The sequence below is a fragment of the Lynx canadensis genome, chromosome D1 (assembly GCF_007474595.2).
Source record: "Lynx canadensis isolate LIC74 chromosome D1, mLynCan4.pri.v2, whole genome shotgun sequence".
Taxonomy (NCBI): Eukaryota; Metazoa; Chordata; class Mammalia; order Carnivora; family Felidae; genus Lynx; species Lynx canadensis.
The window spans coordinates 18,010,336-18,261,750 of record NC_044312.2 but is presented as its reverse complement, the minus strand read 5'-3'; the positions used below and the strand labels follow the sequence as shown (position 1 = coordinate 18,261,750).

The 251,415-nt window shown below is 48.6% G+C and overlaps 1 protein-coding gene and 1 pseudogene across 1 annotated transcript; both read right to left on the bottom strand.

The window, feature by feature from the left end:
* Positions 1-23,794: 23,794 nt before the first annotated feature.
* LOC115525578 lies at positions 23,795-25,382 on the bottom strand (annotated as a pseudogene).
* A 30,796-nt stretch (positions 25,383-56,178) lies between these two features.
* GRIK4 (glutamate ionotropic receptor kainate type subunit 4) lies at positions 56,179-239,211 on the bottom strand. Its single transcript, XM_032595059.1, has 21 exons — positions 239,161-239,211; positions 238,436-238,513; positions 238,050-238,185; positions 233,284-233,448; positions 221,575-221,672; positions 216,793-216,958; positions 206,712-206,890; positions 202,120-202,173; positions 174,408-174,569; positions 163,928-164,080; positions 163,139-163,243; positions 139,656-139,763; positions 133,143-133,346; positions 101,158-101,271; positions 88,823-88,932; positions 84,463-84,636; positions 80,741-80,906; positions 78,993-79,218; positions 74,954-75,082; positions 60,512-60,630; positions 56,179-56,535 (listed from the first exon to the last, which is right to left on the bottom strand). Exons 1-21 carry the CDS (start codon positions 239,209-239,211, stop codon positions 56,179-56,181), a joined length of 3,054 nt encoding a protein of 1,017 aa, XP_032450950.1.
* Between the last annotated feature and the right edge of the window lie 12,204 nt (positions 239,212-251,415).

The window sequence follows — 251,415 nt, the reverse complement described above, 5'->3', positions numbered from 1 at the left end:
GCAATCCTACTTGTGGATACATAAAAAAAGGACTGGAAGCTTGGACTTGAAAAGATATTTGTATAGCAGCATTATTCACAATAGCCGAAAGATGGAAATGACCCCAATATCCGTGAATGGATGAATGGATAAGCAAGATGTGGTGTGTATACAGATAATGAAATATTACTCAGCTTTGAAAAGAAAGGAAATTCTGACACGTGCTACAACATGGGTGAACTCTGAAGACATAATGTTAAGTGAAAGAAACCAGATATAAAAGGACACATACCATATGATTACACTTATATGAGGGATCTATAGTAGCCAAATTCACAGAGAAAGAAAGTAGAAGATGTCGCCAGGGACTGGGGAGAGTGAAGCATGAGGATTCCTGATTCAAGGGGACAGAGTTTCAGTTTAGGAACATGAAAAAGTCCTGGAGATGGATGGTGTTGATAGTTGTAGAATAATGTGAATACTTAATGCCACTGAACCACATACTTTAAAATGGTTAACGGGGCGCCTGGGTGGCTCAGTGGGTTGAGCATCCGACTTTGCTCAGATCATGATCTCACGGTTCGTGGGTTCGAGCCCCGCATCAGGCTCTGTGCTGACAGATCAGAGCCTGGAGCCTGCTTTGGATTCTGTGTACCCACCTCCTCTGCCCCTCCCCCACACATGTCTGTCTTGTTCTGTCTCTCAAAAATAAATAAATGTTTAAAAAAATTTTTAAATGGTTTTAAACTGCATTTTATCTTATATTTTACCACGATATAAAATATTTCAAAAAAGTATGGACATATGCCATACACACACACAGTGTGTATATATATCTTTATATATATTTATATTGTATATATTTACATATTACATATATTAATATATGTATTAGATATTTATATGTATAAATATATATTTATATATTACAAATTTATATTTATATATTATAAATATATATTTATATATTATAAATTATATTTATATATATGTATATTTATATATATATAAATAAGATGAACATAGAGCAAGTCCCAAATTTCTGGTTATTACTCCTCCAGCACACTTACCAAATTAGTGCCAACAATTCATTAAGAATGTGAAACAGTGAGTAAAGGATAAACTAGCCAAGTCTCAATAAATCCATTTGCGAGAGGTTTGATTTATAAAGTATACAATCTTCATTAATCGCTTTCTTGGACTCCTTTACTAACAATGTTCATGTGGACAACAGCACTAACGGATAAGGGGCTAACAGGTCAGCATTTTTAAAACTTCCAGAAGAAAGGAAAAAGAAGAAAGAAAAGAAAAGAAAAAAAAATTTCCCAAGGGCACTTGACTTTACAAAACTCATGCCTTAAATTACTAATAGTACCTATGAGAAACTGTGTTCATCACACAAGAGTCACAAGAATAAGGATTTAATAATTTACATTTGTTTCAACATTTGAAGAGTTATAATTCTTTCCTAAAATTCTTTGCCCATTTAACTATGAACTAAATAACAATACTGTGATAATAAGTAAAACCTTCTCAAATAAGAAGTGTTTTTACTGAGATGATGGCATCTGACAATCAGAACTTAGCATCTGAGACATCCTTGGTATTAACTTATTCTCTTAAAATGTTATGAAGACATGTGCAAGCATGGGAGAAAAAGTACTGAAGACAAGGGTTTCCTGAAACACTGCGTCTCTCACCAGATTTCATAGCGTAGTCGTGTCATTATTATAGAATTCATTATTTGCAAATTCACCTATTCAATAAAGTTTGTGGCCCCCAAATCCATACTTGCAGCTCACAGGCATGTGCAGATATTAAGTTGAATCGCCCACCGTGCACGTATCCAGCTGAGATAGAACAAGGTAGCCCTCTGCCATCCTGCTTCAGCTCTCACACTGTAAACAAGCACCCTTTTTGCGATTTAGCGCCATGTTTTTCATATTCTTCTGTTTTCATTATTACGATGGCTCTGAAGTGTCCTGCAGAAGTGCTGTCTAGTGTTCTTACACACAAGAAGCCTGTGATGTGCCTTATGGAGAAAAGACTGTTAGATACAATTTACTCAAACATGAACTGTACTGCTATGCACTCTGAACTCAAAGTTAAGAGATCAACAATATATGTTGAATAAAATGTCTTTAAACAAACACACATATAAAACAAGGTTATGTATTGATCAGTTGGCAAAAATGTGACCAGAACTGGCAGGAACCTAACCTTGTATCTCCCACAGGAGCAATGGTTCCACATTCACTCATTCAGTGTTCACGGCAACTCTACGTAAGTACCATAAGTACAAAGTGTACTTTGTTAAAGAAAACAACTCAGGGGGTTGGGAGTGGCTGGGAAGAGGGGGGTGGAGATCAATGGAATAGAAAAGACGGTCCAGAAACAGGCCCATGTAAATATGGCAGGAAATGGCAAAGAGATCAGTAGGAAAACATGAAACTTGAGTAACTGATCCTGGGACGAGTATCAATATGAGAAAGGGAAAAGTGAATACTTCCCTCACAACATAGAAAAACTCAACTCAAGCCTTATCCTTATGAAAAGAAAACAGTTATTTTTTTTCTAATAGGAGAAGAACTTTAAAATCTTGATTTAGGGAAATATTTCATAAACATAAAGAACCATAAAGGAAAGGTTGGCCAGTAAAATAAAAAAAAAACTTTTGATCAAAAGACATTAAACATGAAAACACATAAGACAGAAACTGGAAAAAGATGCTTCCAACACATGTAACTAATACAGAGAATTCCTAAAAATAGTGAGAAAAAGAAAAACAATCCAATAGAAAATGACAAAAGATATGAACACATTATTTAACAGAAGATAAAATTCCAACGACTAATACATATATGTAAAAGATGTTCAAGCTTAATAATATTCAGAAACAAAAATTAAAATATCAATGGAATATTATTTTATATAAATTAGCAAAACTTAAAAACTCTGACACTACCAAAGTACTGGAGAAAATGTGGAAGAACACAAACTCTTCCATTGATACTGGGAGTACAAATACCTTAATAAAAACTGGTACAAATACCTTGGAAAACACTTTATCACTGTCTAGTTAAGTTGAAGATGCACATATCCTGTGATATGGCAATTCTACTTCTCAGTGTAAACTCTATAGGAACTTGCCCAAGTGTACAAGGAGACAAGCATAAGAATGTTCACAACAACAATACTGTGTTAAATTATGAAAATCCTGACCAAATAAAGGCCTTTACATCCAAGAACAGGCTTGAATAAATTATGCTATATTCATAAAATGCAATGTTACACAGCAATGGAAACTAACAATTGATAGTTCTCTGGTTTTCTCATCAACATAAATGACTTTTAAAATCAAGAAATCTAAGACACAAATAAATGGAAACATATTCCATGCTCATGGATTAAAAGAATTAATAGTTAAATGTTCATGCTACTCAAAGTAATACAGATTCAATGCACTACCTATCAAATTCCAAAGGCATGCTTTACAGAACTAGAACAAATAATTCTAAAATTTGTATAGAACTACAAAAGACCTGGAATAGCCAAAGCAGTCTTGAGAAAGAAGAAGAAAGCTGGAAATATCATGCTACCTGATTTCAAACTAGACTATAAAGCTACAACAATTAAAACAGTATGGTATAGACAAAGGGGATTAAGAGTACACGTATCCTAATGAGCATTGAGAAATGTACAGAATTGTAGAATCGTTATATCGTACATCTGAAACTATCATAACACTGTATGTTAATTATACTTCAATTTTTAAACAATTGATTTGAATTTGGTATAAAAACAGATACACAGATCAGTGGGACAGAACTGAGAGCCCAGAAATAAACTCACACAATATATGGATAATTCATCTCTGACAAAGAAGTATACGATGGAGGACAGTCTTCAATAAATAGTGCTGGGAAAACTGGACAGCTACATGCAAAAGCATGAAACTATATCACTATTTTACAACTCAAAATGGATTAAAGGCTTGAATGTAAGACCTGAAACCACAAAATTCCTGGAAGAAAACATAGATGGTAAGCTCCTTGACTCAGTCTTAGCAATGTCTTTGTGGATCTGACTCCAAAGGCAAGGGAAACAAAAGCAAAAATAAACAAATGGGACTATGTCAAACTAAGAAGCTTATGCACAGTCAAGGATATCATCATCAAAACGAAAAGGCAGCCTACTGAATGGGCGAAGAGATTTGCAAACATGTATGTGACGAGGGGTTAATACCCAAAATATACAAAGAACTCACACAATTCAACAACAAAAAAAAATCCAAACAACCCAATTAAAAAATGGGCAGAGGATCTAAATAAACATTTCTACAAAGAAGACACACCATATGGCCAATAGGCACATGAATGCTCATCATTACTATTAGACAAATGTAAACAAATCAAAACCACAATGAGATATCATTTAACACCTGTTACAATGACTATTATCAAAACGAAAAGAAACAGCAAGTGTTGGAGAGGATATGGAGAAGAGGGAACCCTCACAATGCTGTTGGTGGGATTGTAAATTAGGGCAGCCACATGGAAAACAATACGGAGATTCCTCAAAATATTAAGAAAAGAACCACCATATGATCCAGCGATCCTACTTTTGGATATTTATCCAAAGAATACAAATATACTAATTCAAAAATATATGCACCCTTATGTTCACTGCAGCATTATTTACAATAGCCAATATATGGGAACAACCTAAGTGTCCACTGATAGATAAATGGATAAATAAGATGTACTATATTTATACAATGGAATACTATTTAGCATAAAAAAGAATGAAATCTTGCCATTTGGGACAACACGGATAGACTTCAGGGTATTACACTAAGTGAAATAAATCAAACACTGTATGATGTCACTCAAATGTGGAATCTAAAAAACAAAACAAATGCACAAACAAAACAAAAACTCATAGATAGAGAGGATTGTGGTTACGGGGGTGGGAAATGGGTGAAGGGGGTCAACTGATTGGTGATGGATGGTAACTAGACCTGTGGTAGTAACCACTCTGTAGCGTATGCAGATGTGAATTACAAAGCTGTATACCGGAAATTTATATTAAAAAAAAAAAAAACCACTGTATTTCAAGCTGTATTACAAAGCTGTAATCATCAAGACAGTATGGTTCTGGCACAAAAACAGACACTCAGATCAATGGAACAGAATAGAGAACCCAGAAATGGACCCACAAACATATGGCCAGCTAATCTTTGACAAAGCAGGAAAGAACATCCAGTGGAATAAAGACAGTCTCTTCAGCAAATGGTGCTGGGAAAACTGGACAGCGACATGCAGAGAAATGAGCCTGGACCAGTTTCTTACACCATACACAAAAAGAAACTCAAAATGGATGAAAGACCTAAATGTAAGATAGGAAGCCATCAAAATCCTCAAAGAGAAAGCAGGCAAAAACCTCTTTGACCTTGGTCACAGCAACTTCTTACTCAACACACCTCCAGAGGCAAGGGAAACAAAAGCAAAAATGAACTATTGGGACCTCATCAAAATTGCACAGCAAAGGAAGCCATCAGCAAAACTAAAAGGCAACTGACAGAATGGGAGAAGATATTTACAAACCACACATCAGATACAGAATTAGTATCCAAAATCTATAAAGAACTATCAAACTCAACACCCAAAAAACAAATAATCCAATGAAGAGATGGGCAAAAGACACGAATAGACACTTCTCCAAGGAAGACATCCAGATGGCCAACCAACACATGGTAACAAGCTCAACATCATTCATCATCAGGGAAATACAAATCAAAACCACAATGAGATACCACCTTACGCCTGTCAGAATGGCTAATATTAACAACCCAGACAACAACAGAAACTGGCAAGGATGTGGAGAAAGAGGATCTCTTTTGTACTGCTGGTGGGAATGCAAACTGGTGCAGCCACTCTGGAAAACAGTATGGAGGTTCCTCAAAAAATTAAAAATAGAACTGCCCTACGACCCAGCAATTACACTACTAGGTATTTATCCAAGGGATACAGGTGTGCTATTTCGAAGGGACACATGCACCCCCATGTTTATAGCAATACTATCAACAATAGCCAAAGTATGGAAAGAGCCCAAATGTCCATCAACAGATGAATGGATAAAGAAGATGTGGTATATATACACAATGCAGTATTACTTGGCAATCAAAAAGAATGAAATCTTGCCATTTGCAACTACGTGGATGAAACTAGATGGTATTATGCTAAGCGAAATGTCAGAGAAAGATAAATATCATATGACTTCACTCATATGAGGACTTTAAGACACAGAACAGATGAACCTAAGGGAAGGGAAGCAAAAATAATATAAAAACAGGGAGGGGGACAAAACATATGAGAGTCTTAAATATGGAGAACAAACAGAGGGTTATGGGAGGGGTTGTAGGAGGGGAGATGGGCCAAATGGGTAAGTGGCATTAAGGAATCTACCCCTGAAATCACTGTTGCACTATATGCTAACTAACTTGGATGTAAATTAAAAAAAAAAAAATAAATTAAAAGATATTCAATTAAAAAAACACTGTTGAAAGGATAAAATAATTGTAAAAATATTTACAGTAAATTCCACTTCTACAAAATTCAAAACCAGAATTAATCATATTGTTTACGGTCACATATATATGTAATAAAAACTGTAAAGAAGTTAAAGAATAAACACAAAATCAGGGTTGTGGCATCCTTGGAGGGTGGGGATGTATCATCAGCGAGGGGCACAAAGGGGGCAAAAACAGAACTCTCTCAGATCTCTCTTTCAAACCTTCTCTTCTTCTACCAGTCCCCTATTTCTCTCTTCCTCTCACAGTCCCATGTAATTAATCAGCAAGGTCTATCAACAGTCCAAACACCCTGACTCCACTCAATTCTTTCTGTCCCCATTACTTTACTCTGGTTTAAGCCTTCATCAACCGCTCACTGGGACTGCTCCAATAGCTTCCTTCCTGATCTCTCATGACTATACAATCCCTTCTCCACAACAGAAGCCAAGTGATCTTTTCAAAATTTAAGTCAAATCATGTCCCTTAAATTCACCAAAGGCTTCCCTTCACACTTAGAATGAAATCCAATCTCTTTATCATGGTCTTCAGGGCTTCCTTGAATCTGTTCTCTGCTCACCTTGCTCACCGAACCTCCTCCCACCCACTAGATTTCAGCCAGCCTGGCTTTCTACTTCTCAGAACTGCCAAGCTGATTCCCTCTTAAGGCATTCCCAGGAATGCCTTTTACCTGGCTCTTGGTTTTGCTGGCTTCATCTCAGCATCCAAGCCTCAAACAAATTCAAACACAGATGTTACCTTCTCGATGAGCTGCCTCTGGCCAACCCATCAAAAAGAGCCCCATTACTACCATTAATCACCATTACTTCAGCCACTTTCGTTCTTTACACCACTTACTACTACATGTTTAGTGCTTGAGTCCCTCTCCTAAGTCCCACAAAAGCTGAGATTTGTCAGTCCGGCTCAGTGTTATGGAGAGGAGTAGCTGGCAAAGGGCAACAAATATTTGTTGAATGAATAAAAAAGTGAATTTTACTTTGATTAAACATGATGTAATATCTTCTAGCAATGAGATGAAAATCAAGTATACCAGTGATGAGCATGACAGAATCAAAAGAGAAATTTTGAAAATCACTAGAAAAGCATTAACCTCAGATGACCTTTACTTTAAATAATCTTTTCTTAACAGTGCTAGTAATAGATCACATTCCTAAGGACCATGAATGAGTTATTAGTAAAAATTTCACATAGCCAGTTTTGGAAATGTGTCATCTTGTTTACCTCTGTTTCTAGAAGAGCCCTGTGATTAAGAGCTCGGGGCTTCAGTTCAGCCTGAGTTCAATTACGAATCTGCACTGGAATTCGAGCAAGTTACTTACCTCTTTACGCCTGCTTTCTCCTTTGTAAAATGGAACTATTAATAGCTATTTCGTAGTCATTAGAGTCACCGTGAAGATTAAATGGAAGTTTTTAAAGCATTTGGTTGTGTCTGGCATGTCGTAAGTGGTCAACAGATCATGCTGAGGAAAGTCCAGACAAATGGGACAGCTTAGAAGAGTCAACCACCAGACACCCTCTGCCTCTAGCAGAGGTGGACTAACTACCTACCATGTACCTAGAACACATGCCAGGACTAAATCCGTTCCCTGCCAAAAAGAAGTCCAATGTACACACAGGTAGTATGTAAGGATGGGAAAAGCACTCTGAGAACACCAAAGGAGTGACTCCCTTCACCGAGCTTGGCCACACATGAAACTGAGTCTTAAAAGAGTCACAGGAATCCCCTAGATGAAAAAGGGGGAAAGCACGTGCAAAGGCCCAAGTAAGTCAAATTGTGTGGTGTGGTGTGTGTAAGCAGGGCTAGAAGTTGATGTTGGGCGGGCAGGACCAGATGGAATGAGGCGAAGGCCCTCCGTTTAAAAGTTTGCAGTTTTCTTTAGGCAAAGGGGAGGTTAAAGGGGGAAAATTTAACATGCTAATTGAATTTAAGCACCATACAGGTCCATTGTTAGTCTAAAATGGAAAATAAACGTTAAGCCTGAATCCTTGAAACCCTGAGCAATTTGCTTATTAACAATGACTGACGTGAAACCTATTCTCACCACTTTTCATCACTTCCATAACCACTGCTATCATGCTGATCATTATGACCACAGCAGATAAAATTTATTGAGCTTACTACGTGCTTTGCACTCCGTTGTTTTACACATATTACCTCATTCAACTGTCACTTTCCCTTATGAATGATACTATTATTACTGCCACTTTATATATCAGAAAAGCAAAGTTAATGTCAGATGGCTAATGAGTAAAGGTAACAGAATTCAAATCTAGGCTGCCTGACTGCTAAGCCCTAAAATTAAACCAATCTGCTGAACTGGTATTACTCAGTTCATTTACATCATTTGCACCAAAATTACGTGTGTACCTACTGTAATTTAAAGCATCATGCTAGGTAAGTGATTCTCAAATTTTACCGTACAGAAGACTCACCTAGGCAAATTCTAAGATTCTGATTCAGTAAGTCTAAGGTGGAATTTTTGGAGACCTGCAATTTTAACCATAAATTCAGTCAATTCTGATTCACTTGGTCCATGAACTCTGATAAACCCTGTGCTAGGTGTCCTAGAGATTCGAGGACATTTGGGCCTCCTGTCCTCTATGAATTTATAATCCAAAAGGGCGGGCTCTGGGCTGATGGCTCAGAGCCTGGAGCCTGTTTCCTATTCTGTGTCTCCTCTCTCTCTGCCCCTCCCCCGTTCATGCTCTGTCTCTCTCTGTCCCAAAAATAAATAAAAAACGTTGAAAAAAAAAAATTTAAAAAAAAAGGGGCGCCTGGGTGGCACAGTCGGTTAAGCGTCCGACTTCAGCCAGGTCACGATCTCGCGGTCCGGGAGTTCGAGCCCCGCGTCGGGCTCTGGGCTGATGGCTCAGAGCCTGGAGCCTGTTTCCGATTCTGTGTCTCCCTCTCTCTCTGCCCCTCCCCCGTTCATGCTCTGTCTCTCTCTGTCCCAAAAATAAATAAAAAACGTTGAAAAAAAAATTATAATCCAAAAGGGGTAAAAAAAAAAAAAAAAAAGGAAAGAAAGAAAGAAAAAAACACACACAAATATCATAAAGCAATGTAGGAAAAGTAGCATTGACAATACAGGCAAGAAAGACTTCAAGGAAGAAGATGATAAAATGATGTAATAAAATGATGAGTAGGAATTCATGAAGAACACATTTCCCAGATTTTTAGGAATCAAGTTAAAAAAGAAAGTACAATGAGTAGACAGCTTGGCGGGAACAGAGGATCTGCATTTAGGAATGGAAAAACAGGGTCAGGATAAAAGTAGATGCTCCAGAATACCGTCAATGTCAACTTAAACAGTGTAGACTTTATTCAGTGCTGGCACTAGGAAGTTAATGGTTTTGGAGAAGAGAAAGGATAAATTAGGGCATTGTTCTTTGGAAGAGTACTCTGATGAAGCTGTGTGAGATCAAGTAGAATGAGAGTAACAGACAATGGGAACAGTGAGACCGTTAGCATTCTAATTGCAAAGAAATCCAAGTCAAGAGAGGGTAACGAAAAAGATTAAAAAGGGAGGAATAGCAACTCTTAATGACTCATTGCATGTAGGGCAAAGGCAACAATCACGGCTGATCGCTTCACTCCTTAGGTCCTTTATCACTGTCAGTTTCCGGTTTCTTTTTAGAAATTCTTCTTATATGCCTAACTAGACTAAATATATAAGGAGTTCACTTACTTTAAAGATAGCCCACAATTAAGAGGTCAATAAATAGGCCTCTGACTAGCCAAAATACATGTCACATAGTTCATATGTTAAAAAAAAGTATTAGTATACATATAATATATATACATATATAATTGAAAGAACATTATTCAGAGCTGCACAATCTTATTTTACACAAAGTTCTAACAAATATAAGCATCTAATTTCCAAACCCAGAGAAGTCTGGAAGCAAAAAAGGGAAGGGGAAAAGAGCCTACTATAGGTAGACAGACCTAAGAGTCTGAGGTTCAAGAGAAAAAAACGAAAACTATAAAAAAAGCACACACAATCACTCAGGGTAAATTCTCCACAACTGTTTATTGACAGGTACACATGATTCCCAGGAAAACGAAATTAATGAGACTCTTCCTTCATGTTCTAAGCAACTACCACAAAAAGAAAGCTTTTAAACATTCTTTAAAGCCAAGGATTTCAAAAACAAGTATTTACCTGATTAAAAAAAAGATCATTTTTAAAGGATGACTGATACATGCCAACACAGACCCTCTCACCAGTACCCAGGATATAATCAATCAATCAATCAAGATATAATTTACAACACACGAAGTTTGAAGATGATTAAGAATGCTTTCATAAGGCTTCTCATCAAGAATATGGCCCCAGTGATGAAGTTTAATTTGGGCAATTCTTTTCTGATAGCTATGGCTTGGAATTCCAAGTTCCAAATAATATGAAGGCATCCTCACCAAAAATTAACACCAATAAACTGGTCTTAAATACAAACCCTATACATTTACCTCCCGAAATCAGACAACATTATTTGACACTCAACATCATGTAACAACAGGCTGGGTGACAACCTTTAAAAAGACTTAAACATAGCAACACATGAAGGTCTCCCTGTTCACCAATACTCACCAATATTCATTATAATACTGTTCATATGAAGACCTCATCTATTTTACAAACAGATAAAAACATTTTCGTGGGGGGAATTAAGACGTTAACTCATTCAAAGTTATACTCAGACTTACGATTTAAGTTTAAAGTATATACTAAAACCATGTACCTGTATCTTTAATTATGTATAACTCTTTTACCATGTATTATTGGAGTAAGAAGAGTTTACGTTTCAGCTTGAGATTTTTTTCTAAATATGGCAGAAAAGCAAACCAAAGTATATTTACAACACTATAACATTAGCATTACCTTAAGTATGTTGTAGGGATAAATCAACTCAACGGGATTAGGCCTCTCATTTTCTTTGACACAGCAAAGGATGGAGAAAATTGAAGCATACACGTACTTCAGAAATTTTATAAAATGATCAGGCCACATTTAGATACCAAAGGTTAAGATTATGGTCCAAAACACCAAATATGTTACATGTTATAAATATGTAAACAAATGAAGCGGTCAGTTGCACCTGGCTGGCTTGACCCCCCCCCCCCAACTACTTATAATCTCGTCTCCTTATAATCATCCTAGCTCTGTAGAACCATACAACATGAGGACCCTAACTGAAGCCAAAGAACTGTGCTTTGGGACAGTGTTTTTCAAGCAGCAGCTTGTGACCCACAAATCAATTTGGTGGATTTCAGTCAGCATTTTTTAATAAAAGTGAATGGAACGGAATAGAACTTATCAGAATGTAACACACGTCCTAAGGGTAAACAGTGCTCTGCGAAACTTTTCACTCATTATATAGGTATGTACTAGATCATAATGTAAGAAGTGCTTCTTCATATGGGGCATGATGTGTAAAAAAAAAAAAAAAAAAAAGTTTGCAAGCTCTTACCCTAGAGATCTAGCTCTAATGCCTCAGGACCCAAAGGCTGAGCGTTTTCATTAGTCCTCAGCACCTACATATAATCTCTTCGCTCCAAAGGGACTCTTGGAAACCAATTTCAGAGCTCCAGGGAAGCATACATAGAACGGGGACAGCCCCAGCTAAGCCAGTATCTGGACCTGAAAGGACTGCTAACTTGCCCGAACAACAACCCTAGGCGGTTGCCTACAAACTCCCAGTAACTTAGCAACCTTCAGACGACAGCTCCTCCTTCTTCCACTAGCTGTCAACCGTTCAACTCTTCCAACCAACTTTCCTCAACTGCAACTTCTAGGATCACTGTGCCAAGAGAAGACGGGATGAAATCTTCTCGTTTCACCAATTCCCAGAATGTCCTCCTAGGCGAGGATTTAGAACTCAATGCTCCCCATCCCCAACAAAGAATGAAGCTCCACGGAGATCCTTACATTGGCCCCCTCCCAGATCCCAGGGCCGGGTACCCTCCTCTCAGGCCCCATCTTACTCCAATTCCCTCCTTCTCAAAGTCTCCCAATGTGAAGGCAAAACGATTCTCCCCAGAGCCCTTGTTAAACTACCGCGTCCTTTCATCAGCCCCTGGAAGGAGCAGGCCTAGTGTCCCAGCGGCCTGGAAATGCCCGCCCGCCCCGTTCCCCGCCGAACCTCCCAGGGGACACGTCCTCTACTCCCCCCCACCCCCCACCCCATACACTGGTTCGAAGACAAAGTTTCCTATTTCCCCAGCAGCCCCAGACCCGTCTCCATCTCCTACCAGCCAGAGGGCATCTTTCCAACCCCCACGCCCCTAGGGCACGGCAAGAAGCCCGGAGCCTCCCAGGAACTCAGGCTCCCCCCCAACCCAGCCCTCCGCCTCCTCCCAGCCCAGGGCCCTCCCCGCGCCTCCCCAGCCAGGCCTGGCCCCGTCCTCCCTCCAGCCGCGGGCAGGTGGCCCAGCCCTCCCCTCCTCCCAGGCAGGCCTCGTCCCGCTCCGAGTTCTTCCCCGCGTTCCCCCCCCCCCATACTGCGCCCCAGCAGGAACGGCCCTCCGCGCCTCGGCTCCGGAGGGGAGCTCCCGGGGCCTCGAGAAGCCGGCACTGCCGGCGGGCCCGGGCTCCACTCACCCCTCAGCCCGGGAGGCGGGGGAGCTGCTGCGGCGGCTCCTCGGGCTGCGCCTCTCCTCCCCCCTCCCGGCCACCGCCGTCGCCGCCGCCGCCGCTCGGCCTCCGGCCTGGTCCCGGCCGGCCCCGGCCCGGCTCCGCTTCACCTCGTCCCCCACTCTGGCCGCCGGAGCCCAGTGTCCTGCATTGACCCGGAAGCAGCTTTCGCGGCCCAACAACAACACGTGACCCCGCCGCACGTGTCACGTCCGCTGCGTGAAGGGGAGGGGGCGCCGGCGGAGCGGGTCCTCGGCAACCGAGCTCGGGTTGCCATGGCGACGGGGAGGTCTTTAAGGGCCTGGTAGTCTCTACAAACACACTGCACCTGCTCTTTCTCTTGGCCCTCGTGAGGAGACACCTCAGGTGCCAAGGAAGAGTGAATTGTCACATCAGAGTGAGGTAGGGGCGGGTCAGAGCAGAACCTGGGCAGCTGGGAGGCCGCTGCCTTGCAGAAAGGAGCCTTGGGCCGAACCTTTCTGGACTGACCTGGAATTTTGTCCCGGCTTTGGCACCGGTTTGCTACGTGACCCTGATTAACTCACTTCCTGCCTCTGGCTTCAGTTTCCTCACTAGGCGAGTTCAAGGCTGTAATCTAATAAAGTCCCAGGATGCTTTTGCATAAGGATGTGGCCGCACTCACTCTGGCCTTGATTCTGGGTCCCCTTTGCAAGGGCCTCTGGCATCCTGAGTTTTCCAACGCTCCCAGCACCGATGGAGAGACCCCCGCTTTCCATTCATTGGGCACCTTCTAGGCACTGTACATGGGCTGTTTCTAATGTTCACAACTCGCAAACGTAGGCATTTTGTAGAACCGAGAACTGAAGTTCACAGAGGTTAAGCGATCTGCCCAAGACCACCCAGTTAGGAAAAGTGATCTGGCTGAGATTTGAATCCAGGTCAGTCTGGTGCCAGAGTAAAAGTCCATGCACTTCACATTATGACATGCTATTGCTTCAGCCCCTTACACCTTATCTGTGGCTGTTGGGCTGTGATTGCTTATGTACTTTTTTGTCCCTTTCTTTTGCAAGGGCGTATATGGAATAGGGATGGTGTTGGCTGATCTTGAAGAGAATTCAGCCTTGTATGGATATGTCAGCTGACGACGTGCTAGGAGTTGCAAAGTTCTATGTGCTACACACATAAGATGTGTGTGCTTTTATGTGGCGTGTGTCAGGGAGCTGGGGAGGAGTTGTGATATGTCTATATGTATGTATGTGTATATATATGTATATCGGTTCCTAGAGTGGAGGGTAAGGACCCAATGGCGGCTTATTACCATCAGCAATTAGGTACTTCTCTCGTTTTGTTTTGTTTTGTCTTACCCCATATGTAGAGCTTAGAGAAGTTGGGGGAGGGAGCCCAAAAGAGCTGGTTAAAGAAAATGCTTTGAGGATCAAGGGGAGGGTGAGCCAAGCAGTGTGGCTTAGGTTGCTGAGATGGGGACATTCCTCCTCCTTCTGCAGAGAACAGAGCAGTGCCCTCAGGGTACCTCAAAGTACCGTCAGTGGCAAGGACCAGAGAAGAACAAAGTGATAAATGCACAGAGGAGGAAGAACAAGGTGAATGCTGCGTGGATATTTTGTTAATAGACTTCCTTGTGAGCTCAGGTACCACTGGGGACACACAGAAATACTTGGGAGGGTAGATGTCCTGTGAGCAACTAGAAAAAGGCAAGAAAGGTGGATCATGAGTGCACAATGTATGTAAACATATACATGAGTGATGCCTTTGGGTGTGATTCGTTATATATGTCTTTGCCTCTTTGAGATATCTTTGAGTCATTTTGCCTTTGTTCCCATCTCTCCCCTTATAGAGCCAACTCCTAAAGACAAGATCCATTTCTTTACCCTTCTCCTGTCTATCTCCATAAGGCAGCCAATACTATGTTTCTAAAACTCCTATCTCATCATGTTATACCCTGGAATGTAAAATCCTTCTGAGGTTAAAATCATAGTTATTAACATGCTCCTCAAGGCTTTTCATGGTCTGGAACCCTGCTGACTTCTCCAGTCTCATCTTTTTGTCCTTTTATCCTCTTCCTTTATACTCTCTGTTCAGCCTGGTAGCCGCTAGCCACATATGGCTATTTAAATTTAAATTAATTAAAATTAAGTTAAATTAAAATTGCATTTCCTGAGTGACATGACACTAGCCACATTTCAAGTGCTCAGTAGCCCTAGGTGACTGGTGGCTATCATAAGGGACTGTGCCGATACAGAGTATTTTATCATCACAGAAAAGTCTTCCGGCAGTGCTGCTCTATACTCTCAATTCCTCATGTGGGATACATTCCGTGGGAATTCGCTCAGTTAAGCCCTTTGCTTGCAACGTTATTCTTCCAGCTCCTTGAATCTGAAAATGATACACAATTGCTTATTTTGTTGTCTCCTTAATAAGCATGTAAACCTCAGTGAAGGCAGGAGCTAGGTCTGTCTTGTTCCCCATTGACTCTCCATTGTCTGTAAAGGATTGTCCTGTAGAAGGAGAGAGAAGATGTCAAAGCAAGAGGCAAGGATAGAAAGACACATTTCTGGTCTTTTTAAATACATTGTTGATAATTTAATTGTTTTGACCCAGAAATAGCAATTTCATATGACTCAACCTAATAGTAAGGAAGAACTTTGGAAGAATTGGAGCTGCTTCAGTTGGTTCTAATGAGTTCCCTGCCGCTGGAATGTATTAAGCAAAAGCAGAATCTGTTAGAACCATCTGTGAATAATTCCAGGATTGGGTAGACTGGTTGACCAGTATAACTCTAAGAATCTAAATCTGTTTTGCTCCAACTGAGTCTTTAATTCAAGGGTTGAGTATGTCATAACAACAATCACAGCTAACTAAAATCTATGTACCAGATACTGCTCAACAGATTTCACGTAGATTATCTCCTTAATCCTCACAATGATTGTATAAATTCAGTTTGGTACCATCGGATTTACCAAGTGAGACCCAAGTTAAGTAATACACCCAAAACATAGAGCTAGTAAATAGCAGAGGCTGAATTCATATTTAGGTCAGTCTGACAGCAGAATCTAAGCTCCTAATAACACTGTAATTACAGGATATCATTCTATCATGAAGTTTCGGTCATATATTTGCATGTCCTTTTAATGCAACACACGTTGGTTTTATAATGGATATATTTCTTGCACTTAGCTAGGTGGTTTGGGGAAAACAAAGACAGATAAGGCATGGTTCCTGTAGTGTGGTCGGGAAGACAATGCATAGCCTCAAATACAGTGATAGAGAACAATTTATAGGATATTATTTTAAAAAGGGGAGTCATCTTTTTTTTTTAATTTTTTTTAACCTTTATTTATTTTTGAGACAGAGAGAGACAGAGCATGAATGGGGGAGGGGCAGAGAGAGAGGGAGACACAGAATAGGAAGCAGGCTCCAAGCTCTGAGCCATCAGCCCAGAGCCCGACGCGGGGCTCGAACTCCCGGACCGCGAGATCGTGACCTGGCTGAAGTCGGACGCTTAACCGACTGAGCCACCCAGGCTCCCCAAAGGGAGTCATCTTCTTAGGTGAAAGCATCTCTCAAGTAAGCAAAAGGATAAGGACAGAATTACACGAGAATTCAATCATATATGAGAATCATATGAGAACAACATATATATATGTTATATATATATTACATATAATACATATATATCTATTATATGCAACATTATATACAACATATATATATTACATACATATATATTACATATAATACATATATGGGTACACAGGAGAAGGAAACTGCTTTACTTGAAAGAATAATGACTGGTTTGGAAATTAAGAGTCTGCAATATTCGTACTGGTTTTTCCACTAACCAGCCATGTCACTTGATCTCTTTCTGCTTTAGAGCTTTATCTACCAAATAACCTGGACTGGACAAACTACCATGGTGAGCCAACTGAAATTATGTGTAAAATATTATATATATACCTGTATTGTACACATATGCATTTTCAAGAGGAAGTGCCCTCGATTCCATCGATTTCACAAAGAAATCACAACTCAGAAAAAAAGGCTAGGCTTCAATGTCCCCTTAAATTCTGCAATTCTGAGATTCTTTATTTTATTTTTGTCAACACTATTGACATATCTGTCAGGAAATGGACTGTCATGCCAAGCTTCCTGACCAAGCAAAGGGCAGAGATATTTTTATTTTAAACTAGAGAGTCATACCTAGAACGATTTATTTAGAAAGTATCCAGATTTCCTTACTGGGCAAAATATGGTCTTCAAAAAACAACTCTTAATTTGCTTTTCTGAAATTTACATAAATGGATCAGTCATGAAGACCTTTATTTTCAAAGAGGCCTTGCATTTGTTAAAAATATTTGCAACAAATTGATATAAGCCTCACTAACCCCTCTTAGTTTTTTTTTTATTATGAAGGGATAACAACATACAGATTACTGCACATACGAATGTACATAAATGTACAGCCCAATGAATTATCACAAAGCAAAAACCCACATAACACCACCCTACCAAGTCACAGAACTTTGCCGGTTTCCCAAAGCCTCCTCCCAGTCACTACAGCTGGTATTCTCCCCAAACTAGTATCCCGACTTCTAATACGGTAGCTTAATTTCCCATTAAAACTTTATATATGGAATCAAATGAGATGATTTCATATTTAACACTGTGAGAGTCATCCAGGTGGTTGAATACAGTTATAGTTTACTGATTTTTGTTGCTAAATAGTATTTCATTATTGTAATTACCCCTTATTTATTTATCCATTCCACTGTTGAAGGGCATTTGGGTTATTTCCGGTTTTTAGTTATTGCGCATAATGCTGCTATAAACATTCTTGTGCTTCACTTTCACTGCGTGTATATATACATCTCTGTTGGGAATATACCCAGAGATAAAAAATGAATGAGGGGCGCCTGGGTGGCGCAGTCGGTTAAGCGTCCGACTTCAGCCAGGTCACGATCTCGCGGTCCGTGAGTTCGAGCCCCGCGTCGGGCTCTGGGCTGATGGCTCAGAGCCTGGAGCCTGCTTCCGATTCTGTGTCTCCCTCTCTCTCTGCCCCTCCCCCGTTCATGCTCTGTCTCTCTCTGCCCCAAAAAATAAATAAATGTTGAAAAAAAAAAAATTAAAAAAAAAAAATTAATGAATCTTAGCTGTAGATCAGCACCATCCTAGAAATATAGTACAAGTCAAGTCATATATGTAATTTAGAATTTTCTAGTAGCCACATTAAAAAGGTTTTTTAAAAGTTAAATTAATATTAAGCGTGCATTTTATTAATCCAGCACATCCAAAATATTATCATTTCAGCATGTCCTCAGTATGAAAATTATTAATCAGATATTTTACATTGTTTTTTACATGTTAAATCTTCAAAGTTCAATGTGTGTTTTACATTTAAAGCAATTGGACCAGCCACATTTCAAGTGTCCAATAACTAATGTGGTTATGAACTGCTACACTGGCCAGTGCAGCTCTAGGTAATACTAACAAACAGTATTCCAAAGTGGTTGTGCCAGGTTACTTTCCTGACAAACAGTGTTATGAAAGTTAGACAATTGTTGGGGTGCCTGGGTGGCTCAGTCAGTTGGGCGTCTGACTTTGGCTCAGCTCATGATCTCACAGCTCCCAGGTTCTAGCCCCACATCAGGCTCTGTGCTGACAGCTCAGAGCCTGGAGCTTGCATGGGATTCTGTGTCTCCCTCTCTCTCTGCTCCTGCCCTGCTCTCTCTCTCTCTCTCTCTCTCTCTTTCAAAAATAAATAAATGTTAAAAAAAAATAAAAAAGAAAAGAAAGTTACAATTGTTCCACATCTTCATCAAAGTTGGTACTGGAAGCCTCTTTAATTTTAGCCATTCTGATGATTCTCTAATGGTATCTTATTTTGGATTAATTTGTGGTTCCTTAATGACAAAGAGGTTGAGTCTCTTTTTCTCTGTTTATTGGCAAATTGATATTCTCTTTCATGAAGAGTCTGGGTCCTTTTTTCTGTTGAATTGGTCTTTTTCTTATTGGTCTCATAAGATTAATTGAAAGTTATTCTCTTTTTTTTTCATTCTATGGAAAATCTTGTGTAATATTAGCATTATTAACTCCTTAGCTGATTGTCAAAGTTCTCCAACAAAGCTGTTTGACCTAGATGTTTTCTATATGGAACATGTTAAATTATAGATTCAATTTCTTTCTCTTTTTTTGTCAATTTATTTTTTAATTATAGCACTATTCAAGTTTTCCTATTTCTTCTTGTATCAGTTTCAGTAAGTTGTATTTTTCTAGGAATTTGTCCACTCCATATAAATTTTCAAATGTATTAGTATAGAGATGTTTATAATATATCCTATTATATTTATCAGAGCTGCAGTGTCTGCAGAGATAACTCATTTTTATTTATTTTTTTTACTTACATAGAAGTTAGCATATAGTGCAACAATGATTTTGGGAGTAGATTTCCTAATGCCCCCTACCGATTTAACTCATCCCCGCTCCCACAACCCCTCCAGTAACCCTCTGTTTGTTCTCCATATTTAAAGAGTCTCTTGTGTTTTGTCCCCTCCCTGTTTTTATATTATTTTTGCTTCCCTGCCCTTATGTTCATCTGCTTTGTCTCTTAAAGTCCTCATATGAGTGAAGTCATATGATATTTGTCTTTCTCTGACTAATTTCACTTAGCATAATACCTTCAGTTCCATCCACGTAGTTGCAAATGGCAGGATTTCATTCTTTTTGATTGCCGAGTAATACTCTGTTGTGTGTGTGTACACACACACACACACACACACATGTATATATATATATATATATATACACATACATACATACCACATCTTCTTTCTCCATTCATCCATCAATGGACATTTGGGCTCTTTCCATACTCTGGCTATTGTTGATAGCGCTGCTATAAACATTGGGGTGCATGTGTCCCTTTGATGGATGCTGTATCCCTTGGATAAATACCTAGTAGTGCAATTACTGGGTCGTAGGGTAGTTCTATTTTTAATTTTTTGAGGAACCTCCATACTGTTTTCCAGAGTGGCTGCACCAGTTTGCATTCCCACCAGGAGTACAAAAGAGATCCTCTTTCTCCACATCCTTGCCAACTTCTCTTGTTTCCTGAGTTCTTAATTTTGCTCATTCTGACAGGTGTGAGGTGGTATCTCATTGTGGTTTTGATTTCTATTTCCCTGATGCTGAGTGATTTTGAGCATTTTTTCATGTGTCGTTTGGCCATCTGGATGTCTTCTTTGGAGAAGTGTCTATTCATGTCTTTTGCCCATTTCTTCACTGGATTATTTGTTTTTTGGGTGTTGAGTTTGACAAGTACTTTATAGATTTTGCATACTAACCCTTTATCTGATATGTCATTTGCAAATATCTTCTCCCATTCTGTCAGTTGCCTTTTAGTTTTGCTGATTATTTCCTTCGCTGTGCAGAAGATTTTTATGTTGATGAGGTCCCAATAGTTCATTTTTCATTTTTATTTTAGATACTGGTTAATTACTCCATGTTTTTTTCCTTTATTAGTCTCCAAATTTTTTTGGTCTTCTGAAAGAATCAATGATCAGTTCTGTGAAATCTATTTTATTTTTTCTTGTTTCATTATTTTCTACTTATTGCTTCCTTCCTTCTGCTCTTTCTTATTAAATAAATATAATTTACAATACTTTTCTAACTTTCTTTTCTTTTTTTTTAATTTTTTTTAATGTTTATTCATTCTTGAGAGAGTGAGAGAGAGAGAGAGAGACAGCATGAGTGAGGGAGGGGCAGAGCAAGAGAGGGACACAGAATCCGAAGCAGGCTCCAGGCTCTGAGTTGTCAGCATAGAGCCCAATGTGGGGCTCGAACCCACAAGCTGTGAGATCATGACCTGAGCTGAAGTCAGATGCTTAACCGATTGAGCCACCCAGGCACCCCAAACTTTCTTCTTTTCTAAAATATACATTTAGAACTACATTTCTGCCTCTAAGTAGAGCTTTAGTTGTGTCTCCTAGTTCTGATATATAGCATTTTTGTTATCATTCAGTTTTAAATATTTCCTCATTTCTTTGGTCTATTGGTAGAGTGCATTACCTTAATTGATTTTTGAATAGTGAGCCAGCCCTGCCTACTTGGAATAAACCCCTAGTGGTCGTGGTGTAGAATTATTTTTATACATTGTTGGATTCAATTTATTGTGATTTTTTTTTGAAGATTTTTGCATCTATGTTCATGAAAGATATTGGTCTTTAGTTTGCTTGTTTTGTAATCTCATTGTTCAGTTTTGGTATTAGGGTAATCCTGGCCTCATTGACTAGGAAGTACTCTTGCTTCTATCTCTGGAAAAGATTATAGAGAATTTATATAATTTCTTCCTTAAATGTTTGGTAGAATTAACTAGTGAATTCTGGGCCTGGTGTTTTATGTTTTGAAAGTTTATTAATTCTTTTTTTTTAATGTTTATTTATTTTTTGAAGGAGAGAGAGAGTGTGAGCAGGGGAGGAGCAGAGAGAAAGGGAGGCACAGAATCCAAAGCGGGCTCCAGGCTCTGAGCTGTCAACACAGAGCCACGTGGGGCCCGAACTCTCAAACCGGGAGATCATGACCTCAGCCAAAGTCGGACACTCATCCAACTGAGCCACACAGGTGCCCTGAAAGTTTATGAATTCTTGAATCAGTCTCTTTTTTAGACATAGGGCTATTCAGACTCTTTCTTCCTATAAGAGTTTTGACAAATTGTGTCTCACTGAATCGATCCATTTCATCTGGGTCATCACATTTCTGGGTGTAGGGTTGTTCATTGCATTCTCTTATTATCCTTTTCATGCCATGGGGTCCATAGTGATGCCCTCTCTTTCATTTTTGATCATTGTAATTTGTTTTGCCTTTCTTTTCTATTTAGATAGACTGGCTAAGGGCTTATCAGTTATATTGATCTTTTAAAAGAAACATCTTTTGATTTTATTGATTTTCTCTATTAATTCCCTGTTTTCAATCGCATTGATTTCTGTTTTAATTTGTTTTTTTCTTTTGCTTAGTTTGGATTTGATCTGTACTTCTTTTTTCTAGTTTCCTATGGTGGAAGCTTGGATGACTTCTTTGTCTAATACAGGCGTTTAGTGCTATGAATTTCCCACTAAGCACTATTTTACTGCATCCCATAAAATTTGATACGTTGTATTTTTTTTTCCCACCTAGTTCACATTTCACTTGTGGTCTCAGTCACTTCAAGCTGCTGTAACAAAAATACCATGGACTGAGTGGCCTAAACAACAAACATTGATCTCTCGCAGCTCTGGAGGCTAAGAAGTCAAGAGATCAAGGCACTAGTAGATTGGTGTTTGGTAAGGACTCACATCCTGGCTTATAGATATCTTCCTTCCCTGTATCCTCATGACAGAGAGCAAACTATAGTCTCTTTATCTTTTGTTAATTTACACTCTTTTGCAATTTTTTACTCTTTTGTACACTCACACTCTTTTGTTAATTTAAATCAGTTTTATATAAGAATTTCCAACGTTGACAACTCTTATAAAAAGCATCCAAGCACAGGACACAGAACTGCATCAAACAGCATTCTTATGGGTAGCTGACAGACATTAGAACTTCCACCCTTCTTGGCGACACCCCGAGCTCACTGGTGAACTCTGCTTCCCAGTACTCCTGCAAAGCACACCACAAGCTCAGTCCATCTTCTCAACCCACCAGCTTCAGTTCACAGGACCACACTTACAGATCAGGAACAGAAGAGAACACACACCATACAGCATTCACAGCAGTTGACAAAAGGGGAGGGGAAATACAAGTATCGTTTCACTTAACACATCCAACTAACGGGGTTATCTAAGAACAAAACTCACTTAAAGTCTGTCTTCCAACAGATGTGGATGTCCTTTGAATGCGAAACACATTCATACGTTATCTGCTATTACTGCTCTCTGCACACTCTCACACCAAAGCCACAGGGTTGAGAGTCACATCTCGCCAAGTTAAAAAATACCCATTATGCACCACCAAGTCTCTGCACGCGCTCTCTCCTTTTCTCGCTCACGCTAGCCTTTCATGCCTCGGCACCACCATCAATCCCACACAAAGTTTCAAAAGTTCAAACAGCCTTCTGGTTCCATATCACAGCCTTGCGTTCATAGCGTTGATACGACTCCATGAAATAAAGCGTAGTGGATAAAAATGGGACACCCACCATCAAAGACGCAGCCTGTGCAGCGTGATGACGAAGTCTTGAACGAGAGAGCCTGTAGACGGAAGTATTCGTATGGCAGAATATTTACAGCACTACTTTCAATGAAGTTGCTTCTTCCATAAACATTTGAAATGAGCTGAACTACAGAGATTAAATGAAGCCTTCGTATTGTACTTTTGCACATGAAGGGAGACAAATGTTAACAAAAAACAAAAATGAAAACGAAAGAACCAAACACTGTGACACCATGATCTCCAAAAGAGGAGATTTTCCTACGGAAAAAATTCATATGGTGGGGTTCAAATTAAAACAAGGAGAAAACAGTGTAGTTCTAATCAATGGTTTCTATTTTGAGCGTGCAAAGAATTCACTTGACAAGTCCAGGGATAAAATATTCCAGGAGAAACCTTTTGATATCAATTGTAGTGTGTTGGGTTTTTTACCAATCAGGCAAACAGCAGTTCTCTTTCAAAGACTCAACATTTCAACCCTTTATGTAACAAAACTTACAAAATTCCTTTAGCTTGTCCTCTTTTTCTAAAGAAAAATGTCAAAAATACTGCTGAATATACTCCACACTGAACAGACCAATTCTGAAAATTCTCGGTACGTATGTATTTTACAACATACTTACCAGTGTTTAGAAAAATCTGAATTCCCACCAGTCTATACCAACCCCACCGTCTACATTCCCCAGCCAGAAGATTTAGAATCCGTGCTGGAGCCAAAGCCTCCATTAAAACTGCTGCCTGACCCTGCATCTGACGCGGATCCCCAACCAGTCGCCGCACCTGAATCAGAACCCCTATAGGAGTTATTTCCAGAACCAAAGGCCCAATTTGGCTCCCTCTGCATGTTGCCTTGGCTTTGGTTATTACCGGATGGGCCTGACTGGTTCTGCTGACTGGCTAACATGCCCACCATGCCCCAGCTGCTGTGCGGTGCCCCCTGGGCAGCTGCCATCATTGCCTATTAATGCTAAAAGCGCCAAAGTTCATCCCCCCACCCGTATTACCGCCTTGATTGTTTCCCACACCAGCCCCACCCCCTCTGCTGTCACCAAATCCACCCCATTCCCAAAGACACCTGGATTACCACCAATTCTTCCACTTCTTTCTGTCTATTGCTATTGTGCTTAGGTTCAGCATTGGCTATATGGACGCTGATTCCTTTAATGATCAAGTCCTCTCCACAAAGAGACTGGGCCACCTGATCATCTGCAAATGTAACAAAGGCAAATGCCCTGAACGTTTGGAAATGAAGACGTCTGCCACTTCTCCGTACTGGCAAAAAAAACCTGCCGCCGCTCATCGGCGGTCATGTCCTCCGTACAGCGCCCAACAAACACCTCCCTGCTTCTCAAAGGCTCATCTGGGCTTTGCTTAGAATTAGGAAGTTTACGGTCACACCGTGGTGCGTCTATCATCTGTCGCCGCGACATTACCTTCACCTGGGTTTCGTATTCCGTGAAACGAACAAAACCAAACCCCTCTGAATGACCAGTTTTAAGATCTTTCTTGACCTGAACCATAAGAACCTCTCCAAAGGTACTAAAATATTCTCTTAGATCCTGTTCAGTCATTTTCCACGGGAGACCCAACACTATTAAATCCGATGTTTTCTGGACAGCTCTTTTCACTTTCACTGGTGAAGAAGCATCCGTCTCATCCATTTTTCTTTTGTTGACAAAAAGATAGTTTGTGATCGTTGACAACGTATACCAGATTTCCCCAGCCAGCTTCGGGGGCATGCAGAATTCCTTCTACCAGCCACACACCTCTCATACACTGAGACACTGGACTCCTGTAGCTCAATCCACAGGCCCCCAGAAACTGGGCTGTAATTGTGGACAGCAGCACTGTCCCATCGTCTTCTGATGGTGTTTCAATGGGCTTGTCATTCTCATCTTTGGTTCCCCGAATACATTCAGACATCTTTTCTTAGTTTTCCGTTAGGCCACTGCTAGGAAGCCTGACAGAGAACCCGAAGCAACGACAGTTCCAGGAGCAGCCCAGCTACCACTTCGCTCCCACAAAAGGTAGTCTCTTTATCTTCTTGTTAGTAAATTAATCCTATCATGTGGTCTCCAGCCTCAAGACCTCATTTAAACTTTACCTCCCAAACCTCCCAAAGGTGCACCTAATACCATTCTTTTGGCGGTTAGGATTTCAACATATGAATTTTGGTGGGACACAGATAGGCAGTCCGTTACCCTTGTGATTTCTTCTTTTGACCTCTGTGTTATTTAGAAGTATATTTCTTAACTTCTAAACGTATGGAGATTTTTAAGGGATATTTAAATCAATTTCTAGTCCAATGAAACTGTGGTCAGAGAACATATGCCATAGGATTTCAATCTTTTGGAAATTATCAAGCTTTGCTTTGTGGCTAAGCGTGTGATAAACTTGAGAGAAATTTTTTTGAGGGCCTGAAAATATGCTATACAACAGTTGTGGAGTTCGGTGTTCTACATAAGCAATTAGATCAAGCTTGTTAATTGTGTTATTCAAACTTCTTGTATTCTTACTGACTTTTTGTTAGAAATTGATTTTGTAACAATTGTTAAAGCAGATTCATTGCTTGTCTCATTAGTTGCCACAGAGGTATGTTAAATTTCCGACTATGACTATGGATGAATTTGTTTTTCCTTGTAGTTCTGAACATTTTTGATCTGGGTCTTTTGACAACATGTTGTAGGATAAATAACCAGTTTAAAATGGATTCTCTTGCTGGTAAGTTAAACTTCCTCACTGTGAAATATCCCACTTATTTCTAGTAATGCTTATTACCTTAAAGACTATTTTGTCTGGACTTTTCTTTGCTGTCAGGTTTTTGATTGCTGATTCCATCCCTTGCTAGTTAGAAGCCTATACAGATTTTCTATTTCTTTAATGAAGGTTTAGTCTTTGTAGGCTGTTGTTTCTATGAGTTTGTTCATTCTACCCAGGCTATCCACTGTTGCCATACCATAGTTTCTCATACTCTTATAATCCTTCTTAGTTCTGTAAAATCAGTATAAATACCCCCACTTTCATTTCTGAATTTAGTTTTTTGAGCCTTCACTCATTTTTTTCTTCACCAAACTAGCTAAAGGTTTGTCAAAGTTGTCAATCTTTTCCAAGAAACAACTCTTGCTTTCACTTGATTTTCTCTATTATTTTTTGATACTCTCTTTTATTTATCTTTGCTCTAATCTTTATCATTTCCTTCCATCTAATAGATTTAGGTATAGTTTATTCTTCTTTCTCTAGTTCTCTAAGGTATAAAGTTAGGTTGGTGATTTGGAATCTTTTTAATGGAAGCATCTACAGCTATATGTTTCCTTCTTGGCACTACTTTGACTACACTTCAATTTTTTGTCTGTTGTATTTTCATTTTAATTTATCTCAACATATTTTCTGATTTACCTTGTCACTTCTTCCTTGACCCATTTGATTGTGTCAGTGTGTTGTTTAATTTCTACATATTTGTAAATTTTCCTTCTGTCATTGGTTTCATTTCATTCCATTATGATAAGGAAAGATTACTTTGTACAATTTCAGTCTTTTAAAATTTATTAAAAATTGTTTTATGGCCTAACAATTGATCTAACCTGGAGAATGTTCCATGTGTGCTTGAGAAAATTGTGTATTCTGATATTGTTGGGTGGAATATTCTTTATATGTCTATTAGGTCCACAGTGTTAAGTCCTCTGTTTCTGCAATAGAATATTTATGACCCCCTCAAATTCATATATTGAAGTCCTAATCCCAATGTGATGGTATTAGGAGGTGGGGCCTTAGGGCTGTGATTAGGTCATGAGGTTGGAGTCCTCAAAAATGGGATTAGTATCCTTATAAAAGAAACCCCAGAGAGCTCCCTTTCTCTTTCTACCTTGGATGTTGTGAGAAGATGGCCATCTATCAATCAAGAAGCATGCTCCCCAGACACTAAATCTGTCAGTACCTTGATCTTGAACTTTCAGCCTTTAGAACTGTGAGAAATAAATTTCTATTGTTTATAAGCCATCCAGTCTATGGTACTCTGTTATACCAGCCCAAATGGATGGAGACAGTTTCCTTACTGCTTTTCTGTTTGTTCAGTCTTGACACTAGGGTATTAAGGTCTCCTAGTATTCTTGTAGAGCTGTTTCTCCCTTCAATGCTGTCAATATTTGATTCATGTGTTTTGGAACTCTGTTGTCTTGTGCTTATTTATAATTGTTATATCTTCTTGGTGAATTGACCCTTTTCTCAATATATAATGCCCTTGTCCCTTATAACAGTTTTTGACTTAAAGTCTACTTTGTCTGATATTAGTCTAGCCACCCCTGCTCTCTTTTTGACTATTTGCTCAGAATACCTTTTTCCATCATTTCACTTTCAACCTAAGTGTGTCTTTAGATATAAAGAGAGTCTCTTTAGAGACTGTCCTTGAATTCTGCTTTGTTTTTTTTTTATCCATTCTTCCAAACTATGTCCTTTTCTTGGGGAGTTTAGTCCACTTATATTTAAAGTACTTACTGACAAGAAAGGACTTAAGTTAGCCATGATATTATTTGTTTTCTATATGCCTTTTGAATTTTTGTCCGTCATTTCCTCCATTACTGCTTTCTTTTGTGTTTAGTTGATTTTTTTTTTTTTTTGTAGCAACATGTTTTGATTCCCTTATCATGTCCTTTTGTGTATATTCTATAGATATTTGCTTTGTGGTTACTGTGGGCTTACATATAACATCTTAAAGTTATAATGATCTACTTTAAACTGATACTCAACTTTAACTGCATACAAAGGCTGTATTCTTTTATAGCTCTTCCTCCCCATTTGATGTTATCAGTGTCACAAATGACATCTCTATATACTGTGTATTAATTAACATAGAATTATAATTATTTTATGCATTTGTCTTTCAAATCTTGCACAAAATGAAAATTGAAGTTACAAACTAAGATAACAATAATACTAACTTTTATATCTGCCCATGAATTTATATATTCATACAGCTTCAAGTTACAGTATTTCATTTCATACTGAAGAACTCCCCTTAGCATTTCTTTTAGGCCAGATCTGGTAGTAATGAACTCTCTCAGCTTTTGTTTATCTGGGAATGTGTTACTTCCTCCCTCATTTTCTTAAATTGTTTATTTATTTTAGAGAGAGTGAGCACAAGTGGGGGCGGGGGGAAGAGAGAGAGGGAGACAGAGGATCCGAAGCAGGCTTTGTGCTGACAGCAGCTAGCCTGACATGGGGCTTGAACTCTTGAACCATGAGCTGGATCATGACCTGAGCCTAAGTCAGACACTCAACCACCCTACTTCCTCCCTCATTTTTGAAGGACGGTTTTGCAGATATAGAATTCTTGGCTGACATGTTTTTTTTTTCCTTTTTTTTCCTCAGCACATACCCTTAATATATTCCTACCACCTTCTGGCCTTCAAGGTTTCTGAAGAAAAATTGGTTGATAATCTTACTGAGGATTCCTTATATGTGATGTGTTGCTTCTCTCTGCTTTCAAGATTCTCTCTTTGTCTTTGACCTCAAAAGTTTGATTATAATGTGTTTCAGGGTGGCATATTTGTGTTTCTCTTACTTGGAGTTTGTTGAGATTGTTGGATTTGTAAGTTCATATCTTTTATCATATTAGGGGAGTTTTGTCCCAAGGTTTGTCTTCAAAAAATCTTTTTTCTCCTTCCTTTCTTCTTTTTCTGGGACTCTCATCATGCATACGTTGGTACACTGATGTTGCCTCACAAGTCCCTTAAGCCCTGTTCATTTTTCTTCATTCTTTTTTTCTTTCTGCTCATCATAAGAATCTCAGTTGTCCTAAATTCAAGTTTTCTGTTTTCTTCTATTGATTCATATCCACTGTTGAACCCCTGTAGTGAATTTTTTTTAATATCAGTTATTGTACTATTCAGCTCTAGAATTTCTGTTTGGTTCCTTTTTATATTTTCTATCTCTTTGTTGATATTCTCATTTTGTTCATATATTGTTTTCCTGATTTCCTTTAGTTCTTTGTCCATTTTTTCCCCTGGGCCTTTGAGCATATTTAAAACAGATGTTTTAAAGTCTTTGTTTGGGAAGCCTGATGTCTGGGCTTCCATGGGGATGGTTTCTGTCAATTTTTTTTATTCCTTTGAATGAGTCATATTTCTCTGTTTCTTTGTGTGTCTCGTGAATTTTTGTTGTTGAAAATTGGATATTTGATTATTATAATCTGGTAACTCTGGAAATGGTGTTTCAGATTCCCTTTCCCAGGATTCACTGTTTACTTCCCCAGGATTCACATTCTATTTTGTTGTTTTGTAATTGTTGAAAGCTATAATAGCTTATTTGTTTTGAGACTTTTACAGACTATTTTTGGAAGGATGAGCTCATTTAAGTCTCTGTTTTTAAAATTCGTGTTCGGCTAATGTTTTGATGGAGGTTCCCTTGAAAGCCAGGAACAAACAAATAAACAACACACACATATACACACACAAATACACACACACTCAGAGAGAGAAAGAAGAGAAGAGACAGAGACGGAGATAGAGAGATCGACAGGGAGACAACAGCCATGTTTCCCAGTCTTTGAAGACTGGATCTGTACTGAGGCAGTTTTTACAGATTAGCTATACTTGCTCTGAGCCTAGGGATCAGCCTATGGTGAAAATTTAAAGTCTTGTCAAGACTTTTCTGAGAACGGGTTTTTCTGGGCATGCAGGTGACTTCTAAATTCCTCTGTATATATGGCTGCTTTTGAATGTCCTCATTTTCCAGGGTCTCACCTCAGTTTGTTCTCAGGGCTTTTGATGCTGTATTGTATGTCTCCACCTAGAATCTCTTGCCCAGGCTGGGGGTGAGGGGGGTAGGGTGGGGAGGGGTGTCTGTGGGCTTAAAGTCCCTTTATAACCTTTACTAGCAGGGCTCACCGGTTTCTCCAACCACAGTCCAAAGTATATAAGACAGAAAGGAGTGTGTCAGTCATATCAGAACTGAATATATAATAATTTTCAGGTAAGGTTTGTTCTGCTCCCTTTGGTTCAAGATGGTGAACTAGGTTTCTGAGTGCTGAAAACCCAGACTGTCATCACTGCATCAGGGAGGTGGTGGGACAAGGATACCACAAAAGTACCACAGTGCTTTCCTATAGTTTTGAAGATTTTTTTCTTGATTAGGCATGCTTGGTTTAATTGTTTTCAAAGCTCCTACAAAGTTTATTCAAATAGCTTTTTTTTTTTTTTTTTTATGGTTTGTGGAGAAACAAAATCACGGAGCTTCCAAGTCTTCTGTTTTTCTGACATAACTCCAATTTTATTGGTTTTTATTCCTCCTGTGATCTACAGCCTTCTTTCTGGAATCATTGTGTGTGTGTGTGTGTGTGTGTGTGTGTGACAAATGCCTTTTAGTATTTCTTACTGCAATGGACCAGAGGTTATTAATTCTCTCACCTTCGTCTTTTTTTTTACATGTTTTATTTTTATTTTTGAGAGAGAGACAGAGACTGAGACAGAGTGTGAGTGGGGGAGGAGCAGAGAGAGAGGGAGACCCAGAATCCAAAGCAGGCTCCAGGCTCTGGGCTGTCAGCACAGAGCCCGACGCGAGGCTTGAACTCACACACTGCGAGATCATGACCTGAACCGAAGTCAGATGCTTAACCAACTGATCCACTCAGGTGCCCCTCTCACTTTTGTCTTAAGTCAAGGTCTTTATTTAACATTTGTATTCCAAAAAGATATTTTGTTAGTTTCGACTTGAGGATTGGCAGATATTTTCAACCAGCATTGGAAAATATCATTCCATTTTCTTCTAGCTTCCATTGTTTCTTTTGAAAGGTCGTCTATTTTGGAAAAACTTTACCAACTGTTTTTTCAGATATTCCATCTGACACATTTGTTCTTTCCATCTGAGACTCTGGTTACATGTATGTTGTACTTTCTTGATCTATCTTCTATGTCTTTTATGCTCACTTAGGAATTTTCTGTTTATTTATCTCTCTACACTCTAATACGGATATTTTCTTCTAACCTATCTTCTAGTTCATTAACTCTCTCTTCAGTTTTCTGCAATCAGATATATAATCTGTCTATTGAGTTCTTAATTTTTTAGTTTTATAGTTGATAAGTTCTCTGCACAAATTCTCAATCTTTTATCTATTTTGAATATATCATAGCTATTTTAAAGTCTGTGTCTCACAGCTTATTATTTGAAGCCCTTGTGGGTGTGATTCAACTGCACATTGGTTTTCTTTCATGTTTTTTTTGTCTCCTCATATGCCTGATTAATTTGAATTACAGGATATATATGTAGGTTAAACATTGTAGCAATAATTTAGGGCCTCAGAAAATGACCGTATTTCTCCAGAAAGAATTTAGACTAGCTTTGGGCAGGAAACCAGGGTCCCAGTAATCTCTGAACACTCTAATCGAATTTCAGACATTACTTGAATTTAAGCTTCAAAATATCTGTAAGTCAGTCTACTTCCAGTTCATAAGAAGTAGTCCTTTGGAGACCTAATCAAAACATGGTGGATTATCAAGACCTTCCTTATCAGGTCTTGGAAGAATTGTTGTCTTCGGTTTTGTATTCCTGGTCTTGTGAGGCTGTCAAAAACACTGCTCAGCTTAGAAGCCTCTCAGTTGTCTCTTCCTGAATCAGCAGACACTACCAGGAGAAAACAGCCTCTGTGCCTCTCTGGTTTTTGTCTTCCCTTGAATCTTGACCTCTTTCCTTGCCTCTTTCCTAGCTATCTGATGCCTCCAAACAAAAATTTGTGTCCAGTTTTTCTAGTTGTCTTCAAAAGGAGACTTACTTTCAAAGGGAGACTAGTTTCTAGTTCATGCTAGAAATGGAAGTTGCCAATTCATTTCTACCACAACATTTTTTTTTTTTTTTTGCAATTGTTGCTAATCTCTGACCTTATTCAAGAAGTATAGTGAGAATGGATATGGGAACTGGAGAGAACTTTAGTGCGCATTTAAGGCTTAATAATAAAGGCAGTTAAACATGCATTGAGCTCTTGCTAGAACCAGATATTATTCTTAGTTTTTCATGCACTTATGCCTTTAGCTTCTAGAGAGAAATTTTATGCAAAGCCAAGGTATTTTCTCCAGTAAAGAGTAATCATTGAAGTGGGAATCTCTCTAAAAATGGCACAGTTCTTGATCTGTAGTTTGTTGATCGCATTCAGTGACTAGCTCAAGACTTGGTCATGGTAGTTAGGCCACAAAATTTGTGGAATAAATGAATTAATAAAGAACGTTGGAATGTAATTGAACTATTGAACTATTATTGAGTTACACTTTAAAGAAGCATTTGTAGGCACAATTGAAGATGCATAGAAGCATCTAATCAGGGGTGTTCTTAGGCATGATTTAAATGCTGGCTCACAATAATGCAGCTGTTTATTCTCTATTCTCTGTAACCATTTAGCTCAGCAAAGTTGTGTCACAGTAAGCATTGCTTCTAAGCCAGGAACTTGTCACACATAAACCTGGCTTGCAATTAAGATTAAATATTGCTCATAAGTATCCATCTGTCTTGGAAGGGTTAGCTGTTCACCTACCTCAGGAGGTTCCAGGGAGCAATGTGAATATGTCATTTTAAAAACTGTCCCAATTTTGAAATAACACTGTGTGCAATTAAAAATATTATACATAATTTTAGTCCAAAAGATTCAGCCAACTGCTGAGGTATTGGGGAGATAATCCTCTCCAACATAAAATTCTCCTGTTATATGTTATTTCATTATTTTTTGGTTAGAATTTTATAGCTATTTTTCTCTAAAAATCTTCAAGGTACTCCCATAGGACTCTTTTAAATGTGTCTCTTCTCATGTAAAGTTGTAAATGAGGAAGTATGGCAGACTACAGAAAGGGGAAAGGAGAAAAAAAGAAAATGAGAAAAAGAAAGGTTCAGGAGGGACTTTGGAAGAACAGTGTGCACTCTTCCATACATTATACACAAAAAAAGTTATATAGCAATAGACATCACCTTGGTGGGAGCAGACTAGCTTTTCATAAAATTAAAGATCTCTATTTAATGACCTCATTTACTGACTCTGTGGTAATTTTAAAGCATGTCACAAGTTCTTGGACACTCCTTCCACTGAGTGGTGCAGTCTGTGTGTTCTCTCCTTGAACCTGGGTGGGCCTTTGGACCGCCTCCATCAGTGGAGCAAAATGCCATGTACTACTGCTCTCGTTCTCTTGGGGCAATTGTGCTTAGAACTCAGCCACCATGTTGTGAGGAAGCCAATGTAGCCACATGGAGAGGTCATGGAAGGTGTTGCAACAACCCCAGCCAACAACCTTGGTTAAGCTCTCAGCCGACAGCTAACATCAACAACCAGACATGTGAGTAAGTGAGCCTTCATGAATTTCCAGCCCTCAGCATTGAGTACTCCTAGCAGAGGACCCAGACGTTATGGAGCAGACACAAGCCATCCCACTGTGTTCTCTCTGGATTCCGGACCTGCCAAATCTGTGACTATAATAAAATGATTGTTTTATGCCACTAAGTTTGGGGAAGTAGGCTGTACAGCAATAGATAAGTAGAAGTCACTCTTAGTTGAGGACTAGAAACCGGGCACCGCCTACTTTTCCTGGCTCATCTTCCGTCGTTCTTCCTATCCTCACCTGTACCATAGTCCTTTATTCTCTCCTCACTCTGCCCCTGCCCAGTCTGCTCTTCTTTACAAGGCCATCTCATACACTTTCACCTTCCCCAGGGTTTTGCTAATGCTGTTTCCCCTTCCTGGGCTTCAGCACTGCTAAGACCTGGGTTCAAGTCCCATTTGGGCTCCTCAATAGCAGAGTAATCAATCCCTCTAACCTTTATCAGAAAAATAGGAATCAAAATAGAACCTATTTATAGATTAAATGGCTAAAGTATATAAAGTGCTTAGTTCCTGGTACATAATAAACACTCAGTAAGTGTTAGCTCTTATTATACATTCTTCCTATTCTTGTTAAGTGAGTTTTCTATTGAACAGTTAAGGCTTAAATGAAACTTTTGTCTTTTAAGTCTGAGCTCGTATGTCAATTCCTCTGTAAAGACATCCCCATTTACCAGAAGAAAGCTAAATTGCTCCTTCCATTATGCTTCCCAGTACTCTTCACATTCTTCTATTTTGACTTTGACAAGTAACTTATTGTATATGTGACCCCCCACCTTAGACTCCACATTCCTCAAGGCAAATGTTTAAGGCAAAGACCTCACAAAAATAAAGAATATCCTTGTGTCTTGTGTAAGTATATGTGTGTATGTGTGTGTGTATTTGATATATATGTACATCAAATACCATAATGAGGAAAGGAAAAGTGAAGAATAAATACATGACTATAGGACAAGACTCAAGAATTTCTAGAATTTGGGTCCCTGCCAGGGAACTCTCTCCACTCACAAGACTTAAATTTTCCCACTTTGTTGAGGATATATAAATGAATTGTGAAAGCCATGTAAGGGGAAATGTACATTCTTCATTAGTTCATAATTGTCCACTGTGTACCAGCCACGGTAGCGGGTGCTATACTGCTTAGACTCCATGGTCCATCAAAATATGTACCCCCTTGCAAATACCCACAACTGCAGTGCCCAAGGATGAACCTGTGCCAGGACTAGTGGAGTTGAGTGCTGCTAGAGAATATCACGCAACTGAGCTGACCGGATGCACTTTAATGTCATCTCTGACTGCAAGTGGGCATTCACTACCGCTCACCTATCTTACTTTTTCTAGCTTCCCACTCCTTAAAATGACTTTCTCTTTCCTCAGACCTCCTATATCCCTGGCCTTCCTTCCTGCTAAGCAGATGACCTCACCTCAGATTTCATTAGTAAATATAAATAACAGCAGTGGGGATTTACTTGTCTTTCTACACCTCTCCCCAAAGACCAGCACTTGCGCCTGTTGCCTCCTCTGTTAACATGCAAGGTGTATCCTTCCACCTATCAAAGGCCAGTTCTTCCCACTGTGTTCTGGATCCACCTAGAGTCTTCTACCTTCTGGTTTCCCCTTTCTTTTCATGCTTCCCCAATCTCTTTGTCCATTGGCTCATTCCCATGACAACATAACCATGCTCCAGTATTTCCCATCTTCCTGACTTCACATTCTATACCCTTTCATCTACTGCCTTATTTTTTGGCTCCCTTCTCAGGAGAGTGTCTTCAAATTAGTTGCTATATTTGTTGTCTCTGCTGCTTCTCTCACCACTCCCTCCTGGGTTGACTCCAATCCGGATTCTCTTTGCATGCCCTTCACTGACCGTTCTTGTGAGGTTGACCAATGGATGCTTCTGTTTTCATTTAAAATTCACAATAGCATTTGGTTCCCTCAAGATCTTCCTTCTTTTTGGCTTCTGGGACATTACTTGTTCCTGGTTTTCCTCTGTCACGCTGACTGTTCCTCTTCAGTGTCCGTGGCTAACCTAACTTCCCTGCCCTACCTCCAAGTATTAGAGTTTCCTAAGGTTCCATAGACCTCTTCTTTACTTGTCCTTTCTCATTGCTCCCTAGGTCATGTCATCTATTGTCCTGGGTTTAAAGAACATCTTTTTACTAATGAATTCTAAATCACCAGCCCAGACATCTCTGAGTCCCCAGACTTGCATCTCCCAACTGCCTTTCTAATATTTCCATGTAGATAGTCCTTAGACATCTCAAGTTTAACATGCGCCAAAGGAATCTCAACCCCCTCCCTGCTTCCCCTCCCAATCTCATCTTCCCCATCTTAGTAAACAGCACCACTTTCCACACCAGCTGCCAAAGCCAATAACATGAAATTCATTCTTGACTCTACCAAATGCCGTCTCCTTCCAAAATATACTTATGTCTATCTCCACAGATGCCTGACTCAGATAGGCACTCTATAAATATTTGTTTAATGAACAAGTGAAGAGGAAAGAGGTTTATGTTTGCCCACCAGAGAAACATGGAACAGGTTCCTGGGAGTCTTATGGGATGAGAAGTCAGTGTTCCTGTTGTCAACAGGATAAGAACACACTGGAGTTAAAGCACACTGGAAAGAAGTGGGAAAAATATCTCTCCAGCTTCTGGGAGAGAAAGGAAACTTGCCTGGGTTGGACCATTTTGAGTCCCTATGCTGTGGTGTGCAGGAAGGAACACTCACACAGAATAGGCAAGAAACTCTTGGAGGGCACTCCTTGAGAACTTTTCCCAACTTTCCTCATGGAAGACTTTGTAAACTCAGAGAGCAAAGCAACCCTTTGGGGGTACTACTGAAAGGGCTATAGCATCTTAAGAAGGGCTATAGCATCAGAGGTGCTCTGAAGTAGGTAGCATGGAAGTCAACAGCAGAGTCAGTGGCAGTAACAAAGCAGCAGGGGAGATTTAGAAGCTACTGAGCATTCCTGCCAGGGAAAGGAGGTGAAGGTGACCATGTTCTCAAGTTGTAATAGGCGCTCTTACACACACACACACACACACACACACACACACACACAGCTTTTGTCAAAAATGGGAAAAGCAGCATCTTCTATCACCCTTTTGGGGAGTCATTACACGTATTTGTATTATAAATACTCCAAGATGTCCTGCAGTAGAGAAAATGGTGAAACTTTATTTCATGCAGCATGTTCCAAACATGTTTGGTCTCAGAGCCCTTTGTCATGGAATACCTAATGTCACTGCCCCCTACTGTTCCACGAACAGAGGATTGATGGCAGGGAGGACGTTTCCTTAGCTGTGGACTTAGACTCAGGGAGTCCCAGAGAGTTATCTACGAGGGGTCTGCAAATCCCTGTGTGCACCAAACCCTGAATCAATAACAGTACCTAAACACACATGGCTACTTAAAAAAAATTAAGTCAATATCTGTAATTTTATTTTTTTAAATTTTTTTTTAACATTTATTTATTTTTGAGACAGAGAGAGACAGAGCATGAACGGGGGAGGGGCAGAGAGAGAGGGAGACACAGAATTGGAAGCAGGCTCCAGGCTCCGAGCCATCAGCCCAGAGCCTGACGCGGGGCTCGAACTCACGGACCGTGAGATCGTGACCTGAGCCGAAGTCGGACGCTCAACCGACTGAGCCACCCAGGCGCCCCAATATCTGTAATTTTAAAAATACTAATTCCTGGGGCGCCTGGGTGGCTCGGTCGGTTAAGCGTCCGACTTCGGCTCAGGTCACGATCTCACGGTCTGCGAGTTCGAGCCCCGCGTCGGGCTCTGTGCTGACCGCTCAGAGCCTGGAGCCTGTTTCAGATTCTGTGTCTCCCTCTCTCTCTGCCCCTCCCCCGTTCACGCTCTGTCTCTCTCTGTCTCAAAAATAAATAAACGTTAAAAAAAAAATACTAATTCCTAATCACTCAATGCTAAACCTATAACTGTGATCCTATATGTGGGAGTATGAAGAATAATTTCTCATTAAAAAGGGATCTTTAGGGGTACCTGGGTGGCTCAGTCAGTTAAGCGTCCGACTTTGGCTCAGGTCACGATCTCACGGCTCGTGAGTTTGAGCCCTGTGCCAGGCTCTGTGCTGATGGCTCAGAGCCTGGAGCCTGCTTCAGATTCTGTGTCTCCCTTTCTCTCTGCCCCTCCCCAGCTTGCACTCTGTCTCTCTCTCTCTCTCTCTCTCAAAAATAAACATTAAAAAAATTTTTTTAAGGGATCTTTATAAGTAAAAATTTGTGGGTCAACCATCCTTAAAATGACTTTGATCCTATAAATAATAATGGCTAACATATTTTGGTGCTTAATATGCTCAGGGACTATACTAAGTACTTTCTCAAGATCATCTCATTTAATCCTTACCGCAATCCTATGAAGCAGGTACTATTATTACCATCCTCATGGAGAAAAGTGAGGTTTAGTGACATTAAGTGCCACAATCTGTTGAAGGCCACACAATATAAAGTGGTGGAGTTGGGATTTGATCCCAGGAGCCTGACTCCAGACCCTATAGCTTAACTGTTAGGCTACGTGGCCCTCATCAGGGCAACCTGTCCTGAAGGGAATGGAGCACAAGCCATGTGTCTGAGCTTTTTTTTCAGGTAAGAATGGAGGCTTTTGTGTCCTGTTTCACGGCAGCCATTCTGTTCCTACATGTTCCTGAGGAACGTCTCTGTGCCCCTCTCCTCCACAAGACCACACTCTCCCCCCTTTTCTCCATTAATTTCAATATTTAAAAAGAGAATGCGGTCCAGCATTTTGAGGAAAACGAAGATGTGAAAGAAGGGACCTTCCCTCACACGTTTCCCCCGTGAAATCCCATCCATCTCCCCAGTAGTTCACCAGGATTTGGCTCAAAAAGAATTGGGGAAGAAAGGAAGGACAGAGTTATGACGCAAGATAGTCTGGCAGGAGGGAAGTGTCACTGTAGCTCTCCTAAAAGAGGGGAGTATGCATGGTTCAGAACTGAGGCCTATCACTGCACCGTTGGTCATCATGCTGAATTATGTGCCCTCTTCTCAGTCAGGGACAAGGCATCTGATTTGAATGAGTTAAGATATACCTTTGAACCTATGGCAAATGTTAATCTATATAATTTTTTCAAGCAGAAACACCAGAGAGCAAAAGTCAGAAAGTGTAATGGCGGTCCTTCATGCATAACAATGACAATGATTGCGGAAGTGCTTGAGTCCTTGACTCTCTGCCCCATAAATTATCTGCTGTGTGCTGCTTCTGAATGTCTCATGTTGGCACTGCTCTGCCTGCTCTTTCAGCATATGGAAGAGACCGTTGCTCACACGTAAACAATGGCAACCCATCCCAGAGAGCATCCCACCAGGAAAATGGAACATCAAATTGCTTTCCTGAACTGTTTTTCTTTTAGCAAGTTATTTTCCAGAGTTTTCCCTGCATGTCTCAAGCACACTTCAATACCTCACCCCCTGAGGTGCAATACTATATTATAAATGATATACTGGGTAAACACTTACTTAGGGTCTAGTTGGGAGGTAACAATTTAACTGCCTTTTTAAGAGCTGCATTTTGACATGCATGTAGGGAGGGTCTATGGGAGAAGCAAAACTTGAGACTAGTCTGCTTTATGCTAATCTAGCCTTAGACCACCCAGAGGGACAATCCTACATAGTTTCTCTTATAGATTAGTAGGGAACACTATATTGTATACATGTATATACCTAGGTGTATTCTCCCAGCTAAAAGCAGGGTGAAAGAAGAAGAAAAAAACAAAGGCAGGAACAAAGATGACTCCAAGTTGAGGCTTAAAACAAGTGCACAGTGACAACAGCTTGCAGACCTCACGCTGAGCTTTCCAGATATGGGTTCAGAGAAGGGAAGGAACCTCGTCCGTTTATAGTATCCACAGGATAAAACCAATTGCTCAAGGGATTTTTAGCTGTTTTCGGCACCAAAATCAGGTAGGGGGGTTTTCCTAGAGGCCTGGTAAAATGGGACACCATACGATGCGTGAACATCATACCCAAACGTTCTTTTACAGTGGAGTCAGTGAGGTTCATTGGGCTGTTTCTCATAAAGATCCTCCAGCTCAGCCAGAAGCATCCTCACCAAAGGGTAATTCCGTGAGAATAATTCTACAGAGGCCCGGTCTAGTCCATATAACCAGCCCTCTGCTGATCAATGATGTGCAAACAATAAAGCAAAGTGAAACCAGGAAACACTCTATTAATAAAAAGGACTGGCTGGTTACCATCTGAGAACAAAAAAGTTACATTTTGCTAGTAGATGCTTTACTGGCTTACGTTTCGATCAGTTTGTCAATTTCCTATGTCTTTCTCATCAGCAGCAAAACTATCAGGAGGGTTCCGTTGATAGCACTGAGTAGTCACAGATTGAACGAGGAAAATAATCATCATCACAAGCTCTACCATTTCTTGGGCCCTTCTTATTTACCAAGCCCTGTACACATGCGCTTTACATGCTTTACCTCTATAATCCTCCCAGGGATGCTGCAAGAGGTCCTGTTTTACAAAATAAGACATTGGAGGTTACAGGCACACCTCACTTTACCGAGCCTCGCTTTAGTGTGCTTTGCAGAGATCGCATTTTTCCTTCCTCACACTGAAGGTTTGTGGCAAATCCTGCACCGAGTAAGACTATCATGGCATTTCCCAACAGCCTCTGCTCACTTCGTGTCTCAGTGTCACGTTTTGATAATTCCTGCGATATTTCACACTGCTTCTTTATGATACTTCTTTATGACGACCTGTGATCAGTGGTCTTTGATGTTACCACTGTAATTATTTTAGGACGTTCACATAAGATGGCAAATTTAATCTATAAGTGTTGTGCGCGTTCTGACCGCTCCACCGATCAGCCACACCTCCATCTCTCTCCCTGTTCCATCTCTCTCCCCCTATTCCCTGAGACACAATATCGAAGTTAGACCAATTAGTGACCCCACGATGGCCTCGTAAGTGTTCACCTGAAAGGAAGGGTCACACATCCCTCACTTCAAATCAAAAGCTAGACATGATTAAGCTTCGTGAGGAAGGCACATTGAAAGCGAGACAGGCAGAAAACTAGGCCTCTTGAGCCACACAGTTAGGCAAGTTGTGAATGCCAAGGCAAAGCTCTTAAAGGAAATTAAAAGCGGTACTCCAGTGAACGCATGAATGGCAAGAAGGCAAAACAGCCGTACTGCTCATGCGGAGAGGGTTTGAGTGGTCTGGATAGAAGACCAAACCAGCCCCAACATTCCCTTAAGCCAAAGCCTAATCCAGAGCAAGGTTCTGACTCTCCTCCATTCTGTGAAGGCTGAGACAAGAAAAGTTTAAAGCTTGAAGAGGCTGGTTCCTAAGGTTTAAGGAAAGAAGCCATCTCCATAACAGAAAAGTGCAAGTTGAAGCAGCAAGTGCTGGTGTAGAAGAAGCTGCAGAGAAGATCGAGCTGAGATAGTCAATGAAGGTGGCTATACTACACAACAGATTTTTTTTTTAATGCTTATTTATTTTTGAGAGAGAGAGAGAGACAGAGCACGAGCAGGGGAGGAGCAGAGAGAGAGGGAAACACAGAATCCGAAGCAGGCTCCAGGCTCCGAGCTGTCAGCACAGAGCCCAACACGGGGCTCGAACTCACGGACCGTGAGATCGTGACCTGAGCTGAAGCCGGACGTTCAACCGACTGAGCCACCCAGGCGCCCCAACAGGTTTTCAATGTAGATGAAACAGCTTATTGGAAGAAGATGCCATCGAGGACTTTTATAGCTAGAGAGAAGTCAATGTCTGCTTTCAAAGCTTCAAAGTTCAGGCTGACTCTCTTGTGAAAAGCTAATACAGCTGGTGACTTTAAGTTGAAGCCAATACTCATTTACCACTCCAAAAATCCTAGGGCGCTTAAGAAATATACTAAATCGACTCTGCCTGAGCTGTATAAATGGAGCAACAAAGCCTGAACGACAGCACAGCTGTTTATAACACGGTTTACTGAATATTTTAAGCCCACTGTTGAGACCTACTGTTAACAAAAAAATATTTCTTTCAAAATATTACTGCTCATGCAATACACCTGGTCAACCAAGGGCTCTGCCAGAAATATACGAGGTTAATGTTGTTTTCACGCCTGCTAACACAGCATCCATTCCGCAGCCCATGGATCAAGGAGTCATTTTGACTTTCCGGTCTTATTATTCAAGAAAGACATTTCATGAGGCTCTAGCTGCCATTCCTCTATGAATCTGAGCAAAGTTCACTGAAAACCTCTGGAAAGGATTCACCGTTCTAGAAGCCATTAAGAACATTCGTGATTCACAGGAAGAGAATATCAACACTAACAGGAGTCTGGAAGAAGCTGACTGCAACCCTCATGTAGACTTTGAGGGGTTCCAGGCCTCAGGGGAGGAAGTGCCTGCAGGTGTGGTGGAAATAAGATGGGAACTAGAATCAGAAGCGGAGCCTGAAGATGAGACTGCATGGCTGCCGTCTCAGGATCAAACCCGAACAGATGAGCAAAGGAAGTGGTTTCTTGAGATGGAATCTACTCCTGGGGGAGATGCTGTGAAGGCCGTTGAAGTGGCAACAAAGGATTTAGAACATGACATGAACTTAGCAGATAGAGCGGTGGGAGGGTTTCAGAGAATGGACTCCAATTCGGAAAGAAGTTCTACTGTGGGTAAATGCTGCCAACCAGCATCGCCTGCTACAGAGAAATCGTTCGGGAGAGGAGGAATCCATCGAGGCAGCAGACGTCATCGTTGTCCTATCTTAAGAAATTGCCACAGCCACCCTAACCTTCAGCAGCCACCACGCCGGTCAGTCGGCAGCCATGAAATCGAGGCAGGACCCTCCACCAGCAGAGGGTTGCTGAAAGCTTAGATGATGGTTGGCATTTTTTTTTTTTTTTTAGCAATAAAGTATTCTTAAATTAAGGTGTGCACAGGGTTATTTTTAGGTATAATGCTATTATGCAATTGATAGACTGCAGTAAAGTATAAACATAACTTTGACATGCGCTGAGAAACCAAAGCATTCATTTGACATGCTTGGTTGGGGTGGTCTGGAACTGAACCCATAATATCTGCAAGGTATGCCTGTCGAGCCATGAAATGAATTGCCCAGAGGGCCACCAGCTCAGACGCGGTGGAGCAGATTGTGACCCCGGTCTGACTACCCATCATACCATGCCACCTCCAAATTCCTACCATTTAATTAGGAGGTTCTCCCCTCCCCTGGTGTCTCGCAATCCCTTTCCATTTTGTGTGACTTTCTCCCCAGTAGTACATAGGACTAAACATCATTTGAAAGACGAAGTCGCTCTGTTGATCTTTTGAGTAAAGTTAATACCCTTAGAGAGGGAGAAAGCACTTCTTTATTCTTTTACTCCATTGGTAGCAACCGTGCAACCTGAGTTCTCGAATAGTCTAGACCAGATTCCTATTGGCTAACACAGTCTCATTAAAAACCACTTATCTGCATTCCTTTACTGGGGTTGCTGCCCTTTCTGTGCCTCTGTGATGGGGAGTTGCTCTGGGGGTCTACGTCCTGGCATCAGGTCCTTTCTAGCGCTGCACAATGACCCTTCATGTGTTACAGATATACGCCAACCATGAGCAGTTTCCTTAAGGAAAACCTTCTTTGTCGGCATGAGATCAATTGTTCAACCTCCCCCAACACCTAGCTTCGGCCACGTCCATATAATGAAGAATACTGGTTTGAACGAAGAGTTGAGCAAGCATTTTTCTTGGTCACTGATGAAACTTGAGAGACTGCCTAGTTCACTCGAGATGTAGGGTTTCCGCTCAATATTATAGCGTCAAGGCTTATCCATATGGAAATACGTAGAACTGGTTCATTCACTTTTACAACTGTGAATTGTTGCAGCGTATCGATTAAATCACAATTAAAAAAAAAATCTATCCCTTGACTTGTTCTTAAAAAAACAAGTCTGTTTGTTTCGACGTGACAAACCGCTGTGGCGAATATTCTTGCCCATGTCTACTTGTTCACGTTTGCAAGAATTTTTCTAGAGTGCCTGATAAGCTATGGAACTGATGATTCGCTGGGTGTTCCTCATCTTTACCTTTATTAGCTATTGCCAAATTATTCTCCATTTTACATTCCTCTCAGCAGTAGACGTATGAGACTTTCTTTGACCACACGTCTTCATCAGCCCTTGGTTTTATCAGATTTTTCTTTCTTTCTTTTTTGCCTACCTGATGGGGGTGAAATATTTCATTGCTGTTTTGAAGGTCTTCAAGTGTTTGAAAAATAGCCGACTCGGTAGCTCTGTGAAAATGCAGCTTGTTCCAACTGAAATCGATAATGCATGAGAAGAATTTATTCAACGAGGTCCAGTGACTGTGGTCAAGGAAACAAGTTGCCGCCAGGGCTTCGAGCGGTTGTATTAAGAAATAAAAATGTCACTGGTATTCATATTGTAACAAGCTGGAAAAAGTTCTTCCCCTTTTCCTATGCTACTTACCTTTTTCTGTTCAGTTTGGGTTATGAATTTGGTGCTAGCAATAAATGAACAAGTCAAGATTGGCATCCGTCTGCATGAGGAAAGCAGGTGCTTAGACATGTGAAACCTGGCTTTAAACAGTGTGCTGCGCTTCCTTGGAAGGGCTTGAAGATGCTCTCAGATGCTTAGGGTGCAGCAGGGTCGGGTGGAGGAGTTGGCCTCGGCCCTGCAGAGTGGGCAGGTGCCTGTGACGGTGCCCTGTGAGGCTGGGCCACGCTCTGGAGAGCAGCCACAACTCCTTGGCCTCATTAGTTAGTTACCTGATAATCCATGTCTATTTTCCCTTTGTTATCTCGGAGCCTTTAATTAAGTCTTATGTCATCATTTTAGTCTTATTGAGACCTGCCACAGGAAATGCAGGAAAGAGTCTTAAGTCCACTTGAGTCCGATTTATAAAAGAGCAGAAGTGGCCCTGGAGACAAAGGCAGCAGCAACAGTGATGGGGGACAAGACTCCAAGGCAAAGGTGAATCTTGAGGGGACCGAAATCTGATGATCAATCCAGGAGATTCTACCTCTGTTCCGATCTCGGACGGGTTGTTAAGGGAGACAGTTTCCCTCACGCGCTGCTGGGCAGGTGAATCCTGGCTGACTCCTTTGTGAAATCAGCCCCCCTGTTCCTTAATTTCCAGGGAGTCGGCGTGATGTGGCAGAAAGAACATGCCCTTTGAAGCTGGCAAACTGGAGTTCGCATCCATGCTGGGAAAGGTTTGTGAACTTGGGCAAGTCACTTTAACATCCTGAGCCTCCAATTCCTCAGCTCTACAGTGAGGGTAAGAGTGACCGCCTGAGAGTTACTTTGAGGATTAAATATGATTGATGTGGGAAACAAAGGCAGAAGGAAATGGCAGATAAAATGAAATTTCCTTATAACCTGCAGCCCATTGACAAACACTTGAGGCTGGCAGAGTGAAATGTTTCTCCAGGACTCCCTACTGTCTTAATGCTAATGTTTTGCTAGAGGGAAAAACAACCTTGGCCTGACAATAGCTAGGCCTCCAGTATCCTGGGAGTCTTCTTTTTTTTTTTTAATGTTTATTTATTTTTGAGACAGAGACAGAACACGAGTGAGGGAGGGGCAGAGAGAGAGGGAGACACAGAATCTGAAACAGGCCCCGGGCTCTGAGCTGTCAGCGCAGAGCCCGATGTGGGGCTCGAACCCACGAACCGTGAGATCATGACCTGAGCCCAAGTCGGAAGCTTAACCGACTGAGCCACCCAGGTGCCCCGGAGTCTTCTTTAGCATATGAAAATCTCAGTGGAAACTTCTCTGGACTTTATCTTCCCCAAACCTATAGCATATAACCAGTCTCTCCTCATGGTCCTGGGGCAGCTTTTCCTGCTCACGGGTCCTGTCCGTACACTTTAATAAAATCATCTTTTCACACCAAAGACGTCTTCAAGAATTCTTTCCTGGTCATCGGCTCCGGACCCCACGAACCCCACTATCACTCCCCAAACCTCATCGATGATCACTTAGGTAAAAGCACCTAGTGTAATGTCTGGAACACCACAGACATGGAAGAAACATTAATTCCCTTCCTTCCCCACCCCACCCCTCTGTTTCTGGGACCAGCCTTCCCACACATCCATTCCCCCTTTGCCCCCCCCCCCACAACTCCCAGCCCCCCAGGATCCTTGGAGGCAGGTGTGCTGGCCCAGGACCTTGCGCGAGCTTCTGTACCCTCATAGAAGTTGACCTCTCCCAGACCTTGTCTCTGCTATTGTGCAACAACTGACTTACAATGATTATCTCCACACCCTATACTCTGTGGACAATTTCAGTTACCACAGATTTATGGGGGAGTTGCAGTATCTGGGGACAGCAGGAATCTGGCAATAATTAACACTAACCTCCAGATCATACCACTTACCTTCAGGCCAAGTCTTAGCTCTTCAGTTTTGAAGTAAATGGATTTTTCTCTGAATGCCCCGAGGGAACCATTATTGTCCTCACTGCCCTTAGGGTAACTGCCTCTCCTCACCGCGGGAGAGATTTAGGACCAACAGATGAGATTATGATGGTCCGTGACACTCTTTGGTCTTAAATTAAAATGCTTTCAATGGTTGGTGGCTGGCTCAGGTGACTGCCTCTGGAACCTTCCATCTCTCAGTTAGTCTTTCAGATTTGCCCCTGCAGTTAGTTGCATTCTCCTGTGGGAAGAAGGCCGCCGCTGATAAGGAATCCAAATGGGGCCCCAGCCCCGCGCTAACCCATGGACACTCAGCTGGCTGGAAACATCTTTCCCCATGGCACCACAGCCCCTTTACGGACACTCTCAGTGGAGAAACTGAAGATCAAACAAGTTTAATCTCTGACCCCCACACTGGCCACCTAGCAGGATTGTGTCTTCAGGGCAGGGGGGGATCTGAAATAATTCATGTTGCCCTCATACAGTGTTCTTTCTCTGCAGGAGGCTGTCGGCGGCTTAGGGCTATCAATCTGACATACTTCTCTCGTTCTACACGGAGACTAAAATACAATTTAAGTCTTATTCCAACATTTCTCGAATCATGTGGGTATTACCAAGCATGAAATCATCATCTAAAAACTCAATTTTAAAGAGCTGGTACTTTGGGAAAAATAAGAAAGAACGTTTCCCCCTGTTTACTCTGAGATTTGCTTTTTTTTTTTTTTTTCTTTTTTTTTTGGTCTCCAATAGTGTGTTATTGTGTTTTTCTTAATCTTTGGAGATTAAGCTTCAATGTTTCACCTAGACTCTCAATTTGCCCATAAATCTCTTCATTTTGCTTAATTTAAATGTTTTGGCCAACTTCATGGTTTAATAATGAGACGTAAAATTGGAGCCTTAATGACTACTAAGGAGGGAATTTTCATTTCATCTGGAATTAACAGAGCTGTTCCAGAGGCGGGTGCCCTGGCAGACAAGATGCTACAACCTTCGGTGGAGCGTGCCCAATGTGGCTTGATATTCTACCGTTGTTTATACCCAGGGCAACCCTCCAATATGATTACTTGGAAATCCTTCAGTCTCAAGTGAGACTGAGCTCCAGTCTCACTTACATCCACCTGATTGCTATGCCCCTATTGATTAAACTGCGAACTAGTCATTGAATTCAGGCGCGTCCCTGGGCTGTCCCCTCACGTGCTACTCAGAGCTAAGCCAGGTTACCCAGCTCCAGCCTGCTTTGGTACAAGTTGTATCACGGGGGGGGGCCCCGAGACCACAGGGATCCGAGAGCCAGGGGGGAGAAAATAGGGTTTCAGCACTTCCATCCGAGCTGACAAACTTAAGAGAAGAACTATAAAAAGTTTGAAAACTCCCTTTCTCATAGGTTGACCAGTGGAGAAAGGCATCCACCACATGGCTCTGTAGCCTAGAATTCCCTCCTTGTCCCGGAGCTGAGAGGGAACACCAGCTGGGTGGTTCCCCTTGTGCGGAGAGGGGAGTTTCCTCTGCGGTAGAGAATACAGCAGCCAGTCGTCTGAGACAGTGGATGGAAAGGCTGCCTGGCACTGGGTAGAAGAATGGGCACCAGCGGGAGACACATCGACCTGTCTCTGTGGGGGGCTTATTGGAAAAAATAACCTCAGATTCTTCCATGTTAGGTACCCCCTGCAGCTATGCCCCAGGCCACTTTCCTAACCACAAATCACCTCTGAGAAGTCTCCTACGAGTATCCTGTCCTTCATTTAACCCTTAATCATATATTGTTTTAGGTTAGAGTGCTTTGTGTACTTGCCTTTTAATACAGATTGTAAATGCCTCAAGGGCAAAAACCTTGGTTTATAATTTGTATTCATTCAGTGACTGATGAACAAATCAGCGATTAAGCCACTCATTTTGCCAGCACCCACGATGGCTGAGAGCACTGAGCAAGGCTAATTTTTTGCTACTGCAGAGACCCTAGAGATTTCTGCCTCCAGGCAGCTCACAATGTTGTTGGCTAAACTCACTGTGTATGGAGAGAAAGATACTAATGCAGTCACATACAGTAAGATCACAATGGTTCAAAAACATAAAAATCGCTACAAGACAAAACTTTAATACCGAGTTTCTTTAGTTACTACCATTTGAGTTCTTTTTTTCCCTTCCACTTTTTGGATTTTCCAGATTTTCTATAATGCATATGCATTACTTTATTAGTCATAAAAATGAAACCTTAAAGAATACGTTAAGGAAAAGGACATTTTTCCAAACTCATCAAAACTAGCCAGACTTGTCAGTATGGTGATCAGTCTACCCGCTAGAGTTGTAATTTGTTGACCTTCAAACTGTTACGATGTTTTCACATTTTAAAAGCAAACCACCAAGGGGAAATATTTGGTTTTCCTGGCAAGTATGAGGAAACTAAAGCTGATTTCAATTATTTTGGTAAAGCAGATCAATCCCATTTGTTCTGAGAAAATACCACCTTGGTGGACTTACACTGAAATGGATAACCCATGAACCAAGTTTGGGTAATATTATTTTGGACGGAAATCACTTTTTGAGGATAATGAGGAGGGAAGGGAGAAGGCTGATTGATTTTTCCAAAGCTGGTGTGGGAGTTGGGAGGCTGAATCCCTCTAACCTGTAGAGAAAGCTTGTAGACTGCTGGAAGAAATCATTCCCTTGTACCTACTAACTGGACCAACCCTCCACCAGCCTCTGAATATTATCAAGCTGCTCTCCCCACTGGGTTCATGCCCAGTAAAATAAATGAAGTCATATTTCTGTCTGGCATAAATTATTAAGTTGTTCTATGCACGATTGCTTTAAATCAAGGGTGTATTAGCATATTCCTGCCACTCAGTGTCCTACCTGCATCTTTCTCATGTACATTTGGTCTCGGGTGAATTTGCCTCATTCATTCATGCATTCATTCATGGGAACTCAGGATGTGCAAGGAATCCTACACCCTGTGAAAGAATAAAAAATGAAAAAGGCATTTGCTCTGCTCTTTAAGTACCTTCCTCTGGTGAGTGGGGGTAAGAACAACATATGCGTCAAGCACAGATACTTCAATGACGGAAGCGCTAAGGGCCACGGAAAAAGTTTGAGAATGTTCAGGAGAGGGAGAGGTTATGTCCTCTGTCCTTGGGGGATGGGGATCATTGAGGACTTCACAGTGGAGATGGTCCATAAGCTAGCTCTTCAACAGGTAGGCGTTGGCAATATAGACATGCCTGGGGAGGGCTTTCCAGGAGGTGAGAATGGCCAAAGCAAAGACCTAGAAGGAAAGCCTGGAAGAGATGGGATAAATACAGACTGGGAACTGGTATGGTTTTATTGCAGGGTAGATGGAAGGCAGTTGACAAAAGTGTCAGGAGAAGTTTGAAAGATCAGCCTGGGCCAGATCAGGGAGGCCCTTAAATCCTCGGGAAGTAATGGCAGCCTCAGCAAATCTGCTGCTTTATTTGAAACAAAAGATGTGCTAGCTGAATAAAGATATTACTTATGAACTCTGTACTTTACTGGCCAACCTACCCACTCAAATGTTAACAGTTTCATTGTCTGACCTTTCTGAACATTGTTTTCTGCCTAACATGGACAAGGCTATTGATGGAAGTATGGAGTGTAAAATGGGTTGACCTGCATTACTCTACTTCTTTCTGGTTGTGTTCAGTAACAACAGTGGCTTTGCATTTTGTCTGGTCACTTCTTAACGCTAGAGGAACTTTGCTTTGTAGCTGACAGGGGTGGAGGGAAGAGATTTTAAGAAGTCAGCTCAGGCATCTTCACACTCAACTGGGGAATGCGGGAAAAACAACTTTTTACTTCATGCATCTACATATACGGTTGGCTTAGAAATAAATTACATCAAAGAGCACTCTGTGAGAACTAAGCCAGAGGATCAAACCCAGCAATATTATCTAGCAGCATGCTGAGGTGATCATGTAGAGCATCTTCTCTCTTTTGAAATGGGCATAAGGAGCACTGAGAGAAGGTCTGTGCCAAATCGCTACATGCGCATGTGCGCGCATGCGCACGCACGCTCGGTTTACCTTGCGTTAAGGGGAGAGGGGAGACGCAAAGTAAAAAAATAACTGAAATCTCTCTGTATTGAACTGTTTTTCATCTGGTCCTCTTTAAACTGGTTCCTCAAGTCCTGTCACTGCATCTGAGCTAGCCGGCATGCACCATCTCGTGGTAATGCCGCCTGGGGCTGTTTACCTTCTTGTGACTTCTCTCCTTGACCTTCACATTTGACCAAGCTTTGGTGATTTGAAATGCTTGCCTATGCTCACTTGGTGCTACAGGATTACAGATGATGTGGAAATGGAAGTCACATATCTGTTATTCTTAATGGAAAAGCTACCAAGAATCTAATCAGAACAATCCAAGTAGAATAACTTTCTAGGCGGACTCCGTGTGCTATGGATAACAGGACGGTTTAATGGACTGAAAAGGAAAATTGTTCTAAAATGTTCCTGTACATCACAAATTGGGGGGTTTGGTTCTGTATTGATTTTTCACATTGGTTCCACACCTTCGGTTCTGTATTCACACTCCCTTCCCCCCCCACCCCCGCAATTTAAAAATATTTTACACACACACACACACACACACACACACACACATTTAAAGAGCTCATCATCCACTTCAGACCATTTCACTGCTTATTTCAGTTAGTCTTTCTGTATTCTATAGGGCTAGGCTGTTTGTTTCTGCAGCTAATCCCATTAATATAATTTAAAGAAGCCCTGGAATGAGATAGAGGTAAAAGATCTCTAAACAGTGTCACAGTGTCGGCAGCAAACATGAAGAAACATAATAGGAGAGCTGGAATCTCACCAAAAGGAACACCGTGGGTGACAAACAAAACAATAGCAACAAGCTATCTCTTATCAGAAGAGCGCCCCATTCGTCAACACGAATTAACCATATTGCACTCCAAGCGAGATGAAGCACAGTCTCATTTTGCTAGCCATCAGAAAGGTTTTCAACACCCCCCAAGTCACAAACACTCCTGCTTCCTCCACTAAGCCCATCTCAACTACCCAGAGTCCTTAGCCCTTCTGAATTTCTACATGGTTTATAGTCCAAATCACTTTGATATTTCATGCTTTACTTCCTAGGTGAGTTTTGTCTATCCAGGCAGAGTACAGATAATTTCTTCCACTTCTTCACTACTTGGCCACAGAATCGAATGTGGCACTGTGTGTTAAAGAAATACCCTCTCAAGATCACTCCCCAACCTGAAAAAGGGCCAGCAGGATGAGAGGTCCTTTGGTCCCTCTGACTTCTCTGGCATAGTCAAAAGAGAACATCAGATTAGGCACAAGAATAGGAAAGCTGGCAGGATCTTTCAGCTAATTCTCTAGCAGATCATTGCGCTTACGTATTTGATCTTCATCCTCCATGATATGAGCTCTACACACTCTAACCCACTACTAGGGTCAAATCCCCAGACACAACCGCAGTCACAATGAATTGATTCCCTCACACGCTTCAGTACATTCCAGCCAGGGAAATATTTATATGCATGCTCTTAGCTAATATCAGGACAGCTTATATGCTCAATTGCTTTATGCCCCTTCCTTCTTAGGGCCTCAAGTCTGCCATTTCCAACCAGAGAGGTGGTTTTCTATTTTATTGCCTTTGTAGACTTCTTTCTCTCTCAACACCAATGCTATTTGTGTCATGGTAAAATTAGTATTTTTTCACTCATTAAAAATTTTTTTAATGTTTATTTATTTTTGAGAGAGAGAGAGCGTGAGTGGGGGAAGGCCAGAGACAGAGGGAGACACAGATTCCAAACCAGGCTCCAGGCTCTGAGCTGTCAGCACAGTGCCCAACACAGGGCTTGAACTGGCAAACTGTGAGATCATGACCTGAGCCGTAGTTAGAAGCTTGACTGAGCCACCCAGGTGCCCCTCATTCATTTTTGATTGAGGAGTAAGACATTAATAAAAATTTGAACAATTACGTTCTATCCAGAGTGACAACCTCTCGTGCCTGGTTGTCCTTAATATATAACAGGTTTGTTGACCCCTTTAGTTCTAAAACTTGGGAGCCTTTTTTTCCTCTGGAAGCCACACCAAGTTGTGAAATATACCTATATCTTTTTATATAGAGATACATATAAATTTACATTCATATTTATATAAAAAGATATTTTAATAAAGTAAAATATTTATTTTTTCTCTAGGAGAAGAGCTTTTTGAAGGTATGACATCACCAATCTTTGAGGGACACTGTTGGACGACCAGATTAACAGACCCTGGGGACACTCTTTGGGTAATGGTGGGGACTTGCCTGTGGGGAGAAAGTCCCCTTTCGTAGAAAGGCTGGGAGTAACTCATAGCTCAAGGCAACTAAAGGTTTAATTTCTGTCTTCAGAAGGCCCCATAGGAAGCACCAGCTTTAAGCAAAATCTTTATGAAAGGATTCCTTCTCTGAATTTTCCAAACAGGCCTCTTTGTTACTCCCCCAAGAGAGTGAACAACCAGTCAGGGAATTAAATCTCCCTTATCGTTTCCAGACTATTTTACCTTGCTGCTCACACCCCATTGGCGGGAAAGGCACAAATGGTTCTCTCAAGCTTCACTCCAACCACCAATCTGCCGTGTCTGAAATGCCCCAGCCCTTTCTGGCCTCATGTATTTGACTCCTACACCATGGGGAAGTCCCCCTTGGATTCCAAAAGAAAATTCAACTCCTTGGAATCCAAAACTAATAAACTTTCACAGAGTGGCCCCAGGTGGATTGGTTATCATGATATGTCAGTCTCACCTAGCCAATAAGACGGCCGGCTGGCAAGTTCCCAGGATGAATATTCTCATATGAGCATTGGATTAGAGGAAGCCAAAAGATTTTCGGCCATCTACACGCTCAATTTACACCCCACCTGGGTTCTGGGGTAGAGATCTTGTGACGGTTGGGGCCCTGCAAGGCAATTAAAAGAAATAAAGCAAAGTATTATATTTTAATTGATGTAATCTTCAAGCTCCCAGTGGAATCTGGGGTGATATCTGACTAGAGTTACCCTAGGTATCAATAGATACCTATTCTGTGAAAGTGCATTTAGGAAGACAAAACCCTATGAATCCTGAACTTCATTAACATGTGTATCCGTTGGGGGGGGGGGGGGAGGGGTTGGCTCAGACTCCCAGGACTACAAATTGAAAGAAGCCACCTAGACTTTCCTGGGATCTGAACAAAGAGCTCAAGGGGGTGGGGGAGTGGAGAGGGGAGAAGGGGAGGAAGAGAGAGATAGAAAGAGAGAGAGAGAAGGGCAGGTGGAGGGGAAGACACCAAGTGGGTTTATATTTTTATTTGCTTTTAGGGTACCTGGATGTCAGACACACCAAACTATTCTCCCCAAACCCAAACAGCTTTCATCCATCACTAGCACTTCAGGGTTTGTTTCTGTTTTATTGTAAATATTCCAGTTGAAGAAAGATAAACAGACAAGAAAAAACTGCTTTGTACAGTATACAGAGTCAGATAGAAAATACAGAATGGAAAAGAAAGCCAACGACGAACAGATAAAAAGCGGAGACATACCAAGGAAGACAACTAGTTGGGTGCAGGTTCACTCACCAGCTGGAGTGAGGTGCAGCGATAGTCCAGCAGCTAATAGAAACTGTCTAGCGCTGTCAGTCTTATCTTTATTCCACGCAGTGAAAGAAACAGACTTTATAAATGATTCATGGGGACATTTATTTCCCTAATCCATTAAAAAACGTTTGCTATTGATCAAGATATCCTGCTCATAAAAATGAGGTTGGTTCTTTTGTTGTTGTTTAAAAAAAAAAAAAATACCCAACCCTTCCTGCCCCAAATGTGATCTAACAGTAGGGACCACATTGTGAGAAGCAAGCGATGAAGCTGTGGGTTGGAGCAGTATGGCACCATTGGGGTCTGTGGTCAGGGGGCCTGCGGTGTCCACCCCACCAAAACCGTGGGACTTGAGGCAAGGTGGAAAAAAATACTCGTGTCCTCTTGTAGCTTGTCCTTATTTGATGGTCAAAGAGGAAAAGGAAAAAAAATTGAGATTCATGACAGAGAAGGTCAGCCTAGGACAACACTGGCATCCCTTACAGGAATAACCAGGAGACCATTTGCACCCCCCCCCCCCAAGGTTGGGTGGATGTCAACCTACCCAAATGGTAAAAAACAAACAAACAAAAAAAAAACAACAACAAAAACATGGAATTAAGCTCATCATCTTCCAAAGATGTTTTTATTTTAGTACATTCAGAACAGAAATGTGAGGACAGTTTGATTCAAGGTGGTGGCGGTGGGGGGGGGGGGGGGGGCTGGGAGCGGCTGATTACTTCTCTCTCCCTCTGGATTTTCGAAGTTGACAATCAGAAATTGCATAGAATTTGTTTTCCATCAGAAAGTGAAGACTCTCTGCGTGAAACTCCCAACTGGTGAAGCCAAGCAAAGGTCAAGGTCAAGGTCAAGGTGAAGCAGCAGCTGGGGAGCCTCACCCCGCCCATCAGATGAGCGCTCCGTACGTACCCTGCGAACATCTCACAAGTACAGCAGTAACTAGCAGCCATCTGCTAGCCTGGAAAGCATCGGTAACTCAGATCTTGCAGATGGAAGAGAAGTTAAATGCTTTACTTAAAGTCACGCAAGGAGACTTTTGCCCAAGCTGAGGGTAGAACTCAAGAGTTCCCAGGCCGGTGTATGAGCTGTGAGACCCCCCCACCTGTCTCCGAAGAAGCTGGCAAATTCTTGATTACTTAAGGTCTTTCCATTTAATACACACAGCGCGCGCGCGCGCGCACACACACACACACACACACACACACACACACACACACATATTTGCACCCAGGTCTCACATCTAAGAAATCACCCGATCCGTGACAGCCTAGGGGATCTGACTTCACAGGCAGCTACTGGGTTTGGTTAAAGAGATAGCGTTGACAGAGTGTGCACCATACCGACAGGGCAGCCCCATCCTTCCTTCCCTGTGAACAGCACGCTCCGGGGGAAGCCAAGGCCAGGGTGTGGGAAAAGTGTATCACCTGCCCCTGCTCCTTAAGCAAGGCCCCAGGACACCTTGTACATTCTGCTCTCCTCCCCTGTCTCTCTTCTTTAGAGATCACATTGACAAAAGACCAAATCGAACCCGGTCATAGTGAAAGTCAGAAAGACAAAGAGAAAACATATTAACCCCTGAAATCCCAGGCATTTCAAGGTCTCTCTGAGTAAACTATGAGTGGGTTGGATTTTGGCATTTAAAAAATTACTTTAATGGACTTTTGAGACTCTCCACCTCCTTCTTCCCAAGACTCTTCTCCTATACTCCCCATTATCCCCAATCCCCCCACTCAGAAGAGAGAGGTCAGCACCTGAAATCAGACGCACTTGGCCGCTCCAAATCCTAAAATTTAGGAAAAAGAAACAGGGATTATTTAGAATTCCATTCCCTAACCCAGCCTCCCCCTCCAAAAACAAAAACAAAAACAAAATCCCAAACAAATGAATAGAACGGAGAAGACAACAAAGAAGAAAAGGCGGGGGGGGGGGGGGGGGCAAGGCGCGGTGCAAGGGAGGGGAAAGAAAAGGAAAATAAGAGAGCATTAACAAAAATATACAAATCCAGAAAAGAAAAACTTCCCTGTTTAGTTTAATTTGTTTGTTTTCCTGTAAGAACTAGACCCAAGGTACAATGGCCCCTTCCTAGGGGAGAATTCCACTGATGGTTCCACCAATTCATTGGACAGGTCTGGGCAAGGCCCCCCACCCCAGACTCTGTAATTTTGGCGGGAGGGAAAGGCCCACTGGGAGAAGGTGGGTCCTTGCGGTCGGGAGGGCGGGCGTCCCCTCGCCACTCGGGGTGCAACGTCTCTGGGTGGACCCAGCTCCCGGACCAGGGCGCTGGCTCTGGCTGGGGCGTCAGGCTCTCCGATCTGTGTGTCAAGTTCCTGGATCCAGGCTCCGGAGAGAAGCGTGGACGCTGTACAAGTCCGGGCTCCCTGCGGAGCGCAGCCTCTGCCCCCCGGCCCTCCCGCCTCCCCACCTGGCCTCCGCGTGTCCGGCGCCCCCCGAGGCTACTCGGGCTCGCTGCTGTTGGTGGTCTTTTCCCACTCCAGGCTCTCCTCGCTGCGGGCAGGCGACGGACGCGCCCGCAGGCCCTGGAACCTGCGGCACTCGGGGCAGACGCGGATGTGTGTGCAGCCGCGGGCCACCAGGGCGGCCTCCTGGGCCAGTCTCTGCGCCAGCTGGTCCGGCTCCCCGGCCCCGCACAGCTTGCCGTTGCTGAGCGTGGCGGTGCCCCGCGGCCGGCGCTCCTCGGGAACGGGGGGCCGGGGCGGAGGCACCCCAGCGCGCCGCCGGCGGGGGTGGACACTGTCCTGACACAGGATGATGCTGCGGAGCTCGGTCACCATCTCCTGGCAGACGGACACCTGGAGGGAAGGAGGAGGTCACAGCCTAACCTCTCAGAAAGAGCCCCTGGGGGTCTCTTGAGCGTCCCCTGCGTGTCTCTGCAGGAGGGGGACTGGGGGGCCCGTGTCTCAGAATCACGTGATCCTAGGGATGAAGATAACATGAAGGCCTTGCAACCCACCCCCTCGGTCCATCTGCCACTAAACATTCCAACGCCCTCCATACCCTAGAGGTCAACAGCCCTGCCAGCTGGTTGTCCAGTCTTTGTTCCGAGGCCTCCAAAGATAACGTCCTCACCATGTTGGGAGATAGCCCGTGAAATGGTGCTTCCTTCTACTGAGCTCACAATCCCTCTGCGTGAAATTGTCGTCCATCGATCCCAATTAAATTTGTAACTTGAAGCCTAATAAATAAATATCCCCTCTTCTGCAGGTCTGTCAAGTATTTGAAAAAAGCCATGTCTCCAGGAACGCTCTGTTCTCAAGCTAAAGACTCATTCTTTTGATCAACTGGGTATAGCTGGAGATGATAATCACTGTAACAAAAGCAACAACAATCACCACCTCTCCAGGTTCATAGTCTCCTGATAGGAAACCCTTGGTCCATCTATGTTTCGGAACGTTTTAGATTTTAGGGGCGCCTGGGTGGCTCAGTGGGTTAAGCGACTGACGCTTCATTTGCTCAGGTCATGATCTGACAATTGGTGGGATCGAGCCCCACGTTGCATTCTACTTGGGATTCTCTCTCTCCTTTCTCTCTGCCCATCCCCCGCTGAAAACAAATAAATAAACATTAAAAAAAAAAAGAATGATTTAGATTTTAGAGAGGTAGTGAAGCATACATAGAATATATTGCGCGTCATACCCCGTGGGGTCTAGGGCAGACTCTATATATTCAAGCACATTAAAAGTTGTTAAGAGTGGGGCGCCTGGGTGGCTCAGTCGGTTGAGCGTCTGACTTGGGCTCAGGTCATGATCTCGCTGTTTGTGGGTTCGAGCCCCGGGTCCGGCTCTGTGCTGACAGCTCAGAGCCTGGAGCCTGCTTCGGATTCTGTGCCTCCTCCTCTCTCTGTCCACCCCCCCCCCCACCATGCTCATGCTTTGTCTCTCTCTGTCTCTCAATAATAAACAAACGTTAAGAGAAAAAAAATTTTTTTAAGTTGTTAAGAGAGTAAACATCATATGATGAGAGTTCTCATCATAAGGAGAAAACTGGTTTTCCTTTTTTCCTTCTTTTCTTCTTCTTGTATCTGTGTGAGATGACACATGTTAGCTGAACCCATTGTGGTAATCATTTCACAATAGGTGGAAATCAAATCATTATCCTGTATGCCTGAAACTTACACAATGATGTATGTCAATTATTTGGCAATAAAACTGGAAAAACCACATTAGTTATTTATGTAGCAAAGCCTATGTACCTTACACCGAGTGAGATAAAGACCATAAATACTAACATTAGCCTTGCACTGGTTCGAATGTTGTCGCCAAATGCGTTTTGCATCAAATTTATAAAAATAACTTGGCACTTTCTAAGCTTTTTAGGCTTCAGAATTGTGGGTGAAGAATCACAAGCCCGTGTTACTGCTGCTACACTTCTACATCTACTACTCCCGCTGCTATGTCTATGATACCCATTTCACAGATGTGGAAACAGAGGCTCCGAGAAGTTATTTACCTTGTGAAAAATTACTTGACTCATCGATGGCTGACCCAGATTTTGAACCTAAACCCACCTACTCCAAAGCACATGTATGCTCAGTTTGGTTCTCTACTCTGTGCTGGAAGGGATGCTTTCCTGGACTCTGATGGAAGAAGAAACCTGCTCTTTCATGGTCTTTCTTCCAATCTTCCAGTTCTATCAATAGGACAGTTGTTCTACCATAGCCAGATAGCTAACGGAGACTTTACTCTTCATTTTGGTTCTCTGAAGTCCTCACTGAATTTTTTAAGGTACATCCAGACCATGGGTGAACTCTTGGGAGAATAACCAAATGTGCACAGATCCTCTACTTAAAGCAGCTACGGAGAAGTAGTATCACCTGATGGGATACGGCCGGCATCAAGAATGAAGACCTGGGTTCTGGACCTCCTACTGTTGCTAAATATCAGAGATTCTGGGCAAGCCCCTTAACATCTCTGTGCTTCTAATAATGACTGTAACAGCTAAAACAATACCACCTGCCTACTCTATTATATGTGGCAAGACACTCATTTGTTGGATGCCAATTACTTATCAAGCACTGTGCTTTGGGGGGAAATATAGAGACAGAGGACACGGTGCTTTCTTTCAGGCAGTGTTTAGTAGGAAGGCAGATCCAAAAATAATTGTACCACAGTGTATGAGTGCTCAGTGCACAGGTTATAGTGGTGATGGAAAGGAGGAGAAATGATCAGCTCCTCTCATCCAGGGCAGAAGGCACGAGAAAAAGCTTCACAGGGAGAAGAACACTTAGGTTGAACTAAGTCTTACCAAGTAAGTAGCACCACCATTTTAGCAGTGGACAAAGAGAGAAAGCCAGGAAAGATGGAGGGAGAGATAGGAGGGGAACCAACAAAGCTTGGTGCCGGGAAAGGCAAGGGAGGAGAGAGCTCCTGGAAGGAACGGTCCACTTCATCAAGGGGCGCACTGAGGTCCAATAAGGCCCAATGGGTTCTCTGGTTTTGCCCACTGGGAGGGGCTAGATCTCAGCGATGACCTTTCAGTGCAGGGATGGGGAGGAGCCAGACTGCCTTGCATTAAGGACGGGCTGGGAGGTCAGGAAATGGAGACTGAGATAGTCGGATCACCTTGGTCGGCCAGAGGGAAAAGACAGCGCAAGACCAACAGTGATCCTGTTACTATTTTAAAACAGAGGATAAACTTGCGCATAAGTTGAGATTTTGGAGAGTCAGCAGGCAGCAAAAATAAAGGGGAGAACGAGGAGGACCCTAGAATAGCCAAGGAAAGATGGGACCAAGGGAGACAGAGAGGGATGGCCGGGAGCATCTGCGGTGGGCCGCAGGGGTGGTTTTAGCTGTGGGTAGAGTTTTAAGCGGGAGTTGTAACTTGGGGCTGCCCACTCCTGATTTCCTGGGGAGATGGGAGATAAAATCAACCTCTGTGCACGGAGGGGCCAAGGGATGTGAGGAGTGGGCGACGGTTTGGAAGTAGTAGTGGGTATGGGAAAGAGGCTGAGCACAGAAAAGTAAAAGGACCAGCAGGCAGTGCTGTACTGACAGCCTTCCCCCCACCCCCACCCCCACCTGAGGCTGGACTCCACTGACGGACGGGCACACGTACACTCATGTCCTGCTAGGAGCTGTTTCTCCAGCATCAGTGAAGCCAGGAGGCTCAGGGAGATCCAGGGTTGAGAAACCGAGAGAGAAGCTACTGTACTTTAAAAGCCGAATGATGCCATCAGCACATAAGGATTTGTGCCCCTTCTCTGAGGCAGAAAAGGACACAGTCTTCTTCCTTCTAACCAGACCCTTCAGTCTGTGGGAAATCTACATTAGCCCAGGTGCGAAGCCACAGGTTCGGGAATTAAAGTTACTCAAAATCCCCGGGGAAAAAAGACGTAATTCTTGGGCTCACGTAAATTGGGGTATCTCTAAACACCTTTGCCGGGAAGTTAAAAACATCCTAAAGATCCAAGAAGTAACGTCAACGGTTTCCATTGGCAGCCTGGTACTTTTGCCTGTTTTTCTCTGCCATACTACGTCTTAAATTGTAGTTGTAGAAGGCTTCGTTGTGCATAAAACATTCATCCCATATGTATTTGCCGGGCCGTTTCGGAAAAGAAGCTGCAGCTCAGAGGTTAAGTGTGCTTTCTGTGGCTGCATCATTAGTAAGTGATAAAGCATGAACCCAGATCTCTTGCCCTCAGGATTGAGATTCTTTCCCCTGCACTGTCTCGTGGGCACTCCACCCTTTTATGGGGTCTCAAAAAATGATTTTTGTACATGCCCGAGCCCATCCGCCAACACTACAGGTCGTACCCCTTTGAAGGTTTACCTCAGTAGCTTCCGAGTGTCGGAGAGTCCATAAAAACTCCAACATAGCCATAAAAATGGCCACGATTAAGCCACAAATAAGAACCACAAAGATTCCACCAATATTCTCCATTCCCAGTCCTGTAAGAAAGTGAGAACGAAAGGTAACGTAAGAGGGCTGGAAGACGTTATTGTTCTACCAAAGATGCTGAAGGTCATTTACATAGCCAGAACTTGAGTCGTGTAGATACTTTACACACATATTCCTTGATAGAGTTATTCTTTTGAAACAAACAAACAAACAAACAAAGGAGAGGCATTGATGGAGTAAAAGAGGGGAGAAGGAATCTGGTTGCAAAAAGAGGAGACTAGAGAGAAGCCTTCAAAAAGCCATCTGGGGGTGGGAGGGGAAGGTCATTTTAAGAAAAGGGTCATTGAGGGGCACCTAGGTGGTTCAGTCGGTTAAGTGACTGACTTCAGCTCAGGTCGTGATCTCACGGTCTTTGAGTTCGAGCCCTGCATCAGGCTCTGTGCTGACAGCTCTGAGCCTGGAGCCTGCTTCAGATTCTCGGTCTCCCTCTCTCTCTCTCTGCCCCTCCTCCACCCACACTCTGTCTCTCTGTCTCTCAAAAATAAACATTTAAAACAATTTTTAAAAAAACATTAAAAAGGTTTTTTTTTTTTATGAAAAGAAAACAAAACGGATTAGTGAAAATTTGATTTAGCCTACAGAGACATGATAGCAAAATACCTATACAGTCTAGACGTTTCATAAAAAATTTAGTGAATCTCTGTAACACTGGGTTTATTGGATATAAAGCAGTTGTTTTAACTGAACTGTGGGTAGAAAAAATTCCGTTTACATTATCTGCGTCAACATGTTACTTAGTTAGACAGTAAAACGTTTTATCCCTCCAGACCAGTGTTTGTCAAACTGGGCTACCCAACAGGACCACCTGGGAAGCTTGTTCAAAATATAGATTTCTAGTCCTTACACCAGACCTATGGAATCCATGTCTCTGAAGATGGGGCCTAGGAATCTGCATTTTAAATGTTTTAAATGTTTTTACTCATTTTTGAGAGAGAGAGAGAGAGAGCGCGAGCGAGCATGAGTGGGGGAGGGGCAGAGCGAAAGGGAGCTGCAGAATCCAAAGCAGGTTCCAGGCTCTGAGCTGTTAGCATAGAGCCCAACGTGGGGCTTGAACCCACAAACCGCAAGATCATGACCTGAGCGGAAGCCAGACACTCAACCGACTGAGCCACCCAGGAGCCCCGGAATCTGCATTTTAAAATACATTTCACCAGTGACTCTTTTCTAGCCAGGCCTAAAATGAGTGTGCAGATTGGTATTTTCAGAAGCAATGTACATGACTAAGTTCCTTGAAGTCAGGCAGTTCCCAGTTGCCTCCTCGCTGCCTAGCATGATACACAGCACGTACTCAGTAAATATTTGTAGGTTGTTTCATTTCCACAGTGTCAAACACTGAGTTTAGCTACGTAACTGGATGCTTTGCTTGGTCTCAGAGAAACCCAAACCTTAGGGGCAGTGTCATAAGCACATGAGACCCCGATTCCCCAGGGGCCACATTCATAAATCAAAAAGCATCTTTTATCCAGGAAAATGCCAGGAGGGTAGCTTACACCCTGGGCTGCTCTAGAATGCTTGCATGTTTGAGTGTTTGTTTAATCAGTAAGGGGATAGGGAGCTATGTCAGTGTCAGGGAAAGCCAGCCTCGTTGCAACACTAAGAAATGAGCCTAGTTCAGGAGCAGAAATCTGACACTACTTTCTGCACCTTGGAAAGCTGGAAAAATAGCCCCACCTAGTCATTTCAAGACTCCCTGGCTTTCCTCTCACGAAGCCTCAAGTGTTGCTTTTTTTGTTTTGTTTTTACAACAGCCCGGCTGGGTGCAGTGCCCGCCCACACTGATAATTTGCTACCACGGCTTACACCACGAATGCATCGCAAGGACTCTATACTTTGGTCTGCAGGTCTACGCAGTTGACTTTTGGAAACCAGTGCAGATATGAATCTTCTATTTCGAATAATCAAAAACAGCGGGGTAGTTAAAAAATCAATTATAAGGGAAGGCATAGAGGGTTTGGAGTAGATTTCCACTTTCCAGGAGGAAGATGCTTGGGGTTCCTGTGAACACCAGCCCCAGGTTACTGGGACCATTTGGGCAGAAAGTTTTTTTTTTTTTAATTTTTTTTTCAACGTTTATTTATTTTTGGGACAGAGAGAGACAGAGCATGAACGGGGGAGGGGCAGAGAGAGAGGGAGACACAGAAGCGGAAACAGGCTCCAGGCTCCGAGCCATCAGCCCAGAGCCCGACGCGGGGCTCGAACTCCCGGACCGCGAGATCGTGACCTGGCTGAAGTCGGATGCTTAACCGACTGCGCCACCCAGGCGAGAAAGTTTTTGACCATGGGAACGTGAGGATCCAGGTGAACGGGGCAGACACAGGGGGACACTCGAGAAAGAGGGCACAGAGGGGCCTGGCTGGGGCGTTCTGGCACATGCTCCAGCAGCAGGTTAAGGGGTGGTGAGAGCCGGGTGTTCAGATGTGCATCTGAGCCTCATGGATGAACCAGAGCCTCCAGCTGGCCCGTGTGGAGAAGGCCGGATGAGGGCCTCAGTGAAGGGGAAGGTGACCACAGTGATCCCAAGGATATCCACCTGTTCAGGTAAACGGAGTCCCCAAGCGACCAGTGAGGTACTAGAAGACTCTCTGATCACTTTGCGGTACTTCTGCCTGATACAGGAAAAATCCCCAAAGAAAAATAAGAAGCCTTTCTTCCCCTTCCAACTCCGTCTAGTGAACACCCATTCTCTCTCCTTCCTTCCCTGGCCAAGCTTTCTGAAACAGTTGTCTATATCAGAACTGTTTTAAGACATTTTCAAGCCCTTAAAACCGCGTACCTTTGGAGGCCCCGTCTCACATAAAAGCGAGAGGAAGAAAATGCACCCACATCTCCTGTTCAATGCGTTTTAAAAATTTTGCTCCTGACGTGGCTGAGTAGCAGGCAACAGTTAATTTATAATGGGCTGTGATTTCTCAGCAATCATCGCGCATACCAGGGAATGTTTGCAAAACGAGAAAAAAAAAATCTAAGCAAAAAAATTGTTTCTAAATGTAATGAAGTTTTTATGAATATTAAATTTAAAAATTAATGAAGTCGAAACAATGTTACATTTTGGGGATATTTAATTAAACATGTCTTAATTTAATTTTGCCGTTTCTTTTTGCGTGTTAGAGCTAATACATTTTTTCAGACCTCAAACATAACTTTGGATTCTTGAAAAGCTTTTAGGCCCTGGGTATCTGAAGAAGAAAGTGGTTCTGTTCTGAATTCACTTTTTGTTTTTCCTGTTCACTCATCACCCCATGTGATTTTGTCTCGCATCACCAAAACCACCCCCACCAAGGTCACCAACGAACAGTGTGTTTCGAACCTACTGGAAGTTTTCCGGTCCTGATCTTAAGTGACCTCTTGGGGCACTTGGGATTGCCAAGCACTCGCCCTTCTTGGCTTTTTATAAAGACATCGCTCTCTTGCAACCTCCTCGGTGCCTCTGCTTGCTCTGTGGCACATTCTCTCATTTTCCTGAATTTGGTCTCTTGTCTCTCCTTCCTGCACTGGCTCGTACCAAGTCCTGGTGATTTTACCTCCTACATGCTTTTCAACTTCTTACCCTGCTAGTACTTCCCTAGCTCAGGCTCCCACTGTTTCTTGCTGGGACTGTTGCATGAGGCCTCCAAAATGATTCCCTGCTTGTAGTCATATAACTCAACTCTACTCTCCACTAAGTTTGCCTGAGTGATCTTTCCAAGATGCTAAAATCCAACCGCAATAACATCTCTAGTAACTGTTCCCAGTTCCCAGCGCACAGCATTCTGTTCCCAGCACCCTACCTTCTGTACCTTTACTCCCACTGGCACCTCTCCCTGGAGCCTACCCCCCCAGCCCCCAGACACGCACCAGGCTAACCTTAACCTTTCCTTCAAGACTTAGCTCATCTTACCTGGCTCTGTGAGTTATACCGCTTTGGTGTTTCATTGACAATGCACCGTGAATCATTCTAACGTTGCATAAAATAATACCCTCGTTTAACCTGATAAATCTGGATTTCCCGCTAGACTGTGAGTTCCATAAGGGGACGATCCAGGTCTGGATCAACTCTGTAACTCCACCATCATGGGGCCTGGCCCATAATAAGAGCCCAATAAATGTCTGCAGAAAGAATGAACAGAAAGCAAGAGGATAAAGACATCTCATATGTGGAAGCCTGCGTTATCAGAAGCTTTGGATCCATACTGTGAAATGTATTCATTCCTAATTCATTTTAGTTTGAAATAATAGTAAAGTGCGACAGCCCTTGTCGCGTGCTCGCAAGCCTGATCACAGAGGCAGAAGGCCCAGACTGCACAGAGTGGCTGGCCAAGGTGGGACTGAACACTGACGGTGAACCTACCACGTGGACCGATGGTACCGGGTCCCAGGCAGGTGCAAGGGAACTGGGGAGGGTTATAAACAGACAGGTGATCTGTGCTGGGAGAAGTCTGATCAGGTTAGGGAAAGCCTCTCAGAGGAGCTGAGGTTTTAACAGGATGCGGGTAGAAAGCATGAGTCCCCAACACACCCCACGGTCCTTCTTTCTCAGCTTCTGGTGTTTCAGGGCCAGCGTGTCAATCACGGCTGTTGGCTCAAGAGTGCCGATTCCTGGCTGAGCGGCCTCCCCACCCAGGAGCGAGGCTTGTATACCACCGGTGCCTTTAGGAACTTACTGGAAAGTGGAAGCAAGAATAGATTGTTGGCAGAGCCTGAGTTGAGAAACAGATGGAGTGGGAGCAGGCAGCGAGCTCTAGGAGAACACAGTGGTTCCATTTAATACTGTCATCAGTCATTCTGCTAAAGTCAAATGCCTTCCGCAGCACACAGCCTCTACGCTGGCATGGGCACCCTCCAGTCTGACCACAGGCCCTCGTTGTGCTCGTAGCCGCCTCGGCCCTTGCGAGGGGACGGCCCGCTAATCACCCCTCCTCCCTTCCCTTCTTCAGACGGCCCACACAGACGCCACCTAGACAGATGGCTTTCAGACAGAGCCTCTCTTGACACGTAAGTCTCGGAGCCTCAGCTATGCCCCAGCCACGAGACTGCATTAACTGACATAGAATCGAACTCCCCCTGCAAAGTCTTGGTTGATTCAATCCTAACACCGGTGTCGCTCATAGCTTGTCCACAAATACAAATTACAGTTGGCAAATGCCAACAAACAGCATTCCGTGTCTCTAGAACTAACAGAGGGAAATGGCAACCTAGAAGGGAGTACCGGTGATAGACCGGAATCTCCACCCAACTGCTCTGCCATCAGTTCTGACCTGGAAATAATCACCTTTTGGATTCAGGGGCACATGCGTCTCAGGCCTTAACACCCTTTAATACCTCCAGATGGCACCGGGGAAATTTGCGACTGAGACGCAGGGAAGTTCCTTTTGAACAAGGAAGGGGCAGGGCTAGCCTGGGAGGCAAGAAGGCAGAGGCCACAAGAGCCACAGAGGTAGGTACAAAGAGAGACTAGCATCAGCATCCCAGCAAGGGAGAGTATAATTACTCTTGAACAACAGTCAGCATATCTCTCTTGAGAAACCTCCCTGACCCGAGCCCTACGCTGTGTGCTGAAGTGCTGTGCAAAGTTCCACACTGAAAACGCTTGACGAGCACATGAATTCCTTGACCAACATGACTTTCCAGCACTTTCTGTTTCGGAATCACCTTCACCTACATCCATGCAAATAGCTTCCATGGTCTCATCTCCACGGACTTATTGATTGTAAATAGCAGCTTCACGAATCCATGTGGGAGCTGACCTGTATGACCTTCCCAGAAAACATAGAACAATTCGTCAGGTTTGCACGACTGAGGACTGTGAGACAGTAGGCATGCCACTTACTCTTACTGTGACATTCATTGACTAGAACTGGCTGAGTCTGGAGACAGTGATGGAAGGAGAGCAGGCGAATGGACACGAGATAGAAGAGGGATGGCAGAGGCATCTGATAAATTTTGCAATTTATCAAAACATAAGCCTGGGGGAGGCACTTTACAATTTATCAAAATATGAGCGCGAGCGCCTCGGTTTTAAAAACATGTGCTATCTCATTCAATTATCATTAAAAACGCTGTGAAGAAGGCTCACTGTCGGCATTTTCCAGTTAAAGAAACAGGAATTCAAGGAACTTAAGCGAAGTTGCCCACGTTTTCAGGGCAGAGGTGTGAAATCTACATAAATCTGACTACCCAGATAATGTTCTTTATAAAAATAGGGCCGACCTTCATGACTGTTTACTATGAGCAAGGTGACCAGGCTAAACATTCTAATTTCATCCTAACAGTTGCCCTGTGAAATTGGCACTGTGTTTACGTCCATTTTTCCGACAAGGCAAGTAAGGTTCTGGAGTCAGCTAACTTGTCCGTGGTCCTGTGGCCAGTAAGGAAGTGTCAGATCCAAACTGAAGCCAGAGCCTGAGCCCTTACCCCCAGCCCACACCGCCTCTCCCTGGAACCAGGGTTCCTGATGCTACAGGGAGAGGGATACAGAACTCACCCTGACACTTTGATGACTGGATTCATTCCTGGGACCCCTCCCCCAACCTAGAGTGACCAGAAAGAGGGTCCTATTCGTTCCGCTTATAAAATTCCCTTCTCTCCTTGACAACGTTCCATCGAATGTTTGAATCGATGCTTTATCGACTTAACCTTGGCTCAGTATCCAAAGTTGGGCTGCAGCCTTCGGAGTGGCTGACCTCCTCGCATGCAGACGCACTGGACCACCGTCTACCTCTGTTCCTGATCGTGCTTTCTGGCACCCCCCGGGAGTTTCTCCGTCTCTCAGCAATCAATCTGATTGGATGAGGGAGAGGCTTCCTCTGCAAGCATCTCTCTGAGACACTATCTAAACTCCCATATTCAGATTTCCCGTCTTGGCTCTCTCCAGAGAAACCAGAGAACCGGGATAATCAGGCTGGGCCCCCTGAGAAGAGACAGAGAGGATAACAGCCCCAGGACCCATCCCCCACCCACCCCTTACCCCCCTCTTGCTAAGATGTCTCACACTTTCATTCCCGCTGTGCCAGACAGCAAACTTCCTGCTCTCTAAGGATTTTGTGAGTCAATACCACTGGCCTCTTTTCCATCCTTGAAAGGGGACCCTGATTTTCACAGCCTGGTGGTGTATTTATGTTCCTTTGAAGCCCGATTGTGAGCCTGTGTTTTTCAAGATAAAGGTATTTAATTTCCTTGGAATTTACCGACTACCTTTTTGTCTGACAATTGTTCTGCAAAGCCTTCAGTAACCCGATCCCCTTGAATTGGGGTGCCGGCATTCTGTGAGTGGCTAACGAGATTTCTTTTTATAGGGGCGGAGTGAGAGAATAAACAAGTGTTGCCGAAAAGAAAAGGCAGAAGAAAATGCAAGAGCTTGGAATGAAGCCTGCTGCTTTTTGTAAATTCCCATGTAGCCTTCCACACGCTCCACCATTTCATTTTTCAGCTGCAGATGAAGGCAGATGGTCACTGAGCCATAGGCAGGGAAGGAAATTGGGGAGATGAAGCGAAGGGGTAATGTTGTGGTTGCCACCAGAGCCAAGGGAGGCCTGGCAAAAGACTCAGGAGCAGTGGCTCCATCCCAATGTTAGGGTTCTTCTCCGAAATTTGGCAGCGACGTTTGAACTGTAATATTGGATTAGAAGCAGGGTAGCACCAGATCCTTTTCTTTGAAATTGCTCGCATTTTAATAGGATGATGAAGTAGAGACGGATTACATCAGCTACTGCACGCTGCCTGCTACCTTCTGCAGATCGTCCTTGACTTACGACGACGTCACGTCCCCGGTAAAAACCCATTGTAAGTTGAAAGGATCGTTAAGTGGAAAGTGCATTTAATACACCTAACCTACCCAACGGGATGGCTTAGCCTAGCCTACCTGAGACGGGCTCAGGACGTTAGCCTGTGGCTGGGCAGCATCATCTCACACAAAGCCTGTTCTGTAACAAAGTGCTGACCAAAGCAAAAACTAGAACGACTGAACGGGCACCGGCGGGTGGTCGGTGTATCGACTGCTGACCGGGGTGATCTCGGGGTGACGGGGAGCTGCTGTCCAGCGTCACAGGAGAGGAATCACCCTGTATATCGCTAGCCTGGGAAAAGATCCAAATTCAAACTTCCAAGCACGCGGTACATTAAAACGTGTATAGCTCACGCACCATCGTAAAATCGAAACATTGTCAAACCATCGTAAGTCAGGGACCGTCTGTACTTGAAAGCAAAGTGCCCACAGCCACTGTCAGCTTCAGAAGTCTCTGCAAAAAGGACCTTCTTCACAGTTCACTTCATTGCCGTCCCTGTCTGCGCGCTCCACGTTCTCCCCCCTCCCTTAGGCACACGTGAGAGCCCACTGACTCACATCACGAAAAGAAAGATCACCTACGAGCTACTCTGGAAAGCAAATTAAAGCGACTGCCCTTTGTTCAGTCTGAGACACAAGGGGGAAAAAAAATGTTCCTGTGGCTCCACTCCGGGCAACCACTTAAAGACTTAAAGGAAGAGATCCTTCGGGTTACACCGGTCCTGTTCTTCTGCCGCAGAAGGGGCTCCCTTGAGCAGTAGCTTATATTCCATAAGCCTGATGGCTAATTTGCCAGAGAGAGGCCAAGCAATGCAATGGTGCCTTCCGTTCCAGGCTGGTGCTTGTTGCTTGGCTCGGAGGAGGTCACACGGACTTTCGCTTGGCTTAGGAAGCCTTGTCGCCTCACTGAGGAACGTTCGTCTGGGCTTCAGCCATGGCAGAAATGGGGCCGCTGCATTAAACGGGCACTAGCTGCCGTGGCTGGGAAGGGAGCCGAAGCCCCAGCTCTTATGATGATTTGCACAGCGTCTCCCAGACAGCACCCTTTGGACAAGACTGCGTATTAATACAGCTCACATCCTTTTCTTCCAAAGGACGGCGGCACAGAAGCAAGTTAACCCCGGCCAGTTGATAGAACCCTAGCATCTTCTGGGGCATTTGGGACCCGGGCAGGAGGACTTGTGCTATTTATTTCTCCTTTTCATCTGTTCCATTCTCTTCTCTGTGCCAGAGAACATTTGGTCCCCAAGTGCAGCTGGGAGCCTCCTGTCACTATGTCCCACCTTCCCTGGGAGCCCGATCTCCCTGTCTGCCTCCCTTCTCCAACCCTCCTGAACTCTGCTGTCAGATCGGTCCTCCTCAACCTCTGTGGACTGGGGAAGGATTTCCAAAGCTAGTCCCTCGGCAAAAATTCTAACGTAAGTTTTCTCTAAGTTACCGGATGTCTACCTCAAGCCCCCATTTCCACCTGATTGCCACAAATGTAGATTTCTCAGTCATTCCAGGTTTAAATTTAGCTAAAGGCAGTGTTGTCTCTGTTCCCGCTTCACCCCAGATATATTTCAGGTCCGAGGATAAGAAGGGGGTGATGTGCCATGGGGGTGGGTTTAGGTATCTGGTCTTAACGCAGGATTCCACTTAGATTTCTAGTATCTTTGGAGCCTAGGAAAATGCAAGCCTGCCACAGGACCCTCCCTGCCCTAGGTCCCCATGTCCCATCCCTCATGTCCCTTCCTCACCGTGGCATGACACATATTTCTGGGGCTTTCCAAACTCCAGAAGTAAGCAAAAATCTGTTTACCTCTTAGAATCCCCAACTAGTTCCATCTACTACTGTCTTGTGTCCCAGCAGGGCACAAGGCTCCTTCTCAGGGACCCTCCCGATTCTTAAAATATCCTTTTCCTGCTCAGAAGCTCCCTGTCCCGGCCAGGGTGTTTTCTGTCTGGTTTGCAGACTGGGTGGCCTGGGTTTTCTATTATTTTTCCACTCTCTAACTTCATGCCAAGCTTCCTTTAGTTATTAGCCTTCTGTATTGCAAAATATTCTTCTGGCAAATCAAAAACCTTGACTTCCAAGAACAGTGTCTCTGCCGAGTTGCAAGAACTGTTGGAACTTAAGGCAATGACTGTCCCCTGAGACCATGTATGCCACCGAGAGCTCAGAATTCCACCCCACAGCACCTGCTTTCCTCATGCCACATCTTACCCCAGCACCTCTGAGATCCGTAACTAACACTCTCAAACCCAGTCCAGTGTGCTATCGGTGTGCCAAGGCATACGCAATGCTCAGGATGTTTATGGGGCATCGCCCTGGAACACTAATTTCACTCAGAGTTGAGGTACAAAAGGCATTTTTACATTAAATAAACGTGCCTATGTTTTGCTGTAAGTTGCAGAATTCGTATATGTTTTTAGGATAAAACACAGGACTCAGGATATTCCAAGCATGGTGAGCCGTTTTAGACTATGGCCCCAGCCCCCCGGAGTGTTATGTTCAGTCTCTGCTGCTACCAATTCCTTCCATGGAAAATCCTGGGACATGCTGGTTTGCAGTCCAAATGCCTTTATCTAGTTTTCAATGCTCTCTTAACTCCAACCCCATCTTACTTATCGAAACCAACTTCTGAGTGTGGTGACTGTGCTCTACAACATTCCGAAAGCAGTGACTCCTGATAGATGCTGCAAGGTTCGGGCCAAATGTCCCTAAAGCCTTCCCTGACCATTGTTCAGAATTAATCACTTCCTCCCCTGGGCTTCATAAACACTTTTTTTTTTTTTTTTTTTTTATAGTTCTCATAAAGCATTCCTACAGTGCAACCATTAGAGTGATCATCTGTGCCTCTCTCTAGGTTTCAAACCTCTTGAGGACAGGGCCATGTCTTACTCCTTTTCATAATCTCAGAGCCTAGCACAGTGCCTGATGTGCCGTGGTTTACGATGTGTGTTGGATGCAATGGGGGCTATGTGAACACTTTCTATGCCGACACCTGGGGTGTCAAGGTTCCTGTTTGGGACCCAACAGACATAGGAAGTGGTACCAGTCTGGAGGTCCATGAGATGACTGCCCACCCATTCATTCATTCACTCATGTTCACTCATTCACTCATATTCATTTATTCGTATTCATTCATTCATTCATTCATTGTTCATCCTTTCATCAAATACTGATGTCAGATGATCATGCTGGTCACTGAGATACAAAAATAAATAAGACACAGTCCCTGCCTTTGAGTTTTTCATACTCCATGGGGGACAAATGTCAATGGAGACAAAATAGATGTCACAAGTGTTGATTTTAGAAGAGCTATCTAGCCTCGAGGAGCACAGCCGTACTTGTGGCTGTGGACACTGTTCAGACCTCTCACTGTGCCTTAATTGCTCCCTTAGGCCTAGATTTTGGGATAAAATTAGTTCTCATTTCCTTTGTGACAGTCGGTTTTGTGGAGGGTTTAACACGATTTGTGTCATTCACTCTTCACAATAGCCCCGGGAAGTGACATTATTATTATCATCCCTATTTTCTAGAGAAGGAAACCGAGGCTCAAAGATGTTTCATAGTGATTATAACGAGGCCTTTTATGGAGTGGAGTCCATTTGACCCAATGTCCATGATCCTGAACCCTTATGAAAACTGCCTGAGGGAAGAGACCTAGCCTCGTGCAGACAGTAGAACCAACAGGTAAGCAGGAGAGTAAAAGTCTGATGAGCTTTTACTCATCAGAAGGAGGGTTGGGGAAAGTCCACTAGACTTTAGGTAATACCTAGAGAGGGAGAGAGATGATCCAGACTGGGGACTGTGAGTGACAACTCTAAGACACCCAGATCCTGTGTCATCATTCCTATACTTGCCAATTTTGCTGCCTTCCAACTGTTCCTCTGTAGGATTAGCAGGATGCACAAATAAACACAAACAAAGAAATATGTGCACAAAAGGGAAGGGCCGGTGGCTGAGTTCAGGGGTCAGGGATGAAAAGGGAAACTGGAGACATGGGGTCAGCTCAGCAGTGAGCCTCAAGGGGACATGTAGATCAAATGGGGGTCAGGTTTAAAAAGGCAGGGGAGCTGGGGAAGCCTGCAACTAACTAGTGGGAAGCAGGAGGGGAGGGAGATCTGGAGTTGGAAGAGCCAGTGTAAGCCTGGGTGGCAGGGGAGCGGGGGGTGCGGGGGCATGCAGGATTCTGTGGGGGTCCCCGCACAGCTCTGAGCCCTTGCTCCTGGCCACCTCCCATTGTGTTCTAGCCTCCCTCATCGAGAGTGTCTCTGCGTTAACCCGTAAGTTTGGTTGGCTGCTCAGAGGCAGGAAGGACTGGACCTAGGGGACAGCTCTGGGTCTGAAGGTTGCTCAGGGAAGTCACTGAGGCACCATTTCATTGGTTGCTTTACTAACGTGACCAAGGAGAACACGGCCACTGGTAGCTTTGGACAACTAGCAGCCGGTGGCTTTAATCACACATCTCACAAATATGTATTGGGTACCTACTATGTGCCAGGCTCTGTAGGGGGCGCTAGGGACACAGGAACAAACGAGACTGGGTCCACATCTAAGGTGCCGTCTACCAAGCAGAGGAGATCGAGAGCTGCAATGCAGAGTGTTGACTTCTCTGCCCAAAGTCACAGAAGCGCCCAACCCCCTGTGGGAGGTAGGGGGTGGAGGGGGACCAAGGGCTTCCAGGAAGAGACATATCTGGACATTTCTCCGGTTTCACTCATCAGGCAGGGAAGAACTCAAAATCTTTCTGCTCTGGGTCCCAGATCTACCTCTCTGTTTCTACTTCACATTACTCCAGATCAAAAGCCACGACGGTTTCCCTCCATCTGCTTGGTAAGACAGGGCCCTTCGCTACCACTCTGAAGTTCATTGTTACCACAGAACAACATTGGCATAAGTTAGCTTATCAAGGATCTCCTTTTATTTTGACTATTCCAAGCCCAGACCGCTTTAGATTATTTTCAGTCCATGTGTCTTTGGATGGGGAGGGGGTGGTGCAGGAGCATTTTGCTACCCTGTCTTCCCTAAGGACAGACCCGCTGTCCACCTTAGAGCTACTCGTGGGACTCTGACTCTGTTCCACGTGCAGCACACAGAGCCCTCGCCCACAGCACAAATTTCAGCTGCTGCGTCTCTCCTCGGGGTGCTTATTGCCTGCGATACCCCCTCCGCCCCTCCCTCCCTGTTCGGGTCCTGAGTATCTTCAACACCTACTTCATTCTATCAAATCCACAAAAGTTTCCGGAAACTTCTCTCTGTACCACCCTCATTTCTTTCTTCCTTTTTTCCTTCTGAACAGAGTTATAGCCTCCTCCCCACTTGATCTTTGGGGAGTGGAGAGCCAAGACAGGTGTGGTCTCAGTGGGTTCCTGTGAGGGGAGGGGCAGAGTGTGTAAATTACAAAGGGCCTGCCCCCCTAGGTCCGTATTCCTGAGCTCTTTCCTTGCAGGAGAGAGATCCACAGACAGACACTTGGAAACACAAAGTCACTCACTCACTGTCTCATCACGGATAATCATTCACTCTGAGCAGAGATGGAAGCACATGGTATTATTCATTTTATTCCTGAGCTGCCTTCCTGGGGGACAGCGTGTAGAGGTAAATTTGTTGCATATTTTAGCAAGGCTGCAGGAGATTGCGAGGGTGACCATAGGATTTATTGCCCCAACCAGGACATTGTGAGACTTAAAGGGAGTTCTAAAGATAACTAATAGGCATTAACTGATCTATAACAGATGTAGCATGGGACTATCCTGGGCAACCCCCCTACAAAATCTCCCAGATGCTCAGGGACCCTCAAACTCCTCAACCACACCTATCAGTCAGCGACTGCTTTCTATCCAGCGTGATTTAAACTTCATTCATTCATTCATTCATTCATTCAAATAACCACCTGCCAGGCCCTGTGGACCACCCTATGAAGAAGACAGTCCTTGTCCTCACGAAATTTGCATTCGAGTAGAAGAGGTGGACAGTAAACAAAGAAATGAATAGACAACAGAATATGAGGGAGTGATGAGGTCTGAAAAGAAAACCAAAGCAGAGCTCACGTGATGGGAGGGATGTGTGGGAAGGGGAGGGAAGACCTCTCTTGGGGACCCTCCCCAGGGAGGCCAGGAGGAGGCCACGGAAGGCTTGTGTTTGATGCTGAGAAGGGAAGGTTTGTGCAGGGGAATGCTGGGATTTCCTCGCATCATGAAAAGACTCACTCTGATTACTGGTGGAGAAGATGCTGTCGAGGGGCAAGAATGGGAAAGGGAGACCAGCAGTCGAGGGTGGAGAGGTGAGGGGGGCACGGGCCGGGGTAGGAGCTGGCTGCACTCGGGAAGCATGGTAAAGATGGGGTCTCTGGGACTAGCGAGCCGATGGGCACTGGATGCCTCCAACCAGCCCAGACTCTGGGCCAGGACTGGCCCTCAGCCCAGCCCAGCCCAGCCCAGCCCTCCATAGCTTGCAAGGCTTGTTGTCCGTGTGTTCCAGCAATCATCACCTGGACTTCGGACACCAGAAACAAGGGACAAGCGCTCCTCTAGAACAGGAGGGGGAAGCCGCTGAACGCACTCACCTTTGGCTCTGTGATCTTCCTCCTTGGGGCACTTGCCGCCTTCCCACCATTTACGCTTCAGAATTTCTAGGCGGTTGTTCTCCTGCAGCTGGAGAATGGCCAGGTCGAACTCATCCCGGAAAACCGAACCTGTGGGGTCACAGGAGAGCCCAGAACACAGGGCGTGAGTGCCCTCTCAGGCATCACTCTGCTCCTTTCCCCAGTAGACCTCCTTACCAGTTTTCCTACCTAACATCAGGAGAAGAGAAACAGAGGTGGTGGGGGACCCTGCAGGAGCATGGCTCTCTCCTCTGCTTGTTCTGAGGACCCTCCGTGCAGAGGAGGGAGTTCCGGCTTCATGCAGGGCACTTGGGCCTTCCTACTTTCCTTCTGTCTATGCTGACTGGCCTGTTCAGCCCATGGCCAAGAACCCAGTGTGGGTCAAGCTGAAGCTTTTCAGACAGCGGTGTGGCCCTACTCACCCACCACTTTCTACTAAGGTTACCCAGCCTGCCCACTGACACTCAGGAAGCTGGCTGCAAGGCATCCCGTCTGCCTCCTCCAGGTGGGAAATCTGTGCCATAAACCTCTCCCTTGGTCAGTTGTCTGTCTTCGACTTTATCTACATTAATTTCTCAGGCACTTGCAACTCTTGCTACATTACCCCTGACAACTGTTTACCCAGAGCAGCCTCCAGTGAGAGAAGCATCACCCCACAGTGTGACGGAAGCCACCTCTCATCTGTGTGCAGAATCCGGTCACCAGCCACCCCAAACTTCCCACCTGCCTGCTGAGTGGCCGACAACCCCCCGTCCCCATCCATCACTCTGTGCACACCGCTCCTCCCTCTGTCCTCAAACAGAAGGCTTCTGTTCAGTGCAATTCCTTTTTAATTTTTCTAATGGAATATGGTCAAGGAGCTTTGGTTCTGGAATTTGGCTTTAATCACAAAAATAGGCTTAAATGAGACCGTGGAAAGCTCAATGTCCCAGCACAAGCTGAGGCCGGAGATCATAGAGAAAAGGCTGCCAAGAGGCTGGAAACCAACTAAGCTGCTCAGTTTTCTTGCTCAAGCTCTGTGAAGGCCTGATGTGGACAGAGGCCTCGGGGCGGGGGGTGGTGGGGGAGGGCTATGATGAAGGATGGAGGCAAAAGCTCAGAACAAGTAGATTTGTGCTCTCAAACCGTCACAGGCACGGGAATGACCTGGGGATCTGACTGACCCGCCGACTCTCATTCTGTGGGTCTGGGGTGGGGCCTGAAATTGCGCATTTCTAACAAGCTCCAAGGGGATGCCCCGCTGCTGGGCCACAGACCTCGCGTTGACAGGCAAGGAACTAGATCAGCTCCCAGATCTCTTTGGACTCTGACAGCCCATGACACCACAGATGGAACCTTCCCTACTGGGGATACAACCACGCTTGGGCAGGTAAACCCCAAGCCCGCAGCACAGAACATGTCTATGCAACTTATGTGGGCAAGCATCGAGAGCGCCCACGTATAGTAGGTACTTAACACACTCGTGCAGTGGATGGCTACTCGAACTAACAGATGGTGCTAGGTGGTGAGACTAATGAACATTCCAGGTTTACAGACGACTGTCCAGCCCAGCCAGGCATTTCTAGCATTTCCAACCCAACCTCAGTGGCACACCAGGGGCCTTGAGAAAGGATTATTCTGTTTATTCCACATTTGCCTACTTTGCTCCTAAACCACTTGACTAATTGTCCATCTCATTCCTTGTACTGTTTCTCTTCATTTCCCTCGGTCCCACCACATTGCTTATTCTCTGGTTATGCCCTTACCTCCCACGTAAGAATGACACACATGCTTTCTTGGACGTGACCTCAACTCAGATAAGTTCTGGCTCATCAGTGGGTGGTGCGTTGCCCTTCTCAGCCTGATCTGAGAACCCGGACAAGCCCGTACCTCACTTCCCCACCTATCCCGTCTTGTTGAGCTGGTGAGACCCCTCCGGCAACATGGTGCAGTAAGCGAAGCACTGAATTTGGAGACAGGCTCAAACCCAGCTCCTCTACTGACTCTGTGACCTTGGACAAGAAACTTGCCAGCTCTGAATCTCAGTTCTCTCTTCTAGAGTGGGAAGGACCACATCTAACTCACAGGTGGGATGACGTGTGAAAATAGCATCACGTTAGGGGCGCTTGGGTGGCTCAGTCGGTTAAGCATCTGACGTCGGCTCAGGTCATGATTTCAAGGTTTGTGAGTTCAAGTCCCGCATCGGGCTCTGTGCTGGCAACTCAAGAGCCTGGAGCCTGCTTTAGTTTCTGTGTCTCCCTCAATCTCTGCCCCTGTCCTGCTCACACTCTGTCTCTGTCTCTCAAGAAGTCAATAAACATTAAAAAAAAATAATAAAAAGAAATAAAAAGAAAAAAAAATAACATCACGTCAGACATAGAATAAATGCATTTCCTTCCCTTTTTCCTTCGTCATTGATAAAAATTTCTAGAGTTGGTCCGCTTTAGGTCGACTCTCTAATAGGTGTGTTCCACGAAAACTTTGGAAGCATTTGACATTTCAGCTAGATTTCTTAAATTGCTGGAGTATTATCAAGGTGCATCTTACATTTGTTTTGTGGTTTACTCCACCATCTTGAAATAAAATGTAAGCCAATACATTTCTCAAAGGGGCCCGTAATTTGCATATTAATGAACATCAATGAAATATGATGGTAAGAAGGGAGTACGTGGGTTTTCAAGGGCCCCGAGTGAGGCGTCTAGTTTATAGAATTCGTAGTATCAGAATTCACAGAGTTCGAAGATGAACCGTATCATTGCCTACGGTCACTGGTGTGGTTTCTGATCAGTGTTTAAGGAGTCATCTGCTTTTATCAAATAACACAAGGGACTATGGAAAAAATGGGGAGGGCACCAGTGTTCCTCCTGAACAGGCTAAGTATGAGACACTGTAGTAAGGCACTTGACTGGATTATTAGGCTTATCCCTCAGTTGCCCCAGTTTACAGAATAACTGAGATTCAGAGAGCTTAAATAACCTATCTGAGGTCCCACAGGCCGGAGCCAGGTGCATTCCCAGGTCTGCCTGACTCCAAAACCATGCTTTTCACACTCCACAGGGATATAGTGAAGCCCACAGAGTTCTGAGTTAGGTAAAGATCAAGAGAAGGCATGTGTAAGGTAACAGCAAAGTTGTGTATACTGTATATTGATCTCCCCACATTGGTCTGACGGCCTCAGTTCCTGCCTTTCCCTCTGCTGCCTTGTACAGGACAACCTCCTATAAGAAGAGTGTTGGGCGAGGACAGCCCTATACGGCATGGCTTTCAGCGGTAGGTGGGGGAAGGGTCCATGTCCCAAGCATCTGGGGAACATTTTCAGATTCCCTCTTCAATCCAAAAAGCCGGTCAACGTGTTCCCTCTCATCTTCCGGTTGAGGTACTATCAAGGCGTGAATATCCTTTAGAAAACACAGCTGGGATACCTTTCTGGAAGCCAAACATCCCTACCTTGGTATAAAACACTGGAAGGTACACAGCTAAATACAGAGTTCCACTACCTATTCTCAATTACCTACGCTGATTTGGAGTAGATGGGTCCACGAGACCCACAAATGATTTGGAAGCTACTCCATCTATCATGTCAGTCTCCTTCTGTAATAAGCCTTTCACCAGGGACACTAGCAGCAAAATTCATGGAGCCTCACCATTTCTTCCTTCTCCTTCCCACTGCTAGTAGAGAGACCCTCAAAAGGGATATGGCCAAAGGGCAGGAAGCAGGAGGAGGGAGAACAAAAGCCCTAAAGAATCCACCGAGGGCATCAACCTGCCCTTTAGTAATTCATCAACTACTAGCAAATCGATAGCTAGCCCTTCAATAACTAAAGATTGAGAACTGATCACTGATTAGTGGAAGTATGGGGGTTTGCTTATTATTTTTTTAGCCTGGAAAATGCCCACCTAAAGTCCCTGTTAAGTGGTTCTAGAACAGGGTTGTCAAATTCAATGTTGCCTTCAGTGGTCCTAGCTACTCTGACCCTGCCTGGATGGAGCTACCCAAAGAGGCTGGTCCTCTCCTGCATACCGACTGGCATGCCAATCCCATAGCCCTTGGTGTCCAGCAGGCCCCCAATCTGAGTGAGGTTGCAGTTTCGCTGCCGGTAGTACTCATTCATGGTAGATTCCAGAAGGAAGGCGTAGTTGGAATTCAACACCCTGGCGATCCCCTCCTCTGTGCTCTTCACAAACACACTTGGCTGCTTAGAATACATGTAATTCCACATGCGCTGGTAGGTCTGATAGCGGGAATTCTGGGAAAAGAACACACGGAAGCAGGCTTAGGAAAAGAGGAAGGAAATCTTGGGCACGTTGTCAGCGTGGAGCCTGATGTGGGGCTCGCGCTCACAAACTGGGAGATCATGACCTGAGCCAAAATCCAGAGTTGGACACTCGACCAACTGAGCCACCCAGTCACCCCAGGAAATGGTGGTTTTAAAAGGGAGGGAATCAAAGTAGACCTTAAAATCCTGGCCCCTTTATTACTCAACCCTCTCATTATATTCAATAATCTTTTCACTTTTCATCTCTCAACTGTCACCGCATCACGGCAGGAGGCGGGGATTGTGCCTACGATAAACTTTTACAGAAAAGCAAGGAAAGAACAGGGTCCTAAGGCACTATAAACTCTGTCTACTGGTTTGATCATTGGTTTTGCCCCATCTACCCTTGAGAGGTCTACCACTGCCAACCTCCATGTTCTGATAGAATTAAGAACGGAAATTCTGGAACTATCCTTTGCTGTCCTTCAGGCTGGAGGTGGTGGATTCAGGTTCATCAGGACGTCTAAAGACACCATCTGAAGGAAGAGTGCCGGCTATTTTCTGTTGATCCTAAACCAACTTGTCAATCACATATCCAGGACTGGCTTCTCTTTTACAAATAAGAACAAGGTCGAGAGAATTCTGGGGGTCTATCCACACCTGGGTTTGCATGATGCCTTCAGTGGTTATGGGGCCAATAGACACTGAGGCTGTCTAGGAAACAGAAAACTGGAGGCCTTGGACCCGTTTCCTGTGAAAATGGACTTCTTGGGCGGTAGGTTGGTTAGACACCTATTAACTGCAGGGTAAGTCTGCTTTCTTAGAGATCCCGAAGCATATGAAAACTGCTCCTCTTGTCTGGCCCAGATCTGCCAGTCTTGGTGATCAGTCACTTGGTTTGTTGGCTAATACACAACTGCGGCAAGGTCCTCTCCAGAGCCTTGCAAGGAAACCTCAAAGCCAACAGGGTCCCGATCTGACACCTGTCTAGTTTGGGATATATGAAATCAGTTCATACTCATCTTCGTGTTCCTTATACTTCAGACATTTGTGTAGTGTTCTAAACTTGCTTTATGTAAGTACTGCCAATAAAATTTAACCCACTTAACCAAACTTAAATGTATACATTAGCCTCAACCTATGCAGTCGTAGAAATAAAAGTACAGGTTAGATTCGCTGCATTTATGTGTATTTTTCTAATCTCCACTAAAACAAATACGAAACTATTGCCATTCAAAGATAGTTTCAACACGTTATGCTTAAAAGCATCTCGACTCCCACTAACGGTTCTTGCACAACACTTTGGGAGGCTGAAATTAACCCCAAAGTGCTTTGGGGACCTCATTCCAGGGGTATTTTGCCAGGGGGGAAAAACGAGCCCCAAGTGAATCTCCAAACTAGATGTTCAAAAGAGATAATGGGATGAGGATTGATGTTTTTATCTCCAGAGGACAAACATCTCAACTTTATCCTGCCCAATTCCCCATGTTGGTGAGCAACCAAATGGGTTTACTTGGAAGAAGGTCATGCTGGAGCCTCCGTGAATTGTGCCATACTCAATGGCGGTCTGGTCAGCCAGGTCATCCACTGACTCGATGGGCACATCCATGCGTTGCACAGTCAGGAAGGCTGCTAGGTTGGCCGTGTAGGATGAGATGATGATCAGCGTGAATGCCCACCTATGTAGGAAAAGACCAGGAAGTCATCGTTGCCCAGGCACGCCCAGGAGTCTTAGCCCCCATCCCCAGTCCTGCTGCGACACAGGAGAGACCAGGTGTCCCTCTTTGGAAGGAGGTCCCAGCTCAGTCGGGGTGGGGGGGGGGGGGGAAAGGAGGCAGGGCATAGGATGTCAACAGAAATGAATCGGGTGTGTGAGGTTGCTTGGGAGACCATTAATTTTTTTTTTTTTTTCTTATTTCCAAAAGGAGGTGGTTCTTGGGTTGCTATTCAAAAGAGGTGTGTCCATGCACATGAGACCGTCCGGGAGACCGTGAGAAATGAGATAGGGAATGAGCTAAGGGTGCCGGCTCTGGGGGCTCTGTTTACAACCCGAGCTGGGTCGGCTGCCCCTGTCCTCTCATGATGCGGTCAACCATCAGATGAGCATCAACCGTGTACTGAGCACCTGCCCTGAGCCACAGACACAATCTCATGTACCCCCTACAACGAAGGGAGGCAAAATTCTTATCCCAATTTTGCTGATGAGAAACTTGCCCAGTAACACAGTGATACATCCATATTTTAAAAGCAGTCCTACAAAACCAGACACCCTTTGAGATTAACTGGTGACAGGCACCTTTGAAGTGCTAAGAAGCTGGAATTAGAAACTACCCTTACAATGGGCAAGCTATTTCAAAACAGAAGAGTGTTTTATTGGGTAGAGCAAACTCATTTAAAATTAGAATAATTTTGCAAGTCAGGCGGTATACATGTTAAAGGCGTTAAAACTAGTTTGTTCACTTAAGTAGGTTAAATAAGCCCTCCATCTGGTCAGCCCTCCATCTGCATCCCAATCCATTTGTTTATGGGAATTCGAAGACATATCCAAGCACAAGTGAGGCTGGATAATCACAAATTCGGAATTAGTGCAGTCTGAATTAATGAGGCTTTAGTCATTATGAAGACATTGCCAACTAAAGCGTAGCGTTTGCCACAGGATTCAGAGGCCAGCAGCTTCCAGGAGACTTTTAAGAGTGGGAAGTCCCATTGTCTCCTTGGCCTCTGTGTCCAAGGACCCCTGCTGGCGGCCTCCCAGATGTGAAGTGACAGGGGCATCTGCCGACTCAGTGGGTGCATCCGTATGCCAGACCACCAGTGAGGTGAGCTGGTTTAGTTCTGGCCTTGTTCCCCTCCCCCTGTGAGACCTTAGGGGAAAAGCCACATTCCTCCTCTGAGCTTGCCCGCTCAGGGAGAATAACGCCTGCTCTGCGTGTCTTTGGAGAACTGTGAGATCAAACGATTGGTGACTAATAATCTGTAAAGGACCAGATGAATGTGAGATACAGAGAAATGCAGGGATAGACCGTTACACCGATCATGGGATGACGACCATCTGGTCAACGTCCCTATTTGTGACCTATAGGTGCCCGGTGTCCATCCATTCCTAAGACCTGCCTTCCTTGCTGCTGCCTCAGCTCATACACACTGCTGGAAGTTCTTTCTCGTGACCATCCCCCAGAGGAGGCCAGGGAGGTGGGGTGATCCATCCCTAGGTGGAGGCTGGCATTCTGAAGCTGTTTGTGCCCTGGCTAGTGCCGTGAGTTAGTGAGCCCTGGGTGTGGCCTTGACTCAGAGTTGGCTGGGGAAGTTCCCTCAGCCCCACGGCTACACTCCAGCGTCTGTTCCACCCTGGGTGGCCATGTGTCTCTTTATGCCACTGGTCACAAGGGAATGGGTCAGAGAACAAAGTAGCTCAAGGCAAGCCTATCTTCTCTGCTGAGGAAGCAAATCACACACTCTCTCCAGAGGGGTCAGGGGACCCCTGCTCCCGTGTGAAAGGGGCATCACTGGTTGCAAAGTTGGCATTCTTGTTAGCAACGTGGTATTTTCTGTCACTTGCTCTGGGTGAGGACTCTAAGGGAGGCTGCGATGGCCCTGTCTTCTGACCTCACACTCCTGCAGGGAGCTGACCAAACTGAGGCCCTGATTTGATAACTCAGAACTCCGAGAGGCAGAGGGGCTCCCTAACAACTCAGGCACCCCCCCAAACACACACACCCTCAGGAGTGGCGTAATGGAGCTCCCCTAGGACAGCTATTTAAAGTACTGGCGACCCTGTGGGCCAGGGCAGCACAGCCTGCAAGACTGGTGGCCCTCCCAAGCGCTCACGCAGACATTGTCTGCAGGAAGGAAGTCCTGGGGGTCAGGGATCTGACAGGTGGATGAACCTGACAATGGGGCCCTACGTGCAGGGCATGGGAACACCCCCCTCTGGAAGGCAAAGCCCCAGGTAGAAAGAGATCAGAGTCTGCAGCTGACTTCTGTTGTCTGCAGGGCTTCTGTCCAGATTTCCAGGATTTTGAGGGAACTCTGTGATTTTCCCTGCCAAGACCGCCCCTTTTTCCCGGTGGAATGTTAAGCCGGGTTGTCCCCGTTGATCCACTTGGTGATTTCTGGGCACTATCTGAGAATGGGTGAGCACCTTGCCCAGATGTTTTAAATCCTACTGTATTTATCATTTAGCAGAGAAAACAAAAATCCCAGCTGCGTTTTCACCTCTCCATCAGCTCTAGTCCAGTGGTTCTGGTAAATGTCCAGACACTGATGTCCAAGGGTGAAAACGCCACTTTTCCTTTGGTTTACACGGGCTGAGAAGGAGGGGAGAGAACCAGGGTTGGAAGTCCTATAGGCTGTGACAGCCAAACCCGACAGCGGGTTTTTACGTGAGGGTGGGGACCGGTACTCTGCAAATGTGCCTCTCTGTGCTACACGCACACACGTGCGCGTGCGCGCGCGCACACACACGCACATATGTATGTCTGTTTCATTCCCCCCCATAATGCTCAAATAGCAGCTATGAGTCCACACATTTATGTATCATTTTCAAGTTTGCAAATTGCATTTCCATGCATCGAATCATTCGACCGTATTCTTTTCGCCCTGAACGAGCCAAGAGGAGAAGGGAGTTTCAGGCTGAGGCTGGCGGACTGCCCGTGTGGACGGCTCCTGAGGTCCCGTCCGGCTCTGAGCTACTAAGAATTTGCCTTTCCCCACACCTGCCGAGGTGGACAGGTCGGGCAAGGCCCCAGAGCCGGGCGCAGAGGCACAAAGTTGGAGAAAGCTGGTAGAGGAGGAGAGATGTGACAGCCAGGTTTGAATTCTTCCAGCAGCCAAGCCCTGTTTCACACTCACATTTGCATAAATCTGCATATGCCTTGGCAGGCCCAGCCACCCAACCTCAGGTCATTTTCAGGTCAGCAAGTTACAATCGCTTTGCCGGGGGCCTTACAAGGCTGTTTTCTGCATCTCCTTTCCTGCCCTGGCTCCCCTCTGTATCCAGGCCTCTGAGGCAGAGGGAAAGAGGAACCAGATAAGATGGCCCAAAGTGTGCCCAACCCGGTGCTCCCAGGCCTTCTGAGCTGGCGGAATGCAACCCAGCTCCCTGCTAATCTGTTTTGAAAGGCAGAGCTCTCTGTGAGGTTCCCGCCTACCCGCAGCCAGAGCAGGGCTTATCTGAGGACTCCCTTGGTGTCCCCACCCCACTGGGCCTGGCCCCTTCTCTGCCCCGGATCTTACCAGACGCCACTGACACAGCGGGTGGATAAGGCTCGGGGGGCGATGGTGGACCCCTGCTGCATGAATCCCCCAACAGGAAACCAGAGGCTGTTGCCAAGGGAGTACTGATTCACCAGGAGGTTGCACCGGCCTTGGGCACAGGGGTGGGGGCTGTACCACTCGTAGGGGGTCAACCTGTGGGAGAAAAGGAACATAGACTAGTGCCACGGAGGGTGGGCATGATGGAAAGTGCTGGAGTCAGTGGGAGCGGCTCTCCTTTCTGGCCTCGCCTCTGTGCTTCAGGACCTGGCCTGTGGCCTTGGGTAAGCCACTTCCCTCTGCTGGACCTGGATTTTCCCAACCCCCAAATTGAGGGGGTTGGAGTATGTTGGCAGTTTTCAAACTGTTTTTCTTTCATCAAAAAAAAAAATGTTTTTTTTTTTTTTTCCCAAATAAATTATGATGTGGAACTCCAAATCTAGAATAAAGTGACTGGAAGCTGGGAGTGTCAGGGGTAGACAGCGGGGAAGCTCCGTTTTCTGCACCCCCTAGTCCCCAAAGTGGTCACAGAGGGATCCCAGGGCCCCACAGAGCCAGTTAGAAAACTCTCAGCCTAGGGGCGCCTGGGTGGCTCAGTTGGTTAAGCGGCCGACTTCGGCTCAGGTCATGATCTCACGGTCCGTGGGTTCGAGCCCCACATCGGGCTCTGTGCTGACAACTCAGAGCCTGGAGCCTGTTTCAGATTCTGTGTCTCCCTCTCTCTCTGACCCTCCCCCGTTCATGCTCTGTCTCTCTCTGTCTCAAAAATAAATAAACGTTAAAAAAAAAATTAAAAAAAAAGAAAAGAAAACTCTCAGCCTAGAACAGCTTGTTCTTGAACAAGTTCTTGAACTCGTTCTTGAACTTTAAAGTTCTTGAACTTTAGCCTACATTGCAATCACCGAGAAGGCTTGTTAAAACACAGACTGCTGATGGGGTGCCTGGGTGGCTCAGCTGGTTGAGAGTCTGGCTTCAGCTCAGGTCATGATCTCGCAGTCTGTGAGTTCGAGCCCCGCGTCGGGCTCTGTGCTGACAGCTCAGAGCCTGGAGCCTGCTTCGGATTCTGCGTCCCCCTCTCTCTTTGCCCCTCCCCCACTCATGTTCTGTCTCTGTCTCAGAAATAAACAAACATTAAAAAAAAATTTAAAGGGGCGCCTGGGTGGTGCAGTCGGTTAAGCGTCCGACTTCAGCCAGGTCACGATCTCGCGGTCCGTGAGTTCGAGCCCCACGTCAGGCTCTGGGCTGATGGCTCGGAGCCTGGAGCCTGTTTCCGATTCTGTGTCTCCCTCTCTCTCTGCCCCTCCCCCGTTCATGCTCTGTCTCTCTCTGTCCCAAAAATAAATAAAAACGTTGAAAAAAAAATTTAAAAACAAAACCAAACAAACACAGACTGCTGGCCTGGGCCCCTGATGCTCCTGATTCAGTAAGTCTGGGTGAGGCCTAAGAATATGCAAGTTCTTCCGTGATGTAGATGCCACTGGTCCAGGGACCACGCTGAGAAACACTGGCCTAGACTGTCCCTTGGGCCGAGGGTCTCCACCCTGTTTCTGTTTCAGACTCACCTGGGGGCGTTGAAAGAAATGTCAAAGACGAGATTCTGCTCCCAGAGGTTCTGATTTGTTTTGTCCAGGTGCAGTATTTTTTAAAGCCCCCCAGGTCAGTGTGATGGGCACACGGGGTTGAGAAGGGCTGCTCTAAGCTCCCTGCCCCCACCTTCCCTCCCTGATGCCCAGAACACCCCGTCTTCCTGCCCACCAGACGCACGCCTTCCCTCCTCTGCTCAGTGGCCCTGGCCGGTCGCCCACGCAAAGCATCCCAGCTCTGACGAGAGAGATGTGTCTGGGCGTGTGCCGAGCAGGGCAGGCACCGTGTGCTCACAGGGTACTATTCGCATCACTGGTCTTCCTGTCCCTCCCCCAGCCTCGTCGGCACTCACTCTACAGTGGCTCGCCCACATTTCCACTGCCGCCTCTTGTTCCTGAGTATGATGCCAGCGTGTCATCGTTGGCCCGCGTCCTGACATGTGCTCCTTCTCTCTGTGGCCTACGGAGCTGGCTTGCGCTCGGTGGTTCCCAAGCCTACAGGTCACTGGAAGTGAGCTCCAAAAATACAGATTCCCCGGCCCCGTCCCTAGAGGTGCCGAGATGATCGGACCTGGGAATCAAACTTTTTAAAAGCTCCCTGTCTGACTCGGATATCAGCTGGCTTGGGAACGGCTGCCTTAGATCAGTGGTTTCCAAACATTTCTTTTCACCTCTAAAATCTTACCCAGCAGTACAGTAGCTCAAGAGATAAAAGCAGAACTGGTTTGGATGAAGAGGAGTTGAGGTTCCAGAGCTCAGGCTTCTTCTCACCTCCAGAGTCTCTGGTGCCTCCCAAGAGCCTTCCTGCCCTATGGAACCCTATTTGAAAACCAGTACCTACCTCAGGTCGGTAAATTATCCCATGTACACACACACACACACACACACACACACACACACACACACAAGGTGGTATAATCAGACCTTTAGTACATTTTTTTGGTTAATCTTTTTGTTAATGCTGGATCCTGGGGGTAGTGAGTGAGAGTGTGTGTGTGTGTGTGTGTGTGTGCACGCGTGTGTGCGTGCGTGCACGTCTAGGGCAGGGAAGAAGGGTTGTTGAAGCCCCTGGGGCTGGTTGAAAAGCTTTAGGCTGCAGTGGGCATGGGGAAGCGGGCTTATATGTCTGTATATCTAGGAACCAAGCCCTAAGACTATTTCCAGGGCCTTCGGGGGCCCTTGAGAGCTGTGGCTGGCTACCCGCAGGGGCTCAATTGAAGGGGGCAAGAGTGGATTTCAGAGAGGTGGAGCCAGGGCTCAGGCAGGCAGCTTCCTAAAAGCTGCAGCACACAGTGCGGTGGAGTGGAGAGGGAAAGTGTCACGCAGCGTGCCAACCTCCTGCGTGTCTCGTCCGTTGTCAGTGACAACAGATCCTTGATAGTGGCAGTGCCTACAGGCCCGAGAGGGTAGATGAGTGGTACACAGCAGCCTTTGAAGACTACTGGCTTGTAAGCAAGGCCTTCCTCTGTCTGGCTGGATCTCACGGGTTCAGGATGACTTTCCTCAACTTGGCTTTGATCTCCACTGGAAGAGGCACAGGCTGGGTGATAGAATACTCCCTGGGCAGGCTGGGGGCCGCCCTGGGGGTTAAGCACTCCGCTGTCCCTTGGGGCTCCGTGTTCCAACTGGAGAGAGCACATGCTCTCCCTGAGCCACTGAGCAGACATGCCCTTGGGGAAGACCCTGCCAGGCAGAGTTGGGACATACGCTAGAATCATCTGGCCCCGCCACTGTGGCCCTGAGGCAAAGGAGACTGCTGTGGAGGCAGCTGGAACAGAGTCACTGCCAGTTCCCTTGAAGCCCATTCTGTGGTTCTCTGCTCCTAGGTAACAGCCCTTTCTGGTCCCCCCACTATGGTCAGCTGAGCACTGAGCAGGGAGCTGGGATTCTGAGTGAGTGACCTGTGAACCACAAGGGCTTGTTCTGTTTCCGGATAGGTAAGCTGGCTCTCCTGAAGCCCAGGCTGATCCAACGGCCCAGCCCCAGAGACAAACAACCCTCTCTGTGCACATTCATGGGCGGTCTTAGCCACGGGATGCTCTCAGGTTCTTCTGTAGGCCCAGGGATAGTTTCTATTCCTAGCGAGAGGGGAGGGATTAATTTTCGCCAACCCCCGATCCGGACCAATTGTCTCAACTCGACACAACTTGCAAATGCCTCTCTCCAACCCGTCCTCCTGTCGCGTACCACCCTCCATGGCTCCCATTCACCAAGGCAGCTGTGTTTTCACTGGCAGATCCAGACTAGGGGATGGGCCAGACCCTCTCCAGAGGGAACCTCCTCCTTCGCCCATGCCACGAGGCCTCTGGTCCCCTCACTCTGGATTCACAGGCTCTGTTTCTTGTCACTTAGCACTCTGCAGCAGATCCTGGTGAGGTCTGATGCCAGGGCAGCCAAACGCATAGTGATCAATCCTGTCTCCCTCCTCCCCACCATGCTCTCTCCCCAAGCCCCCCCCCCCCCACAAGCAGGGGGCCCAGAGATGGGGGGGAAGAGGAAGGGGAAGAGGAGGGATGCAGAAGCAAATTCAGACAAGCTCACCTGTCTTCACCATGCACATTAGGGAACATGTGCATGTACGTGGGGGAACGGGTAGTGCCAGGTGGACAGCAGGGCAGAGGACAGGTCGGGTCCTGAGTCCCTCTCCTACCCCCTCCTGTGTGGTGCCAAGGTGTCCTGCTCCCCACCCCTCCCATGCAGTTCTCCGCAGCGGACGCGAGGTGGCGGTGTGAGGACAGGGACGGGGAGAGGAGCGTTACCGAGCCACCAGGAAGAGGACGCAGCTGACGGCCAGATAGGCTAGAAGCATGAAGAGCCAGACGCCTGGAGAAAATGGGTCCAGGAAGGAGAAATAGCCAGGTTTACGCCCCTGGAAATGGAGACAAAACCAAGATTCACCATACACATTCAGTCAGGATGGCCCTTGGCAGGGCAGGGCAGGGCGGAGGGTATGGGGAGTGCGGGTCTGGCCCCAGATGGCATTGCGTCAGGTTCTGGGTGACCGGTTTCAATGGCACTGGGACCCAAGGTGCAGAGGGGCTGCTCCAAGACCTATTCAGCCCTGACCTCAGCAGATGAAACAAAGGAACAGCTGGAGGCATGTCACTTCCTAGGTTGAGAAAGGCTTTGTGCTGGGCAAGTGGAACAGCGCTCAGCACCCCCTACCTACTGCCCTGTGTCCTCCCCGCCCCCGCCCCCGGGGATGGCATGGCGGGCTCAGGGGCACCTTAGAGCCACTGGTGTCTGTGGTGGAGTATAACAGCACCCCTCTCGGACACTCACGTCTTTCTCATGAGGATGCTAACGTGACAGGCCCCTTGATGTTTTTGTTTGCGGGCTGATCTCACACCGAGTGAGATTTCTCCTGTAAACCTCAGGACGGTGCCATGAGGCAGATTATTATGTTCATTTGACTAGCGAAGAAACCAAAAGCCAAGGGCAGTCAAGAGATGTGTCCAAGGTTACACAGCTGAGGAGTGGAAGAGTGGAGTCTCAAATGCATGCCTTCTGACACACAGCTCAGGGCTCTTAGCATAATGCTGTGGGGAAATGTGGGCTGTCCCCAGCCCAGGGATGTGCCTGGCCAGAGTCAGAGGCGACAGTGGATGGAGCCAGGAACAGACACCTGGCCACCAAACTCCCAGACATTTTTCTGGAGGAGAGCAAACTGGAATGAGCTGTCTGCAGCTGTGTGGTCTTGGACGAGTGCACACCTTTCTCTGGTCTTGGTTGGAGGTACCTTAGATCAAAGGTGACACACTGGTGGCTTACCACAGACAGCCCTCCCCTAATCTGTCTACCCTGCAATGTTTACCTATTCTGTATCCGTTGCTAACATTACGTGATTGGGAGATGTCATGTAAAAATCCAGGTTTCTGGCTTTTTCTTTGTTTTTTTTTTTGTTTTGTTTTTTTTTTTTTTTTTCCAGCAAAATGGGGCTTTCTAGAAACACTGGGCCCACCTTGTCAACTGGCTGGAGCTCAGTGGTGGTTGCCCCCTCTACATATGGCCTGCTCTCTCCAGCTCGTCTTTCTCTCTGTCCTTCCATACTGCTGCGGTTTCTCTGGGCAAACAGACATGAATTCTAGTGCCCTGTCGCTCATGACTACTTCCTTCTGTGTCTCTCAATTGAGAAATACCCAGGGGGGAAAAATCTTTCATTGTTGCTTTCTGAATCTGAAACCCCATTAGATGCTCCGTGTCAGAAATCTATACCTGATTATATCACAACGAGTGAATCGAGAAAAATGACAGCACTATTTAAAGCTGCCATATTTGGTTATGGGTGATAAGGAATGACACACAGTCATGGGAAAAACTCCTGGAGACTCAAGTTATAAAACACAGAACACCACACAAACGAGGATCAAGACATAAACATAGCTCCACTGGAAATGTATCAGTCATGCTGGCAAGGGAACATCTGATTCTTCTCGCGATTGACTGACGCCAACCAAAAGAGCAAGGAGGGGGCAGTTATTTGAGATTTGGGTCTGGGCGTCTACCGCCTTGGTCGGGGCTGAGCCCAAGCTGTTTAGGTGATGCCAAAGAGAAGTACGTTCCTTGCAGGCTCTGAACACCTGCTATTATTTATTTTTTTTTTCTATGCGGATGCATCAGAACACTTCCTTCCCCAAAGACATCTGAGTTACTGGTGCTTGGGGGCAAATCAGGTGTTATATGCCACAGGCACTTCTTCCGAATAACAGCTTTTCCTTAACCCAGAGATATATGATGGTGATACTTTCCTTCTGGAGAACTCAAAACGTTTCGCAATGTTCCCTTGATTTCAATACCCAGTCCTCTATATTGACAGATGGAAGAACTGAGACCCGGGGAGGTTAAGTGCCTTGCTCAAATCAGTGGTGATGCCTTCAATTTCTCCGGTGCTCGTTCGTCAAGCTGCGCCATAGAGATGCCACTTCTCTTTCATTCAGATGGCAGCTGTACCGCGTCTCCCTCTTCCTCCTTTATCTTTGCAACTTGCTCCAATAAACTCCCTAATTAATCTCACGCCTGCTCCCCAATGCCAGCAGGATCCCAACCTACTCCATCTCAACCCCTTAAAGTGCGCTTACACATTATTTATTTATACCCATCATCATTTATTTTGACTCTGTCACATTGATAGGCATTTGTATTGATTTATATCTGTCTCTGTTGACTGCGAGTTGGGCCGGTTGCTTCTGGGGACGATAGCCACTTTGGAGGCAGATAACTGATTATATCCAGTCTATGCCCCAACCATCTAGGACAGGCCAAGCCCCACGGACGGAGCTGAAAATCAGATGGCACCAAAATTTAACTAGTTCCTTGACTTTTGTACGGTACTTCAGACTGACCACACCAGCGCCAGCACTCATGATGCTGTCTGATGGTGGGAAAGATTCAAGGGGCTGGTCACCAAATGATGGCAATCCCAGCATGGTAAGGCCCTTTGAATGTTAGCACAGGACCTGCAAAGTGGCCCTAAACTCCCCTTGCATGTTGAAAATCCCTCTTATCGGGGCGCCTGGGTGGCTCAGTCGGTTAAGCATCCGACTTCAGCTCAGGTCATGATCTCACAGTCTGTGAGTTCGAGCCCCGTGTCGGGCTCTGTGCTGACAGCTCGGGGCCTGGAGCCTGCTTCGGATTCTGTGTCTCCCTCTCTCTCTCTGCCCCTCCCCTGTTCATGCTTGGTCTCTCTCTGTCTCAAAAATAAATAAAAACGTTAAAAAAATAATTTTAAAAATAAAGAAAATCCCTCTTATCCACAAAAACAACCTGATGAGTGATACTGAATTCTATGTGTACTAGAAGAAATGAATTATAGTCAGAATGCTGGTGCTCTCCCAGGGTCCGGAGCCAGATGCGTAAGGACACCAGAGCCAGGTGACTCAGGACAGGCAGTGAATTGAGACACAGACTCTGGAGCTAGCTTGCTCGGGACTGAATCCCGGCTTTGCCACTTACAATCGAGTGACCCTGGACAGGTGACTTAACCTCTCTGGGCCTCCATTTCCTCTTTTGTAGCATGAAGGTAACAATAAAACCTACCTCAGGGGGTGGTTTTGAGAGCTAGCTGAGTTAACACACAGTAAGGGCTACATACGTGTTGGCTTCCCTCTAATGGTAGCCATGAGGGAAGGGGGAGGGAGGAGGCAGTAAGTGACAAAGGATGGAACTTCTTTTTATATTGATTCTTGCTCAGCGGACAAGAAATCCCTTTTTCTGTCTTGTAGTGACACACGCTAAAGATGCTTGGGGGGAGAATGCCACGTGGCCACAGTCACTTTCCATAACTCCTACTAGCATTCCTGTGTGTTATGATACATGAATCGTGAGGATTCGCCAGGGAAGCCATTAGCGCAATACCAGGCTCTCTTCTGGAAACATGGCTTTTAGAAGCCAGTGATTCCAACCTTTGGAACTCAGTTCCGCCTCAGCCTTTCCGCCAAAGTCACAGAGTGGGTCGGATGTGTGGCGGGTTCTTCCGTGTTTCTGGAAGGGCTGTGTATCCTAGTCACCATTTCCTTAGTGGTGACATCACACAAATTAGTGACGCTGACTCTCTTTCTGCCCCCCCTGCTCTCCCCATGCCCTCCATGTGGTTTTGCCAGTCTTTAGAACTAAATGGCAGCATATTCAGAGTCTTCTTTCAACTACTGGCCGTGGTCAGAGGTCAATAAAAACTCTTTAGGGCTGAAGCGATAAAAGAACAAAGTCTCCATGTCTCCTGGAAGAGGCAGAAGAAGATGATTTCCTCTTGTCCCACCCTGGGAACCCATGGACAGCTTTCCTCAGTGTGTCTGCAATGGGCTGCCTTGATCATAGTTGGGTCTACCATGCACTTCCCACCCCTGAAGCCAAGAAGAAAAAAAAAAGCAAGCAATTAATCCCTCCTCACGAAAACTACCCACATGGGTTTGCTGCCTATGTAACTCACATACTAGCTTATCTATTTTCACTCTGCTGATTGGAAGTCTAGTATGAGGAGACCTGAGTTCTAATCCTGGCACTGACCTTGACTTGCTGAGTGATTCTACACAAGCTGCTCAACATCCCTGGGTGCGATTTCCTTCTTCCAGAAGATGGGACCCAACAATCAACATGAAGGGGGAATGTGAGAATTACTACAGCAATGTTGATAAAACACCTTGAGCTTCTTGGGATAGGAACGCTCAATAAATAACCCATATTAAAATGATCATATGCTCAGGAAACCATATTTCCATTATATGGGCTATCATGTTGCTTAGCTTTAAGGAACAGAACTCGATTCATTTTCTGTTTTCTTACAGCAGCGTATTAAGCAGTATTAGAAATGACTCACTGGTTTACTTAGCATTGTTCTCCATTTTTCTAGACAGTCTTTCCAAAATGAAACCGACCTTCTTGAAAATATGGGTAATATATCCAGCGAAAATGCTGGGCATTAATTTAATGTTGGCATTTATTTCTCTCTCACTTTTTAATTACTGTCTTTTTTTTTTTTTTTTTTTACTTTTCTTGACAGAGAAGACTCTAGCTAGGAGTTAAGGGAAAAGAACAGAGTATAAAACTTTCCCATTTGTTAATCAGAGGTAGAGCGGGACAGTACAGGGAGAAAACAGTAAAGTTACGTTTTCAAGGTAATCCAAGGTGCTCTGGCTGTCTTGGGACACTATACGGGATAATAGAGTACAATATAGTATAGTATAGCATAGCATAGTATAGTATGGTATAGTATAGATAATATCCTCAGATTAGAAAGGATTTTGAGGGTAGCCTAGGTGGCTCAGTTGGTTAAGTGCCTGACTCTTGATCTCAGGCCCCTCACTGAGCTCCACACTGGACGTGGAGAACTTCCAACCCCCCCCCCCTTTTTTTAATGTTTGTTTATTTTTGAGAGAGAGAGAGGGAGAGAGACAGAGCATGAGTGGGGAAGGGGCAGAGAGAGAGGGCAACACAGAATCCGAAGCAGGCTCCAGGCTCTGAGCTGTCAGCACAGAACTCCACACGGGGCTCGAACCCATGAACCATGAGATCATGACCTGAGCCGAAGTCAGACGCTTAACCAACTGAGCTCCCCCGCCCAGGTGCCTCCCTCCTTTTTCTAAGTCGAAAAAGAAAGGATTTTGAAAATTCGGCTGACACAAGGCCTTGACGCAGAGAAATACACCCAACTATACCATAAAGATGGGTAGTTGGGAGTGTATGAACTTGCAGACCAGAAACTCGGTTCAATACAACTTCCACCGTTGTGCTCTTTCCTCTTTCCATGGCACCACTAGCCACCGCTAGCCTTAGAGTCCTTCCGTGTAAAACAGGAATCCCACTACCTGCCTCAGGGGATTGCTGTACGAAACCAGAGACTATAGGCGAAAGAGCTCCATAAATAAAGAGATGCCAGGCAGATGTTAGTCAACACACAGGTATCCTGGACGTACACCCAACCTCGCTGAATATGTCAACTCTGAATTTTTTAAATGTAATTATGCATCTGGGGGCTATCTATGCCAAATGTCAAATCTCAGGTTGGCTTCCGGCACGCTCTGATGATGCCTTGCTACGACAGTCAGTGCGTGCTTGAGGAATACAAACTTACTTTAATATTAATCTGAGCAAAACATCATTAGGCAAATTACTGCTGCAGAAAGAGAGCAGAAACTGCATGAGACGCTCTAATGTTAAATAGGAATGTTTTCGTTTTTCTGGGCTCTTCTCCCCTCCATTCACACAGATCTTTGAGAGCTTATGGTGTGCGTCAATATCATTAAACCCGGCACTGCAGATGGCCTAGGGGTTCTACTGTTACAGTATATGCAGAACTTCTCAGTAAGAATGAAAGAGCCGATATGCCAAGGAAATCGAGACAGCCTTGAACTTCAGATGTCCTGTCACTTGATTCCCATCCGTAGAGTACCAGGGGACACCTCAGATTCTAATGGCTGGACCCCGTATGTATGGCTTGGGAGATCATCTGGCCCCGGCCAGGGATTCCGATGCCCCGTCAGGTGGGTACGATGCTGCATGTAGGATACGCGGGCTCAGGGCGGGAGGGAGAAGTGAGTCCTGGTGGCAGCCATGTAGGCCTGGAGCAGAAGATGCCCCTAGGATGCCCGTGATATCTGCCTCCCATCTCTTCCTGTTCTCAAGACCACTGGAGTCAAGGTCAGGAAGAAAAAAAAAAAAAAGAAACCTATTTAGGGCATTCGTTCTGCTGCTTGGGATACTAGGCCTCCTAACGGAAGTCAGGCTCCTAGGGCTCTGTACTGCGCCATCAGGAGCCACAAAGGAAGGTGGTGCTCACTGCCCACAGGACCACAGGGTACTTCCCTCATCCTCCTTCCTGCCTTTCTTCTCTCCATAGTTACGAAGCTAATATTGCCTGTTTGGGATGATCACGTTTCCATACCAAAAATGAGATCATAGAAATGTATGGCCTGACAAGAGGGTACCTTCTCCTCAATGTATCTCCCACTAGGATCCACTTGAGGAGAGATGAAGAATAGTGCAACACAGCATATGAATGCTATACTAGAGGTGTGGGCAGGGGGCAGCTGCTCGGGGAAAGAAGCAATCGGCTCCATCTGGGGGACTCACGCTGAAGAGCAAGTGCCATTTGAGCTGGGTATTGAAGGCTAGGGAGGAGTCTGTTACATGGTTGAGAGGCAAGCAGATGGGCATGAATCCAGGTAGGGGACAGGAAGAGGCCAGCTTGATGGTGAAGCGGCGAGCAGTATGGGGTACAGATGCCTGCGGTGAGGCGCGGAACAGGAAAAATCAGCTTTATTCTCCAGGCTGAGAAGGATGGACTTTGTCTTGCAAATGATGGGCAGCCAGTGAATGATTTGAAGTAGGAGGCTGATACGATTGCATTTATTAAAAAAAATAACAGTAAACTAAAAAACTACAATCCTCAGCAAGTCACATACATTTACGAAATGTAACAGCTAACACTTTCTTGTGTATGTGTCGGGCACTGCTGTAAGTGCATTACTTATGTACTGCTGTATCCTCATCAAATTTGCATGACAACCCATTTTCGCAGATGAAAAAACTGAGACACGGGTGATATGCAGCTCGTACGTGTTTTATCTGGTTCCAGGACTTCCACTCCACTGTGCTGGCAATGCCCTTGACCCCCCTTTAAAAAATTTTTTTTTAATGTTTATTTATTTTTGACAGAGAGAGACAGAGACAGAGACAGAGCATGAGTGGGGAAGAGGCAGAGAGAGAGGGAGACCCAGAATCTGAAGCAGACTCCAGGCTCTAAGCTGTCAGCACAGAGTCCAACGTGGGGCTCGAACTCACGGACCGCGAGATCATGACCTGAGCCAAAGTCAGACACTTAACTGACTGAGCCACCCAGGCGCCCCTGGGCTCCTTTGATGAAGATACTGTACTGCATAAGAAACACTCTAACCTCAAGGAGAACACAAGCCACCATAATGGCAGCAGCAGGCTTAGAGACAGAGAGAGCCTGAACCAGGTGGAGTCATTGGGAGATGGATAGCATACTTGAGAACTGTTTAGGAGGTGAGCTGACCAAGTGAAGGTGGAGGGGTAAGAGAAGTGAAGGGCAGCTCAGCTCACTGGGCGGAGATGCGATGATCTGAGATGGGACAGAGGAGAAGCAGGCAGAACTAGACTGAATACAGCTTCTGACACTGTTTTTGAGGTGCCCATGAGACATCCAGGGGCCTGTGAGACATCTAGGTGATGTCTAGTTATGTGTTCAAAATACGCTTCTAGAATTCAGGGGCGCGGTCACGGCCAGACTTACAGATTTGGTAGTAGGTGAGATTACCCAAGCAGAGAGTTGTCAGAGTGAGAAGGAAAATGGGTCAGGGACATTCATGGGGTAGACAGACAGAGAAAGAGGGGTCCACAGAAATGCAGGAGAGGCAACGATCAGAACAGCAGGAAGAAACCGTGACCTGGATCCCAGGAATGGAGAGAGTGTTCAAAAGCGGGGGAGGGATCAACAACAACAAATGCCAAAGCCAGAATGCTCGGCTGGCCTCTGAGCGGCAGGGAGTAGGTGGTCCAGAGAGCGAAACATTCTTCTGATTTTGGTCCTAGAGATGCCTGGGCAGAAACAGACATTATACCCCAACAGTGAGAAGAAGGAGAGGACCACATAATTACCTCTTGGTGATCCCATGTTCAAGAAAAACCCTAGGTAATCTCAGATTGCCGGAAATTCCCAAATTATTTCTGACTGCCTTTCGACTTCACAGACATTCCTGCCATCCTTATTATTTTTGGAGGGTTCGGCAATATTTTCTAAATAGGCATTTATACTCCGGGTTAATTATTTTAACCTTTGCACACAGGTTCGACTATCGCCAGATGCTCACTTTTTGGTAATAATCACTCATGACTCAGGTGACCTCAGTCATAGAATAAAGATAGAGATTCTAGGTCATGAATAGATTATAAGTGAAATTAAATTACCATATAGTTGTTCACAGGTAACTGTCGATTAGAGAAAATTCACAAAATGATAAATACTCAGTATTCAACTTTAATTTTGTTAACTTAACACCATTTTATGAAAGATAGCTTCTCTGTGTAATTTTAGATCTAGGCTTTTGTGGTGAACTCGGCTGGGCTATCCTTCGGCATCCGCTGTTTCTGCCAGTTCAGGGTACAGATGTTTCAGATGCGGCCAAGTTCACCTCCAATTTGTTCTCACCAGGTCTCCCCTGGTTTCATTGATTCAGGATTGTTCTCTCCCCAGCTGACTTTTTGGTACTTTCTGAGCAAACTGCCTCACACACAGAATGCATTCAATAAATATTTGTTGAATGAATGCATAAACTGTCAGTTCTGCTTAGGGTAAGCTGTTCACGCCAGTACTCAGTTTTTACCCAGCTCGGCCCCCCGTTATAAATCAGATCTAAGCAGCCATGTGGCGTACTAGGCTGGAAGAGGGGAGGGGTCCTGAACAGAAAGGGGAACCGTATCAGTTAGGGTTCTCCAGAGAGACAGAACCAACAGGATGCATGTGTGTGTGTGTGTGTGTGTGTGTGTGTGTGTGTGTGTGTAAAGAGATTTACTTTAAGGAATTGGTTCATGCCATTGTGGGAGCAGTTAAGCCCAAATATATAAGGCAGGCTGGAAATTCAGGCAGGATTTCTAAGCGACATTCTCGAGGCAGAATTCCTTCCGCTTCAGGAAACCTGTTTTTGCGCTTAAGGCCTTCAACCGATTGGATGAGGCCCACCCACCTTAGCAAGGGTAATCTCCTCTACTGATGATAGCGGTTAATCACCTCTACAAAATACCTTCACAGAAATCTAGGCATCACAGCCAAGGCAAGCTGACACATAAAACTTCACAACCCAAGAACTAATGCGGTCATGGGTTTGTGGTGGTAGGAAACACTTGGCCAACAATCCAATTAAGGGTGTCCGGAGGGTTGGTGAATGGGAATTTTGATCTGGCCAGAGCTGATATTCCAGGCAGTGGTGGCCTGGGTGGTGAGGGCAGCCTAACAGCAGATGTCCCCAGACAGTGAGTGGAAACACTTGGTGTCAGGTGCCTTCACCCACACAGTCCATCGGGTCATGAGCGAGGCTCTAGAATCCTTGGCATTCATCAAGAGATCAAGGCCAGAGCCTAGTTGTACAGCCTGGCCACAGCAATGTGGCGTGGAGAAAGTTTCTATGTCCCCATTACTTTGGGATGCTCCCTCAGGGCTCGGTAGCAAGACTGGGGTGGGGTGGGGTGGGTTCAAGAGAGTGTCCTGGCTGGACAATAGCTGAGGGAGTAGTGACAGGTGTAAGGGTGACAAGAACACTGTCCCCAGAATTAGGAGACTTGGCTTCCAGGCCCAGCCCTGTATTAGTTCCAAATGTGACTTTAGCTTCCTCACCTGTCACTTTGGAATTATAATACCTTCCCTCTTTTCTCAAAGAACAGTCCGAAGGACCGAATGAGAGAAGGCACACAAGAATGCTTTCCAGAACACGTTATCCAAAAAAGATCACACAGATGAGGGGGTGGCAAGCCTGGTGTCACAGAGAGAGCAAGCTCGAATCACACCATTCCTGGGTTTGAACTCTGCTCTTTCACTGTTATAAGAATAACCCGAGTGTACTGGTGTCCTAGGGCCTGCTATGACAAAGTGTCAAAAATTGGGTGGCTTAAAAAAAAACAAAACAGAAATGTATTGTCTCAGAGTTTGGAGGCTAGAAGTTCAAAATCAAGGTGTCAGTGGGGCTGTGCTCCCTCTGAAGGCTTTATAAAAAATTTTTTTAAAACGTTTATTCATTTATGAGAGACAGAGAGCACAAGCAGGGTAGGGGCAGAGAGAGAGGGAGACACAGAATTGAAGCAGGCTCCAGGCTCCGAGCTGTCAGCCCAGAGCCCGACGCGGGGCTGGAACTCACAAACTGTGAGATCATGACCTGAGCCGAAGTCGGACGCTCTACCGACTGAGCCACCCAGGCGCCCCTTAGGCTTTAGGGGAGGACTCCCTCCTTGTCACCTGAAGCTTCAGGTGGTCCTTGGCGTTTCTTGGCTTGTAGATACATCATCCCAACCTGTCTCCAAATTCACATGGTCTTCTCCCCTGTGTCCCCATTTCTCTCTTTTTATACAGACACCTCTCATTGGATTAGGACTCACCCTAATCCAGTATGACCTCATCTTAACTTGATTGTATCTGCAGAGACCCTGTTTCTAAATAAGGTCACAGTCACAGGTCCTGGGGCTTAGGACTTCAACATGTCTTTTGAGGGGATACAATTCAACCCATAACAAGAGTGCCTAACATCACAGGTGTCTGGCACATGGGAGGTGCTCCATGAACCGGAGCTCTCATCGTCGTGAAAAAGAGGAGGGGGAATCAGAATCCCCCTTAATTCACAAGACACACACATCAGCGACAGCGTCTACAGTGACCAACTGCTCACATTTTTCTGTTTTAGCCTAGAGAGCTTGGGATTTCGATGCTGCCTCCCCTCTCAGAGGATTGGCCTCCTTTCCTAAGACGGGCTGTGATCGTGACGGATGCTGAGGCCCAGCACAAGACAGCGCTCTTCCGAGCTGCTTGAATGGGCTCTGTGACGAGGGGACCTTTCCTCCTGCAGAAATGGGCCATCGCAGCACCAGCTCCGTGCACCCAGGCTGGGACTGTGAATACAAGCAATCCCCTTTCTGCAGGGCTGGGATTTGGGGCCTGGGAAGGAGTCAGAAGCCAGAGGGTCACTTCTTCAGCTGGCCCGTGGGATGAGCTCTTGATCCCTCCCCTGTAGGGCAGCCTTTGGTGGTGCCAGGAAACACACTGGAAGACACCATGTTAACGTGACCTTGGACACCTATAATGACTCGAGTATTGGGGGGGGGGGGATCCACGTAATAGCTGTGCGCTTAGAGACAGTTTGGATGAAAGGATGAGAACAAGTTTCTTCTGGTTTGGTAAGAAAACTACGGAAAGTCAACTCTGCACGGGCAACGTAACTATTATCCACTTTGTGGATGGGGTACAGCCAGGGTACCCTGGCAGGCCCGTCCTCCGCTGCCCATTGGTGTGCTTTCACAAACTCCTGTAGACGCTCACTGTACTCGCGCCAGCCAACCTAACCAGAGAAACCTTTCTTTTCTTTTGTTTTTCTTTTTTTTTTCGAGGACGCAGAAGAGGGGACAGACCAGAGATAAGCGATGTTATCTATTCACCAGTATGGATAACCCAGAGAGGAAAGAGTCCACATTCCCTCACCAGACGCAATGCTTGGCGTGAACCAAGGTGCACCGGGGAGTCGGTGAGATCCTTGAAAAGGCTGGGATAACTTATCGGGACTGGGGACCCTGTCCCCAGGCAGAAGCAGAGTGACCACTCTGTGGTCCCACACCCTGTGCACCAAGGGATGAGCAATCACTCTTGGTCATCTCTATTCAGTGAGGCAGAAGCAATTTTTACTGGAAAGCCCACAAGTGTGACTTTTCCATTCTTCCTGTTTGCAAGTCCGTGCAGCTGATGGGGGAAAAAATAGCCCAGCTCATTTGCATTTAAGTCTTGAAATCTAAATATTTCCGTGAGTCATTCATTATTACCATATAACTCAGTGTTTGCATGCAAATAACTTTAATGACATAAATGCTTATAAAATAAGTCTCTTACCATATGAACTCGGTAAAGAATGCTAATTCCCAGAGTCATGAATGGCTTGGAGAAATCAATCACCTTCTCCCGTTCAGCAGTAATGGTGAGGCCTGCCACAGCCAGGTCTGCTTTCTGAAAGGACAGAGAAAGCCCATCAGTGGGGTGGCCTTGTTAGATGCAGGTATGGGGACTTGTGACCAGAGGTCATCACTACTGGGGAGATGTCACTCTAGTCTGGTTTCTCTGTGTGGGAAGTGGCTCTAGATAGTCACAGTACATCCCAGGCCTGAACATAACAGGACATGGGTATTGAAGCTATAACTTATGGTCATTTGAGGTCAGACCCCTCTAAATACATCAGTAAGTATAAAAAGCCGGGGGCATCACTACAGACCGTTCAGAGATAGTCTCGAAACGCCCTAGGCGAGGGAAAACTGGCACATAGGCTGCTGGATTCTCAACATCAAGTAGTTTTTAAATTCAACTTCTTAATTTGCTCTGTCAACAGAACTTGATGGAGTTGCCAGGTTGTAGAGGACGCGTGGTGGGAGGCAGTTACAGTGAAAAACAAAAATGATGTAACCACGGAAATGAGAAACAATCTAATGCAACCCCACTCATTTCATGGTGAGGACACGGAGGCTCAAATTGAGCTGGTGGCCCGACGTCACAGAGTCTGTCCTTGTCAGAGCTGGGGCTGGACCTGGGGCCTCCGGGACCCCTGGCCACTTACGTTGCTGTTAAGGTTAAAATTCAGGTGCCACAGAACTAAAAGAAGGGTCTCTGGCCCTTCATGCAAAACCACCAGAATCTGTTCCAAGGACATTTCCTTTCTTTCTTTCTTTCTTTCTCCTTCTACTTGCACCTCAGGTGCCCAATTTGGATAACAGTCTGTCCTGAATTCAAGCCCTCTGGGTAAGGAGATGCTATAGGCTTCCTCGATGCTCCTCGTGGCCAGAAAGTCCTTCCTTGAACCTAACTGAAACCCATCCTGTGGCAAAGCAAATTCAATTTCTTCCTATTGGGTCGGCTCCCTTTGCACATGGTATGGAGGGGACAAGCCCAGAACTGTACACAGTTCTGGTCTGCGTGCTGCCCTCATCAACTAACTTAGCCTAGTCGCTTCATGTCTCTAGATGTCCTTGACCTCATCCTTAAGCCAAGGATGTGAGGTGAAGACAGGGCGAGGACCCTTCCCAGAAATTCTCTAACAGGGATTCTCCACATCTAGTCTCTGACCACCAGCATCAGAATCACCTGCAGGCCTTACAAAAATGCAAATTTCTAAATTTTCTTAATGTTTATTTATTTTTGAGGGGGAGGGAGGGGAAGAGAGATCTTTTAAAATGTTTATTTTTTTTGAGAGAGAGATGGGGAGGGGGCAGAGGATCTGAAGCAGGCTCTGTGCTGACAGCAGAAAACCTGATATGGGGCTTGAGCTCACGAACCGTGAGATCATGACCCGAGTCGAAGTCAGACAGTTAACGAACTGAGCCATCCAGGTGCCCTTAAAATGCAAATTTCTGAGTCACATCCCAGACCCCCTGAATCAGACTGTGCTGGCGGGTCACCAGCGTCTGTATTTGTAACAAGTTGCCCACGTGATCCTGACTACCACTAATATTGAAGAGCCATGTTTTATAACCGGGGCGTGTATCTCAGACTAGCCTACACTGATTTCCATTTCAGCTTAACTCCTTCTTCTAATTCTGGTGGATCAGCTGATGGAGAAGAGGCAGAGAGAAATAAGAAAGGGAAGTGTCCAACCATCTACAAACAGGCCGGGCTGTTCTGAACGAGCGCACACACATACACACACACACACATGCGCGCGCACGTACATGATTCTTCCTAAATCACTGCAAAGAAAATAGAGAGATACACACGCTGGCCCTCATTGTGCACACAAGGGAATCTGAGATTTGTGTACAAGAAGGATAAATCCATTGGCAAAGGTCAGTCTCTTCTGCATTTCAACCTTGAGTCTCCACTCCTGGTCCGTGTTCCGTCTGCCAGAGCGGCCACGTGATCCTGGCGTAGGTTAACAAACTCAGGGCCTTATAAAGTGAGACCGGGCTTAAATAAAAGAAACAAGGGTGAAGACGTAAGAGATTTCTAATAAAAAATAAACATGTGAATGCCTCATTGTGCTCATTCTGCGTTTCTCCAAGAGAGCGCTGATTGCTGCTATCAAGTGAATCAATCCTTGAGACTAAAAAATGAAGTTTGATGAGAAGATTGTTAACACCTTCATTTGGGACACTTTGGAGGGCTGCTGGGGCCTTTCAGAACCTCAGCCCCCCGATGACAGCGGCACTGGCTGGAGGCCCACTCGAGAGCACAGGTGTACAGCAACAGAAATCAACCAAGCACAAAGGCCCAGCAGGTGCGATGTCAGACTCATGAGTGTGGGTTTCCAGCCAATTGGCAGCCCAAGCCCTGCATGAACCTTTGGAGGAGACGAGTTAAGTGGGTTGGATTGAAGGAACTGAAGAAAAGATCAGGAAAACCAAAACTCATAAAATGGGCAAAGGTACACAGTTTCCGGTCCCTCCTCTGGTTATTTAAGAGCACATATTCCATCCACCCCCCAAATTAACCAAATTCAACAACTCTATCCCCAAGTTTCTTAATTTTTTGATGTTTGTTTATTTTTGAGAGAGAGAGAGACAGAGCATGAGCGGGGGAGGGGCAGAGAGAGAGGGAGACAGAATCTGAAACAGGCTCCAGGCTCTGAGCTGTCAGCACAGAGCCCGACGCAGGGCTCGAACTCACGGACCGTGAGATCATGACCCGAGCCAAAGACGGACGCTCAGCCGCCGAGCCACCTAGGCGCCCCTCTATCCCCAAGTTTCTTTTCCTCACACAGCTTTCCTCCAAAAAAGGGCAAACTTTGAATTGAAATTTGGAAATCATGGCACACGTTTATAAACGTTGGCCAACAATGACATTATGGTAAAACAATTCCATATGGAGAGAAAGGTGGAAATGGACGGTGTCACAGGAGTGATACTTTCCTGGGTGCTTACAGAACTACCACATACCCAGAGGGGGTGTGTGCCCCAGGCTCAGACAGGGCATTTCTGTCCACTCACAAAGAGACGCTTCTCAAACTAGTTGGGGGCAGGGGAGGCAGGAAAGGAGGGGTGGGGTGGGAAAAAGCCAGAAGAAACCACGGAGGTGTGCTCGTGGCTGTTTCTTACACTTAATCAACTTAGTATAGAATAGTAATTGTCTACCCTGGCTTCCGTGCATCCTGAAGTATCAGCAACAACCTCTCAGGGTCAGGTTATTCCAAAAGATGTGCCTGCATTTTATTTCATCTTAGTTAAAAAGACATTCTGGGGGCGCCTGGGTGGCGCAGTCGGTTAAGCGTCCGACTTCAGCCAGGTCACGATCTCGCACTCCGTGAGTTCGAGCCCCGCGTCAGGCTCTGGGCTGATGGCTCGGAGCCTGTTTCTGATTCTGTGTCTCCCTCTCTCTCTGCCCCTCCCCCGTTCATGCTCTGTCTCTCTCTGTCCCAAAAATAAATAAACGTTGAAAAAAAAAATTAAAAAAAAAAAAAAAAGACATTCTGCTACAGGAGCACCCGGGTGGCTCAGTCGGTTAAGCGTCTTACTCTTGGTTTCGGCTTAAGTCACCATCTCACACTCCCTTGTGGTGGAGCCCTGCATCGGGCTCTGCGTTGTCAGCACAGAGCCTGCTTGGGATTCTCTCTCTTCCTCTCTCTCTCTCTCTGCCCTTCCCCCACTCACGCTGTCTCTCTCTCTCTCAAAATAAATAAGTAAACCTTAAAAAAAAGACATTATGCTATACAGCCATCTTCGATGAGATGATATGCCACGAAACCAAACGGACGGCCAAAGGGAGGTGGGAATGTTAAACTGTTAGCATCTGTCAGTGTGGGGGAAGGAAGGAAGTACGGGCATGCCGATAGCCCAGGCCAGCCCTGCCGGGTCTCTTGGCCGCTCACAGCAGGAGGGCTGTGCTCTCCCGTGGAAAAAGCAGTAGGCAGGACATCTCAAGACCCGGCTGTTGCTGCAGCTGGGCCACAAACTCACGGTGCCCGTGGGCAAGTCATTCCCTTTTCTGGGCCAAAGTTGTAGCCACTGTAAAATGAAAGGGTTCAGCCAAATGCCCTCTAAAGTCTTCTTCCAGCTCCCAGACCTCACACTTGGCATTTCGCTTTGCTAGAAGAGGCGGAGCTTAGTTTAACGGACTCCTTTTGCTCAAGGAGATGACAGCGGTCGGCAGAATCGGATGCTGTGGAGCGGTTGGGGAGAATGAGCTCGGAGGAGGAAACTGCCAGACGTGTCGGCAAAGAGCAGCAGCCGACAGGGACCCCAGGCAGGGCAAGGAAATCCAGAGAGGTCGGGAAAGTGCACCACCATCTGGAGAGCAGGTCTGGGAGCGGTCCCACGGGCAGGGAAACCAGAAAAGGCTGGGACCCCCAGAGCCAGAGGAAGAGAGGGAGGGCTGACAAAAGAGAACTGGTAGAGAGTTCTGTATGCAGCATGGTGTTCCTGGTCTCGGGGTGTTGAGTGTGTGTCTGTGCACGCGCGGGCACACAGGGGCGTATAAATACATTCCCTCCGAAAACCCGCTCTCCTCCCCATTTTCAATTGAAAGTGTTCTTTGAAGAGCTTCATGTTCTGCCTCTGAGAGATCCCCCTCTTTTATCTCCTGGATGTTTGTAGAATTTACAAGGGGAGGGCAGGCTGGAGCCAGCCTGGAGGTGACTTCCAAAACAGACTATCCTTTGCCTCGTGGAGTTTAATAGGGGTCATGCAACTGCCTCCATTGCTATCAAAGCCTGGAGGCCCAGTGTGGCTGCCGCTCTCCTCCCGGGAGCTGGGGCTTGGCTGGGAAGAAGGCGGCAGGTTCCCAGCAGGGCTCCCGGGTCGCCTGAACCTGCTGCCGCCACCCTGCGCCTCCCTGAGAACACCACTACCGCCGGGAAGGCGTCTGATGGCCGCAGATCCCGGACAGCCCGAAGGGAACAAACACTCTTCTGTGTCCTTCTCCTCTTTCAGAGAGCTGCTGCCCTCTTTCGGGCAACATGCGCTCCCACCCCCTCAGCAGTGCCCCAGCAGCACTGGCCGATGGCCTCCGGTGGCCTCAGCCCAGCCTCCCCCTCCCACCTCCCAGAGAACCAAGCTAAAGAGAGGTGGGACAGGGCGGAAGGCCATGTGCCCAGAGCAACTCGGCCTCTCTGGGACTCATTTTACCGGGCTATACAGTGTGGACAATGCCTGGGAGAGTCCAGAGAGATGCTGGACCTATGTCTGGAGTGGCCGTTGACACAGGGCTAAGACTCAGCCTTCTGTGTGGGGCAGACCTGTCCTGACTCTGTTAGTACGCACTTGTTTGCTGTGTGACTTTAGGCGAGACACTGAACCTCTCTAAGCCCCAGTCTGCTCATATGCAAAGTGGGGGTCATCACAGTGCCTACCTCCTAGAATTGCTGAGAAAGAGAATGGTTCAAAATAAGTACTCGGTAAATGTTTGCCTTTAGGATGATAATCTCAACAAGGGCCTCTGGAGACGATATCTTAACCTGGGATGAGTAGGAACGTCTGGGTGGCGGTGCTGGGGGCAGCCAGGCTGTTCTACTTCCAGGTAGGGCAGTGGCCTCTGGACACTTGGCCCCTGGTGGTCTTTCCCGGGTGACCTGGGACATGCACAGAGCTGTGCTGACAGGACGTGCTTCTCTGGTGTGGCTGCCTGTCTCTGAAGGTTCACCTAAGGACCCTCTGAGGCCTCATGCTGTCCCCACGCTTAGAAAACTCAGGGAAAAAATGGACACTCAGCTTGGAAACCAAACTCAGTCATTTCCCACAGTGTCTTCCTTGTTATGTGATCCTCCTCTGGGGACAGCAGATGAAATGACCTCCCAGCTTCCTTTGAATTCTCGGATCCGCTGTGCTATCTCTGATGGGCTTCTAGATCTTTTTTCTCTGGCTTTTTTTTTTACCCGGTCCCCCTGCCCCCCCCCCCACCAAGTCCTCAGTTTCCTGCCCCCTGGGCGGCGGGGGGGCCGGCTGTTTTTCCATGCCAGCCGCTTTCCGCCCCTTTGCCAGTCACATCTGTACACATCCCTTATTTCACCTGCTACTCAGGCCCCATAGTGCCTCCCATTCTTTGCTGCCATTTATTTAACTCTGTAATTGTGTTACTTAACTCTGGAAAGCTTTGGGAGGCTACAGTTGGAATGAGAAAATGCTACACAGAATGAGGTTGTACTGAGCATTCCTGGAAACCTTCACTCCAAGGTAATTGTGTCTGGAGATCCCTTGTATATCGAAGAGGCTTACAGAATTCCAAGCAAGGCCGGTCTGAGGCTGCAAGATGGGAGCTGGCATAACGCATATAAATACCCAGATAGGGAGGAGCTCCGTCCGAGTCCATCAGGGAGGCTTGCCAGGGAAGGATAACTAACGCACATTAGGCCCTGGCTGAGGATGATATGGGGCCACTGAGCAGGCACTGTGTCCCGGGTTCCCCACCTTGAGTGTGGGCTCTCGGGGTAGGCAGCGACAGCCTGCACAGCCCCCACTGTCCCCTCCTCCTCTGCAACGCTCAGCATTCCCTCACCCCTCTTTACGGACTCTCCGCCTTGCTGTAGGCGGCGTGCAAGGTGCTGAGATACAGGCGTGGCCCCGTGCAGCAGAGGGCTTGCAGTCCGGAGGGGAGGTGGACAGTCATGAGACAGTCGAACTATCTGTAAAATTACAGCTGCAACAGGTTTTATAAAAGGGTCATATAAGGCACCATGAGAAGGTACAAGAGGGGGGTGACAGAGTCTGGGAGGTCTATGGGGGCTTCCCCCAGAGGAGATGCAGTTGCCTGAATAGGAGCTACCTGTGAGAAGGCCTGGGGTGAGCACGTCCAGTGGAAGGACAGCATGTGCCAAGGCCCCGAGGCAGAAAGAGACGTGGTGCATTCCAGAGATTGGAAGAAAGCCAGAGTGGCTGGACGACACAGGACTGAGGAGCCTGCTATAAGATGAGGCTGGAGAGGCAGGCAGAAGAGGCGACAGCTTGAAAAGAACTTGGATGGCCCTGGGTATTTTAAGCAGTGGATGGCCTACAAGATACAGTTTGGAACACTAACCTCGCTAACACCTATAGCCCTTCCTGTGTGTCAGGAGCTGGACCGAGCACATTTTGTGTGTCATCTCACTTACTGCTCACAAAACCCCTAGGAGGTAAGTTACTATTATTATCCCCATTTTACAGGGCACAGTGAGGCATAGAGAGGTTAAGGAACTTGCCCAAGGTTGCACAGCAAATAAAAGGCAGAGCCAGGATTCCAACCTGGGCAGTTTCATTTCAGAGGCTGTATCGCGAACCTGCACCAAATTCAATTGGCTCTAGTGAAGAAAAAAGATTAAAGAGAGGCAAGAAAGGACCATCCTCATTATTATCTTCCCATGTTCGCTGTTTAAAAAAAATTTTTTTTAACATTTATTCATTTTTGAGAACCAGAGAGAGGCCGAGCATGAGTGGGGGAGGGGCAGAGACAGAGGGAGACAGAATCCAAAGCAGGCTCCAAGGTCTGAGCTGTCAGCACAGAGCCTGATGTGGGGCTCAAACTCGAGGAGTGCGAGATCATGACCTGAGCCGAAGTCGGATGCTTAACTGACTGAACCACCCAGGCGCCCCGCTTGTTTGCCCTTTATACCACTGCACACAGGGCAACCTGATGTCCATGCCCCCACTCCATCAACATCAGCCAGCTGGACATGGTACCACGTCCCAGAGATGCTTTCCAGCCCTTATCTTGCTGAACCTCCTAGCCAGCCATTCTTCTCAGCCCCTTGCCCGGCCCTCCTGAATGAGGTCAATGTCAAGGACACACAGCCCTCCCTCCACGTCTCTGACTCCATTGCCACGCATCACCGGCACCAGGCCAAATCGGGCTCACGTGCCAGCCCTGCCAGTCACCGACTGTGTGACAGTGGGTAGGTTTTACATCCCCTCCAAACTCACTTTTCGCTTCTGTAAATGGAGATGATAATCACCAGCTCAGGGCTGTTGTGAGGACAAATGACATGTAACGCACAAAGCACAGGGCCCGGCATATACAGATGCTCAATACATAGTGGCTATTAATATTCTTTTTCTAAAAAGATGAACTTTGACACCACGACAACTCTACCCTTCCTCCCTCTTAAAAAATTATCCACGATCCTCACTCCCCTGAAGTCCGCCCTCATGAATTCCTGTGACTTCAGCCTCACTTCCCAGGACCCTTTGGGCTCCCCCACCCTGCACCAGTCTGGCTCGGCTGACTCCAAACACCTTGTACTTCCTGACAGCAGTGGCTCCCAAGGTGTTGCTTCCTCTACCTAGAATGTCCAACCCACATCGCCACCTACCCTCCAAGGCCCATTCACAGCTTACCTCCTCGGCAAAAACTTCTATGGCCTCCCCAGGAATGAGCCCGTCCTCATATCACCAAAGGTGATAAGACACTGTTTATACCACTCACGTGGCATAGGACATATAATGCCCTGGATTTGAACAGGGGGCCAGGGCTCGTACTCGAACTCTGTACTTACTAGCTGTGTGACCTTGGGAAAGGACTTACCTTCTCTGTGCCTCAGTTTCTTCTTCCATCAAGTGGGCATAACAGCAGTTCCTACCTTCATGGGGCCTCTGTGGGAATTAAATGAGGAAGCCGTGCAAAGCCTCTGCCTGGCACAGAATAACTCAGAAGATATTAGCCTTTCTAATTATTCTTAGTGTCGTTGTAGACATTCATATCTTAGCTCCCCATTGGATTATAAGAAGCAGGGACAAGGATTTTAAAATATTTAATGCATATAGCATTTCAAAGTTGCCATTGGTCACGTTTTACAAAGAAACCGAGGCCCAGAGAGGTTAGTAATTTGCTCAAGTACACAGAGCTAGGACAAGGAGAAAGTGAGCTTCAGACCCATACGGAGTATTAGGACCATTTATGTGGCTTTCTGATGGCTGCACTGGGCACAGTGATTTTCCCAAAGTGGGCACACGGCGAGTCCCTAATGAACAACCAGGATGACCCACGGTGCAGGACACGGGAGGACAAGCCACCAAACGTGGCCTGCCCTCGAGTCCCTTCGCGCTGACAGCAGAATCAGGCAGATGTCTGTAAGCAGGGGGGATTTTATCAGGAAGTCAGAATGTTACAACCGGATTCAGGTCATGACCTGGATGCGGTCAGATACAATCCTCATCCTCCAGCCTAAGGCAGACTCGGGGCCCTGGATCCCGGCCAGAGGGCTCCCTTTTCCCCTTATACCCTCCCAGGCCCAGTCCCCCTCCCCCCCCCCCCCCCCCCCCCCCGCCGTAAGCCCGCTCAGGAGAGAGCTTGCCCAGGCTCTGTGCTTACAGGCGGCTGTCAGGGGAGAGGTGTTCGTTCTCCCCCCCCAGGAAAGTCTAGGGATGGTGAGGACAATCACGTCCTCGCTGGGCCCGGTGGCCGGAGAGAAGAGGAAGGACTGGCTCCATGGAACCAGTTTCTAGACTCTGGCCGGCCCTCAGTCCCTGCTGTGCAGTGGAACAGATTAACATCTGCAGCTCAGCCCATTTGAAATTAGATTATCTGCTTACTTCCTGTCTTTTGATCGATTTACCTGCTGGGTGTCTTCCTCCACCCCCCTCCCCGCCACCCCCCGCCTAGTGAGATGCCCAGGGACCTGCGATGACTCACTGAGGTCACCAGGCAGAGCGGCAGTGGATTCTGAAGGAGACGGGGGAAGCTCACTCCCACTCCTGGCGCGAGCTTCGGCAGAAGTCATCATTTAGGCCTTCCTAATAACATGCCTGAGAAGGGCGCACATCTGCTCTCCTGCCACAGGAGGCAGGCTGTCTTCCCCCTCCTCCCCGTGGGCACTGGGGCCGAGCATGAAATCACTCTCAGGGCTCACATGCCATCTGCACCACGTCCGGCGTCCTCGTCCACTGGGGACACTGGATGCCAGCCCCACCCCTTCTGCTTTCAGGACACGGGAACAGGGGTAAGGGCAAAGACAAGAGCACCCAGTTAGCACGCATGCACGCACGCACCGACCAGCCGGCACCCGGGCCCCTGAGGCTGCCCGCCCCTATCGAGGGGGAGGCTCTGATCGGAGCTTTCGCGAACCGGTCTGAGCCCAAATGTGTGGGATTTATCCGTGCTCACTGGGCTGGGTCCATCCTCAGTAATGCTCGGGGAGCAGAGGGCCAAAACAGCGTTAGTATTCCTGGGGAAGCGGCGATGTCATTCGCAGGTCCGAGGGCTCCCCGGTGCTATTTCTCGAGGTGACAGTCTGCTCTCAGGGTTGGATGAATTTCTTTAGAGTTAAATTAAAATCCCCATGAAATATTTAGTTGGCTCAGCTCAGGGCTGTATTATTGGCCTATGCGGGCAGATTTCAGTTAAGAACCAGGCTGAAGGTAAGAAGGGGTTGGCAGGTCAGCCACCGGTGAAGTGGTGGAGCACCGGAGGGTCTGAGCAAATGTTGACCGTTGACCTCTTGTCATAGTCTCCCGTTCACGGGCCATGGGCCTTCTTGCCTTTTGGGGTCAGACAGATGTCTGTTTAAATCCCAGCCCTGCCATTCGCCAGCTGAGCAAATTACCTCCAGTCCGGGCTTCAGTCTCCTCCTCTCTAAAATGGGTGAAATAATGTCTTTTATGTTTGCTGTGAGGATTAAATGTAATAACCTATGTAAACGGAGCTCAGGTGCGGTCCTGCCTCTTCCTCTCCCCTCTTCCAAATGTAGTTTTTCAAGGGTCTCTTGAAAACGAAAGCAGATTATGCTGTTCTAGTCTGTACTGACTTAATCTTTTTTATGCCCATGGCCCCTTTCAGCACTCTGGTGAGGTCTGTGAACCCCTTCTTTAGAAATGTTTAAAAATGATTATTCTGCCTGGGTGGCTCAGTCAGTTAGGCGTCCGACTTCGGCTCAGGTCATGATCTCACCGTTTGTGGGTTCGAGCCCCACGTCCGGCTCTGTGCTGGTAGCTTGGAGCCTGGAGCCTGCTTTGACTTCTGTGTCCCCCCTCTTTCTCTGCCCCTCCCCCGTTAGCACTCAGTCTCTTTCTCTCAAAAATAAATAAAATTTAAAAAAATTAAAAAATGATTATTCTATTTACTATATTGCATAACTGTATTACACAGAAATACAGTTGTCAGGCTGTCTGGGTGGCTCAGTCACTTTAGCGTGTGACTTTGGCTTAGGTCACGATCTCACGGTTCGTGGGTTCAAGCCCAGTATCGGGCTCCGTGCTGACAGCTTGGAGCCTGGATGGAGCCTGCTTCGGATTCTGTGTCTCTCTCTCTCTCTCTCTCTCTCTCTCTCTCTCTCTCTCTCTCTGCCCCTCCCTTGCTTGCGCACTGTCTCTCTCTCAAAAATAAATAAGCACTGGGGGAAAAAAAAAAGAAATCCAGTTGTAAAATATTTTTACATCTTTGTGCTACAGTGACCTTGGAGCTACAGGTAGGTCTAAGACCAGCACTATACTGACACGACTGGTGACAAAGTCACAGGTATGGTTCATATCAGTATGCTTTGTTGCCCACATTCGTAATTAAAGGAAATAACACATTTCAGTTTAAATTTAGAAACCAAATAGATGTAAATTTTTCTCTTCTAAGTTTATGGACTCTCCTGATGCTGTCTATCCTCAGACCCTTGGGCGGGCAGGCAAAGAACCCACAGAAACTTCTCAGCTTACAAACAGTACAGGCTGATCCTTGAACAATGCAGGGGGAGGGGCGCTGACCCCCTGCCCAGTCGAAAATCTACGTAAAACGTTTGGCTCACCCAAAACTTAACTACTAATAGCCTACTGTTGACCGGAAGCCTAACTGATAACAAACAGTTGATTAATTCGTATTTTGTAGGTCATATGCATTAAATATCATATTCTCACAATGAAGCGAGTAAAGAAAATGCTATTCAGAAAATACGTTGTACTGTATTACACTACTGTACTGTATTTATAGAAAATAAATCTGTGTCTAAGTGGATCCAGGCCATTCAAACCCAAGTTGATCAAGGGTCAGCTGTAATCGTTGACCACGGCCCACGGGCGTCAGGGCCCGCAGCCTACTCACCACACTCCGGCCATGCTGGCCTTCGTCTTGCTCCTCCAACAGGGCAAGTTCATTTGCATCTTCACATCTACGCTCTTCTCCGGCTGCAGGGCTCTGCCTTGGCCTTGGCCTTGGCTAGGCTGGCTTCTTCCCACCGTTCAGATCTCCAAGTGGTTATCCTTGTGTGCCCATCTAACGGACCCCTCTCTCTGATGCTCTTATTGTCCTGTTGTGTCTTCTTCACAGCAAACATTACAATGCAAAGCTGTCTTATTTATGTGTTCATTTCGCTGTTTATTGTCTAGAATGCAAGCTCCAGGAGGCAGGAACCTGTAATGTGTTTTTTTGCTACAGCCTTATGAATACCCCATTTCCCCCAAACTGATAAATCCCCCAGGCCACGTGGCAATAAAGTCATCAGCAGGCCGTGTGTTAAGAGGCACTAGATCCCTACTGGCAAGTTTTCATACTTCTGCCCGTCTCCCACTCCTGCCAGCTGCCAAAAAAGCCAGGTGGGATCTGGGGCACAGCATGGGGCCCCGCCACTGAGCGCGGCTAACTGGCCCACGGGGGGGATCAAACTCGCAGCCCTGACTTCATAAGCAGGGGGCTCGCGCTGACCACGCCAGCTCTACAAGGTTCCGGGCCTACGCTGTGAGAGCACGTTCAGGTTCAGACAAGCTCAGGCAAGTGGCTTCTGCTGCTGGAGGAATCTGACGGCACCACTAGCCCACGATGCTGTCTTTCTTTTATTTCCCTTCCCACCTGTCAGTCTTGTAATGAAAAATGGTGTCACTCACAGGCCTGTTATTAGGACTGTTTCGGTGCGATGAAATCAAGTAGCACCAGATGTTGGAAGCACTGCTGAAGTTACAGAAGCTTCCCCTCCTCCCCCGTCTCCACTCCAAGCCGACAAGTCCCCTCCACTATCTCACTCACCCCTCACTGTCCTGTTGGACAGGAGGGAGCCCCCAGCTCTGCCTCAGACTGGCCACTGAGCTGCCCCATGGCATGAGCAAGGGTGAGCAGTGATCTGACCAGTCAGATCCAAGAACTGGGTAGCCCCAGCTTTGTTCTCGTCTCTTATCGATATAGGCACAAGTCAGAACCGTTGCAAAGGGCAGGAGGGGAGGGCATTTTCTCAGGGATCCCTGTAGTTTTTTGAGGAGAGAGCTAGAGACGTCGTCATAAACCTCTGGCCACTCTTCTCGGGTGGCAAAGTCCATCTGGTCGACTTCAGAAAGGTGTCCCACCTTGTTCATATGGCTCGTGTGCCTACCAATAATAACATCCTCAAAGTGCTTTTCACAAGGCCGCATTTGGCTCCACAACAACTACAAGGTCAGCAGTAGCCAGTTTAGAGACTGGGGAATGAGGCTCAGCAGAGTTATGTGGTATTAAGTTGGGGGTAATGGTTGCCTTTGGGAAGGAGGGGTGTATAGAGAGAAAGGAGGCGTGTTGGTGGGGTGGGGACAAGGGGCCCTCAGCGTGCTGGTCATGGTGTTATTTCTTGACCCGGATAGTGATTCCATAAGTATGTCCCCTTGGTGACAATTCATCAAGCTGGCACTTAAGATTTATGTGCTTTTCCTTTTTTTTTTTTTTTCAACGTTTATTTATTTTTGGGACAGAGAGAGACAGAGCATGAACGGGGGAGGGGCAGAGAGAGAGAGGGAGACACAGAATCGGAAACAGGCTCCAGGCTCTGAGCCATCAGCCCAGAGCCCGACGCGGGGCTCGAACTCACGGACCGCGAGATCGTGACCTGGCTGAAGTCGGACGCTTAACCGACTGCGCCACCCAGGCGCCCCTATGTGCTTTTCTATACGTGTATTTAAATTAAAATGTTTTTCAAAAAGTTAAGTGATTTGCCCAAGTAGAAGAATGAATGGCTGCCTTCACGCCTGACACTGAGCACCTTGCTGACTCCGAAACCCACAGGGGCTGCAGCGGCTGCATTAACTGTGCCACAGTCTGGGAATTTCACACACCCAAGAAAGGGACACTACTGTGGATCTCTGTTTAAACGCCTGAGTGATGGCTAATTCAAGGACGGGAAGGAACAGCTGGATGTTTTAACGCGATTTGCATTCGCATCTGGATGGAGAAAAGTCTAGCTCCCTAGTCTGGTCCAAACAGCTGAACAGACTGAAACTTCTGGACGAGCCAACTCTTTGTCCAATGAACACCGGGCAAAGCCCCGGGGAAGCCTGGCCTTCCCCTGGGGAAGCCTGCTGGGAGCTGCAATCACCCTCCAGCCCTGAGTGGTTCCCATTCTAGGTGGGTCTTGAAACCTAGAGGAGAGGGGAAATTCAGCCTGTCACAGATTCAACAGCAATGCTCTCGTAGTGCTTTGTGACAGAGAGTTGTCAGAGGGCCCCAGGTTTAAGTCTGCCTCTTGGTAGCTGTGTGACCTTGGGCAACTCACTTAGCCTCTCTTAACTTGTTGTCTCATGAGCAAAGTAGGAAGGGTAACAGCTTCTATTTCACTGGGCTGTGAGGGTAAAATGAGCTAATGTACAGGGCCTGATGCAGAGGAAATGTTCATTGATCAACAAATGCTCACTGCCATTGTCACACTGTTCCTGATCCTGGCATCCTGCCTCTATCCTCTGTCTGTTCTCTTTGAAGCCCCCAGGACCTGGCCTCTACTCTGGGCTGTGCCATCCTGCCTGGGGTGGGGCGGGGGGGGGGTGGGTCCTCTGAAGGCTAAGCCCTCCTACCCGATTTGCTCCTATGCGAGTCCCCTTCGCTTTCGACGGACACCAACGTACACGTGTGCTGTTACCTGACGCCATCCACCTTATTTTGATCTCTTGCCTGTGGCCCCACTGTTCGCCACTCCCCAGCTGCCAGCCAGGGCCCCAGTCCACTGTTCCACTGCCATCCAGGATGTGGTGGGTCTGCTCAGGGTGTCTCCCGGATTTGGATAGGGGATCCATTTGGCAAGAGTCGACAGCATCTTTCCGAGCAGTCCAAATTCATTGAATGGACCCCAGGCTGCCATTTTAAAAGAGGTGGGCCTTTGTTCTGTTGCCTCAATTGCAAATGTGGACGCAGTTGGAGCAGGAATGTGTCAGCAAGCAGGGGAGCGTATCTGAGGGCTGCAGAAGATAAGGAATCATTCCACAGGTTCTAGAAAGGGTGGAGCAGAACAGGGCTCCCGGCTGCTTCGAGAGCTGCCAAAACACCACCATTGGCACGATCAAGACAGGCCTGGTTCTCATGCTGACAAATGGCGGGATGTCAGCTGCTCCTGACAAGCTATGGGATGGCAAGAAAAATAGTCTGTGAATAAGCCCCTCAAAGCATGTAACGATTCTGGCCGAGAACTGTGAGACGGGGAGGCCAAGCCATGGCAACAAAAGCAAGTTGAACACCACAAGACCTTCTGGTGCAAATTCATTTCTGTGAGTGAGAGATGGCCAGAGGACAGAGGGAGCTGTCACATTCAGATTCTTTGAAGCAGGCCTATTTATTCACAGGAAGACAAGAGATGAGCGGGGCCTGCCTGCTGGGGCAGGATGAATTGTCACCTCATTCCTCCACCTGAGGAAGCAGGATCTGATGACTGAGGTACCGCTAGGTAAGCAAAGCCTGGTATGTGTTCGGGGCGGCTCTGCACGGTAATTAAAAGAACACACTGTGGACCCATCTGAGCTTGGAGTCCGCCACTTTGCAGCCACCGCGTGGCTTGGATGAGTTCACCTCAGGGCCTGTTTGCGGATCTACAAGACGGGGGTAAGAAGACATCGCCTTGTAAGGTTCTTTAACGATTAGATGAGATAATATTTGTAAAGCGATTGTTAGTACGTGGTGAGCGCTCGGTCAAAAGCGCCCGTTAATTATCTTTAGAGTACTTTCCAGCCAAGGGACAGGCGGAAGGTCAGCACAGGGAGCCACAAGGGCTTGAGCACGGCACATGAGTCTCAGGTGAGGTGACTCAGACGTCCGGGCAGGTGATCCGGGAGCCTGCTCCATGATGCTCAGGCCACTGCTACCCCTCAACACACAGACTCAGGAAACAAAGCCAGCAAGTACAACGGGACAAGGTTTACTCCAAAGGCAGTTGGAAGATAAATGTATGTGATGGGGGCTGAGAGGATACCCAGTTAGGCTAACTGAAGATTCAAGAGTGGACAGAGGTGAGCTGTGATTCGGGGAACAAATTAGGAGACGGGGGTTGGTGGGGGGGGGGTCAGTTTAAAGCCAGACAACCAGCCCTGGACATTCCCATACCTTGGTAAGAGGACAGAGGGGTGAGGTTGCTTATGCAGGGGGGTGAGCTGGAGGCCCAGCTGTGCATTGTTGGGAAGGCAGAGATTTATAGGAAGCCTGTGTAGACCCGATGGCTGCTGTGAAAGGGCAGCCCCAAAGAAGACATCAACTCCTACAGCACCAACCTGCTGAGTGCACCAGCATATCTAGGCCAACTGTGTGCTTTCCCTGTTGCTAGTCAAAGGGATCATCTGAAAACTTGTAGCTGGTTCTTAGCATCGGGCTGTTCTGTCCAGGCTTGAACTTTCTTGGGGCCAGGGGGTGTAATGGTCCGTTCTTTTGCACATGCCTTCACAGCATCCCATCCATCCATCTATCCATCCGTCCATCCATCTATCCCTCTGTCCATCCATCCATCCACCCACCCATCCATCCACTCATCCATCTCTCCATCCATCCGTCCGTCCATCCATCCACCCACCCACCCAACCATCCACTCATTCATCTACCCACCCACCCACCCACCCAACCATCCACTCATCCATCTACCCACCCACCCACCCAACCATCCACTCATCCATCTACCCACCCATCCACTCATCCATCCATCCATCCATCCATCCGTCCGTCCGTCCATCCATCCCATAATTGCTGAGTGCTAGTGTATGCTGGGCCTGTTCCAGATGCTACCAGTACACAAATAAGACCGATGTAGTCCCTGATCTCAGAGAACTCACATTCTAGTGAAGGGAGATGCACAAGAATCAAATAGTCCCATTATAAGCAAGAGGATTGCAGATGGTGATGATCTCTTTGAAGATAACACAACAAGGTAATATGGTAGAGTGTAACTAAGAGAAAGGATGGGGGTTCCTTAGGGTGGCAGAGAAAGAATGTATCTTGGAGGAGGTGACACCTGGCTTAGACCTAAATAATGAGAGGGAAATAGTAGATTGGAGACTTGGGGAAAACAGATTTTTGATAGAACGAAGAGCAAATGTACGGGTTGTATGTTGGCATGAAGCATGCTGTGTCCAAGGAACCAAGGCAAGGCCAGTAGTGATGCAGCAGAGAGAGTGAGAGCCAAGTGACGGGAGATACAGGGCCCTGGGGCCTCTTGATCAGTCCTTCAGATCCTAGGGATATTGGTGAAATTGTGGCTGATGCAAAACAGGGCACAGGGAGAAGAGATATGCTCATTTACCATGTGAGCAACAGTAGCCCAGGAAGATTCAGCTGCTAATTTACGATTCAGGGACAGACCTTGACTTGCAACTCCAGGTATTTTTCTCTAAGCCTAAGAGGACATGTGGACTCCCTAGCACCTTGTCACCTTACACGGGTGCCTCTTCCCCCAAGAGATGGCCCGGAGATCCTTCCCTCCAATTCTGCTCCTTGTGCCCCCTTTTCCCACAAGAAAAGGGCAAGAAAAGAGGGGGCTCAGAACAGTACAGCAGGCCACCACCATTGCATGTAGCTTCTGGAACGCTGCTGGACCTCCCCACTGTGAGAGCAGGACTGGACATGGGCTGCTTGCTCTGTCGATCTGGTAAGCTTGGGTAGCGTCCAGGCATGGTGTGGCAAAGAGGAATCAACCCAGGTCAGCCTGGGAGAGGGAAGGACCAGCCCCGGGTGCCTACATCTCAAGGGAGCAGGTGCACATCCCTGAGTGTGTGTGTGTGTAGAGGGGGATGGATGGCAGGGAGGCTGAGGACCTGAGCTTTAGGCCCAGAGACGAAGTACAAGGACAGCCTCCTGCAGAAAGAGAGGGGTAACAGGCGACAGGGACGGGAGAGGGCTCGCACTCCCTGCGAGTTACCACATGACAGGCACACTATGGAGACTGTAGTTCACTGATTTCTAACCCGGAGGTGGCTGCCATTATTTCCATTTGGAGAATGAAGACCCGGGGGTCAGAAACGCTGGGTGACTTGCCCTCACAGCTTTCACCTGGAAGAGCAGAGATCTGCACAGGTGGCCCAGGGGGCGGGGTGTGGGGACAGGGGTGAGTACGGCCACTCCTTCCATTTCTGCACCGCGTGTATCCTGATGACTCCCAAGTGGAGAGCAGGCCCAGCTCTGCCCTCCCGCTGGCCTCCCTCACCCACGACCTCCCGTCCTTCTCGCCCTCAGAGTCCTGCTGGCACTTCAGACCCGTGTCATGTACTCCATGTACGTCTTCGTCTCCTAAAGCTACTCTTTTTCCATGTACTATTTCTCAGTTCATGACTTTACCAGCCACCTGTCATCCAAAACAGAGAGCAGGAGTCAGCCCGGAGTCTGCCCTCGCCCTCCCTTCCTTGCTCTCTCCCCATTCAATAACGAAGCCCCATCCATTTTACTTCTGCAATGCCTGCTTAATCCATTACCGCAACTCGACTCTCACTGCTGCTGCCATCATTCAAGTCTTCGTTTGAATTATTCAGTAGTCTCTGCACTGGTCTCCTTGCTTCCAGTTCCTTCCCACTCTATCCATCTACTGAACTGCACGGGCACCAGCGGTTCTCAAAGTCGAGAGGCATAGGCACCAGTGGTTCCCGAACTGGAGATCACGGGCACCAACCAGTGCTCTTGAACTTGAATGTGCATCACAACCACCTGAAAAACCTGTTAACATGCAAACTGCTGGGCCCCGCTCCAGAGTTTCTGATTCAGTGGGTCGGGATGGGGCCCCTGAGTTTGGATTTTGCACAAGTCCCAGGTGATGCGGATGCTGCTGGTGGTTCAAGGTACGCAATTTGAGAACCACTTCCTTGGGGTCTGTTTCTACACCAAGGACCTACTCAGGTCAGTCCTCTGCCTAAAAAACAAACAAACAAACAAACAAACAAACAAACAAACAACCAACCAACCCAGAAACTCCCTACTATCTTTGAAATCTTTAAAATCGAGCCCAAACTCCTGCGGTACCTGGGTGGCTCAGTTGGTTAAGCATCCAACTTGGGCTCGGGTCACGGTCTCAGAGTTCATGGGTTCGAGCCTCGCATCAGGCTCCGTGCAGACAGGAGATCCTCTGGATCCCTCTCTCTCTGCCCCTTCCCCACCTCTCAAAAGTAAAAAAAAATAAACATCTTAAAAAAATAAAATCAAGCCCAAACTGCTTACAGTGATCCTCACCACCTGGCCTAGCCATGCCTTTCCCGCATCACCTCAAGCTAACTGACCTCCCTTCAACCTGTAATGAGCCTACATCGCACTAGTCACGTTCCTTAAGGCTGTCAAATATTTCAGACTCTGCGTCTGCCCACAGTTCCCGGCCTGCAACTCTTTCCCCCCTGGAGCTTGTCCACTTCCTACTTGTCCATCAAGGTCCAACTTGACTGTACCTCCCTTTCAGGCATCATAGTGTGTTAGAAGGGCTGTGGACTTTGATGTCAGCCAGGCTTGGCTTTGAATTCCAGATCAATCCCTTGTTAGCCGTGTGACCTTGAATTAGCCTCTCTGTTAAGCTGGGGTTAACCTCAGCGTCTTCATTATAAAATGTGAATCATAATAGTTATCTTCTAAGATTGCTGTTGGAGAGGAAATGATGTATGATAAATGTCTGACAGGTAGGAGGTAGTCAATAAACAATAGCTATTATTATCATTAGCTCTGTTCGAAAGTTCTGCCTGCCTTCCTGGAGACGAACAGTTTCCTTTTTCCTCTGTGTTCCCACAAAGTTTTGTATGATTCCATTTTGCGTATATCACATACTATGGTCTCATTATTTTTATACATTAGACCTCATTCCAAGTATAGCTGGGGCCATTGTATGACTTATAAAAAATTGATCCTCTCAGCAGGCGTAGTGGGCACATGGTTTGGCAAACTAAAGGCTTCTCTGTAGGAAGAGAATCTACAGGTGGATACATGCCCCCACCACTGCACGTGCTTGGTGAGCAGTGCGAGTGTTAGGTTTCAGGCCCTATTCACTCCTTGTACAATATACTACCTGTACAACTGTTTTTGGAGGTTCTATGTATATAGCCTGTGAGTTCAGTGCAAGTAAGAACCGTGTCTTATCTACCTGAATCCACAACTGATGTTGAATCAATGTACCCACGGGCAGGTAATATTGGCTGAGGATGGGAAATACATCAGCAGGGTTAGTTAGGGCTCTGGCCTCAGGTGCAGGGGTAGGATCCTTACTCCTGTGGAGAAAGGGAGCCCATGGACCAGGGTTAGACTCAGGCTTGAGGAATAATCAGGGGCTGAATTGCTAAAACTAGGTGGTGAGCAAGAATGTACTTTGGGGACTGAGACAGAGGTTAAGGGCCCAGGTGTTGAACTGGAGTTCGAGAAAGAGCTCTTAGAGCCCAGAATATGAATGAGCCTGCAGATAACATCTTACCTCTGCCATATGGGGTGGGCAATCAGGACCAGAGTACCCTTAGAAGATATTAACATACCATTTTCTATAGCTTCCTTCCCCACCCCTGCCCCACGTCAATTCCTTACTGCCTGTCTCTTCTGTTGAACAGCAAGCCAATCTCTTAGAAGGCTTTCAGATGCCTTAATTAATACATTTCCATTTCTTTTGCAGACCCCTCGCTCCCCTTAACAGCTGGCACTCAGTGGGGAAGGAGGAAATAATTCCGAAGAAGTGAGCCTCTGACAATTTCCCAGCCTGCTTCTAGACGCCCATGGGGTTTGGAGGAATTCCCAGTCTGAAGCTGCTGATATAACTCTGAACACGACTGAAGCCCAATCCCCCGAGAGTCCCATGTCAATTCCTGTCGAGGTCTTTTCCTGAATCTGGGCCGACCTTCTCTGGACCTCATACACAAGGCCACTTTAAGGGAGATAAGGATTGAGGTTGTGTACCTTCACAGGTGATGCACAATGCCCTTACTTGATCCTGCCTTGCTCAGGGCTCAACTCACATCCGCCGTGGCCACACCGGAGCAAACATTTCTCTGATGGGTCTGTACTCCCCCTACCTCCACACCACCTCGTCTGTAACCTTTCAAAGGCAGAACCAAATCTGATCTGTCCTCTTACCCCCACCGAGGGTAAAAGGTCACAGTGACCTACACATAGTACGTGTTAAATTACCTTCTGCTGATTGATTATTCAATTGATAGCCGGTTTTCTAAGCCTTGGGTTGACATCTGCATTGACATAAACTCGCTGATGGGTGACCTTTCTAAGTTTATGCAAAGAACGCTTATTGTATGGCGCCTCGTCCCGTAGGATTCGAAGGAACTGTTTCTTAATGCTTTGCTGTGTTCTAGAAATTTCTGCTTGTCTGCCTGCCCTTCTAGCTGGAGGGCTCCTAGAGGGAAGGAACCTGGGTTCAAATCCGAGCACTTCCAGGTGTTGGCCTCTCGGGGGCTGTGCCTTCTTAGCCTCTAAGAAGGAAGCAGTTACAAAAGCCCCCACTCCCAGGATTAACGGCAGGGAGGACAGAAGTGTCATCCAGGTGTCCCTCTCAAGCCGGCCACTCAGAGCCACCTGCAGCCTATTCCTTCCTCCCCGTTATTCCAGCAGGTCGGGAAGGTTCGGCCGCAAGCGTTCTGTGTGCCAGTCAGCAGTTCACATGTGCTCTTTGCAGCGCAGTGAGGAGAGCGCAAGATTGGGGTCTGGAGGGGGCAGGAGTCCGGGCTCTGGCCACCCGGGGTGTATCTGCGCTTGCGTGAATCACTCAACTCTGAGCCTCCATATCCTCATCTGTGCACGCTGGAACAAGAATTCCTGCCTCTCGGGTCATATGAGGGTTAGATGAAATGCCACGCGTGGAGCTCCTATAAAGTGCCTGGCCCTTGTCAGGAGTGATCAGTTCCCTCTCCTCCTATGCGCTTTCCTGGGGGCTCAGCTTGGAACTCAGGAGAGACGTGACCAAATGTCTGGAGCACAGGAGACCCCCATCCTGATTCACCACAAAGCCAAGGGAAATAAGAGGAAGGAAAAAAAAAAAAAACCTGAAGGCCTTAGCAGAACCCTCTGGTGGATCTGGGGGCTCGTCCCAATCTTGCGGGGTGCGCGCAGGTCGCCTCTGGATGGGGAGAGGGAAGCAGTCCCCAGAGGTAGACGGGACAGCCCAGCTGTATTGGTGGCCGCCGTCACAGTCATCTCAGAAGAATGGGAGTGTGGCTGCAGTCTCAACCCTGCTTTTATTGGCTTTTTATCAGGTAGGTAAAAGGAGGTGCGTGGCAGAACAGAAGCTTTGAGAACTAGAAATGAGACAGACTCGTGTAAAGGCAGGGACTGCTGAGAGGGAGGGCGGAGGCGGCCGTGGCCCAACATGCAGTCTAGGGCTCTGGCCCTTTTCTTCTCAAGGACAATGGTCTGTGAATAATGAGCCACACAGGATGGATTTTCTCCCGTCTGGGTCTCGGGGAGTCGCAGGCCAGCACTGCGACTTGACCTGCATCCCTCACGATGCTCTTCTAGAAAGGGCCATTCCCAGAGTCAAACAGCCATCCCTCTTTCCCTGAGAGGCAGGTGCCCAAACCCACACTTAAAGGCTTACACAAAAGGGACGTTCACCCCACTCAATGGGCCCTAGAAGTAAATGGTGAGATCCCCACATGTTGCCATCTTTTTCTGGGCACCTTCACCGCCACTGCCTTGATTCGAGGCCCATCCCATCCACCTGGATCCTGGGACAGCTGTCTAGTGAATATGCCTGCATCTGGTCTCCCCAAATCCAGTCCATTCCCCTCTCTCCTGCCAGAGGAACCTTGGCGACCAAGCCAGAGCCAATAATGCCGCTCCCTTCTTCCAACAAAACAGACCATCTTGCTCTTCAACAGCTCCCCGTGAGCCTTCCGGACAGAGTTTAAATATCCAAACACACGAGTCCTATCACAACGGGCCCCTGCCTACAGCCCTAGTCTCCTCTGCTCCTTCCCATGTCTGACTTCAGCCACACAGAACCACTCACGCTGCTCAGTACGTATCTCGGCGTTTGCCGCATCTAGAGTATTCTCAATGTTTATTTATTTTTGGGACAGAGAGAGACAGAGCATGAACGGGGGAGGGGCAGAGTGAGAGGGAGACACAGAATCGGAAACAGGCTCCAGGCTCCGAGCCATCAGCCCGGAGCCTGACGCGGGGCTCGAACTCACGGACCGCGAGATCGTGACCTGGCTGAAGTCGGACGCTTAACCGACTGCGCCACCCAGGCGCCCCTAGAGTATTCTCATCTACCAAGAGGATCCTTCTCCATCCTCAATATTTCCCTTTCCTTGGTAAGCCCTTCCCCGTTCACACCTGTACCACCTTGCCCGTCCTTCTGCCAGACCTGTCCTTGCCCCTCACTACCCACCTGACCGTGAACAGGTTCCTCATCTGCAACATTTGATCGCTGTGTGTACTAAATGAGTTAATACAGTCAAGTGCCTAGAACAGCACCTGTCTCATAGGAAACACTCAATAAATGTCAGCCATGATTATTATCACTATTAATACAGCACATATCACATGGCACTGTAATTCTTCCTTTACCTTTCTGGCTCTTAGAGTAGACCCTGGACTCCCTACTGGCCATTCCTCACTTCCAAATAGTGCTTGTCAGGGAGTGGGTACTTGGATGAATGAATGAGCGATCACTGAACCCCATCTCTTCCTGATTTGAGTAAATTCAGAAACCAAGGGGAAGATAGAGTAAAATTCTCCCTGAGCTTGGATATCACATGGGGGAATGCGCTGAACACTCAGTTTTAGCCCTTGGATTGGTATCTTTCTTTTAAAGAATAGAATTCTCTGACCCATTTGCAGTTAAAATAGTCTGGCTTCATGGTGAAAAGTAATCCCAGGGGGACTAGTTGTATTTTTTTAGTTCAGCAAAATGTCTCTGGACAACCTTCCCAAGTGGATTGAGGCCACGGACAGCCCACAATACCAGGCCTCTGGCAAACTCGCTCCCCAATCCTCTCTCAAAGGGGCCCGGCAGGGGAAATGGAAGGAGGCATTTCGGCTTCATTTACACTTAACTCATCAAAATGTCACTGGAAAGAGCGATTTGATGTCAAAGGCTTACGAGCCTTGGTTCTAAGCCTTCCAAAGCCCTTTTCTCTTTGAACCTAAATGTGCCATTCTGCCAACACGGTGCTGAATGCCAACAGGGTGGTTGGTTCTGAACTTTGAAGCCAGAGGAGGACTCTTCCTCTCCCGAATGTGATTTGCAGCTGGGTCCCGAGGATGTGAAATGCAGTCTCTCCCCCTCCTGGTTACCAGTCCTCGGGGCTTAACCGACAAGAACGCCTCACCCACACTGGGGGAGAGAGGAAGGGGTCACAGAAGCCATCTGCCCGGCTCTTGCCCTTCACAGATGGAGTGCAAACCCTTCATAGGCCAGAGCCAGATCTGGGTACCAAGTCCTGGGCACCCTCCAAATCCTCTGCCTAGGAGGACATCTCCAAAGTGAATGCCAATGGTGGCTGCGGGGACCCGAGGCTGCCATTACAGCAGGTGAGATCGTGTCCTGCCGCGGACTGGTGCCTGGGCTTGACCCTGCTTCTCCGCTTGCTGGCTGTGGGACACTGGGAGAATCATTTTGTACTTCTAAGTCTCCGGTGGCTTATCTCTACGATGGGGATAACGACATCTACTTCACGGCGCTATTGTGAAACGGGTAAGGAGTGAATACTGGTGAAAGCGGTTTCGGATGGGAAATCACTGCAGAATCTTGTGAAGCGTTCCGGAGACAACGGCCCAGACGGATATGCCCCTGATGGCGCTGCTTCCCAGTTACCCGCCTTGGGAAGAAGTTCTCGCGTCTTGGCCAGGACTCCAAAACCCTTTCACAAATGCTCCACCCCCTACCCCGTGCTCGGCCAGGTCCTGACGGTCACCCAATCCTGACACTGCTCCAGCTACGTGGCGGGCTCTGCGTCCTCCCCCCCCCCCCGTCCCCCCTCCCCCCCCCCCCATTCTCAACTCTGGGCAGCTCTTGCTCATAGGGAGTTCGTTTTGAACAACAGCCAACCTTTCTGCTCCACAGCTCCCTCTAGCCACAACCCCTTCTCCTGCTTTCCCATAAAAGCAAGGCTTCTTTACAGACCATTCATTCCTCCCAGGTTTGACCACTGCCACCTTATCTCAATCCTGCCACCCACGACACTGCTCTTGCCAGTGACTTCTGTATCGCTAACTTTCTGTACTTCCTTTCAAGGGGTGGAAAACGTCTTTACCCATTTTCTTCCCGGGGCCTTCGGCAGCCTCCCGAGCCTGTGTTTTCCTCCTGGGTGATTCCTTCCCCACTCGTGGCTTCAGCAACCACCTCTGATTCACCGCGCACCCTAGCACCCAGAGCATCAGTGTGCCGAGCCCACTGTAGCCAACTCCCTGCTGAATGCCTCTACCTGGATGTCCGAAAGGCATTACACAGTTCTCCATTCCGAAGCTAACTTCGTCCTCCCTTTTCCTCGCAGGCCTGATTTCCTCTTGAATTTTCCACCTCAACGACTGGCATTACCATCCACCCCGACGTCCAAGTTAGAAATCTAGGAGTCTTCTTACTGAAATACCTGTCTCTCGTGGTCCACTCTCATTTGGTCCCTGTGTCCTGGCGACTTCTGTATTAACATATACTATGACCCCATTTTCACTTGTGTAAAATACATGTTCATTAAGAAATCAGAAGGGAAGGGGCACCTGTGACTCAATCAGTTGAATATCCGACTCTTGATTTTGGCTCAGGTCATGATCCCGGGGTTGTGGGATCGAGCCCCGCACTGGACTCTGTACTGAGTGTGGAGCCTGCTTAAGATTCTCTCTCCCTCTCTCTCTCTCTCTCTCTCCCCCCGCCCCCTCCCCCACTTGTGCGTGCTCTCTTGCTCTCTAAAATAAAATTATTAAAAAAAAGCACAATTTAAAGGATTCACCATCTGACCACTGACAAGTAGGATCTATTAATAGCAACTCAAACCAATAAGCCTTTTAATGGCTTAACCAAAGAAGCAAGAGGCATCCAGACAGGGCATAAAGGAGGTAGCCCCACGATCCAAAAGTTTACTCCTGAAATGAGTCTAAGAAAGCCAAGACCTTTGTTGCACAGGCAGGCTTCCCTGCCTCTGTCTTGTCCCACTCCTCCAGCCGTCCACACTCCACACTGGGGGCCCTTCGTCACGTGGGACCTTCATCAATGACCGCTGCCTGCTTCCTAGCCTCGTTTCCCACCATGCTCTGTTTCAGGCATCCTAACCTAAAATGGAAATATCCATGCATCTTCAGCCTGGGAGCTCATGCTCCTTCCCTCCCGGCACGCTCTTTGCTCTCCATGTCCCTCCTGTGCCTGGCCAACCTCTCTTCGTCCTTAAAGACTCTGGCCAAACGTGACCTCCTGCAGGTGGCTCTCTTACACGTCACCAGCAGAATCAGGAGCCGGTCCTTCAGCCCTCAGTCCATACCCTGCTCTTCCCCATCAATGCCTTTCTCACTTTTACCCAACTTTTAGCCAACTATCTCCCATCAAAGAGAGACCCGGGAGCCATCCACTCATCTTTGTATCTGAATACCTTGAACAATTTCAATTAACACTGTAAGTAAGTTTACTGGGGTGAAACAGGAGGATCCCTGAGACTGTTCCTGGGGTACCTCCTTCTTCACACTACTTCAATCCACCCCTTCTCCTCCAAGTTCACCTCCGTCAAGACAAACCATCACTGTGGGCAGGCCTGCTACGGGCTCATCCGGGAAGGATCTGACTGGGGCCAAACGAATCCAGATCCCAGAGCCTCCCCAAATAGATTCATCCCGCTCACCTCTGCGGCTCAACCACAGGACCGGGGGGGAGAGGCCACCCACCTGGTCCAGTCTATGTGAATCTACTTGTCACTCCAAGCACATTCCCACCTGTAATGGGATTTGTGCCAAAAGACATATTCCGATGATTTCCAAACAGATGCAGAACACATGCTTGAATGCTCTTCTACAACTAATAGGCCATGTGTCCAAACCCGAGAGCCTTGGATAAGCGGGTGATAATGGACGTGAACTCTGAGGCTCTCGAACACCCACTGGAGATGGCCCACGCCTCTGTACTTCACTCGTGTCACTCAGACATGCGGGAAGCTGTTGCGCTCTTCAGACTGTCTACAGAAAGAGATTCCTTAGCCAAGGGCTATCGGCCCCTTGTGTGTGGGGTGTGAGTCCCCTTTATATCTAGCCTCCGTCTCTCTTACTGCAGGCCAACCAGGCCTCATCTTGCTGGCTGTCCAGGGGAAGCGGGTGGGCAGCCTTGTCGATGCACACCCCGGGGGCCTCACCCTTTACATGGTCTCTTCCCCCAGATGTCACGTGTGCCACGTGGGTGAGCAGCCCCCAAAGCCACAGGCGTGGACAGTGCGCGCGGATACACTGGCCCAGGACCGCTGCGCCCCCAACACGGAATCTCAGGCTTACCCCAGTGTGATGTTGTGAACAACTGTTTTCACCTGCAGCTGTTAACAGATGACGGGCTTAGTTTCCTTTTTTTTTTTTTTCCTACGGGGGAAGGCATTCTCCTTGAACAAGAGGGGGTCACGGAGACACAACCTGGTGTACCTCCAGGAGCCTAATAATAATCATTCCAGAGGGGTGCCTGGCTGCCTCAGTCCGTAGAGCATGTGACTCTTGATCTCAGGGTCGTGAGTTCAAGCCCCACGATGGTCTTTGAGTTTACTTAAAAAAAAAAAAAAAAAAAAATCACTCCTGGTCGAAACCAGCTAAGGCTCGCCTCCGGGCTCCCCCAGCGAGGAGGGGGACGGAGTCATGCTCAGTTTTACCCGTGGCCCCTGGACGGATGGCGCGACAGCAGCTGTGTCCTAACAATCCGCAGCACATTCTGTCACTGGACAAGGCCGCAGGCAGGAAGGGGGTCAGCTGCTCACACCCATCGGCTGCAGCTTGAATTAGGAGAGCTATCACTGTTGATTCAGGATCTGACTTGTCTGAAGGCGGCCACAGGGTTTGGGGCACATGGGGAGGTGACACCCTGCGGGGTGAACCTCAGCCGAGGAGACTCAGCAGGTGCATTCTCCTCCCCATCGCTACGGGCTGTCTGGTGAGGCGGCACTTTCCTGGGTCTCTCTGAAGAGCGAACACTCAGCTGGGCTTGGAGCAGAGCTATGGCCAGCCCAGGGACGTACTCCTTTATAAGGACGGACAGATGTCCTCTTGGCCTGCCACTCCCCTCCCCTCCCCCTCACTCTGCTGCCTTGGAAGTGCACTCCCTCAATTAGCATGGGAACTTCCCCCTTGGGCTCAGTTTTCTAGGGAGCCCTGACTTAAGGCAACTCCTATACCTCCTGTATGTCAAACCCTCTGTATGTGTGTGTTATTTTATTATTATTTTTAGTTTATTTACTTTTTGAGAGAGAGACTGAGCAGGGGAGGGGCAAAGAGAGAGGGAAAGAGAGAGAATCTCAAGCAGGCTCAACACAACACAGAGCCCGACACGGGGCTCGAACCCACGAACCGTGAGCTCATGACCTGAGCTGAAATCAAGAGTCAGATGCTTAACTGGCTGAGCCATCCCAGGTGCCCCCGTGTGTGTGTGTTATTTTAAATCCTTAAAATTCTTCCCAATGAACACTGAAGGCTTGCAGAAGGGACAGAAAGGATAACATAACTTGCCAAAGAACACACAGCCAGTAAGCGCATGGACTGAAACTTTAGCTTAGGTCTAACATCGGGATCTGTGCTCTCTCAGACCATGAGCGCTGAAGCCTGAGAGCCCAGGGCTTCAATGTGGACTCGGTACTTATTAGCTATGTGATCTCTGGCAGGTTACTTGACCTCTCTGACCCTCCCTTGCTTCGTTGCAAAAGTGACAGATTTAGATGTGGTGAGCTCTGAGGTTTCCTTCGGTTGGGACATTCAAGGCCCTGCCGTTCCAGCCTCTGCAATGTTTCTGTACGACAGGATGGATCTTGGCTTTAGGACTCATGGAAACCTAGGGAACATCTTGGCAGACACATCTAACTGTTGAACCTGGGGAAGGTGGTGGTCCCAGCATCACCCGTTCCAGCCCAGAATCAATCCCAGTGGCATCCAGACAGCCTCTGGGCTGGAATGCTCTTCCCATTCTTCAGATCCCAGCTCCAATGTCACTTCCCGAGGGAAGACTTCCCTCCCCTGCACTCTCGCCTCTCAAGACTGGATCCCACTGCCCTCTGGTACGTCCTCACGGCTCCTTCTACTTTTCCTCCCTTGCGCTAACGGTTTGAAATTCTATATGCATGTGATCCTTCATTAACATCTGTCTCTCGCTGGTAAGTTTCATGAAGGCAGTGTCTGCGTTTATGGGGTCCCCCCCACTGTATCTCCAACATCTGGAATAGCAGAAGGCATTCAACAAATATTTATTGAATTAATGGTTTCAGTAATTAATTAGTTGATATGAGTAGCTCTGTCTAGATGAGACCAAAGCAGCAAGGGTTTGGGCTTGAAAGCCAATCTGGGGTGAAGCTGAAGACCCCTGGCTGATTGCCTAAGTCATTCAGTGTGTAGCCGCGTGTCCTTGAGTCCCAGGCTCCTCCCCTCTCCCTGCCAGTCCATGTCATAGCTCATTAGGGGGCTGATAAGGGGACTGGCTCTACACTAACTCTGACATCCCTGAAGTCGCCCTACCAGTCACCAGGCAGGCCAAGGAGGGCTGAAGAAACGGACGCAAGGTGACCAAGTTTGCCGGTAAGAGAAGGAAAAGGCATGGCAGTTCAGCCTCCTGGGGTTTAACCACCGGGCTCCACCTCTGCAGTGAAATGCAAATAAAAAATCTGTTTTTTTTGGGGGGGGGGATGGGGGGTTGAAGCATGGGCACCATCAGCAGGGTGGGCTCGAATCTCAAAGACAGCAGACAGGGTCACCTTGGTGGCTCAGTCGGTTAAGCATCCGACTTCAGCTCAGGTCATGATCTCACGGCGTGTGAGTTCGAGCCCCGTGTCAGGCTCTGTGCCGACAGCTCAGAGCCTGGAGCCTGCTTCAGATTCTGTGTCTCCCTCCCTCTCTGCCCCTTTCCCGCTCACACTCTGTCTGTCTCTCTCTCAAAACTAAATAAAAACATTAAAAAAAAATCAAGATAGCAGACAGCTCTCTGAGGAAATCTTCACCCCTATGCCCTGCCCCTGTGAAATGCTCCCTGGGCTCCCTAGGCCTTCTGTGGCCTTCTGTTGATTGGTCAGTCCTCTGTATGAGAGCCTCTCCTTGCCAGCAAGGCCTCACTTCTGAAACAGCTCACACTGGAGGGTTCAGAGTCTTGCTATGTACCCTGCCGGGTCACTGCAAATGCTGTCTATACAGCCAGGCAATCTCCTAAGCACCCCTTCTCCTCAGCTCTTAAATAGCTTTTCGTGCTCCTGTCTATACAAACCATTTCACCATGAGGCATCAAAGACTGCTTATTTAATACCCAACAGATATTTTTATCCTTGAAGACGATCACGGCAAAAATGTGTCTCATACCCCAAGCCTGGTACATATAAAGGGTTAAAATCGTATTAACTCAAGAGATAAAGGGCAGAGAAAAAAGAAGGAAGAGAAGAAAAGAAGAAAGTCAGGCAGAAGGGAAGAGAAGTGTGGAGGGAGGGAGCATGAAAAGGAAGGAGAGAAGGCGGGGCCCAGTTGGAAGGGTACCTTTCTTGGTGACATCAAAGTCCGGCTGCGGTGGGGTGCGGCGGTGAGAACAGCGCAGGCCCGGCTGTTACACAGATCTGGGTTCAAATCCCAGCCCTGTCTCATACTAACTATGTGGCTTCAGACAAGTCATTCAAGCCCTCTGAGCTTCAGATGGCTCGTTTGTAAAGTGAGGATAACATCGAGCTAAAGGGTATGTTTAAAGAGGATTCAAGATAATGTATGTAAAGCCCTTGCACGTTGGCATTCACTGGGAGGCTGCAGGGGCTCCTTCTGCACGTGGAAAGCACAGAGAGGGAAAGGGCTTGGTTCAAGGTCATGCTAGGAACCCAGGTCTGTGCTCTCTGCACTGAGTGCCCATCACCAGGACCCGGCCACAAAAACTCGGTTACGGAAATAGGGGCCGTGAAACAGTAACGGCTTAATTAATTTGTACAGCTGTTAATACTGTGTGCCAAGAAAACAAGAGATGTCCCCCAGGAAGAACTTTCTATATCCTTGCTCTAACCAAACAGATGACTGACATTCTACGATGCTCACCTGCATTTTAACCAACTCCCCACATTCACCCTGAAAATCTACAGCCTGTTCAAGTGCACCTTGGCTCGGGTCTGTAGAAGCACGTTAACGACAGCAGAGAGTAGTACGAGAAGTAATAACAAAATAGCCGTAACTGTGACCATCTCCTCTGACGGTTGAACCTTTTCCCCCTGTTATTTTACCATGTCTTCCTTGACCAGCACTTCTCCAGTGTCAAAGTCAACTGATGTGGCGTGTTCCATTCTCCCGGGCCCACCCAAGCTCTGCCAGGGGGTGCTACCGAGCCGTAGAATCATCGGAACGAACAGAAAGCACCAGGAGTATCCAGAAAACGGACCCCAAACCCAAACCTCAAATCCGTATTAATGGGTCAAGACCTCCATTACCTGTTACAGGTGCTGAACTGGGAGAGCCACAGGGCAGGGATCATGGCGGTCTGCATCACTAACGTTTACCACCAGTGCCTGGCTCAGTGCCGGCACGGAAAAGATTTGTACAAAAAAATGGACAGATACATGAAAAAGGCATGACTGCCTGAATACGTGGATGGTTCATGAGCATTCAGCAAACCTCATGCCCTTCAATTCCCCCTCCCCAGCCCACCCCCAAGTCTAGACCACCTGTTCTTTCCTTACCCTAGCGATCAGCTCCCCGACCATTCCCGTCCAGGTGCCATTGGCCTCAGGAACACCGTACACACCATCCCCGACCAGGCGGATCTTGTAGTTGAACCGGAGGATCTCTGCCAGCTCCTTGAGCATGTCCACACAGAAGCCCTCGTAGCGGTCATTGCCTTCCATCTCCTGGTGGTTCCCCTTCAGCATTAAATACGGGTTTTCCTGCAGCAAAACTGGGCAGCTGTCATTCTCATCTTAGCCCTGGTGTCTCAGCCACGAGGGATGGGGGTGCCGGGGCAGAGGTCGGGGAGGAGACGAGGTAGAGGGATGGAAGTGACTGGGGCGATGGGCTGCTCTGGAGGTGGCAATTAGCTCCCCTCCCGGCCTCAAGACACTTCTCTTACCAGGAACACACGGGTCTCAATGCACAGAGAGTCAAGCTGAAGCTCCTCCCTCTGGTGCAAGGTCATCATTTGACCTCACCCCCTTCCCATCCCTTCTTTCTTTCCCTTCTGTTTGTTTATTCCACATGGACCTGTCACAGGGCATTATGAGATACTAGGATACTGACAATATAGCGGGTGAGGTAAGAACATGTACTGACCAAATGCAACCCAAGGCAGAGCAGGTCCAGCCACGAGAGTTCGGGGAAGAGGGGTGGGTCCCTCTGGTGAAAATGTCCAGAGAAGTTTCCATGGGGGAGGTAAAACCCAAGCTGGGTTCCAGAGGGGGAAGGAATACAGATGGAGTGGTGTTAATGAAAGGCATCAGAGGCAGGGGAAAGACAAGATCAAGGGCATAATCTTGAGTGCGAAGGAGCATGGCCTCTTTAGGGGACAACGGACCCTACATTCAGTTGGAGCATGGCTTGTGTGCCCGGAGGATAAATTAGGGTCAGAGGGGCCTTGGGTGCCAGGGCAAGGTAGGTACACAGCCTACATACATAGTAGGGGAACATGGACGGTTTGAAAGACTTAAGGATTAAGAATATTAAATAATAAGAGAGAGCATCTTGGGGCTAGGGCAGACTCTCTCCTGATGTGAGATACTGAGTCCTGAGCCATAGTTTGGCTCAGGATAGAGCGCAGAGAGCTGGAAGAAACACAGAGAGGGCCAGGCTTGAGGGCAGGTGGGGTGTGGGGTACAGAGGGTAGGGGTCCTCAGACTGTTGGAGCCTGGGTGGATGTCCAGAGGAAGGTGTCATCACGGGCATGGATGGTCTGGAAGGGAAGACGATTGGGGACGTGTTGAATTTGGGGTGCTGGCAGGCTATCCCAGAGGAAACCCCTGACCGAATGCTTAAAATGTGGACTGAGGGCAAGACCGGGGCAGGGACTAGGAGGCCTCTGTACAGACTGGACTGCTGAAGCTGCAGGAAATGTGAGGCCATCGGCGGGGGAAGAAATGAGGGAGGACAGAGGGGGGACAAGAGGACAAGGCCCTGATCTTAGTGGGAAAATGAAGAGTAGCCATAGAAGATAAAGCAGAAGCAACCAGAAAAGTTGAAAATCAGGAGAATGGGGCCATGAGAGCCAAGGAGCAAGGAGGTTCAGGAAGGAGGGTGCACACGTTCCCCTACAGAGATGAAGCAGGGCTGTGAAGGGGGCCCCTGGCCAGGTGTTGCTGGCAACCCTCCCATGGCAGGTGCAGCGGGGCGGCAGGACTCCACAGGAATGGGGAGTGAATGCAAGGTGCATGAGAAAGAAGGTACCAGAACTTTGAGAAGTCAGGAGATAAAGGCAGGCAGGCACACGGCCTCTCCACCCACCTTCTACCGGCCTCGTCTCTTCTCCAGCCTCGGTTGCCCCATCTGCAAACCACTGGGCTGGAGGATTCCCCGAGGGCCCACCAACACCACGACTTACAATCCCCCAAGCTGGAGGCAGCTGGAGGGGCAGCAGAGTGTGGGCAAGGGGGTGGCGATGGTATATGAGGATGGGAGAGACCAGGGTGTATTTGCAGGTGGAAAGGAAGAATCCCATGAGAAGGAGAGATCAGAGAAGGAAGAGAGGCGCTAGCTGGTGCAGTGAGGTCCTGGGGCCAAGTGGAAAGAGACAGGGCCAAGGCGACAAAGAAGCTGGGAAGGAGGCCTGTAGGTGAGGTGGAGACATGGACGTGGACACAGAGAGGAGGGGAAGGGACAGAGGTGAGGGAATCCGTGCCAGGCCCCAGAGTCACGTTGGGGGCGGGACTGAAGGCTTGATGTGCAAAGGGCTTAGCAGAACTGCTCAGGGGATATGACAAGGAAGGGGTAAGATGTGGGCCCAGGGAGTACCAAGGCCCAGAGGAAGTCGGGAGGCTGACCGTTGATGGGTAGCTGTGAGTGGGGATGGTGAGGACGACCGGGCTTGGGACCCGCACGAGATGAGATGGCTGAGCATCAAGGTGGAGATCGTGCTAGAAGCTAAGAGACACACGTGCTGAGACACTGGTTTGCTGAGCTCAAGTCAGAAGGGGCTTCAGGGTTGGGGAGGACTGAGTCAGACAGCCCAGAAGTACAGGAGGGTGATTTTGTGAGTGTGAAGTAGGAGAGAAGAAGGCAGAAGGCTGTTTGTCAGGGAGAGGGAGCTCTGTGTCGAAGGTGGCCTGGTTCTGTTTCATGGCCAAGTTCACTGCCATGTCCATGAGGTGGGCCAGTCTCCTGTCTTCCACACCTGCTGTCCTCCACTCAAGGGTTTCTCTCTGCCCCAACTGCTCTCCCTCCCTTTCTCCCGCCTAACCTAACTCACCTCTGTCCTTGGGGGTCCCATCGCCTCCTCTGATGCCAACTCATTTCTCGGAGCTCTCACTGCCTCACATGGCCCAGTCATCCTCTAGGCCATGCTCCCAGGTAAAATGTAAGTGGGGCCTGGATGGACTCTTCCCCTTCTCTGGTACCCCTATCTGGCTCCGGCACCAGGCCCTTGTGGACTGAGTGAATGCACAATGCCAGGACAGGGGGTTCCAGCCCTGGGTTGGCAACATCCCAGGTTACCTTTACTTATCCCAGGGAGTATCATGAAATTCTTTTCCCAGAAACATTCTACTCTCCAATTAACTTAACACTCACGGGCACGTTCATAGTAAACATACAAAAGGCCAATCTTGGGGGTGCCTGGATGGCTCAGTCAGTTAAGCATCCAACTTCAGCTCAGGTCATGATCTCACGGTTTGTGAGTTCGAGCCCTGCATTGGGCTCTACACAGAAGGTGCAGATCCTGCTTGGGATTCTGTCTTTCCTTCTTTCTCTCTCTGTCCCTCCCCTGCTTGCGCGCACTCTCTCTTGAAAACAAAATAAACATCCAAAAAAAAAAAAAGCTGATCTTGGAGGGAGGAAATGTGGGAAAGCCAAACTGTCAGGAAGGTTGGGGCTCCCCAGCACTTTGAAAAATGTGGGGGCCGAGTGCTGGCTTGGAGCCGGAGCCCCTCTGTGCTGGCATGAGTGTTGGGAGAAGGGAAAGGGGAACACAGGCAAAATGTTCAACTTGGAGTAAGCGCTCAAGGAGTTAAGAGCTACGGCTAATTCTGTGTGTTTGCTATTAACCAATAAATCATTCACATGTCCCAAGTGTACCCGGACAGGAACAGGAGACGACAGGGATATGTGCTGAGCGTTAAGGGGTGAGTCATTCAGGATTACTGTTTGCCAAGGATAACCCACAAATGGTCACCGGGGACTAAATTAAGATAATCGTTCCCCGTGAGAGTTGTAGCAGCCATCTTAGACACACAGGCACAAGAAAAGATGTGTGTCCGGATCATACTTACCATGTTGTTAAACGTCACCCGACACCAAAGTGCCCTGCTGTCACAGTTGATGAACACACGTGTGCATATGTGAACCACATGTGTGTGTGCACACACACACAGAGTCAGATTGACTTTCCCCATCTGGAAACACACCCCTGTGGTCTCCGTGCCCCCGTGGGTCTGTGCCAAAGCTCTCGGCACCGTCCAATTCCAGCCCCTGAGAGGCAGGAAATACAACCCAGCAATGTCCCCATCTCCCTCTCAAACTCGCGTTGGCTTTTAAGGGACATCCTTCTACCCTGTAGGAAGGAACTCCTTTATTCAAATTCTAATCGCCGAGCTCCTACTTTGCATCAGGAACCCCAATCTTTGAGAGTTCCCATTCTAGAAGGGGATATAGAGTGTAAACAACAACGTCTGATAGGAGAAATGCCACCACGGAGGTGTGGGCAAAATGCTAGAGACAGGGGACAGCAGGAGTCAGGTTAGGGAAGATTTCACGGAGGAAGTGACATCTGAAGAGAGGTCTGAAGGGTGGGTGCAGAGGCATTTCCAGTTGGAAATGGCATTTCGGGGGAAGGGTATTCTGGGCTGAGGGAACAGCAGGTGCAGAGGCAGGGAAGGGCATGATACAGTGAGGAAGTGTCGTGCAGTCTTGTACTCCTAGATTCCAAGTTGCATGGAGAGGAAGCAGGTAGGGCAGGCTGGGCTTGATTATGAGGGGTTTCTACTCCGAGTGCAGGGGTGGAGGGTCCTGGGCAGTGCTGAAGGATTGTAAGTGACGAAATAACAGGATAATTCTGATTTCAGAAAGACCACGCTGACAGAGGGGTAGGGAGTATGGGGGGTAGACTGAGAAATTGAGAAAGGGAGCCTCTCAGGAGGTCGTGCTCAGGTGAAAGAGGTAAATGGGCCTCAGTGAGAGCACGGGCTTTGGGGACGGACAGCATGGGACTCCAGAAGCCTGCGGGCGGGAGGTCCCAACAGTGATGCTGTGTGCTGACACCCCCCCCCTTGGCCAGGACCGCAGCTCACCACTGCCCAGCTCAGCCAGGCTCTAGGAGCCCTCAGGGGCTGTGGTGATACCATCACTCTCCAATCTTTCTGGCATTTCCAGGTTGGTTCAGAGAGGCTAAAGCTGGAGCTGACAGCGGGGAGTGACCAATAGTCTGGGAGCTGGAACTGCTCTCTCCATCCTTCGCTCCAATCGTTTCCTCCTTCCGCCTGGAATATTCCTTCTCGGACAGCCACCTGGCTCTCACCTCTCCCCGCCAGGTCTCTGCTCAGATTTCCCTGGCTCAATGGGTCCAAACTGACGCCTGTGATCTCAGCTCTGTCTATTCCTGGGTACCCACAACAGCACCCAGCCTACAGTAGTGTCCCCCAAATAGTCACTGAAAAAGCGAATGAAAATATTCAGTGACTCCGTTTCTCACATGAAGGGAACACTCAACAGTGTGGCATTCAAGTTCCTAAGCACCGTAGCCTGCTTTTCTGGCCTCCTGTTCCCCCCTCCACCAATGCCCATTTCCTGGAAAACCGGCCCTTTTCAGCACTTCCTAAATGCCCACAATGCTGTCCTTCATTCACCTCTCCCTCCCCATCTCTCCCTGTCTTTTAGAGCCTGTCTTCTGTGTCCCTTCTTCTCCGGGAGGCTTTGCTAACCTTCCTGATGGCGTGGGAACCCCTTCCTCCTTCAACCCCCATAGGGCTAGCTGTGCACCTTTTTCCTGACTTTTACCCCAGTCTGCCCACAGATCAAGAATTCTAGTCTAGGGTTCCTGTGCCCCAGGAGTTCATGAATGAAGTGATGGAGGTCCCTGAGCTGTTTCATTATCTCAGAAAGCCTAAAGAAACAGACGCATTTGCAGACCTTGCGCATGTAGCAGTGATAAGGCTGAGCAGACTACCCAGCGCATCGAGTCTCTGCTTTGGGCTGGACTTATATCAGTGTGGCAGCATTGGTTATCTCCTGCTGATAAGATACTGTGCCAGGCAGGGAAATATGCTTTTGATTAGTCAAAAGGGGAGAGTGAGGGGAGAGAAACAAACTAATTATTGCTTAATATACGCAGTTGGTTTAACGGATACATCTTTTAAAACACGAGATCGTCACGGGGGAAGAGGCCAACCTTGGCCATGAATGCGCTTGACCCAGGCCACCTACTAAATTATGACCTCTTTGAGGCTAGAGATCGAGTCTTCTTCATCTTCGTGTCTCCAGGAATGAACACGGTGCCTTATCCATGGGGAGAAGGGTTTGGTAATTGTTGAGGAGAATTGAATCAAATAAAAAAGGCAGATGGTCCCTTGCTCTATAGATTGAGAACTTTCTTTTGACCATCTGGAAATGAAGAAACAGGCCATAAAAACCCACTGGAATTCAGATGTCCACCGCAGGGGGGCATCTGGTACACAGTAGGCACCAAGCAAAGTAGGCTGCCGTGAAAGAGTAGGGGCCACCCCAGTGGACCGGATCGAGCCCCCTGCTGGGCTTCTCTGTCATACGGTTCCCTTCCCTGGGCCACGCACAGCACCCTGGCTGTCAGGGTGCCCCTGGAAGAGGTATGCACAAACTGTGGTGTCTCTTCACCCCATCGCTCTTCCCCAGCTGCTCTGGAACTCATCAAATATCATTTCCATATGAAACAGCAACTCGAGTTTAATTACAATGTCATAAATTGGCCTCAGTGCAGTGATTAGAGCGCCCGTCTTGTGTTCACTGGGACCCCGGGAGCTCCTGGAGCTGGAAGAGGCCCCGTGGGGAGCTGCAGCTGGGAGGCCCAGGACCACCCCGCTTACCAGGATGGTGGTGACAACCAGGGTGGTGTTGAAGAGACTGTCGGAGATGTTGGAGGCGTAGAGGCGGCTGTCCATGCTGAGGCCATCAGCCACGTGCCACTGGCCAATCTGAGGAGACAAAGGAGAGAGGGCTGGGAAGAAATGGGGGAAGGAGGCGGCTGGGGAGAGCGGGGTTGCTGAGGTCACGCAGGCCTCCGGGGTTGAGAAGCAGCAGAGAGGCCAGTTCCCTGCCTTCGGCTGGGCTATATGTAAGGCACAGAAGGAGGCAGGGATATGGAGCACGGACAAGAGGGGCGGGATTAGGGCAGGGTTACTGTTCCATAGGGTTGAGGGGGTCAGGGAAGGTGGAGGAGGGATCTGAGAGGGGATAGGAAGATAGGGGCAAAGACCTAGGAGAGGTAGAGGAGGAAAGCAGAGAAACAAATCAGGAACCGAATGCAGTTCGGTGACATTCAGACAGAAGGGAAGGGAACAAGTGGGATCACATTATCTTGTGGCAGGCATGAGCCACAAAGCTCCTTCGCTTCAGCCTTTCCTTTCCGTGATTCTGATTACCCAGATAAGAATCGGAATGGCACACCGGACAGAAGTGGCATCGCACTAGGTCCTTCCGTGAACGTCGCCGAGGGTTCAACGAGTGAACGAACCCGAAGAGGAACGAGCTGGGTTCTTGCCCTGGTCGGTTCACTTGCTGGCTGTGAGAACCCAGGCAAGCTACTTAGATCTTTCTGAGCCTCAGTTTCCCCAGCTATCAACGGGGGTGGTAATGTGTGCCTTGCCTTCTTCTCCGAGCCAACCAAGACCACGGATGCTCTACTTTGAGGCTAGGTTATTCAGCCAGGCCCAGGAGCATGCACCTCAAATGCGGAACCTCCCCCCAAAATTACTGAACCTCTCTGAGCATGTCTCCTCATCTACAAAACGGGAATAACAACAAAACTTCCCTGGGTCATCATCAGAATGTATTTAGCCTGACACTATTTTCCTCCCTCTTCCCCGTTGCCTTCACTTCTAGGGGGAAAAGTACACAACTTACCCAGCTCTCCGTTCTAGAAAGTCATCTACACCTAAGCTCAACATCATTGGGTTTTCAGATGGTTTGTATTCTCAGCGGAACCCTTTTTATAAATACGTATGTGTGCGTGTGTGCGCACGCATGTGTGTAAATACCAATATATTTCTACTAGCTGAAGCCCCTGGCAAATCATGTCTGTTGCCGAGTGTCTGAAGTGGGCAGCCAGGAGATGTGGCTGACAGCTGGCTGGAAACCCAATGAAACGCACACATCCATCTCTGCCAGGCACCTCCAGGCACCAGCAGCAGCTTCCCTGGAAAACCGTCACAAGTTCCATGGATGCCATGTGGCTCTGTTCACCGGAGCTGGGCTCTGGGTTCCTCTTGGGGAAAACTGAACAACAACGAAGATGCATCTCACCCTTGGTCCCCACCCCCTCCCACTCCGTAGGGCCAGAAGGCTGAGGGTCTTGGGGAACAGTAATCACCCCTCTGACATCCTGGCCTGGAGCTTGAAGAGGGGAAGGCCAAGCCACAGGACCGATGGTGTCCACGGGTGAGCCTTTCACCTGCCGAAGGGGAGATGGCCCAGATGACCCCAAAACTCCTCTCCAAGACTCTGTGAGGATGCCAGTTGAAGAGGGGGTGGGCAGCTTTCTCCGCCTCTGCACGGGCAGAAGGGTCCTGGACATATGCATATTCATTTCTAGTGTACAAGCAGCGTCTCGTGCACGTCCACACGGGAGGTCCCATTTGACAGATAAAGAAACTGACCTTGAAATAAAAGAGCCTCTCCAACTTGTCCTGGGGCCACCTCACCCACTGGCTGAGAGGCCTGAGCTTCAGCCCCAGGTGCGTCTTCCCAAGGAAGCCTCCGTGGCCGTCCTGCCTGGCTCTTCCAATGCCCTACTGCACGTTTCTGCTTGCCTGTCTTCCCCACCAGCCTGTGTGGGGCTTGGCCACTTTACGCTCACGCCCCAGCATCTCGCTTAGGGGCTGGTACTTGGAAGCAGGGGAAGCCATCATCTCATGTCAGCAGGTTGCTGCTGCTGGCGAAACATGGACAGAAGGCGAGGGAGCCTCGTCTGGGTCTCTGGAGCACCTAACTGCCTCTCAAAGGGACCAGCCACATCAGGTTCTTGCTGCGCTCCCCTTCTGCCTCTCTCTGCAGGCGAAATGGGTGGGGAGAATGAGGGATGAGCTTCTGGCTTTTCAAGCACAAAGGGGAAGGGGAAAAACAGAGACCAGACACCTGCTGCGCTAGATGTGTTCTATCATCTCTCTGAACTCTCCCCGCAACTTTGCGGATAGTGGTGGTGTTTTGATTTATAAGGAAACCGGGGCTTGGAGAGGTTTAGTGCCTCGCCGAAGCTCATCCACTCGGTAGTGGTACCCGGGCTTGAACCCAGAGCTGTCCGACACCCAGAACGAGACTTTCCTGTCTCTGCTGCTGGGCCCTGCGTAGGGACGCCGAGACGTGCTTCATGAAAGCGGGCCCAGCAAACCAGAGAAAGGAGCCTCAGCCATTGGGCAAGAACCCTGGACAGAGCTTTTCTCTCCTGGGTTTGGACCCTGCACAAAGTCAGGCGGAAACGACTATCCTCTCGGAGGAGGCTCATTTGAAGATAGATCCGGCCTGTCTGCAAAATGGCGAGAAATGGTTCCCCATGGTCTCTGAGGGTGGGAAGGGCCAGATTTAGACAGAAGGACATAAAGAACACTTGGGCTGGATGTCGGCATTTGGATGTCTGACACAGGAGTGAACTTCTCAGAGTCCTATCTACAGTCACCGAAGGGCCCGCGAGACACAGCTCCCCCCAGCCTCACCTTCCCACCTCGGCTGTGCTCAGGGGACCCAATCTTCACGAACCGCCTGCCCCGGCCCCGGACTCCCCGATCTTACCCAAGCCACGAGATAAGTTCCCACAAAAGCCAGGGATAGAAATGATTTACCCGGAGCCAGATCTGACAAGCCTGAGCAGTGTACTGCCCCCCCACCCCACCTCTGGGGACACAGCAAAGAGACTAATTAGCCCCTAAGCGCTAGTCAGGAAATGCATCTCCCACCCACCCTCCCATTAGCCCCCAAGAAATTAATAAACTCGTCAGATGCAACAAAGCGGCTTGGCAGTGATTCCTCAGAGCAATCTAATTGCAGAGAGGCGGTGGGAGGGAAAGCGAGAGACAGAGCCAGGCGCCCTGGGATACAGGCTAATTGCCCCACCCACCGGGCACCTTCCATGCCACACACATGCCAGCGGTGGGCAGGAGATCCGGCTCTCATCGCTGACAATCTGTGACTCTGCCTCCAGCCAGATTCCCTCGCTCCACCGTGCTGACGCCTGCCCTCAAAACCTCCTGCAGGAACAGCTGTTTTGTAAGCCTCTTCCACATGCCCACATGTGTGGGCCTGATTATGTTCAAATAATGTCTTTCCGCGGGCCTCCCTCTGCACTTTCTGTCTCTGCCACTTGCTCTGCCTTTCCTCCACGTCCGTGGACTCGGACAACACCGTTAGCCTATACGGAGCCTTAATGCAGGTAAGGAAAAGGCACCCTCCTCCTGGGCTGATGTGGCCCCGCCCTGCAGGTGCACAGCTGGGCAGGCCGGATTTCAGCCTCTGCTCGCCCTTGAGCGCTACGCCGTGTGCATCACGAATGCAGTGGCCCCGGAGTGGGAGGACCTGAGTTGAACTTGGTTTCTCTGCTTATGAGCTGTGTGGCCTTGGGTAAGTTACTCAGTCCCTCTGAGCCTGCTTCCTCCGTCTACCAAGTGGGGGTTAAAATAGTGACTATTACCTCATAGAGTACTTAGGGAGATTAAATGAGACAGTGTATGTGCAAGGACTATGCAAGCGTTCATTAATTTTTAACGCCGTGGTCTGAGGCAGAAGGTGGATCTCTTCTGTGCCCCACAGAGGGCTTTGCACCGTGGACTTGAGTTTATTAGACCGATGAGACCAGCGTCTCAAAGTCTGGTTCCGGGATCAGCAGTACCAGGGACAGAAGTACAAATTCCTCGGCCCCACTCCAGACTGACTAAGTCAGAAATTCTGACTTAGGAGAAGGGTCCAGCCATGTGCATCGTAGCAAGCCCTCCAGGGGACTGCGATGCAGGATGAAGGAGAGCATCGCGGGAAGAGCAGCTCAGACGACAAGCATGATGACGGGGAAAGGCGAAGGTGTAGAGGTTAACAGGGATTCGGTGGTGGGCCGGGAAATGTTTAAAATCCAGCTCTGCAGGAAAAAAAGGCTCCGATTTGTAACGCTGTGGAGTAAACACTCCCGGCTAAGGTTGAGTGCAGGCTACCAATGTGATGTCACGGAACGGAGTCGGGAAGAGATGTGTTTAGCAGCCCTCGCTAGCTGGGGCAAGCTGGCTCCATCACCACACTGAGGCCCACCTGCTCTCACAGGCTCTGTGTTGGATGCTCAAAGTAGATGCTTACAACTCTCATTGCCACTTCACTTTATTAGGAAGGAAAGGAGGGGCGCCTGGGTGGCTCCGTTGGTTAAGTGTCCGATTCTGGCTCGGTCACGATCTCATGGTTTGTGAGTTTGAGCCCCACATTGGGATCTATGCTGTCAGCACACAGCCTGCTTTGGATCATCTGTCCCTTTTTCTCTCTCTGCCTGTCCCCCATTCATTCTCTCTCTCTCTCTCTCTCTCTCTCTCAAAATAAATAAATTTAAAAAAAAAAAAGGAAGGAAGGAAAGGAAAGTCCACGTAAGATCATAACCAACCCAAGTCACAGAGCTGGTGAGTAGAAAAAAACAGGATTCAAAACAAGGCCAATGTGCTGCTTAATGGAGATCATAATTTTGAAAATGAATGTGTACTTTGTCTCACAACCCATTCTTCTGCTCCTACAAGAAATATCTCATGATTGGAGTGTTCAGTCGAATATGAGCATTTCTGAAAATAAATGATACGGGATGTGTTTGCACGGGCACAGCAAGTATCATTTCCCCAACATTCCTAAAGGACACACGACTTATGCTAATTTGGGTCCATATACATTAATTAGCATCTTGCTCCTTAAGCACTAACAGTTTGGAGATTTCAATTATTTATCCGAAGGCACTGTTTCCAAAAATTCTGTGAAAGAGAATTATTTTTTCCACTGTCCTCTTAAACAGAGTGAGCGTCTTGACCTTGGTACGGTGTCATTGTTACAAAGCCAGTTATTATCACACTGTGCTGTGAGATAACGTTGCTATGGATTGCTGAAATGTAGATGGCCCCTTCATTTCTGTGCTTTGAGAAGTTAATTTGTCCACTTTTCACAGCGTCTGCTCTCCTTAAGAATTGTCACTTGGTAGTGCTGTCGGGACAGCTGCCTTTGACCCCAGGGCGAACAACCAAGGGACCAGGCTGGAAGGAACTGTGGTAAGGAGAACACAGATAAGGCTGGCCGGGGCGCCGGGGCTCTGGTGAATGGAATCCGTGGCATCGATACAGAATACCCACAGTCCTTTGGGAAGGCCACTGGCTGTACAACTGAATGAGTGTCTGGGACCGGCATTTAATTGGTGTGTGACCCTGGGGCAGTGTAAGCAAGCTGTTCAGTCCTTCAGCAATATGCCTCGGGAAATGCCTTTCCAGGGCCATGACCACAGGGGTCCCCTGCTGCTTCCCGAAAGAGCTGGTAGCGTGTCACGTGGAGTCTGGAGTCCCGCATTAGCATCTAGCACTGTAACCACAGGGCCTGGTGGCCCCGAGCAAGTGGGCAAACTTCCCGGACTCTCCCCCTTCCCTGGCCTCCACGCTAGTCCTGGTCCCCATGGAATTTCCCCTGGACGAGGTTACACTCTGGGCCTCTGTTCTGCTCTCCACATAGCCGTGGGCGGTCATCCCTACAAAATCTCAGATATGATCGCATTAGCCCCTGCTTAAAACCTTTCAGTTGTTCCCCTTTTGCTTTTTAAGGACAGAGATCCTTCACACGGCCCAGCAGGCCCTGCAAAGCGGGCCTCTGCCCACTCTCCACGCTCCCCTCACACGATTTGCTCCAGCTTTCTCTGCGTTCCAGCCACACCTACGTGTTCAAGTGCAGCAAGCTCCTGTTGCCAGGGTCTGTGTGCACGCAGACCCCTCTAGAACTTTCTTTGCTGCATACCACCCCTGACCCCTAGCCTTCTCTCAGCTCTTCGGGGGTTGGCAAATCAGCCTACAGGCTAAATCCGGTCCATTGCCTGTTTTAGGCAATAAAGTTTTATTAGAACACAGCTAACTACCCCCATTCACTTATGTACTGTCCATGATTGCTTTCATCTACAAGGGTAAAGTTGCAAAGTCTAAATATATGTTTTTAAATGTTTATTTATTAATTTTGAGAGACGGCGTGAGTGGGGAAGGGGCAGAGAGAGAGAATCCCAAGCAGGCTCCACGCTGTCAGCTCAAAGCCCTGGCGCAGGGCTTGAACCCCTGAACTGTGGGCTGAAATCAAGAGTTGGACACTCAACCGACTGAGCCACCCAGGCGCCCACAAAGTCTAAATATTTGCTATCTGGACCTTTGTAGACGTTTTCCAAACCCAGACCTAGTTCCTAACAGTTAATCCTTCAGGCCTCAGTTTGAGAGTCACTCCTCCTCCCCCACCCCCCAGGAAGCCTTTCCTTTTTCTCCCAAAGTCAAACTTGTCCCCAAACCATATTCTCTTTCCTTTCAGAACACTTGGCTAGGCTGTAATTGTGCACTTAGCAACGAGACCATTGCTCACTGCTTGTCTTCTTTTGCTCCGCCATCAAGGGAGAGCCCTCTGCTGTCACCTGAGGAGGGTGGTCCTGCCCGGAGCAGCCACACCTGCCTCTCCCTCACAGCCCTCTCCCTCCCGCCTAGAATCACTCCGGGCTGTCATTTTGCCCATTTGCTCAGTCCCAAGTAGGTAAAATAGGGATTCGCTGTGAAAGCCCTGAGGGATTTCCTCACATCCCTGCTTGTGTCTGTGCGTGTGCACTCTGCAACATTTAATACTTGATGGACATTTAGATGATTGTTCTTTGCACTTAGCGCTGTCGGGATCCAGCTTCTACAGAAGCTGACATAACTCCAAGGCCAGGTGAGTCCTTTTGCTCCACAGTCAGAGTTTGCAAATACTTATCGATCACCCTTGCGTGCTGGGCACTCAGCCACTGGTTGGCTTCCATAAATTTCCCAAATTCTGCATAACAGCCCTGTTATTCTTCCCACCTGAGAGATGTAGACACTTCAGACGACAATAATAATGCTTAATACAGGCACTTCATACAAGTTATTATTGGATGAATGAGCAAATTCGTGAAAGAAGAAAAGAAACCGAGACTCAGAGACGTCAGGCAACTTGCTGTGGGTTCCAGTTATCAGAAGGTTAAACTGGGATTTGAGCCCATGTTCTATTTACTACTCTACTGTCTGGTCAAGTTGGGGCAGGTGTAGGCCATCTTGACCTTAAGACCTGGGTCTTCCCACATACCTCTCTGATCACTCTAAACTAGTTCGTTGGTGAATACAGCCCTGAAGAAAGTCTGCTACAGACCCCACAAAAGTGATCCTGGTCAAGGTGCAGGGTGCTTGCTTAGGGACTTGACACAAGGGAATGCAGGGTTCGGGCGGGGGGTGGGGGGAAGGATGTCCCAGAAGATCCACATTTTCTATCCTAGTCTGTCATGCCTAAGCTGTGTGGTCTTGGGCAAGTCACTTAACCTCCCTAAATCTTTTTCATCCGTAAAATGGAAATAAATGAACCCACTTGTCCATATGGCATAGCATGACTTGATAATCAACTGAGGTAGTGTTATGATGGCTTTTGATGGGCCATCAATGTGAGATAACGGTAGTACAGTCTGGTGGCAATGCAGCTGACCAGAAGTCAGGAGATTTGACTTCAAGTTTCATCCTGCCCTTGCCATGTGGCTTGGGAAGTCCATTTTGCTACCGATAAGATAAGGGTAATCTTCCTTCCCTTCTCTACTTACTGGGATGATCTGAGGCGATCACATGTGTGCCAAAAGCTTAAAGTCCTATCCACACGGAAGCTCTTTTCATTCCAGATCCTTGTTCTCTGGGACCATCCAAAATTGGACAAACCATAACCACGGACTCATTTTTTTTTTTTTTAACCTCAGGTTCAGGGTTCAAAATCGAAATGCTCATCAGGAAGGATGCATTTAATAATATATATTGGCATCTCGTTGAGTGCACAGAACTGTGTGACATATAGGCTGGAAAAATGACAGTCAGGTGTGAGACACTATGGCTAGAGACCCCAGGAATGAATTGAGACGGGCTTACAGATTCAGAGTCTCCACAGTAGAGGTCTGTACCTCGTTTGATTGAAGGCCAGTTAAAAGGCTTGTAATGTAAGCCGCTACAGTAAACACCCCGGGCATGAAGGAATTAAATGTTTACTGAGTTTAAATCCAATATCTCCAACCATAAAAGTTTAGTTTCAGTGGGAGGTGGGAGACTGGGTCAGAACTAAGGACCAGTTGATTGCCTGAGGGGTGATTTGGGGAACGAAGGGTGTTGCTGATGTCGGCCAAAGACCCCATTCCCTTAGCCAAAATATTCTTTCAATACAAAATATGTGTTTCCATGCAGAATGCTGTGAAAATTCAGGATCAAAGGACCACAATGGCAAATGCCACAGGTAAGAGATCAGAAACAAGCCCGGAGGAAACTGGGAAGACAGTGGTGTATCAAAGGAATTTCACAGGTAATTTCTATGAAGCCACGACTCAGTTGGTCTAAAGCAGTGTTTTGTTCAATTGTGGCTGCCCCCCATTAGTGGGCTATGAAATCAATTTGGTGGGGTCAAGACCTGAACCTTAAAAGTGAAATATATATCCGGACTATATCAGAGCAAAACGCGCGTGACAGGGGCAACCATTGTTTCATAAGCTTTTGTTTCGATTATGCGCAGCCATGCTGTTAACGTGCATCTTGGATCGCAACCTACATGCAGTTCGTGCTCCGAAAGTAGGAAAAAGTATCGGACACCTTGCCTGTTCACTACCATCAGCCCCTAGCAGAGTCCCTGGAACAAAGCTGATGCTCAATAAATACATTTTTGGCCTCAATAAACTCCTAGTCCTAGTCACTTATAAAGACTAACTATAGGAAAATCATACAAGCTATTGCTTTTGAACATTTATTTACCGCATGCCAGATACTGGACTAAATGCTTTATATTCATTAACTTAATCTTCCCCACCACATGACTAGGGTGGATGCTTCTATCATCCCGTTTTACAGACTAGAAAACTGAGGCTCAGGCTTGGGAAGATTAGGTTTCTCGCCTAAAGTTCCACAGTTAGGACAGAGTCAGACCCGGGCAGGTCCACGGGACTACACTGTCCCCAACATATTAATTCTCCTGGGCTGTGGATGTGTAGTTAAACAGTTAGGGGACATCTGAATTGCTGTTCTTTATCCACTGGTATTTGCCATAAGGTTCCTGAGAGTCTGCATCCCTGAAGTCAGCCTTTGCTTTTCCCTCTCTTTGATTCCAACCTAGAAGAGGATATTTAAATAAAACTCGAGGAAGGGAAGCTTCAGAATTCCAGCCTCCCAACCTGGCTGTGCCATCAACCGGCTCTGGTCTCAGAGGCCCGCACCAGACTACCCGCGCTGGGAGGCCCTTGTTTGGGCTCGTCACACTCCCCTTTACTTGGGGATGCCCCCCACCCCCAACTCAGTCAAGTCCCCATCATAAAGACTCACGCAGAGTGCCCCGAACCTCTCCTTTGCAGCATGCATCACACTTGTAATCACACAGTTATTTTAGGTATTATCTGTTTCAAGCCCATCTCCCCTGCTAGACAATACACTCCATGAATGATGAGGCCCTGTCTCGTTCCCTATCATATCCCTAATGCCTAGCATGGAATCAGGGCTTAGTAAGTAGTTGGTGATTGCATTAATAAATTCTTCTTCGTAGTTCTAGCTCCCAGGACAGTGCTTGGCCCATAATGTATAACGGGTGCTCAATAAAGATCTGATTAATTGCATTATGAAATTCCTTTGGGAAAGTCACTTCTTTTTGAGCCTATAAAAGAAAGATATCGTCTAGTCCTATCCAGCTCTAACCTGAATTCCTAAAAATGCTGGGTATATTTTATGATGTGGTATAGTGTTTCTCAGTGCCTTGGGGGCAAAGCCAGGGAGAGAGAGCCCCGAGAGGGACAACACAGAGGCCTTGGGCAGGTGACCGGAAGCTTGGCTACCCAGGCACGTAGAAGAAGCACCATGAAGGTGGCCATCAAGAAAAGGGTGTAAGGAAGGGCCCTTTCCCTCCTGCCATGAAGTAGCTCTCTCTGAGTCCCGTGGCGGATGCCTGGCATTTCTCCATTAGAGCTTGGTCTTGGGGCTAAGACCCTGTGTTTGGTTAACATGAAAATAAATTGGAAGCGTTAGCATTTCTCCCTTGTGGATACCATTTACGAAGGGATGGCTGGTTTGATGCAAGGGAAGAAAGTAGTCTTCAACTCAGACCACACCTGAAAAACTGCATACTGTTGTTCCAGGCACCCTCTTTAAGTGGAGCTTAAGTGGAGCACCTTCTTTAAGTAGAACACACTAGTGAGTGTTTCCCAAGGAAACTGAGCAGGCAGGTAAAGATATTAAAATCGTATTATATAAGGAGAAAGGAAAGGCACACATGGGAAGAATACATGTGTGGACCCAGGAAACAGAAATAAGGACAAAAGGAAGAGGCTGCAGAAAGAAGTAATTCTGCCCAATAGATAGAAAATCTTACGAGAGCTTTCTACTTTCTATAGGCAGTGAGTTCCGCGACACTGGGGGCATTCAAGCACACACTCTATTTCAGGAAAACACATTTGCAAGAATCCAAACATCTGATGAGAGTATTGGTCTAGAGGACCTTTATGATTCCTTTTTGGCCCCAGGATTGTAAGATCTAGATTCTACTTCCTATATCAAGGGAACCAGAAGAAAGGCCAGGGCATCAAGGAGCAGATGAGGCCCTCTGGCACGATAACAAGAGAGGAGGGGTCTGGGGTGGTGAATACAGAGAGAAAAGGCCACCGTAGGACAAGTTCACACATTCCTGGTCTTCTCTCTTGGCTGTATCTGATCGCAGTGATTCTCATCATTTGCATTGAATGACATTCACTTAAGTTGCCACAAACACTGAACTAGGGAATACGGATTCACTGCTCCTAGGGAGATGCGGGATTAGGTTCCTAGGAGCCTCTGTTTACAACATTTTCATCAACCAGACCACACATAACCTCGCTTTATGCGTGTTTCTGCTTACCACCACCTTATTGAATATATATTGTCAGTTCATTAATATTAAACAACAGACTATAACTCACGCCTGAATGATGCTTTCTAGAAACCTGTATTTTGTCTGTAAGGCACATCACATCTTTCTTGAGCTTAGCTCCACTAGACAGCATGTCTGCACTAAGCTGGGGGGTCATTTGCAACAGCAAAGTGACCAGGAAAAAACACACTGGTGTGAAAGACGTGACACTAAGTAGGCCACAAGAAAGGCCACGTGTTTACCATACCAGGGCTGAAACAAGAAGGCAGACACTGCCTGTTCGACCTCGGCTGGGAACGTGCCTGTCGGCTGACTCACATTTTTCACTGTTCTCTGCACGTTTTTTATTTTTATTTTTTAAATGTTTGTTTATTTTCGAGAGACAGAGTGAGCAGGGGAGGGGCAGGGAGAGGGAGTCACAGAATCGGAAGCAGGCTCCAGGCTCTGAGCTGTCAGCACGGAGCCCGATGCAGGGCTCGAACTCACGGACCGCGAGACCATGACCTGAGCGAAAGTGGGACTCTTGACCGACTGAGCCACCCAGGCGCCCCTTCACTGTTCTTTGCCCGTCTGAGGAAGCACCATGAGCCCAGACTCTGGGATAAGGTAAATTTTAGGGAGTGGACAGGTTTGCAGAAATGGAATCCACCAATAATGAGGATCGGATGCACTCTGTGTGTGCTCAAACGTTGGGCCTTTGCCAAGATGTGCCCAGACCTCCATCCCGAATCCCGAACCTTTGGGATGCGAAGTGGCGTTTGCCCCGGCCCTCACCACTTCCGCCCAACAGAACAGACCCACAGCGGCCATTTTCAGGGACTCTAGCGACAGATAAATACCATCCAGGACAGAAGCGGAGCTCAGTGCACAGCAGCTCGGACTAAAAACGCCACCCTCCAAAGATGCGCTCGGGGACTTACTAGGCTCTCTGACCAGCTCAGGACTCCAGAAGTTAAATTTCCCTACTCAGGGCAGTGACAGCGCCCAGACTGCCTTTCATTTTTGTGGTTTTGTTTCTCTTTGTTGGACAGAAGTGCTTTGGGAGTTGAATAATTTTCTTTATCAGGCCCTCCTTTTCCCTTGTGTGGTCAAACATCTCACAGACTCTCTTCCAAACGTCTGGGGGGGATGACCAAACTGGTCTGGCTCAGACTGGCACGGGGTGGGTGCATGGCAGAGCCTGTAAATATGAAGGCCCAGACGCACATGCCTCTCTCACCTCCCAGAAGGTGGAAGGTATTGCAAATTAGCTGCCAAGGAGAGAATTTATCAGGGAGCTCAGGAATGCTTGAGATTTTTCATCTTGCAAGGAAATTACTGCCAATGAACATGCCACAGTCAGGGCAAGGAGAGAGCCTGGCTTCATTTGTTAAACTCACCAGGTGGAGAAGTGTCTTGGGAAAGCAGTTGTACTAATAACACACAACTCTGGGCTCTGAGCGGCAGATGCCAATTGAGCTAATGGTTCTAATGAAGTGTCTGCGCTTGAAGGAGGCTGGTTGTTCCCTGTCCTTCAAGACCTGGTAAAATGCTCAGCTCTCAGGGAAGGGCTGAGAATGGCCCATCGCTGCCCCGGGAGGGATGTGGGCCCACAGGGCGGTGGCTGGGCCTCACTGTACTCCGGGCAGATGGGGAGTTTCTAGCGTGGGCTCTTATCTAAGCAGTGTGGCGTTAGAGAGGCCCTAGACGGTCCAGATTTCCCCCAGGGAATGGAGCCTTGACTTCTGGCTCTTGTCTTCGCCCCTCCCAGAGCCACTGCAAAGTGGTGGTACATGGGACGCTGTCACATTAAGGAGCAGAGGAAGGACGGAGGTCAGGGATGGAGAAGAAGAGAAGGGGAGAGGAAGGCAGTGAGGAGCCTACCCTGAAGGAGGGAGGGAGGGCTGGACGGCAGAGCTTATTTCCCTCCAGCACGGGCCGGCCTTCGCAAGCATGCTTGCAGGCTCTGGACTTGCAGCGGGAGTGATGAGGGCACATGGCTCAGCCCTGCTTTGCCCTTCTCTCTGCCATGAACCAGCCGACAAGCAAGGGTCCGGGAATGGCACGTTCCAAGATCCAGAGAACTATCTACACAGACATCTTCATGAGAGATGACAGGACTCAATTTTGCACCGTAAAGGAGAATCCCCCAAACACATCTATAAACAGCATCTCATTTTGTTCTCACAGTAACTCTATAAAGCCCGCCAAGCAGATATTATTACGACCATCAAGCCTATTTTACCGGGGGAGCCGCTGAGGAACAGAACTCTGGGGACCGTGAGAGCCGGGGCCCCTGCACCCGGCTCCCCCTCACCTCCCTGGGCTTTCCTTCCCCGCCCCCTGCCTTCACTCCCCACACCTCTGGTCTGTGGCGTGCCCATCTCGCATCAGAGCGGATGACGCGGGCTGCTTCATGAGACCAAATTGGCAGTCAGCCTCTGCCAGCTCTCCCAGGCATGAGCTGACTGAAGAGGTGCAGAAAAGAGTCACTCTGTACTGGCAAACTTCCCCAGGCTGGGCTCAGGCGGGACGCGTGATGGGGCACAGTACAAGAAATATATTTAAACTGCGGCACTTTGAAGCCCCGCTCGTCTGCCCAAACGCGGCCCCCCGTTTGAAAATTTAAGTAGCTCTAATTTGTTTGCCGGCTGATGTGTGAATAAGCTTCTGCAGTCAGTGAATTTCCCATCAAAGCTGATAAGCAGGAAGTGCCAGGGCTCTGGGAGAAAGAACCAGATGTATGTGGGCCAGGGAGACAGGGGGAAGAGAGGGCCCTTCGGGTCACGGCCTTCCAAAGCCAGCTCATCTGCCCCTTGGCTGTCATCTGGGGGTGGCCGGGAAAGCCAGATGCCCTCACAGGAGGAGGTTCTGAAGAGCCCTTTAATTAACTAGAGAGGTGCCGCTCTGGGGGCATCGGATGAAATGAGAAAGGACACATGGATGGTGATTTGCAGGCCTTTTCATGTCACGGCTCCGAATTCCAGCTGTCAGCGGGGAGGCTTGTCATATGAACTCTGAACAGACTGGGGAACAGTAGCTTTAGAGAGCTCTCGTGACAGCATCCTAGGTCCCCAGGGCTCTGGCGTCCCTATGGGGTGGGAGGGCTCCTCAGAGCCGAACGGCACATCCCGAATGTTCCCCACACAGTCCCCGGACCCTGGCACACACCAGACCCCCGGTCGCTGGCTCATCCCTTTCTCCAGGCCTGTGCTGAGCCCCACTCTCGGCAGGGGAGGGCCGGGTCTGCCCTGAAGGGGTGCCCAGCCCTGGTGGGTGACCGAGAACACCACAGGAGAGGCAGAGCGTCTGGGTGGCGTGGCACCAGCGGGGGCTCAAGGTGAGCCGGGCCCAGGGTGTGACCGCCTCGCTGGGGAGCGGCCATTTCGCTCTGAGAGCCAACGGGGCCACTGAGGGGTCTGAAGCCCCGGGCGACACACAGGCCCATCCACATTCTCCGGCGGGAAAGCTGGACCAGATGGCCTTTCGGGTCTCCGCCAGCTCTAAGAATTTATGATGTTCTAGGAGACGTCGGCTGTTTCAAACCTCACGCCAATTCCCTTCTCCTGACTCCTTAACGAAAAGGAAGCCGTAAGTGACTTCTGAGTAACCTTCAAAGCAGGCCCCCCTCTCTCCCCGAGACAGGCCGCCTCAGAATTTCCTCATCAAAGGCAACGTCGCTGGCTCGCGGGGAACGGCCCGCCGAGTGGCCTCCCCAGCCGGCCCACTCTTTTCAGGTCTGTCCCCCAGCCGGGGAGCTGGCACACGAGGCCGCTGATTTCCAGCAATCAAACCCCCGCTCCAGCGCTCTGAGCCAGGTTCCGCACAGGCAGCTTCAAAGAATCTGCATATTTATGGTAAACTCCTTCCCCAGACTGAAAATGTATTAGACGGTAGCAGGCATGACACTCTCCGAGCAGCGTCTCCCCCTGGCGACCTGTCTGAGCCGTGATGGTTGCTCTCGTTAGCGCAGATGGGACCCGGGCTGTCACCGAGGCTCCTGAGGCAGGGGCCGGGGGAAAGGGCACAGATGTGGGGCAGCGCCTCCCGCCTGGACAGGAGACCCCCCACCCCCCCACCCCGGCCCTCACTCTTCTCCCAGGGCTACAATGGTAGCGTAGGCTCTCATCTGACACGGTATTTTTAGGGGTTTCTGGTGTTCCTGGTTTGTTTGCTTCTGAACTGGGGAGCGGGTCTGGAGGTGGGGATGGGGTGGGGGGATGCCACCAGCAGGTCTGTTAAAACCGCCATCGAAGCAGCGGAAGATATCTCCCGCGTCCCCGGCCATGAGAAGAAATGTGGCTGGCTGCCTTTACACGACTCAGGGGTGCCATCAAAACAAGCCACAAACACTGGACCATCCCAGACGTCCCCGCCAAAGGGGCAGGCGTGCCTGTGTGTGGGCCTGCAGGGAAGGCAGCAGGAGAGGAAAGTCAAGAGAGGCGGCCTGTCCTCCTAGCAAGCGGTGGGACCTGTAGGGACTCAGGAAGCTGGGGCTGGATAGCCTGAAGCTTCTGGAGGACACGGGACCCCTGAGTTCTTGGTTTGCAAGGGTGACTCACAAAAGCCATCTGGCCCATCCTCCTGCCTCGTTGGAACTACACGCAAGTCATTCCAGAGAACCAGCCCCTCAAAAAGCTGAGTTTATATCAGCTTTGGAAAACGAAACATGGCCATCAGTTCCCAAGGCTTTTTACTCGCCCACTCTTGGCCAGATCTGCAAATCTCTCCATCTCCATAGGAACAGACTTAAGTAGATAAGTGGTCCAAGGAAAGGGTGGCTCAGGGATGGTTTCTATGAAAAGTTCATGTGAAAATAACCCCGGGTATTTTGGGGGGGAGGGGGGCACGTGGAACAATGAATTGACCCCAAGGTCCCGATTTCTAAGTGAGTCAAAAATTCTAAGGCTAATTCCGGGAAGGAAGCTAATGCAGGGAATGGAAAGTTAGTGTTTGTGAGGGTGGTGCTCTCAGCTCTGTGCCATTTGGCCCCATCTGGAGTGTGGTCCTCAATTGGGGCCTCATGTTTTAAGAGAGACCCAAACAAACCCAGAAGCATCAGTGGCACCAGATTTGGAAGCCACGTTGCATTGGGAACGGTTACAGGCCACTGTTTGCCGAAGGAAAGAAATCAGAGAGGCCTCTACAGTAATTGTTGACCACAATTTCTGCCTTTCCCCAAAGACCATGAGCCCTTGAAGAAACCATGACTCCTTTATCTTGCATTCCCAGCCCTTGACACAGAGTAGGTGCTCAAACAGTGTTAACGCTAAATTTTAGGAAGAAGAGAATGAATGAAGAGAAATCGAACTATCTTCAAATATATGAAGAGTTGGTAAAAAGAAAAAAGAAAGAAAGAAAGAAAAAAAGAGAGAGGGAGAAAGAGAAAGCGAGCCATTCTAGCTGCTTCTGAGGGCAGAATGAAGAGGCAGACTTTGATCTAGTACCTGGAAGACTTGGGAATGTGTCCCTGGGGAGGTAGTGAGTCCACCAGCCCAGGACAGACTCAAGGAGAAGCTAGGTGGCTGCTTCTCTCGGGGTCTCCACAGAAAACATTCTTGCTTTGGGATGGGACATTAGACTAGAAGCCTTGGAGGTCTCCCCCAACACATTCTGGGGCCAAGCTGCAGAGTAGAAAGATGTGGACATTGAAGATAGCTAGACCTGGACTCAGTTAAGCCTGGAACGTACTAGCTGTGCGGATTGTGGACACATTACTTTATCTCTCTCTGTCTCAGTTTCTTCACCTGCAAGACAGAGAGCGGCCTTCAGGTACGGCTGATATAAGATGAGAAATCTTAAACATCTCTGTACACCATGCAGTATGGGGTGCCATGAAGGAGACACCCAATAATACCGTGAGCTAATACTGTCATACGTCAGTAGGGCCAGCTTTCTACCCAACCGTAGGCAAGCAGAAGACAGTGCCAAGCAAATCTAGTGTCAATCATCCTTGGGTTTAACGAGGACAAACGTCGAGGGGCCAAATCATCCACATCCCACAGAGGAAGAAAATGGAGGTACTCCTCTGGTGATAATACAGTCTAACAGGAAAAGTGAGATCTGCATCTTTGGCTAGGGAGGTCCGGCCCCCATGTCTTACGCCTCCCTCTCCCAAAGGCTTAATTAGAGCCTGTTAAGTCACTTCCGATCCTTAGATGAAAGGTGTGCTCATCTTATTACAGCCCTCCCAAAGTCACTTGGGGGCTGCTCAGAATCTCTGATCGTTAGACTAAGTTAAATGAAGGAAATCAAGGGCCCGCTAATGCTGTACTTCTATTTTCCCCTTGTCTCTTTCAAATCTGATTTATCCCGAATGAAGTAGGGAGATTATACTATTCCAAAGCCATCCAGGGCATCTTCTGGGAAATGAGAAGGGAGACTATGGGATGGAGAAGGGAGATTTCACGTCGGCAGAACTGGAGGATGGGCTTAGGGAACCTAGAAGCAATTGCCTTGACCTCTATGGCCATAAATAAGCAATATGGAGCTGGTCCAGGTTCAGACATGTCACTTATAGGATACTCTGGGGAACATTTCCCCCCCCCCCCGACAGAATTCCAAGATGGAAAACACTCTCTAAACAGAATCAAAATAGTAATTTTTTTTAAATGGTAAAAAAAATAACCCTGGATTCTGAAAGACTATTTTTAAAATGGTAATAATCCCTTAATCAGCCACCAGCAGGGAATATGGCATTTGGTTCAGACATTTTACCAATTACAACCCACTGGGTCCCTGTGTGGTGCTTTCTAAATAATCAAAACCAGCTCTTAATAGTCACTCGCCCAGACAGGAAGAGAAAGAACGAAACCAAAGCCCGATGAGAAGACACCATTACTGAAGAAAGCCCAGCCCAGCAGGTCACTGGGAGCAGGTGGCAGACAAGCCACAGGCCTGGGTACAGTGTTTTGATTTGGGGGCTTAGGGATTGATTCCAGGGAAGTGAGGGAAAGCCAGGAACATGGGCTTTGGAGCTGGACAGGCCTGAGCGTGAATTTCAGCTCTGCCCGAAATGCTTGCTAATAGTGGGCTTTGGTCAAGTTCCTGGTCTTTCCTGAGCCTCAGTTTCCTCATTTGTGAAGTGGGAGTTTATCTGCCTTCAAGGGCTGTTCGCCAGGTCAGAAGTGATCTGTGCAAAGTGTCTGCGTGACGTCTGGTACACGACAGGTCCTCAAGAGATGTTAATTCCCTTTTTCCTGGTCACTCTCCCTTCCCCTGCCAGCACCACCTTGGATGGCATTGGAAGAATATTAGAGCAGAGATACTGACATTCCTCCCACCCTGGAAAAGAAACCCAATTAATCATCACTCCCCAAACCACTTCTTCATCCTATAATAATCAGGGGAAGGACACCTATCAAGAGGCAAAGATTCAGCTGGTGATTGAGATGGGACCTGGGGACCAGAAGTGCAAAGCTGCCTCCATGCCCATGATACAGTATTCACTGATATTCACAGAACCTGAGCTAGACAGGAAAGCAGCAGGCCAGTCACTAGATCTGTTGAAGAAAAATGGGTAATAAAAGAGGATTATCACAATCCACTTAATAAATCCAGTCAAGAGTTGTGTCCCTGGAGAAAAAGGAACCCTCTTGCACTGCTGGTGGGAACGCAAACTGGTGCAGCCACTCGGGAAGACAGTGTGGAGGTTCCTCAAAAAAGTTAAAAAGAGAATTACCCTGTGCTCCAACAATCGTACTACTGGGTATTCACCCAAAGAATACAAAAACACGAATTCAAAGGGATACGTGCACCCCAATGTTTATTGCAGCATCATTTACAATAGGCAAGACGTGGAAGCAGCCCAAGTGTCCGTCGACTGATGAATGGATAAAGGTGGAAGATATATACATATAAAATGGAATATTACTCAGCCATAAAAAAGAATGAAATTGGGGCGCCTGGGTGACTTAGTCGGTTGAACATCCAACTCTTGATTTTGACTCAGGTCATGATCCCAGGGGCGTGGGATCGAGCCCTGTGTTGGGCTCTGTACTGAGCATGGAACCTGCTTAAGATTCTCTCTTTCTCTCTCTCTCTCTCTCTCTCTCTTTCTCTCCCTCTTCCCCCGCGTACACTCTCTCTCTCTCAAAATAAAATAAATCTTAAAAAAAAAAAAGAATGAAATCTTGTCATTTGCAATAACAGGATGGATCTAGAGAGTATAATGCTAAGTGAAATAAGTCAGTCAGAGAAAAACAAATACCAAATGATTTCACATATGATGTGGAATTTAAGAAACAAAATAAATGGGAGCAAAGGGAAAAAGAGAGAGACAAATCAAGAAACAGACACTCAACTACAGGGAGCAAACTGATGGTTACCAGAGGAAGAGGGTTAAATAGGTGATGGGGATTAAGGAGGGCACTTGTGATGAGCACCGGGTGATGTATGGAAGGGTTGAGCCACTATATTGTACCCCTGAAACGAATATGACACTTTATGTTAAACAACTGGAATTAATATAAAAACTTAAAAACTTAGCAGAGCCGAAGGTCAAGAATACCATCTTCTTTGACGGTCACACTGGCTCAGAAAGATGGGGATGGGACGTGGGGAGGTCGAGAGGAAATTCTATGCACAGAGAACACTATTTGTCAAAACACAGCCTGTGGCCCACCTGCACTGGAATCATCTATCTGGGCGCTATCAAGAATATGCAGATTCCTGAAAGGCACTCAGTTTTGCCGACTCAGAATTTATAGCTGTGGGGCTTGGGAATGCACAATTGTAGCAAACACCGTTGGTCACTCCTGTGCACATCTAGGTTGGAGATGCCCTATCTACACCGACAGCATGTGGCGCCGAAGAAGGACGAGTAGCTGCTGGTTGGGATGTCCCAGAGCAGAACCCTTTGCTGGGCTGGGCTGGGCTAGGACCTCGGGGCCGGGGGTTGGTGATGCTGTTTCTTAATGACCCAGGCAGTCCTGCAGCCTTGCAGCTGGGAAAAGCCAGGCTGAGTGGCAGCTGCTAGAGAAGCAGAGTTAAGAAGAGGTCCTTTGAGCCTAATCAGCTGTCATTCAAGCAGAGGGTGGGATCAGGGTCACCAGCCAACTGCCACCGCAGGTGTTGCTTGGGTGATGGAAGGGGGCTCTTTCCGGGGGGCAGAAAGCGGGCCTGAGGTCTAACGGGGAGTTTTTCAGAGCCTAGAATTGGGCTTTCTGTGGAGTAAGTCTGGGGCTTGGCATGAACGTTATGTTCTTCTAACTACTGCTTGCCCACCATGATTGTCTCCACGCACTCCATTTCCTTACGCTATTTAATTTTTCTTTCTATAGCGCTTATCACTACTGATGCTATATTACACATGTATTTGCTTGCCTAGTGTTTGTCGCATACTACGATATAGGCCCCACAAAAGCAGACACTTTGCCCATTTTTTAAAACCTGTGCTTAGAAAAAAGTCTGGAACATCGTAGGCACTCAACAGGTATTTATTGAAAAAATGAATGAGCGTTCTTCACTTCACATCCCTGAGCACAGTGGGGGCTCATGGAAGAGTCGACCTAGCAATTTCCCTCCAGGCTGGAGGCTTCATTTGTTCAGGGAATTATGAGCTCGAGGGCAAGATCTGAGCTTAATAACCCCAAATTGCATTTATTTTGGCCCTGTGTCACCAGACTGTGAGCTCTTTCTCAGTTCAGGGACTGTGCCTTCTGCAGCCTGGTTCCCTCTGTGCCCGGCACAGTGCCTGACACATAGCACATACTCATTTATTGGTTAGCTAAATGCGATGACCATTTGGTGATATTCTATCCCAGAGTTTCTGGCTATCTACCTAAACCTGGACTCTTCTTTTATCTTGTATTCCAAGAAGGGTGACCTTGCCTTGTGGCCTAGCATAATCGCTGTCCTTCTGGAAGGCACTGCATTCAATGTCATGAGAAGGGCTGAACTGCAGCCTCTCAGACATGGGGACAGGATGGTGGGACACAGATGTGGCAGGGACTTCACAGCATAGCCTAGGGTTTCATTGGGACCACCTTGGGTGCTCAATGACCATATCAGTTCCTGGGTCCTAATCAAGGCTTAACCCAATCAGACCTTTAAAGGGTGGAGTCTAAAAATCTGTATTTTTAACAAATTACCCAGGGGATTTTGATGCATGATTTGTCTGTCATAATGGCTAAGAACTTCAGCGTCAGAGTCAGAGATCTTTACCATTTCTTAATGACAAACCAACTGCCATTACTAACCATTCAAGACCAGGTCAGTCCATCTCCTTGGGCCTGGGTTTCTTCACTTATAAAATGGGGATTAATAAAAGTACCTATCACAAACTACCAGCTAAGACGAACAAACCCTAATGAGGATGAGACAAATAACCTGAATAGTCCTATAACCATTAAAGAAATTGAATTTGTAATTTACGAGTCCCCGAAAAAGAAATCCCCAGGCCCAGATGGCTTCCCTGGAGTCTTTTACCAGACATTTAGACAAGAATTAACAGCATTTATATACAACTTTTTCCAGAAAACAGAAGAGAAAGGAAAACTTCCCTCTTCATTTTGTGAAGCCAGTATTACCCTGTTACCTACACCACACAAAGCGGGTAAAAACAAAGCAAAAACCCCCCTATGCTCACGGCAGGCCAGTATCACTCAGAAGTTAGATGCTAAACCCTCAACAAAATATTAGCAAACCAAATCCAGCAATGTCTAAAAATTATACACTATGTCCAAGTGGGATTTATTCCAGGTGTGTGAGGTTGGTGAAACATTTGAAAATCAATTAATATAATCCACCATATGATCCAGCTAAAGAAGAAAAAAATATGATTATATCTGTTGACCCAGACAAAGCACTTGACAAAATTCAACACCCATTCATGGTAAAAATTCTCGAGAAGTTAGGAAAGGGAACACCCCCAACTTGATAAAGAACATCTACAAATCTACCTACAACTAGCAGCGTGTTTTTAAGTTTCATGGTGAAAGGCTGAATGCATTCCCCCTAAGGTCGGAAACAACTTAACAGTATTAACGTTGAAGTTCTAGCCACTGAATAAGGCAAGAAAAGGGAATCCATGGCATCCAGATTGGAAAGGAAGAAATAAGATCGTCTCTATGCGCAGGTGACAGAATACAAATACAAATACAAATACAAATACAAATACAAATACAAATACAAATACAAAGAAACTGAAAGTACTTAGTCTGTAAGGTTAAATGAGAAAATACCTATGGCACACCTAGCATGGTGTATGGCCTGTGGGAAGAACTTAAGAAATGAAAGCTGCTATGTGATGACGGTGACGATGGAGGAGAAGGAGCGAAAGAGAAAGAGAAAAAGAAGGGAAGAGGAGGTGGGAGAGGAGGAGGAGGAGGAATTGGAAGAAGAATCTTAATGATCTCCCGGAAAGGTGAGACCCTTCAGAGGCCCTGTTCAGCTACTCTGGCAGCCGGATGTTCTCCAGTACGTCTGCTTCCTGCTCTAATCAGTGCATCATTTCCTATTTCTCTGGCTTTTCTAAGGTTGGAGAAGGGCTAGCCTAAGAATAGAGGGTTGATTATCCGGGTGATGGAGAGGCTGGGAGACCTTCAGAGGCACCTGGAATGGCTGTCAGAATCCCTGTTTCCTCTGGTGCAAGAGGACGGGAGAAAGGGAGAACGAGTTGATGGAAGAGAATGCGGAAAGGAGTGGGGAGTTGGAAGGGGCCTCGGAGGCCGGAGACATCCTGGGCAGACGGGAGAAGACAGGTAGCAGATGGGAGAGGAGGGCTGTGACCAGCATCAGCCAGGCGTGGGTCAGTCTGGAAAGAGCTGGCGGAAGAGGACCGGCCATCCACTCCGATGCTGAAGGGATCCAGTCGGTTCCTTCCCCACAAGCTCTGGAGCCTGACACTACTTCAGGGTTAGGGCGAAATTCAGGGAGTAGAGGAACCCAAAATAGCGGGCCAGGCCTGGGAATTCCTTCCTTATGTGATTCCCTCTCACCGCCCCCCCCCCCCCGCCATCCCCTACAGAGCATGACTGACTGCTCCCTCTAGCTATTCTGCTAGAACAGCAGTCCCTGACTCACGCCAGCGGATGCGGTGGCGGGAAGCGGGGAGGCCTGCGCATGCCAGCATCTGTGCCCAGGATGCGGCCTGTAGCTCCTGGGGACAAGTGAGAGCAGGGGCCATCCTGACGACAGGGGAGAAATGGGAAGGCTGGGGACACGGAAAGGAACAACGAGGAAAGACGTGCCACCATGGCGGCAGACCAGGACTTACCTGCCGAAAACCATTCCTGGTGAACTGTAAGATTTTCAAGGCATAGTTGGACCTCTGGCCTTTGCTGTTGAATTCGATGTGGCCGGTGAGACCTTCCAATTCTACCTGTCCAAGAGAGAGTGAGTTACAGCACCAAACAGGCCCCGTGTGCCACTTGGCTCCAAGCATTCCACCCGTGTGCTGTTCAGGATGCCCAAGAGAAATGAGGCCATCGAGGTCCATTCTCCCGCCTGTCTCTCAGCCACAGGAGCTGGTGACTACAAATGCGATGTCTCTGGAACCAATTCAGACTTGGTTGGGGCTGGAGGAGGAGAAGGATGCCCCACACCCAGGGACCTCGCAGCTGCCGTATAAACCAACATAATGCCGAGACGGGAGCCTGAACTCAGATCCTCCCGTGTCCCTCCTCCAGGCTGTTGGCTGCTAGTAGGATCTGTCCTCTTTGGAGGACACCCACCTTCAGGCCTGCAAGAAGTCAGGGAGACCTGACTCTCAACGCAAAACGCAAGCTACGGTGCACCAGGCTTCTCTGCCGGGAGAGGTCTTCTTCGTGGGCTAGAGATCCATTTCCATCCCGCTAGAGGACACGTGGGCAGCGCAGCACCAAGCCCGGCCCCCTGGGTGGGACTTCCGGGATCAGAGGACAAATGTGATCCGCGGTGCACCGAACGGGGTCACCGCAGATGGCTGTCGTATCTGGGACTGTGATGTACGGCGGAGGCCTGGAGGAGCAGGGCCTCGAACGGGGGATCCCCCCCCACGCCCTGCAGGGCCCCGGCCGCCCCTCACCATGCGCAGGTAGTTCATGAGGCTCGTGCCGTGCTGCCAGATCTGGGCCGAGCCGCAGGACAGGGGCTTCACGCCGATCTCCTGGCTCCGGTTCAGCTCTTGCACCGCAGTCACCACAGCATAGACGGCGTCAAACAGCAGGGCCGAGGAGAGCTGGGAGAGGGCGGACAGCGGGCCGGGGGGGGGGGGCAGAGAGAGAGGAAGGGATGGGTGTAAAGGGGGAGGGGGAGGGAAGGGTAAGGAGGAAGAAAAGAGGAGAGGAAGACAAGGGAAAAGAGAAACAGAAGAAATAAGGGCACTTCTTTGTCGCCCTTGGCTCACCTCCTGTGTCTGGACCTGCTCTGCTCTTCACCTACGAGTCCAGGTGCTTGCCCAAGGCAGACAGGGATGGTAAAGGCTTCTCTGGGATTAGATCATCAAGCTATCCCTTTGGACCCCAAACGATTTCAAGGCTATCCCTTTCTCTCTCCGCTCCAGGGGTGTAGCAACTTCCATTGCTCTCAGAATCCCCAAGAAGTGGATGGAGCTGCCTACCTCAGGACAGGGAAGGAACCGGGACACTACGTTCGGATATGCCCGTGCCACAACACTCAGCGGAAGGTCCCTGACCCCTAGAAGACCGCACGATGTCCTTTCTTCCTGGAGATACCATCCTACCCTCAGTCTACTTTGTGCTACTCCGTGTAATGGGTACTGTTGAAGCACAGGGTTGAGTTCAAAGCCCGAAGATGAGTAGGACCCTATTCTTGTGACAGATTACAGCAGGATGGAGGAGGCGTGTGGGGAGGCGGGACCCAAATAAGAGTAACGTGCAACTGAGTGAGGGGGCGCACAAAGGTCTGTGGGGTCCATAGAGGAGGATCCCGTGGGGTGATGAAGAAAATGTTTCTCGGAGGACATGGCGTTGGAACTGAGCGCTGAAGGATTTTGGTAGGGCTGTCATTGGATCTGGGAGGGGGAGCGGCTGGGAAAGGGAGAAAGGCACTCCAGGAAATGGAGAGGTGGAGAGTGTGGTGTGCGCTTGGGGCGGGGGGGGGGGGGGGGGGGGCGGGGGGGGGGAGGGAGAGGTGGGAGGGGAAGAAGCAATAAACCAGAAATGCAGACAGGGGTCGCGCTGCAGAGGGAATTAGAGCTGGAGGAAGAAGCTAGTGCACTCTGTTCATATTATCATCTCCCTATTAAATTGCAAGCTCTTCGGGCAGGACCAACTGAGGTCATAACTCTGTATCCCTCACGGCATCTAGCACCAGGACCTGGTATGTGGTAGGACCCCCCCAAGACATGTTTCTTGAACTGAATGAAGCTTGGGAGTGAAATCTGCCCACAAGACTCAGCCAGAGCACTACTCGATGAGTTCACTTGGATGTCCGCAGCTTTGGGGAGGTGCAGAAAAACAGAAGATGCCCGTCCTTGAGGGGTGGGCCCTCTCAGGAGGCAATGACACCACGCTGTGCCCACAGTGTCCCTGACAAGAATAACCTACGGGGAGTAAATGATGATAGCGTCAAACCATACAGGAGCCCTGAGGGGAGGCCCCGGGGGAGCAGTGAGATTGGGGTCCGGAAGCCCACACACCATCCGATTACCAAGCAAGCCCCTCCACTGAAGAGCGACATTGCCACGGGCAATTCAATACTGTGCCCAGGACGGTCCCCTGCTGTGACTTCTTACAGCCTCCTCCTACCTGGCCAGGCCCTGGGAGAGACACCCCTCCGAGGCGGGGCGGGCAGGGAGGCCACCTTGGGACCGCTGGGATCTTTTTCAAGCTCTCAAGACAAGAGTGTAAGCATCTTGAGGCTGGAGGTGCAGGAGAAAGAGCTTGAAAGCGGGAAGACTAAACCCAGAGTCTGGATCCCAGCCCTCGCGCAGGTGCTGAGCGATCCCAAACACGCTGTGGAACCTTGGAGAGAACAACGGTTTCTGTAAACGACTGGCAGCATCCTGCCTCACAGATCCACAAGGTGCTCTGCAAACTGCAAAGGTCAGGTGCCACCGTTCCTGAGGGCGGGGGCCGCGCACCCCCAGGTGCGAGCAGGTGTCAGCTGAGGAAGCAGGTGCTGGCTGAACTAAGGCTATGGGGAGTAGCAAGAACGGGCTGCTGCGAGGCAGGAAACAGGCTGGGAAGAGTGACTTATTCCCTTTGCACTTCTGCTACCTGCCTGTGACGGCAGCTGGGGAGGCTGACTCGGGATAATCTTTCTAAAAGGCAATTACAGGGGAGAACAGCCCAATAGAGTTTCTCTACCCTGATCCAAGCTCACTTGTACTATAAAACTGCCTCGCGCGTGTATTCATTCCTCCCCCTTCTTAGCCCCCCCCCCCCTCGCTCCTTCTTTTCTTTCTTCCCACATTTATTCAGCTCCTACCATCTGGCAGCACTGTAGACCTCAACATCTCCCATTCTGCTCTGAGACATCCACACAGGCAGGAGCACCGGGTCCCCGGTGTCTGCACTGGGCCTTCTTCCCTCTCAGTGCCATCTTTTCTGTCCCCTGGTCCCAAAGCACCCTGTGGCCAGGACCAATAGAATCCTCTGCAGTCCTGGTGACCAGCCACCTCCCCCGAGTCCCTCCCACCGGTCACCTTCCGCTCTCTCCCCTCTAGCCGCTGCCCTTCCCCTCTGCAGCTCAGCTCCTTCTTCATTGATTCGAGGGTCACCTGCTGGCACTTGAGGCTTCGCAGCAAGCCTACAACTGTCCTTGTCCTTTGCACATAATTCATTTTCCCCTGCGCACATGTGGCTCCTTTATTAATGGACCTCTCACATTTCCTTGCCAAGAGGACATATGGAAATGATCAATGCCACAGACGCTCCCCTTCCAGCTTAGACAAACGTTGACCCGAGGTGAGGGGGGGTTGGCTACTCCTACTGACATTGGCCCCTAGACCCTTCTGTTTGGCTATTTAAATGGTACGGTAGGCTAATTTCTGTCCGGCCTTCTCCTTTGTCTCCCAGCTAATCTCTCCGTCCGCAAAATCTCAAAATCTCAGCCTGTTAGGTTGGAAAGGATCCTAGAAATCAAATAGTCCAACTCTCTCCTTTTACCGATGACAAAACCGAGGCTCAAAGAAATCATCTCCTGCCCAAAGTCACCAAGCAAGGCAGTGGCAGGACCAGGACCAGATGCCCGGGATCCTCTCCTCAGTCTGGTTTTTCCTCCTGTGTCTGCAGCATGGTCTTTCCACCCTGCTCCCTGCCACCACCACCCCCCCCCCACCCCTGGTCTCCTCTTGAGAAGTTGGTGCTGAATCCTCACTCTGTCAGATTTATTCTTGTGCCCGGCCTCACGGGACTACATGGGCAATCTTCTAGATGTGGTCACCTTCTCAACAGCAGACAGGAGAGACTCTTGGGCCAGAGAGTCGGCAGGGAAGGAGAGTGGGCAGGCCTCTCTCTTGTCCTGGGTTCGGCCATCACCCACTGCGCCTCCTGTTCTGATGGGTTGTTTGTTTTCACACTAGCCTCTCCATTAAGAGCCATCTGGAAATTCTGTTGGGACAGGACTTATAAGCAGGACAGAGGGGCAGTGGGAGGTTACTATCAGTTGCTTAGATAGCACCCTTCTCCCCTTTTTCCTATCAGAACCCCCATTTTGTCGCGGGACGCTCCATCCCCCAGGCAGCCATGTGCTTCAGGCATGGCTGACCCAGCCCCAGCCCTCCAGTGACGCTGAATGGTCCAAGAGTCATCCCATCCCCCTACCAATAAGTGATTCAGGACCGGGAAAGTGGCCCAATTCTGTCCAAGGAGACATGAACTGAGGCCCAGAGCAAGAGGTCCCTCCTCAGAAGAGCTTCCTGTCTCTGACAGAGGCAGCCCTTCTTCCTCCACTGGGCATTACTGTGTTGGGACGTGATGCCTGGGCCGATAGCAGCCGGCCTAGCTCCAGCCTGACGATGGAGTTGACACCAAGGGGAACGGAAGGAAACCCGATTTCCAAACACATCAGTCCCGAGTCTCGACTCTCGACTTGCTGTGACTTGAGGTGACACATTTCCTTTCTCTGCATAAGGCAATTTAATACAGGATTCTCCCTGCTGGAAGCTGGATGTACTTTAACCAGTACCGAGGCCACAGGGATACCCTTCCTCCCAGGACACAGCTGCCCCAGGCCCCCCAGAGAGGCCCGGGCCGCACCCCTCCAGAGGCCCTTCTTCTCAGGAGGCGGCATGCTGGTCCCCGAGAGACCCCAGTCCCCATAGACCGGCAGACGCAGCTCACCACGCCATTTCTCACACCCTCCCACCAGGCCCCACGCTCCTTCCTGCCACATGCTTGCTGTTGCTCCCACTCGTCTGGGATGCGGTTTTCTTGGCTGATGTCCTCTTATTAGCAAATGATCCGGATGCCGGGAGACTGGCGTGTGGCTGTTTGCCGTGTTCTTTGACGTCTCTGGGGCCTTCAAGATTCTTCCAGGGCTTCTAGTAATGACACCCCAGAGGGGGATGCTGGGGGCAGGGGCCGGTGGAAGGGTCAGCCTCAAGGTTCCTGTCTCCTCTCCATCTGCATACTTCCTTCAGAGAGGCGACACGGTGACAGTCCCCAGTGCGCTCGGGGCTTCACGGTCCTCTCCGCGGCTCAGCCTGGGCCGATCTGAGCTGAAGACCTCCCAAGCCCCGAACACCATCCCTCCAGATTCCCGTCTCCTCGGGGCGCTCCGTACAGAACCAGCCCGCCCTGGTCTCTCACCTGGATCTTCCAGCAGCTGCTCTGAGCCCCGGCCGCCCGTCCTGAACTCCTCCCGCTCATCCGCCCCCAGATGCCAATCTCCTCCACTCAGCCCATTTCACCTCCGGCGCGACAGCCTGTGATGTCTGCCTCGTCAGCTGTCCCATCGAACCGCAGATCTCCATCCCCAAGCAGTTCGCTGCTCCTCTGCTTGTTTCCTCCCTCTGCTATTATTTACTAATTTAGCTCTGGCAAGCATTTGGGATTGCGGTTGGGGGACCAGCGGCTCTGGCACCAAAACAGCACTCTGTCCAATGCTCCACTCTGAGGCCCCAGTCCCCTCTGTCTTCGCTCCTTCTCTCTTCCACCCCATTCACCACCCTTCCCTCCACCGCCCGGCCTCTTCCTGTGGCTTCCGTGCCCCATCCGTGAGCGTGTCTCTCTTGTCTTGTCTCGGCTCTCCCCTGTCCCTGTGTCTTCTAAATATTAAATCCCCCAAACGGCTCAATCCTTGTTTAAAATCCTCTCCTCTTTCTTGGCACCAAAATGGTGCTTGGCAAGGAACTCTCGATTCTCTTGCTTTTTAATATTTTTATTTGCTTCTTCATTGTTATTTTCTTTTGAGCTGTTTGTAAATTGTTTAGGGGAGTGAAAGGCTTAGTATAAATTAAGATGAATCAATCCGACTCAGGGAGTTGTGGCTTGAGTTTCTTCCCCTTCCCCTGAAGGAAAAACTAAGAGTATCTCCCAAGCACACACCTGTAACCCTCACCTCCCCCGATGTTCTCGCCCTAGTTCTCCCGATGCCCATTCTCTTGGATACCCGTTTGTCTCTGAACCTCTGCAGCTTAATCTCTACCCCTCAATATCAGACCAGGACAGGAACCATTAAAATCTCATCGAGTAGTCCGTACAATCTGGGTTTTATTCAATGAAATAAACACTTAATGACAAACATCTGTTGGAGCCTAAATTCTAATTACTTAACCTAGCCATCTGTAATTTTAATGATTTTCTGCGATTTTTGTTCTTTGCAGCGTGATTAATGGGGCCAGCGTGGGGAAGTGGCGGTTCTGTGTCTCTATCCTCGGCTCTCCCGCCTGCAGCTTGCACAGTGTTGGGCAGGGGGCACGGGTGTGGCTTGCGGTCAGCCAGCTGGTGGTGCCGCCCGGGCCCGGGTGGCCACACTCAGCTTGAACCCCTGAATCCAGCAGCTCGGAAATGCGACGAGTGCAGAAGGCACGTGGGGCGTAGGGGAGGCGGCGGAAGAGAAAGGGAGGGAAAGGAGTCACGGGGGATGTCAAGCGGGGGAAGGGAAGAGTTGCGGGGAGAAGACACGAGAAGGAAGAGAGATTGGAACTGAGACTGAGGGCAGAGGAGAAGGGGGGAAAGAAGAGGGCCCTGGGGGCAGCAGAGAGCAGGTCCCCATGGAATTGCTGGCTGCAGCCTTTTTAGAAAGCTCGAAGGGGAGACAGAACCAGCCTGTGCCTTCCTGGAACATGATTACTTCTCGCCTTCCAGCTCCCCGGCAAATGAAAGGGCTGGGCTGTTTGTGCTGGGAATTTCAGCCCCCAAAGAGACAGGAAGAAGCACCGCTTTTCAAAAGGCAGTTGCTAAGTGAGAATCCTTGAGAAGGATTTGTTGCTGTTTGAAGCTGTTCACCCTTTCTTTCCACATTCTTCCAGGTGAGGGGTTTCTGTAACACTTTCCCTTCCCTCTCTGGGGGGTGGGAGGGGTTGCACAGAGACCATGGGTGCAAGGCTCCTGGCACCGAGAGGCAGACTTAGGCTCTAATCTCACTCTTCCGTGCCTCAGTTTCCTCATTTGCCACGGAGGGGTGTGTGACCACTCTCGCCGGCTATCGGGATGTCGTAAGGAGGAAAAAGAGGTGGGGGTGGGATACTTTCATGGGAAGTGCTGCCGTAGCCTTCAGCTCTGTGCACGGATGAAACAAACGGAAGGGAGCGCCCCGGTCCCCTAAGCTAGAAAGAACACATGTCCCGATTTTGCTGGCAAGAAAACCACAGGGTTTGGCCAAGAGAAAGCCAACTGAGGTACAACCACAATCTGGGACCCAGGACCGGCTGTCCCCTCCCGGTGACCGGGGCTAGGTCTCAGGCTTGCCCTTAAGCTCCTCACACCTCCCCTCTGAAATAGGCTTGTACTCTTGTTCTCCGCCCCCCAGCATGGAGGGAGCCTCTGGAGACGCCCCCTCCCTGAATGCCCCCCAACATTCTTGAGGAACATAAGGTGCTGAGGCTTCGGGAGGTCTGAGACCGGGATTGGGAAGGAGAAAAATGAGGTCAGGAGGGTTGCTTCCATGTGACAGGACACGCGGCCCCGGCTCCACCCGGCACAGCGTGTCACACACTAAGTGAGCAGCAGGGCGGTCTTGGCTTCCTCCTCCTCTGGGATGCCCTCCCTGATCATTCCAGGCCAACTGAGCGGCTTCACTCTGCTTCCACAGGGGGAGCAGCATCTCTCTCAGGGGACATTCTGGGAAACTGATTAAGAGGTCTGGTGTGTTACCACTTGATCTGTTACTGTCCTGCCACCACTACCACGAGACTATGCCAGGCTGGCCTCCCTGCTGGGCCAGGGGAAGCAGGAGAGAGAATGTGGAGCAGAACTGCCCTAGCCCAGATTCACTGAATGAGTTGTTTAGACGTGCTGATCCCCAGCCAGATTAGGAATCCGGAGCTAATCCCTCCCCCCTCCCCCCAGGTGCTCCGATGCACGAGCGGCACAAATGCTTCGCGTTACATGCTTAGTGAGATTTAGGGGCTGGTCGTTACACAGCATTTCTAGCAAAAGCTACCTGATGTATTTACTGATGCCTATCCCAGTGGCTGGCAGATAGCATGTTGAACAAGCCCAATCAATGAATAACTGTCACTTGAAGACAGCATTATAGCCCATTTTATCTTCCCGAGAATCTCCTAAAGTGGTCTAGCATAATCAGCCCCAAATTACAGATGGAGAAGAATCTGAGGCCCCGAAGCGTTACAAAACTGTGACCCAAGATCACAGAGCAAGAAAACGGCAAGGCTGGTATTTAAATCCAGATCCTGTGCCTCCGAGGCCAGTACTCTCTTCGGCACGTGTGAGCACGGCCAGCCCTAGAGACCCGTGAGAGGCACGGGCTGGCTTCCTCGTTGGGTCCTTACAAATTCCCCCACTGGGTCCCAGGGAAGGCCTCTCGCCTGCCTGCTTGTGGTCAACGTGAGTGCTGATGGAAGGGCTGAGACCCTCAGAGAGTAACTGGAAATACGTCACACGGAACTTTTATTTCACGAGGGCCAGATGCCAAATGTGGGACAGCCTGGGTTGGAGAGCAGGCAGCAGTTTCCTTTCCTGATGTTATGCTGTGAGTCTTTCCGGTCCGCCAGCCTCTGATTCAAATACCGGAGCCACGGTGGCAGGACCGGGAAGACAGGCCTGCATCCGGCTGGGAGGGATGCACCTGGTCCTACCGTGACACTGTGCTTGAAGACATCCCGCGCTGTCCCTGACGCATCTACTGGCAGTGAGAATCCCCCTTCTTCAGATGTTTCACCCCTGCCAACTCCTTTCTACGGAGTCTCACTTCTTTTGGGTCTAAAATACGTTGTTGGGATGTGCTCCTTAAGCCTTTCCTGAAACTCAGTTCTCAAGTGCCCTTCTCCCACCTGGCTCCTTGATCAAAGCCCCCTGAGCTTTGCATGAGCTCTGACCCTTTAGTTACTTCTTCCTCCCTAAGATTTCTACCAGGCTATGCAATCAAAGAAGTACAATGTTTGCTGGGAGGTCACTCTGTCCATGCCCCTGCCTTCAGCAAGTCTACCACTGGATGACCGCCTTGGCCAACCACTTAGGTGTCCATTGTGCAGATGTTCAGAAATGTCCTTGCCCCGGACGTGTATCAGAGGCAGGTATGCTCCTATTTTTTACATGTTTTTTTTCCATTTTTTACTTATTTTCAGAGAGAGAGAGAGTATGTGCACAAGTGGGGGAGGGGCAGGGAGAGAGAGAGAGAGAGAGAGAGAGAGAGATGGACAGACAGAATCCCAAGCAGGCTCCATGCTGTCAGCATAGAGCCCAACATGGGGCTCGATCCCACAAACCGTGAGATCATGACCTGAGCCGAAATCAAGAGTTGGATGCTCAACTGACTGAGACACCCAGGTGCCCCATATGGCTCCCATTTTAAAAGCCACAGAATGTCCCGTTCCAGTGAGGTGCCCAATTCCCCTGCATCTCTCAGGCCTACTTCTTTTCCGGTTCTTTCTATCTCTAGTTCACTGTTCCACCTGCCTCACTTACTCACTCATATGACAAATACCCACTAACTACTTTCACTTCGCCAGGCCGACTGATAGAGGCAAGAGAATGATGGCCCTAGAAAGAGGTAAGATGGCCGAGGAGTTAAAACTCTGAACTGGGTTCTGATGCTCGTTCCTTTGTTCACTAGCTGTGTGACCCTGGGCCGTTCACTTAACCTTTCTGGGCCTCAGTTTCATCAGCTGCGAAGCGGAGATACTGACGGCAGCTCCTTCGGAAAGTTACGTGAGCATCACCTGAGCTGTCTTATGGGGCTTCGCGGGGCTGACATGTCACACGGCTGGGACGGGACCTAGAAAGCCAGGCAATCCCAGTCCCCTGAGAACTTGCCTTTTACCAGACGGACACAAGCACACATACTTGACCTGTCCTCACAGAGTAAGGACATCAAACCCAGCGGAGTATGCCAGGGACGACTTCCCTTCCATCACATACACCGCAGGGGAAGGGAGTACAGAGAGGAAGAGCATGGGTGAGGGCATAAAGGAAGCCTCCCTGGATGAGGACCTACTCAGGGCGGTGGTCCAATGTGATGGAGAGAACCGTGTACCCGGAATCGGGAGTCTCCAAATCGAATTTTGCCCTGCAAAAGCCCTGGCGTTAGACTTTGAACAAGACCTCCACGGCCCCACCCTTACCCCCATTCCCAGTCTGGGCTTCAGTTTCCTTTATCAAAAAATGAGGAAGCAGGGGCGCCTGGGTGGCACAGTCGGTTAAGCTTCCGACTTCAGCCAGGTCACGATCTCACGGTCCGTGGGTTCGAGCCCCGCGTCGGGCTCTGGACTGATGGCTCAGAGCCTGGAGCCTGTTTCCGATTCTGTGTCTCCCTCTCTCTCTGCCCCTCCCCCGTTCATGCTCTGTCTCTCTCTGTCCCAAAAATAAATAAACGTTGAAAAAAAAAAATTAAAAAAAAAAAATGAGGAAGCAGATGAACTAAAAGCGCCTTCCACTCAGAGGATTCTTTTTTTTTTTTTTTTAATGTTTATTTATTGAGAGAGAGCGAGCGCCCACGATCAGGGGAGGGGCAGAGAGAGAGGGAGAGAGAGAATCCCACGCAGCCTCCACACTGTCAGCAAAGAGCCTGACATGGGGCTCGATCTCACAAACCACGAGACCATGACGTGAGTCAAAATCAAGAGTCAGCCGCCTAACCGACTGAGCCACCCAGGTGCCCACAGTCAGAGGATTCTTGGATCCTAAACTCAGGCAGGCCCCAGCAACAGCACGACCGGGAGTCTGGCCATAGGGGACGCGCAGACATCACTAAACGACGGCTCCGTGGCCCTGCAGGGCGGTCGGCCTGCTCCCCTCCACCAAGCTCTCCGTTTACAGCTCCTCCCCGTCAAACCTCTCTCGTAACCACTTCCCAGCACCCGTACACACCTCTCTTTGAGCTGGGTGGGGCCGGGCAGGGCAGGGCTCTAGGAGGGAGTGTGTGTGTGTGCAGGTAAAGGGGCACCGGGGGTAGCGGGGGCTCTGGCAGGTACTTACCGCAGGGCCAGTGAAGGGCACGTGGTCGCAGTTCTCCTGCCAGGACTGGTTGAGGCTCTGGGCAAACTCTTGGAAGAAAGCATGCGACTGGTTGAAAATGGAAAATCCCAGGATGTTGACACGATCATCCACGAGGCTGTCCATTCTCTGGAGCGAGAACTCCTGGAAGACCGGGCAGTCAGAGAAGAGGGTTAGGTTAGCCAGGGAAGAGGTGTGGGGACGCACTTGGCTGGGGCGCATCTGGGGGGCACATCTGGGGGACCAGAAGGACTTCTGGTCCAATGGACACTTGCGGGTGGGCACCCTGCTCGGTACTCAGGGTCCAGAGAGAACCATGAGTTGTTCTCAGAGGGCTCACGGTGTTGAGGGAGGGGAGGAGAAAAGAAGCGAAAAAAGCGGAATGATCTCTAAGAGAGGTGAGTGCGACACGTGCTGTACGGAGAGAGGAAAGAAAACAACAAAACTAACGTGCCTGGTGGAAGCAGGGCTGTGTCCAAAGAAGACGCGACCCCTGAGCTGAGTCTTGAAGGAGGCAGAGGCATTTTCTGGGTGGGGAATGTAGACGGGCAAAAGCGATGCCACACAGAAGTGGCCGTGATACAAAGGCATGGAGGTGAGGAAGTGTGACCCCCCCCCCCCTCAGCCAGCTGCCTGCGATGTACTTTGACAGGGCATGGCTCCTCAAAGTGTGGTCTCCAGGGCACCTGCCATCGGAATTCTCCCGGCTGTCTTTTTTTTCGGTTTGTTTATTTATTTAGTTTTGAAATCGAGCGAGAGAGAGCATGAGCAGCGGAGGGAGACAGAAAATCCCAGGCAGGCCCAGTGCTGTCAGCACAGAGTGCGATGATGTGGGGCTCAAACTCGCGAACCATGAGATCATGACCTGAGCGGAAATCAAGAGTTGGATGCTTAACCAGCTGAGCCACCCAGGTGCCCCGGTCTCGCGGGTAACTATTTATTTTAATTTTTTTTTTCATGTTTGTTTATTTTTTGAAGGAGAGAGACACGGAGTGTGAGCGGGGAAGGGGCAGAGAGAGAGGGGGAGACACAGAATCTGAAGCAGGTGCCAGGCTGTGAGCTGTCAGCACTATGCCCGACGCGGGGCTCGAACCCACGAACTGTGAGATCGTGACCTGAGCCGAAGTCAGATGCTTAACTGACTGAGCCACCCAGGCACCCCTCCTGGGTAACGGTAAAGAAAAAAAAAAAAGTGACAATCCCTGGGCCCCACCCAACACCATCTGAATCATCTGAGCTGAGGCCCAGGAGTCTACGTTTTTAGCAGGTGCCAAGGCTGTTTGCACACCGATGTCTGGGAGTCACTGGGTGAGCACGTGGGATGCAGGGGCGTGGGGGATGGTGAGAAATAAGGCCGGAGAGGTCAGCAGAGGCCAGAGCACAGGGGCTTTTTCCTGTAGGTGATGGGACCCCAGGGGACTGTCAACAGAAGAGTGGCCAAACCAAAAAATTATATTTTTTTCCATTCATTTAACAGACATTCAAGTGTTTATTGTGAGCTAGACACAGGCACAAAGGATGTTCTGGGTACAGAAGATACGAACAAGAGAGACACGTGTCTTGCCCTCAAAGAGGCTGTGGGCTAATGGAAGAGGCAGATTGTAAGCCCGTAAATAAATAGATATAATTTTGGTCATCTATGGGAGGCCGTAGTGGGGGGGGGGGGCTGCTACTTTAGAAGAGGCAGTCAGAGAAACCCCATGCGCAGCAGTGACGTTCAGAAACTCAAGGGAATTCTCCCAGGACCCGTGGCCCTCTTGCAATCCCTGGGCCGGAGCCAGCCGATCCCTCAGCAAGCTAGAACCTGCGGGCATGAGTCCCATCAAGGCTAGTCCGTGTCAGAGGGAGAAGAATCGCCCTCCTCAGGCAGGGCTGAGCTCAGCGTCCAGGACCTCTAAGGCTCTAGGCAAGGAAACCAGGCAAGAGGGTGTGGATTGGTTTAGCTCACCAATCCTGCTCCTGGAAGAATTCTCCGAACGCAAGTCAGGTCACTTTCACCCACTGAAGTCACACTCTGAGGTTCGCTCTGAGTACCTCACACACGGCTCCACACCCCGTGGGCACACAGTAGTTACGGACCCCAGGACTAACCCATCGGCCACTCTGCCTGACATGACAGATGGGAGGTGCCTGGGGCTTACTTTCCGGCTGGGCAGAAACATTGCTTTCCTTCAGGCAGACTCCCTTCCTTAAGACTTAGCTCCTCCAGGCCCCTGGCCTGTCCCCTCACGTCTAGAGCCACTGCCAAGGCCACAGGCCTGATCTCCCGTGCCCAGAGTCTAGCCTGATAAACTGCAGCTTACAGACCGAAGCTACAAAGATTCCTTTGGAGCCTCTCACCCCTGACAGCGTGGAGTCGGATGAGGATTAGGTAGATGTTAGATCCTGCCACGTTCCCGTTAGGGGAACACAGACACGTCAGAGAACGTATTGATTCATAAACTGATACGATCTCCGGGCTCTCAAACAGGGCAGCTGTCCATGCACCGTGGGCTCCCAGCAGCACAAGGCACAGGTGGCTAAGAAGAAGATATGCATCTGGTAGGGGAGGGGTGTGGCGGGACAAAGAGCCAGGCTGCTGTCAGGCAACTGAGGGGCCTCACCAGCTGGAAGATGTCCCCTCTCCCTTGGTTTCCTTGTCAATGTGGCCACAGATCATCTCTCCCCCACTTCCTCCTCTCCCCCACGCAGGCTGACAGAAGGAGGCTCATCTCAAGGGAGCCCTGATGTCTCAGGTGTCTGCAGACTCACAGAGGCCATAAGAGCATAGAGTGAATAGGGCTTTGGTGTTCAAATCCAGGTTCCGCAAATGCGTGCAAAAGGCTTGGCATCATCTTGGGCACACACAAGCGCTCAACGTATGACAGTGACCAAAACCCGACCCTGAGATCTCAGGCAGCTTCTGACCCTCTACCTGAGTTCCACTTGCTGTGGAAACCTGAGTTGGAAAGGCGTTTCCTTCAACTCTGTGTTCTGGGCAGAGGAAGAATGAATGAGTTAATTACCGACACTTAGAGACAGCCCCTCCGGAAGTCAGCCAGGGTGTCTTTTTGCTTTTAATTCCTACCTTCTCATCCCTCAATTATATCCTTTTTCAAAGGCCCCCTTAAGATAAAAAGATCCAGCAGCTTCCTTGATAACTCAATCTATTTATAATGACTCATGGGAGAGCTTGTGGAAGGACAAGAAAGGGGGCGGTGTGTTCTCTTATCAAAATTTCCCGGGACACTCTTAGACTCTGCTCCCTGAGTGCCCTCTCAGTTAGGAAGTGCCTCTTTATGTCTAAACCTGGCCTCTCCTGCCGCCGTTGAAGGCTGATTTCTAAATGAACATGCAAAACCGCCAGTTTCTATACAATGAACATCTTCTAAGCCAGCGTTTCCCAAAGTGTGTTCCTCAGGACACTAGCTTTTCCAGGATGTTAACAGGAATTGCACAACAGCAAGGTTCCACGTTACGGTAAGAACAGACTGCTTATGACACCTGCCTTTTCACGATTCGTAACACACGCTAGCATGTTAAAGGCTTAAAGACGTCCTCCAGCAAAGCAGCTCGTTTACATTTTGTTCAACCCAGAACCTTCCAAACGTATTGACCATGGAACGCTTTCCCCTCCAAAACCTGAGCGTCTCACAGTAGTGCTCTACAAAATGTACTCAGGGAAACGCTACTCTAAACGCATTCAAGGAAACATGGCTTATAAACCCCAAATCAAGCAGTGGAAACATTTTGCTGAGAGGGATATTTCCTAAAGTTAACACATTTGAGGATTGGAGGGGATTAAAAGCCATCTGGTTCCTGCTGCCCACCACAAGCTCTAAGAATGCACACCTGGCTCCCTTGGGTTCCCTATGTTCCCCTAACCACACAGCCTGGCTGGCTGCAACCTTACTTGAAAGGAGAGGAAGGACTGGAAGCCGTGGGGTGGGACAGATTCTTACAGGAGCCTTCATTCTCTTCTTGTAAGTGCTTCAGGAAGGGAAATCCTCAGGGTCCCCACTCCCAATGGGAGTGGATTCCATCGTTGTGACACCGCGGGAAAGCAGGGGGAAGAGCAAATGGTAAAGCCGAATGGCAGAGGACGTCAAGACCAAATCTTCCGTTACTCCAAGTCTGAATGAATTTGTAACAGGCTCTGTACTGCACCTAGAGCAGGGCCTGATACCCAGAGGCTCTTTGGTAAATGTTGGCTGAGGACTGTTGATTGAAGATGTTTCTCATTGACTGAGGACCCTGGGGTCCTCAGCGCGCCTAACTCTTACCACTAATCTACAGCCTTGCTCCTAAAGCAGGCGTAAGAACGCGAGTAAAATTTGCGCCACCCCCCGCCTGTCCTCTGGACGTCGCGTTATCGTACTTCAAAAGACACATTCCTGACAGCTTGTTTTCTTACCACTTGGCTTTCGCATCAGGACATTCTTAAATGTGTATGCACGCACGTACGGGTGAGTGCGTGTGTGCGAATTCTTGAGTATGCGATGATTTGCAGGGAACTCGATAGCTATAGCCGAAGGTCATGTTGTGAACGAATTCAGGGGTTACGCTTGGATGAGGGGTATTTTGAACAGGCATGGAGAAGGGTTTGAGAACACCATGGAGAGGTAATCATCATGAGTGGCACAACCCGTCTGAGTGTCCCCTCACTTTCTCCAGCAGGTGGGACGTTTCCAGGGTCCTGGTCTACCAATGGGCATCTGCCCACGTGCCAGCTGCAGAGACTTCATGGCTCTCCAGCCGCCAAGCTTGGAGCAAGGGCAGGCTGTGAGCCCGGGGACAAGGTCAGGCGACTAGAGCGCAAAGCGCAAGAGGTTTGAATGGTCCAGATTCAGTTCTTGTGCTTGACTCTAAGGAGAAATGCAGAAAGCCAAACAGAGGCCCCCGGGTGCAGTCCATTACCTCACCCTACCTCACCTGGGCCTGGGCCCGCGTCAAACGGGGAAGTAGCCGAGATGGCATTCTATGATGTTCTATTTGCCCTACAGCCCCTTCTCCCTTGTATTTCTAACCCCGTAGCTTATTACTCTTCCCCCAGCTACGTAAGCTAGAAATTCCAAATTTTCCTTCATCTTTTAACTCCACATCCAGTCCATTGCCAACTTTGTCGAATCTGTCTCTTGAACGTCCCTCGAATGTCTCTTAAGTCTGTCCCCCCTTCCCGTTTTTTTTTAAAGATTTTATTTTTTTAAGTTCTTTTATTTATTTATTTATTTTTCATCTTGAGGGAGAGAGTAAGAGAAGGGGAGGGACAGAGAGACAGGGAGACAGAGAATCCCAAGCAGACTCTGCAGTGTCAGCACAGAGCCCAACACAGGGCTCAAACTCATGAACCGTGAGATCATGACCCAAACCAAAAACAAGAGTTGGACGCTTAACCAACTGAGCCACCCAGGCACCCCAAAAACTGTACCTTTAAATAATCTCTACACCCAATGTAGGGCTCAAACTCACAACCCTGAGATCAAGAGTCACCAGGCGCCCCCATCCCTCCCTTTCCAATCCCGCCACGTCAGGCCTTCATCATTTCCCCTTTCCAACAGCCTGTTAACCAAGGCCACACGTCCGATCTCAGGAGACATGGCCACTCCACTGCACAACCCCCAGGCGCCATTTACATCGATGGCAGTGTGAGGGGTGGCCCCTGGAGTTGTGCCGTGTGGCAGTCCCATCAGGAGACATTAGGGTGCAGCAGAAAGAGCACAGGGTTTGAAATAAGACAATCCTGGGTTCTAATCCTGATTGGCCACAAACTAGTTGAGTGATCTCGGGCAGGTCAGTAACGTCTCTGAATTTCTGCCTGGTCACCTGTAAAATGCAGAGAATACCTGCCCTGCGGGGATAATCCATGGCAAGCGGCTGGCGCAGAGTAGGCATTCGTAACATGTGAGTTCTCTTCCCTCCAAACGCCGTCCCTCCTCCACGCTGCCCCCTTCTCTTTCCTCTTCCTGCTCCCCACGCTACAGCTGGATCCTGACAAAGGGAAATATCGGGCTTGGGGGTTTCTCCTCTCTCCTTCTCTTCCCCCTCACTCTTCAGGAAGCTTTTCTTAGCTACTCGTCAAATGAGAAAAGTTTTGCTAAATAAGTTGCCATAAGGTGTTAATTGCTTGGTGTGGCTATTTGTGTCAAGACAGAAGGCTTGGCGTTCCAGATCTTCCAGCCATAAATAATTACAACAAAGCAATATTCACGATAATAACAACCGCTACAATTTATTGAGCGCCTACTATGTGCCTGGCCGAATTAAGCACTTCACACGCAGCATTTCAATCCATCCTTACAGAAGCCCCATGACATAGAAGCTGCCACGGTCATCATGTAGCTGAAGGAGCTGTGGCCCAGAGTCGTGATGTGGCTCTTCTGAGGCCACACAGCTGTCAACAAAGGGGTATGGATTCAAACCCAGGCCCAGCTGACTTCAAAGCCAGGGATCCGTGTTCTCATACCACCTACTACTCACCACTGTGCGGCCGCGGTGGGGAGAGCCACCAAGGGTCAGGGGTGCTATGAGTTCACTGGGATAAGGCGGTAGAATTCCCGGCAAAACGGAGTTAAAACTGATTTCAGAACACACGACTCGTAAGACCGATGAGATTTGCAGCTACAAAACGGACCCTGATAGACTGAGTAAAGGGATTACCACACATCAACTAAATCTCGGCATGAGAAGGATTGTAATCACAAAGGGAAGGGGTCTGGGGCTTGGTGTGGGTCCCAGACCGAGCAACTAAACGATGACCTCGAGAGCACGGGCGAGCCAAGGTTTGTGCCACACCACGTATGCTCAGCATGAAGAGCCCAGAGAAGGAAAGTGAGCGGACCCCAGGGTGCAGTAGGTGGGAAGGAAGTGGAAATAAAGGCGGTATGATTGAAGATGTGTGTGGCCGAGGTGCATCGAGAAGTGGGCAGTGAACGCAGCTTCGTGAGCTTGGCCGTCTTGCGTGAGTTGCTCAGGACCCTTAGCCATCCCTAAGACGCCTCTGCGGTCACCATCGTTTGCGCCACAAACGCTTCCCTGCTGGCTTGTCGGCTCTCTCGCTCATTGCTGTGTCCCTAGTGCCTAGAGAAAGGCAGTGAAAGCCAAAGCTGCCTCATTGGTTTAATTAAACGATTAGGAGAATAATTGTCCTGGACAGAGCAGGCATAGATGTAGAGTTATAACGTTTTAAGGCACATACTCTCTATTGGTACTTTGTCCTCGATTTTCCTCACTGAAATCCCATATTCCGAAACCAATCTTTGCTTTTTACATTTTTTAATCTCTTTATTTTTATCTCTTTTAATTAGACAAGTTTTCTCGTTACAAAGTGAGGGGAAAAAAACACTTCACAGTGAGGCTTAAAAGAGATCGTGTACAGGAAAAGCACTATACGAACTCAAAGGAAGATACGAACTCCTTGAGTGATTAGCATTAGTAATAGTAACAATAAAATCACTCAAGGAATGCATTTTGCGTGCACTTTCAGGCATCGTTAACAGGCAGCAAGGAGGCAGCATGGGGCGGAGGCTCCCAGATTGTGCCACAAAGGCGAGCCTCTCTGTTCCTGCGTGAAACCCTCAGCTCCTGGTGGCCCGTGGCAGTGGCCCAAGAACCTGAACAGCTCCCTTCCTGCCATGCCCACGGACAACCCCTAAAACGTGCCATTCTGATGCCTGACGGCCTCTGGAATCTCCCTGAATTCTGCCACCCAGACCTAGTTGGGTTCTGTCTTTCTTTGGTTTCTATTCTTTTTTTAATTTTTTTTAACGTTTTATTTATTTTTGAGACAGGGAGAGACAGAGCATGAACAGGGGAGGGTCAGAGAGAGGGAGACACAGAATCTGAAACAGGCTCCAGGCTCTGAGCGGTCAGCACAGAGCCTGACGCGGGGCTCGAACTCACAGACCACGAGATCGTGATCTGAGCTGAAGTTAGCCGCTTAACCGACTGAGCCACCCAGGCGCCCCTGGTTTCTATTCTTAACAGTGGTGTCTTCAAACACACCCTTGCTTTGTGGCTGCTTTCGCCCAAGACTCTGCCTTTGATCCCTTCACCTCCATGCCCAGCCCTGGCCTCTCACTGCCTGAGAGGGGAGGCCAGCAGCCTACCTCACCTAAAGCCCAAGTCATTTATTAAACATCTATTTATTACTGAGTTAATAACATTCACTGCTTCTGTCGTCACGGCTCTGCATAGCTCACAAGGCACTTCCATAGATCACTTCTGGTCCCCACAAGGACATTCATATTCCCATTTGCGGGAAGAAGAAACCAAGGTGCCTGGGAGTTAAGTGTCTTACCCAAAAGACAGACACAGGATTAAGACCCGGGTACTGGCACAGAAGATCAGTGCTTATTATCCCATTTCTCCCGACTGTGCACCCAGAACCAGGTCACCAAGAGGCACAGGATAAACTAAATACATGTGCCCTTCCCTGAGGTTGCTCACGATTGACAACCTTTTTTTAAGAACTTTTTTTATGTTTTATTTTTGAGAGAGAGAGATCACAAATAGAGGAGGGGCAGAGAGAGAGGGAGACACAGAATCCAAAGCCGGCTCCAGGCTCCGAGCTGTCAGCACAGAGCCTGACGCGGGGCTCCAACTCCCAAACCACGAGATCATGACCTGAGCCGAAACCGGAAGCTCAACTGACTGAGCCACCCAGGTGCCCCCATGACTGACAGCCTTTTATGTTCTCACCCCAGGAGTACTGAGAACACCAAAAGATTCCAACTTCTTAGGCTGTTATGATGAAGCTGGACTAATGCAAGATATCCTTAAGACTTTATCTTTCCCATACTTGAACTCCTGATCCTTCCTCCCCCATCTGATTCCCACCCTTGGTTGCCTACTTGTGAACGTGACCATCATCCACCTGCCGTTCAGTTTAGAATTTGTAACTCCTTCTCTGTTTCTTCCATTCTCTCACGTTCCCCATCTCATTCAGTTGTGCATGCATTCATTCCTGGTCATTGGAGAACATTTTACATCCTCCACATCTCTTGAATCTTTCGCCTGCCCACCATCCCCACCACCGCTGCCTCAATTCAGATCTTCACCAGCTTGTTCTTGGACTACCAACTAAGCCATTTACATCTCTCCGAGCTCCTTCTCGGGGCTACTGCTGGAAGGATCTTCCTAAACTACACATTTGATCACGAGTCCCCCTCTACTTCCCAATGCTCTTGACCGCAAACAGGGCAAAAACACACTTAGGTTTACACACATGTCTTTTCATGCTGTGAACCCTGTCTACTCCTCTGTTCATTCTTCACCTTGACCTCCTCCATCCCCCAAGACAGGCGGGACGAGCCCTTGCCTCAACCGGGCCACCACTGTAGATATACCTATCATCAGAACTTTATATCATGTGAGTTTGTCCAAAGCTGCCTTCCAAGGACTGGGTGCTCTGGAGACAAATGCACTCATATCACCAGCACTTACACTGGTGCACGACATAGAGAAAGAAGTCAACACTTTTGGTTGAATGAACCTAAGAAGAGAGTGCCTGGCCGCTTGTCCCTCACCTTACCCCATGGACAGCGTGGACCTTTCAACTTCCCAAGGCTCTTCTTTATGGCTATATCCATTCATTTTTTCCGGGGACCCAAGGCATGGCGGAGGCCAGGTCCCAGACCCCTGTCTCATAAGTGCCCTCTCAGCCTGTCTCAGGAAAGCCCTGATGGCTCCGGCCATGAGGAGTCCAGAGCGCTGGGTACCCGTGCATCCCCTCCCTCCCCACACCCGGTTTCTGTCTGTCTGTTAATCTGCATCAAAGCCTCTGCTCTCTGCAGGCTGGGCAATCGCTTTTGTGGAATAGGGCTTTGAAGAAAGTAGCAGCTGGGAGGCTAATTCATACCTGTCAGTGAATTCCATTTAATGGGAGATTTGGTCCTAAACCTCTCAGCCCCCAGATCTCCTGGATTCTTCTCCCTACATGCCTCCTATTCATTTCTCCCCGTGACCTAAACACGCATATCTGTTCCTCCCAGGGACCCAGTCCCTTCTCTGCTTCTCTTTCCCAACGCGAATCCACAAACAGGACTTCAAATGCAGACCCTATTCCGTCTCGTTCATTGATCTGTTCCCTGTACCTTACCCCATGCCTGTGCTTAGCAAATGCTCAATATACACTCGTTAAATGAATTAACGTTCACCTGTAAACACCCGTCAGGGTGGGATCACCTTTCCAAAGCCTTTGGTCATTTGCTCCCAGGAAGAGGAAGGCAGAGGCTAGGGGGAAAGACCTTCCTATTTCCACCCCAGCAGCTGTGACCGTCTTCGTTTTGCACTTAGAAATCTGTTCTGTGCCTCTGGGACTCAATAAGTGGTTATCAACTGTGAAGCTGAAACCTCCGTGGGTCAAACTGACATGAGAAATAGTGGACACTGTGCTCTCCCCTTAGGCTGGGGATTGCTACTGCTTCTCTGCAGGTCTGCTTCCTTTATCAGACATCGATTCCTTACTTCTGAGGTCCCCTGCACTCAGGATCCATTGATCAGGCCGCCTGTCTCCACATCAGGCGCTAAACCTCCCTCTTCCCAGGTCCCAACTCATTAGCCTCGGGCACGTAGAGACTCGAGGCATTCCTTTCACAAGGGACATAAGGAGATTCTGAGGAAGGTGAGTGATGCGGTCAATCCGTAGCCCTGGCCTCCTACTGACTCTGCCCATCGGCATCTCTGCAGCAGGACCAAAACGATGGGCTCCCGCAGCGGCTGGGACTCTCGCTGTCTCTGACATGCTCAAGATCAGTCAGGACGAATGTGACTAAGGCAGGACCAGAACCCAGGCCACTGGGCTCTCAGACTGTTTCCCACAGGGGAGGGAACTGTAATACCAGGAGACTTTCAGATCTTGGCCATTTTTACCTCATTCGTTGCACAAAAGATATGAGCATCTCCTATAGATGACACATCCCATTAGGCACTAGATATACAACAAAGCCTGTCGCTGTCTTCAAGGTCTATATATACCTACTCGGTGGCAAGCCGGAGGCGAGTCCCAGACAGTTGGTCAGTACAAGTGCTAGGGGTACGGATCAAGGGGGTCCCTTGTATCAGAATTTCTGTGGATTTTCCTAAGCTGAGGGCTGGTTGCAAGACAAGCCCTGACAGAAGAGCAGAAGCCACCCGGATGGAGAGGTGGGAGGAGGAGCCCGGAGCCCCAGGAGCGAGGGTGTGTGATAAATTCAGGGAACTGTACGTCTCTCAGTCTGGCTGGGGCGGGCTATGGGTGGTGGGGAACAGGGCAGGGTAAAGCCCAGAGAGGGAGGTTCGTAAGAGGCTGCTTTGGACTTTATCCTGAGGGTAATGGGGAACTACTGAAGGATTCCAAGCAAGAGAGAGCATCTGGAATGGTTTCCAGAAGATCTTAACTCCTGGGCAAGATAAATCCAGTTTTGAAATCCATGGGGGTTATTGCCGGAGGCTTCACCCGGTTGGGCAGATGTCACGTTCACTGCTGGGCTGGGAACGTGAGGTGTCAGAACCGCAAAGACGGGGCTGGGGGGAGCCTCGGATGGTGATTAATTGAGCTGCTGATGCCTCTGACACTGAGTGGAGCCTGATGCTGGTGACAGAGAAGCTGGATTGCTTAATAATAACATTACTTGATACTCCTAATGGTGCTTGTAATACAATAGCACTTATAATGTAATAATAATAATAATACGATTTGCCATAATGTCTTTTATTCTCAGACTCCCTATGCTTTCCAAACATTCAGTAAACCCCAAACATTCTTCTCAGCAGGGCCCAAATTCCTCAGGACCAGGAGCTTCTGTGGTAGCGAATGCAGTGCCAAGTGGCCTCAGTTTCCCTCTGTACTCCGGCTCTCAGTCTTCTCTCTGGGGCTGGTTTACGGACCACCAGCAGGAACTGGGGTACTCCCTGCCCAGAGCCCTGCAGTGGGCCAGCAAGGAGAACCTGGCTGTATCACCTCTCAGGAGATATGTCATTTCCTGTCCCAAGACTCTCCAGTCCCTTCTTCCTGGTTCCATGGCTGTATCTCATCTATCCTTTCAGCAGGTAATGGCGGGGACAGATGGCCAAAGAAATAAACCAACATACAAGGTTGGCAGTGTGGTAGGGAGGATTCGAAGGTGGCCCCCCAAGAGTCCCCCCCCCCATCCCACAACTCACTCACTCTCTCTCTCTTTCTCTCGTCAGGACTGGGGCTATGATGGGTTCTACTTCCATGATTATGTTATGTTATAAGGCACAGATTATCCAGGTGGTTCTGACCTAAGCACTTGAGCGCTTTAAAAACAGTTTTCTCTGGCTGGTCACAGACGAGGAAGTCACAGAGATTCCAAGTGTGAGAAGGGCTGACATAGAAGGAGGTTCTGTTAGTGAGATGAGATCGGGATGTCACAGAGGACCAGAGAGTGGCCTCTGAATGCCGAGAGCAATCCCCAGCCAAGAGCTGGGAAGAAAACAGAGATTTCAGTCCTGTAGCCACAAGGACATGAATCCTGACAACAGAAATGAGCCTGGAAGAGGCCCCCGAACTGCGGATGAGAAAGCGGCCAGCCACCATCTCGATTTCAGCCCGAGCAGAGAGCCCAGCCACGCCATGCTGGACATGCGACCTACAGAACTGTGAGCTAATAACCGGGGTTATTTTAAGCTGCTTTGTAGTTATTTGTTGCACAGCAACAGAAAATTAATACAGCACGGAAAAAGCAATAAAGATCAGTGTGATAAGGACAAGGTGTGGGCTGGGAGGTCACGGGCAAATTCTCAGCTCCACAAGCTCAGCACATGTTGACTGAAGGGCCCCAGACCAAGCTCTCAAACTTCTCTGGTTCTCACTTTCCTGCTTCGTAGAACTGGAACGCCCATCTGGTGGTGATATTCTGAGGACTCAAGATCCTGGACGTAATGCTTAGAACAGTGTCTGCACAGGGGTGGTACTCAGAATCAGGAAGCGATCACTATTCCATTGCCAGCTATGGAAGTGGGTAGATTTTTTAAAAAATATTTACTTATTTTGAGAGAGAGAGAGAGAGAAAGTACCTGTGCGTGAGAGGGGGGGAAGCGGCAAAGAGAGAATCCCAAGCAGTCTCCCCGCTGTCAGTGCACAGATCGACTCAGGGTTCCATGTCACAACCATGTGACATCATGACCTGAGCCAATATCAAGAGTTGGATGCTTAACCGACTGAGCCACCCAGGCCGCCCTGTAAATGGGTAGATTTTTATGATCAGACCCGTGATTGGACATGACCGGGGACTACTGGGTCACCGGACAGGAGGGGAGGCTGATTCCTCTCTCACTGAATTAATGGCACTTCGGAATCGTTAACAAATTTGTGACAGAGGGCAAGGCAAGTCTTCCTTTCTCCCAAAGCTCTATTGCACAGAAGGCCTGGGCAGTCACAGGGGTCCATTTCCATTACGTTTCCAGAGATTCTAAACCAGAGGAGTCCCCAGGGTCTACTTCCTATTTCAATTTGATTGATTTCATATGCACAGTCTGGTGCACCCAGTCGGCGACACACACAGCCGTAGATGAGCGTGTGCGTGTGTGTGGGTATGCGTGTTGGGGCAGATAGAGGGAACAACTTTCAATTACTATTAAACGGATGATACACAAATATCTCAACCTTAGTTCTGGGAGCCCCGCGGGACCCACGTTCACTGTCATGCTGTTTGTCAAACATCAGCAAAGGGGTTGTCTGATAATTGGCTCCTCCGATGCGAAGCAGTTTTTTCCGCCTCCGCTAGGGTCTCAAAACCCCCTATCGAATGCTTCTCCGGTTTCCATCGATTTTCCTGGCAATATTCATTCCACTCTTGCATCCCCTGCCCCACGTGGTAAGGATTCAAGTGCATCTGGAAGCTCCTGACTCAGCTTTAAAAACCAGACCCCAGCGCGAAGCCCAGATGCCGGGCTCCTCCCCCAACCCAAGCTCTGGGACAAAGGCCTAACTGGGTCATTTCCAGTTTCAATGATCCCGCATCCCTGCTACCGGTGCCTGGTTCTTCCAGGATAATTGACCACAGTGCCTCATTCCCCCACCGCCCCCTCAGATATACTGATTAATCAGCCCCGGCTGAGACCAACTCTTGCTTTGGGTAGACAGCAGATGAAGAAACACGAGCGGCATATCTCAAATATGGTAGTTCTTGGAGAAGCCTCCTAGGCAGCTCGGGATGACTCTCTCGGTCACCCGGGCTGGCCAAGGGGAAGGTCCTCGCCCAACGTGACTCGGTGAGCGTAGCCACACATCTGCCCGCCCAGGCAGGCCGTGGCTCGATTCAAACGCCCCCTGGTCCGTAGCCCCCTACCGGGTATGGTCAAGAGTGAGGAGAGAGGAAGTTTTTCAGAAGCTCCGAGGCAGGGGTGGCCATCTGAAGAGCAGCAGTAACACAGGAGGACTGAGTATTAGACACGAGTCCTGCCGGCCCAGGGCTGCTGGAGCTCCAGCTGAAGTTAATCGACACCACCTGGTACCTTGAGTCGGGTCTGGACCCGTGCCTTCTGTCATCTGCCCCCTTGACGGCCACCACAGCCGCCTGCGGCTTTCCTTCCCCAGGGCTCGGGCTTTGAAGGTCCTGCCAATAAAGAAGAGCAGAGGACGGGCCACTCTGCCAGTCCAGGCTGAGCCTGCTTCACGATAAGGAACGGGGCAGAATCGTTCGTCCATCGGATACTTCCTAGTAGCTGGCTTCGTGAGCACATCAGGGCCACCCCACTATAGGACCGGCCCAATCTCCCTACTTTTCCCCAGGCAGCCCTGGCTTCACTTCTCTCCTTAGGTCAGCGGGGGGGACATCACCTTGCAGGGGGACAACTGTTGACAGCTATCCACGTGAGCCTCAAGTGTCTCAGGCATGTGTGACAAGCTACGTCCGCACTCGAGGTGTTAACTCGGGTCCACTTGGGACTCGACCTCCCCTCTCCGCCCGCCTTACACAAGACAGCAAAGCTGGCTGCCTGTGTGAGGAATGAAGGCTCTGAAAGGTTCTCCCCACCCCAAAATACCTTCCTCACCAACTTCACAATTTTCCACATTATCTGCTTCCTTGGTTAAGGCCTTGGTTAAAAAGCAAATGTTGTCTAAGGCATTAAACTGTGTGTATCCTTCATTTAGATAGAACGTCCTGGGGCGCCTGGGTGGCGCAGTCGGTTAAGCGTCCGACTTCAGCCAGGTCACGATCTCGCGGTCCGTGAGTTCGAGCCCCGCGTCGGGCTCTGGGCTGACGGCTCGGAGCCTGGAGCCTGTTTCCGATTCTGTGTCTCCCTCTCTCTCTGCCCCTCCCCCGTTCATGCTCTGTCTCTCTCTGTCCCAAAAATAAATAAACGTTGAAAAAAAAAAAAAAAAAAAAAGAACGTCCTGCCCATCCCCCTTCGCCACCTGGCTAATCCCCAGAGATTCTTTAAAGGCCTCTGGGGTGCAGCCTCCTCCAGGAAGCTTTCCCTGAACCTGTCGGGCTAGGCCAAGGGCGCCTTGTTTGATGGTCCCATAACGCCCTGGGAATATCTTCCTCACTTTACTTAACCTGTTAACTTACAATAATTTACTTGGGTTTATCTCCCCATCTAGTGTGACCCCCTCGACGACGGAACTTTATTCATTGTTGCATCCCTGACACAGTGAGTCCTCCCTGATCCAGTGAACGTGTGGGCCTGCGGGCCGGGGGACCTCCGGTCCCCACTCCTGGCTCTCACTAGGAGAGCTCAGGTGAGTCATAACTCCCTCCTCAGTTATGTCCCCAACTGTGAAATGACAAGATTTAGCTAGATGCTCTCAAAGGTCCCCAAATTCGATGCTATCCTCATCCATTACCATATTGGCACAAACTGAGTTTTGAGACTGGGGAGGCCTGTCATCCATTGGGGAAGCAGGCTGGGCACAGGGGACAGGATGGCTACTTCCGGGCAAGGGGAAGTAAGAGAGCCGCACAGCTCAAGAGTCAGGGGTGCTCGGTCCCACTGTGGGGACCTGGCCTGTGGAGGCCACGGGAGAGATATGCAAGGCGGACAGAGACACTGAAAAGCCGTGTGGAGGAAAATCACCTACTTCACGTGGTAAACATGCTGGCCAGGAGAAGTCACTCAGCCATTATCATATAAATGGAGTCCAATTCATGAAGTCAACAGCATTTCAGAGTCGAGAGATCTCTGGAGACCCTCTAGTTTATTGCCGGGGAGGAAGGACTTGTTCAAGGGTACACGCATGGTCAGTTGGTGGGACGGCCAAGACAAGATCCTGGGCCTGCCAATGCCAACGCCAATGCTAAAAAGTCCATCAACTCTGCGGGGCAGATGGGACGTCATCTGACCCAAACCTGGCTTTGCTGGCTCTGGTTCCATCTGTCTCCACCCCACTCCCTCGCTCCAGCCGCATTGCTGCCACCACGCCCTTGTTCAGACTCATGCCTTACCTCTGCCTACGTATCCCTCAGCCATTCTCATTTCTCACCATCCTTTAAAACACGATGAAAGGAAGCCATATCTGTAAACCTTTCTTCACGCTCCCGAAGAAGCACCAAATGCTCCTCCCTCTGGCCTTCCATACCTCGCATTTACAAACAGAGCTCTTCAAGCCCCACCACGCGGCTGCTTGGATTCCCCAGCATACAGTAGGCACTTAATAAATCTCTGCCGAATAAGTGTAGTCGATTTTAGCATTTTCCAAAGGTAAGTTGCTAAATCACGGCTGACTAACCACTTTATAATCCTATAACTCGGGCCAAGGGGCTTCCAGCAGTCAGCCACAGTCTCCCCAAGTGCAATTGCAACGAATAATTCTTCAGTCAATACCTCCTAAATCTCCTTCCAGTTCTCCCTGCCATTCCTCTTTCTGAATACACCCCCTCCATACCAGTGACCTAGCTCAGAGCGCAGGCACAGGGGGGTCAGCAGCCAGAGAGCACAATTTTGGAGTTAAGAGCTTCTCCTTAAGATGCTGGCATACCCACGTGTGTGCGCAGGAGACATTCGATACTGCCAGACCCACTACGTCATAGGGTTGGCCTTGGATGGGGGTGGTACCATGGAGGTTCAGACAGACACATGGGGAGCTTCCACTCCATTACTCTTTTCCTAGTTACACTAAAAACATATTTATTCACCAAAGTGTACTGTATTATGCAGGGTAGTTCTTCTAGAAGGCTCAATAAAGGTGAAATATGTAGATTGACTTAATAATTTTACAATGAACTACACTTTAGAATCAATTGCTCTGCCACTAGAAAGTTGTCTGACTGATGGATTGTTAGCTGCTGGCTAGCTCTGGGTGTGCATGTGTGTGTGCATGTGTGTGCACCTGTACGGTGTGTGCTTTTGGTAAAGGACTAAGATACAGAAGACGTTTGAGCACCGTGGGAACTGTCATTCTAACCAGGTGAGAAGCCAATTGTGAAATGTTTCTGATATTAGCTCTGATAAAACTAGAGGCAATAAGTTGGGAAACTGAGGTTTAAGGATGGACATACCCAACAGAGAAGCGGGAAACAAGGAAGGGAATGGAATAATGTTTACTGGCAGCCCGCTGAGGAGTTCCACATCCTTCAGAAATATGTTCTGTGAACAGAACACAGGGTGCTGGGAAGGTATCAGGGGAGACCCCCCTGAGGAAGTGACATTTAAGTAAGATCTGAAAAAAGACAGGGAGGGTTGGCTCACCAAGGCAAGGATCGGAAGGGACGGACGGTGAGCACTTCCTCTCGAATCAATGGTTTTCTTCGTCCCTGTCTGCCCTGGCTCCCTTTTCTGTAATCATTTCAGCAATTCCAATTCCTTAATCTCTCTGATAGACCTTTAGAAGAATAAACATAGGCTTGGTCTGCTTGACAGTAAAAATGAACTCGGAGGAGAAAAACTGGCTGCATATATTCATTCTGCCCAAACAAGACAGACAGGGGGGCTTAGAAGGGTTATTCCTTGCAAGGACTCATTGGGACCTGGCTACTCTTTGGGAAGCTGAGGAGCTGTTGGCTGAACAGAAACTGCTCTCGTGGGCCATGCGGGCCCTCCAAGTTCATGGTCATTCTCCCTCACCTCCAGGAAACATTCTCAATCTGAGGGTGCTGTGATGTGGAATGCCCCTGGCAGGGTGTAGGATAAAACAAGTTCAGAGCTGGAAAGACCCCGAGAGATCACCTAATACAACTTCATCATTAAAAAAAAAAGTTTTTTAAGGTTTGTTTGTTTACTTATTTATGTTGAGAGACAGACAGACAGAGCGTGAGTGGGGAAGGGGCAGAGAGAGAGGGAGACACAGAATCCGAAGCAGGCTCCAGGCTCCCAGCTGTCAGCACAGAGCCCGACGCGGGGCTCGAACCCACCAACTGTGAGGTCATGACCTGAGCCGAAGTTGGCCGCTCAACCACGGAGCCACCCAGGTGCCCACAACCTCATCATTTTATAGATGAGGAAATGAAGCCCGACAGGGGCACAAATGTGATAGAATGAAGTGGTTAAGAGCTAGAACCACCTGGGATCATGACCTGGCTCCACTACCTTGAGTTTTAGGAGCCTCTGCTAGCTCATCCGTAAAATGGGAATAAAGCGGTGCCTTCCTCTTGAATGGTCTTGAGGTTTACGTGAGAGAATAACTGAGAAGCACTAATGACAGAGCCTTGAGTGTGGAAGGTATTCACTAAGTCAACCATCATTACTGCTGTGTCACTCAGCTAGTTCACAGCAGGGCTATAACTAGAAGTCATAGCTGCTTCTCTGGCCTGTCCTCTATCTGACGAGGGCTCCTGCCGCTGCAAACCCTCCCCATGTCTCCCAACATGGCACGGCCAGCACCCAGCCCCTTCTCTCTAGATTCCCCAAGGGAAGAACTCTGCGGTGGCCATGGCCTCTCTCTACACCCCACAAATGGCAGTCTGCCCTCCGGCACAATGGTGGGACCAGGAGCACCAAGGTGTAGGCCCGGCCTGGGGCACCACAGTGCATCGGTGATCACGGCACCCAGCTAGCCATGCCACCGACACCTGCCAGCCCAGGGCCCAACTATTTCCTGCCTTTCACTGACATTTCACCACTCGTGACCCTTAACCTTAACTCTCCACGCTTCTCCCCAGAGGCTGCAGCTCCTTCCTTTGGCACCGGGCCCATCTGTAGTCTCTGGCAACAGATTAGGGTGATTTTATCTTTTCTATTAGGCGGTGATTGCAAATCTCCCTGGGTTCATTAGTAGCTGGTAATCCCTCCAGATTTATTAGCTCAAACAGTGCCTCCTCCTTCACCTCCTCTCTTCAGACGGCATCTCTGCTGTCTCAGCGGCCAACTGGGCTTTGCCCAAAGGCCCTTAATTCCTCGCGTCCTCTGTCCGAATTTCCATCAGTCTTGCCGAACAGAGGTTCCTCTGCCAAAGCCCGAGGCCGAGTGGAGGACAGAGACTCCTTCCAGACTCCAGAGGGGAACGAGCTCGGCGAATCCGTAACAGTCCTGAGCGTGCCCCCACCTGGAGGTGCCAGACGGGACCGCCATCCTGGACACGCACTCCAGGGGCCGACCCTTTTAGTTCTAAGGGAGCTGACACCCTTATGACTAGGTGCTAGTCAGACTTCCACGTGCACGATCGGTTGTCCCGTAAACAGACTTGCCAGGGCTTCGCACGCTAATCGTTTTTCCAGCACACGTGAAAGAGATGTGTGACAATGATTAATAATTTAATAATGTGGCAGTGTGGCTAACGGATCACCAAACCCGCTTCCTCATCTGCTTGGGTGCACAGTACCCTGCTGGCAGGTAGGCAGGTAGGTGCAGGCATGTGACTGGGTGCTAGCCAATGGAATCATGAGGAGAAATACTGTGTGTCGCTCTCACAGCCTCCTGTGTCTGATCCGCCATGTTTTTCTCCCATTCCGGGCCACTGGGAGGACATTTTTACAAGCCGGAAGAAGCCTAGGCCCTCAAACAACATTATGGAAGGCTGCCCACTTATCAGGAACACCCTCTGGGGGCTTGAGTTGAATGAGAAATATAGTTCCGTTGTGTAAAGCCAGGAGATTTAAGGGTTTATCTGCTATGGCAGTTGGTATGACCTACCAGATGCAAAGTGTTATCAATAGCTGATTTTTAATCTCACCCGAAATTTTTGAGACGGATATTATTATTCCTGCTGTACACATGAAGAAACTGAGGTCCCCAAGAGCTTCAGGGGGCACACAGCCAGGAAGCTCCTGACCTGGGGGTTTTCACCAGTTCTGACTGGGTTCTTAACACACTGGCTACTTTCTCTCCTCACAAAGCTTCTTAATCAGTAGGACTCTCAACTTCAGCCATTCTTCAACAAAGAAGCCTTGCTTCTTTTGATTTGCAAACTCCAGAGAGAAATAAGAAACACATCTGACCACTTCACACCCATGAGGATGGTGATTATTAAAAAGTAAGTAAGTAAGTAAGTAAATAAATAAATAACTAAATAACAAGTGTTGGTAAGGATGTGGAGGAACTGGAACTCTCACACATTGCTGGTAGGGATGAAAAATGGTGCAGCCACTCTGGAAAATATTTGGGGGGGCTCCTCAAAAATGAAGCATAGAATTTCCATTTGATCTGGCAATTCCATTCCTCGGCTTATACCCAACACGACTGGATGCGGGGACTCAAACAGATATTTATATACTCACGTTCATAGCAGTATTATCTCCAACAGCCAGGAAATTGAGGAACCCTAGTATCAGCTGATGGACGAATGGACAAACAGAATGGTCTACACATACAATGGAACGTTATTCAGTCTTAAAAAGGAAGGAAATTCTGACACATGAATGAACCTTGAAGACGTTACACCAAGTGAAGTAAGTCATACACAAAAGGACAAATATTGTATAATTCCACTTGGAGAGGTACTTAGAACAGGCACATTCATAGCAACAGAAAGAACAATGGTTGCCAGTGGTCAGGGCAGGGTGGTGGGGGGAAGAAAGGATGGGGAGTTATTGTTCAGTAGGTGCGTGAACTTTCAGTTCAGGAAGCTGAAAATAGTTCTGGAGACAGATAGTGACGACGTCAACGTGAGTGTACTTATTTCTACTAAGTGGTATACTTAAAAGGGGCTAAAATGGTAAATTTTATGTTTTGTGTATTTTCCCACATAAAAAAAGTAAAAAAAATAAAGCTGTGATGCCTGCCATAACATGGGTGAACCTAGAAAACAGTGTGCTGGTGAAATGAGCCAGACACAAAAGGACAAATATTGTATGATTCCACTTGTATGAAATATAGAGGAAAGGCTAAGGCACAGAGACAGAGAACCTGTAAGAGGTTACCCGGGGCTGGGGGGAGGGGGATGAAAAGTTACTACATAATGGGTACAGAGTTCCTGTCTGGGGTGATAAAAAAAAAAAAAGTTTTAGAAACAGTGATGATGGTTGTATGACATTGTGAATGTAATTAATGCCAAGTAATTTTCTTGTTTGCCCTGCTCTGTTCCCTGTTTGGGTCTGGACTCTCACCCTCCCTTTGGTCTTCCTGCCAGGACTTGCTTCCTTCTGGTTCCCATCCTGATCTCTGGCCAAATGAACATCCTGACTCGTAGTTTTCCATTAAAGTTTTAAAGTTATGAAGTTACCACTCCTCTGCCCTGGGCTCCCACGTTAGCCAGGTACCTGCAGAGGCCTGTTCCCACCTGTTCATTAGAGATTTGCTTTGTTGGGACTACATCCCGACCCATCAGAACCAGAACCAGGGCAAGAAGCTGTTTCACCAAACCTCTGACCCCAGTACAAACTATCCCAAATCTCATTCTGAAATAGATGTGTAAATAAAAGCCCTGGACATCTGTTTTGCTGTTTGTTACAACTGTGTGCCTCCAACATCTATAAATTTCCCACCAATGACACCCTCCTCTGTTCAGGAGAGAGTCTGTCCCTATACTCTGGTCTCTCCCCTCTCGCTGAAGTGTCTCTCTCATTGCCTGACTTCTCACTGTCACTCCTTCACTGAGCCTCGGCCTCTGCTGTACCACCAGACCTGGCTCTTCCCTGGACCTGTCCAGGCCTCCCTGGCTCTGTCCATGGTAGTTGCATGGTCCTCCTGGCCAGCTAGCTCTGGCTCACTTCCTTCCCTGTGTCAGTCACCCCTGGCCCCCAAAGCTCGGGACTGGCACACTCACTCTCCTGTTGCTCAGACCCCAACAGAGAGAAAAAACGGCTTTCTATAGGGCCAACTAAACTGATGGTTTAGAAGTTTGATTCATGATGGATATTTTTCTCCCAGCTCTTATGATGGGTAATCAACTGATCAAATCTAGAGCAGTCAATCGAATTCATTTATTACAGATGCCCTAAATCAACCAGCCTTCTTTTTTTAAATTAAAAAAAATTTTAATTTTCATTTATTTTTTCATGGAAATGTAGTTGACATATAATATTACATTAGTTTCAAGTGTATAGCACAGTGATTTGACAATAATATATTTTATGAAATGCTCACCACGAGAAGGGTAGTCACCATCTGTCATCATAAAAAGTTATTATAATATTATTGACTATATTCCCCATGCTGTACTTTTCATCCCTATGATGTAAATTTTTTTCGTAACTGGAAGTTTGTACCTCTTAATCCCCTTCACACATTTCACCCATCCCCCCACCCTCGTCTCCTCTGGCAACCATGAGTTTCTGCTCTATATCTGAGTCTCTGTTTTTGTTGTTGTTGTTGATTTGTTTTTTAGATTCCACATATGAATAAAATCATGTAGTATTTGTTTCTGTCTGACTTATTTTCACTTAGCATCATACCCTCTAGGCCTATCTGTGTTCTCACAAATGGCAAGACCTCATCATTTTTATGGCTGAGTAATATTCCATCACACACACACACACACACACACACACACACACACACACAATCTTCTTTATCTATTTATCCATCGATGGACACTGGGTTACTTCCATACCTTAGCTGTTGGGAATAATGCTGCAATAAACATAGAGGGTGTGTATATCTTTTTGAACTGGAGTTTTCATTTTTGTTGGGTAAATATGGACAGAAGTGGAATTATTGCACCATACGGTATTAGATAGGCAACAGACACATGAAAAGATGCTCAATCATCACTGATCACCAGGGAAATGCGAAAGCAGAACCACAATGAGGTACCAACTCACACCTGTCAGAATGGCTAGAAACAAAAAAAGGTAAGAAATAACAAGTGGTGGTGAGGATATGGAGAAATTGGAACCCTCACGCACTGTTGGCGGGAACGTAACTGGTGTAGCCATCTGGAAAACAGTATGGCAGTTCCTCAAAAAACTAAAAATAGAAGTATCCATCAGCCTTCTTAATGCCTAGAAGGGAATGAAGTATGACAACCTGATCAATTACTCAGTAATTACCAACACAAACAAACCCTACTCTGGTCAGTTCAGCCATGTATAATAACTAACCTAGTTCTATTCATCCCTTGGAAATAAATAACATGGCATTACAGGAGTCACTATTACAGGCCACTAGAGGCTGGGTAGCAGATAAGTATCTCCTGTTCTTTTTAACACATGGGAAGCATAAATAGGACTTCTAAAAATAATACCTTCTCTTTACAAAACTTGTATTGTGAGGCGGTTGCTATGTGGTTATCATCTCCAGAGGCAGGTATTATGAACGTCCAGTTACAGATGAGGTGTCTGAGGCTCAGAAAGGTTAAGTTACCTGCACAGGATCACACAGCCGGTAGCTGGTCAAACTAGAGTGCTAAATCACATCTGCCTAATGTCAAGGCCCATGCTTTTCCAGCTCATGGTGGTAGCTTTCAAAAAGCTAATCTGAGCACCTGCTGCATCACTGTGGCAGAATTCAGAGAGCTGGGCCATGATGGTTATCCCCGAGGAATTCAGAGAAGGAATATATAAGTATTAAAGTCCAGGCGGCATGTGTATGTGGGGGAAAGGGATGTGAGAAACACGGAGGGAACTCATTCCCTCTGTACAAAGCCCCTCCCTCTCTGTTCCAAGGCTTCAACTGCAACTAGGCAGGAAGAATGGACTTACAAATAGTTTCTTTACTCTTAATAGGGGCCTGTCCTTTCTAGAAAGCCAAAGCACTAACGAGAGGCTTCCAGAATATTCTCCCACTGATTCTTGCAATGGCTCTGCTCCTATTTTCTTGAATGTTATTCAGCCATCATCATTCATACAGATATAATTTTTTTTAATTTTTCCTTGCAAACTTACAAACGGTGTGAGTCCTGTTAATTCCAGGTTCAAAGAACTCTCTGACTGAGGCATGTTCCCAGAGCTCATCACATTCAGTTTCGGGCCCCCCGAAGAAAAGGAAGCTCTTTGAAAGCTGCAAGTATCACAGTGTTATATATAAAACAAATACAATGCCTTAAAAACACACAGTACTTTTCAACTTACAATGCAGTTTTGACTTATCCTCACAACAAACTTGTGAGGTTTTATCATCCCCATTTTTTTTTTTACAAAGGAGAAAACGGGCTCAGAGAGTCAGCGTGACTCCCCCCCAAAGCCACACAGCGTATAAAGCAGAGTGGGGCACAGACCTGGGTCTCCTGACTTCACAGGCCTGTGCTTTTTTTCCACTAGATAAATCGTCACACTCATTATTATCAGTCCTGAAAAGAGGCAGTGGCAGTACATAGCGTGGGTGACGCGTTCTTAAAAATCTCCAAGCCAAGCAACTCCACCTTGTTCTGGTGACTGTCCTGGGAACTCATATTCCAAATGACTGGCCTCCTTCCATCTGCTAAGTCACGGCTATGACTTGCTACTTAACTTTGTCCTCCTTTGCTGACGTGGCTGCCTAATGTGGGGGGCACCCCTAGCTGGGGTGCATGAGGCAGCCCCTGGCTCGCCTCTTCCCTCTTCTTCCCTCCATTTCCCAGCTCCCCAGATGGAACCCGATTGTACTTTCATCTCCCTTTACTCTGCTGCCAACTTCCCTGGGCTCCCCCAGATGCCTCCTTACTTTAAGCAAATGCTTCTGCATTGCTCTGGGAATAGTCTAATCCTTTTCTCCCTTTTTACATGTTAATGCCGTGATTTACAGCAGCAGTGCTGGATAGGAAAAAAATAAATAAGCAAACAAAGAAATTCTTTCTGTTCTACATTTTGCCCGGTAGTCACTGGGAGGGGGCATGAGAGGGACTGGGGTGCTGGTCGTGTTCTAATGCTGGATCTGGGTGCTGCTTACACAGGTGCACTCACCTGAAAAACATTCACTAATCTGTGCACCTATGATTCGTGTAGTCATCCATACGAATGCTAGGACTCCATTAAAAATTCCAACCACAGGGGGCGCCTGGGTGGCTCTGTCAGTTAAGCGTCCAACTTTGGTTTTGGTCAAGATCTTGCGGTTCGAGAGTTCGAGTCCTGCGTCAGGCCCTGCGCTGACAGCTCAGAGCCTGGAGCCTGTTTCGGATTCTGAGTCTCTGTCTCTCTGTCTGTCCCTCCCCCACTGTGCTCTCACTTTAAATACAGAATTAAGCATTGAAAAAAAAAAAATTCCAACAACAGAGTAGGCAGTTTGGTGGGGGTGGTGAACTGGGAAACGCTGAATGGCTTTCTGGCAAGCCTGTGTTGAGGGAGTCCCTATACCAGAAAAGAAGCCACACTCGATTCCTCCAAAATGTCTCGACTCTGAGAGCAAAGGCCTCAGCATGCTTCAGGGATAGCAATTCCACAGCAGCCCCGAGAAAGGGCTCTTCATAAGAACCCGCATATAGCTGGAAAAGAATACAGATCACAGAGTCCCAGCCTGTCTCTGTGAGCAGGCATCTCCTCAAACGTGCAGGACATTTCAGGAAAGCAGGTCCCTAAATCCAGGAGGGACACTGCACGATCCCCTAGACCGCCCATCACATATGTTGGCTGAGAAGGTTGTAACTTCTCCAGAGCCTTTCTCACTGTAAGATTTAAGAGTCAAACCTGTAGATGTCGTGTTCTGCTCCCCAACCTAGCAGGGATCTTAAAATTCATTGACATCTGCCTTAAATCCTCTCAATAAGTAACTTTCAAGGATGGATGTAAACAGATAAATGAACAGTAATTAGCTAACATGCCCATCCTAGAGCAGGCAGTAAGTCTGAAGTGACTCACTGTTTCCTGGGCTTGCCATGTCCTTTCAAATCTCCAGAGACGTGGATATGCTGTTTCTTAGGCAGAACGCTCTTCCTTTTTTAATCTAGAAAAAGCCCTTAACCCCCTTTAAGGCATAGCCTAAAGGCCTCTTCTTCGGTGAAGCATTTCCTGCCTGTCCCACATTGAGCAAGTGGCCCCTGTTCCAGGATCTAGAGTGCTTTGTCTGCACATCTACTAGAAGTTACCCCTTTGCACTGCAGTAGGTACTTTGAGTTTTCCCAAGGCAGGCTTGGTTTCTTATTCTCATTTTCCTCCCTAATGCCTGGCCCGGTCCCTGTTACACAAGAGGTGGTCAAAAGCACGTCTGCATGAAGGGGCCACCAAGCTAAGTGATCTCGACATCCACGCATTTATAAAATAAAATAAACCTCTTCTCTGAATGATTGTTTATGACAGCTCTGTTTGTAACAGTCAGAAAGTGGAAACAACCAAAATGTCTCTCAGTAGGTGGATGGTTAAGCAAACCGTGGTACGTCTACACCGAGAAATGCGATTCAGCAATAAAAAGGAACGAACTATTGATTCATGCAACTTGGATGGTCTCAAGGGCATCACACTGAGTGAAAAAGGTCATACACTGCATGATTCCATTTATGTTAACACTCTCGAAATTATAGAACTGTAGAAATGGAGAACAGATTAGGGGTTGTGAAGGGTTAGAGATGGTGGGAGGGAGGGTGGCGGGTGAGACAAAATGGCGGCATGAGGGAGATGTTTGGGTGATGAGATGGGGTCGTTTTGGTTACAGTGGGATTTACATATATCTACACAGGTTTGATAGACTGGATATTTTGATATCCTGGTTTTGATTATCATACCGCAATTATGTCAGATGTAACCACTGGAGGAAACTCAGTCGAAGGTACATGGTACCTCTCTGTACTATCTTTGCAACTCCTGTGAATCTATAATCATTTCAAAGTAAAGTTATAACATTTTTTAAAAAACCAGTTCTCTGAGGTTCCTTCTACTGAGTGTCCATCCTTCACCACAACCTTGCATATTTCTGAGTATTTTACAGTTTCAAAATGCCTCCGTGTAGATTAAATCATGCAACTCTATGACATATCTGTTCCTATCCCCATTTTACAGATAAGGAAACCAAGGCTCCATGCTTGTTGAAGAGCACACAGTGTGTGGCAAAGCTGGTTCTCCAACCTGACTCAACAAAATTTCTATAGACCTGTTTTCTCATCTGCAAAGTAAGGGGATTCGGCAAAGGCAGCCTCTGTAGGTGCATCCGGTTCTAACCTCGTACGATGTGTACTTTTGTGGCCCGGCTGTCCTACCTCTGAGTTAGCATTAAGGGTCTGACAATCCATGGTTGGACTGCAGGCCAGTAACTGGACCTACAGAGAAGACACATCCATCAGAGGACTCAATGCTAGGTAGCTGGTGGCATTTGGATGGAGGCATTAGACTCCCCCAATTCCCACCCTCCCAAGGCTAAGAGTTGTTGAGATGAGAATCCCAGTAGCTCCTGGACTTCCATGTTTCTAGAATGCCCTGCCTCTCTGGTTGGCTTCTGTTCCTCTGCTTTAATTTCCCCCACTCCCCATCTCCTGGGCTTCATTCCGTCACACCCCGCTGACTCTAATTATTGATACTCTGTGCCAAGGAGGTGAGCTGTGAAAATGTCTTACCAGATTAGTGAAGATGTATGTGTAATAGGCCGACACCATCCCGAGTTCAGCTGCCTGCAAAGGGAAGAGAAGGAGATTAGAGAGAAAACAAAAACCCACTAGAAGTGAATGAGCATTAAGGGCTCCAAGTGTCCGCCATTTGTCTGACCCCCTTCCCTTTGGTTCTTACATTGCCCTTGACTTGGAGGATGACTTGGTGGAGGGTCTCTCCCCTGCCACCCTGCTCTCCACCCCTGCAGTGACACTCCTAGCTGATGTTCTCATGCACAACACATTCCCATGGATATAACCAGATATTATGGAAACCAAAATGACTTTAAGGGAAATGAAGCAAATAATAAAACAGACTAAAATAATTATCTCCCAAACTATTAGCAATAACAATGGCTAACACGTACCCACTCCTTAGTATGGGCCAAGCACTAGAAAGCATTTCGCTTGGGTTAAGTCGATGAGGTAGGCACTATGACTCCTCTCCCACCCCCCACGTTGACAGCCAGGGACATCAAAACACCAAAGGGCTATGGAACTGGTACGAGATCATACATCTCATAAATGGAAAAAGATGAAATTAAAGCCAGGAAGACTAATTTCAGTCCTTTTAACCAAACTATACTCTCCCCCAGAGGACCGTGATATTGATGGAGGTACTGACAACTCTCAGGGGCTGAGGCAGAGTCAGGAGAGTCTGTGGGTTGTAGGCAATTCCCAAATTAACTCAACCCGACAAATGCGAGCGAGCCAGGCTCCTAAGAGTCTTTGAATCTGCAGTAATGTAGGAAACAAGTGAATCATTTGCAAACCTTGGTCCTTTATTAGTAGTAAGGAACAAGCTACTTGTGACATGCCTCACCCTTGATCAGAGCACACCCGCGTGTCATCGTCCCAGAGTTGGGAGGCTGCGACTCCAGAACAGCCTCCCTTTTGTCTGATCTTTGTAGCCATCACAGGTCCCCCACACCAACCTCCCCCGTCAGTGTGCCCGGCTTTGAGCATGACAGGTGCCACAGAAGCCGACAAGTAGATCAGGTAAATAATGAGCCCGGCTCTCCCCAGGGTCCTCATGCCTTCTGACAGTCAGATTTTCATCATGTATCTTGCAGCCCCAGGGCCACTGGGAAACCAGTTCTGTCATGACTATGGAGGTGCGTGAGGGGAAAACAAGGGCCAGGGTGATTACATTTTCCTCTTACAAAGTGTTTTTCTCTTGAGGAACTCCGGTAACTTTGTGAGCGTTCTTATAGGAGCCCCCACAGACTCCTTTAAGAGCAGGCTGGAGTCCTTCTATTGCCACGATTCCACTGGAGACTGAAGTACAGAAGGGCTCTACGCCAGGGCAAGACGGTGCTGGGGTCGGTCACATGGGGCTCGAGGCCTTGCTGCCTCCTCAACTTCCAAGAGGCTGGTATGGCCTGATGCCCATCCCCCCCCCCCAACAGTCCATATAAAAGTGCCGTTGCCGGTTCATCACTGCCTAGATGGGTGGGAGCCCCCTGGTTGCAGGGATGGGCAGGGGCCAGGGGACGGGGAGGGGGCACCGTCAGATAGTTAAAACCCATTTGTGAAGTCTGCTACCCAAAGATAAAAGACAAGAGATCCTTGGTTTTTAAGACCTGAATTCTGGGTAAACACGAAGTTTGTTGCCGGAACAGCTGCTCAATAAAGTAGGGGATTACTCTGCAAATCCTTCTGAAATCGAGAGACAGCAAGCAGAGTGTTGCCAAGCTCCAGGGCCAGGCTTGCATGTGCACACCGAGCCTTCCGGAAGCTCCCTGTGCCCTCTGCTCACACTGCTTCCCACACTGAATCCATCCTTCATGGAGCCCCACCCCCCAGCCCCCAGGGCTGTGCTATAACCCTGGAGAGGAGCTGCCTGCAGCCCCAGCCCAGACCCGATGCAGGGCATCCCTGCTGGGGGCACTAGGAAGTCAAACGGAAACAAAGGGAACTGGTTTCCGAAGCCTCGCTCATCATTGACGGGCTTGGTTCTAAGGTCACAAGGGCTGAGGGCAACAAGTGGTCCCAGGAAAGCCTGCCACTGGTCACCCAGCAGAACCCTTTGCCAATAATCGTCATTACGGGGAGAGTTTTCTTCAAAAGCACAGCCATTGAAAAAAAAAGTGTTGTTAATGAAAATACCCAGTATTGGCAAGAGTACCATAAGATACCTATACACTTATGGGAGTATAAATTGTTATGGCCTTTTTAAAAGGCAATCTGGCAAATCATATCAAAACCCTTAAAAGCATGCATATCTTTAACTCGGTAATTTCACTTCTGGAAATTTATGCTAAGAAAATATTCGTGAACGTGCATAAAGATTTATGTACAAAGATGCTCATCCCACATTGTTTATTACAGCAAAAGATTGAAAACAACCTGTATCTCCAACAATAAAGGGCTGGTTAAATAAATTATGGTATGCCCACATGATAAGAAATGATGTGCCATTAAAACATTTGCAGACAAATACGTAACGACACAAAGCAAATCGCATGGCATATCATTGAGCGGGGAAAAAGCAGGTTACAGAAGTACATGGGCCGTGTGACGATCATTTTGAAAACAAACAAATGTGTCTACAAAGGTAGATAGGATAGACCACGAAATTTCACAGTGGCTGTCTCTGGGTGACGGAATGTCTTAACTTTTCCATGTGTCCCTGTAAGATTTTTCTATCAGACCTCAAAGTCAAGGCTTCAAGAAAGAAAGAAGAAGTAGGGGCGCCTGGGTGGCGCAGTCGGTTAAGCGTCCGACTTCAGCCAGGTCACGATCTCGCGGTCCGTGAGTTCGAGCCCCGCGTCGGGCTCTGGGCTGATGGCTCAGAGCCTGGAGCCTGTTTCCGATTCTGTGTCCCCCTCTCTCTCTGCCCCTCGCCCGTTCATGCTCTGTCTCTCTCTGTCCCAAAAATAAATAAACGTTGAAGAAAAAAAAAAAATTTAAAAAAAGAAAGAAAGAAGAAGCTATGATGATTTCTATTTGCTTCTATGTGCTTTTCTGTACTTTCTAAAATTTCAACGATAGACATATTATTAGAAAATAAAAGAGCCCGATCACGCATGCTGGGAGCCATAAAGCATTCCGGAGGTTATTACACTATTATTATAAGGGATGCCCCCAAAAGGCTTCAGCCTGGAGGCTGTCCAGGGATGGGCTCTGGCTACTGCAGTGGGGACCGTGCATTGTCCTGACTGCCCTCTGCAAGGGAGGGGACAATTATCTTACTCCCTGCCCCCAGCTTCCCCTAAAACCTAGAGGATTTTTTCCATCCTTGATAACTTCATTGATCATCGGCCCAGACATAAGAAAAGAAATACAGAAAAAAATTCTGTTTGAGTGTGTGTGTGTGTGCGTGTGTGTGCATGTGTGTGTGTATGTACGTGTGAGAGTTGGAGTATATGCTCCCAGACAGACGTGGGTTTGGAGCTGTGCAAAATTACTATAGCAACGGGCTGAAGGGACAGCCCTCAGTACTCAGAGAACTCATTCAAATCTCTTATTAACTCTGAGACCAAAACTAGCTGAGGAGGGGTGGGTAGGAGAGGGAGAGGGGGAAGGGGAGGAAGAGACAATCAGCTGAGTGTCTGGCGGGCTCCTCACAGCTTGGCAGAGGTTAACAAGGAGCCTCGCTCCCCCAGTGGAAGATGGCAGGTTGAGTTTAAATGTGCAATTAGAGCGGCACTGGAAGAGGCCAGTGTGCCTGGGGGAGCTGCTGGGAGCCACAGGGGAGCCCGCAGCAGGGTCTGTCTGTCTGGGGTTACATGGCTAGCCCAGCCACCAGCCCAGGAACTGGTGGCAGGGGACTCTGAGGCTGCCCAGATGTTTCCAGCTGTTCCCCTGGCACCTGACTTCTCTCTTGGTCTTCCTCTGTCTCTCTCTCGTTCTCAGATGGGCCTCCCTCACAGAGCTCCAGTTTCTATTACTGTGAGTTCTAATCCAGGGACTGCCACCCTGCCCCTTGTATTCTGAGGAGGGGTAGGTAGAAGAAAGTGCTGATTAGCTGTCAGAGACAACGGGTACCGGCCCGGCTCTGCTCCTCACTGGTGGAGCCTCGGACAAAGCCGTTCCTCTCCCAGAGTCTCAGTGTCTTCATCTGTCGAGGGAAGACAGGATACCGGCCCCACATAGTCATCGAGAGGATTATGCTGGGATATTACGCAGCAGCAGTCTGCAAACTAGTACACCGTACGGGGATTACAGAGGACGGTACACACTCACGGGACTGCCCAGCTTGTCAAAATATGGAAATACTTTTGAACCACTTGGCACACAGCCTCTGTCCCAAGTGCCCTGTCCCCACTGCCCCGGCCCCTCCCGGGAACCCACCAACCCTGGCAGGGTCTTAGCTGGGGGCTGCCCGCCCGGCTGCACCCGAAGTTAATATTTTTATAACATCATCCTCATTCTGCTTTTTCTTTCAGCTTGCAGGAGCCATCCATTGCAAGTGAAGCACAGGGAAGTCTGCCAGGGTTCGGAGGCCATGACCCAGGGAGAACACCCAAGGCAAAGAGGGAGCAGGGCACCAGCTCAGGAGGAGAGAGGGAGGAGGGAGAAGGATGCTCCCCGCCCACCGCACCCGGCCCGGCTCCCACCTTCAGGAGGATGGTGTGGGACATGGAGGCGTTGGCATGGATGATGATGGTGGCTGTCTTGTCGTCCCGGATCTCCTTGAGGAGCGGGGTGGGGTCCCGGGTGTCATCCAGCATCCGGACAGAGAGTGTGTCCTTGGAGATAAGGAATTGCCGCAGCAGCCTCTCCAGGTTTAAAAGGCCTGGAGGGGAGAGAGGATGAAGCCCCTGAGGGTCCGCCGTGCTGCCTGGGGAGACACTGGAGCAAAAGCGAGACAAGCAAAGACCGGGGCTGGAGGCGGGGTCGTGGGTCCGGCCCTACTGCCGGTGCTGAGCAGGTGTCTCAACCTCTGTGGGCTTCGACAGTCCCTTCTAAAGTAAAAAGAATGCTCCCGAGCCCCTATGGCCTCCCCCAAAGCCCTCAGCAAGGCTCTTCTAAAGAGAGACGGAGGTCCCTCGAGTGGGTTGAGGGTCCACTCTCCTTCCCACAGCGCTCGGGAGCGGCCAAGACCAGGGTTCAGAGACCAGCAGGCTTGGTTTCTCCCCCTCACTTGGCCACCCACTCATGAAGTGACCTTTTCATGTGGCCGGGGCTCTTGGCCTCAGTTTCCTCATCTGAAAAACGAAAGGAACAGCAGCCGGCTCCCAGGACGGTGGCGAGGACTAACTGAGATAATCTGTAAAGTGCTTAGGCCCACGCCTCACCCATCATGAACGCCCATGGATGTTCACAGATGTTCCATCTAGCCCTACAAGAGCCCAGCCTTTGTTTTCATGTAGATGTGGGGGAGCCGTTTCCTCAAGATCACAAGGCCCAGTTAACAGGCCTAACAAAACCCTTTGAATTCCTCAGAGCAGGGTGGCTGCATTAAGACCAGGTATCATTATGATGATGAGAGGACAGGCTTTGAACTGCACTCCAGCAGGCAATAACGTGGGCCCAGAACAAAGCGAAAATACGGGATTGTGAGCGAAGGACTCTCTCCACCACCACCTCCTCCCCCTCCCCTCAGCTGTCTGCTGTCTAGGAGCAGGGGTGGGAGGAGGGTTTCTGGAATGTTATCACTGGGACACAAGGGTCTCAATTCAGCTTTGCCTCTGAAAAGGCAGGCCAGGAAGAAGGTGTGTGTGAGGGGTGGAGGGTGGGGTCTCCCGGGAAGACAGCGGTCTCAACTCCAATGGAAAGAGAAGCAAAGGCATTCGTTCCCAAAAGCAACGACAAGAGTAACATTTATTGGATCCTGATTCTGTTTCCATTCTGTTCCAAAAAATGGGCTAAATATTCTACGTGGCTTTTCTAAGTCCTCACCACAATCCTACGATGCGTTTTAATCCCACACACAGAGGGAAACATGAGGCTCTTGGACCTGGCTCCATACCCTGGATGGCAAGGAAGGACTGGCTTTCTAACCAAAGGCCCCTGGGCTCTGCTCTCTGCCCCAGCTACAGGATGTTCATTGCAGGCCTGTCTTGAACGTGACCCCAGACTCCCCCGGTGCAGATTCCTCACTCTCCCGACCCTCAAAGATCGAAAGGTGAGAGAGAGACCGGGAGGGGGGGCGGGGAGGGCTCTGAAGGGCATCTCTTCGACCTCCCTTGATTTGTAGAGATGATGAAACTTGCCTAGTCACACAGGGACGCAGCTGGGACCAGAGTCCCCACTTTGTCATCTCCAGCCAGCCCTCTTCCCATGAGACTGGGTGCCTCTCAGGACACACGCATAAGAAGCAGCACACACAGAACCTAGGAGGGGCTCGGGGGCATGTGTCTTACATCTCTGGACTCGGGGACGAAAGCCCCACACCGGACATGTTATCTGACAAGGATGAGGTGGCAGGGTGGAGCCCGAGGGCCCGGCGATGAAGCCAGGGGCTCTGGGAAGGTAGTGTCAACCCCCATCCTCCCACCATGGGTCCCAACAAGGCGGTCCGGCAAGCTGGCAGCTGCAGCAGGAAGGGAAAACTCTGGGAGGGGCGGTCATTCAAAAGAGGCTCCATGGGGCGCCTGGGTGGCTCAGTCGGTGAAGCGTCCGACTTCAGCTCAGGTCACGATCTCGCGGTCCGCGAGTTCGAGCCCCGCGTCGGGCTCTGGGCTGATGGCTCGGAGCCTGGAGCCTGCTTCCGATTCTGTGTCTCCCTCTCTCTCTGCCCCTCCCCCGTTCATGCTCTGTCTCTCTCTGTCTCAAAAAGAAATAAACGTTAAAAAAAAAAATTAAAAAAAAAAAAAAAGAGGCTCCAGAACCAGTGGGCCTCTCCTTCCTTCCCCCACAGGGGGAACCTCCACTCCCACTGCTGTCTGTGCCCCCTGCAGCCCCTCACCACCACCCCCATCAGGAGGGCCTTGACCCTCACCAGCTGTATGATCTTGAGAAGTCGTCTAACCTCTCTGAGGCTCCGTTCCTCATCTGCAAAATGGGCGTAACAAGGGAGAACTCACTGAGATGCTGAAATGTGTGGTTTCACTGTTCCTTCCGCATTTACTCATCCCCACAACAGCTCAAAGGCAGGTGTGGCTCAGTGAGGCAGAATAAAAAGGGACTAAAGTCCAAGCCTGTTCAACCAACATCTGTGCGTCCCAAGAAGCCAGGCACTGGGCCCATAGGACATCAGCAGAGAAGAGGTATCATACAAACCCTGCCCTCCGGGAGCTTAGAGCGCAGGGACTTGCAACTAAGTCTATAACAAGGTTCCCACCATACCCATATTTTGTTTGATGGGCTAAATCATCTGGGTTTCCACGGGGCAGCCTCTTTCAGTTCTGTGTGTAAAATGGAGAGAATATTCACCACACCTTCCTCAGAGGTCGTGAAAAGCAAAACCCCACCTGCACAAAGGTCGGAGCACCTGACCCCAAAGACCCTACACAAGGGGGGCAGGGGAGGCCACAGCCGGTGCTCCTGGAATGCTGGCCATCTCTTTGGCTCAAGAAAATATCTGTCTGGGCATGCTATGGGGGAGAAGGCAGCTGGAGGGGTGAGTAAGGGAGTGGAGGCAGAGGGCAAGGCCACCGGTCCTGGGATGTAGCAGGGAGGGTCTCCAGAGTCTGGCTGGGAAAGAGGCCAAATCCCCTGGGATTCCTCGGAGTGGTGGCGCAGTTCAGCGGGACGAGACGGGGAAGCTTGGAGGATGCCACGGGGATTAGGCACAGCATGGAGACGCTTGGCCAGGGCAGCATAGGGGCAGTTCATCCCTTTAAAACTGGCAGGTGCCCTGAGCTTCCAGGGAAGACCTCCTAGACGTGAGATAAGCTGGGGACCCTGCTTCAATTAATGCCCAGCGTGCCTCACCCGACTGCCCCTGGGGTGCTTTGCTGTCCTTTCAACAAGGAAGCAGCACCCCCCCCCATCTCCTCCAGCATACTGTGCACATGCTGAGTGAGAAGCAGGGTGGGGACAGGGAGGGGAGAAGGGCAGCGAGTGCTCGGAGGGCTCTGCATCCCACCCAGGATCTCTGATCCGTCACCCCTTTCCCAGGCTGGAAGCAGCAGACAGGGAACAGGGTGGCAGGTGAGTTCCGGCTCCGGTGCTGCTGGGATTGGTTAGTTCTGGTGGCTCCCTCCGCCCCCACCCCTCCCCAGCACCTCAGTGTCCTTACCTGTAAAGTAAGGATAACAACTACCTTACAGGGTTAATAAGAGGATGTCAAGTAAAGTAGAGCAGTGTCCGTCCCCTAGAAGATGCTTCACAAATCTGGTTTCCATTCGACCCCTCCCCCACCCATTCACATCCTAACTGTCCTTTCATCCCATCTCCTCCTCTTCCCAGATTTATTATCCAATCCGCAAAATACGGCTCTCGGTTAGAAACCATGTAACATACTTAGTAGCGTATATGCACGCATATATGTATATACATTATAGTATATGCATAAGCACTCAGTATTTCATGGTGTTGGGTAGGAATCCCACTTCAAACTCTTCTGCACACACCCAGTGTGAGGCAGGGGGCACAGTGCTGGCTGGTGGGCTGAACTAGAGACTCCCAAGGAAGACTCCCAGGGAAGACTCCCTGGGAGACTGTGGCGGGGGGGGGGGGGGGGCGGGCAGAGAGAGACCCTACGTCTCAATAGAGCAGGGGAGCAGCGGTGCCAAGTGGGGAACAGACACCATGCCACTTGAGGAGCAGCTGAAGGAAGGGGGTGCCTGGGTCAAGAAGATACAGACTTGCTCTTGGCAGCCTGAAGGACGACACCCTAGAACAGGGTGGGTGGAGGTCACAGGGAGATAGACTTAGCTTAACCTAAGGAAGAACCTCTGTCTGAGCTGTCTAAAGATGCAGCGGGCTGCATCATAAGGTAGTGAGTTCCCCGTCACTGGAGGTAATCAAGGAAAGCCTGAAACCCCTCTTGATGACTGTCAGAGAGTGAATTAACCCAGGGAATGGTAAGTTGCTCTAGAAGAACACTGATGTTTTTCCAGTCTAGGGATTCTTCAGTTCTATGAATCAGAAAGGGATCCTTTTTTTTTTTTTTTTTTTTTTTTTTTTTTTATTCTGGGCAGTGGAAGGAATTTGCAGAAGGGAAAGTGTGGTTTAGTCACATTAGGAACATTAGGAGTTTTTCAGCGCAGTGTGGCATTTTCCAATCGTCATTCTCTTCCCCTCGATCTGTTTAATGGCACTAAGGGATTCGCCGAAGGCTGCTGCTGCCACCAGAGGGGTTAAGAGCTGTTCTCTTCCCAGCTTCCCCTCCACCTCTACCCCAGCCCTCTTCTCCTGCGGGGCCCTTGGCCCAGCAGCAGATCTGCCTGCCAAGTCCAGGGCTGAGAGGGACCTGGGGAACCCATTAGTCTCGCTCAAGATGCAATGGGATGGATCGATGAGAGCCTCAGCAGGCCGGCTGTTCTGGGAAGAAGGAGGGAGGCTGGCGTCTGCAACTGGAAGGCAGGGGGCCAGGCAGGGCGGGAGGAGGAGAGAAGAGCTGTGAAAGGCACAGCCGGGGTTGGACAGGGCCGTAGGACAAGGACACAAATACCTAAGTGATGGGTCTACAGGGGCACAGAGGACCCTTGTATCAAAAAAAAAAAAAAAAAAATAAACACCCATTTCGACTGGCATCCCTCTCTCTCCACAGTCTGATTCCCTTGGCTACAGGCTTTGGTTCTAGAAAAATGCTAATACTCCCAGAACAGACAGCACTTTGACATCTTGTGGGAGGCAGCTGATGTAATAGTGACCTCAGAGGTCTGTAGCAAGGATTTAGGGAGATAACATGGTTCACCATCGCACTCACTGCCCTGAACCTGGAAAGGCTCCATTTCCCTTCTCCCTGTGCCGGCCGCACAGGCCTCAGGGTGTGTCATTTTCAGTTTTCAGACCTTTCCTCGGCAGCAGATCCTGATGGAGAGATGGGAATGAGAGTCTACGGTGTCGCCAGTAGGGAAAAGGCACAGAACAAGTTCAAGGGCCTGAATGGTGCATTGCACCTGCTTCTTGGTTTTTGTCTCATCCCACAGCTGGGCTTGGCCCTGAGGCCAGGCAGGGGAGACCAGGCTACAGGAGCCAGAGGAGGAGAGAGACAGGGCCTGGGGGATGAGGTGAGGCTTCCTGCTCACAGGAGGGCTGTCCTCTGCCTTGCCTGGCCCTGTGGGCCATCATCTCTGATGGTAAGGGTGCGTGTGGGAAGAGCCTGGCCTCTGCACTCCTGCTGTCTCCTGGAAGGAGGAAAGAAAAGGTCTCTCTCTTCTGCCTTTTCCACAGTACTTGGAGAAGCAGGGGGAGGAGGTAATAAGAACCATGTGTGTTAAAACATTTAATCTCTCTTTTCCTCATGCATCTAATAGGAATGTCTATGGAGTTCATCTTCTATGGTTATCACGAAGTTTGTTTATTTATTTTTAATGTTTATTTATTTTTGAGAGAGAGTGAGAGAGAGTGTGTGAGCAGGGGAGGGGCAGAGAGAGAGGGAGACACAGAATCCAAAGCAGGCTCCAGGCTCTGAGCTGTCAGCACACAGCCTGGCGGGGCTCAAACCCACGAACCGTGAGATCATGACCCGAGCCGAAGTTGAATGTTTAATCCACTGAGCCACCCAGGCGCCCCCATTATTGTGAGATTTAAATGGGATAATTTAAAAAGCCTTAGCAGGGTTTTGGGCACATAGTGAGTGCTCAACAAATGGTTAATTTTTTCTCACTATGAGGATAAGGCCTCCCACAGTGAGTGCCTCCTGGGGCTGGCATGGAGAGGTCCACTAGTGCCCCAGTATTTTCACAAGGGGCCCTGGGTCTCCTCCACCCCTTGCTGCCATGACCTCAATTACAGGATAAAGTAACAGTGAGTAAGTGTTTATTATGTTCTGGGCCCCCATACCTTCCACCCGAATGCCCTGAAAAGCAGTATTATTCCCACTTTACACAGGAGGGAACTAAGGCTCAGAGAGGTCCAGTGATGTGCGTGATATCACACAGCTCCTGAGTGGCGGAGCAGCTTGGTTTGACTACAAAGACGGTTCTCTTTTACCGCACATTCTGCACTTCTCTCCAGCTGTGCCTCCTCCCTGGGGTCGGAGTCTGCTCCTCTCCCACCACCTGGACTGAGTTTCGCAAGCACAGGGACAGTAGGAGGACAAAGCTGAACTCTGGTCACTGTGCTCCAGGTCCTGACTCGGCGTTGTTCACAAGGGCTCCAACGGGGGCGCCTGGGCAGCTCAGTCGGTTAAGCGTCCCACCTCGGCTCAGGTCACGACCTCACAGCTCGCGGGTTCAAGCCCCGCGTCGGGCTCTGTGCTGATAGCTTGGAGCCTGGAGCCTGCTTCAGATTCTTTGTCTCCCTCGCTCTCTGCCCCTCCCGTGCACGCACTCAGTCTCTCTCTCAAAAACAAACAAACATTAGGAAAAAAAAAAAAAAAAAAACGGGCTCCAAGAAGGAAGGGAAGAAAAACTGGCATGTGCCTCTTGTTTCCTAAGTGCGGCTGCCATGTCATGCTCGGTGTATGTCATCCTATTGAATGCCCTCGGCCATCCTTCCAGGGAGGTATCGTTGTCCCCACTTGATAGACAACAGGAGGCTAGAGAGTTCCTAAGTCACCTTCCCAAGGTCACACAGGAAGTAAACAGGTGGCAGAAGGCATAGCGGCACAGGACATGGCCACAGAGAGCGTAAATACTTAGAAAGAACGCCAAGGCGAACGTAAGATATATACATGTGATTTGAACTTCACACAAAGGTACCAGGAAAATATGTAATGCTTGTGACCAAAGGGAGTCTAAGGCTCTGGGTCCATCCTGAGCGTCTCAAAAGCTTACTGTGTGCCAAGGCTGGGTGATCTCACCAACGAGGCCTCAGGGGCCATGGTGGGAACCCCAACTCTCCTTGGAAGCCCCCAAACAGCCACATCCCCTACGCTCAATGGTGATGACCAAGATGGCATGCCTAGGTCCCTTGCCTCTCCCCCAGCCTCATTACAACTAAGCACTTGTGGGTGTTCTGATTTTTCTCCCCCGATTCAAGAAAAAAAAAATAATGTAAAACACAATACAACTCTACTTGGTCCAAAACCCGCTTATTAAAAATCTACTTTTGGAGAGAAGGAGAGTAAGTGGTATGATTCCCCATGGAATGATCTCTGTTATGCCTAATTCTGATGGCTGGAAAATAGAATTAGATGCCTGTTCCTAATTCAAATTGCAGTGTCTCCTGGACCTACATTAATAAGGAAGGATAGCAGAGTTTCTCCTCAGAAGCTCTGAGCTACATTTCCCTTCAGTCCCTGATTTCTTCACCCTTTGATTAGATTTTAATCCTCCTTGCCCTTGAACTTCTCCTGCGCTGCCCGCCCTTCCCTGGGCCCTGGTGGGTGGGACCGGAGTCACTCAGCAAGCCTCAATGGATGAGTTCTTCAAGCAGAGGCAGCACTGTGTGGTCGATGAGTCCCTCCTGGGCTGTGGCCCGGCCTCTCTGGGACTTGGGCAGGCTCATCCTTTTCAGGACGGGGTCTGGGCACGGCCACCCTGCATCCCGCTCAAGGGAGCGAGGGGACACGCTGCTCCAGAGAGAGCTCTGCCCCTCAAAGGACAACGTGCCCACCCTGAGCTGGGGCTCTGAGTCTGTCTATGCAGACCAGGAGGGCGGGAGGGGCCGTGGAGGAGGACATTCTGGCCCAGAGTCAGAGGACCTGAGTTAGAGTCTTGCACCAGCTGTGCGACCTCAAGCAGGTCCCCGAGCAGCTTCAAGACTCTGTTTTCTTGGCTCTGGAACGACCGGGGAGGAGGGAAATGGAATGGCAAAATCGTAATTGAAAGTGCTTTGCCATCTGCAAGGACTCGTATGAATGTCAAGGAATATTGTGATTCTAAGGGAAAGAGCCCTGGTCTAGGAGGCAACAGACTCTAGCACAGTGCTCAGTGCACAGTAGGTGCTTAACTGACAGAGGAGTAACTTCCTTCCCAGGAAGAGCTGAAGCGGAGAGAGAGCAGGGCTCACCCTACGCGCAAGAAGGACTGAGGCTAGACATAAGAAAGAACTTCCCATCAGGCTGGTGAGACATTGGACTCGGCACTAGGGAAGGGCTGCAGGAGGATCTCTGCCAGGAGAGATTTACGGCCTGTCCTTTGTCTCTTAACATTCCTGCCGTATGCATGGAGGGCACCAGTTCGGTCCTGCCCGAGCGGGTTTCTGGCAAACATTTCTAGGGGAGAGTCCTTGAGTTTGCGACACCATTCAGCGATTCAAGGATGCCGTACGAGGAGGGCCAGCTGGTAGAATGCGACGTTGCCCAACTCCCTTCTATCAACTACTAGCATCCGGTGGGCTTTTCTATCAGCAGCCTTTTGGGACTCATGGTCAAAACTATTTGGAAGGGAAGAGGTAAGTGGTTGCTTTGGCCACAGGACAACTCAGAGCATCCGTGCTAATGTGTGCTGTGAATCTCCATGAGGGGGAAACAGAATGAAGTGTTTATCCAAACGTTTCTCCTTTTCATTTTTTATTTTGGCCACAAAACACTTCTCATCTAAAGCAGTGCTGTCCGATAGAGCTCTCTGGGATGCTGGGCATGTTCTGTGTCCTGAGGAACTGCATTTTGAGTTTTATTTACCTTCCACGTGGGGGAATTCCAAGACCTCCAAGCCCACTGGGTTCTTGTAATAATTAAAGAAACTATATAGAACGCACACAGGGTTGGGACTGTTACTTTGTTTCTTGGGTAGCACCCAGTAAATCATACATCTGTGTTTATGCAAATAAGGGAATGAATACACATCACGGGGAGGCCGTGGGGTGCAAGGGCCTGGTAAAGAAGGTGTTTTTGACCCTTGACAGGGAAAGGACCTTTGTTTACAGATGCTGTAGCGATTCGGGGTAGAGAAAAGACTTAAGCATGCAGAGCAGTCCGGGGAACCCATAAAAAAAAAAAAGGAGCCACGATGGGAGGTGACAAACCTTTGCCAACAGAGCCCACCCAGCCCTGCAGGGTGAGGCCTACATAGGCGAGGTGCACAGGACACAGATGCCTGGGGCTCAGACACTGGGCCCCAGGGGCAGGTAGTGGCCAGCACCTGCCTGACCACATGTGGGTACACAGCTGTCACTGGGAGCACACAGATGCACAGATTTGCTGCAAAGTGCTGGCTTATATTAGCTAAATCTCATAAACACTAAATTTATGTTACAAATCGTCTGACAGTCAGAGACACCGTATTTCTAAAACCTGCATTTGCAAAAAAATGCTTTATCAGGAATTGCCCTTGGACCTCGTTCCATCAGCAAAACCTGCTCTCCAGGGGCAGAAGCTTTTCAACCCATCAAGTACAAAATGCATCCAATTTTATATTTTCCCTCTCTCTCTCTTTTTTGTAGCTCCTTAACAATGAGGCTGAAAATGTGGGAATTGAGTCTGTGGATGCAAAAAGGCTTGGAGGTTGGCCAGTCTCCCTGTAACCCAGTTCTCTCTGTTCCGCCCATGCCTGGCAAAGGGTGTTCCTGGATTTCTCTCTCTCTCTCTCCCTCCCCGCCACCATATAGACAAACAGCCAAGGACGCATGGGAATCATCCCCGCCATCTGAGGGAGCCCTCCCCAACCCGGCTTACTCCCAGCCAGGGGCAAATCGATCAGGCTGAAATCCACAAGCCAGGACTGTGTGGGGTGGAGCCCGGCTGGGGAAACTTACATTCTGCTTTGGCACAGATGAGGCAGGCGGTGGTGCAGTTGAAGAAGTTCAGGATCCCAGCTACAGCCACGCTGATGTCGGTGTTGCTGGGGTGGAGGTTCAGGGTTGTGAATCTCTGGGACTGGAACTTGATAAATTCCTCTGGGGCCACTTTGAAATGGGGGACCTGGGAGGAGGAGCAAAAAATAGGCAGCAGGGAGGATCCAGGATGAGTGAAAAAGCCAGCAAGCCTGAGTGAGGCGAGGCTGTGGACGGTGGATTCTTCCATGTAAGAAGAAGGTCTACGGAAGACCTTTGACACACATCGGTGGAGGTGCAGCTTGCGGGATTCGGGACCCTCACCAGAGGAAGAAGACAAGATGACATCCTTGATGTTGCACTTGACAGTGCTTAAAACAGGACCACCCAGGATGAGAACCCCTTCCCCCGGAGACCCGTATAAACATACTGTGGGCCTTGGAGCTGGGGTCTGTGGCCCTGAGAGGCCAAAACAATAGGTCTTTATTCTCAGAACAACTGCCCACTGCAAGGCAGCCAGACAAAAGGCTCGTGGAGGCGTAATCCTTATGATATTTTATTTGTAGTTAATAAATCAGAGCAGAGACGACAGAAAGAGAAAAACACTGCCCTGGGGACTAAGCAAGGAGCCCCATCAGACCAGCCCGGCCGACAAGTGTATAAACCAGCTCCCAACAAACTTCCTATGTGACAGCCTGGACCGGGTGCCTCCACAGACATACACACGGAGTAGGGAGCGCCTGCCGCAGGCTAAGGAGCCATCCAGAGAGCCTCTGAACAGAGCCAGGTAAATAAAAACCTGCTCTGGCTTCATTAGGACCGTGTCAGCTTCTCTCCGCGTCTATTACTGATCTTTCCGGCAGGCACTGCCCCTGCCTGCTGCCTCTCTTCTCCCGGTCAGAGATATTAACAGGCTGTGATGCTGCTTTATTGGCAGCTTAGGCTATTGGGTGGGTAATAGGAAAGTTAAAGCGTAATAAGCTGCCATCCACCTTGATTTGGTTTTGTCACCCTCATCCCTGGTAGCCAGAGCCAGGAGAGCTGAAGGCTACTTGCGTCTATCAGAGATGGACTCAGGAAACCTCAACCCCTGTCTTTCCTTAGGACCCGTGCACTATGGGAGGGCCAAGGTACAGCCAGCATGGTTTGGAATGATGTTAAAGCAAGCGGGACTGGGGGTAGACAGCAGAAAGGACTTCCTGGTGGTGAGTTCACCGGCTCCTAGAGTGGGTTATTCAGAAATGACTGCAGACGTTTTCTTTGCCTGGGCCAGTCCGAAGTCTGGGATAATGTTGAGATGGTGTTTATAGGGGTCTGCTACCTTGTCCTTTTAAGATTCTGGGAGAGGTCAGCCAGAGACCAGAGCTCCTCTGAGACTGGGGGCAGGGGAGAGCGAAGATTTAGCAGAAATCAGGAAACTCCTGAATTCAACTAGGATTAGCCCTTGAACCACAGAGAGGGCACCCAATATTTTCTAGCAGAGACTGAAAAATGCACACCTGGAGAAACCCTGGCGAGTTAGGAGACAAGACTCAGAAGAGTGAGGTGGATCTAAGGGGTGTCACAAGGGGTCCTTCTTCCCAGCTTGTATTTTGCATCCCATACAATCTGCCTAAAAAGAACAAATGCACCTTAAAAGGAGAAACCGTTCACAAAGGGGCAAGATGGAGGCCAAGGCCAGGCAGGGGCAGGGTGGCCAGGCTGGCTAGCCGCTTCCTGTGTGGCCACCCAGCCTACACAGTTCCAGCTAACTCACCCCCAACAGAGCGGAACCTTAGAGACACCCTTGAATCCACAGACCCTAGTGATGGATGAGGAAAAATACTCCGGATATTCAAGGAAGTGAAGGACAAATGGGTTTTCCAGGTTATAGACTTGGGTTTGCAGCCAGGTTCTGCTGTGTGATTCGGGGCAAACTATGTAACCTTTCTATGCTCCCTTAGGATGGAGAGAATGATACGTGCCTCTAGGATTTGGGGGAGGATGAAATGAGAGCCTGTGTATGAAGGACACAATGGCCCAGTACCTAACATGTAGTAAGTGTTCCAGTAATGCCTACTTGCTTCCCTTCCCCTTTTCTCCCCAAATCTAGGGGCTCCTGAAAAAGCTCTTGAAACTCTTCTGTGCGGGGGTGAGGCTGGAGGGGCCTCCCCAGGAAGTGCAGTCGGTGGGAAGTCTCCCGCACAGCCCGGCCATCTTGCAGGCGGCTGGAAAACCAGCCAGCTGCTCTGACGGGCCCAGGCAGGGATGGCCCAGGCCAATCCAGCTGATTCTCTCTCTAGGACAAAGATCAATCCGTAATTGATTTGCAATTGCAAATGCATCCCAGCAAGTCATTGTGGAGGTGTGGGGGGGAAGGAGAGGTGAGGCAGAAAGCGACCAGCCACAGGGCTACAGAGAGGGTAGCAGCATTTAAAGGAATGAACTCCTCGGTGAGAACTCCATTTCTTTTCCCTGGAGCGGAGGGGAATCAGTGTGAGGCAGTTCAGCCTCATAAAATATGAAAAGAAATGCATAATCTGAATGGAAAGGAAAGGATGCTCTGGAAGGGACATGACCAGACAAAGGAGGGGTAACCGGCTGGCTGTTCTCTGGACAGCACAACCTGTCTGGCTGGTCAGTGGCACGGGGGGGGGGGGGGGGGGGCAGGGTGGGGAACACGGTTATAAATCAGGGTCTCTGCCTCTGGCCTGAAATGCCAAACAGGGTTAAGGGATATGTGTTAGCGGAGGGGGAAAAAAAATCCACTGAACCCCACGAGGAGGCCATTTTGGAGTGGGGGTTGGGGGGTGACTGTAAGGGACAGTGAGGCAGTGTGATGGGGAGGGGGGTGAGAGGAGAAAAGAGGAAATGGGGAGCCTAAGTCTTGGCAACCTCACTTGGTGAAGATCACAGGGACTGCTGGAATAACAGCCTGCCAGAGATCTGAGCTGTTACTTGGAGCACGGCAAGAAAGATTTAAATTAAACATCAGCTCTAACTTCCTGGGGCCAAGGCCTGTCAGATGGGGGGGGGGGGCTGAGTAGAGGGGTGGCGGGGGAATGCAGTGAAGACAGAAGCACCTTTTTTGGCCTAGGATGAGTCAAGAGCCATCTTTCAGGGCATCTGAGGGGGTAGGGATGGGGAGCTCTCCGCAGAGACCTGGCCTGTGGCCAGAAGGCTCAGGGGGCTTAGCCTATAGGGCAGTGGCCCAGGGCTGGGGAGGCAGGGGTGGGAGGGACAAGACCAGCCACAGGACTAGAGCTAGGACGGCAAAGCACTTTAAAATGCAGGTAACGGGGCGCCTGGGTGGCTCAGTCGGTTAAGCGTCCAACTTCGGCTCAGGTCATGATCTTGCGAGTCGGAGCCCCACATCGGGCCCTCAGCTGTCAGCGTGGAGCCCGCTTTGGATCCTCTGTCCCACTCTCTCTCTGCACCTCCCCCGCTTGTACATGTTCTCTCTCAAAACTAAATTTAAAAAATTAATAAAAAAATAAAGTGCAGGTAACAATTCTGAGAGTGGGTTCATGAAGAGGCAAGATAGATATCTGGGCAAAGACTCAGGGATTCGCCAGGCCTTCTTCCGACCGTGAGAAAAGTGGGTGACATTAAGGGGGTAGACTCCAGGGGACTGTAGGGGGGTGGTGGTAGGCTCCAGGGGACCGGGGGCAGGGGGTTAGGCTCCAGAGGATGGAGGATAGGCAGCAGGGGCGGCTTGCTGAGGCAGCATCTGTCCCGTGGTGGGTTTTCTCCTATTTCTAGAATCAGATCCTCCCAAAGCTACTGCTCCTGGAAGGCTGAGCCTCCAGGCCCCAGAAAAGGTGCAAGACTGATGCTTCCTTCCCCTGTCCCTCTGCCCTGCCCTCTCCCCGGCTCCTGACCTTGCACCTCCCGTCACCAAGCTCTGTCTGTCCTCGAAGGACCCTGGCTAGAAGGCTCTTCAGGGCAGAGAAGGGCTGAGGGGGTACTTTGCCACTGTCTCCCAGGGATGTATGTGAAAGGGAAGACTGACGGATTCCTGGAGAAACTAGGAAGGGTTCCAGCAATAAGCGAAACAACAAAGGTTCGAGTTCGTTTTCTCCAGGGGAAAAGGAGGGAGAGAGTTGATGGAACAGAGAGCAGGCTATTACTCAGAAACTCATCCCCAACTGTCTTTATCCCCCATGGAACTGGAACCAGTGGAAATGATCTCAACACGGAAACGACGGAAGCTCAAGTTCGAGGTGACACCTGAGGAAGAATTCACTGATTGAAGAAGTAAACACTGGAATTGGTGAATGGGGAAGAAAACCAAAGACGACCTTTTCCTAGAGAACTTAGACAGCAAGAGTTTCAAACTTTATTTTAGCAATAAAATGTAGCAGTGCCTCCCCCGCAAAGGCATTCTTTGCCAGAATCACCGTATCTGAACAGAGAATCATGAAGCAATTCCTGGGGAGCTCAGACTTCTGTCTTCTTGGTGTCCTCAGCTTCTCCCTCCACCCATCACCTCCAAGGGCCCCCCCCCCCCCCGCAACGCCCCACCCCGGGATACAAAGACCCAGAGCAGCTCAGTTTAAAAGTCCTGTTGTGAAATCTCCCCTCTGTGTCCCCTCCACCCAAACAGCCTGGAGAAAAGTGAGTACCCAACAAAGGACCACTTCTTCTCACTGTTTTGATGTTGTTGTTGGTAACACCAACCAGGCCCCAATGGGCTCCTCCAGACCTTGAGAATCCATGACATCTTTGGGCCCAGGGCACAGGTTGCCAGCCCGGAGACAGTCCCCAGGCTGGCGTAGCACTCACCTCCTTCTCCCCACAGATGTTGCTGATGATAGAGCTGGAGGCCGGACTGGAGGAGGGTCCCAGGACGGCGACCACCCCCTTGGGGAGGATCTGACACACTGCGGCCAGCAACAGGACGGAGCGCGGGCAGCAGGAAAGGAAACAAGGCACTCATCAGGCGGGATGGGGGCCGGCTCCCCTGCCTGGGGTTCAGGCTCACGCCCAACCTTCACCTGCAGGACCCTCACCTTCCACCACTCTCCCCCCAGCGTCCTCCCACCTTTCCAAACTCAGTGCCTCTCCTCTTCTGGACTATGGGGCTCCGGGACAGCTTTATTGGAGTTTATGGAAGGTATTAAATGAGGAAATGACCCAGGTTATGACAACATACGGCCACAGCCAACAGGGTGTGTAAATTGTCTTGGCTGTCATTGAAGGACGGGGGCTAACGGCGGAAACCTGCGGATTCCATCCTGCCAGACCTGCAGCGAGGGTGCTGGGAGCCTCAGCATGGCTGCCTCGGGGGCTGAGGGCCCAGCTCACAGAACGGTCACCTGCCGTGCAGTCTGTTAGCCCCTCAAATCTAAAGAGGAAGGGGAGGGGCGCCTGGGTGGCTCGGTCGGTTAAGCGTCTGACTTCGGCTCAGGTCATGATCTCACGGTCCGTGGGTTCGAGCCCCACGTCGGGCTTTGTGCTGACCACTCAGAGCCTGGAGCCTGTTTCGGATTCTGTGTCTCCCTCTCTCTCTGCCTCTTCCCCGCTCATGCTCTGTCTCTCTCTGTCTCAAAAATAAATAAACGTTAAAAAAAAAAAAATTAAAGAGGAAGGGGAGGAAGAAAGGCAGACAAACAGTGGGACAAAGGGTGGTAGAGAGGACGCAGAGAGAAGAAATCAGACTCAGCTAAAGCCAAGGGAGCAGGAGGGAGATAAGCAGAAAGAGAAAACAAGAGGGAGAGAGAGAGAGAGAGAGAGAGAGAGAGAGGCAAGGAGGAGTCTCATGTCTCGATGGCATCCTCTGTCACTCTTGCTCACCTAGACCCCAGCTTGGTGCATCTGCTTCCCTGAGTGTGTTGGGCACTTTGTGATCTTGGGCTTCCCCACGGAGAAGGAGCCCTTCCTTCCTCTACTCTGGACACTCACCCTGTCAAAGAGCACCTCAAATGCCCTCCTCCTTACGCCTTCCCCGGCTCCTTTCTGTGGAATTAATCTTCCCCATCTCCCCCAGGGCCCCCGAGGCCCCTGCTGTGTCCCTCTGTACTGAGACGCTTGTAAATGTGCCGAATTCAGCTTGTTGCTTAGATGTCTTTCTGCTCTCACTAGATTTCAAACCCCGTAAGGGCAGCAGCTGAGCCATACTTGTCTCTAAGACCCCGCTTCTCACCTCCTCAGTGTCCAGCACAAGGTTTTCTAGGCGCCCAGCTCACAGTCATTGAACGAATGAGTGGAGGGATGGATGACTACGCAATCAGAAGAGGAGGAGAGAATCTCAGATTTTAAAACGCTACAGACTGAGCACCAAAGGACGGGAGAAAAAGGAGGTGACGGAGAGAACTTGACCGTGGTATCAGAACCCAAGAGTCGCCCACTGGAATATGCACCGAGGTTCCCGGACACACTGCAAGGCATTCTTCACTGCAAAACTCGGAACTTGACTCTGGACACATTTTCTTCCTACTCACGTCAAGAGTCAGGCTGAGCCATTTCCAAGGCCAGTAAACTGAGGTTAAGGGATCAGTCCAAGGTTCCTTACTGAGGAGGCGGCTGCAAAGCCACACCTGCAACCTAGATGTTCTTTCTCCTAGGGTAGGGTCCTCAACATTGGTCCACACAGCCACGTGATGGCCCTCATGGGCCCTCACGGGGGGAGCACCAGAGCCCAAATCCCAGTGTTGCCGTTTCACACACAAACCACAGGCTGTCCTCCCAGCCTGAGGCTCACGCAGGGATCCCGCCACACCGGGGATCTCAGCTGGCCAAGAGGCTGCGGGCCATGGGTACCCGAGCGGAGCTCATCTGTACTGTGTCTGAAACATTCCCAGTGACAAAGGAGCCACAAGCCGGCTTCCTCTCTGAAGACTGCTCTTCCAAGTTGAAGCAGTTGGCATGTAAGTTAGGCCATGTGATCTCAGCCAGCTTAACTCTTACTGGCCACTAGACGCTCTAAGTCCGTCGGCCATCAGACTCCTGAACTTTAGTGGGTCTTAGTTCCTGATTTTACCGATAAGGAAACACCACCCGAGGGATGTTCAGTGACTCCTCCTTAGAGGAGTCAGGCACCTAACAAAGGTCAGAGCCAGCACCGGAATTCAAGTGTGCTGACCCCATCCTGTCCGGTGCCCATTTTGCTATCTCGAAGCCCCCCCCCCCCCCAGCTCCCTGCAGCCACCCCACCCCTCCCTACCCACCCCTCTGGTCCAGACCCCCATCCCATCTCTTTCTACTGAATCTGCTTCCCGAGGTCACCAGTGACCTCTTAGCAGTTTTCCCATCCCATTCTCTCTCTGCAGCACCTGATGCTGCTGACTGCTGTGTTCTTTTGAATTTCATAACCGTCCAACCCTGATTCTGGTCAGTCTTCTTCACTTCCTTTGCTGATTCCCCTTCCTTTCTCCACCTGCTAAATCCAGGTTTGATCTGTGCCTCCCTCTCCCCGGGCAATCTCACCCTTGCCTTGACCTCTACTCTCCTCCCTGCCTAGGTGATCCTGTACTCTGACCTATGTCCTGGGTTAAAGGTCAAGTTCCAACCACCTGCCAGACATTGCCACGGGGACTTCGCTCTGGTATCACGCACCCATCATGTCCATGGCAGACAGGAAAGCCTGTCTTATTTACCTCTGTATCCTCCATACTTAACACAGGGCCTGTGCTTCATAGTTATGTGCGCAATAAATAGTTGCTGAACCACCCTGATGCCTGCTCAACACTTTCCATGGAAAACTGGAAATAAGCTACAGGTCTAGTCATAAGGGAACACTTACCTTAAATGTCGGTCATATACCCACATGGAGTATTATTTAGGTATTTAAAATGCTTAGGAACAGTTTATGACAGTATTAAAAATATTTATGAAATAATATTAAGAGAGAGAAGCAGGATATGAAATTATACATATATCTACATGAAGGCTACAACCAAGCAAATACAAAAAACAGGCGCTCAGGAACACCTGTAAGAAGATGTTATAAAAGCCCGCATTTACTGAGAGCTAATTATGCGCTTTATACGAACGGACGTATTTAAGTCTCATAACGACCCGATGAGATAGGAACTATGACTGTCAACTTCATTTTACAGATGAGAGAGTGGGACAGAAAAATTAAAGGGCAGAGTCGGGATTCACACCCTCAGTCCCTGACCCCAGGTCGGCACCCTCACCTTGGCACCCTGCAGCCTCCCACCGTCCCACGGTGATTAACTGGGACGTTAAGGGGGATCGCTTTGGCCAGTTCGACGTTGCATGATTTTCTTCCCCCTCTTCTTTTCTCTTACTTTCTATAATGAGCATCTACTCATTTTATAACACGTCATTATAAAATACAGAAGGCATAAAAAAAAAAAAGTTTCTTCCAAGGAGGAAGTAAAATTCAAATGTGTGTGATTTCCTCAAGATACTACCTTTCCTGGGGCGCCTGGGTGGCTCAGGCGGTTAAGCGTCCAACTCCGGCTCAGCTCATGATCTCAGGTTGTGAGTTGGAGCCTCACATCAGGCTCTGTGCTGACAGCTCAGAGCCTGGAGCCTGCTTTGGATTCTGTGTCTCCCTCTCTCTCTGCCCCTACTCCTGCTTACACTCTGTCTCTCAGAAATAAACATTAAAAAAAAAAAAAAAAAAAGGATACTACCTTCCCAGCCCTTCCTCCCATCGCACAACTGACTATTCCACACCAGCCCACTAGGAACATACTCCCAATTTTCCTACTTGAGCCTGGTCCCAAGTAGTTCTCCCTGACCGGACCTGGGATTCTTAACCTGCTGCCTCAGATCTGGGGGGTAGAAGTCAGTGGTCTGTGAACACTTTGGGGGGGAAAGCGACATCATTAATTTCTCTCCTAAGTAAAACTTGGCATTTCCTCCAATTGTGAACATAGGCAATAACCACAGTATCTTAACAGTACGTGTGACTTTGTCACCAACGGACACCCCAAATCTTTTCCTGCCACGTTGCAGTGCCTCAGATAATCTCAAGATAACATTTATATCATTATTTCAAAATCAGGTCAGCAGTTGCACCTGTTGCTAGGTTTGGCCATTTAATACCTTAATGAAGAAGCACATTTGCTAATATATCGTTATACAAATATTTTAACTCATTGCCATATAACTGGTTTCCTTGGTCATCCTTTCTATCATTTAAAAACACTTCTCTGAGAAGGAGTCCATTAGCACTATTCGCGCCCCCAGGTGACCGTGGTCTAGGCCCTCTGTTGCCCTTGGGCTTGGCAAACTCCTACTGATCCTCCAGTGCCCAGCGCAGACCTTGCCCCCAGGCAAGAACACACTTCCCCCTCCTTCTACCACATAACACCGTGGCTCTGATTCAGTCCTGCCCTGGAGCTGCTGAGACAGATCCTTCCCTGTTCTCTGAATTCCTGGCCAGCTTCTGCCCCAAGCTGGTTCATTATGTTGGGCCTCAATAGAGAGAAGCATCTCCTAAAAATAAATTCTTTTAGAAGGCTACAATCCCTTATTCCCAATTCCAAAAATCCGAAAGGCTCTGAAACTGGATGGTTTTCATCTAGCTCATTTGGTGCAAAATCTGATCGAAACAGACAGATGTGAGGTTATTTATAGTATGCGAATATTTGAACGTAATTATGCATTTATTTGAGTCTGGGGTTCTGCCCGAAGCCCCGCTAGAGAGGTTACTTGATGCATGGTGCGTGCACCTCATGACTTTTCCCGTAGCTGGAAAGTTCTAGATTCTAAAAACATCCAGCCTTAGAGGTCTGTGGACCTGTGCCGTTCCGACCATCCATTGTCCATCTCCCACAACAGACTGGGAATCCCTTGAGGGCTTGGGTCACATTAGTTCGGTTCTGACAAAAAGGAACTGTTCAAAAGATGTTTGCTCAACTGAATTGAAATGATCCAAAATGATCCAATAATCCCCATGGCCTGGGGACCTCCTGGGGTCTGGGAATTGTTCTTTTGTTCCTTATGAAGGATGCCTTGCTCAAGAAAAATGGAAACTTTATAAAGGGCCTCAGCTCTGAAACCTCTGGAACGCTGACTCGATGGGCCCGGGCCAGCTGCATGACAGCCCTGGGCAGTTTGTGAGAGGGACCGCTGGAGAGGGAGGTGCACCTTACCTCTGCCTCCCAGGGGGGCAGGGAAGAGAGGGAATGGAGACGTGAATGACATTGCCATGGCAACAAAGTTTCCCAGTCAGCAGAGGCATCGGAAGACCAGGGTCAGAGAAGCTGCTGGAATAAAAGACCATGATGGGGTGTTGTAAGTGGGGGAAGGGGGTGGTTCTTCCCCTCAAGATGCCAGTTCTGGCCTTGACCCCGAGTCCTTCTCTTGAGTCTTCACAGGGAGAGGAAGGGTCTGTCTGTGATGCAGACGGCATAAGAGGGGTTAAAGGTAGGATCGCTGATTACAAGGCCCTCCAGGGCAGGGGCAGCTTCCTGGGTGGGGCAGGGTCCTCCTCACTCACAGCCTGGCACCCGATGAGTCACTCAGTGGCTCCCTGAGCCCCTTGGTGAACAGGCCTGGCCACGGGGAGCTAACAGTGAGGTGGACCAGCGGGGGCTGGGAGAACTCGGAGCCCCCTTCCCATCAAAACACCTCGCGATGCTAAAGCCCAAGTCGGGCGGGAGGACAGGGCCTCTGGGTCTGGTTACGCGGCAAACCCAGTGCAAAGCGAAGCCTGACTGTCCCGGAGCAAAGCAAACAACGGCCTCCATCACCCTGGAAGAACCAGCCTGTGCCAGAGCCTGCGGGAGTGTGCTCCATCCTTAACCCTCTGAGAGCGGACAAGGGCTGAATGGGGGGCCTTGCTGACCCCCGAGCCGACGAAGGGGGCAGGTGAGGGTGACAGCACCAGGCCTCCGAACCGTCCTGCGCTGTGGGGGGAGGGTTCTCCCTGGTCAGAGAACTCAGAAGTGCCGCTGGCTCCCCCCCACCCAGGGCGTCTCTTGAAAGCCCTCAGCCTGGTCCTGAACAGCACCACCATTCACTGGGACATTCCATGTGCCAGGCGCTGGGCTGGCAGACGGGCCGGCGCCCTGAATTCTTACAGTCACCCTGCGAGGGAGAAGTTCGTATACGAATTCTCCTTCTACTCCTACTCCTACTTCTCCTATTGCTGCTGCTGCTTTGTAAAATTTATCGAGAGTTCACCCTATATTGGGTACTGCTCTCAGTCTTGTCAGCCCATCGCCTCATTTAATACACACACACACACACACACACACACACACACACAAAACCCCTCTTAAAGTAAGAACTTTTATTATCCTCATTTTATAGGCGAGGAATCTGAGGCACAGGAGCTAAGCCCAAGGTGCTGGCAGAGCCCAGGATTAGGATCCTGGCCCGTCCGACTCCAGAACCTGACCCCGAGTCTACACCGCTCTCCAACCCCGGCCCTCACCACTGCCCCACAGAAACTCTCTGCTTTAGCCACGCCCAACTGTCACTGTGCCCCCAGCCAGTGTGGCTTCCTGCCTCGAGCGCTGGCCCGTGCCACCACGCAGTCCGCATGGGTGCCTTCTCTTCTCTTTGCCCACCAAACACTCCAAAGTCCAGCCCAGAGGCACGATCTGACCACCAGCTGCAGCTAACGTTACGTATTTCCACCCGCCCTCTGCCCACGTCTGAGCCACGCGGCACAGCTACTGAACTTTATGTCACGTGTCAGACATTTTTGGGTTTTAACTGCCTCCTGGGAAAGACTGTGAGCCTCCGTCTCCCCACCTGCCCCCCAACCATGAGGAGGTTGGACCAGATGATTTCAATGCGTTTCTGAGTCCACGTTACGTACATGGGATGTGGGGAGCTCAGAGAGGGGGCAGCGAGGGATGTTTGTTGAGTGACTCATCGCCGTTCATATGACTTTCTCTTGGCTTCTCACTTTCTCCCCTGACGCGGACTTGGATTTGGTCTACTGAACTGATGGGAGAAACGCTTGCCCTCACTTACTGGAGGCAGCTTTGCATCACCCGAGGTCATGCCGCTGGAGCCCGTGAGGAGCTCGGGAGCTCATGGAGGAAGAGCAAAACCTTGCGGCCCGAGCACCCCACGCCGTGCTCCTCTCCACAGGCACAGGGGCCGCGTGGGGCCGGATAACCAGTGCGCCTCCGGGTCTCCAGGGGAAACAGTGTGGACAGCTGATAGCACGCTTGGCCTCACAGAGACAAGCCAAGGCAGAGGCGAGGGGTTGACAGGGAGGCCCCTGCTTCTGGCTCTGCAGTAAATTAAACTTCAAACTGGCTCTGGCAGCAGCAGGGACAGTGCCTCCGGGCGTCTGGGTGATAAGGGGGCGGGCGCTCAGTTAAGCTCGGATACGGCAGCCGCGGGAGACACGCTGATCTGTGGAACAGAGCCGGGCAAGGCCTGTGGGAACCTCCCTGCACGAGAAAGGCTGAGGTGCAGATAAGATACAGAAGCAGGGAGGGAAAGGGCCAGGCGGGAAAGAGATGACCTAGCAGGTCTCGTCCATCCCTCTCATTTCAGATCTGCGGGCTGCACGGAGGGAGTCCGGGAAGCCAAACATCAAGAAGCCCGAGGCAATGACGGTGACAGGGTAGGGGTGAAGGGAACCCCACGTGGGCTTGAGGAAGCCTTACGGGCGACCCTCACTTTAAATAAACCCACTATCTGAAAATCTAAGTAAACCAGAGACAAGAGGAGGTGATTTTGCACTTGTAACTTTCCAGTGTCCGGGGTTGTTGTTAATTAATGCCCCGTCTGGTCCTTCCCATCTCCCAGCCTGGTTTTCAACCATCAGATGAGGAAGTGGAACCCCGGACGTCAGCATCTTCGGTTTCTTGACACTTTGAGATCTTAGATTCTTGCAAGAGTCATTGTTCTCCTCGACGGATAGTCCCGCCCTGAACATAATTCATTAAAGCGTGATCTATCCAGAACTTTCTGAAACCCACCTACTGCTACTGAAAGTGGACACCATGGTACGTTGCTGGATTGCTACCGCAAACTTAGAGCTGGCCTCCGCTTTCCACAACCAAGAACCGCTGGCGTCTCCTTCGTCCCCTTGGAACAGAGCTCCTGGCCGAGGGTGACAGGTGTGAGTCTGGGGGCATTGCTCAGGGCCCCAGACTGACTCAGATAGTTTTCAGTTAATCATGCAAATTAGCCTTGGGCCACCAGCCTGGGGAAAACACAGCCCATGACACTGAGCAGCCGCTGGCTTTGGGTGGCCCATCACAACTTCCAAAGGCTCCACGCTGTCAGGTGCATCAAGTCCGGAAAACTGGAAAGGGAAAGGGAATGTCCAGTTACGGCGGACGCCCCGTGAAGCGTGCTGACATTAAGACAGGCCACTCGAGAAGAGCTGGGAGGCAGACGGTGCTGTCACCTCCAGGTGGCTGGACTCTGAACACAGAAGAGAGGGAGAGGATGATAAGACAGGAAGGAAGCCTGCTCAAAGGAGACGAGGAAAGAAAGCCAACAACAAAGTCCACAGGGGCCGTTTACCGAGTGCCAGTAACACGCACGGTACTAAGCATCTCACCTCCACCGTCTCATGCTGTGCCCTGAGTGACCCTAGGAGGTGATATTACCATCACCCTCATTTTACAAACGAGGAAACTGTAGAGGTGACTGGGTGGTTCAGGCAGTTAAGCATCTGACTCTTGATTTCTACTCAGGTGATGATTTCCTGGTTTATGAGTTTGAGCCCCACATCATTGCGGTGCCTGCTGGGGATTCTCCTCTTCTCCCTCTCTCTCTCTGTCCCTCCCCTGCTCATGTTCTCTCTCAAAATAAACTTAAAAAAAAAAACACACACACAAAAAACAAGGAAACTATAGTACATCCTATGCACACATAGCTAATAAACAGTAGAGCCAGGATTTAAAACTGACCGGTCAGATTCTAATATCCACGTTTCACTCTTTATAACACAGACTCCCCAAAGTAGGGATTGCAGATCTATCGTCCCTCCTTGATCCGGGGACCCCATCTCCCTCCTATCTCCTTCCCCCAACACGGCCACTGAAGTCCAGTCCCTGCCTGGAATCAGCCGAGAGCGCTAACCCACCACCTGTTCTCTCCCTTACTTCGGGAGGGAAACAGCTGGGCTGGAACATTCCTATGAACTATCTGGGTGGTGTTTAAAATCCATTGTGGGGAAGCAGCTCTGGCTTCAGATGAAAGGCCTTTGGGGTAGAAAGATCCAGAAACCCTGTTTCTAACAAATGCTAATCATGCCTCAAACACAGTGAGATGTAAAAGCTGAACCATGGGTTACTAGCTAATAAAATACTTGGCGCCTAAAAGAAGGGCATGAAAAAGACGCCCCAAAGCTCTGTAACGTGGAATAAAAGTATCCGTTTCCTTCATTCCCCTGATTCATCTGGCTAAATATTTTAGATGTATTGACTTTACTAAGACAGGCTGCGTGGGTCACTGGGAGAGGAAATTTACATCTGCTAATGACCCCCAACCACAATAGGCAATCTGTGCTCTCTGTTCTGCCCCAAGAAACCAAAGGGAAGGAGGGAGGAGCTGGCTTTTCAAAGTACGCACTGCAAAGCTATTTAGGAACCTAGATCCTTGTCGGGGACCCGTCCTCCTGACAAAGATCCACGACAGACTGGACTAGGAGATCTCACAAGACGTTGCTGGTATTTCTGACTTCATTCAGAAGGTGTAGAGACATTGGAATCTTCCTTTCATTGTACCAGAATTTCATCTCTTTGACAGCTAGGATTTCCACCTGCTCCTTGCCGGATCCCCATTGCCGAGAAGAGAGTCCCAGAGGCACTCACTAAATATTTATTGACTGAACTAATGAATAAGCGAAGGACTATTTCCGGTACCTGTTCCCTCATTCCCCTGTCCGTAGGAATCTGTGTCAATAGATCCTGCTGGACTCAACAGTCCTGTTCTGTATGGTCCCCTAAGACTGTTCACTCTCCCCAAGGGTCGTTATCAGGCCATCTGGCCAACACCTGTCACTTGTGACATCTGCCATGGCAAGATGAGCTGGACCCATCAGATCCTCTACCTTGCAAATTCAAACCAAGAGGTGCCGAGGGAAGTTGCCACTGATGTGCACGCTGGGCGGAGACTGTAAACCCCCTGATGGCAGGGACCGCGTCTACCTTGTTTTCTGCATCGTTCCCAATGCATGATATTCCGAATCATGCCTGAAATAGAGTAAATGCTCACTAAAAGTTTCCTGAATAAACAGACATTGGGTCTGCATGACCATTATGGAACAGGTGCATGATGAATGAGCCAGGGAAAGCAATAAGCCAGAGAGGGAACAGCACAGATTCGATATCACAAGAGCCAGAAAGGAGCTATGAGACAAAGATCCTAGGCTTCCTCCCTTCCTGCCCTCTCCGGAGCCACACAACATCCTACCTACCACACGTGGGCCAGTGTGATGTGTCTCTTCTCTTGCAATACTAATGGTCCAGATCAGAGCAGTGCTGGGTCCACACACAGAAGACCAGGTGTGTCACATGTACACCTGAGCAGGTGGCTCTTTTATTTTAGTCTGGTTTTGCCAGTGAGTGTAACCAAAGGCTGACGTGTGTTACAAAGGGAGGAGACGGGGCAAAGTCTTGGGGAAGAGACGTTATCACCTCTCTGGGCTGAGAGGCTCCTCTCCTTCCCTCTGCACTGGGGTTGTTCATTTCCAGCTCAGCTACGAGCACCAGCGCACTGAGTGGGAAGCTCATCCTGTACAGTCGTCAAGGGGATACCAGCAACACACCAGAGAATTCCAGGGAGGGCATAGCAGACCGGGCGCCGGCCTTGCAGGGTGACCACGTGAATGCAGGCTTCCGGACCCGCTCAGCCCTCAGCTAGCTCTGTGGATGGGCAAGATATTCAACGTTAAGATACTCAACGTTGAGCCTCTGTTTCTCTTATAAAGTGAGGCCAATAACACCTAGCTCTCGGGGTAGTAGCGTCAAAATCAGTGCCTAGCACATAGTAGGGGCTCCACGCATGTGACTCGAGTGACCTGTTACAGAGGGTTGTGTGTTATTTTAAGTGATTTAAATCTCACACCAACCTGCAAGATTTGCAAAGTAGAGGCTAGCACTCACATTTTGCAGAGGAAGAAACTGAGTTAAACGGGAAAAGTAACTTGTCCAAGGTCACCCACACAACAGCCAAACTCCATCCCAAGTCCCACAGTGCTGCCCTCACCACAAAATTGCAAGACGGGTGATCAGATGTGCCTGGATTAAGCTGGCTCTGGGCTGGCCATACCTCTCTTGATCACACACAAGGTTTCATTCAGCGGTTTGCATACGATACGTCCAGGAGTTGGATGAATCAATAGATGAAGGAATGAATGGGTGGGTGAATGCACGAATGAGTATCCTGTCTTAATTCTACTCCATGCATAACTGGCAACGAAACCTGGGGACCTCATCCAGACTAAGCCCTGTGGGGCCTCCTGATGCATGTTTCTCTCCCTCTCTTGGGAACGGCTGATCGCAGGCCTGGTGTTGGGTACAGCTCACACTATCAGCCCCTCCTCTGCCAGCAAGGAAAGCAGAGGGCAGCCCTGCCCATTCTACGTACTGGTTTCTGCAGTCTCGTACTCGCTGTCTCTGAGAAGCTCAAAGATGTCCACTTCGACCTTGGCCTTGCCCAGCCTCTCAGGAGCGCGGTTGATGCGGTTCTTGGCCAGGGTGATGGAGAGCCGCTCCCCTCTGCTGCACTCCATGGGGTCATCCAAGATAGCAGCTGTGGGCAGGCAACCACACGGAGACAGTTGGTACCCTCTCCCGTCACCCTCCTCTTTCTCCAGTCTCCCCCCACTGCCACCTTCCTCTTCCAGGCAGCTCCCCGCGTCCCCCTCCACCCTGCCGTCCTCGGAACTGTTCCCAGAGCCAGCTCTCTACATGCTAAGGGTCGTGGTTCGTAGCCAGGTGCAGCCATGAATTCTAATGTGCATCTCTACCTCAGGAACCCCATCACGTCATAGCAGGGCCCCGGGGGCCAATGTGTACGAGGTCCTGAGACCCCGGCGTGGCGATACGCTTGGATGTACATCTACATGTGCACACCGGCCCGCGTGTGCAAAGGAAGGGAGACAGTGGCTGTCCTGTGAAAATGGCATTCTGGGCCTCTGCGAAACTCCCTGAGATGAGAGGGTTAAAGGAAGCCAGGCATGAGAGGGAGAGCTGTGGCACGAAGGAGCAGGGTCAGTGTCCTGCCAAACCCGGGTGCTCCCGGCTCAGACACTGACGAACCATGGCAGCCGGTGAGCGAGGCAGTTTCTCTGAACTTCCTTTCCTCACTGAGTGTTACGAGTAGTAAGAGAACCTCCGGGGGTTGGTGTGTGACTTCAGTAAGATAATGTACGTGGGTGACACATCCGGATTTCATCGGCGTGACTTAATAGGAATGGTTGGAGGGAGGTACCGATAGCTGCCCAACTTCCGGAAGCACTATTCAGGTAGCACAGAGGCCTAGGTTCGAATCCCAGCTCCATCCTGAATTAGCTACGAGACCTCAGTTTCCTCACCTGGAAAATGGGGAGAGCGCCCAGTCCTTGGGCTTCTGTGAAGATTACGCGAACAGTGTATGCAAAGTGCTCAACATAGTACCTGGCACATGGTATAAACGCTCAACAAATTGAGCTCGGGATATCGTTCATTCTCTTGGCAGCGGAAGTTACAAAATCGAGCATCTGTACAAAGCTTGTATGTGAATGCTCAGAGCAGCACTATTTCATAATGACCCCAAAGTGGAAAACTCCAAATGCCCATCAACTGACGAGCGAATAAGCTAAATGCGGTATATCCACGCAATGGAACAGTACGTGACAATAAAAAGGAAGGAGGTTCTCACACATGCCACAACATGCATGACCCTCGCAAGCATGATGCTAAGTGAAAGAAGCCAGACGCAAAATACTGCACATTGGATGATTCGTTCATATGGAATTTCCAGAATAGGTAAATCCACAGAGGTGGAAGGTAGATAGATTAGTGGTTGCCTAGCGGCAGTGGTGGAAAAGCTGGATGGCATGGGGGAGTAATTGCTAATGCACACACAACGTTTCTTTGCGGGGTGATGAAAATGTTCTAAAATTGATTATGGTGATAGATGCATGATGCTGTGACTATACTAAAAACCACTGAGTCGTATACTTTTAGTGGGTGAATCGTGTGGTATCTGAATTATATTTTAATCAAGCTGTTACAGAAAAAAAAAAAAGGAGAAATATGAAGTTTATCTTTCAGAGGTTTGAAGGCTCAGAAAAGCATCACGGGGAATCACGCCAAATAGATTTCACCGACTCGTGGCCCTTGAATCTCTGTGGCTGGTGTGGACTGAAGAGACCCAGGTCCCATGCTGTCTTCTCCGAATCCTGCTCCCATACCTACTGTGACCCATTTTCCAAACCAAAAATCAGGACACAGAATATTACAAAGCCTTTTTTTTTTTTTTCTGATTTGTGGATGTATTTATACGCGTTGCCTTGTTGAACGATGAAAATCAGATTCATTGACACAGGTTGGGCCAGACATTGGGCAACGGAGGTGCGTCCAAAGACGTAGGCATTTAAGTGGGCTTCCGTGAATTAAGTAGCAAAGTCCTCACACACCTGGCGTGATCACCACCTGCCTGAGTGGCCAAAGGGCTAGAAAGGTGTGTTTGAAGAGCCTGAGGACACCCACAACACCTGCCCAGGTGGCCTCAGAAAAGCGAGACCAGGATGAGAATACTACTTGGGAAGCAAAAATCTAAACGATTGTACGGGGCTGGCCCAGGAGGAGGACCCTGGGAAGAGAAAAGAAGGGCAACCTACAGAAATGATTCTCAAATGGTGTTCCTTGGAGGGCCCTGGGTCCCATTAGGAAGCAGAGGGGGAGGCCACATGGAGGTCTCCAGCCCACGCCAGCTTCAACCAGCACACCTCCCCATCAGTTTTGGATATTTGGGGTTCCACGTAAGACTCGATATGGAAAAAAAAAGTTGCACCATTAAAAACAAAATAGGGGGCACTCAGGTCATGATGTCACAGGTTGTGGGTTCGAGCCCCGCATCGGGCTCGGGGCTAACAGCGTAGAGCCTGCTTTAGAACCTCTGTCTTCCTCTCTCTCTGCCCCTACCCTTCTCATGCTCTCTCTCTCTCTCTCTTAAAAATAAGTAAACATTTAAAAAAAAACACAATAATATAAAATAAAGTAAAATACAATAAAATAAAATAAAATAAAATAGAATTAGAAATCACTAGTCTAGTCTTAAAGCATAGAAAAGAGACATCTGAAATGCTAGGAATGGGCAGAGCCATCCCACACAAGTCACGGGAAAGAGGCACTAGATCCATGGCACACGCGCTTTACGTTAGCAGGCACGCATTTATTCAGTGACGACATTAGTGTAAGTGCTTAGTGGACACGATCTCACTCAATCTCTGCAACAACTCTGTGACAAGTGTGTGTTCTGTGTGTTATCCTCATTTGAGGATGAGAAACAGAGGTCAGAGAGGTCGAGGGACCTGCCCCAATTCACAGGGCTGGTGAGCAGTAGAGGTAGAAGGTAACCCCAGGTCAACCTCACATAGACCCTGGACCCTGAACCAAGGCTCATTTCCTTCGGTGCAATTCGTCTTCAGGGGAATTTGCTGCCGAGAAGGGGGTGTACCAGGTAGGTGCGTCTCAATCAGCTCAGGCTGCTGTCACAAACAACCACAGACTAGGTGGCTTATCTAGCAAACATTTTTTCCTCACAGTCGTGGAGGTGGGGGATCTGAGATCAGCTAGCATGGTTGGGATCTATTGCAGACACCTGCCTTCTTACATGGTCCTCAGATGGCGGAGAGGGAGGGACAACGTTCTCTGGACTCTTCTCAGAAGGGCACTAATCCCATCACGGAAGTCCCCCCACCCTTGTGACCTCATCAAAATCGAATCCCCTCCCCAAGGTCCCACCTCCTAATACCATCATCTTGGGGGTTAGGGTTTAACACGTGCATTTCGGGAGGACACAATTCAGTCCATCGCAACAGGGCGCACGAGCCTTTCACACACCATAAAGGAAGTCTTGGGGCCCCTGGGTGGTTCAGTCGGTTGAGTGTCCGACCTCGGCTTAGGTCAAGATCTCGAGGTTCACGAGTTCGAGCCCTGCATCGGGCTCGCTGCTGTCTTGCTGCTGACAGGCTGACAGCACGGAGCCTGTTCTGGATCCTCTGTCCTCTTCTCTCTCTGCCCCTCCCCTGCTCCCGCTTTCTCTCAAAATATAAGTTAAGAAAAAAAAAAAACATTAAAAAAAAAGTCTCATCAAGGCAAATCAACTCTGAAACACTAATAGACAGGACCCTGGGCCTCTGGAAATTCCCCTAGCTAACACTCCCAACCCCCAGTAAATTTCTAAAACTGGGAGCCTTTTTCTCTTTGGGCCATATGACCTCGCTCTCCCCAACTTTTCCATCGATCACCTTGTAAATATTAGTAAATCACTTGTAACCAAGTAAATTAATAAAACAATCTCTCGGAAAATGCCCACGTCCCCTGTAAGTCTGGGAAGGAGCTCAGCCCTCTAGGGTGGCGGGGGTGGGGGGGAGCTCCCTCAGCGATGTTTGGATCAGGCTCATGCTACCGACGCCTCACTTGTCTCTGTCACGTCAGTACACGAAGGGCACAAACCCACCTGGACCAACAGGAGGCAACACACATACGATCGTCTCTTCTGGGGTTGTGGGTTCTCTTCTCCTCGACAGCACACCTTCAGGACACATGCTGGGAACTGAATGTGTCCCCCCCCTGCATTCACATGTTGAACCCTCAGCTTCCAAGGTGACTGTGTTTAGAGACAGGGCCTTTCAGAGGTAATGAAAGTTAAATCAAGTCATGAGGCTAGGTCCCTGCTCTGAGAGGATTAGTGTCCCTGCAAGGAGGGACACCAGAGAGCTCTCTCTTTCTCTCCCCCCCGTGTGAGGGTGTGGCAGGAAGGCAAGCCAGGGAGCAGGCTCCCCCCAGAAAATGAGTCTGCTGGCACCTTGACCTTGGACGTCTGGCCTCCAGAACTGTCAGAAATAAATGTCCGTTGTGGACGCCACCCACTCTGTGGTGTTCCGTTATGGTGGCCCGAGATGACAAGGAAAATGTGCCAACACCAACCCAGACGTACAGGACAGCCGCCAGCCATGGAACACCACATAATCAACTCACAGAGCATCACCGGACACACCCGGAGACAGAGGGATCATGACCAGGTGGGGAAGAGGGAATGTGGCAATGTTATATTAAGGGGCATATGAGGTCCCCCGAGCACCTCTTTCTTCTTTTCCTCCCCACCGGGTTCAACGAAGGGACTCTGCAACTCCCTCTAACCTCCATGCTGTTCTGGGCACCACTTTTCAATTCGGGTTTTAGGTTTTTGACAATGATCAGCTCCTGTCTGGGAACAGCCTCGACTGGGTGGCTGGTTGGCCTCGGCCATATTGAGGTCAGAACCCAGATTCCGGGGCTGCGGGCACAAAGGATGAGGTACAGGCTCAGGCTCTTAGGACACCAGAGGAACACGTCCCCAACAGGCAGTCACCAAGAGCAGGCTTGCTGCTTGGCGGTCCCTGGCGAGGGGCCCCGTGTGTCTGGAGAGCAGCGTGCTCAGGACTGAGTGCGCAGCTGACGCTCCTGGCCCCCGGGCCTGGCTGTCCGGTTATGCCAGGATGCCGCTCAGGGTTCCTAGCCGCCTGCCTAAGGAAGAACAGCATCACCTGGCACAGCGTCCAGCCCCGGGGCCGGTTCTTCAGAGAAGTCAACGAGGACGCGTGGTAAGGCCGGGAGGTCGGGGGCTACAGCAAGGGCAAGGCTGAGATGGAGAGACGCAGTCAGGGACCAGGGTCTTTCTCATGCTTCCGGCCATGGGGACTCTGTGCCCAGGGACTCTTCCACAATAAGCCCTCCACATGCCTCTTTCATGCCCAGGGAGCTGGTGACCCCTTACACTGGGCCTTTCTCCCCACAAGCCAGGAGCTGTACCTCTGCCCAGTTCTCTCAGAGTTCCTTTCAGGCTCATGCGAAGGGAAGGGTGGCCTCCCGACTCTGTGCCCACCTCCCCTCCAAGGTCTCCTCCATGTTCCAGACCCAGACTGAGGTCTACTCCAGAGAGGACACCTCCCCTGGGGCTGGCTGGCCTGGCTCTGCCCACTCTACTCCCTTCTGGTTCACCCAATGAGTGTGGCCACGATTATCACTGACCTGCTCAAAGTTCTCAGGCCTCCCCATTATCCAATGGTTGGTCCCATTTGAGTCTCTAAGATGGCATCGGGGCCTCTGCACTCTGGCTTCCACAGAGCGCTCCCTTTCACCCCCATAGCGACAGCGCCCCTATATCAGGACCAGGACTGGCCTACGTTCCTTCCTCCATTGCCTCTGCTGACACTGGCCCCGCCCCTTATTCCTCCTTTCAAGGACCCTCCTTCTTCCTCCTCAGACCCACCTCTTCCAAGAAGCCCTCCTTGACTTCCCCAGCCCAGTACTCTCCTGACATTTCCCCAGCGACCACTCATTGCCCTGGAAGGGTGTTTACCTTAACATCGAGGTCTTTCTGTAACTTCCCTCAACTAGATTGAACCTTAAAAGCTCAGAGTGATCTCCTTCCTTTGAAACTCCCAGGTTCCCCGTCCCAAATTAATTCCCTCTTCCTTAAAACTCCCACAGAAATTTCTCTGTACCGTTCATGAGACACTCATCACTTTTGACTTTTTTATTATGCCTATCTGTTTATCCGTCTTCTCTCCCGGAGGCGGCCAGCTCCTTGAGGGTGAGGGCCAAGCCAAATTCATCTCTGTACCCTCACGATTCCAGACACGTATGCCGGAGGCCCTTAATGAATGGTTATTGAGTGAGTGAAGAATAGGAGGGGGTGCAGAAGCATGAGATATCGCTCAGACTGAGAACAGTCCCTCGGAACCAGCACTGCAGGGTGCAGGGCCCGCGTGGGGGCCTCTAGGGCACCCGGGGGCCGGCCCACCTGTGCGAACCGGAACAGGGCTCTCCCTCCTCGAATTCTCAACAGCCTGGAAATCACCCCTCAGGTTGGAAAAATCAGCCTCCTTTAATCCCTTGGGTCTTCTAGAATCTCTCTCTACTCAAGACTTCCAAGCACTTTGATAACTTTTATCTCTGTAAGGTGGGGGGGGGGGGGTGTTGCAGAGAATTACGGGAGAGCCTTTACGGGCAGTATCTGTAACACCGCCCGCAGCTGTTAGAGCCCTGTGCTCAGAGAAAGAGATGCTTGGAGCCTCCAGGGAACCAGTCAGCTTTGCTCCCAGGCCAAGCCCCAGCCCCAGGAACACCATTCACCTGACACCAGCTTCCCATGCTCACCTCTGACTTCTCGAGCCTCTCGTCTTACCCCTGATGGTCCCTGTCATCCTTCCTGTTGGAGGAGGTCACATCGCTGTGTGGGTCCCTCCACCAGAAACCCACACCCTTCTTCCTCACCTGGGGTGCAACACAGGACTGCCATCTGCCCCTGGCCTCGCCCGGCCAGCTCCCCCTCACATTCTGGACTGTATTTGTTTCCTGGGGCAGACGTGGGGGGTGGGGGTGGGGGGCTTAAATAACAGAAATTTCTTTTCTCACGGTTCTGCAAGCTAGGAGTCCAGGATCAAGATGTCAGCGGAACTGGCTTCTTCGGAGGCTTCTCTCCTCAGTTCATCTCCCTGTGTCCTCACGTGGTCTTTCCACAGCTGCATCTGTATCCTAATCTCCTCTTCTTATGAGGACACTTGTCATTCTGGATTAGGGCCCACCCTAATGACTTCATTTTAATTTAATTACCTCTTCAAAGACATCATCTCCGAATGCAGTCTCTTAGTTAGGACTTTAACATATGAATTGCAGGGGGGCGGGTCAGTCTTGAAGTATGTTGGACTTGGGCTCAGGTCATGACCTGAGGATTCTTGGGTTCGAGCCCCGCATCGGGCTCTGTGCTGACAGCTCGGAACCTGGAGCCTGCTTCAGATTCTGTGTCTCCCTCTCTCTCTGCCCCTCCCCTGCTCACACTCGGTCTCTCTCTCCAGAATAAAGAAACATTAAAAAAAAGGAGGCATATGAATGGGGGGGGGCACACTAGTGAGCCCATAACCTGGACCTTCACCTCCAGCTATTGCCCAGCTCCCACCCCCTCTCCCAGTCCTCAGAGAGATTAATCCGAGGCCACTTTCTGGAACTGCCTTCACTCTGTGCCCCCACCTCTTTTTTTTTTTTTTTTTTTCATGTAAGTATGTGAGTAAGTAAGTAATCTCTACACCCAATGTGGGGCTTGAACTCATGACACCGGGATCAAGAGTCACATGCTCTTCCAATTGAGCCAGCCAGGTGCCCCTTTCCAATAGGCTCAGATAATGAGGTCTCTGGTTCTAGGAGAGCCTCCCCACCCCCCACCCCCTACCCCCCCGCCTTGCCACCTCACCATGCCCAGCTGTCCTCTCCTGACCCTCTGCCTCTCACACACTTCCTTCAGTCTATCCCCAGACCAGCTCATTCCCCTTTGCTAAAACGTGCTCAGGCCCTCCCCCTCCCACAGGGACCCTCCATGGACCACAGTGACCATGTGTGACCCTCTGGCTGTCCCTTCCATCTTACCTCCGATTCGAGCCAGACTTCTCAAGTGATTACTCAACTGTTGCTAACTTCACTTCATCTCATTTTCCCTTAAACTGCTGTAATCCGCCTTGTGCCCCCCACCACCCCACTCAGACTGTATGCACAAAGTCACTGTCAACAACCATGTGTGCAAAGCCAGGGGACGCTTTTGATTCTCCGTCTAACCGCATCCTAGCTGCAGTATTGTTTACTATCTGACGGGTGCTGTTTCCAAGGACATCGTATGATTGTTCCGTTAGTTCCACACAACCCCACAGCTTACTGTCCCATTTTACAGGTGAGAAAACAGAGACAGGGGCAGGTGGAAACAACTTGCCCGAGGTCACACAGCTCTTAATGGCAGTCTGGGTCCACAGCCTGTGAGCTGCCAGACCACTTGGTTAAGCTGCGTCTCCGTTTCCTCTGAACCTGAGGGTGCTGAGTGTTCGAGTCCCAAGTTCTGAGTCTTTTTGTCTAAAACCCTCAATTTCCTTGGCTTCCATGACAAGAAGTCCCTGGGTTTTCTTGCTGCTCCTCTGACCATTCTCTCAACGTCCACAGTCTCTTGCCTACCCTTTAATACTGGTGAGGCCCCAGGGTCTGTGCAGAGCCTTCTTGTTGCCTCCCTCAGAAGCTTCCTAAGTGATCTTGTTCACAGCCCCCTCCAGGAGGGTGTCCTAGGTCACCTGCCTGATGACATCTCCACGTAAATGTCTGATAAGCATCTCAAATTTATTAAGACTCAAGGCAAACTCATCCTCTTCCCTCTTATGTTCTCCTTGGGTTTAGCTAATAGCAGCACCAGCCACACAAGCATCATGGCCTCACCCCAACTCCTTACCTCCAAAGGCCCCGGCTTTGCCCCTCACTGTATCCCGAATCAGTCCCCTGCTCTCCATCTCAACACCACGGTCCAAGTTCGGTCCTTTCACGTCGGCTACTCAACTGCAACCTCTTGACTCTGGTTTTCCCACCAAACTTGCCGCCACCACCTGGCCGTCCCCCATCATGCCCACACACAGCTGCCCGTCACTCGAAGGTGCAAACCCCTGCTTTTAGCTTTGAGTCTCAAAATAAATGGAACTCCTTGGCACGGCAGACAAGACCTGGCTCTCCTTCTCGAACCTTATGTTCCGCTTCTCCGCTCATCCCTCTCTACCTTCTGGAAATACCAAACTACCCTAGCACCACCTAAACCCACACACATGCCGTTGAGTGCCTGCACGTTTTTACTCAGGCTCTTCCTTCTGACTTCCCACCTTTGCTCACGGATCACTCTTATTCAGAATGAGTCCTCCACCCAGACGCCCCCTCCTTCCAGAAGCTTTCCCTGAACACAGAAGTTGATCAAGGGCGTCAAGCATGTATCCCCATAGAATCCCATGCATCTTACACTCTATTTCAATGATCAGTTTCATCTTTAACTTCCCCTCTTGAATCTTTTCTATCCCCAGTGCCTGGCATCTTGCCTGACAACAGGAGGCACTCCGTAAATGTTTAAGCCAAATCTGTCTTGGCTTTTGAGGGATGTTATGCCAACTTCTAATCCTTCCTTCAAAATCACTACTCTGACCCATACGTATATGGCCAGCTGATGTTGACAAAAGCGCAGTTAGAAAAAAACGGTATTTTCAACAAATTGTACCGGAACAGTTGGATATCCATACGTTTAAAAATTAAAAAAAAGAACTCCCAACCCTGTCTTGTGCTATGTATAAAAATTAACACAGAATGGATCCTAGACCTAAATGTAAAACCTAATGCTATAAAACTTCTAGAAGAAAACATTTGTGGCTTTTAATTAGAGAAGACTTCTTAGACATGACACCGAGAGCAAAACCCATAAAGTAAAAAACTGACAAACTGGAATTCATCACAATTTAAAATGTCTGCTCTCCCAAAGACACCATGAATGGGAGGAAAGACAAGCCACAGACTTGGAGAAAATATTATTACAGAAAGCATTTATGTGATGAAGGACTTACATCCAGTATATACAAAGAACTCTCAAAAACTCAATAAGAAGAAATCAAACAATCCAATTTTTTAAAACACGGGCAAAGATTTGAATAGACAGTTCACCAAAGAAGTTACATGGGTGGTGAATAACATATAAAGATATGCTGCTGCACATCATGAGTCACAACAAGATCTCACCATAAATCTTTTTAGAATGGCTAAAATTAAAAAGCTCAACCACATCAAGCTGGCGACGATGTGGAAAGATTGGAACTTTCATAAGCTACGGGCGGGAACGTAAAATGGTATAACCACTCGGAAAACACTTGGATCATTTATTTTTATTACTTATTTTTGAGAGAGACACAGAGTGTGAGTGGGGGAGGGGCAGAGAGAGAGGGGGAGACACAGAATCCGGAGCAGGCTCCAGGCTCTGAGCTGTCAGCAGAGAGCCCGACGCAGGGCTTGAACTCATAAACCGTGAGATCATGACGTCAGCTGAAGTGGGACGCTCCACCGACTGAGCCACCCAGGAGCCCCAACAGTTTGATCGTTTGTTAAGAAGTGAAACATGCCCCAACCATGCGACGCAGCCATTCCACTCCTAGGTATTTACCCAAAAGAAAGGAAAGCTTGGGTTGAAACAGGAACTTGTACATAAATGTTCACAGCAGCTGGCTCTGTGATAGCCAAAGATGGAAACAAGCATCAAGAGGGAAGTGAATAAATACACTGTGGTATATCCATACAACAAAAGACTACTCAGTGACAAAACGGAATTCAGGAAGCCAGACAGGGGCTCCGTGCTGACAGCGTGGAGCCTACTTGGGATTCTCTCTCTCTGCCCCTCCCCTGTTCTCTGTCCCTCTCAAAATAAACAAACATTTAAAAATAGAAAACTTTCGCTACTTTGACTGTGGTGATGGTGTGAAGGGTGTACATATGGCAAAACTTATCGAATTGTATACTTTAAAATACAGGAAGTTTATTGTAGGCAAATTATACTTCAACTTAAAAAAAATGCCGTGATGAGAAAAAAGTTACTACTCTTGTGGCTCCTTCCCACTTTCTCCCCACCCTCTCTCCTCACCCTCAGCAAATGAGACATTTTAAACTCTGTGGTCTATACCTACTGCCTCCAATTCCTCTGCATCTTCTCTGTCCTGAGCCTCCGCCATTGCTGAATTCATTCCCAGAAATCACCAAGGCTCTCCTTCCTTCCAGATCCAAAGGTCTTTCTGTGGTCTTTTAGGGTTTTGAGGCTCTGAGTCATATGCGACTGGAGGGTTTTTTTGGGTTGCCGTGTTTTAACATCCATGCTATGACACTAGTCTGATTTTCATTCTGGTCACCTTTGCTCCAACCCTGCTCTGCCTCCAACTCCCTTCCCTCATTCATTCATTCATTCATTCATTCATTTAAGTATGTATTTGCTTTTGAGAGAGAAAGAGAGAGAGAGAGACAGTGCAAGTGGGGAGGGGCAGAGAGAGAGAGAGAGAGAGAGAGAGAGAGAGAGAGAATCCCAAGCAGGCTTCGTGTTACCAGCACAGAGCCCACCGCGGGGCTCGAACCCATTAAACCACGACATCATGACCTGAGCCGAAACCAAGAGTCAGATGCTTACCTGACTGAGCCACCCAGGTGCCCCTCCTCCCTCTTTCATACAGCCCTAGCTGGCAGTGTTCCCCAGACCTCACACTCCGCATTCAGTCCCCGGTCCACATTTTCTTCATTGTGTACTTTCTCCCTTGAAGGATTCATTCTCAACTAACAGCTCTATGCAGGTAGGTAATTCCAAGACCCCTCCCCTGCCCCGCTGCCCAATCTCCACGCCAGACTCCTATCTCTGGGTGCTAAAGGGAAATGTCTCCTTGGAGGTCCCGCCAAACTCCATGTCCCAAAGGTAACCCATTATCTTTTCAGAGAACGGGGGGCTCCTTCTGCCTTCCCAGTTTCAATGAATGGCCCTTCTCTTACACGTGGTCCACGGCACAGCCGTCCTGCACTCTCTCTGGCCCTTTGGCCACTCCACTTGCTCACCGAGGACCCCTGCTCTCTTTCTGCCTCCCCTGCCACCAGCCCCGCCTCTCTCCCGCAATACCCCTTACCTGTTTCCCGCCTCCAGGCTCTCCTGCGCTAACCCAGCGTCTCCGCATTGCAGATTCACCTGCCTGGTGCCCCCGTCCTCCACAGTCCGGCGCCCTGACCCAGGCACGTGCTGGACTGCTCTGGCCCATGGGGATTCTGCCCTCTTCCACTCCCCTAACGTGCTCACGGTCCGTGCCATTCATTTAGCACTTAACCCGGTGCTTTGTAAGTGATAGAGGCAATGCATCCATCTACTTAATCATTCCTTTGTTTATTAATTCATCAAATACCTATTCAACATCAATCTTAAGCAGGGCACTATGTACACAGAGACGGGTAAGATGTATTTCTGCTTTCAAAGCGTCCAGATAGGGCCATCAGATCAAATGGCCACAACCCAATATGGTAAGTAATAGGACAGAACCCCATTATGTTCCATCCATGAGCCATCCAGGTGCACTGGGAAATGGCAGAAAACTATGACTGGGTCTTTGGCTCTCAAAGATTTCCGGGAAGGGGTGGAGACGCTCAGTGGTGTAACGGAGAAAAATCACAAAGCCCCCAGCTTTTCTGGGAAAGAGAGAGACGTTTTAGGGAAGGCCTCACGCACACACGTGTTCAGTGCCTCCTACGCACCAGGCTTCACAGAAGAGGCAGCCTCGAAGTAGGCCTGTGAGCTCCCTAGAAAGGCAGGGAACTGAAGCGTGTTCCAGTGTGCAGAGCCCCCAGAGGCGTGACTGGTTCAGCGGATGCGGGACCGGCTGGAAGGGAGGACAGAAGCCCGAGCAGGAAGGATCTTTGTCCTGCCAGGGACCCGGAAGGTTAACAACAGAAGGGCCTGTGACAGACGGTGACATCATCAGATTTGCATTTTAGCGCCATCACTCACAGCACTGAAGATACAGGGAGGTGGTAACTGAAATTTGAATAGGGAAGGTGAGTTTGGGGATGACTTTAATAGCCCAGGAAAAAGAGGTGAGGCAGGTACTGAGGGGCAGGACAATGAGGATCAAAGAAGGGGGGCAGAGCCGAGCAAGAGTCACGAGGTGTAAGGCAAGGGTGGCCGGCTGTGGAGGGGTAGGAGGAGATACAAAGGGCTTCTGGCCTGACTGCTTAGATGGTGACGTCACTGACCAACATCAAGAACACAGCGGGGTAAAGATGAAGGCTGTTCTGTTTTGCTTCTGGAGAAGGGCGCAGATGATGAGATCGGGGTGGTACTTGTTTAAGTTTGGGGCACACCGTTTAGCAGCAGACAGTCACTGGCCTGGCTCCCAGAGAACCATCCAGGCTGGACACGCAGACCTGGGAGAGCGAAGGGCGAGGCTGGCAGTGACAATTTGGATCTGCCAGCGAGGAGAGAGGAGAGTCGAGTCAAAGACCCTGGGGACTCGACACCTGGGGAGAATGTGGAAAAAGGGAATCTGATGCAAGAGGCTGGACGCAGTGGTGAGGCCGGCTGGAAGTCAAACGAAATAAGGACTGGGAATTTTCCATGAGATTTGGCAACTAGGAGGTCACCAGGGGCCCCGGTGAGAGCCATTTGAGGGGAGGGGTGGGGGCAGCACGCAGACCCAGCTGCTTGAGAAGGGGCTAAGAAGGCCAACGAGTCAGGTATAGCTTGTCTTCTGGGGAAGGAGTGTGATTAGGGCGGAGGTGGAGTGAGTCACATTGCCCAAGGGAAGGGGCTATAAATTCAGAGGACAGGGGCTCAGAAGAAGGAGCCCGAGGGGAGGGAGAAGCGGATAATGTCCGCAGCAAGGGGGCACTTTTGGAAGCAAGTCCTGCAGAAAGGCCAGTAAGAAAGAGCCTAGAGCACAGGGTACAGGTCCATGCAGGCTGTGGGAAGGGAAAAGCCATGGCAGAGACTGCTCGCTGGCCACCAGGGGTTCCTTTTTTCTCTTCCTTTTAACAATAAAACACCCTCGGTGTTACCTGGACACGTGATTGCCCAGCTACAAACCACATTTCCCAGTGTCCTCTGCAGCTGGGGGAGGTCTGGAGCTGAAGTGGGCCCGTGAGTTTGAGTTGAAGTAACCACGGACCATCGGGCCATCCCCATGCCCTAGACGCTCCTTTCCTTTTTTTTTTTTTTTTTTTTTTTTTGCCAACTGGAAATGGTGACATTGGAAATGGTGACACTCCAGGAATGGAGTGGAGGGGAACTATAGACTGATAATGGCAACAAGGCTTCTTGGCTCCCCTCTGGCCAGCCCTGAATCATGACTGACCTATAGACTCACTCACACTCCTGAGCCATACCCTTCGATCTTTGAAATTCGACACGTTCGGTCTCTTTGCTACTGAAGTTTAGCCTATGCTCCAGCTTGGTGCTGTCCCACAGAAACACAACGCAAGCTATTTTTGTAACTTTAGGTTTTCCAGGAGCCACATTTAAAAAAGTAAAAAGATATTTAAGGGAAGGGAAGCAAAAATAATATAAAAACAGGGAGGGGGGCAAAAACATAAGAGACTCTTAAATATGGAGAACAAACAGAGGATTACTGGAGGGGTTGCGGGAGGGGGGATGGGCTAAATGGGTCAGGGGCATTAAGGAATCTACTCCTGAAATCACTGTTGCACTATATGCTAACTAACTTGGATATAAATTAAAGAAAGAAATAAAAACTAAAAAAAAAAAAAAAAACCCTAAAAATAAACAGGTGAAATTATGAAATTAAGTAATACATTTTATTTAACCAAAATTTCCAAGTATTACTATTTCTACATCTAATCAATATAAAATTGTTGAGGGGCACCTGGGTGGCTCAGTCGGTTAAGCATCCGACTCTTGATTTCGGCTCGGGTCACGATCTCACCATGTGGGAGTTCGAGCCCCACGTTGGGCTCTGCACTGACAGCATGAAGCCTGCTTGGGATTTTCTCTCTCCCTTTCTCTCTGCCCCTCCCCCACCGACTCACACACTCTCTCAAAACACATAAATAACATTGAATATATATAGACGTATAAAATCGTTGAGATATTTTGTACTGTTTTCATACTAAAACTTTAAAATCCAATGTATCTTTTGTACCCAACAGTACATCTGAATTCAGACAAGCTGCATTTCAAGCGCTCAAGAGATAGTGGCTCTCATCCTAGACCATGCAAACATAATACTAATCGATACGACTCTAAATAACTATTTGGGGGAAGGGGGGTTGAGACAGACTGAGCTTGGGAGCTTTATTTTCTCTGAAAAGAGGCAAGACTGTCACCTTCTGAGCAGTCACGGCAAAGATGGGGGAGACGGTTTCAGGCTCTAGCTTAGAAGAGGCGCTCCAACGTGTAAATAAATGTCTTTGTGTCGGCCAGGTGGAAAGGCAGAGAAGTTGGTGTCTCTCTGCAAGCAGCCTCAGGGCAGGTAGATGCCAGAAGTATCAACAGTGAGAGTTACTGGGTGGGAGGGCAGGACGAGGGGACAAAGGAGGTGAAGGCACTACCAGGAAAGGGCTTGGTGAAACCCACAAAAGGTTATCCAAAGGAACAGACCCTGCGGGGCTGAGAGGCTGCATAGGACTTGGACATGTGGATATGGCAAGAGCGTTACCAGTGGGAGCAAGATGGAAAAGGGGGGAGCATAGGAAGACTGTGGGGTTTGAAATTTAGGGTTTCGGAGGCAGAAGAGGGTCAAGCGTTGCCACAATCCAGAGGGTGGATTAGACAGTGATGTGGACAGGAGAAGGCCGCTGCAGGTGTCCCTTAAGTATCCTCAAGGTAATGGGACTAGAGGGATGGACTCATGGACACAGATGATCCAGCGAGAACAGAGAGGTAGAGAAGAGAGGAGGCGGTGAGCCAGGGATCACAGCCGTGCACGACAACGGCAGGTGCAAGGTGAATGGAGACACGTCCTGGGGGACACCGCAGGACGGGCGGGATGTCTGTGGGCTGCACTGGGAAGCAGGGAAATACATCTGCCACGCTCTCGGGTGAACAGCTGTCCCCGGAAACAGGTGAAAGGGAAGCATTCCATGGGACAGATTTGGGTTCCCCACAGAATGGAGCTCCGTGTCAAGCTGAAGAGGGCCCACAGGGAGGTCCGGAGAGGGGGTACGAACTGGGGAGAAAGCACAGAGCAGCAGGGGGGAAGTGAGCCCAGGGAGGACGGGCGGCGGGGCCAGCACACGGGAGGGGGGCACAGTGCCATTTCCTGGCGCCACGAGTGGCTCTCTGGACGGTGAACACCTCGAGCGCAGGAACCACGTCCCATCGTCTCCCGTGTCCTCCACCGGACTCAGCACAGATCCAGGCAGACACGAGACACGCGTGCCTTCCAGACTTGTCAAGAGACCTGGGCCTGATGTGTGTTGACTGTTGGACTTGCACAGCACGGTTCACCTTTAGCTTCATCCCTTAATCCTTCATGCTCCCATAGTTAACAAAAGGACATGACCCCTGAGAAAAAATTTATGAATAAAGTCCCTGCCATAACCAGCAATTACATCTGCATTTAGTGCCTTATTAATACGGCCACTCTGTAAGGTCTCTGCATGCCCCATTGATATTCCCAGTTAACCCGAAGCTGTTCCTTTCTCCCTCTGGATTGTGCCGTCTCCCTCTGGGTTTTCTCTGGGGGAGGACAGTCCCCAAGTGTTCTCATGGTCACAGAGGGAGCCACCGGCTTCGCCCGTGGCAGCTCCCCTGGCCGGCTTTGGCTGGACCAGACGCACGATGGTGGCAGGGCAGTGCCTGGCATACCCACGCTCAAGGCTCCCTGCGCACAGAGCCAGGCAGGGGAGAGAATTAGTGGGTGCTGGAGTTGCCTGTTTGTCTTTTCTAATAGCTGCCGGTGACAGCCTTCTGGCCGAGTTATGGGCTAAAGCAGAAGGAAGACAGAGGCTCAGGGAGTGATGGGGGCTGGTGGGAGCCCTCACGGGTCTAGCACATCCAAGGATGTCAGGGAGGTCTGCCTTGCGTCCAGAGGACGCCGAGCCCGGGTCAGCTTCACTGTCTGGGGGAGTTCAAGTCGATGAGCTAGCAGAGCAGACGCAGTTGAGAACACAGGAGGTGGAGACACGAAGCAACACGGGCCCCTGATCTCCAAGACTCAGGGACTAGCTGGGGAGACAAAAGTGGGGAGTGAGGCAGACAGCACAGGCAGTGTGCCAGGCAGACTCTGCCAGGTGAGCTCGGCGGGGAAGCGGGCAGGTGCCACCCCCAGAATCCCTCCACCTCTGAGTCACCGGCGCTCCACGTGGTCTGTGACCCTCCCCCATCAGTCTTCATCTGGTTACATCATCATTACCTCATGCCCCTCCCTGAGTCTATGGAGAGACCCTAAGCCATTAGAGGACTGAGGGGCTCTTGTGTTTGTCTCTGCATTTTCCCCAAGAGTGTGAAGAAAGGAGGGCCATGCCTCCTATAGCTTATAGCGCAGGACCTCGTCACCTCCAATCAGAAATGACAATTACAAGGGGAACTAGAAGTCTGGCACCTGTGGATGATGCTGACGTCTCTCCACTCAAAGAGGGCAAGTAAGAGATAATGACCGATTAGAACAGCTTTGAGTTCTCTGCGAGAATATGGCCAGAAAAATCCAAAAGGTCATGACTTTGACTGTCTCCGCCTTATGGTTACCTGTCTCTTTTCCCAGGAGGTCAAAGCACAAATAATGGATCCTATTCATTGTCCTCATCCCCCCTGGGAGTGAGACCCGGACAGGGAACATTTGTCCAGGAGGACATTGGGGTTGAGAGAGTAAGCTAGGGCCTCACTGTGGGAGAAGAACAGAATGTTCATTTGCTCATTCATTCAAAAAAAAAAAAAAAATCAGATAATGTCATCTGCTCTGTTGCCTTCTTCCTAATGTGGGAAGAGAGGAGCCTCATATCAACAAAATGTGTCAAACTTCTAACTCACATTGTAATTCCCGTTTGTGATTGGGGAGGACAGTCACTGTTCGCTGTGCTGGAAAGCAATGTTCCCGTGGAGCCTCCGTCTAGAACGTAGGTAGGAACTCTGTCTCGCTCCCCATCAGCCTCCCAGAGGCTGGCACCTCCCACATAGTCCACTGACGTCTCAAACATCTTCCGTAGCACCTCACCAGAACAA

Coding starts and splice junctions, on each gene's coding strand:
- GRIK4 (XM_032595059.1), bottom strand. CDS start 239,211: ATGTCAGGAGAGTACTGGGCTGGGGAAGTCAAGGAGGGCTTCTTGGAA. Junction 133,347..139,655: donor TGGTTGTCACCACCATCCTG/GTAAGCGGGGTG, acceptor GTTTTGCTGCAG/GAAAACCCGTATTTAATGCT. Junction 79,219..80,740: donor CCAGCATGACCTTCTTCCAA/GTAAACCCATTT, acceptor TTCTTTTCCCAG/AATTCCCGCTATCAGACCTA.